Source organism: Embiotoca jacksoni, unplaced genomic scaffold (genome assembly GCF_022577435.1).
Source record: "Embiotoca jacksoni isolate LCO1_2020_lvr unplaced genomic scaffold, fEmbJac1.0.p SCAF_27, whole genome shotgun sequence".
NCBI classification, from domain to species: Eukaryota; Metazoa; Chordata; class Actinopteri; family Embiotocidae; genus Embiotoca; species Embiotoca jacksoni.
The window spans coordinates 4,100,919-4,356,789 of NW_027185378.1; the positions used below are offsets into that span (position 1 = coordinate 4,100,919).

Below are 255,871 nucleotides of genomic sequence, written 5' to 3' on the forward strand. Positions count from 1 at the left end.
CAACCTTTCGTTTCATATTTTCCCAATCGGTCAGTGTCTGCCAGAATACTGTACTATAGAAACTTTATGTAATTGAACGTGAAGGCCACGTGCGTGGAGGGTTTGTGGCTGGGTGTTTTGGTTTACTTTGTTTGTTTTTGTTCCGTTTTTTTTTCTGTTTACAAAATGTCATATTTTCCTGACAGACTCTCCGACATCCAGTTGGTAGCAATTTGTAAACAAACGCCGGCGCAAACCGCACCTGTCACATTCCTTTCGCGGCTCCGCGTTGGACTCGAACAACGACTCTCTGTCTGCCGATGCATCCTTCCACGGTCAATGTCGTGACTCTCTCCGAGACAAACAACACACTCGTTAAATCGCTACAAATGATTTCCAGCAGGTCTTTGTACTCTTTGTGCAGTGGATCTATGGAGGGCGAGTGTCGCCGAACCTGTCACACGGAGCTTTCTCAGGCACACCCTGGAAGATATTGAAATAGCGAGAGGGAGAGGCAAACTCTGCTTTCATTTGACTTTCATTTCACAACACGCCGCGGAAGACAATAAGGGACAAATGCCCTGCGAGGCGAACTGTCACTCTAATGCATTTTAATATGCGTGATGTCGGCACATTGTCATGAGGTTCATACTGCACTGAGATCTGGCTCGGGGGAGTTTGACGTCTACGAACATTGGTCTTGAACTAATTAACAGCGACAAAAGCAGTTGAAATAATTCCAGAAACGAAAGGAACACAAATCTTTTTTTTTTTTTAAACTGTTTTTAACTTGTGTAAATTAATACCAAAAAAAAGCTATCAGTCAAAAAGAAATCCAGTATCAATGTGGTTATGAGAGCTTTGATCTGAGCAACAAAGGATGCAAATGATGCAGAAAGGATTTTTAACACCAGGTGAAGATCGACTGAACTGGATGGGACTTCCAGGGTTTTTAATATTTCATGCCTATAGATAGCATGATGTCAGTATTTAAATGTTTTGCAGCAACAGAAGCCAAGGATTGAACCATTATTCGGCATCGGTGTGAAAACGTCACTTCTGTATTACGTTTAAGTAACTTTTCAAAAAGACAAGTTAAAACAAATGTAAGTCAGGACCTTATTCCGCTGTTCTTGGATTGTCCGAGGAGTTTAACCCTCCGGTCGGCAGTCTCCTGTTCGAACCTTTGGGCTGTCACAGTTTCTCCAGTACTCCACCAACTAAACCGGCTCATAATACACTGCATACCACTCTATATATTTCTAATCCAGTGTGCTTAGCAAAACGATTCTCAGTTCGTTTCAATTATGGTGCGAAGGTGGGTTGTGTCAATGTTGTCCATCTGCTTTAAGCAAGATGGAAGTGTGGCTTGACATGTCATAGATGTTGTAACAGTCTCTCAGGGGAAAAAAAACAACAACAATCTCTTAGGAAACATGAAGAGAGTACTAACTGACAGCATTACACCTGGTTTAAATTACAATGTAATTGTTATTATTAAATCCAAATGAAAATTTCCAACCGGAAAACAAAGATCTTTCAAACACAGTAACCTCTAAAGATTGGAAAAAAAATAAACTGACATGAAGTAAAAAAAAAGACAAGTGCATTTCTGTTGCTACATTTCTGTCCTGATACACACTATGGAGACATTCATCTATTCAGTGTGAACTTCAATCTGTAATAAAAAAAAATATATATATATATATATTAAAAAAAAAGGGTTTCACTACATTCAACCAGGTTTTTGTAAGTGCTGTAAACTATGAAGTGGAACTAAGTGCTCTGTTTTAACAGCAGGAATGTGAGATAGTGTCGCTCTTATGAAGTTGTCAAGACCCAGAAATAGCAGCAGGGGACACGTGTGTAAGGCTGCTTTCATATCAGTTCAGCAGAGAAGAAGAATAAAGTCCTTGAAGAAGACCAGAGGACTTCTTTTTTTTCTTTTTTTTTTTTTTTTTAATAAAGCAGATAACTAGCGGTTGCTCTGCAGATTTAAGGAGCCACTCTCCTCACAACAACAATGCAGAGGAAACACAGAGGATGACACGTATAACGTCACTGAAGATACCTGGGATCAATCACAGCTGGATTATTTAAACCTCACCACCAAATACCGCAATCAATAGCCGATATATTCTTTACATCTGTACATGCTGTTTCTTTTTTTCTTTCTTTTTTTAAACTGTCTGGTAAATTACAAAAAAAAAAAAAACACTCAAAAAGTTGTTTACTTACATGTGGCGGAAGAGTGCGTTTTGGGGGGGTGAAGATGGAGGTCCGGGCGGTATTGAACTCCAGTGTGGAAGAACAGATCGGTCTCTGTTGTAGTTGGTGGAGATGAAACCTGAAGCGCAGTCGGACAGATCTGGAGTCCTCGGAGCTCCGGGACGGGACGGGACAGGACGGGACGGGACGGGCCGGACTGTCACCGGAGAAGCCGGAGCCATACCGGGGCCGAGCAGGAAACTCACTGAGACTCTAAATATAGAAACCAGTCAGGGTTCAACACACACACACACACACACACACACACACAGTGTTGGCCAACGGTTGGACATTGGTCAAGCTTTACAATAATTAACGGCTTCCCAGGCGATAACAATACGCAAAGTTACCGTAATTATCATACATGAAATGACTTCACACGAAAACTTGAAACGTTAAAGTAAAAGTGCCAATATTGTGTTTACTGAAGAGCGTGTTTTGTTTGTTTGAATTTCGCCGCGGTTTGGAGGTTGGGTTACGCGCACGCGCATGTGAGAAAAAAAAAAAAAAAAAAAAAAAACCTGTCAGGTGTTCACCGTAGTCACGTGACCGAGAATCGTCATTAAAATGGCACACCTGGCAGAAATTATATAAACATGGCAACGTACAAATCATCCAGTAAACATCCGAATATTAAAATAGGCTGACATTTCTAAAGTATTGGACCAACTGTCAGAGCAAAGCTAAACTGCTACAAAGCTGAATATTATAGGCTATGAAATGTTAAATTACGGTGTACCAGTCAATGGTTTGCTCCAAGATCTTTAGATCTGTGATCACTACCACCAGTGAACACCGGAGGTCAGCACACCATCATTTTACTGTCAGATGCCTTTTTGCTTATTGTCTCTTGTCTCCATTCAGTTCCCTCGCTGGCGTAGTTTCTCTTCTTTCTTTTGCAGATGTCCCGTCATGGAGCTGCATGTCTCTGTCCTGCGCTTGTCGTCTCCACCAACAGTTCTTCTCTTCTGTCTCTATGCTGTCCTTTTCTCTCTCTGCTCTCCCCTCACCCCAACCGGTCGAGGCAGATGGCCGCTAACCCCTGAGCCTGGTTTCTTCCTGTTAAGAGGGAGTTTTTCCTTCCCTCTGTTGGAGTTTTTTTTTCCTCCCTTAAAGAGGAGTTTTTTTTTCCTCCTGGCTTATGTGGGAATTGTTGAATTGTTGGGTTTCTCTATATAATATTGTAAAGTCTTGCTGTAAGGACTTTAATGTGTTAAGTGCCATGAAATAACCTGTGTTGTGATTTGGCGCTATATAAATAAAGTTGAATTGAATTGAATTGAATTGAATTGAATTGAATTGTGTGTAAGACAGTTTTAGCCTTATCATTTCAGACCGGACTAATAAAAAAAAAAAAAAAAAAAAAAAGGAAATAAGAAATAAATATATAAACATAATTTAAGTTATAAAATGGCTCATGATCATATACGACAAGCACACCTTCAAGGCTTTAGTGCCTCAGTCACTTTCTGTTGTAGGATGATACGAGTAAAACAAAATGTAATAGAATCTACATCTCATTTAAATTACCAAAGAAAAACAGAAGTTTGTTGGTGTCAGAACACTCCCCCCCTCCAGCAGTACTTTTATACGTTTTGATCTGAAATCTTAAACATAACCTGCTCCGGAGCAGGTTATCTCTGCAGCATAAGCTACCATGGCAATTTATCCCGGTGACAAGTAAACCAGCGCTGTAGTAGCCGGTATATTTTCCTTTTTTTTTTCCCATCGGCTCGCTCCTTCCTTCTTAAGATATCTTCACACAGCTGGCCGCTTACAGTGAGAATATCGTGTAAATCTGAAGGCATATTTGGGTGCGGACTGTCTGCATAAATCACCAATCTTCTTACCATTAGTATATTTAATAAAACACTAAAACCAGACTAACAATTAATCCCCCCCCACTCACTTCATTTGCTGAACAAAACAAAAAGTACAATTAATATTATTGAATTAGAAATTAATATTCCAACCCTCTTTAATGTCCAACAAATGTGTTTATAAGAACTATAGTTCTGTACTGTAATAGGAACTGAGTTCCTATAGTCATATCATTTTAGTTTTTCATGTTCCATCTGGGATAGATGGGTTTCTTGCAGGAATGTAATTTACTTTCTTTATGCTTGTGTTCAATATTTTGTCTGACTGCTGCTATTTCTTGTTTCAACTCTGTCTTAATCTCATTTTTAAATGGTGCCAATTCCTGTGAGATTTTGTTGGAAGTCTTTAATGTCTTTGCTAATGTCAGCAAGTCCAGGTCGCAGGCCTCGTGTGGTCTTGTCCATTCTCCCCGCTGTGTCGTCTTCAAATTCACTTTCGTCGCGCTCCGTGGTTTCTTCTACTCCGGAGTGTTCTTGACCTCCGAGTAATTTCTTGTTGTTTCTCTGGCCTCTGCTCTCTGCATTGCTAACATTTGTGCGTCGAGTCAAATTATTTCGGTGAAGTAATTTGACCGACTTGAGACGAGCTAATTACTAGGCAACCACTCGCTGCGCCATCTTGCCAAAAGTCCCCCAATTTTTCAGAGCCTTTAACTGCAAATATCTTTTCTTTTTTTTCTAATAAGCTTGACATTTGATCAACATGTAATTCCATTACATTAAAAAAACAAAAACAAAAAAACACACTCTTTCCATCATTAGTTTCGTTAGTTCAATTAGTTATTAAAATGTCTGAAAATGAGTAACAAAGTCAGGATTTCAATTTCAGCTTTGTTCAATAATCAAAGGTTTATGCATAAGTTTAAACTTGAGATATTAACAACTATTTATATTATAGTATTTACACTACTTGCTACTTGAAATTGGTTTGGATTTCTTTAGAAACTGCTTCAAAATGGATATCTTGTAGTAATTTTTATCATTCTCATGTATATAAAAACACAAGTACACTCCTACAAATATCGCATTTTCAGATAAGCACATTTACGCCTTGGTCTGAAGAGTTATCTAAGGCTTGCAGAATAAAGGTTGTGGATTTTATAAAGCTCGAGTGCAGATCATTTTGATGCAAAAAGTAGAGAAGAACCCCAGAATTTCATCATGTATTTGCACGTAACTCTCCAACTGTTGGTGTCACACTACATATGTCTACGGTCAGAAAGAGATGGCACAAATTTGACTTGCATGGGAGGTGTGTTAGAAAAAAAAAAAAAAAAAAAAAAAAAAAAAGGCTTTCCTCTCCAAGAAGAGCACCAGAGTAAAACGATATTTTGCCAATGCACATACAGACGAAGACCAAGCATTTTGGAATACTGTGCACTGGGCAGATGAATCAAAGACAGGGTTGTTTGACTGCATTCGACATGTTTGGAACACAAAGGGCTGCAGCAGTACTCAATCACCTCTGTTAAGGTTAGGCGAGTGCTACTTTACAGAGCATTCGACGTGACCATTGATGTCTTATTATACAGTTCTCCAGTGGGCTGGCGTTAGAAAAGACAACTTTTCGAGAGAAGAACCTCATACTAATTGTGAAGCATGGTGGTGGAAGCACATCAAATGTTTGCTCGTTGAAATATGTCAAAAGGAGCCAGCGATTGTTTCTGTATTTACAGAACAATCAGACACAGCTCTGATTTTTTATTAGCACAGGAGCAACAACAAAAGTTCACCCGATACTAAAGATGGAAGGTTCCACGGATGCATTCAACCACTATATTGGCAACTTCTCGTCCTGCATCCAGGACAAAGGCATGGCGGAAGCCTTTTTCGCACAGTCTGAAATCTCCATGTGGGAAGTCCTGCTTGATGTCATGATAGTACTGTACAGGGCACCAGTGGTCTGTAGCTCCATAATAAAATATAATCTGAAATAAGGAACAGAATAGAATAGAAAATAGTTTGCAGCTGGTGTTGGTTTTCACATTTAATACACAGCTAAAAAGAACATGTCACAATTGAACTCTTCACAGCCAGCTTTTGTGTCAGGAAACATTGCCTGGTAGCTATTAGCTGGCTATGAACATGTAGATGTGATATTGTATGCAGTCTTTTTCTTACCTTTTCAAGATTGTCCTTGATAGTTATATTGTCTCTTTCCAAAACCATCCTCATTTCTTGACCCCCCAGGTACATAGCATTAGCTAGAAACACAAATCACATTGGTTTAGTTATTGCAACGTTTAAAATATTCTATAAATGTTAAGTGGCACAAAGATTCCTATTTGTGACTAAAAACGTTGTCACAATGGTTTGACTAGTTTGCACAAAAATAATGTCTGGGTTATTAAAATTCAAGCTTTACTCAATTAAAAAAAAGGTTTGACACCACAAGTGATTTGAGAAAAAGTTACAACTTTTGTTCAGTCACTCTAGAACTCACTCAAAAAAACCTAAAGGCCTCAGCTGCTGGGGGACTTCCCGTGACGCACAGAGAACCTCTCCTCTCAATCATGCATTTATCTACCATCACTGCTTGTCACCACCACTTTGTGTGCTCCCCCCTATAGTTTGTGCTTTTTCATCTCGGTCCTCTTTCTTTGCTTCGCTCCGAAGCTTCATGTTTCTGATCTGCGGATATCGACCACACCAACTTCACTCTTTAAAGTTCTTTATTGCTTTTTTTTTTCCTTCATGGTGTTTTTATCTCCTTCCTTTCACCTTTACTTGTCAAGGCAGATGGTCACATACCCGTTAGTATGGTCCTGCTGGAGGTTTCTTTTAAAAGAGTTTTTCTCCTCTCTTGTCACCAAGTGTTTGCTCATGAAGGAATTGTTGAGTTTCTACAATACTGAGGTCTTGCGTGAGGTTCTTACTGTTTAAAGTACCTTGAGATGACAAATTACCAGGACCTGACAGCTAATTTGTGTCAGGCCCCTTGAGTCACAGTTTGTGTCATTTGTGCAACTGTTCATCAGACGTCAGTCAAAGTAAAGGAGGAAACATGTTCACAGAGGATGCAATGTTTTACAACGGAAATTCTTCCCCTATCCAGACCAGGTGGAAACACGATGCAGATCTGATTTACAAATGCCGCAGTGAGGATTGTGGTGCAACAAGAAATGTGAAATCACTATCGGTTAGCAACTTTACTTATCTTTAGTTTGGTAAGGCATTTGTAGTCTCTCTCTCTCTTACACTTTCTTTTTCTCTGTCTGTCTCTCTCTATCTCTAGTTGACCATAATGGTTTTCTCAGGTGGAGCTAAGCTGCCACACTGTGGATCACAATCAAGATCATGACAATAAAATCGCTTTTCTGAAACTGGCAAACTAACAGAAATCCCAAGTGAGAATTGAGTTCATATACATGTATTTGCAGAACATGTATGGACGTCTGTCTGACAATTTGTCCAGGAGCTGACGGCAACATAAGCTGCTGCTCTAGTATATCAAATTTCCTTTGCATCGGCAGATTGTGGCCACAGAGTGTTTTGTCCCGTCTCTTTACCTCTTCTTTTAACATTTGGACTTTGGACGCCATAAACACCACAGCCCACTGGAGAACTGTATAATAAGACATCAATGGTCACATCGAATGCTCTGTAAAGTAGCACTAGCCTAACCTTAACAGAGGTGATTGAGTACTGCTACAGCCCTTTGTCAAAAAAGAGTGAGCATTACAGGCATTACGGCAGTAAAGAAACAAAGTATAACTAACCTGCACAGTCTCCACTGAGAAGACCTACAGTGGGTTGGACTACAGTCGAGTCCAGAGAGCGGATGCCACCGAATACCAGTTTGACCAGACTGGATTTGAGTCTCTCAGGCAGCAGAGAGAGCAGAAAGAGAGGCAAGTAGGCCACGTAACGCATGTGACACAGTACGGGGGTCATGACCTTCCCTTGAGGAGTCTGAGCCATGCGCTCAATTGTGGGGAACAGCATGACAGCCTTCAGAATCTGTATTATGAAACAAAGAGGTTACAAAGGACACGTTTCAGCAAGTCATGGACAAACAAGACATACAAAATTGCAAATTGAAAACAAACAAAGAAGGTAAAACATTAACTCTGAGATAAGAAAATTATGGAAATCTCCAGAATACAAAAAGGGACATTTTCATGTCATTTAATCTGCTTCCTTTAAGCATGATGCAAAGTGATAGGGGTAAAAGGTTAAGGGCTGTGCAGTAAGAGTTATTAAATAATCTAAAAGAACAAAAATGCACTGAGAGTGTACACTGTGGAGGCAGAATCACACCTCTGATTTTCGGTGGATTGTGTGTTTCCAACTCGATAGCAGAGGATCACATTCATACCTCTCCAAAATCCAGCTAACTTTACACACACTAGGCACAGATAAATACCCTCATCAGTTCCAGACTGCAAATCCTATGATTGTGCATTTTGATAAATATGAATCACAATAGGAGTGTAGCAGTTGACTCCTCTCTCCTGCATTGTGTGATGAATCAGTCTCAGTCTTCACTTTTTGGCTCCAACCGGTCATTTATTAGACAAAGCTATTAGCTAAACGATTATTAGTAGTGTCTTTCACGGACAACTTTTTGGTAATAAGCTCGAGAAATGACTAAATGAAAGAAAGTAATTGATCAGCTAAGTGTTTGTTTTCAAATTAGAGTGTGGAGATGGTTTATGAGGCCAGATAATGCATGTGACAGAGTACAGGGGTACTCTCTTGAGGAGTCCGAGCCATGCGTTCCAATTGTGGGAAGATTAGTTATGAAGCCACAATCAAACTGACAAAGTCACAGATAATGGGGTGATCTTAATAAATCACTCTGTAAAAACTCTTGAAATTATAGAGTTGATATATAGAGGATAGAATATTGTCACAAAACTATTTGATAATAAATTTGGAAGTCCTTTTAGACATATCGAGTGTAGACATTTTACTTTTACCAAGAAAAACTAACTTTTTAGAATATTTTTAGCAGAGCTTATTACAAAAGGACCTACCACTGGGACAGGAAACAGCAGACTGACTGCCAACAGTTTTTTGGAACGCACCCCTCAAGTTCGCAGGGGCCCAGTAGAGGGCGCTCATGTGATACAAACCACACAAGCCCCAGTGACAAACTGATAATAACACCAATATTAACAAAAATAAAGTGGTGAAATAATGACAAGTGATGGCTAGTGATGTTAAGTGGAATCATTGACGCCACGAGATGAGGTCTGTTTTCTAGCAGCACTATACATCTATCACTGAGAGCAGATTTGGTGCTATTTATTTTGATGTATCTCAGCATAAAACACTATTCTTGAAGTATTTCCTCTTGGATATAGGGGTAGAGTTTGGGTCATTGTCAGTAGTAGAAGCCATCTTTTTTTCACTTCCATTTTCCTGACCCACTGCATGACATCTGCATCAAGAATTTGTTTTTATATACACAGTGGCATCCGTTCTATCCACTTTCTGCGTCGTGTTTCTGTGACACTGGCAGCCACACAACCTCAAAGCATGGTGACGCTTAACAACTGGTATCAAATGTGGCACCTTTTTGTTTTGTTTTTTTTAACATACAGCTCTGAATCAAGTGGCTTTATTTTCAGGTGCTCAGTCAGTCACAAAATATGAAATTAACTGATTTATGGTTCTCTCTTCCCCCCCCCTGAGATCTTAATGTTTTACCGCAAAAAGAAAAGCTGCGATGACTAACCTTGAGTTCAGGATTTCTCTTCATCATCTCCAGAATAATGTAGCAGCCTATGGAGTGCCCCACCAAGACCAGGCTGGTTTCTCTGGGAACATGTTTCCTAAGGAAGGCCAGCTTGTGTTCAATCTGCCCATTCAGACCGAACACGTCACCCTCTGCTGCAGAGGAGGCATCTGTTGAAAATAAGTGAACAAACAAAACTTGTAGCGTCCTTGTCTGGAACTTATCTCCACAGCAAATTTACTGTCAATACATAAGCATCACTGAGCCTTGTTTTCAAGATCCATTGATGGAAAGTTATGTATCACACATTTCTGTGTCCAACTTGCCTGAACGTGTCATTATTAACTGCTCCCAACTTTCTAAATAATAGTCAGGTATAATGAATAGTTCTATTTCTAGCAAACGAGCAAGATTATTAATGCTCTTTGTTCCAATGTACTTACTATGAGTCAATGTGGGAGGTGTGAAGAATCTGAGAATAAACGATACCTTCTACCATGTCCATGGAGGCTGGTGGTACACAGTGGCCTGCATGGCTTACAGCCCACACTGGATAATGGTATCCAAATATACTGTGAAGTGTTCGCATGAAGGTTTTGTAGAAGTCCACTAAACCTGGGTTGCCTGTGAAGAAGACAACAGAGAATACATATATTTCCACACATAACAAAAAGTAATGAAGTAATGAGGAATGTTATTTCACCATTTTTCTTTCAGAGCTTGGACTCTTCCAAAAACCCTGACAAACACATTTCTCTAATTTCCAAGTTTCCATGAAACCTTTCATTAGACATTTTTTTGTAATGTTATTATAACATTTTTTTATTTTTTTTTAAACACAGTCATTCAGCATCAACTGCAGTTAAATAGCAATAGTTATGATGGTTTAATTTAGACATAGACAGCATGCAAACACACAGGGCTAATTTAAACGACAGAGCCACAATATTATCTGATAATGCAGTATCAGTGTGCATTATACTTACTGGTACAGATTTCTGAATACAGAATATTAGTCGGACTCACCTGGAATGATAAGAAAGAGCACCTTGTGTCCAGAGTGTAAACGACAGGAGCCAAATTTAAGGACCTCTGTAATGGCTCTACAACAGTATATGAAAGCTGTCTGTGGTTCGTCCCTCCTGTCGGTCATCATGTTGTCCAACTCACCGGTCTTGAGAAAAAGAGCCCAAATTTTAACAGGTGCAGTTTTTATCATTCTGCTTTTTAATTCACATTTCATGCACTCTTTCAGAGCCCTTAATCCAATCAGTCACATGACGTATGGATCCACTGGTGTCACAGGCTCCAGTGCCTGATAGCTTATCAACAGGGTTCAAGGGTGATGCACCTCATCTAGATCAAAGTTTTGTTTTGTTTTTTTAAAAAAAGGTCCGTCCTGGTGTTTGTGTTTGTGCTGTCTGTCATATCCAAAGAATAAAGCCTGCAATTAAGTCATTTTCAAACAGGCTGATCTAAAAAAAACAAAAAACCCTTCAAAGTGACACCAGTGGAGCCAAAGTGAGCTTCGAAGTGAAAGAGCACCGAAAAAGTGGGCAAATATCCGAGTGATCGGCAGGTAGCAGCATGTCATCTGATGCATGCGATTCTTATTGGAAATGTGTTGTCGTCGAATATAAAACAACGGTAGCGTAATTACAATATCCCATTTGTATTAAACGGTATTGATGGAGGAGTACCACGAGCACAGAAACAACGCTTATATGACTTTAGCTGGATCCTAATAGATACTTTGTCCGGTGCTGTCTGACAAATGAAATGCGTAATATACCTCTTAATAACGGTTAAAACAAAAAAATAAAAAAAAATAAAAATGACGATATCCACGCCATTGAAATCTCTTCGTTGTTCAGGAGTTCCTGCTCTGCATCGCTGGATTCGGACCGGTCAGCTGAGCGGCTCCCCACGGTGCCGTCGAGCAGGAGAGTCGCGACAACGGAAGTCCAAATACGAGCCGTCACGTGGTCCGTGTAGTTCCCGGAAATTCATAACAGACCAGTTGTACGAGTCAACACAGAGACAGATAGAACTGCGATTTTTTTTTTTTTATTATTATTATTTTTTTTTTAATTACTTGTAAATAAACGCATTTATAAACGCATGTATTTACAACATTAATACAGCACGCCGACATTACCTCAATGTGTTTTTTTCCGTCTTGTTTAAACACTTATTTGAAATAAGTGTTTATAATACACTTTATTAATAATTATTTTATAATAATATATAATTATATATATATATATATATATAAAGGCAAACGTTACCCTGTTTAAAGTGTGTATTGCTGCAGTTTGTTGCTCTGATTTGTTTTTGTTTTTTTTATGTTCTTAAACTGATGTTTATGGATATTTTTTTGTAGGGGAACTAATGTTTCAAAAATTCAGATCACGTTAATTTTCTCCCATTTTTCCTTCCACATTCCCAATAGGCAGGAATCTGTGTTTGGCTTGCATGTGCAGAATTCTGCTATTAAAGAGAATACAGTAAAAAAAAAAAAAACTTTCGGACAGAGCAGGACACATTAAACACATATTTATGTTTATACACATATAGCCTTTATTTTAGAGATCTATTATTTTTTTCAGTATGCACTAATTTACTGCAATATATTTGTTAAATGAAGCTCTAATAAACTCAGAAACACAAATAGCTCGTCAAGCAGTTTGTCTTTGTCCTGTCCTCTGTGTTTTCCTTCCATAGTCTCCATCATGGTTTGCTGTGTAGCATGAGGATGTCCAATCCACTGACACGGAGAGGAGAAAATGGTTGGCTCAAATATCAAACATCAATATCAATATCAAACCCCTCCTCCTCACTCACAGACTGCTGCAACCTGAGACACAGACGAGTGTCCACTGTCCACAGGATTTAACAACACTCTTCTCTGCCTCCACAAAGGTTCATTTCTAGGCTCGTCTATGTGTGTGTGTGTGTGTGTGTGGGGGGGGGGTACTAACAAGGTAGATTGTTAGTACTGATCTACCCCTCAATACATTATTTGCCAAAAGTTACTTATTTATTATTGAATACTGAAACTCAATTCTTGGGCTGTTCTGTAAATAGTGAAAGTTTTCTAATAAATAATAAATTTTCTGATCAATCCATATAAATTTTGGGTTTAAATGACGAACGTCCGGTTAGTTCACACCCACTTCCGGTCAAAACACGGGTCACTTCCATATTAAGCCCCGCCCCCTCCGAGTACAGGTAGGGATACCTATAATTTAGTTGGTTTAACAGATACAGATTTTGGTGTACTCACTTGTCCCTACTATTGATAAAAGGAAGTCATGAGACAACATGGCAAACATCAAATTTGTTTTCAGCATTGTTTAATTAAACACCATGAACAAACAGTAAGTAACTTGCATTGGCATATTATAATTCTATAACTCTGCAAATTTAAAGAAATCTCACATAAGAATAACTTGTTGATATTTAACTAGTTTAATATTTCTATTAGCAGAAAAGTCCTTTAATCACATTGACATACTAGTTTACATTTGGTAAGCCATAACGAAAACACTTCATCAAGAGAGGCATGACTCACTGTTTAAATTGTGTTGGCCATTCACTGAAAGACTTCCAAAGGAAGGGTAAAGGAATTTCCATCTCCATCTTTTTATGGCCTACTCTAAGGTATGGTGCTGTGCTCTGGGAGGCCCTTCTCATTAGATCAACTCCTTTTTTAAGTCCTCCATGGAGATGTGACTCCAAAATACTGATAACCTCCCTGGTACCATTATTTACTTGCTCCATTCTTAAATCATTATAAACCTTGTCAATGTTCAGTTTCATCTGGTCTTTATACTCAGCTACATATCTCTTTGCTTCCTCAGTATGATGTTCTGAAGACTGCAATACCTCTAAATAAATGGCTTCAACTTGAGGAGTAATTTTCAAGTTTTCATCTTTTAGGTAGCTGATGAAATTCTCTGCTTTTTCAACATTAACTTGGAATAAGTCCTTCATGGTCTTGTAAAGGAAACTGAACCCACTGAACACAGGATGTCTTAATTGATTATATACAAATTGCCCATAAGACTTTAGTTTATCCATGATTTCATTTCCATTAACAACAATATCAGTTCCAGGTATGGTAACCTTGACTTCCTTCATGTTTTCCAAGAGGCTGGCAAACCTTTGGCTTGCCCTGTCAATGGCTCTTGATAGAGAACGATGAGTTTGCTGGAACATTTCCAGGACAGACAACGTCCTTTCTGATCCAGGCACAATTAACTTTGTATCACTCAATAACTGGATGACTACATATAGCAAGACTTTTATCTTATCTTCACCGTGTTTCATGACTTGTCTTGCCTTTTGAACCAGCTTGTCTAGAGCATCCTGCACACTCATGGACATTAAACTGTCAGAAGTATTCCTGTACATATCTTTTCCTACATTAGCAAGGTTTTGAACTAAACCCTGCTGTGTGTCAAAAGACACAGAGACCTCATGATGGGCGGTCTCTATGACATTTGAAAGTGTCTTTTTCAGCTTCATGCCGCCACGGTTAAGATCAAAGCCAAAGTGGTAGGTGTGATACTTGTTAATGAACTTGAGCACAGCATCTGTCATAGCAGGAATCTTGTTCTTGGTGCCCTCAATCAAATCATGGAGGAAGTCCATATTCCATGACGTCTGTAAGAACAACTTCTCAGGGTTTCTTAGTGAGACTTTTGTTGTGAAAATTTCAGTATCCTTTCCAGGAGAAGACTGAAAGAAAGAAATCAAGAACAATAATAGTTCAAACAGTGGCAGGTTGTACTTCATAGAAGACAAATCCATCTGTATATTTAGAATTTGTTTGCTGTTAACAGCAATTTGCAAATAAAACAGGTTAAAGAATGGATTACCAGGTAGCGGCTGAACATTTTTCCATACAGCTGCGATGGAGACCTCAGCTGGGTATACAACCCAAGGAAGCCAGCCGATGGAGAAGACATAGATGCAGTCATGCCATCTTTGCGGGAAGCAAAGCGGAAGTTCGCATCAACAAATGTTTGGCCAGTGATGTCAACATTGAGAGTATGATGAGACTCTCTGTAAAACAGAAAAACTGCTATTAGTAGATATATTTTCCTGTGCGTATTTGTTTGACCATTGAGCAAGAATTATTTTAAGAACTTTGGAAATCTAAAAATGATCAGCCTTCGGTTAAAAAAAAATATTACATCCAATCAGCCAGAGGGGTGTGGCGCTTCATTCTGAAAGAAAAAAAGTAATATTTATCATAAGATTAAGTGAAGATTCATCTTGCTCAACCTTCTTAAAGAGACATACTAGCTTGTAACTAAACCTTTAAAATAAGAACTCAACCAATCAATCAACCAACCAACAACAGTTAATATTTATTGTCCCCAATGGCAAATTAGGTTTGCATTCAGGTGACATCATTCTTGTTCATTTCTTCCTCAGAGTAGCACTGACAGTTCACTAAACCCATAAATCTTGGCTTATAATTTCAAACCTAAAATAAGAGGTCCACTGGCTCATATCTAGATTAAATCCAGATACAATTTAATATACCTTCATTCAAATTAAGCCACAAATGTGTGTAACTCCATACACGTTTTTAATGCTACAGATAGATAGATAGATAGATAGATAGATAGATAGATAGATAGATAGATAGATAGATAGATAGATAGATAGATAGATAGATAGATAGATAGATAGATAGATAGATAGACAGACAGATAGACAGATAGACAGATAGATAGATAGATAGACAGACAGATAGATAGATAAGTACAAAATGTATTATATAAACTTACCTCAGGTTTTGTAACAAAACATCTTGAAAGTTGACAGTTACATCATTGTGAATCAAATTGCACTTCCCACTAAGATTAATTGTTCCATTGTCATATCCAATTCTTCCATCAGCTGAGGAACCATAAGCAAAATACAAATATTACATAGATATATTTCATGTCTTAGTATTTCACACAAAAATGTTTTATCACAAAAAGTGGCGTGTGCACAAGTCCTACCAGAGAGGACATATTCCAAGAAGATCATGGTAGAGGTACAGATGGAATTCAGTGAAGTTATAAGGTTGGAGTCCTTTTTCTCCAGATTGGAAGTTGCTGATACATTATAAATAGGGGAGGAAACCTTAAAAGAGGCACTAAGGGTACCAAAAGCTGGGATAAACAAACCTAAAGGTAGATGTAGGGTAAATTCAGGGATTTCTATTTTTTGCTCTGGAACTACAAAGGTTGGATGTTCAAAGTTTGAAATCTCACTTGTGATTTTATTTAGGCTTATGGTGTGCTCTCCAATTGTAAATGATTTTGGTGGTGTGAAAGATGAGACTGTGATTTCATATTGTGGCATCTTGAATGAAATGAAGGGGATTTTCCCTTGTATATATTCTGTGTTAATATTGTAACTGGGTACCGACATTATTGGCAAACCGGGCAGCATGATTTCAAAAGCCTTGGTGTTGACTACCTTAGGGATGTTAAAGTTCTTCGGCTCAATTGTAAAGGGTTCCACATGCAAGTTGGTGAATGGCACATCAAAGGCTGGAACTGATATTGCAGAGGGAAGAATTAGATGATCAGGAAGATCAGGGTTTTCAAACCGCATGTCTGTATTCCTTATCAAATTAGGAATTTCTTTTATCCAAGGAGGAATTGCAATGTTAATCTCAGGGAGGCTAAAAGCAACACCATTTTCAAATAGTTTAGATGGTATTGCATAAACATGGCCATCCATTGTCTTTGAGTATATAATGCTGGAAGAGATGTTAAGGAATTGTAACTTGTCCATATTTGTGACCTGATAAAATCTGATCACGTCCCATAGGGTATTCTGATATATAGGGAGCTTAACTGATTTCAAGAATGCTAGGTGACCTTCCACTGATCCAGTCAAATCCATGCGTATCTCAGATTCATCATTGGACATGAGTAAATCATAAGCATGAATGAGAGATGCCAGCTCTTCTTTACCACTCCAGGTGAAAGAGTGCTTATCTGAGTTGATTGCAAGACCAATGCTCTGAATGAGTACAGCATTACCCAAATTGCTTGACTGTCTTGCATCAATGTCCAACGCAGTCTTGAAGGTTGTTAAAGGAACAAAATCTAGTTCTCCTTTAACAATGTGCTTTCCATTTATGTTGACAGATGCAACATCAACATTGTTATTGGTTGTGTAATCAAGTGTTGCAAATATACGCCGCAAGGAAACCTCAAGAGCAAAGTTCTTATTGAAGTCAAGCTGGAGGATGTTGTTGTTTGAGCTTCGTTTTTGTTTTTCATGTTTGTCAATGATTGAGTATAAGGCAGTCCTGACAGTTGAACGCATCCCATTAACATTAAGGTAGAAACTGGCTATATTTTCCAGATCTCCTGCAAAATTACAACTGTCCATTATAGCTATGTCTGACTGGCCTTTGGTAGAGGTCTCCAATGACACATAAGAAGAAAGTGCTTCCAGTTCCCAGTTCATATCAAAGTTGCCTTTGCCTACAGACTCAATAAGAGGAATGTTAAACATGTACTTTAGTTTTTTCTTGGAGGAAAGAGTTGGCTTGGTTTTAGTATTTCCAGTGATTTCCTGATTCCATTCCAGATTGAGGTAGGGTAGATTTATTTTTGCAGTATTGGCTACAGAAGCTTCCATGCTCCTTTTGGTGAGACTAATAGCACATTCATGGTTTGCTTCCACGTTGTTATGCTCCAGGGATACAGTCAAGGCCAGTTTCATTCCTCTCCTCGTTGTCAAACTGGTGGTCCCATCAATTTTTCCATTTAAAATGTCAAACACAGACATTGAGGAAGTGCTAAGCCGAGCAGCAATGTCAGGCTGATTGTAAAGGCCTGCATTAGCGCTTAAGGTAATCACTGTGGATTTGAAAGAGAAGTCACAAGTAATGTTGCCCATAGCTGGGATCACAATGTTGTTCTGAATGGCTGGTAGTGTGAAAGTGGGCAGCTTTATCTCACTTAAAGTTTCTGGAACATGGATGACAGGTAACTTTAAAGATGGTAGCACAAGTATATAGGATGGCACAGAGAACCCCAGAACTGGAACTTTGAAGCTCGGTGTACTGACCTCCTCAGGAACAAAGTAGCTGAAGGCCGGCATCTCAGCCCTGAAAGCTGAAACCTCTATATTCAATAATGGTATTTTGTATCCAGGGACTTTGAAGATTCTAGGAGGCAGGCTAGAAGTGTCAATTTTGTGTTTGATATACTGTGATTTTGCTTGGTTGTACGAATCTTTTAGAAATGCAACCACTTTGTCTCTCCATGCCTCAAATTGTGTCTGGATAATATTGGCATTGTCACTGATTACAGCGTAGATTGGTTCAAGGTATAATTCGCAGCTGTGTGTATCAGGGTTCTTGTGGTATTGAAGCTTCAGGTACACATCAAATGACTGTTGAGGAGTGGTAAGCAAGGTCTTGAATTCAGCGTCTTCCCACAAAGAAAAGTCTCTGACCTCAGGGGTGTTAATTTGAAGTAAAGGTATGGTAATCTCTGGGATTGAGAGAGGAACAGTCAAAAAATCCAAATCAGCCTCTCCATTAGCTCCATAATGGAATAGGATATCCATTTCATTGTTTTCTGCTGTGAAGTTGTGACTGTACTTGTACTGATTGAATCTTGCCAAAGCAAACCAACATGCATTCTGTTTCTCAGAATTTAGTAGAACATTATAATCATGCTGGAGATCCACTTTACCAGTGAGTTTTAGAGGGAAGAAAATCTTTGAGTTGACTTTATTTTTAACATCAAGGACAAACTCAAATGGATGGGTCATGAGTTCCAAGGAGTTGGACATTGATCCAATTAGACTGCCAGTGAATTCAGCATCATGCGAGGCTGTCAATGCAATTTTCAAGTCCCCAATATGAGCCTCTCCATTTAAAACCATAACACTCTTCTTGACAAATGGAGCTTCAGTTTCACATCTTGCTTCAAAAGTGATATGGCTTAAGATCACTGATTGAGCAGTCAGTGTTTGTTTCACTTTTAAGGCCTTACAATCTGTTTCTCCAACAATAGTAAACTTTGCAGTACTTAAATTCATGTTGAATTCAACATTGCTCTTGTGTGTGCCTTCATCAGAGTAGTCTTGAATAGACCACTTTCCATTGCCAGTAGTTTCCAGGGTCACATCAATTTTCCCAGATTCCAATGTGGCTGCAATATTCTGATTCATTGATGCCTGATTTGATGTTTCAATTGATGGGAAGTCCAAGCTATGGCTATAAGTTGTGTCTATAGTTGCATAGATTCCATTCCTTAATGTAAGTGCCATATTATTAACCAGGTCTGCTGTGTACATTTGGGTTGTGGCCTTGGTAGTAGTCTTGGCTGAAGCCTCAGCAGAGAGGCCAGTGAGTTTCAAGGATCCGTCATGATTAATGGAGAAGGCCATATGTGTAGCTTTCACTGTTTCTGTGAATGACAACATCTTCAGTCTGGGAGCTTCCAATTGAGCAGTGGCTTCAAAAGTGTATTCGAGGGACTCAATGTATGATTTGGCATTAGAAGTTATGGCGGCTGAAAACTGGGGGTTTTTCAATGTGGATGTTGAGTTCTCAATTTTCCACAAAGTTACAAGAGTATATACTGGTGAGTTCACCCTGAATTCTCCATTTAGTTTGCCAAAAACTGGAATACAAATGTCACTGGAAACCACAGGCAATTTTATCTCTGGAATTGGAAACAATGTGTTTTGAAAGATCTGCAAATTTAATTTGGGGATGTTGATGGCAGGAAACTTTATTTCTGAAAGAGTCACTTCTGGGAGAGTAAGATCTGGTAGTTCAGACAGGTAAAGAACTTTTAGGTCACCAAAGATGTCCTCTGGGTCAGGTGTTTGCAGCTCAAATTCTCTGATATCATCTATGATTGCAACTATTGTAGCTCTGATCTCATCAAAGTCTATGGTAAAAGCAGGGATTGTGTACGAGTTGAGGATGGTAAATTCAGGGAGTGAAATTTTAGCTGGAATGCTGATCTCCTGCAGTTTGTTCAGGTTGATTTTAAATACTGGAATGACAAGGTCAGTGAGAGGTACAGTAAAAGTCGGAACTTCAATCTCAGCTCTTTTTAATTGGTCTAGAAGTCCATCGACAGCTTGCTTTATCTGATTACTGATCTCATTGTCCTTTGCCTCTTCTCTGATCTTATTCATCAGTCTGTTTAACTGTGAAGAAATGTAGACAACCATATTGCTGTAAGATTCACTTGCTCTTTGGAGATAAATGTATATTTCATCTCTAATATCCATTTCAGAGACCCTTTGCCTAATGTCCTCAAGTACATCCTGCACTTTTATTTTGATGTCATTGTAAAATGCAGTGTCAATCACATTTTTCAGTTTCTTCAGAGCATCAGCCACCTTTGTGTTTTTAAGTCCGTCCAAATATGTAAAAATGGAGCTCTGAATCTCTCTGAAAAAGTCCCTAACAGCCTCAGTTTTTTTCACTATCTCATATGTTTCAATCTGCTTGTTGATGTATTTAGTTAGTTCAGCAATCTTTGTGTTAGTCTCATCAACAAATGCATGATAGTCAAATTCCCTCATTGACTTAAGCATTAAAGAGGTGTATTCATTTAAGTCATCAATACTTTTCTTCAAGTCAATTGCCCTGAGCTGGCTTGTCACACTGTACAGGTATTGCATAATTTTATGATAAACAAATTCAAATTTGATAGCTTTCAGAGCTGCTACCATTGACTGCACAGTCTCTTCAATTTTAAATGCCTCGACGAGAATCACGACCTGATCCATGAAATCTTTAAATGTATCATCAAGATCATATTTTAAAAGTAGATTTTTCAGGTAGGAATACACTGCATTGAGTTTGTTGGGGATTTCATATTCATCAATCCAGTTGACAATAACATCCTTCATAGATTCCATAAATGTTGCTATATCTGAAGAGGGGATGATATTTGATAGCTGCTCAATATATGTAGCCCAATCAATTAAGAGAAGATAATCCTTTACATCTTGCAAAAACATTTTGACTTCAAAGTTCTCAATAACCTGTTTAATTTCAGACAGCTTGTCTTTGATCATCTCCAAGATTCCATATTTTGAATCAAGCTCTCGAAGAAATGCAGCACTGTTTTCCCTGATCTTCTGTAAATCAATTTGTCTAACAATGTCCTGGATCACATCAAGCGCTTTGATGAGCGACTGCTTAATTTCATAATTCTCATCAAATGTCAAAAGCTGATTTCCAACATGTGACATTATGGTTGTAATCTTGTCAGCAAGATATCCTGCCTTGACATACTCCTCAGCTGTGAGGATGAGGTCTCGAATTTTGGTGATAATGTCAGTTATTGTATTTTCCAAATTCTCTATTAAATTGTTCACTGCAATCTCCAAGTCACCCATTGTAACAGAAAACTCATTAATCAAATAATCAAGTTTTACTTTTATTTGATTCACTTTGCTCTCCAAGTCCATTTCTCGCATGATGCCACTCACTTTCATTGGTAACTCATCTAACTTGGCTCTAAAGTCAATGATTATCTGATTGATATCCAAGTTGTGGATGAATTGTTGCATCGATTCTAAGGCTTGAACTGCTGTGTTCTTGAGCTGTTCAAAAGCAGCAGGAAAACTCTCTATGAATGGAATCTCAATGATATGACAGTCACTGTTCTTGTCATACTTGAGGGAAGCAGCCATACTGAATTCTTGTCCTTCTGGTAGTGATCTCTGATGTTTTCTGAGAATGTTCGTTAACATTACTCCTGAAAACTCAAATCCAACCATCTCAGGGTTATTGTAAGTACTAATATCCTGGTTATAAGCATGGTTGTTCAGTTTGGATTCTAACTGCCAAATCAAAGATTGCTTATTTGGAGTAAGGAGACCTTCCAAGTTGTTTTCTAAATGAGAAGAAGACTCCCCTCTTGAAAGCATATGTGCAGTTGATAGCCAGCTCTTTTGTGAGTATGCAAGAGCCAGGGGCCCAGCTTGAACCAAAACTTTGTTGTACACCTGCCCAGTATGCTTCCCATATAGTTGTATTTGTCCATTACCAATGACAATAGCTTCAACAGCGAGGACGAAAGGCAGTGCCATGGTGCGAATGCTGCTGTCTAAGTGTAAAGATTCCGAATTTATTTGTGCTTCACAGTTTGCCGTGGTGGAAAGTCCAGCAAATTCAAGTTCACAGACGTGACTTAGCTGGGTGTCCATTACATTTCCAGATGTGCTACATTTCATTGTACCAGCCATATTGTCATAGATGAGTTGAAAGGTATGATTAACATTGTTTTCTTGTCCATAAGCTCCTTTCATACTTCCACTGAGATCCGCCTTAATTGGTTCAAGTTTCAAGTGGCCTTCATTGTTCAAACTGATATCATTAAACCTCAGGTCATTTGCCATATCAAATGCCATAACAAAAGGCTTCATATCAACCTTGGTGTCCTGCTTGTAGTAAATATCTTCAGAAATGAAGTTGTCAGACTTGGAGCGCAGGGTGAAGGTCCACAGAGTGAGAGTGAGTGTGTGGCTATTTTCTGTTTTCATCTGCTTCATTGTTCCCTTTGTGTTGCCAGTAAAGGTCAGGGCCCTTCTGTTCAGTAAAATATTAATGTTGTTTGTTGTGGCTGCATCGAATGCATCACCCTTAAGGTCACCATACAAAGAGGCCTCAGTAGCTGTGATTCTACCTTCAATATTCAGCTTTCCTCTGCCCTCCTCAGCCATCACTTTAGTAGTGAAGGACAGGGATGCTCCATTGTTGTCTATGGCACCACTGAAGATATTCTCCACTGTCACAGGGCTGCACTGAATGCTGTTAATTCCACTTGTGGTCAGACCATTTCTTCCAACTTGTACAGAAGCCTTATGCAATCCACGACCTGACTCAAAGGTGAGAGAACCCTCAGAGTTTACCTCAAGGCCATTTGAATCCAAGGATCCTGTTATAAGTGAATATCCCATATTTGAGTCATCTTCTGCCTGTGACTCAATTCTGAGAATGGCCATATGTCTGGATACACCAAGCTCAACTTTGTTCCGTATTTTACCCATGGCTGTACCTAAAGTATTGCACTTTAGGGTCAGTTGTCCATCTTTATACCTAAGCTCTGCTATATGTTTGAGCAAGTCCTGCTGGGAACTGGTCTTGGACACAATTTTCAAGTCAGAGCTTGTATAGCTGCCCTGGATCACGTTGTGAACTTGGATAAAAGGTGAGTCTAAGTGCAGGGTGGACTCTCCTCTTCCTTCTCGATCTAGTGGACGCAGGTTGTAGCGATGAGTGTATGAGGTATTGGTGTAGAATTGACCTATTTTAAGTAATCCCTCCAAAGTGCCATCTCCAGAGATTTCATCTGAATCTAGTGTGGAAGTTGACTGAGCAGAGTAGAAGAGAGAAGCTTGCAGGCCTACTGGACTTGAGGCTTCAAACTTATAATTGGCTCTTGCATTTAATTTGTTTGATACCCCTAATGTTTTTAATATACTGAAGCTTGTGTCAATTAGGCAATGGCTGAAGGAACTATTCATAAAATATTTGAGATTATCATCAGCTCTTCCATACATCATCCCGGTTCCTTGAAAACAGAAAGAAATGATACATTATCAGTCTTGGTGAAAGCACAGGGAAAGATGTAGCTCTGAGCTCTGAACATGCTTTATGTCAATGTCAATAAATATATATGCACAAAGTCTTCAAAATCTGAATACCATGTCAATTAAATTTTTTTTTTTTTTTTAAATGTATATATAACTAAATAAAATAAAATCCAAAGCTTCATTGATTAACTATACAGAATTAATTTTTAAGAGGATGTTTACCATCAAGCTTGTATGAAAGTAGGATGAATGGGGACTGAGCCATGGCCTTGTACTGTACAACATAGTTTGGGATTTCAACAGTGTTGTTGCCCCCAGACATTGAGCCTTCCCAACTGTAGAAGTTGCTCTTGATCTTGGTGGATGCTTCAGCCATCCCGAGTAAGGGAACAGTGAAATCCAGAGAAGGTGGTATTATGAATGATCGTAGTGGATAGTTATTAGCCGGGATATATAGCCCTATCTCTGGTAAATCTATGAGGGGTGGAATGTTCAAGTCTTCTGAATTTTTGCCTCCAAGTGGAAGAGGAAAGGAGATAGCCATCTTATCCTTGTTGAATTGGTATCGGAACAAGCTCTCACTGTTGAGATCAAATGAAATGCACATGATGAAATGTTGTCATACACTTTAAGCCCATTAATATTTTGAAGAAAATTATGTTTCTTAAGTTCTATTTTAAACACTTACAACTGCAGAAACAGTCTTTCAGGCAGGGCTGGCAAGGTGAGATCTGAGATGCTCCTCCTACTTCGCAGGTTTGCAACATAGGGAATGCGTGCTGCCAGTTTATCGAGCCATATGTTACCTGCCTTCAGAGTGACATGAAGAAAAATAACTTCACATTTTAAACAAAAAAAGCATTCAGACTGATAGATTTTTTTCAACTCATATATTTTTTTCACAATGTAAAAATAATAAACAGAATAAAGCAAGAATATTCAGGTACATAGATCATTGCAAAATTGATCACAGAAATACCCAAACCCATGATGACAGGACTGTCCAAGGAAGAAAAGTGACAGAAATATCACAGAAAAACAAACACAAGAAACTACACTCCACATGGAAAACTATCTTAAATGTTGAGTATCTCAACATAAATTTTAAGGGTCCAAGTTCTAAACACAAAGATCAGAACTCTTCCTTCGTGAAAAGTCTCAGGAGCAGCATGGTGGCTGCACTGTCACCTCAGAGCAAGAAGGTTCTTGTTTGGAATCTCGTCTGGGGTTGGGTTTGAACCTCAGCTGGGGCTAGGGCCTTTCTATTGTATGTCCCACATTTTCCCATGCAGTCTTTCACAGAGTGGTAAACCTCTCTCCATCTTCACTGCTAAGAGACTCTGCCTCTCTGAAATGCTCTTTTTATTCCCAATAATATTAGTGATTTGTTGCCAATTAACCTGACTAGTTGTGAGATTTTCCAACAGGTGTTTTTCTTAAAATTACACAACTTTTCCGTTTTTTAGTTGCCCCGTCCCAAACTTTTTTGAGACATGTTGCTGCTGTCAAATTCAAAATTAGCATATCTTTTTTCATAAAACAATAACATTTCTCCGTTTCAACACTTGATATGTTGTCTTTGGTCTATTTACAATTAAATATGGGTTAATGACATTTGCAAATTATTGCATTTTGTTTTAATTCATATTTTCACAGTGTCGCAACTTTTTTGGAAACAGAGTTGTAGCTTGTGGCTTGCGCCCTAACCACTCAGCCTTTGGATTGCCCAAAACTGAACATATTATTGTGACAATAAGCGAAATAGGCAGACTTGTTTTTGTTGTCTTTTTTAAGCAATTGTGATGTCTTCTTTTAATCTTATGTTCAACGTATTGTATGCCTCTGCAAAGCAGTTTGAATTGCTATGTGTGTGAAAGGTGCTATATAAATAAACTTGCCTTGCCTTGAGTCATTGTGTCTGGGTTCTGGTGTTGTATAAGTGAGACAAGTGTCAAATGTCAAAAGTACCTCAATTCCTTTGGTGACTATGTGACGGAGTTTCATGTCAGTCTTTGCCACCTTCTGATCCAGCATATCCTCAATGAGCTGTTGGAGCTGTCTGTGATGATCCTCTAAGTTTGGTATCATTTTCTGAATCTCTGAACTCGCGTCGGATTTCAGTTCCACTTCAAACGTATCACCATCTGTAAAGAGAAAATCCAAACCCACCCTCAAATATACAGATGAATGAATGTGCTACATCTGTCTTCTGTAATGATGATATGGGTTAAAATTACTGTATTTTAGGGAAGTTTTTTGTTGGTAAGATGTCTCAGGTAGGTGGATGATTGTCTCCAAGTCTATGAGCACATCCTCCTCCTTCCTCAGGTTTGCAGTGACAGATGCATCAGTTTTTAGAGCGGGAATAACCAACTGGAGTTGCAGCATGGCATCTCTCATCATTTCAAGTCTACATTAAAAAGAAGGACAGCGGTTGATAGGATTGCGCATCATACTTGAAACTTTGGCATTATCTATCATTAGAAATAACTGAAGGGTTGCTACGTATTACGTACCTTGAGCGTCCCACAAGAGTCAGCTGTGGGATGTTTTTATTAGTGACATCAATGGTGATCTTCTTTCCATCTGCATTACTGCCAGTAACAGCCAGCTTGATCCCTGCTTCCACATCATAGTCAGGAATGACAACCTCAGTGAGGAAAATGTTTTTATTTCGGTTGTATTTCAGAGACGCTGTTGCCTCTGTTGAATCTTCACCTAGTAATGGTAGAAATTAAACATAATTAGTCAGTGTTTTATCCCCCAAAACAGTTTACATTGGTAGCTTCAAGCTTCGAGACACTTTCCAATATGAATGTCACAAATGATACATGTACTTTAGCCTTAAAACATATACTACAACTTGAAAAGAACGCAGTGATAAACATGGTCCTAATCATTTGGCTTACATTTAACTATTCTGGACCATTACAGTTGAAGTACATGCCTATACTGTAGTTGTAATTATTGTTAGTACAAGAGTGAACACATTGTATTAACATTTGTGAACTATGGAATTGTTGAATAATTCCAAAAGCTACTGGACTAGATGGCACACACAAATCCACATGCACGCAAACACACACTCAAACATTATATCTTATTACAGTACCTTCTGTCTTCAGTGTTAGCTTCAGAGATTTTACTTTATGACGACCCTTTTCACCCTCTCTAAGTATTTCATCAGTGATGGTGGCTGTGTACTCTGAAACCTTCCCTGTAGGCTGGATTTCAACTGCAAACCTGAGAACAACACAGGTTTAATTAATTCTGACTTTGTTAATCTATTAGCTATCTGGTTAAAATTATAATAAGGGTAACTGAGCTATCAATCGATAACAGTAACTATTCACATATTAGCCACCCAAACAGAAACAACTAAAACATACTCAATTCACAATGGCTCTGACAGTGGGCTTCATGTCTGATTTTCTAATGTACTGTAGCTTCCTCTTACTTGGTTTCTCCTGTCAGGGGGTAGTATGGGGCCTGGTCCATCAAAGTAGAATTGGAATAATGCAATGTTGTGCAGTATTTCAGACCACTGAATAAGGGCTGGCAGTTAGTTGAGTCGATCTGGTCATCCACCAGGGATGGCACTATTTTTGTTTGACCAGATGAAACTGATAGCAGCTTGTTGCTGTATTTCCAAAAGAGAGAGGAAAGTGGTGAGAGACAACAACATGGCATGAGCAATCACTGACAGAGTTTTGCAATATTTGACAGAGGGGCCTGACCTAATGCTGAGCAACTGAATGTTTGACTTAGGGGCAGGAATAGACAGTCTGATCTGGTTTCTGTTCGTGGCGACTTTAGCTTTGAAGGAACTCTCGTGGTACATGTTAGTGTGCATCTCAATTCCTGCATCCACATAGTCTGGAATGTGCACACCCATTTGGGTGATGAATTCTAGCCCAACAGAAGGCATGAAGGTCAAGTCAGTCTGCAAGCAGAAGGTCACAATAGAATGGCTTTAAGCATCAATTTCACAGAGGACATTAATATAAAATGAAAATCTTATTGTAACAATAAGATAAAGAGCAGCAAACTTACCATTGTTGAGTGACTTACCATTGTTGAGTGAGCCAGGCCTCCTTTAGCACCAGGTGCAAGCACACCAGCCAGGGAGAATTTCAGAGGGAAGCCAGAAGCGGTGGGTCGAGTGAAGGCATTCTCCATGAAAATGTAGTGGGCAAAGACTTCGTTTTCATTGCTAGATGTCAAGGCAAAAAAGGCCTGGAAAGAAACAAGGTTGTATACAAATCATCTGCAGATGAGTTTGAAATGTCTGTAAACATAGCTCCGTGGCATCAGGGTCCACTATGACAATGAGATTTCAGGGTACAATCTAATCAAAAACTCTATGGACCCTATTTGTGTACGGTGCAAATCATTTAAGTGTGGATCCAATCGTATTTGCAAATTGGAACAGCACAAGTTTTTCTTTTTACCGCCTTTGTGTCAACTTTAGTTTAGCTTATTAGATTTATTTAAAAGAGGGAGAATGTACAAAATAGATTAATATCAAAAAGAGAAAAGATGATTTGCACCACATTTTGCAACTTGTCAATTTTCCTGGACAGGTTGACATTGTTTTGGCTCAACATGAACCCAGCTGCACCAAGGTTGATGAATTGGGTGTGACAGCAAAGACGCTCGTGACACTCAGTCGACCGAAGGCTATTTTTGTGGCTTTAGTGGGCAAAAGCACACATGAACAGACCTATCCAAAATCCCACGGACCGATTTGGTGGTAGTTTTATGTATTTTAGCCCACTTAATAATACGGGGTATTATTCATTGTTATTATGTAAATTAAAACAAGATTTTTGGACTCTTGTCTATTGAATTGAATTGGATGTGAATTAGATAGTTAGTGCGCATCATGACACACAGAAACCACATTGAGCCATATAATATAAAAGGAAACTCGGGCTAATGACAAATGAAGCAAATTACACGTAAAAGGGGAGAAATTCAAAAGCCTTTTTACCTACTCACCTGGTAAAGTAATCAACCAGCCGTGCAAAGCCACTGAGTGTGACACTGCATCATTCACACAGAAAAGGTTAGGGTAATCTCGTAAAAAAATTTTGGCCATTTAATCAATGACATGAAAGTAGTTTACGTCATTCAAATCTCTGGATGCAATTCATCTATTAACAACACAGCATCAGTGACGTTACGACAACATGTTGTTCATGACTCAATTGCATCGGGAACTTTGAGTGTTCAGAATTTACTCAAGAATTTCTTAACATTGTTTCAGCACCTGATTTCAATACATTGGATGAGTGTTATTTGTTGAAGTTCTTAGCATTTAATTGCTGATTAAATAGCTTATAAAGTTTTGAGTTAAATTATACACATTTCCAGTCCATCACCTGATATGCAGACCTTGTTGCTCCCAAAACACTCGATGGTCACAGATGACATTGTTTAGGCTGCTACACCCTCTGCTGGGGCGAGTATCTCGGTCGTGGATAGAAGTCGGCTGTGACACACCTCATAATGACCTATTTCTCCTACTTTATCATTACATTACACCACGCCACGCCACAGATGTGCTTCTGTTTGTGTTCATTGAATGACTAAAACATTCGGCCACACTTGCATGCGCACAGGCGCATAGGACTTAGATCTGCGTTTGCATCTAGAAAACAAACCCCTATGACCTAAAGTATAACTTTATATAATCAATAGTATATATAGTATAACATACCCCTTCGCACAGAGTCGAAGAAGCTGTCCCCCAGATACATTGGTCCCTTCCCTATCACCGCCATCATCAACCCCGTCACGGTCAAGCTTCAGTTACCTACCTCAATGAGAATCCACCCTATCTTCCATGTGTCCCTTCTGAAACCCGTAGACACCAATCCATTAAACCCTCCGGCCAAACCCCCTCTACCCCCCCGACTCATTGATGGCAGACCCGACTACATGGTAAATAGCCTCCTAGATGTCTGTCGACGAGGTAGGGGGTTCCAGTATCTGGTGGATTGGGAGGTTTATGGGCCTGAGGAGCGGTGCTGAGTGCCACGCTCCCGGATCTTAGATCCGGAACTAGTACGCACATACCACCGACATCATGACACTGGTTCCAAAGAGACTTTGCTGTGTGTCTGCATTTGGGTCCGTTTATAAAGCACACCTCATAACAATAAGAAGTTCAATGAAAACATTACCTACATCATAATGATAACATTGCCATTGCTTTGCCTGTGCAGCATCACAGAGCTGCTGGTATGGCTATAGACGCTTCCCATTATATTGAGTTATGGCTTTTGTCAGCATAGTTAACTGGACCAAAGAACTAACTAATGTTAAACATGCAACTGTAAATAGGAACTGTGGTTCTTTTAAGAGGTTATTCAGCAAGACATCCAAATTGAAAACTATTAAAAGATATGCATAACTTGGATTTCATGTTTGTTTTTTCACGTCATAAAACAATAAATCTGACCTTGGCAGGTAGTGTCCTGGTGAAAACATGGTAGTACATGAACAGAGTCTCAGCCATTTTTCTCATTTCACTGGTCTTCAAGTATCCTATCTCATCCCCCAGAAGCTGAAGATAGGCAGTGGCTTCAGGGGCTGAAGAGAAACGCACTTCATTTATGAGCCTCCGGAAACTCTCCTGGAGACCTCTCAGATGATCTTGTGGGACCTGAAAAGATATTACCAGTGTGTATTTTTTAGCTTGGAGCCATGCATTTGCAATGAAGCTGCCATATTGATGAGAACTCCCATGTCATTTATTTGTAACCTTTGAGTAAAATGTATTTTTACAAGCTGGAGAGACTGGGCTTTTATTCGTGTGATTGCATAACAAGCATATTATCTATGATATATCCAGAAATCATTTTACCCGTCTCTTTATTTTTCCTTGGTGAGGGGCAACTCTGTCCAAAACCTCTCTGAAAAGTGGGATTTTGTCCCCTGCCAAGTCCATGATTCTGGAGATGGATTCCGGAAAGAAACCCCTCTCCCCAAAAAGGGCATCAATTGTTGGTTCAAATCCTGTTCCTTCAACACCGATCTTGGAGAGGAAAAGGGAGCGTTTGGATGTTTAAAACTTATTACAATTAAAACTTGTGTCATTTTGCTACAAGGTAAAAAAAAAAAAAGCTACTGAAATAATACCTCAAAAATGTCATAGTTGTTGTCAAAAACCTTTGCAGTAGTCTCCAGCATCATCTCTTTTGGCAAGGTGTCCGTGGCATCAAAGATGATGTTGCTCTGTATTGAGCCTAAGGGAGAGTCTACTTTGTAGTTGCGTGACATTCCATCAAATACCTTGTTAGTAGGTGGTTTCTTGCCCTTCAAGGTCAACTCAATGTACTCCTTTAGTCTTTAGTGAGAAGAATACAAACATTTAAGTGAGAAAACACAGTGACAGGATTTCAATTTTTTTTCTGTCAAATCAAAGAGGGGTTGCAATCAAAAGGTTTTTGTACTTACACTTTGCATGTAAATCCAGAACATGCTTACTTCAACTTCAATTTAAATACAAAATTTTAAAGGGAAATATTGTCTACAAAGGGTCATTTTGGTAAATGTATCATTTCTCTGGCCACATAATGAATGACTAATGTTCAGTTTGCTTTTTGCTTCATTTTAATCTCAGCCAACTTCTATATATTAAAAAAAAAAAAAAGTACAGCTGCTCAGCTTGCTGGTTTTGTCTGTTTGTGGTTTGGTGCTAGGTGGGTAACATAGAGTGGTATCATACTGTAAACACAAATTAATATTGAAGTCATAAATGTTCTGTTATTTTATCACAAAGTAGACATTTGAATTTGCTAAAAAAAAAAAAAAGGCCAATCAAGCTTTATTTTGGAACTGTGGACCACTAATTTATTGTATAGGTAATGTTATTGAAATCCCGGGCGATTACTTACTGATGCATTTGTGGCTCATCAGAGTTGCGGATGTTGTTCAGGTAGGAAACCACAAAACTCTTGAGTTGCTTGTCCTTCACATTTTCCAAATTGTTAACAATGTTTCGAACTATGGCTTGGTCTGGGTTCTTCATTAGAATCAGGAAAGCTGATAAACGTTTTTCAACAGGGCTCTGAGGGTCTTCATATATCTCCATGAGAACATTACTGACCTGTGGTCAACCAAATGATATGTGACACAGCTGTCTTGTAATACCAGTGCATTCCAAAACAAAAATAGGGTAACGTGCATAGTGTACATTTTCACAGTATTTCAAGTTTCCCCTGCTCTTTTTGTTTTTAAATTGTTAAAAAGTAAAATAGCCAATTCTACAACATACACTTTGTTCATTATCATGCTAAAAATGAAAGTATAAGAAATGGTAGTGTGTGAGTGGGATGTGCAAGTGCATGTGTGTCTGTGAAGTTACTGTACCTCATCATTAATGCCCATCAACCTAAAGGCGTGTATAGCTGCCTTTTGATTTGATAATGGAATGTCTGTTTTTTTGGCACATCGCAAAATAGAGGAAATCAGGTTGGGGTTGACAACTTGCATGGCTTGACCCATGACACCAACAACCTGAAAATTAGAAAATAAAATATTAATGTGGGAACCTGAAAACCTGAGCCAGAATTCCTGTCGAGATAAAACACATGAGTAAATTCAGAATTGTGCATATCTACCCTCAGTACAAGGAAGGACATCTCCTCAGGGTCAGTTGCAATGTCAGAGTCAATATCTTGGACTTCTCCTGAGCAGTCATTTAAGAGTGTCTCCATAAATTTGGACACATCTGTGACCACTGGAGTGACGGCTCCTTTATGGAACCTATCGCCAAGAAACAGAACAAATATAGATGCTGTTTGGATAAAGATGATGTTAAAAAGTAGTGCTGAATGGGGTTTCCCTCTAGTGATCACCTGAAACCGTTTTTGGGGTTTTTTTGTGAAAAAGATTGCAGGAAACAACATCAAAATCACTCTGTTACTTACTTCTTGACTGTTTTGGCCAGAGCATACATGATTGCTTTGCTCTGTTTATACTGAGCCATACTGAGCATATCTCGGACACGTGTGGCGTCAGGGTTCGCCTGGAGACTCAGCCCATAGACTAGAGCGTCCACCTCTAACGATACCCCATCAATGGTCCTAATTATTTGAAGAATGGCACTGGTACACTCTGGAGTTCCACACTGCAACAGAGCCTGCCAGGTGAGCCAACCTGATATATCAAGCATCTCAGTGACCGTCTTGCTCAGAGTCTCATTCCTCAGGACACGCAGACTGGATACTAGCTTGTAAAAAATGCTGGTCCTCTGCTGACCCTGGTCTGTGGCTGCCAAAGCCGCAAGGTCCTGCAAGGTACGCAGAACAGCATCCTTTGTCTGCACTGGAGCTTTATCGTCTGGGTCTTCAAAGTGGAGTTGCTTGCTCTTGCTGGGGTTAACATCTGTATGCACGCATATTTTAGAATAATTTAGCATTTCCAAGTCAAACCAGGCATGGTAGGTAATACAGACATGCTTGAAATGCTCCCTCACCAAATACTCTGTTGCTGATCCTTTTGATGCTTTGAAAGCTGATATCCTGGGTCACAACAGCTGATATCCCTTTGTCCCTGCAAGGCAGGTTAGAAAATAAGTCAAAACAATGCACTATACACTGAAACATTTGCACTCAAATTATGACTTACTCATGGGAGAAGGGCAGGTAGATGTGTTTTTCTGTGCACATAGCTGTGGTGATGTGCTTTCCCTTGTTATCAAACTGATAGTTGCATTGTTGATTGCTTGTAATCACCTTAGACATGGGGCTGTGCTGGAACCAAAAATCCACATTGTTTATGTTTCTACAAATTTTTAGATCATTAGAAGATTTTTACATGAGATTTATTCTTATTTTGCTGTTTGGCAGCCTAAGAACCAAATGTCCGAAATTTCAGGCTGTCTTTTTACATAATGTAAACCATGTTATGCTCAAGGATTGGCAGTTACAGTATAAATCAAACATAATAAAATACGCAAGAAACCAGAACATATGGGAAAATAATACAATAATCGTAAAGAAAAATAGCCACAAGCGGCAATGATCGGGGTCCAAGCAAATTGCAAGCAGTAGAACACAAGAACAATATGATCGTAAATAATATTAACACACTGCAACATTGTTGGCTTGTTGTACTTGTCCACTAGTGGATTAGAGTGCATAGCTCTTGGGGTCTCCAGATAAGATGACTTACAGACTGCGCCCCCGGGGAAACATGCATTTGCACAAATGTCTAGTAACTTGACAGACAGATAATACATGTGTGAAAAAACTAACATATCATAATGATGATGTCAGGTGTATTGAGATGAAGTTGATGGCATGGTGGTGCAGTGGTTAGCGGTGATGCCTCACAACAAGAAAGGTGGGGGATTGAGCCACACCTGGGGCTTGAGCTGTTGAAGGTTAATCGATTGTTTGGGGAAACAGAAAATATTTGTCACGATGCAGAGAATGTCCTGAAAAAAAATGTAGCTCGGTAGGCCATAGCAGTGATTTATTGTAATCTTTTGACTTGTGGGATCTGAAATGACTGGAGAATTGGAATTGTAAAAACAACTTTGAGGCACAATGATTGGGGTCCAAGCAAGTTGGTGGTGCACAGGTTGGCACTGTCATCTCATAGCAAGAACATTCAGGGTTCGATCCCCAAATGGGACTTGGTTAGAACTTCAACTGGAGTGGAGGCTATTCGTCGAATAAAGTAAATAAGCAGGTGAAAGTGAAGAAAGTTTGTATGGATGCTCTATAGAGGTGAGGGTGGGAAAAATATTAAAGATACGTATCATAATTATAGGCATAATAATATATGCAAACAACGAAAAGAGTGGAACATGGTCTTTGGGGTGGGGATTTCAATTTCCTATTGAGAAAACCAATACTGTTTTCCTTTCAAGAAGGAAAATTAAAGCAGATGCCCAACTGTTTTTATATAGCACAGAGCTGAACATTTTGAATTTATAGGAGTGTAATTTGATGTGAGGCTCACCTGGACAGTAGATATTGTGGGAATGGAGTAGAGAATTGACAGGTCTGCTATGAAATCTATATATAGGTTTTAGAAGATCAGTACTTGATGTGGATAATAGGTCAGTGTCTAAAGCCTTGTTAGGAAAAGGATTGTATCATAGCACAAGCATTGAAAATATGTGGGAATTTTAAAACAACATCTGTGCCAGAGTTTAAGGTAGAAATGGAAGAAGCGCAACTGTAATTAAGAAGAAAGCAAATTATGATGACATATTATGCTAATTTACAAACATAATAACCATCCCACTGTCTTTGGAAAAAAAGAAATGAACTACAGTGCCTACCAGTTTTTGCAGCAGTGCCAGGGGACTGTTGGCTAGTTCCCTGTTGGAGAACTGGTCACACTGGGTTAGATCTCTGGACAGTGTCACATCTGTGTCAATATCCTGGACAGCATTCACTGCATAGTCTGTTAAACACTGGCCATGCACTGTGCTCTGAAAAAGAATAAAAACAACAAATAAGAGATTTAGCTCCTGATACATCATCATACAGAAGCCAAAGCAACGATTAATTATTAGGTGTACTTGCATCGAAAGTGCAAGGCACAACTATTGTTATGCTGCTGGTAAAAGTGCACTGCGTAATAACTCCTACAGTTTTGGGACAACATGCACCAAATTCAAGTAGGTGGTGTGGCCCTTCTACGAATGGGGTGCTATGACTTTTTAATAGAGATCTGTTTTACCGTTTACCTATAGGAATGACTAGAAAATGGAATTGTTTTTGTTTTTTGAAATATTTCAAAAATATCTAATTGCAAATGAGATTACATTTGGTAGCACCAATAACTCTGGGATTCCCCTCAGCCTGTGAAAATATGACCTTCAATTTACTGTGAAAAACTCCCACACTATGAATCTTTTTCTGGGGATTCCCTGGAAACACGTTTTGCTACCTATTGTCCATACTGAATCTTCAGCCAAAATTGGGACACACCCTATTTGAAGGAAAAACAACATTGAAGTCTGTTTTCTGATATCTCCTACCATTTTCCTGTAATTAGTTCCCAAAGTTGATTTACCTGTTCTGATGATACCCCTGGTTTCTCAGTACAACAAAACAATTTCAGCTAATCAGGTTTTAAAGTCACAGCTGAAGTCTGTATTATCTTTAACAACGGGCTAACATTACATCCCACTTTGTTTCTCTCTATAATTTCAGAAATATCTATCTTTCAGTTTTTGATATATCTCGACAACATCCCACCTGCCTCAAACTCGGTGGGCGTGTTGCTGAGGACGTGAGGTTGTGCCTTTTTTGTGCGATTTGGACATGTGACAAGTTCAATATTAATAATAATGTCAAATGTATTGCGTTTGTGGATCATATATTATATATATAAGCGATAGGCGGAGCTTTGCGACACACAGAGAGCTTCTCAGCAGCCATAATCCTCTTCTCTGCTCAGATTTACCTGCAACTATTTTAGTATCAGCGAGTCTGGGTTACGAGCAAGTGACAGAAAACACTGTAGACAACAAGCTTCCATCGTGAAGCGGACACCTCCTTTCTTCAGAGGAGCAGACTCTGTGTATGTTCTGTCTCTCCTTCACTGGAGTGCAGGTAGATAAATCGTAACGTGTTTAATATCAATCAACTATTACAAAAAGGCAACTGACGAACGCGAAGTGTTTGTCCTGCTATTAAAACACTGAGGAGCAATCTCCACAGTATCCAGCTCAGTAACCTATCAGGGTGGGACAATGACATTCGTTTTTACACCAAGGTTTGTAAGGCTTTTGGAATATCGTTATAATGACTTGTCATCTGTTTGTTGTGGAAGTAGTGGAAGAACTATTCAGTCAGAGTCGGAATTACACATACTAGTGCAGTGCCAATTCAAAATTGCCTGCTTAGCAATATGATTTTCTGGCTTGTGGTAATGATTTGTAGCTTTCTTGAAATAAGCCTGGGGAAGAAGGGGGTTAAGCACTTGACAAAACATTTAGCATTTTCAGGAAGGATTTAATTTCAACGATTTGCCCACAGGCTCGGTAGAACATTGGCATGGTCACCATGAAAAAGCGTGATAGCTGTATATTTCACCTAATACACTTATGGTTTTGAGTCAGTGTATTTTATGTAGACTATTTTGTCTTTATTGAAAAAATTAAAAGCTGCTTGTTTCATCAAAAACTTAATAGAATTTCCGCCAATTACCTACTTCTCTTTATTTTCTCTTTATTCTTAAAAGTTACAAAGACTAGAGGCCATGCTGGGAAATGTGAGGAGAAGAGCCCAAGACAAGTATACGGACCGGTGCCAATCACAGTTATGTTACTCTGCAGCAGATAGCCTATGTCTATTAAGCGAGAGAATAACACAGCAAGAGACAGATTCATGTTGTATTGCACAAAAGCTACCGACACAACATCCCCATAAAGCTCTGATGAGCCTATTTGAATCACAACGTTAGTGAGGGGATGCAGCCAAAAATAATATATGATCTACAATTAGATTTTCAAGAATGGATATTTACAACCCCGTTTCCCAAAAGTTGGGACGCTGTGTAAAATCTCAATAAAAAAAGAATCCAATGATTTACAAATCACATCAGCCCATATTTATTTGAAAATACACCAAAGACAACATATAGAATTTTGAAACGAAGAAATTTTACCATTTTATGAAAAATATAGGCTTATGCACATTTTTATTTAATGCCAGCAACACATAAAAGTTGGGACAGGGACAAAAAAAAAAAAAAAAGACTGGAAAAGTTGTGTAAAGCTTAACAAAACTAAACAACTAATTTGGGTTATCGGCAACAGAGCAGTAACATGATTGGAAATAAAATGAGCATCCCAGAGAGGCAGAGTCTCTCCACAGTAAAGATGGTGAGAGGTTCATCACTCTGTGAAAGGCTGCCTGGGAAAATAGGGCAGCAATCTAAGAATAATGTTCCTTAACGTAAAATTGTAAAGAATTTGGGGATTTCATCATCTACAGTTCATAAGATCATTAAAAGATTCAGAGAATCTGGAGAAGTTTGGAGAAGGCAGAACATCAATATAGGATGGCAATGACCTTCAGGCTCTCAGGCCACACTGCATTAAAAGCAGACACAATTCTGTCTTGGAATTAGTAGTCTGGGCTAAGAAACACTTCTGAAAACCATTGTCTGTAAATAGAGTTCATCGCTGCATTTACAAATGCTGATTAAAACTATACCATGCAAAGAAGAAAACATATACAAACATGCTCCAGAAACACTTACCCAAGCTCATCTAAGATGGACTGAGGCAAAGTGGAAAACTGCCCCGCAGTCTGACAAATCAAAATTTTGAATTCTTTTTGGAAATCATGGACGTTGCATCCTCCAGGCTAAAGATGAGAGTGACCATCCAGCTTATTTTCAGTGCTCAGTTGAAAAGCCAGCATCCGTGATGGTACAGGGATGCATTAGTGCACATGGCATGGGTAGCTTCCACATTTGGGAAGGCACTATTAATGCTGAATGATATATACAGGTTTTGGAGCAACATATGCTGCCATCCAGACAACGTCATATTCAGGGAAGGTCTTTCTTATTTCAACAAAACAAGCCCAAGCCACATTCTGCAAGTATTTTAACTGCATAATGCTCTAGTAGAAGAGTCCAGATGCTAAACTGGCTTGCCTGCAGTCCAGACCTGTCACCCATTGAAAACATTTGGCGCATCATGGAATGAAAAAATACAACAAAGGAGACACTGAACTGTTGAGCAGCTGAAATTATATATCAGGCAATAATAGTACATTTCACTTCCAAATCTCCAGAAAGTGGTCTCCCCAGTTCCTAAACATTTATAGAGTGTTGTAAAAAATAAAGAAGTGATTCAAAAAAAAGTGGTAAACATGCCCTTGTCCCAACTATTTTGTTGCTGGCATCAAATTCTATATACATTTTTCATAAAAACAATAAAATTTCTCCGTTTCAACATTTGATATGTTGTCCTTGTTCCATTTGCAAATAAATATGGGTTTACATGATGCAAATCATTGCACTCTGTTTTTATAAAAATTTTACATAGAGTCCCAACTTTTTTTTGTAAATGGAGTTGTAAATGCGCAGGATTATGGCTGCCGGTGCCAGTAGCTGTATGTCACCCACATGAAATCTTTAAATCTACATTACATATAATGCCTCTTCATCCACAGACCGTCATGCACTTTTTCTGCTGCACTTTTAGAAAAGCCAGTTTAGGTTGTGAGAAGATACGAACCATGAGGCGGTTCTGTTCCATGACTGGCACCATGAGAGCAGAAATGATTCCTCTTTTAATGTTGAGGATATTGACAGGCTCGTCTGTATTGGGGTAAAGCTGGACACTGGTGACTTCCTCCATAGTGAACTTCAGAGGGTTCCTGGATGGAGAAAAGTATATCACAGTTGTATTTTGCAATAAATGTGATCTGCTATAGGCTTACAGTACATTCATACCAGACAGACTTATGTTCAGCTCCAATAAGAGCAGTCAGAAAAGGTCCCAAGGTTCAGCCTATGCAAACCATCACAGCAAGTATTTGTTTGGTCTAACACGTCACTATTCCTCCACTTAACATTTCATTATCATATAATAAAAAGAGAGAAATAAAAGTCTGATATTCAGAGGAAGATACTTTGCCATAAATCTAAATTATATACTGAGTTACATCTATAAAAGTGTCCTGAGCTGGAATTGACAATGTGTTGACATTGCCATTAATGAAACCCATCTGTGTTACATGTACAGTAAGTGGGGTTTAGTGCTCTTTTTAAAGTCTGAAAGTAGCCGTAATCTGACTTTTCATTGTACAGAGCTCGGCGAGGTGCCTCCCCACCCCTCAACCCCACACCCCAGGTTCTCAGGTTTTATGCTAAAGCTAACTGGTGGCGTGCTACAGTACCACATTTAAAGAACAGAAATAGCAATGTTAATCTCATAAAGAGAGCTGCTGTTGTTATTTTGTATCTATTTATTCATTTACAACCCCATTTCCAAAAAAGTTCGGATACTGTGTAAATAAAAAAACAAAATGTGATGATTTGCAAATCATGTAACACCCATATTTAATAGAAAATGGAGCAAAGACAACAAATCAAATGGTGAAACTGAAAATTGTTATTGTTTTCTTGGAAAATTGTATTTGATAAACATTCCCCTATCCCAACTTTTTTGAAACGTGTTGCTGGCATCAGAGTGTTGTATCATCTGTTCTTTTAACAACATTTGGGACCAGTTGTTGAATTTTTTTTTTAAAGTAAAATGTTTTTTTTTCCAGTCTTGCCTGATATAGGATTTCAGCTGCTAAATAATTTGGGGCAACTTTTGTTGTATTTTTTTGTTTCATGATGTGCCAAATGTTTTAATTAGTGAAAGGTCTAGACAGCAGTCAGGCCGGTTTAGCACCCAGGGGCTTCTACTATGGAGCCATGCTGTTGAAGTACATGCAGAATGCAGTTTGGCATTGCTTTGTTGACATAAGCAAGGCCTTCACCTTAAAAGGCAGCATATGCTGCTCTGAAACCTGTATATCATTCAGCAACAAAGGTTCCTTCACAGGTGTGCAGGCTACGCGTGCCATGTACACCCATCACAGATGCTTGCTTTTGAGCCGTGTGCTGATGACAATCTAGGTGGTCCCTCTCTTCTTTACCCAGGAGGAGCGTCCATGATATCCAAAAATAATTTAAAATCTTTATTACACTATAGAACAGTGTTAGACTTTCCCCCAGTCCATCTTAAATGAGCTTGGACCCAGAGAAGGTGGCGTCGTTTATGGATTATGGTTTTAAATAGTTTCTCCTTTGTATGGTATAATTTTAACCTGCATTTGTGGATGCATAAGAACCATCTTGGTCACATGTCAGCAGTAGTTGTCGAGCAGGGACTTTCTCAGTCAACAGGCAGGGTAAAGAGCACATGTGACTGCTTCTCCTACAGTAATTTAACTTCTACATTGTTGCCTTGGATACTATTTGTCCGTAAGTATTTGTTTTATGGATTATTTGATATCACAAGCATAATATATATGTGTATACATATATACATATATATATATATATATACATACGTATATACATACATATATATATATATACATATATATATATACATATATATTATGCAAATAAAAATGAGTTATTTGATAATTAGTATGGCACCAAGCTAGTAATAGCGACTCAGCATTCTCAGTGTAATACAGATTGTTCTGTTCTGATACGTGTTTTCATTTTATGCTTTGTTGCAGTTTTACAGTAATTGTGAATTGTGCATTAAATTCAAGAAAACTTATGCCTTGTGTTTTTTGGAGGACTTTACACTGTTAGCTATCCGTCTAGCTTTAAAAAATAATTATTCATTGCGGGGACAGAACAAGCATTATCATTCATTTGGAGTTCGGCACCTGAAGAAGGTAACGTCTCTTTTAACGCTGTTTTTGGTCTCTACCAACTCCTGAGAGAAATTTAGCTCTTTAGTTGCTAAAAGCACCACTGTGTTCAGTAGCTCATAGCTATGAAAACAAGCAGCCTTCTGCATGCACTATGAGACTTGCAGCCGGACACTAAAGCAATGAGCTGAAACTCTCTATGAAGTTCCATATAGCAGAGATTCAAATGATGACTATCTGTACTTTCATCTCAACAATAGACCCTCACTCACATTGTCACTTTGTCATTTGACAGATTGTTATGAAACAGAGATACTTTTATGAGTCTGGACTTTTCAGGCAGTTTACTCTTGGCATGTTGGTCCTGGTCTGGCAACCATGGTTTAAAAATTCCTTACACACTCCTGGTTTTAATCTCACATTCTTCAAGTGTATCAGATAATGTGAGAAATATTTTTGCACTAACTTTTCCATGGCAGCCTGGAAGGCCTCTGACCCAGCGGCTTGCCCGTAGACCGGCTGACCCTGAGGATCTATGACAGACACCTCACTGAGAATACAGTCCCTGGTGTGCAGGACAAACTTGCATGTCTGGGGGACTTCAATTTCCACCTAAAGATATGTGACAGCAGACACATAGTCAGTGGAGAAACAGTGAAGGAGATCCAATAAGAACAGTCCTTTATCCAGTAAACTAACAACGTTGGACATAGAAACAGTCATGTACCTGACAAGAGACTTTAGGGCCGTTTCTCAGGTTGGCAGTCCCCATTACACCATTTTGGCTCTCTGTGGTGTACTGGTACACATATTTCTTATAGGCCTTGAATCGAGATGCCACTGCAACAAGATGATATTACTTGGTTATACTGACTTCCTACTCTCATATACAAAGCTAATCATATCAGTTCAAGCCAACAGTACCCTTAAAAATAAGGATATGCTCTCATATATCCTATCCTACATATCTATGTGATATGACAAGAGTCCATGAACCTCTGCTGCTATCTCCAGAGAACAGGTCATGTGTTTATCAAATTAGTGGGCACCATTGATCTGTTAGCAGGTCAATGTGTCTGTTTGCAACAGCATCCCACTAACCCCGCTCTATCTACCCTAAGCACACACACACTAAACCTTTTTCCAGGTACATAAGCCCCTTGGATAGAGTGAGAAAGTCCAGAGCTGTATTTTTTTTAGATAAAATAGTACAGAATACTAATAACAACAACCCAAGCACAATCTCCAGAAAAGGATCTTGATGGATGTCAGTTTTTTTTTAGTTTTTTTTATTAAGTAACAAACATTTAACCTAATCAAAATATAACTGATGTGTAGATAACAACTTACACAGGCACACAGAAGTTTGTTCATTATTGTCATTGCGTTCCTCTGGAAAACAAAAAAGAGTGAAGGATCATACAAATTATTAATAAACATATGGTCAATATACAATAATATACACATTCTAAAATATGAAGGCAGTGAAGCAGAAAAACAAACAACCACAAAAATCAGGTCGAATGCCTTTTTAAGGACAAGGGAAAGAGTATATTCTTGGTTTTGTTTATGTCACTTTAAAGCACCAGCGGTGGAAAAGACACCGAGCAGAATTTCTGTAAAAGTTGTTTTGCAAACTTTACAACCACTCATTAGTTTAACCATTTTGCAACTTACAATTTCTGACTGCTGGGGGGTGGGCAACATATACATGCCTGCATAATGTATATGTATTACGACTATTGTTAAAAAAAAAAACCCCAAAGATATATAACTATATAACTTGGTAATCCTTAATTATGTACGCTGCAGCATAAAATTAGAAAACCATCTATAATTATAATAGAGCACAGTCATCATTAACATTATTAGTAAGACTGGTACCTTTCCTAAGACAAGTCAAAATGCTGCTGAGAAAAGCACCTTTATGCACCATGAAGGTTTTGTACGAGTCTTATCATGAAGAAACCCCTTTGAATCAAAATGGATTCCCACTTACGTGCTATCGTGTAGCTGCTCAGCAGTAGTAACAGACACAGCTTGTTGTAACCCATTATGGGCTAAAGAAAATGCTTTACTCCGTGATCTTCAGCCCTCCGAGTTTTGACTACTACAGAAACACCTCTGCTCAGATCTTTTATAAAGTCCCTCTTCTCTGTCCTGCTGAGTACCAGTCACAGCAGACACAGCAAAGCCTGGGAGTTGATTTCAAAGTTCAAACTCTGGCAAGCACCGAAGGTTGTTGTTGGGAAAGTAGTTTCAAGCAAATGATTTCTGTTTGTCTCCAGTCAACAGATACTAGACTTCTTGTCTCATCAATCCCGTGGAATTACAATCAGATTGAGAAAGTCTTTGTTAGTAAACAACCAGACTGTACTACCCTGTACAATAAACTTGATGTTTTTATCTCTAACTCTTAAAATATTAAAATCATAGTGGATATAGAAAGACGACTGAGGGGTGACAGATTAACAAGCAAAGTATATGGACTTCTGTCACCTGTTTAAGTGTACAGAGGCATCAATATCATACAGTTTAAAGGATTGTGTTGATAGGTTTCGAAAGTAAAGTTTTACCAGTTCATCTCATTTTGGGACTGGGCTTTTTTTTATAAACTAATTCACCTCAATTATGTAAAAATAGATGCACTATAATAAGGATGACCATGGATGTATTAATTGGGAAAGAGACCCACTCTGGCCACGGATCCATAATTATGAGCTACATCAGTGTCTATTTCAGTGAAATATCTCTTCTATTTATACTGTTTTATTAAGGGAGGGCTGCTGGTAGACCTGCATTTTGGCAAGCAGTGACCTGAGGAAGATTGATAATCTGTTTATCAATGGCCTGTCAACAGCCATCAGAACTGTTGAATCCAGGCTAACTGGCGGAAAGCCACTCGTCTAAAGTCTCATCAATAAATAGCTTTTTCTACAGTTATTATCTTTACCTGTCCAATACCTACATTATGCACATACTAAGACATTACATGCATTTTGTGACATTGTGCCCCTGTCAATTACTACATCTACATGTTATCCTGTATTGCATAATAGCATTTATACAACAAGCAGTTCCAAGCAAGAAATCCGATTGGTCAACTGTAAATTTGAAACATCTTGGTCATCACTAGAAAATATTGCTCCACCATCTCCATAGCAAATACTTAATTGAAAGTGAATTTCCTATAATATGCAATATAATGTTTTTACTTGTCATAGGCCAATTAAATGTGACCCATTTGGAAAAAACATGTTTTTGTCCTTGTTTGTTGCTGCAAGCACCCCCGTATCGTAACACCACAGATAGTCGCACACTTAAAATCCAAGCGGCGGCTTGGACTGGATTTTAACACAACAGCTCTCTTAACCGTAGTCTGGTGAGTGGGTGACATGGCTCTACTTTCTAAAATTTCAAACATTGAACCCATTACATAAGAGTCTACTGACGCAACGTGATTGTTATCCAGTTATTAGTCACACCCGTGGTATTGCCATGGAAGCAGAAACAAAAGTTTTATATTTTGAGAGTGAATTGCATCACTGTCATTGTAAGGGGCAAGAGGAGTCACAGGTATTTTCTCAGAAAAATAAGTTTTATTACCCCCCCTCCCCCCCCCCCCCAAAAAAAGAAACAATTTATACAAATATGTGACTAAAGTTCAGGGCCCATAAAAGAGGTCAACTAAACTTAATTCAGGTTCTATCAACACAACAAACTGCACACATGCAACTGACCTAACAAAAAGACACCATGGAGAACATATATACTGGCTGATCAGACCATTTAGATACAAAAAGGGGTAACACACAAACACAACACCCCCAACTGAACTACAACTAACAAAAACAAGACTCATCTTGGAATGGCAGACTTATTTAAGTATTATCCACATCAAACTATACCAACAACTAATACAGTCCAAACAAATCAACAACGTATAAAAACCAAGATATACATTCCCCCCGCCCCCCATGGTTGCGGCAGGCAGGTAGAAAGAAAGCTAAAACTATAGCGAGTATAAAGCACAGCATCAAATTGACCTCTGGTATTTGTGACACTACTGCATTTATTATTATACTACACTGGCTTGTCAATAACTACTGTTAACGCTGAATTGAGATGGTGGTCCTTGCTCGTGAATGCTTTTTTTTAAGGGAAGTTACAAAGGATATCTTTGCTGAAAAGATATTCATATTCACTTTGCAGCTGTTTTATTTCTAATTCATGTGGGTTACTGTGATGACATACCATTAGACTGTACAGGTCACAAAGTGAAACCAGGGTAAATGTCCGTCTGTCCGTCTGTCCGTCCGGTCTGCCAGCCAGCCTGCTGCTCAGTCTCTTCAAGAGTGCGAGCCGTCTGGTGTCCTGCTACTTGGCTTTTAAGGAGGACGAGAGGGACAATCAGGGATTCGATTCAGCTGGGGCTAATTAAGTCTCTTCCAGGCACCGTTCCCTGAACCAGTCCCCCTATCAGTGACTCCTGCAGCTGAGCTAAACCATGCCCCACCACCACAGAGATATTCTGTTTTATCTCTAGCATGCCTTTGTTTTACGCTGGCTTTGATATCTTCGGCTGTCAAAAGAAATGCAGAGACTTCCTCTTAAGTTGAACGGCCTTTATTGCGGCTAACACCAAAAACATTGTAATTGGCCGTGCACATTCTGCACACGACTCCCCATCCTTTGCCATGCATAATGCAGTGATGCCCTCTATTGGTCTTTAACTACACTGGCATACAATACCCACTATAGCCATATCAATATTGACCACAGCAAGTCTTCATCATAGAGAGATGAAAAGCATATCTTCTGAAACTGCATGACTTGAGCACTGCGTCCTTCATCTTTAAGCAACCTGTTGCCCAGGCCCAGTTGGCTGAGTATGCACCCAAACCTACAGGCAGCTGTTGTGCTGGAGCTCATCAGAGGCGGCACTGGGAATTAATACTCCTTGGAGTTGCCTGGAACTTCCTGTACAGGCTAGAAGTAGCATTGATTGTGGTGCTCAATCTTGGTTGCCAGATACTGCCTGGTTGAGGGTCGTCACGGCCATTACTGTTGTATCATTACACTGTTATCTATATATCGATTGATTTTGTAATTGGAAGGACCTGTGGTCTACGGAGTGGAGTTGTATAGGCTTTCTACTGGTAGCAACGTATGACATGCTTCCTTCACCTCAGAACCTCAAGCAGTGGGAAAGAGAGGATGCAACCTGTCCATTATGCTCGGTAGGTACGGTAAAGCAAATTCTGCCAAGTTGTAAGATTAGTTTGGTACAGGTTAGGCACACATGGAGGCATAACCAGGTACTGAGGTGCTTGCTATCAAGAAGAGGAGAGTGAAAAAGTAAGAGCAGGGAAGAGTGTAGTCAGCCAAATAAACTTACGATTCGAACAAAAATGAAACTGAAATTAAATAAACATGTGGCTATAAACCAGGAACAAAATAGAAAACAAAACGGCAACAAAGTAATTCAGGTTAGCTGATCATCCAGGTGGGATGATCAGATACACAAATACAAAACAAAACTGACCCCTTGTCAGGATAGACGTACAGGTAAAACGGTTTAGGTTAAAAGGAGTTTTCTCCACCAAATCAACAGGGCGAAGCTGACATGAAACAGTGCCGACGCAAGGCCGCAGTGCTGGACAGAGCAAGCAGAGCCGAGCAAAGTGGGCAAAGCATGGTCGGCAAAACAGCAACGTTCTTAAGAGTGACCAAGGTTAGCTGTAGCCACTTTCTGGCAAAGTTCAAAACACGGTTACGAAACGTAACACGATAATATAATAAAACCAGGAGTAACAAAGCCCGACCGACATTGATTCGCAGGTGAGTCATCTGCGCAGGATGAGTGATAGAGACAGGCATCCTCTTTAAGGTTTGACTTGAAACTTTCCTTTTTGATAAAGCTTATATTTAGAGCTTGCTCAGGTGGCCCTGAACCATCGCTTAGTTATGCCGGTATAGGCCGAGGCTGCCGGGGGACCTCGTCATGTACTGAGCTCTTTTCATTTTTGATGATTGTTTGTCGTCGCTCCATATATTTCCCCTCGGTTGCATAGTTTCTGCACTTTCTTTTGCAGATGTCCCCAGCCATGGAGCTGCATGTCTCTGGTCTGCAATTGTCATCCCCACCAAAAGTCCATGTCTTAGATCTCTGTGCTGTCCCATTCTCTCTCTGCTCTCCCCTCACCTCAACCAGTTGAGGCAGATGGCCGCCCACGTCTGAGCCCGGTTCTGTCTGAGGTTTCTTCCTGTTAAAAGATAGTTTTTCTCCTCCTTGCTTATGGGGGAATTGTTGAATTGTTGTTTCTTCTGTATAATGTTGTAAAGTTCTGTTGTAAGGACTTTTACTGTGTTAGATGCCTTGAAATAACCTGTGTTGTGATTTGGCGCTATATAAATAAAATTGAATTGAAATTGAATTGAAGTTGCTCTATGGACCTATCTTGTAAACACACATAATTTATGTATTTACTCAGTGTAAAAACATTGTCAAAATACATTATATGTATATGTATTGAGGTCTTAAAAAAAACATGTTTAAAGGTTTTTCTGTCCTCTTTAAACATGACCCTGCTTTTCATATAAATACTGTTGTGCACATTCAATTTTGTGAAGTAGTGAGAAAACATGCTTCAAATGGATGCATTACCAGCCTTCCATTCCTCTCTGTTTTGTTGAGTCTGTAGGTTTCTGACATTTGTAACTTACCCAAAGCAAATGCTGAGCCAGATAGAGGCTGAGGCAGGAGAGACGGAGATGTAAACAGCTGAGGTTAATTTCACAGGAAGAAGGAAGCGCTTTCTCAAAAACCATCAAATTTGCCGAGTTACAGTATTTCTAGAATGTGACAGCGATATCAAAAACTAAATGGCCTTGCATGTATCTTTAGTAATGTTTTAGAAGAGTTGAAGTGAAAACAAACAAGCCAGACACTCCATGCAACCTCTTTCGTACCTTTACATGCATGTTGATACTGAAGCTCACGCTCAAATAATGAGTTAACAACAGGCACCCTTTAAATATTGCCTCTCCGCAACAGCACCACAACATAAACCATGTGGACTGTCCCAATCCGGCCCTGGTTTGTGTGCTGTGGGTGTGGTTTCTACTCTTTACATTTGGTCAGTTTAAATGTGTCTCTTTTTCCAACTTGAATGAACAGCTTACCAAAGAAGAAAATGAAGCACCATGTGTTTCAGAACAGCTAATGATAGATATACACATTTGTTCATTTGTTTGATCCTAAAGTTACTACCAATCACAACAATTACAGGTTTGGGATTCAACAGCATATTTATGGGTTGGGAGTTTGTTGTTTTAATCATATTCACTTGTGTTTCATCACTACTGGCTACTGAGCATATTGTTTCTTGAATTCAATTTCATTTCAATTTTATTTATATAGTACCAAATCACAACACGGGTTATTTCATGGCACTTAACACATTAAAGTCCTTACAGAAAAACTTTACAATATTATACTTTAGATACTTACAATGTTTTATAATTAGATATATTTTGCTATTTTATAAAACCCCAAACTGCATCACTCCTTAATTTCTTGAATGGATTAGTAGTAGACAAAAAAGTAAAGTTACCAAATATTTTACTATGGAAAGCCAAAGAATTGGGGCCAGCCTCAACGCACTTTTTTCTGCTTCTGTATTATCACACAGTTCTTCTCATCCCCTTCATATAATTTCCAGCTGTGGTGTTTGGCTCTCATATGACCCAAGTTTAATGTGACTTCCTGCTGGAAGACAGCAGCAGGCAGGAGCAGCTGATACTGCCAAGATGAATACACACACTCTCACACACATCACACACATACGTATATTCTCCCACCAACATAACACTTATTCAGAGGTTACACATATATCCCACAATACACACTTTCCACAATTTTCAAGGACTCCTTAATCAAATTAAACTATTTAAACTGATGTCCACACACACACACACACACACACACACACACACACACACACACACACACACACACACACACACACACATCATAAGTTCATCCAGAGGAAGGACTCTGTTACAAAAACAAATACAATGACACACAAAGAACATTTTAGTTTTCACACACAGTCATTTTCATTTTCAGCTATTGAGTCACCTGACAACTGTTTTTATTAGTCTTCTAAAACCAATAAACACTTTGACTCACATCCCATCCTGCCATAAAATCCCATCACCTACTCAAGTTCAGAAGGAAAGAGACAGATACTGAGGCTTAATAAAGAAGCGGATTCTCTTAAAAGGAATGTGCATCTTAAAACCGTTGCCTGGAATTAAGATTATATTTAGAAAAACAATGTCAAATTTATGATTTTTCTTTTTCAAGGACATGAACTGAGTAAAGTTAAACAATTATTTGTAACACTTACATGGCGTTTTGTGTTGCCTTCTGCGAGTCTTGGTTTGAATTATTATTTCATAAAATGAAACTTGTTTATGTGAGAATCCATTTATCTACATAATAATCCAAATTAATACAACATTGTTTCCGGTTGTCCGCAGTCATTGAAGAATTACTGTGTAAAACAATGTGGAGCGTTTTTTTTTTGTCAAAATCTCATCTCACAGTCACCTTCTGAATTCTTGTCATCAATTATTGTTGTTAGGCCTGCTGCTCCTGGACAAGAAATCTAGCACATAACAACATTTACAGAGTAAACAAATGAGACAAAATGTTACGAAGAAGCTTCAGAGGGGGCTGCTAGACTTTTAGTGACTTAAAGCAGTTTCAATTGTTTCACCCTGTCTCCATTCTATATACTAAGATACACGTATGCTGGCTCTACCTTCATATTCACTGTACAGATCTAACAATGACATCAATTGGATCGTCTGTCTTTTGTAGAATGCAGTTTTGCATTGTCTTGCTGAAATAGGCAAGGCCTTCCCTGAAGACATTGTCTGCATGCAGTATATCGCATTTCACTATAACTACAACAGCAGTGTAGTGTTAAAGTGAAAATTAATACTTTTGTGCAGTGCTCCAGGGCGAAAACCGCTGCAGCTTTCTCGGCCGCCACAGTTTGAAATTACTGTAGATTGATGGTCCCTCCCTTTCCACTAAAAGGTGAAAAGTGTCCATCATTTCACGGTGTTTTGAATACACCGTCCGGGTACTCATAGAGCACTGCACATTTCCATATTTGTCAGTGTGAACGCACTTATGCACTATAATTAGTAAGTATTAGCAGTTAAGTAGGTGAGTTGGAGCACGGCACCGGCCTGTGTTTTTCTGTTTTTCTCCATGCCTGGTCTCCTTGCCTGCCCACCTGCCTTACCTGTTCCCCATTCAGCCCCAGCTGCAGCATGAAGGTGTTTTTGTGTCTTTATTATGCAAGGAAAAAAAAGTTTTGATAATAATCTTTTTGTTGTTGTTGAACATTTAATAAACACCCACGCCAGTGTCTGAAATGTGATTTAATTATACACAGGTGATTTAACAAGTAACATTGTCGAAATAAAGCAGCAAAGGTTTTGGGGGATCTGCCCACCAGATTTTCTCTGTTCCCACCCACAAAATGATATCTTGCTACTCTACTGCTGGCAACCCACGTTGTTGTTATTGCTTTATAGCCGATCTGTTAAGGATTAGTTTATGATTTATTAACTATTACTGTCGTTACAGTTCCTCTTACTTTTCATGAATGATAACCTATTAGAAGTGGTGCGATAATATTATTGTTTTTAAATAGTATTGGCATGTTCTCTTCCAAAGGTTCATTAAGCAACCATTTCTTAATGCATGAGCTTTTCTCCATCTTAAACCGCACCAACTGTTTACATTACTGTGGTTTGCTCCCACTTCCACAAACCAGTAATGTAAACAAGGCTTTTACAGTGACAAGACAGATGTCAGATTCACGTTTACCTCCCAGGGCCTGATTTACTAAGATCTCAAATAAAGGGGTACTAAATTGTGTGTTTATTCCACAATTATTTTCTCACCCATTTTGCTGGTGAGTTACCAGGAGTAATTGCATCACAGGCAAATCGCTGCATTTAAATGAGGGGTTTGCGTGCGTTAAAGGAGATCCAGGACCCGGCACAGCACACCAGAAAAACGGGACTGGGTAGAATATATCCGCAGCGATACACTGGAATGACCCAGAGGAAAGACGTAAGAAGTTCTGTCATTGTTGGTATTGCGTGGCTCCTTGTTGTCTGCTGTAAATCATCATTCAGTTCATCCAATAACTCAGAAATGTCATCGCTGGACGTACGATGTGACGTTTTCTACGTATTCTTTGGTTTCCTCTGCGTCTCCGTCTCACCACAATAAGAGCGGCAATCTCTCCTAATGCGAGCATCTAAATTATACGTGCCTTTCAGTCGGACCCAAATACACGCGCAATCACTTCCCCTATTTCTACTTTCAGGTTCAGTAAATATAATTTACTGCTAAATTCATCTGTTTGCATTTCCCCTCCCATTTTTTTTTTTTTTTTTTTTTTTGCAAATTTAAGTAGAAACGCCCAATATTGCGTATGTATTCAGGAAAACACCCAAAATGGACAACAAGGGTTAAATTGCACATTTGAAAGACGCAATCCTCACTGCACGTTTTTAGTAGATCAGCTTGGACATTTTTTTTGCGGGTGATGTGAAATTCGCACGTGATTTTACACACGCAAACCTTTAGTAAATCAGGCCCTTAGTGTCAGTATTAAGAGCTCAGAGAGAGAAAAAGACAGAGGAAGAGAAAGAAAAGAGAATGTTTGCACTTCAATGCCAGTGGATAATGATGTAAACATCTGGGTGGCCAGCAGGCTCTCATTACTGCCAACACCGATGCTGTGTTCCAAATGGCTTTTTGTGCACGAACACTCACTGTTTTGAGTGCAGATGTGCGTTCACACCGTCAAATACAGAAACATGCAGTGCACTACAAGTACCAAGATAATACACTCCAAACTGTCCAAAAAAAGAAGTGTGAAAGCCCTAAACGGTTGCCATCTTGGAAGGTACAGGATGTCCGACGTAAAGGAAGTTACGGCTGTTCCTGAGCACCTCACAAAAGTGTTTCTTTTTCAGTACTGCTGCTGGACAAAAGAACGAGTACGTTTATTGAGTGTGTTACACAAAGGGCACAAAAACATGTTCATTTCTGGGTAAAGTAATAATGCTCCAGATATGTTGGCGGGGGCTGCGTAAACATGCTGAGGTTATTTCCTGTAAGTGCAGAACAACAGTGTGCGGATTGAAACAGCACTTCTGTGTCAAAATTCCTGTACTACACAAGTAAGAGTCCTAACATGGAAGATCACTTTATTAGTGTACAACGGGAAGTATGTCAATTTGGAACACAGCATGAGTCTTACACGCAGGTTAGTTATGGTTTGCTTCTTTTTTTACTCACTTTGAGCCTACCTCATCAAAGTCAGGAAATTAGTCTTTGTTCTCTTAATCTGCTAGAAAGGTTCCTAATTGGTTGTGATCATTTTAGCTGGTGTTCTTTTCAGTCTCTCCAGTCCTCTCTGTCTTTTGGCTGTGTTCCTCTATGGGTATGATGCAGCTGAACTTTCTATCATTGTCCACACATTTGTCAGAGTGTCTTTTATTTTGTAAAACGAATGGTGGGATAGTTCTTTCATTGGTCTGTGAGATTAAAGTTGTGTTTTTGCAGCCAGTATCTTTTTTTACATTGTTGAGGATACTGGTATGTGTGAGCAACGTCACTGTTTGGTGGCCGTTGTTCTCATCGGTGGCGACCTCGTGGGAGTCGTTGGGGTTGGCGGGGCTGGCATTGCCGCGCCGGCGGCAGCAGCAGAGCACCCTCGAAACAGGTTGGAATATTACGCTGTACAGGCCGCGGCGGGCGCTTTCACTGACGAAGCAGTAGAGAGCAGGGTCGGCCACGCAGTTGAGGGTTGTCAGCAACAATGACAGGTGATAGAAGTTAAAAATTGCTGGAAAATAAGAATGTAGATCACGTCAAGTTAAAAACATTTTTCATCGTTATTCAGTGGATTACTTTCTATGAATGAAACAGTACCTGCAATAAAGTTGCAGTCCCGCTCCAGCAGGGTGCGTACTAACAGGAAGATGTGGTAGGGGGAGAAGCAGACGAGGAAGATAAGGATGGTGCTGCTGACTAACTGCTTTATCCTTATCTTTTGATCTGGCTGTGTGCCTGCACTCCGACCCACTACACGAAGGACACAAAGGTAGCTGATCTAAACCAAGAGAAAACGTACCATTTAAATTATGCTTAAGACAACTGACAGCATTTATTCCTCTTTATTTTTATCTTCTGGATTATTTTCATTTTTACATGTATATAACTCCTCCTGAGACAACTTGTATCGTTTTCTTTATTGAATAGTGTCTCACTATGCTGAAGTATTTGGGGGTATGTGTATGCCTTTATTACAGATGTAACAAAAAAAAAACAGGGGACATTGTGATTCAAGGTTTGAAGCAAGAAAATACAACTTTTCCCAATAGCATATTACATTTTCCTTAATTTCTGATTCTACTGAACTGGTGGTGGAATGTAACAAAACACATTTAGTCCTTCAGATTCCATTATACTGTTTCGTAAGGGAATATTGTACTTTGTACACCACTGCATTTCCTTGACGTACATAGTTGTACAAATGCAGTGAAATGTAATTTTATTAGCCCTTTTCAATATGAGCAAAAAAAGGGCTTGTAAAACAGTTATCGTACCGATAGGATGGCCAATGGGAACATGAAGCCAAAAGTGAAGCGGTAGTAGTTGATTGGATATTCCCACGGTTGCATGGGGTAGTGCTCAAAGCACACTGATAGGTTCTTGCGGTCTCTGCTCAGTTCCTTGTGGCGAAAGAAAACCACACCTACTGCTATCTCCTTCAGCCAGACCATGGCACTAACGAGCCATGCTGCACTCATAGAGCGGAGAGAGGTGAACCTGGAGGTAGGGACAAAAAAAAGGTACAATCAGGTGAAAAAGTATGGCATGGGATATTTGACATCTTTGAAAAGCAAACATTTGATCCTCTTTGAAACAGTACCCACAGATAAAGATGACATACTTGGAAATATCATTATATGCCAGATTTGTGCAATTTCTTACTGATTGTAGTCACATTCACTTTGACATCAACAGTTGCAAAAGTTATCTGCAGATCCTTTGACAAAGTATTAGTGCTCTCTTTTTGCATTAAATGGTGTGCTCTTGGGCTGAATTTGTTGGGGTGGCCAGGCCCAGTCAAATTGGCAGTGGTTTAAAATCTACGCTACTTGTCAATTAATTTTCCTTAAAGTAGAATCATTTTTCTCAAAATCATTTGGAGATCTTAAATCCTTTTAAAGCCTTACTTTTCTTTAGGCCTTAGAGTTCTCTTTAGATATTGTCATGACGGCATCACACACTTTAATATTAGAGAGAACACCACACCGATGTCAAAAGTGTAAATAACAAAGGTTTAACGTATCACTCCCTAAGGAGGTTCTAATCAATGAAACAAAACCTGGAACTGCTGATTGTAATTTTATTGATTTGAAGGTGTGATAAATTGAAGGGTTCCTCTTACTTTGCCCAAGTGACTGATCTCTTTTTACATTTACCTTGATCATGAAAATGACTCCAAAATGTACATCTTATGTGTCATTTGTTTGAATATATAAATTTTATCCGGTGCCACTGTTTCAAAGAGGATCGAATATTTGTTTGTTCAAATGTGTTTCCATCACATGACCGTAGATTCAATGTAAACACCAAAATAGCACCGTGTCAGACAACAGTGCAAACATATAGAAATAGCATGGAGTCAGCTCCACCAATCAAAAGTTCTGTAATACAAGCAAATCTACCTTAAAGGATGGACCACAGCCAGATAGCGATCCAGACTAATACAGCACAGAAAACCAATGCTGATGTAGATGTTCTCATAAAGCAGGAAACCACATAGCTGACACAACCATTCCCTGTGACGCCAATCATCATCCTGAAACAAACACGTATGAAATAAGACTTTAGCTTTATACACTGGATAAAAGCTGATGAAACACATCTATAGGGGAAAAAGGGAAAACTAATATAACTATAACATAATTATATATATAATTACTGTTATAGTTATGTTAGTTTATATATATGTATATATATATATATAACTGTTATAGTTATAGTACAGATAAGCTATATAAAAATAGTTCCGTAAATCCGACATCCATCATTTCAATTTGAAAAAACAGACAAAAAGTTTAAGCATATTTGAAATAGATTGTTTTATTTATTTTTAAAAAAGGGTAAAAATGCGGATAATAAGATCTAAAAAAAAAAAAAAATCAATGATTTAATTATTATTTGATACATTTTCCTTATAAAAATCAGTTCATTCTTTGATTCACTAGTTTCCGATAGAGACACTTATCCCAGAACCAAAGAATCATACAAGTGTGATGAAGGAAGCGCTGATGCCTTCAGCCAGTCACATGTATCACAGAATAGAAAGTGGTACTAAGTTACCTGAAAGATGTACTGGAGCCACAGTGGTAATGATGCCAGGTATAACAGATCAGATATAGTGAGGTTCATCAAATAAACTCCCAGCTCATTCTTCTGCTTCAGCTGTAGAGCAGCATGGTACAGAGAATACAAGTTGGAGGGAACACCAACCTGGAATCAAGAAGATCATTTATACTCTTTAAATGTACACAACTCAGTCTCATATCAAAATGTCAGGAAGGCTCAACAGCAGTCCTGGCAGCCCAGAAGTACTCCCCTCAATACTCACACCCACCTCCGCTGCACCTAACTGCACTCCACATAACGATCGGTTCAACTTTTTAGAGTGAATATTGGGTGATCATCGTCGGTGGCCGATTGATCGGAGCACCCTTATTAAACACGAGTTTAAGCAGCAAATCGTAACATTCTGTTTGTATTTACATTTTACACAGTGTCCCAACTTTTTTGGAAATGCTTGGTTATGACTCTGTGTTCCTACCCTTCACCTAACTCATCTTACAGCTTGACAGAATGTGCTTTACCGTACTGCTAAACATAATGGACGGGTTGGATCCCCACTTACCCACTGCTCGGCGATGGAAGCACGTCATATGTTGCTCCCAGCAGAAATTCATGTGTCTAACCCCAATGCACCACAGGTCCCTCCAACTAAGATATTTTACATTTTCCCACTTCACCTACTATCCCTGCTTACGCTGAACAGCTGCCCTAACACATCATTTTTCCTCTCCCTCAACACGAACATGATCAATCATCACCTTTATTCTTTCTGCAGGGCCAGCCTTGCGCCGTATTGGACGCCCTGTGCTCACACCTACGTTTCCCCTTCCTTGCTGCACCCTACCTTCCACCTTCTTCTGCTTTACTGCTTCCTGAGCTGCCTGCCTTGCGCACCACTTCCTTCCTGTCATTAGCGCCGGTGCCAACTTCCTCACTACCTCTTCTTGGCTTCCCTCCAACTGCAACTCTTCTCTTATTTTTGCACACCTAAATTCCCATGTCCATTGGTGATTGGAGGATGCCCCTTCTATACAATGCTACACTACTGAGGCCTTGAGGAACCCCCAACCACGTCCTACTGTATGCAGTTACCAGTCTCTCCAGACTTTCTATCTTAGAAACTGAACACCCATATACTGTCAGTTGCCGTATTACCCTTGGAAATAGCCCAAACTCTAGACAAGACAGCTTCAGCTGGCCCCATACAACCCACAGAGATGCCCTAATCACTACCTTAGCCAGAATAAATGCAGAAGTTGTGCAACATCCCATGATCCTTATCTCCAACCTCTGCCATGCCGTAGTAACATCAACTGTGATTAAACAAAAAACATTTACTCTAGATCTCTACCGGCACCCTTAAGAAGTCAAATGCAGTCCAGATAAGGTTATGCTGCACCAAGCTCCAATCTGTAGATCTAAAAACACTACATGCAAGTCCCTTTTCTCTTGCCTAACTGCTTAAATCTGATGCCATATTAGACTGACATGCTGTATGCAACCTGCAAAACCTGGGATTATAACTTTTTGCACAGAAGTGTCAATCATCTTATTCCTTTCCAGGTAATCTGCTAGTCTCTGCAAAATGACACCAAGGAAAATCTTTACCTCCCCATTCTGTGGACATATGGGCCTAAACTGACTTAATTATACTGACCTGACTATTGGAAGAATTATCTCCCTGTCCTACGCCATGCCCTCAGTATCACTTGTTTTTTTTCAATACTATCCTAAAGAGCAACCACAAGAACCTAAATCACACTTTTATTTATCTGGGAAGGCACCTCATTTGGCCAATGAAGCCTTTGTGCGCCTTACAACTGCCTGTACCTCACTCCACATTGTCTATCTTCTCACCTAATGGTGGCATATCTGATGGGAGGTCTACCTCTCTGTCTTCTGTGTACAATTTTCTTAAGTATTCTTCCCTTCCCTTGTTATTTTTAACTGTCCTCTTCTGTCCTGATTAAACAACCACTTAACAAAGCTAAATGGGTACCTAAAAAAGCCGTAGTCCTTTACTTTCTCCTCCTTTTCCTTGTCAAATATTCTTCCCTCCTAAGTATTGCTAATTGATTTCTAAGTTCTTGTTAAAACACCTCAATTCCCTGTCTTTCCTCTTCAGTCATCTTCTACCACTGCTTCTTTAGCCACCTTATTTCCTTTACTAACCTCTCTTTTTCTTTCTGTCTTCAGAACCTCTTGAACCTGTGCTTTTCTTTTGATTAGAACCCTAAATCTATCGGCAACATATTGGTAAATAACTCCTAATTTCTCTGATTCTGCCTCTGCTGTCTCTTTCAATCTCTCTAACACCCCTACCAGATCTATGGTTGCTGACTGCCACACCTTGCTCCGGGCTACCTGACTGTAGCTCTAACCTCACAGCTCCTCTCACTACCAGGTGGGGCCTCATTCTCATCCCCCTCTTTTGTGTTTGCACCACTTTCTTCTGTGCCCGGGGTATTATTGATATCCTGCAAATTGTGGGTTTCTACCTGTCGCTGGACTTCAGTCAACTGACTTGACCAACTTCTCAGGAAGTACTGGTCAATGTGACTCCCGTGCACACTTTCTGACAAGTACTTTTTCCTCCCTTGATGTATTTTGAGGCACTTAGCTGTAGTCACCTTCTGCCAAACATAACAACAAACCTGCAGTTCCCTTACTTCCCCCACGGAGCCCTTGTCCTCCCTTGATGTGCTAATCCTTCTGTTGATCCTTTCTGTTCCAAGATCTGTAGCCAGGGTGATCTGAGTCATCTTCCACCCCTGCTTTTAGACTCGAGGTGTATTGTTCTTTTCAAAATAAGAAGAGTATATATGTATGTACGACACATCACTTAACTAAGTTACGTTACTTAAAATTAATCCAGGTTGGCTTTCCCATTCTCACGGATTCAGTGATCTCCTGGGTAAATGTGTTTGATGCATCCAACCACACCCTATTGACTTCTATGTGGACACTGACTCTCTTTCTCTTCCGTCGCATTACTTCTTTCATCAAAAATCCAGTTTGAAATGTTGACATCTCACAATTTTAAATCCTCTATTGTAAAAGTTAAACACAAAACATTCATATATTTGGACAATGTAGCTGGGCTCCAAAGTCTGAGACCACGGTGAAAACGTTATATATTTTCACATAAACCTGGAAATCCTCAAGTTTCCAAAGAACATTGTTTATGAAGTAGCATTTGCGTTGTGGAAAATATGACTTGAGAACTAAGTGAAAGAGAAGATAGTTTAGGAGAGACAATGATACGACAGTAGGAAAGCCGCGGTGAAAGGGGTTGGTGGGGCAAGTGGTATTCAGTTGGATGTAATCTGCAGCCTCACTGCCAGATGCCACTAAATCCTACATATAGCGATGTGCCGAATTCGATAGACAAAGAGACTTAAAAGTTTTGGGGAAGCGTTTTTTAGAAGGACCCTTGTGACCCCATTAAGCAAACATAAGATTGCTTATGCTGTCATTTACACGGAACTTGTTCTTTAAGCATCATTGCCGCAATATTGTGTTTTAAAAGAGGTGCTAGGCTTTCTAGACATGAGAGTTTTCGGTGTCACACTGACCTTAGTTTGGAAACAAACCCTTTCCTATTGGCTACGTATGTTTATATCATGTTCAGACATTTAAGCAGTTTTGTTCAGGTATTGAAGATCACTTACCAACAATACGAGGATATACACAGAGGAGAAAAGGTACTGGTGGATTTCATGGCTGATGGTGCAGTTGATCACGTCCTCTTCAGACATGTTGAACATCATATTCCACTCACATTCACGCTAATTTTTGTTTACTATGTACACGTGAATCATGACTATAATATAACAACACACACAGACACGTACAAATCTTCATGTTGATTGGAGAAATTTGTGGTGGCTTAAATTGGTTTCATCTGGTTGAGCATTTGTCTTCTCTGATTGGGTTGTCCAGTTTCATTTGGCAACTGTGGAACAAAGGAGAAATTCGTACATTTACATAAATATAGAATGAACCGTGTGGGAGATAAACCCTTAGTTTAGGGCTTCAAAAGTAATTGCATAGACACAATGAAGTCAAACAAAATCATTATACAGTATCTAATATTCTGTAGGACTGCCTGAAGTCTTTGACCCTGAGACATCAGACATCATTCTCTACCAGACCTTCCCTGCAGCCACCTCCAGATGCTGCTAGGGGTCTCTGGTCTTCTGCAAGTGAAATGCAGCAGGATTGAGACTGATATACTCAGCCAGTCAACAGTTCCACTGGCAGCCACACATGCCCAAGCTATAACACTGTACAATAGCTGACAGATTAGGTGATGTTTGGGGTCACGGGCTGTTCCTATTCTTTCTGCAATTTCCTCTTTCCATCCTTTTGATTTTGTGTTTCTGATTAGTTGTGATGTATCAACTGCACTATGACATTCATGTTTTTGAGGTTTACCAAAGGTCTGGCCTTTCACAATTATTACACAATCATCTGATCACAATTGTTTGAGCTGACTGCAATAATTTTGCGTAATCGTCAGAATCGTTTCTCAGAGCATTTTTGGGTGGTCATGGGAGGTGACCGGAGGCGGGGAGAGGAGGACACAGAACACATGGGACAACAATAACAAACAGACGGGAATGACAGCACACATGAGGAGAGGTGATTGGGGACAAAATAGAGGGAGACACACTAGGGTCAGAAAGGGATCCTGACAAACAGACCAGACAGACAGCATTGTGGTCAACAATATGAACTCACTTGTTCCTGTCGGGGAAGATGACAAAGAGCAAACAGAGCAACCGTCCCAGCTGTGGCATCCCCCCATCAATGTAAGCCATTTAAGTGACGAACAACAAGAAGTAGTGGAAAAAAATGCTCTGAGGTGTCAAAGGCATTTGCTCAGGATGATAATGACATAAGGTGTGTTTCAAGCCTCCAAATGAGCACAACTCTGAAAGATGACATTCCAGTGCAGAGATCCTACAGTCATCCCCAAGCCCCTCTACGAAGAAGTCAAGGAGTATATCCAGGACTTATCAGCAAAGAATTGGATAGCACAATCCAAGACCCCATACTCCGCTCCAGTAGTTTGCGTTCGCAAGAAGGATGGGAGTTTGAGGCTGTGCATTGATTACAGACTCCTAAACCAAAAGACAGTCCCACACAGACACCCCCTGCCACACATTCAAGATCTTATTGACACACTCAGGGGATACAGCTGGTTCTCATTTTTTGATCGGGGAAAAGTAAATCATCAAGGCTTTATTGCAGAGGGATCACAGCACATGATAGTGGAAACCATCCAGGCCATGACAAGTAAAACCCCGAGCACTGTTGGAGAATTCTGTAAGGTACAAGGATTCCTTATCTATTATCAATAGTATACAACACTTCTCTTGAGTTGCCAAGACGATGTATGAATTCTTGAAAGCAAATATCACTGCCACCACTGGGTCTCAGTCCAGGCTAAAGAAGGGAAAAGGGGTACAGCTGTCGTCACAGACCCTGATACAGTGGACGTAAGAGCACCAAAGAGTCCAGACAAGCTCATACATATCCTGTACAACCCGCAAGTGCTTGGTTATCCTGACTTCGACCTCCCTTTTGTGTTAACACAGACGCATCAAAATAAGGGCTTGGATCTATGTTATACCAACCAGGGAGGGAAGCTCAGGGTGATCACCTTTGGATCCAGAACACTGACACCTGCAGAACGCAGTTATAACCTTCAATAAGACAAACTAAAATTTCTGACGTTAAAGTGGGCCATAAGTAAGAAATTTCTAGATTACCTCTTCTATGCACACTACTTCACCGTGTATACGGATACATAATCCTTTAACATACGTGATGACCACCGCCAAACTCAACACTGATTGCAGACTTTCAGTTTGAGGCAAAATAACGATCAGGAAATGATGGAATGCAATGATAAATATGGACGCTGACACACCGTCAAGGTTTCCATTAGACATTGACAGCTATGTTGACTCATGCATGGAGGAGTTACCCAGAGACACCATTCTGGCAACATGGGAAGGCAGCCGAGTTTCTAAGCAAGGAAACGTTGCATATGTCGCTGACCTGAATCTGTTGCAAAAGAGTTCAAGCTTACAGTCACTAGAGGTGCTCACAACCATACGTCGTGACGACCTCAATAAATCTCAGCAAGATGATCCTGCTATCAGTCCTTAGGCTGAAAGAGATGGGAAGAGGAGTTAGTGATCTAGAAAAGAAACTACTGCTTGAGTGGGAGAAGCTTCACTTCAAAGATTGTCGGCTATACAGGAAAACCAGCGAAAGAGGGTGATTCAGCCGGCCTCCAGCTCGGGGCCTGGAGGGGTTACTCCTTCGCTTCCGGTCTCCAACTTGGCACCCGCAGGGGTTCCACCTTCTCCACCGGCTTCCTGCCAATGCTCCAGTGAGTCTACACCACCAGCTCCCTGCCTGACTCCCAGTGAGCCAACACTGCCAGCTCCCAGCCAATCTCCCAGTTGGTCTTCGCCTTCGTTGACGGCTCCCTGCCGGCCTCCCAGTGAGTCACCGCCGGTCTGCCCTTCAGTGACCTCCGGGCGGTGTACTGGAGGCCCCGCTGCCCAGTGTCCCGCTCCTGGTTTCAAGTTTTCAAGTCGTCCACACCACGCTATCAACTTCCGGCTGGGTCGACAATACCGTCTCTGCCTCGGGGCTGTCCTCCGGAGCTGCTCCACCAGTCTGTCTGGTCCCTGATCCAACCACCCAAGTTGCTAAGCCAGTTTGTCTGGCACCCGGGCCATTTGCCCAAGACTCCTGATTCTCCTGCTCTGTGGTCTCAGAGCAGTCCGCTTGAGACTCTTGGTCCTGTTCTCCTGCAATTTGGTCCTCTGTCCCTCGTCCAAACCCCCCTCCAACCACCGCTTGTCTGTTTGTTCGCAGGGTCTCTTCACAGTGAGCCCACTCCTCCAAGCTAACCTGTCATCCTGGGGTCAATCGCACAATGTCCCTCCTGCTGCACCACTTCTGATGGCTGTCTATGTTGTCTTATACTGGTTAGTTTGTTAATTCCTGTACTGTCTCTGCCCGTAGCAAATTCTCCCGCCAGCCACCTGCAGGACTACTCCCTCCTCAGTTCCACATAGCTTTGGGATTTTTCACTGGATTACCTGTTTCCAGAGGTAATACCACCACCCTCACAATCGTGAACAGGTTTTTGTGCACTTTATTGCTCTACCTGGTACGTTTTCGACAGGGCTGCAGGAGTGAATCGTCGTCATTAAAGTCAATGCTTCATATCCCACCGGCTGCGCCGCAATCCATCCCAGAAGCGGCTCGCTGCGCCGCTCTGCCGACGATAGGCAGCGAGTCTATTTCTGACAGAAGCTGCTCGGAGACCGCAATAATCTGAACAGAGCAGATCAGCAGGGCAGGAAAAAAAAATATTCTGGGAAGTTTCTAAATATAACACCCATGTTCAATCTCCCGGTCGTAAATAACTTCACTCCATCACCGTCTACCCCCGCAGTCTTCCAATTTGGACTAGAAATGCATTCTCCCCGCTACAGATAAGGTATGTGAAATAGTTACACAATAAATGGGAGGATTAATGTTTTTGACGACTAAAACACAGCGGCTGTATTAACTTCATCTGTAAGCTGCAGCACAAAGTAGGAAATGGCAATAATAACCACAAAATGGAAAAATAAGAAAGTTTACCCATGATAGAAGCGCAGCAATTGATGAAACAAGACCAGACGAGGAAGTAAGATAAAACAGGCGGACAAAACGTTCCACGTCTGACACCCGTCTTCAGTGGAATATGCGGGTTATTTTCAGATGGACCACCAGAAGAGGAATGAAAAGGAATGACTTCAGTGAATGACACCAAAATGACTCTTTGAAAAAATGTATTGACTTTGTATTTTATATGAGAAGTTTAACCCCTAGTGGCCCTCGTGGCATTGCAGCGTTAAGGCACTTTTGCTTCGGCCTCATTTTTCAGACCCGAAAGCTACGTATACTTATATAACAGTCTATGGCTCCGTCTCACTTAAACCAACATCAAAAAGCATTTTCATTAAAAATGTTTGTTTTTGTTTTGATTTTGACATTTAAATGTGAAGCAAAAGTTGTGGATGTGAGAAATTTATTCTAGTTTAGCTCTTACTGTGTTGTATATACCAAATTTAATATATCAGATTTAATTAGAGAATTGAAAGTGAGACTGCATGAATGAATAGTTTATTTTTCTGTTACTGTTAAAGTAATCGAATCAGTAAGGATTGGCATCGAAATGGAGCTTTGTTTCTTTTCAGTGAACTCCAGCTCCAGTGTAACAGCAAAGAAACAAGGAGGCTTCACTATCCACTTGTCAGTGGATAGTGAAGCCTCCTTGTTTCTTTGCTTTGGCATCTCAGCATCTTTAGAGTGGCTCCTTAATAACATACTATAAAACCATTTAGAGCCACTGTAACGCCACATATATAAACCACAAAAATCGTATCCATTCTCTCTTAGTCTGTCATTTTGGAGAACGCTCTGTCTCTCTGGTTTTCCTAAATAAACCAAAGTCAGAATAAGGCACAGCTGGATTTACTAAGCATTCCATAAGAGTCAAGCTAACCTACACTTTTAACCCTTATTCCACCAGGTGAATGGAATGAATTACAATTTATAAACATACAGTAATGCTGAATGTTTTACCTGGAAAAAAAAATAATAATAAAATGTTGTCTGCAAGTTATTTGCCTTGGGACACCTGCACACACCTACTGACCCTGCCACATGAGTGAACTACATTTGCCATAACCTGCACCTGATTGTAGGTCATGTTTTATTTTTGTATTTCCTGCTTTCTTTTGGTTTCTCACCCTCTCATGTCTGAACGGCATGACTTCCTGTCCTTGTGCATGTGATTACCTACCTTCCACACCGTTTCCACCTGTCTCCAATTGTCTTCCTGCCCTCCTGTGTAAATAGTCTGTGCTCTGTCAGTCTACACCAATTTGTTGTCCTGAACTGTCATCCTGTGTTCTTGAGTCAGGCATTTAGGTCAAATCCCTGCCTGTATTGCCACAATGTTACAAGGGAGGACAGTGGCTGCATCGGTACAACCAGACACGCCATGCAGAAACAGATTAAAATAGATGTAGGAAGCAAAATGCGCAGGTGCACCCAGATCAGTTCGGCTGTAAAGCAGTATCTTATCTGCTCACAACAGGAAGCTGAATACTGTCGGGGATCGGCCTTTTAACATGAAGGAGCACTAAATGCGCAACTTGTCACATCCTGTCTTATCCCCGTAGTATCGGAGTGTTATAGCTGACACGGACCAACACACTGCTGTTCATGTGAACCGGGGCAGCTGAATGCAAACAGACATGTGACTCAGAGCGAACGGAAGAAGAAAAGTATTGCGAGGGAATGCAAAAGCAGTCCTGAAAAAAAATCTTTAGGGGCGCTGTATTAACAAACGTCGAAGTGAACAAAGAGCACTCGTCCAATATACTGAAGTTGGTTGCTGGTACGATGGTAAGGAGTGATCATAAACATTACACACACTCAAAGCTCCCAATGCAATTCATTTATCAACAACGAAGGTGAAGAGCGATGCACTCAAAATGTCGCTGTTATTGTGATGTCAATAAATGAATTGCATCAGGAGATTCAAGCGTGCATAATTTACTTAGCAGTCGTGAATTAAATGGCCTAAGCTATGTCGGGGGATGCAGCCTACAGCCACGTGGATGGAGAACAATGGAGAGGCCTTCATGAAAGTCAAAGCCTGACCACAATGCGACATTAACTACACATGCTTTGCACTTTACACCGCAGTGGGAAACCTTACGCGCCCGAGGATCAGGAATCTTGAGGCTGTTTCGGTTTGAGCTATTTCAATCCGGACATGCGCAACCTGGCCGTGACCAGACCACAAGTGGCCAGCAAAAGTACAGGTGGAAACACACTCAGGAAGTCATTGAGCTCTGATCCGTTCAGGCCACATTCTGAGGCACAAATCTGTACTTTCAGAAGTGAAAAGCCATCTGCATTCACGCATACGCGTACATGTGCATGTGTTAGTACCCTTTTATATGGAAAGCCATTAGTTCCGGACTTTGGCCATATTTCCATTCATTAACTTTACTCCTGCTCCACACCACCTCGTTGTTTGGGACGCCCGGATATGCACGGGGTTACATCCACCATTTTAGAAGTGTCCACGTGTGTGTAGAAGTGTGATTATTTGTGCACATTTATTGTGGTAATAGCTGGATTGCAAAATCTGTGCTCTTATTTACAACTCCACTGTTCACTTAAAAGGTAAACACACCTTCATGAGAGGAAATTTGCAATTTGGGTATTGGTCTCTGTTACCAGGGTGGTGCCTCATTATTTTCAATAAATTTGTAAAAGTTTACGAATACTAATAATCATTTATAACCAAATCTGCTCCCGCTTGGGCATGACAGCTGGCATGCATAAATTGCCAAACCTTTTTAGCGCAGATGATGCATTTTCACACTCTGTGGCCATGCATGGCTGGGTAGATTATTAAACCGGACGAGTAGGTGAAAAGGATTTTGAATTAGTTAACCTGTTGCCTTTTGGAGATTGCAAAAACTGCAATATAGAGAACATGCGAAAACCTAAATAAACTAAATAAACAAACCAGATGAATAAAAGAATGCAACCTTCTTTAATCCTAAAAAAAAATACTATTGACCTTTGTCTATTATGTTAGTTACACACCGCTGTGTCACGTGCTGGGGGGGGGGATTGCGAGCCTGAAGGGGAAGAGAGTGCTGCACAGGGAAAACAACCTGAGGCTGGCAAGAGGTGGAAGACAACAGTGCCGGCCCGCCAGCGGGAGGATGACCTCGCCCTTCTTGGACCTCCAGCAAGCTGGGTTTGATATGCTCAGTGCCGTGTGTCTCAGGTTCAGCAACGGTTCGAGGTCACAGCTGGTCTCCATGGTGTCTGTGTACTGTATACAACACAAGCCCAGTCGATCTCGCTACCAAACCTGGAATCCACTTGTGACCTTCTCCCACAGTTCCGCGCAGATACACAGCACCATCCACGTTATAGGAACGGTCTGCAGCAGTGCGGTCGAGGGATGGGCATCTTAAAGAAAAATACTATTCGAAATTCCATTCCGCTCAATTCCACCGCACAACTGCACACACACACACACACACACACACACATAAAGAGGAGGAGAGACTCACTTGCACCGTGAATTCAACAAATGTCATCCAACTTCTGAAACCCTCGCGTTGGGACAAATCTTGCGAGAAGCGCGTCTTAAATTTCATCTTGTTAAATGTTAAAAAACGTGACATGGAGGGTTGGCTAGTTGCTTGCGGCCACTGCGCTGCAGCTCAGCTGCTCGTCACAGCTTTGGTGAAGTAAAGCCTTTTTAGTCTTCACTTTTGAACTTCCTCGTTCACAGGTGAATTTATAGTTGACCGAAGACAGTGGGGGTTGTAATCATAATCCAGGCTATATTTACATACATAAATGGTCCAAAATGCACAAATTAGACAGGTTGTAAAGCCTGGAAGGTGTTCAGACCGTTGAATAGCCCTTAAAAGTCTGGCATAAATGATGTGGGTGATCCCAAAGCTGACCCAAACTTGGTTATTTTGCTAATTTAGCTGCTTTTGAAGGTGGTTTAAAACAACATTTACTCATTTTATTTGTTTTAGGGAGCAAAGAGCAGACTGATCCCTGAGGACACACTGGGGACAAGTGGAGGAAGTGGAGGAAGAGGAAGAAGAGGAGGAAGAGAGCCAGCAGTGTCAGCTGGAGAAAGAGAATCAATAGATAGGCTTTTCTCTCTACTTAAAAAAAAAATGTTATTATTCTAATGAATGAATTAAAATGAAATGTGTTAGATACATTATAAAGTAATACTATATAAGATTATCATATATTTATATCATTGCTGTTGTCCTGTAAACAGTGTACATAAATCAATGTGCTGTGTTAAAATGCCATCACTGGTTATAATAACAAACTAAATCTGACACTGGGGGGGAAAAAAAGCAATTTAAGTGGATGTACGTCCTGATGGGTTGTTCAGCACAGTATTTAGTATTTAGTAATGAGTCATTTACCTGAAACATTATCAATTGCTTTATCTACTGGGCGCTTACCTAACTATTACTCTCTGGAAAAAATAACGGAGTTGCAGCCATCACAAAAAATTTAACACAAACAGAATTGTCGCCCTCAAATTAAAAAAAATCATCAAGTCTCAGCAAACTAGTGTTAACTGGTATTTTAAGTAATTTATCCTCCAGCACCTTGATGGGAACCCAATGTGCTACGAGGGCTACAAATATATGTAGATGTTATGATTAAAAAAAAAAAAAAAAAGACACTGGTACAGCTATCAACTCCAAAAGTCTTTTAAAGTTCTTTTAATAAGAAAGCCTGACAGACAGTAACCGTCAGTAAAGGATGCTGTAAGACAGAAAGGGAGCGCACAGCAAAGGCAGGGATGATTTCATTGGTTAATGTCATACCTGACATTCTATTGGTTGGGAATTGTGACAGGGGCCATTTTGGGGTCATTTCACAAACATGTGAGCTCGCAAACTGAGATCTGAGAGCAGAATTTCTGCCAGCATGGAAGCAGTCCGAGCGCAAGAAGGAAAGGTGAAGCTGGAGCAGCAAGTCTGTGCAAGCAACAGTGTATCTGAGTGCAGACGTACAGTTTTGAAAGAGGGCACTTTAAGTCCCCGAGCCAGCAGGGACGATTTGAGTCCAAGGGGAAGACTTTTGAGAGAGAAAATCCAAATATTTGATTGTGAAAACAAGGAATCACGTTCTGAAATTGAAAGTGCATATGCTCTTATGGATGCAAATAGAGCCAAAATGACACTAGAACTGCATGAGTGGACACCAAGAGGGACCGAGTTGACCCTTTAAAATAGAGTCCAGTCATCCATTCATTTAATCACTTTTTACTGTTCCAGTGTAAAGACAATCTAACAAACATAAACTAATAAAGCCTTTTTCTTCTCCGCTATACATCAGTCAGTCAGACTGTGAAAACCTACACAAAATCAAATATGTGTGTGTGTGTGTGTGTGTGTAGGTTTTTTTTCTATGCGTTTTGATATTCTCATTCCAGTAGCACAATCACATCAGATCACTGTAACTCTACAGATCCGCAAAGAACTGTGGCTGCGGAGAAATGAACAGATCACACCAGGTAATCCGGTGGATAATATATGCACGCACTCGTATATTCGCATAATCGTATTTATTCATTGACATGAAGCTCTCGGTCCATCGGCCCGCAAAAAAAAAAAAAAAAAGAACTGCCACTTGAATACCTGCATCTGCAGCTTCCGGCAGTGACTTCATTAAATCCAGACAGAAAATGTGACTCCCGACACAATTGATCCAACTTTCGAGATTGAGATTAAAATCAAATGAAGAACTCGGAACTGAAAGAGAAGTGGAACCCGTGTTCTCCCACGAGGCTCTGACGCTTCATCTGATCCATATTCAAATCCGACAATATGTCACTTCAGCTCATAATGAAAAAAAACAACAACAAAAAAATAAAAAAACAATGTGTCGCTTTTAGCGTAGAGAAATAAATAGATTACACGTCAGAGGAACTCTGCTTGCTTGTTTCCCTGAAGTAGAAATATACAGAGAAGCTCTTGATTTCGACGAGAAGTTGTTTAAATACATATACAGGGAGAGAATTTCTTACCGTATCTTTCCGGTTTGAGGGTCTGCATCAAACTGACGCCTTCTCTCTCTGTCTCTCTGTCTCTGTCTCTCTCTCTGTCTCTCTCTCTGTCTCTCTGTCTCTGTCTCTCTCTCTGTCTCTGTCTCTCTCTCTCCTTACTGTGCCTACACGCGGAGATTGAAAATATGAATCAAAATATAAATACATATAAATGTATAATAGCTCTATCTCATTTTGCATGCATATCTTATTTATTGGTGACATAGCCTGTTGTGGAGTATTTTTTATTTTTATTTTAGACTTCTAGGATGTTCAAGAGAACTTAAATTCGAATTTATGGGTGTGGATGTCACAAGAAGAATCAAACAACAATAAATATTAGACTATAGTGTGGTTATATAGTTCTGATGCATTTATCAGAAAGATATATGTATCTAATGCATCAATAGATTATTATAGATTATATTAGATTAGTACAAAACAAGCACATATAATCAAATGCACAGCTAAACATTCATGACTAAATAATGAAATCAAATGATAAAATAGGCGAGTTACTGCGAGTGCGAGTTGTTTCACCGCAAGGACCGCCAGTCACCCGTCCGTCCTCTGTCCATCCTCTGTCCGTCCTCTGTCTGTCCTCTGTCCGTCCTCCGTCCGTCCTCCGTCCGTCGTTTGTTTAGTGGAATAAAGACCGTATTTTGGAATTAAAACCCCGAGTCTGTGAGCCTGCATTTGAGTCCTGGTAAAACACTCGCCTCGTAACAGATATATTATTTGACCTTCACCTTTACACACGTCTACCTGTCTGAAGTACTTTTAAGTCTCACATTTTTAAATGTGTTTTTAGTGATGAATCAGCTGACAAAGACTTGAGTCGATGCATCGGCCTGCACAGACCGCTGTGCTGCAGTAAAAATAGAGACCACCTCAGATGGTCTCCCACAGACCAAGGACACCAGGTGTTTAATGTGGCTGCCCGTGTGGGTCCGGCAGCGCCACCAGCAACTCCCTGCTTAACTAAACAAAAATACAAATAAGCACAAACTTATTTATCTATATTTAAAGATTGTCGATTTCTTTAGGACCTGCAGCCACCCTGTTCATCATGTTCTTATATTATTTTTTTTTATGGATGTTTGTATATTTTTGTTGTTGTAAATAGTTGTAACGATCCCTGAAAAACAATTAAACAACGTATTAACACATTTGAATTTATTTATTTCACTCCACTGCTAATCTCTAAAGTAAAGAAAGGAGCCCGTTCATTCTTTCTCCTGCCACTGGCTGGCTTTCCTCCTCCTCTTCTTCTTCTTCCTCCTCCTCCTCCTCCTGCCGCTTGCCTCGGCGTGTCCTCCGGAACAGAGACAATCAGGACGGTCTGTTCTTTGCTCAAATCAAACTTTAAGCTTCAGTTTGAAAGTGAAGGCTAAAAAGGCTTCACTGTCAGAAGCTGCTGCACATTATCGTTCGGACGGGCGGCCGAGCCGCAGTCAGTGCGGCGGCTCCGAGCGGCTATCTGACGTCGCCAACGTCCAGCATCATAACAAATACATTTGATCAAAACTTCGAGGTTTCGAGCCGCCTCGTTTCACGACAGCCGAGGGACTTCCACGAGTCCGCAACTCCGAAGAGAGCGTCCGTCAAACTGTGGAAGATTTTGGTCTGCTGTGTTTTCATGTCGCATTTAGTGTCAGTTCTGCTCACTTGAAACCCTGACTGAGACGATACTAAAATAGTTTCAGAGACCATCCACTGACAATAAATATTGATGGCTATTTCACGGCCCGGATTGGCTACCGTGTCATGACACGTGCCAACTGCCTGATTCACATCCGGTTAAAATGACAAGAGTCAGTTTTTTTTTTTTATGAATAAGAAGGTTGCAGTCCAAAAAAAAAAAAAAATCTACTCACTCTACTATTACCGAGGCTGGATCCTGTCCACCACTGACCAGCTGGAGGTTTCCTGCACTTTGCCAACGTCTCAGACTCAGCCCTCTCCCCGGACTACCAGCTCCTCTGGACTCTGATCACTTCAATCATTCTGCATTTATCACAACTGTTCAGTAAACCTGTTCTTAAGCTACAGCTTTGTGTCCTGCATTCTTCATTCAGGTTATCTTCGCGCACTAATTATAACAGCATTTTATTTGTAATTTTTTTTTTATGTGGGATTAGATACAATGCCTATAAAACATATTCACCCTAACCCTTGGATGTTTCACCTTTTTGTTGCTTTTATACATTAAATCATGGTCAATATAATTTGGCTTTTTTTGACAAGAATTTGCAAAAAAAAAAAGCTTCTTTCATGTCAAAGTGAAAACAGATTTTTACAAACTAATGTCAATTAATTAAAAATATATAGTATAAAATAAGTGTTTGCATAAATATTCACCCCCTTTAAAGTGACTAACCTTATTCAACAGAGGTCCAGCTAGTTGATGCCAGCAGTGTCACAATTATTGAAATGGAGATCACCTGAGTGCAGTTGATGTGTGTCAAGTGATTGTAGTATAAAAACGCCTGTCGGGGAGGTCCAGTCTCTGGTTCATCAGTATTCATGCTACAATTGCAACATGAAGACAAAAGAACACTCCAAGCAACTCAGAGAAAAGATCATTGAAAAGTATAAGTCAGAAGATGGCTGCAAAAAGATTTCCAACTCACTGGACATCCCACAGAGTTCAGTTAAATCCATCATTAAGAAATGGAAGGACTATGGCACTTGTTTAAATCTGCCTAGAGCTGGCCGTCCTCACAAACTGAGTGACCGGGCAAGAAGAAGACTGGTGAGGGAGGCCACCAAGACACCTACGACCACTCTGGAGGAGTTAAAAGCTTCAGTGGTTTCGATGGGAGAGACTGTACATGCAACAACTGTTGCCCGGGTTCTTCACCAGTCGAAGCTGTATGGGAGAGTGGCAAAGAGAAAGCCACTGTTGACAAAAATCACACATGAAATCTCGTCTGGAATTCGCCCAAAGGCATGTGGGAGACTCCAAGGTCAATTGGAAGAAGGTTCTTTGGTCTGATGAGACAAAAATTTTGCTTTTTCGCCATCAGACCAGACGCTATGTTTGGCGAACGCCGAACACTGCACATCACCACAAACACACCATCTCCACCGTGAAGCATGGTGGTGGCAGCATCATGCTCTGGGGATGCTTCTCAGCAGCAAGCCCTGGAAGACTTGTAAAGGTAGAGGGGAACAGGAATGCAGAAAAATATCGGCAAATCCTGGAGGATAATCTGACTCCGTCTGCAAGAGAACTACGACTTGGGAGAAGATTTATTTTCCAGCAAGACAACGACCCCGAGCATGCAGCAAAAGCTCCACAGAAGTGGTTCGAAGACAACGAGGTGAATGTTCTGGAGCGGCCAAGTCAAAGCCCAGATCTCAATCCAATCGAGAATTTGTGGCTGGACTTGAAAAGAGCTGTTCACGCCAGATCCCCGAGCAACCTGACAGAGCTTGAGCTGTTTTGCAAGGAAGAAGGGAGAAAAATGTCAGTGTCCAGATGTGGCGGCCTGATTGAGACATATCCACACAGACTCAGTGCTGCGATTGCAGCCAAAGGTGCATCTACTAAATACTGACCTGAAGGGGGTGAATATTTATGCAATTATTTACTTTACCTTTTATATTTTTAATTAATTGACATTATTTTGTAAAAATCTGTTTTCATTTTGACATAAAAGAAGCTTTTTTTGTTGTTGCAAATTCTTGTCAAAAAAAGCCAAATTATATTGACCATGATTTCATGTATAACGGCAACTAAAGGGTGAAACATCCAAGCGGGGGAGGGGGGGTGAAGACTTTTTATAGTCATTGTATGTCGAACATCCATCAAACTTGTCTGTCGGATTTGTGGATAGGTCTGTTCATGTGTGCTATGCCCACCGAAGCTACAAAAATAACTGTCCGCGGGATGCGCCGGACTGCAGAAGCAGAGGGCGCAACTTCCACACCAAAATAGCACTGCACCAGTGCATCTTTAAACAACAACAACACCCCCCCCCACCCCACCCCGCTGCAGTGTTTCGACCAACTTGGCGCACCCAGGTTCACCTTGGTCTGCGAAAATTGCAATTCTGTGCAAGCACAGAAAAAAAAAGCTCACCAAAATACCAACGCGCCGGAAACCAAAAACGGAGCGTTGTGTCCCTTCTCACCACCACTGACGGGGAACCTGAACACATTGGATATTCAAATGGGCAGGGCAAATCAGACTTCTAACTCAAAGCACAGCCAATGAGTCAACTAAATCTATAAAACATTACATTATTATATTTCATTTAGCTGACGCTTTTATCCGAAGCGACGTACAATAAGTGCATTTCAACCATGAGGGTACAAATTCAGAACAACAACAATCAAGAAAGTACAATTTTCTTCAAGAAAGCCAAACTTCAAAGTGCTATCAGTAAGTGCCATTTTAAGTGCCACTAAAGTTCGACCTATTCAAGGTGAAGTCGGTATGTTCCATTTACTTCGACATGAAACTTGAGTGCACTGACATGTAGGAAAATCTTAGTACAGTTTTCCTCACCCTCAGTGTTAATGATAGATTTAATATAAATATATACAGTAGACTGGATATTTATTGGAAACTAGTCACTAAATCTGTTTAAAAAAAAAAAAATATATATATAAAAGTAAATTATGACTGTTTTTATCCTAGAACTTAAACAAGATACCTCGTCGCTAAATATGCAGTTTAAACTTTGGCAGACGTGATCGTTCCAACTACATACCTGCAGCATCCAGCACTGACAGACGGCAGGATCAGGAGCCAAGAGGGAGAACAAAACCAGACACGATTGGGGATTTGAAAGAGAGGAGTCCAGTCTACAGCTGCATTTACAAACACTGCACCATGATTTTTTTTTGGTTTTTTTTTTTTATCCACCAGCAATGCTTCAAATATAGATGTTGCTGCACGGAAAGAAACAACAACTTGTCAAAATTCAAACACATCTTCAATCTGACAACATGGTCTTCCATATACAATTATCACAGTGTTGCATTGGACCGCCTCAATTAATGTCACCAATTTAGTACCGGGTCAAATTTGATATGTCGTCACAGTCTCAGCTTCTGTTCCCGAGTGATGGTGCTGATTAGAAGGGTTTGTCCCCTTTTTGTGATGACACTTTACTATTTTACCCTGTTAAAACATTTGTATGAAATGTTGTAATTAATTACCATATGAATTTGTGTTATGATCACGAATGTGTTTTGCGAGTTCACTAAGACCTTCGACTATCACATTCTAATCAGTTCACACTCCAAGTGAATGTTTGCGCCCCAAAAAGGGGGCGGATCAAACAATTACAATGTGCAATTGTAATTGTACATTACAATTAACACGGTAATGTACAAGTGTGCATGATGGTGTCATTTCAATTAAAAATGGCTTCTGTGCATTTCAATTTGCTGTCTTAAAACTGAAGCTTATTGACACGTATGCATACAGACACACACGCAGATGATTTTAAGGATTTTTGGGAAGTAGTGATGCTGAGGTGCCTTAAGTGCAGGCAAAGACAAAACCAAGAACAGGAAAACTGAAAGCGTTCACGTACAATTTCACTTCATTTTGCAAACATGACCTCACTACTACAATTTTAGAAAATGTACAAATATCAAAGTTTTACGGAGGAGTCATGGGGGTTTTACCAGTTTACAGAAATGTATCTGAATTTTTTTATTTTTTATTTTTTTCCAATATCAACATATATTCAACCTAAAATAAAGGTCAAGAAGATAAAAAAACATTTTTTTTTTAATATTTCCAATATTCAACCTGTTAATAAAAATCTAACATTTACAAATATTACAGGAAAAATAATTTAGCTTGTTGCATATCGACTTGACATTTGTTCAAAAATGTGTCTGGAGGTTACAGCGACGGATCTCAGCTCAGATCTTCAATTTCACACCTCCAGTGTTACATCTCCCTCCTCGACGTGATCGTCGTCGTTATTGTAGTGCCGTTGGGATGTTTTGCCGTCAGTTGTTCTGACGCCTACGCCTCACGTTGATCCTGCACCCAGAACCTTTTTGAGCAGGTCTCAATTTTAACCGCCTCAGACCCGAGACCGTGATATCCTTGTTGATCGTCTTAAAACGTTGCTTGGTGTGTCCGACGGCGTCTTAAACTGGCTCAAAAGAAACAGGGAAGGGAAGGAGTTCTATTCCAGCATCGGGGATCATGTGTCTAAGGAAAATAACAGCTGCTTCGGGGCTGCACAAGGGAGCTGCTCGGTCCTTTGTTATTGTTGCTTTCGAAGTTTCAAGGCCCACGTTAACAAAAACGACATTTTTTTTTTTTTCCACCTTAGAAACATGGCCAAGGTACGCCCATTTATAAAACAGACAGAGGCTTGAGAAGCAGATTCGTTTCTAGCCGACCGGATGACTGTAATGTACTTTTTACTTGCCTCCCAAAGAAGAAAACAAAAACAAAAATTCAGCTCATCCAAAACTCTACAGATCAGCTGCATGTCATTTTCTTGCTGTAAAGCACTTTGAACTGAATTTCTCGCGTGATCATACAAATAAAGTTGATCGTTATTATTATTATTATCATCATCAGTACAATCTCTTTCATCAACATCGTCAGCCGTCTTCAAGGTACAGGCTGCTTTTATTCACTTCTGCCACCTCTTCATTCTTCTATCCTATTCGAACGGGCGACGGAAATGGCATCGAGCATTTGCAATCCAACAGTGACAACAACACTCGCACCAAAACCACCTATGTGCTTCAGACAGAAAGATGAAATTGAGATTAAAACAGTTCAACACCGAGGTCTTTTCGTGGGAAATGACACATTCCACTGAAATGGAACAGCTATCGTTTGGCGGTGCTTCGTACGTAGGTTTGCCAGAATTGAAGGTGTTCAATTTTTTAAAAAAAAACAACAACTTTAGAAAATTATCTTAACCACACTTGGAAATAAGTGAATCTAAACGTGAGGTTTGGGCAATCTACCCTGGTTTCAGACCATTGCGGTAAATCAATGGGAAGGATTGTTGGTCATGTCAAAAATGGCTATATTATTTTCAGATCAATATAACGAAACACCTTGATAGTGGAAACTGAATTATTTTTTTTGTGTCTGGTCTGGGCACTAAAATTGTCTATATATATATATATATACATATATATATATATATACATACTGGTGGGAATTTCTTGGTGTTTTTTTTTGGAGACCATCCGTTGTGTTGTGGCGACCCACCGCGACCTCGCATGCGGTCACTGTCGGTAGCCACCCGATGCAGTGCGTCTGCCGTATGTCGAAATACTTCAGAGTTTTGTCTTCAGTTTTGTTCTACCTTGTAGAGAATAGTAGAACTAAAGAAAAAAAAGTTCGATGAGTAGGTGTGTCCAAACATTTTTTTTTTTAAAGTTTTTACTGTGATTTAAAACCAAAAATTTAAAAAAAATAGTTCTTACGACAGCACGACATCCAGCTCTGGAAATTATAAGGTGAAGTCTGCATTTTTATGACATGAAGTAAACAGGATATCAATCGTTAATGCCCATTTAAGGAGATACACGTGATGATTCGGTCACCGGACGTCGTTGCTTTTTATTTCTATATTAGAGGTTGAAGAGACGCTGATGTCAGAGGTGATGCAGATAATGCAAAAAAAAGTTAAGGCAAAAATCTGTATTCAGGCATTATTGTAAATATGAAGGGATTCTGAATGTTAAGATTCGTGCAGCTACTTGTCAAGTTTGCCAGCGCAGCGACAGCTGAACATTTTCTGTTTCAGTTTATTTAAGTGAGGGCTTAATACTGACGCGGCGTCTGATCTCGTGACTTGCGTCTGAGCTCACTCTCTTGACGAAAGACGACATCCTGGGACAGATCTCTGTTCACAGCAGGTTTATTAAACGGAAACATGAGCGTCTAATAACTGATTCTCTTGTGTGAAACCTGTAAACTGATCCAACTACCACGGAACCGAAGACGTGAATTCATACAGTTGTCCTGTTTTGACGACAGTGTATCTTGTAATAACAAGATGTGCATTGTGCAGTAATGAGAATCATAACGGCACTTTTTGGTCTTTGGTGGATGCCGGGTGAATTTGCATATATCAAAATTTGAGCTTCAACTACAGGCTGTGTTCATTATCAGTTCATTTTCCAAACGATGACTTCTAATGTCGTGTCCCCCCCCCCACCCTCCCACCCTCACCTACAGTTCTAATATCCAGTATACAAAATAATAACGAACACAATGAAGTTTTCCACAGTTCAGACAGTATTTGGAATATTTCCTTGAAAAAAAAAACCAAACCAAAATGGTTAAACAATTTCTGTTGTTGAATATTTTTCTGTGATTGACAAAAGTGATTCCGGAACTAATCGTTTCAGTTTTAATGAATATTGCAATATAAAATTTACATATAGAGATTGTATTGATATCATATCAGCTCCCGCTACAGATGGTACAATACGAAGCAGCTCCGCTGAGCATATTCTAACGTTTAATGTGCGCTGGCGTCAAACGATTCTACGAGAGACGCTGGGATGTTTTGTTCTCATTACAACGAGGGTATGTTCACCAAGAAAACAACCTACCAAAAAAAAACAAAACAAAACAAAACAAAAAATTGGTGTATTCAGTCATAAGTCTGAAATAGTAAGTTCATTCACATCCAGAGCGCGGTGGGCCCTGGATCCGGCCCGACTCGCCGTCGCGCAGTGTTTACAACCGTCTGGCTAAGTTAGCGTGCAGCAGTACGCCCTGTCAAAACACAGCGGTCGAGCCAGCGGTGAGTGTGTGTGTGTGTGTGTGTGTGTGTGTGTGTGTGAATGAAAGCCCCAAGTCGGCGGTCAGCGAAGCCACAAGTGACCCCCTCGAGGACAATGCCTGTGTGGCTGACTGTGTCATTATGTGCGTGCGCGCGTTTGCGAGGCGAGCGTTGGCTCGGGTCGAGCAACATTTCCAGTAAAGTGTCAAGAAGTGTTGCATGCTGGGACAGAATCTAAAGACGGAGGGAGAAACACTGTAATTTAACTGGGAGGAGGCCTCTCCGTCTCCGTCCTATTTATCTACCCATCCTCTCCGGTCGCTCCGTCTTTAACCCCTTTTCTCCTTCACTTGCCTCGTCTCGGCTTGAATTCATCCATTTCCTCCACACACACACACACACACACACACACACACACACACACACACACACACACACACACACACACACACACACCCTCGTCTTTTCCAGTGTTTGTTCTCGATAGCAGATGACCAGGGCGGAAAAAAAGAAAAAAAGAAAAAGGAAGAAGAGATATCTGATACATTCAGTTGCTCTGGAGTCTCCGGCACGGCTTCTCTCTTTCGTTCAATCGAACAGTTCGAGGCCGATTCCCGTTGCACTGTTCTGCAGAATTGGTCAAATTCAGGTCGACATTTGCGACGACCGTGTCAATCAGCAGTCCCAACGTTTCAGCTCAGCAGATGAGCCCGCTCTTAGTGTTCTGATCCACAGTGTTGTGGATTCTCAAGATATTGCAGCTTCCATTTTCCATCTCTACTAAAAGCACTCTTTTAAATATTTAACATCTCAGTCATCATCTGGTCAAAACATCCACATTTCACACACACACACACACACACACACACACACACACACACACACACACACACACACACACAAAAAAAACCAATTATAACATTAAAAAAAAAAAAAAAGAGGTTCTTTGGTAGCTCCTTTGCCCCCAGAGAAAAATCCTTCTGCATCACAGTAAACATGGTGATGAGGCAGGCTATCAAACTCCAGCATCCCCAGGGATCACCAACCGTTGTGGTGGTCCAAGTTTAAATCTACAGAAGACCATTAAAGACTCGAGTCAAACTTGTGTCGCCTCCATCTCAGATTCAGCTCGTGATGAAAAGTGATAAGGGGAAATTGAAATCCAGTTGGTTGAAAGTGTGACGTGACATGAAATCCCAGCAGCTCCAGAGCTTATAATGTTTCCTTACAGACTATTTTAATTGGGCGTATTGGCAGGCGGCGCGGTGTTACGGTATCAAATTTGGTTGTTCATCTACGAAAACCTCCACTGAGAAAAAAAAACATACATTTTATTCTTTTACGCGGCGATGTTTTCCAACGTGGCTTTGTTTTCCCAGGAGTTAGCCAGAACCCCCCCCCCCCCCTCCTCCTCCCTCCCCGGGCCACAGACACGGCATCCGATGCTGCGCTGGGACCGAAGAACTTCACCGCGGTCTTCGGAGGGTTCTGACCGTCGTCCACAATCCACCGAGCTTCGACCAAAAGGCCGATAAATCCTATCTGAGGGTTTTTGATACGGGAACATGAGCGCCGATGCTCATCAGCCCCGGCGGAGTATTTGGTTCCCGTCTTTACACGCAGCCACACTCGCGTACTCACGCCCACCGGTTGCAGCGTTTAGACGCAGCCGTACTCGTACCACACCGTCTGGGGGTCGTTGTTGGGGTCGGGGGACGCCGGCGTGCTTTTAGGGCGTTCCGCGGAGCCGCACCTCGCTTTCTCATTTTCCTTCTTTGTGTGGGGGGAGTCGCCCGGCCGCCCTCCCCCGAGGACCTCCCCCTGCTGCTCGGAGCCTTCGTCGGGCCGAGAGGAGGCGGGCGCGGCGGCGGCGGCGGCCCTGACGGGGGTCACCGTGGCGACCTCTCCGCGGTGGCGGGAGGGGGACGCCGAAGGGCCGTTCCGAGGGACGGGAGTCCTCCCCCTCCCCCCCTCCCTCTCTCTCTCTGCGTATCTCTCCGTCTGCAGATTGAGAGAGGACGAGTGGTGGACGGGCGGGTTCAGGAAGCTGCCGTCTCCGTGCTGACCGGACGTGGCAGCAAAACGAGCCGACAGTGGCCGTTCTCTCCCGTTAGTCCCGCCCCCTTGCCGCCGAACCACCGCCTCCGCTTGGCCGGGGGATCCCTCATTTCCTCGGAAACTGTCTGGTCCGTTAGAGCGCAGCAGATCAGCTGAGGCCAGGCTGAAGGATCTGCTCAGTGACTGGCTGGTTCTCTGGGTAACCGGCTGGCCTGAGGGTTGGGGTTGGCCAACAGGCTGGTGGGGTGAAGGCTTCACATTCTGGCCCGGCCTCTGGGTAGACAATTGTACAGTCGGTGTGACGTAGCTGGTGGGAGTCCCCTGCTCTCTGCCAGTGGGGGCTGCGGGGGCCGGGCTTCTTTTGAAATAGTCAGTCATCAAGTCCTCCCTGCTGCCTGAAGACACCTGAACAGAATCAATAATCATTAATAGTAAAATTAGGACGAGATTTAGATCTTCAGGGTTCAGCAAACACATTATCTGAGTGATGCGGATATCTGAAAAAGACTAACGGCCTCTCTTGTCGATAGGGTACGGTGTTATCGTACTGGTAAATGCCAATTGTGAATGGTATTCCACGATGAACTGTTCCTGCTGTTCTAATGCCACACAGGCACACCATTTTTAGCACAGTTACACACTATATGTTCTCCAGGCTCTGTACTTTAGCAAACTCAATTTGTAATACAATATTGGATACAACATTTAATTGTCAAGTTTTCTTCTACGTTGTTGACAATGTTTGGTGTTGAAGATCTTTAAGAAAAAATAGTTTACGTGAAAAAAAAAAGTGCCAAGTCTCAGCTGTCAGCTGATTAGGTTTACATCAATACAGACCGTGTAGGAGATACAGCCTTTATTACAAATGGTCACCAAAGTTAAGGGCTTCAAACATAACCGGGCAGATTGATGAAGGTCAATCCGATTCAGATCAGCTTGCTGGATTGTCCAGTCAAGGACATTCCACCTCTTCAACGTGAAAATCTTTCTACTCTTGAGACAACTCTACCCAATTCTTATGGAAGAGTCACCTGTCAATCAAACTGGAAATCACGTGAGCTCTTTTGCGCCTGAACTTACGTTGGAACGACGCACGGCTTCCCAAGAAATATCTATTAGTACATGGTGTGAAATAACTTTTGAGCCCCCCAAAACTTTGGACACTGTTTGACTGTGCTCATCTCAAACCTGGCGCCAAGTGCAACTCAAACGTTTTTGCAGACCGACGCAGTTATCATTGTCCAACGTCCACATTGTTTATATAAAAATGTAGCTGCACCCATCTTGAGTATAAATGGGTATGTTGGTCTTAAACTGAGGTGTGGTCAGGTGCATCGTTGGTGCATTGCTATCTCGAGGCCAAAAAAACCCTGGTCTTAAAATCAGAGGTATGCCATATGGTTCACGCTAATACCAGTATAATCTTTCATACGATAAAACTGTTTTTCGATCGTGATAAAGGCAATGATGACGTCATACCGTTACGCAAGTGCAACTGTACGACAAGGTTGCAACTTATCCAGCAATGGCTGAAAGCCGCCGAATGGCCGAAAGCTGCTGCATTCAACTGGTTTTCAGCTCGGTGCGAGTTTAACTGACAGTTATCTTCGACTTCTGTTTTTCCAGTTTATCCTCTTCGTGTGCGTTACACGGGGCAGTCCCACTCCGCCCCCGCTCCACACAAGGCAGGCCATCGGGTGAAATGAGTCGACTCGTTAAGAAAGAAAGCCCAGAACGAAGTTAGTAATGGGCAAATGTCGACCCTAAACTCCAGAAACTCCTTCAGTATTTTGTTATATCGCCAAGAATATCGCAAAAATACCCAGATGCATCGTTCTATTATTTGAGGGCCATATTGCTCACCCCTAGTCAGCGGTGCTGAGTAACATGCGCCTACAATAGGTGGACGTACGATTGCGCGTATACTCTTGCTGGTTACACACACAGGGACATGCAGCAAATGTACGGACTCTGAAGAACAAGAGTTGTGTAAGTATCCCAGATATATGGGTATCTGTGTCTTATGAGAAAAAAAAAAAAAAAGCAGAAGAAATTGCAGAAACGACATTGTAAAGATGTTTTGTTTGGCATCCTTATCTGAATCCTCCTGTATTTAGTATTTTGTTTTCACAGGAATGTGTGTTGTTTTAGAGTCAACTCCCACTCCGCGGGATCATTAGTAAGAGTTATTGTGGATGTACGTAAAACAGTTTAACAGACTGACAGAAAGTAATATTCCCACGCTGATTTCACGTGTCTGCCTAATTCAATACATGTGCAGATGAAAAGGCTGGAATAAAACATCTGATCCATAGGCAGGAGTTGGCCTCAAAACAGTAAGATCAGAGGCGATAAGAAGTACTTTCATAAAATTGGACGATGACTCCGTGTCTTGCTCAGACAGAAACAATCCGTGACACTTCATGAGCAATATGACTGGTGGATATCTCATACGCAGACTTCTATTATCAGATAAATCAAAAACAAGCCAGGTTTTTTTTCTTGCTAGGTGGTAGATGCGGAAAGTACTTTGTACAATCAGTAGGAGTACTTTCATTTGAATAAATTATAACATCTTATGCCATCTGAGAATAAACAACCCCTTTTAGGTGTACTTGAGAATTGAATCACTTTCAAAGTTCAGAACTTCCACTAGTCCCACTGCCTTCATTCAAATTATGTTGCTGTAGTTGTGAGTTCAAGTAAAAAAAAAAAAAAAAAAATATATATATATATATATCTATACAGTAGCAGTCAAAAGTTTGGACACACCTTCTCATTCAATGGTTTTTCTACATTATAGATTAATATTGAAGACATCAAAACTATGAAGGAACACATGGAATTATGTGGTAAACAAAGAAAGTAGTCACCTTTTGCTTTGATGACAGCTTTGCACACTCTTAGCATTCTTTCAATCAGCTTCATGAGGTCGTCACCTGGAATGGTTTTCAATTAACAGGTGTGCCTTTGTCAAAAGAGTTCATTTGTGGAATTTCTTGCCTTCTTAATGTGTTTGAGACCATCAGTTGTGTTGTGCAGTGGCAGGGTTGGTGTACAGTTCTGTACAGTGAATAGGCCTATTCGACCACAGTTCTAATCCATATTATGGCAAGAACCACTCAACTAAGTAAAGAGAAACGACAGTCCATCATTACTTTAAGACAGGATCCACAATCACCCGACCTAAACCCAATTGAGGTGGTCTGGGATGAGTTGGACCGCAGAGTGAAGGCAAAGCAGCCAACAAGTGCTCAGCACCTCTGGGAACTCCTTCAAGACTGTTAGAAAACCATTCCAGGTGACGACCTCGTGAAGCTGATTGAACGAATGCCAAGAGTGTGCAAAGCTGTCATCAAAGCAAAAGGTGGCTACTTTGAAGAATCTAAAATATAAAACATATTCTGGTTTGTTGAGCAATTTTTTTTGTTTACCACATAATTCCATATGTGTTCATTCATAGTTTGGATGTCTTCAATATTAATCTACAATGTAGAAAAAAATAAAGAAAAACCATTGAATGAGAAGGTGTGTATATATGTGTATTTATATATATGGTAAAATCAAGAACTACATTAACTGAAAGAACTGAAAACTGTATGTGAAATATGGTACTGATCATACAAGACTGTTTGTGGTATTGAGACATAGCTATGAATTTTCCATTACATCTTTTAATTTTTCCGACTCAATTTGAAGCTGTGCCGATTGAAAATGAGGAGTCATTTTTGTTACTAATGCGAGTTTTGTTTGAAAAGACTATATAATTCTTTCACCAGAGATTCTGTTGAGGACATTCTATTGCAGAAAAAACAGGAATTTTTCAAAATTGCAAGCTCGCAGAAATATCGCTAGACTGAAAAGTAAGCAATATTATCAACAGTAGCTCATCTGAACCTTAAATCCATCAGCCCATTATTATCAGAAGTGAGTGTAATCAGTATTGTCTGACATCATAAAGTGATTCATACTGTAATATTAAAATATTCAAAAATATTAAAATCTGAAAACTGAATTGCTTCTGGTTCGATATCTGTTTTTCTTGTTGGGTGAACATTTAAAAATCAACTCCAGCTGGGCTAAACCGCACCATTCAACAGGAATTTGTGATTTATGTAAATAAATGTTATGTTATTTTCTATCAAAGTGACTAATAAAAAAAAAAAAAAGAGGATTTACCCTGATAATGTCTGTTATCCAATGACATGTACAGAATAGCTCTCTCTCGACCCATGGGAATCCCATCATAATAATTTGGCCTTTATCACTGATGTTTGTTAAGTGAGTGTTACAGGTTATCAGAAAGTTCTCTAAAACATGAACCCACTAGTTAAAAGAGCACACAATCTGGTCTAAATGAGAGAAACCAGAAAAGGTGTGTGCTGTATTTGTGAAGACTGAGGTGTACATAATAAAGTAGATACTTTCTGTACTTTTTTTCATTCGGTTGTTTGTTTATATTTAATTCCACGAGCTGACAATAATTGCTGCGCGTGTACATATATATTTGCTTTGAAAGCATTTGTATTTATTTTTATATATGCAGGAATTTCTTACCACAGGAGGAGACTGTAGGTTGCTCTCTTGTAGAAACTGTTCCAGTGTCACCATCTCACTTCCAGGAGAAGATGGGCGAGTTTTGGTTTTAATAATGCCGCCGTGCTGTGGTTGGGCCCTCTGGGGTGTATGGTCATATGGAAGGGTGGAACTACGCGACAGGCTCTGCTGCGATTGGCCGAGAGCCATGACATCATCACTAGAGAGGCTGGCTGAGCAAGCCTGACGATCTGGTGTGTCTGAGACAGATATTAGTTTATTAGAAACTGAAACTGTGCACCACCTAACAGAATATTAAATGTAAAACCTGTATGGACTACATATAGACTAAATTACATCAGTGTCAGCTATGTTTGTTAAGGATGGCAAAATCGACATCTAATAACAACCCTGTTTCCAGAAAAGTTGGGGGGGCTGTGTAAAATGTAAATAAAAACAGAATGCAACAACTTACAAATCACATGAACCCATATATAATTGAAAATAGACCAAAAACAACATATCAAATGTTGAAACTGAGAAATTGTGCTGTTTTGTGAAAAATACATGCTTATTTTGAATTTGATGCCAGTAACATGTCTCAAAAAGGTTGGGACAGGAGCAACAAATGACTGGAAAAGTTGTGTAAAGTGAAACCTGGTGGGACATCTCAAAACTAATTAGGTTAGTTGGCAATAAATCAGTAACATTATTGGTAAAAAAAAAAAAAAAAGGGAAAAAAAAAAAAGGCAGTCTTCCAGCAGAGAAGATGATGAGAGGCTCACCACTCTGTGAAAGACTGTGTGGAAAAATAGTACAACAATTTAAGAACAATGTTCCTCAACGTAACATTGTAAAGAATTTGGGGATTTCATCATCTATGGTTCATAATATCATTAAAAGATTCAGAGAATCTGGAGAAATCTCTGTACGCACGGGACAAGGAAGAAAACGATGATCTTGAATTCAAGCTCTTCAAACCCACAGATTCTATCTGCACATGGAATCTGCGGGTTTGAGGAGCTTGAATTCAAGATCATCGTATATCATTACTAAAGTTTTGATAAAAATGTATGCTCAAAAGCATGGAAAATATCCAAAGTGGTGCCAATATCAAAGAATAAAAAGTTCAAGTTTTCTAAATCAAACAGTCAACCTATAATTTTTTTTTCCAATCCTAAGTAAGATGATGGAAAAAAATAGTGTATGAACAAATTCAGATTTATTTTTCCAATAAAAATGTAATCACAAATTTCCAACATGCATACAGAGAGAAGTATTCTACAGCTGGCTCAAATGATTGATGATTGGCTTATTGAAATAGATGACAGGAAAATTATAGGAGTGGTTTTCCTTGATCAATAAGGTCAAAAGCTGCAGAAAAATCATGACTTAATGTTGGAAAAATGTAAATGTTACAGTTTTAGTCAATCTTCACTACTTTGTTTTCTGTCAGTCAAATAACTTTTATCCAAACGGTGTAATTCAATGGAAGTTACTCAGATGTTCAAGGTGTAAAACTGGGAGTGCATCAAGGAAGTTGTTTAGGGCCACTCCTGTACACAATTTTCACCAATAAAGTATTACTACAACCAGTGTAGTAATTGGATCAAAGTATTCTTTATGTTCAAAACCAAAGTTTGATCTCAGTATAAATAATATGTCAATTAAGCAGGTAGAAGAAACCAAACTTTTGGGAGTGATCATGGAACACATGGGACAAGCACATACAGAAATTGGGAACTAAAATGGGAAACACTTTGTCGATAATTAAGAGATGTGCAAGATATTTGACACAACAAACTATTAAAGAAGTAATTGAGGCTTTGGTATTATCTCACTTGAATTATTGTTCAATTGTTCGGTCCAATACTTCACTAGGTAATTTAAGAAAACTGCAAATAAAGCAGCATGTGTAGCTCTTTTGTTGTGGGTTGAGAAGTAACGTTACTAAAATGCATGATTGTCTATCTTGGTTTGAAGTGGGAAATAGATTGCTGTAATTATTGATGGTTTTCATTTGGAACGTCATAACAACAAAGACTCCACTTATTTAATATAAAAAAAAAATTATTTTGTAGTGCAGACACTCTCAAGTATTTAACTCATCACGCTGCTGGACGTTGTTTCACTTTACCAAGATGACATCAGCTCAACGTACATTAATTTACAGAGCAATGCAAGAATGGAATTCCCTTCCAAATTACATTTCACAAAAAAAAATAATATGTATAGTTTAAAAAAAAAAAAAAAAAAATGCTAAAAGAGCACTACCGAATGAAGAAATTTCAGTGACTTTTAAGCATTCTGGGTATATAAGTGTCTTATGGGCATTTACGTTAAATGATGATATTCATTTTAGTTGATTCAATCGGAGCAGGTCTTTGTATTTTCGTCAAATAAAACCTTGCGTCAATTGTTTGTAAAAACAATGTATTATGTTTGGGTATTTTATAAGTTGTATAAAGCGTATTGTCACTGTAAATTACGAAGACCCCAGGAAGAGTAGCTGGTGCTATGCAAAAGCTAATGGGGATCTAAATAAAGAAACAAAACAAAACCTATGATCTTTGGGTCCTCAGGCAGCACTGCATTAAAAACAGACAATTCTGTCATGGAAATCATAGTCTGGGATAAGGAAAAGTTAAAAAAAAAAAAAAAAAAAAAAAAAAAAAAAAAAAAAAAAAAAACATTGTCTGTGAACACAGTTCATTGCTGCATCCACAAAAAATACCATACAAAGAAGAAATGGGCCCGAGCCCATTTAAGATGGACTGAGGCGAAGTGGAAAACAGTCCTGTGGTCTTAAAAATCTAAATTTGAGATTCTTTTTGGAAATCGTGGACTCTGTATCTTCCACGCTAAAGAGAAGAGGGACCATGCAGCTTGTTATCAGCGCTCAGGTCAAAAGCCAGTATCCTTGATGGTATAGAGATGCATTAGTGCATGGCATGGGTAGCTTGCACAACTGGGAGGGAACAATTAATGCTGAATGATATATACAGGTTTTGGAGCAGCAAATGGTGCCATCCAGACAATGTCTCTTTTAAGGGAAGGCCTTGCTTATTTCAGCAAAACAAGGCCAAACCACATTCTGCATGTATTTTAACTGCATAGCGCTCTAGAGTTCGGGTGCTAAATTGGCTTGCCTGCAATCCAGACCTGTCACCCATTAAAATAAAATGTGCACATCATGAAATGAAACATACAACAAAGGAGACCCTAGACTGTTCAGCTGCTGAAATCCTATATCAGGCAAGAATGGGACAACATTTCACTTCCAAAACTCCAGCAACTCCTCTCCTCAGTTCACCAAATGTTTACAGAGTGTTGTTAAAAGAAGAGGTGATGCAACCCACTGGTAAACATGCCCCTGTCCCAACTTTTTTGAGACGTGTTGCTGGTATTTTAAAATGAGCATATATCTTTCATAAAACAATTACATTTCTCAGTTTGAACAATTTATGTGATTTTTGGTCCATTTGCAACTAAATATGGGTTGATAGGATTTGCAAATCACTTCATTCAGTTTTTATTTACATTTTACACATTGTCCCAACTTTTTTGGCAATGGTGTTGTACAAATATACGGCTAAATATTTATTTTAAACAGGGATAACTGTTAAAATATTTCTGTACCTCTGCAATTGACAGGTGAGCTGGAGCTGGAGGTGTTGTGGCTGAAGTCTGCTGACCCTGGGCGACCTCCCGTGTTGCCATGAGGACCAAACATGGAGTCAGAGGTGTTGTGGCGAGAGTCTTCATCAAATAACAGACCTGAAATTAATTTTTCAAATCACTCTCATAAATACACACACTACTGCTGACTTCTAAGTTAGGTCTTATCAATAATTGGCCTACCTTTGGGTCTGCGACTGGGGCCTTGTCCCACTCTGGAGTTGGAGTTATTAGTTAAGCCCAGTGAGGATGAATGATTGCTTGGAGTTGAGCTTAAATGGGTCTTTTGGGTATGACCTGGGATTAAAAAACACAACATTTCATTCAAGTTATATAGAAAAGTTACACTCTTTATCATTTCTGCATCCTTGTCAGTTGTGATAAAAAAATATTTTACATTAACTTCCTCAAAATTTGAAAGAATTAAGGTACTTGTCAAAACCAGGACCAGTTTTTGGACAGGACTGATGTTGCTTAATTCTCTGCCCTTTCCTTTCCACTATCTTGATTTTATTTTCATTTTGCAGCTAGTGACGAAACCAAAAAATGCAATGTGCTGGTTCCCGGTTAATAATTTCACACCCAATCTAAGCAAGTGCTACACAAAATAACACTTAATAGGCTGCCATATTGTTCGTTAGAAATAAATGTAATTTATGTGAAAATGATGGGACATCTTACACTTAATTACCTCTTTCTATTTCTCCTGTTTTGAGTGATATTTTATATTAGTATTGTTATCAATCATTGATAAATAGATTACCTTGTCCATCTTCTCCATTGACATTTTCACTACTGCCCCCTGGAGTACTGTTATGATAAACACCTCGGCCTCTGTCAGTCAATCCTGTGGACCAATCAAAAGGTTGTGAGGAAATGTATTTATAGAATGACCATGAGGCATACACAAAGCAAGCACATTGTTGCCAGAGTGCATAATCAAATTCACTGCAGTTATGGGAATAGCTATCAGTGTAGCATGAAAGCAAAGCAGAACTTTAAGCATCCACTCATTGGTTCAGGTACACTGCAACCTACACACTATAGTGTGCATGTGTATTGGTTTGTTGTATTAAAATTCATACATTTTATGACTAGCTTCCATCCAAATGTGCTCAAATATTTCATTTACTTATCAATATCAAAGAAAGGGGGTTACTGACATCTGTAAGGGAAATTTCTAACTCTGTGTCATTGAGTCATCTACAGACAAAACTAATAAAAAGGTGTGAACGTGGATCCACCCGATAAAAATCTAGTTTCAGTGACGCCAAAACCTGACATGTACCAATACCGAAACATTATTAAACATTAACGGTTTTCACAAGCATAGGTGCATTTGCATTTTGGTGCAGTGCAAGAGGCTTTTCACCACAACTTGTGACGAGTTGCTATTTTTATGGCTCAACATGGAGCCAGCTCCTATTTGAGTTTTTAAATCAGTGTTACACAGAATGAGGGCTGTAGACATAAATTTCTTTGGTAAAGGATTACTTTGAGGTCACTATGGAGAGTAGGGATGATGACACAGCTTTAAACAGTTTCAATGTACATTAAAGACCTGTAAAGCAGGGTTTGGAAACATGAGCAAATATATAAGAACCTATCTTTTGAGGACATCAATATTATATCTGCATGAGTAAATCACAAGCAGGAAACAACATACAACGTCCTGTTAATATACTATGTATTTACTTAAAAATGTTCAAGTTCATCTGTGACATGCTAAAATACAACCTAACAATACCTCTACCTTTTGCTTTAATTTGCTGACATTAGCACCATAAGGAAGGGTAAGGAGTTATTGCAGCAGACAGACAAATTTGACAAAGAAGGGTGACAAGGAGTATGGTTGCTGTGGTGACGTGTCACTGCTGAATGAAGCTTTGTGAAGCAAACCAATCTATCTTAAAGCACAGCTTGCGAACTGACTAAAATGAGATCTGCTCTTAATCCAGCGATCAAGTCTTGTTGACAAGACACCAGTTAGATTAAAAACATTCAGGAAAGTGACAGCGCGCACAAACACACGCACGCGCGCGCGCACACACACACACACACACACACACACACACACACACACACACACACACATATCATTCAAAACACACGACTCCTCAAGGACATGCAGAAATGTGAAGGCAAGCCGGGTTTGCTTGGAAGCAGGAGCATGTACACAAACTCTTCACACACACACACACACACACACACACACACACACACACACACACACACACACACACACACACACACACACATACATACATAAACCATGTCTACACACACTACTTACTAGTAATACTGGCCGGCAACATGGGCCCATTGTGTCTGCTGAGCAATGTTGATTGTTTTAGTGTTTCTGAAGAGCATGCAGGTATGATGTGTGTATTTTTTGTGTGGAAAGCTAAATGTCACAATGATGAGTGTTGATTGGGTTGACAGTGAGAGTGATAATGATAATGATGATGATGATGATGATGATGATGATGTGTATGGTTACAAATAATGATGAGGAGGAAATTAGAAAACTCCATTGGTTGAGATAGGCTGGCTAGAGATGACGTCGGCTGTGATGTCAGTGGAAGACCAAAATCGCAGTCGTCTGGTGAAAGAGAGGGAGGGGCGGTGGGGCGGGGAGGAGGGGGAGGAGGAGGAGGAGCAGGAGGAGGAAAGGAGCTTGTCTTGACTTTTACTGCGGAGAAAATGGAAGCGTTTTGGAGCAGGAGCAACTGAGAGGGGGAGAAATGGAAAGAGATAGAAGGGAGAGATGGAGAGATGTAGAGAATATGAAACAATGAGTAAATTAAACACTTGGTTAAGAAGTTATTAATTACGTGATTGTCAGAATGTGAAACAATAAATAACATGCAAGACCATTGCAACCCATTGGAATAAAACAAGGAAACAGGATTCCATTGTTAAATGAAGCATTGGACTCAGAGCTGACCTCAACTCACACTGAATTTAAACAGAAGCATCAGAAATGACAAATAAAAACTGAAGGCATAACTCTAATCTATGTCAAACAAGACATACTGTATATACTTGTACAGTGGAGCAGTTGCGAGGATGCATTGTTTATGTTTCAACTTATCTCCTTAAATTTTGTAGTTGAGTATGGCAACTTTAACCTCAAAGCTTTTAAAAACGACTTGTTGAACTATGAGTGAATTGAGCTCAGCTTCATTAACACAATTCAGTTTAAGAGAAAAGGGACAGAAAACCCACAGACCTAAAATTATAAAAAGAGTTAAGACTGCATGCAATGATGAAAGGTACGAAACGGGTAGTTTCGGTGAAATGTAGTTCTCACGACCTGTGTTTTGTACAATATTTCTGTTGTAAAAAGAAATATTTACCCGTAACTCCTTGTCACGTATTGAATTAGAAGTGCCCCATTATAACGCATTTGAAAGCATTTTTACATGACTGACAAACAGGAAACTGTCGCAGTTACATTTGAACTATAGAGGGTTTGCCTTTTTAGAGGAGTGTTTAATCTGAGAACATTTGAGGCAACAAAAAAAAAAATTGGTTGGGAAACACTGATACAGCTGATAGAGCTGATACAAAGAAACAAAACAAAAACAAAAGTTGCTCCACAGGAAAAATGTGTGAGTTTCAGTTATTAAGCAAAAACTACAATTACAATTACATTAATATTTACCAAGGGACTTGTCTTAATCCATCCAACAGATGTAATGAACAGAGGGGACAAAGTCATGTTATCCTGCTTTGACTGCATTCTCAAACACTTATTTGCAGACTACAATCAGCAAAAAACACAAATTTTGAAGAAGGGGCCCTATTTTCATCTGCCTAGGTGCAGTGCAGGCACGCCGGGAGTGCAAGTAGGTGAGGCCAGCTTGTCTGGTACTTTAGTGAATACAAATGTAGGCGCAACTCTGGCGCAGCGCGACGAAGGGGTAATGTAGGGGGAATAGATTATTCAATAGTTGTGTCACAGACACCATCATGGGCAAAAAAAAAAAATCAGTTCCACTCCAATTCCCTTTAAATCAGCTGTGGTGTCGCGTATTATCAGTTTCTAATGGCTGACAAAGGAACAGACCGCCGGAACCACCGTCCGAACTTTACGCAGGAAGAAACTGACATACTTGCCCGGGAGGTTGAGGCTCATAATCACTGAATTTACGCTACTACGAGTCGGCCTCCAAAGGGTGATGATGTTAAATCGGCTTGGGAAGAGGTATCTAATATTCTAAATGCCTCTTTCCCTCAGGTTATGTGAACCTCTGCTCATTGTAGGACGCAGTTCAATGAAATAAGACGAAGGGCCAAAAGAAAACCTGCGTCTCGTAGACACCAAACACTGGCATTAGTTGAATGTCACAGTAAACAAAGAACACTCATTCCATTTGGAGAAACCAGGTGCTGGAACATTGTTGAGGAGTGAGCATAAGTAAATTACGCACATTTAAAAGTTCCCGGCGCTTTTAGTGTGCCTGACTTACTTTCCAATGAATGAATGAATGAATGAATTAAATGGCCTAAGCTTTCACATGTAAATGACGCAGGGCTGGCTAGATTACTAAACCAGATGAGTAGGTGAAACGGCTTTTGAATCTTTATGTGTAACTTTACTGCAATTCATTTGTAGTTAACCAGAGTGCCTTTTTTTTTTAGTTTATGGCTGGGATTGGCTACTGCGTCATGACACGTGCCAACTGCCTGATTCACATCCACTTCAGTAGAGTAAAAAAAAAAATTAAAAAAAAAAATCTTGTTTTAATTATTAATCTTCGTAGGATTAGATACGTAGAACATTCACCAAGCCTTTCTTTGGCATTTTGTGCTGTTTATGTGCGCTCTTTGCCACTGAAGTTAACCGTCAGCTGCGCTGCACTTTAGACGTGGTTTAAACTGGTGGAGGTCGAAGGCGCTATTTCGCCTCAAAATGAACACCAAAAATGCGCTGCACCGGCACATCTTTACTGACACACCCCCTCTTGCGCGGTTCCGGCCATCTCTGCCCAGCCTGGTTCACATTGATCCACAAAATCTGCAACTCGGCACAAGCGCTAAAAAGACCAAAAACTCACACACCAATGTGCCTGGATCTGCACTGTGTTGCGCTTGCGCCGCGCCGGGTACAGAAATAGGGCCCTAGATGTCTGTCAATGCAAAGCGAAAACACCAATCTACGACGACTTCCTGTTGCCCTTTCAGATTGCTCATAGATATGGGAAAAGCCTGCCAGCAGTCAGTTCTTCTTCAACCGTCCTCAATGACTGTTTGTCCCAAACTAAAAATGTGACATCTAGTCATCACTAGATGCCAGAAAGGACTAATTGAATGTTTGTTGTTCCTTTGTTTTGTTTTGCAGAAAGTCTATTGTGAAATTATCTTAATTTTGGCATATTTTGAGCAGTCTTACATAATTGTGAATCAATAACAAAACCGTTCTCTCTCAAAAGGCTGAAATACCCTTCCAGTTTTGAATACTGCCACTCTTGTCACAGGAGTACTATAAGGTCACGCAACTCCTGTGCACTGCTCTTCTGTTGCCACTATATCTAGGGATACATGTACATTGATATTTTGTTGCAAAGACCATCACAGTAAGAAATCTTGTAAAACATAAATGGGTTGGTCATTGTTTGTCTTTTTTGTTTTCCTGAAATGAATGATAACATAAGTATGTGTGAATTAACTTTTAACTGTTTGAATTGTACATTATTTCCTTTCGGTTATTCCCTTAAAACATAAAAAAAAAAAAAAGGGTCAAAACAAAATGTAGAAACTTTAAGTTAACATAACTTAAAGAATTGACAAATGCCTGAAAAAATTAAATATTTAAGAAATACATCTGAAGGGTTCCTTATTTTACACCAAAACAAAGAGCTGCTTTAAAACATTCAGTGATACATCTACATGCTGTTAATGTCTCTACTGTGATAGCAGTATCCTGTTAAAACAAACACAGTGCATGTTAATAGATTTGAAAAACAGCGGGGTTATATCGTGGTCACCAGTGCCCTCTCATCAAAATCTGTTTGTCATCTTTTTGGATCAAAAACATCAATCAAACTATATTAGATGTATGTTACGTATTTGTATTTGGTAATAATATACTTCCCCTCTATCATAGCCCAACAAAACAAGACTAGAGACAATATTAATTCTGAATGAGCCCTCAGGGTAAAAAGTCCTGGAATGAAAAGGACTCATCTGCTGACATCTACTGGTAATAATGATCTATGAAGAGGGTTTTCTTTGTGTTTAAGTATGACACCGTAGTAGTGTGTTTACCTCGGTTGATGGGTGTCAGTGCTGGACTCTGCGGCCCCGCGGTGGGGCTGGTGATATGGTTGCTAGGGCTGCTGTGTGCGTAGCTGACATCTTTTAAGTCACCACCAGTCCGTTGGGATAAGGGCGGCGGCTCAGGGGGGAGGAGGGAGGGTGTTGCAGGTAGGGGGATGTCCGGGGCACTCTTTGTTCGCTCTCTCTCTTTGCCCGCTTCCTTGTCTTGGTTGCCCCCTCTCTCCCTGCTGCTCTCCTTTCGGGGTTTAATCAGTTTGACTAAAGCTTTGGCTCCAGACCACTGACTCCTCCTGACAACATAAAACAACATCTTTACATGTCATACTGCATATTGAATGTGAGACTGGTTATATTGAAAACATTTTCTCATCATAATATTATTGATATCAGCTGATACATGTTATCAACCCAGGTCCAGAGTTCTGATGTGCTCAAAGATTCTCTTAAACTTTGAGGCTTATTTTAAGGGGAACAACAAGTGCAGGGCAGGTATTGGACACAGACTACTGAATGTGTGGGCTACCATGTGTATGTGCAACAGCACCAGGTGCAAAAGGGCTGGCTAGGGTGAATACAGATCAGAGGGTGTGGTGATTATTAAATACACAGCCGGTGACATTGCTGGTTTTATGGATCTGAAACAGTTGAGCCAGTCACCGTGAAGAAGGACAACATGTGAGCAAATATGCACCACAGGCAGTTGGTGTAAATATTCATTTTTATACTGATGATGAATAAATGATCGAAAATGTTGACGAAGCCATTAACATGATGGATCAATTCAGTGCTATTTCAGTTTTAATTCCACCGCATCACATATCATTAAATGGACAAATTGAATAAAACACTAAACACCACTTGCTAAAAATACATTTTGAAAGGAGGCAATCCAGGATTAAATGAGCCACTGTAATCCGACGTCTCCCGCATAAACAACTGATTACTGAGATTTAACTGAGCAGTGTGGTGAGCGCAGAACTGTGTTTGGTTACTTTGGTGTTATTTACGTGTGATTTAGGTAAACATAGTGGACAGTGAAGTGTAATGCCATTTCAGAGGCTACAAATTCATCAACATGCGTGTCCTGTTCTATTCTGGTGGCTGCGGAGATTTTTTAAAGAACAGGAGAAGAAACCTTCCTTCACTGGACATTAAATGAAGAAGCAGGATTCTTGCATTATGTACAGATAAATGCAGCCCGTTTCCAATGGTGTTCCTGCTTTAACCAATTTAAATATGAATTTCAGATGCAGATTAAAATGCATCTACAGATTAGGCAGTGATGTATTGAATTGTTTATTTACATTGTATCATTGCTGCGCATTTTTTATCTCATTTGATTTTGTTGATAAAAGAGTAACACAAATTGTGTAAACCCATATTTAATTGAAAATAGAATAAAGATCTACGTTGAAAGTGAGAAACTGGATTGTTTCATTTCATTTAGATTTTGATGGCAGCCACAGGGGGCACAAAAAAGACTGGAAAAACACCAACGGTGGAACACCTCACAACTAATTAGGTTAATTGGCAACAGATCAGTAACATGACTGGGTGTAAAAAGAGCATCCCGCAGAGGCGGAGTCTCTCAGCATTGAAAAGGGGGAGGGGTTTACCACTCTGAAAGACTGAGTCGGCAAATAGTGCAACAATTTAACAGTAATGTTCCTCAACATATGCAGGTTAAAACTCAACCCAGCAAAGACGAAACCACATATAAACATGATACCAAAAAAAACATTGCCGCCTTTATCTGGGCTCATTAAAGATGGCAAAGTCAAACACTGTCCTGTGGTCTGACAAATTCTACATTTTTTTTATTCTATTTGGAAATCATGGGTGCCGCATTCTCCGGGCTAAAGAGGAGAGGGACCATCAAGCTTGCTAATAGCACATAGCACAAAAGCCAGCATCCTTAATGGTGTCGGGGTGCATTAGTGTACAAGACGTGGGAGGCTTGCACATCTGGAAAAGGCACCATTAATGCTGAACAATATATACACGTTTCGGAGCGATCTACAATGCCATCCGGAAAACATCCTTTTCAGGGAAGGCTTTGCGTATTTCAGCAAGACAATGCCAAACCACATTCTGCGTGTATTACAACAGCAATAGAGTCCGTAGCAGAAGAGCCCAGGTGGTAAACTGTTTTGAACTGCAGTCCAAACCCGTCACCCATTGAAAATATTTGGCATATAATAAAATGAAAGATATGACAAAAGGAGATCCTGAACTGTTGAGAAGCTGAACTCCCATATCAGGCAAGAACGGGATATTTCACTTTCAAATCTCAATCAACTGGTCTCCTCAGTTCCCAAACGCTTGCAGAATGTTGGTAAATAAAATTCCAAATGAGCACATAGTTTACAAAAAATGTCAACATTTCATACGATTTCTTTGTTCGATTTAAAATTTCATATGGGTTTACGCGATTTGCAAATCGTCACAAGGTGATCAATATGAAAATATATCTTAATAAAGGAAGAACTACATTAAAAAAAAAAAAGTCTCGAGTCCTGTCAGTATAAGTCTTTTAGTTTTGGGAGGTTTGTTGCATGCAGGAAGTATTACACATTTGTTAATTACATTCAGCAGCTCAAACTCCTACTTTTTGGCTTTACATATCAACAGTAAAAACACAAAAGCAACAGCAGTCTTTGTGTTTGTGTCTGTTGGTTTGTCTGTAGGTTGCAAAGCCGAAAGAAGTAAATAGTAATATGTCTGTTGCTGCCCGTTTCGATGGACGCGTCAAATTGCTGACATTTGCGACTTTTAAGTGCTTGCATTCGGAGTGCTACATTGCATGTCAGCTGGCAACTGACCTTTTGATACCAATATAAAAGCATCTACTGTGTTTAGTGCTGCAGTATGCTGTATTTCTGTGATGCGAGTGGCTGTTTGTGTGACAAGCTTCGTTCCATCACCCTTGTGGCAGTAATTTCTCATTCTCATATGTTGTGCTACAGAATTCAATCCTCATTTTCCAACCCCAAAAAGCTATTCTCCATCTTCTCCAACCTCCTTGACCCCACCCAGTAGTTTGGCTTTCTTGAAGAAATTGTATTTTCTTGATTCCTGTTGTTCTGGGTTTTGTACCCTCATGGTTGAAATGCACTTATTGTAAGTCGCTTTGGATAAAAGCGTCAGCTAAATGAAATGTAATGTAATGTAATGTAAAATGTACCACGCGTATTGGTTCTATCATGACCTCTGATTCTAGAAAAAAAGGAATGATTACTTTTTAGGTGTGGGGTCATAGAACTTGTACTGGTCCATGATCTTCTCCTCTAGTTTCTCTTTTTGACGACGAAGAGCATTCAGCTTGTCACTAATTGAAAAGAGTGACAGTGAGAAAGAAAGAGACAAAAAAAGACAAATTTACAGTACTGTTCTATCTTTCTGAAGCCTTTTTGTTTAAGCAGTCTCAATATGTGTATATATATTTCTATTTTCTGACAACATTCATAGACAATTGTGTCCACTCTATAGTTCTACGTGGTTTAAATTATACAACTACAAGTGTTAAGAATAGCTGCATGTGTTGCGTGCGTTGAGTGTCGTTACATGTAAAGTTTCTGCTCCTGGTGATACAGCTCTTTGCTCTCCATGCTCCTCTCCAGCAGGGTGTGATTCTGCTGACTCAGCAGGTTGATCTGACTGAGGAGGTGGTGGTTCTCCTCCTCCAGGTTACCTTTCAGTCGACTCAACAGCTGAGCACGCAAAATCCAACGCAGACAGGTAGAAACAAGTAACAAAGAGATGGTAATGCGGACTTGTTCTCCAGAGGAAAAGCTGAAGAGTTTTAAACACTTCAGTGCAGCATGAAATATTCATCAGTCGATTAGTCCTTCTGCCTCTTGGTGAAATAAAAGGCCTACTTACCTCACAGTGGTTGTCGAGTTTGGCCAAGGAGAGATCCAGACCCTGGTGTTGCTCCATGAGTGTGTCGTATCGTGTCATCCATTGACTTACTTCCAGCTGGGCAGAGCTGAATGAACTTTTCAGGTCATTCATGCGCTGCTGGAGCCCCTCATGTTGCTCTGTCTGCTGTGACTGGCTCTCTGCCAATCTAAAGGTGCAAACAGAACAAGTCAGAAGGAATGGAACAACTACTTCGCCAATATGAGAAATGTCAAGTGATCGATCAACTCGGGTAGATTCAAAACTTGCAGATAACTGTGCCCATCCTCTTCTGAGGTGATTTGGACTAAGATTCGTTTGCCACATGTTCTAACAAGCCATAATGCAAGATCAGACTACTTAATACTACGGCTCTTTGATGTATATTGCGTCACTGGAGTGACCACAGAGTCGTACTGAGACGCATGCCAGGCTGCACACTGATCTCTGACTTGGACTTAGTAGTTGACCCTTGCAGAGTTATTCCGCATTAATACGGCACTTTGTGTCTACTGCAAAAATTTGACTTCTTCACAAAACAAACAATCTTTTTGCAAATGTGTTGCAGTGTAACTAAAGTACCTGTCCACTTCTGTTTTTAGCTGGAGATTCTCTTGCTGTAGGAGCCGATTCTTCTGGATCTCTTGGTTTAGTTCCTCCTTTTCTTTCTGACCAAGCCCCTCCTGTTCCTCCCATTTCTCCTTATGCTGCAGCAACGTACAATACCTGCAGACACACAGAGAGACAGGCACATAGAGCAGAGGGCTTTTTTTTTTTTTTTTTTACTTGATAGCATCTGTAAATAGCCTTACGGCCATGTTTGTCTGCAATGTTCACATAAATGTTTGACAACAGGCAGCTGAGTATGACCTCGACTTTTTTTTAGTTGTAGTAGGCACAGACTGCACATCTATCCATGTACAAATATAGAACAAAGGAAGCAGGATTGCTTCAGTATTATTTTTCTTAGAATAAGAGCATCAGCTGAACCTCTAAAATGTGAGGTAACCTTCAGTCACATATTTCAGTAATAAGTATGTTGGTTAATCGGTTATTGATGATGTGTCAACATAGACGGTCAGTACAAGGAGATCATCAAACTGTTAAATGTTAGTAAAAGCTGTTCTTTGGCTAGTTAAACATTGACAGTCCTGTATTCACTGTGGATGTAAACAAATTTAGTTACCTTATGTTAATAAACAATGGGAAATGTACAAAGATAGTGGGGGTTTATTCTCTGTGTAAAATGCACACGAAACAAGATGAAAGAACATCCTTGTTGCTGATCAATAATACTGAGGCCCTGTGTGTAAAACACAATGTGAATACAATCCAGGAATAATCAACAAGCTAAAGCTTGACTTGGAGCTGAGAACACTGTATACATGTGTGTGTGTGTGTGTGTTTAGGTTTCCTGTGACTCCATGCATTTGTTTTTATACTGTCCAAAGCTTTAGTGAAGGTCAGTTGTGAGGCACGGAGTCGCAATGAATGTGGTTACCCTAAAGTCCGTCCTTTTAAGACCTTCTAATGCACGGTTAGCACCCGCGTGTTTGTATGCTGTTCACTTACTTGCTGTGCAGCGTCCTGTGTTCACCCTCTATCGCCCTCTGCTTGCCTTTCAGTGCAGCATGCTGACTGATCAGCTGTTCATACTCATGAGCTTGCCTCTCGTGAACACTCAGGAGGCGTTCGTGATCGTTGAGCACGCTCTCTCTGCCTCGCCACGCCTCCTCTCGCTGCCGCTGCCATGACTCCACCTCTGTCTCCAAGGCACTGACTTGGCCCTGCAGCACCGCATTTTGGGCCATGAGAGATGCACTCTGAGATGACAGTGTGGAGTTCTCCACCTGAGATACAGGGAAATCTGTTAGAACACAATGTTAAAAAAAAAAACCCCACAACTTTCTCAGTATTATATACTGTATTTTTAAATGCTGTTATTCCCTTTTAGTTATTAAAAAAAAAAAAAAAAAAAAAAAAAAGAAACCAAATTTCGAACAAGTTTGTTAATGACTGACTGGACAGTACCTGTAGTTTTGCTGTCTGTGTATGTAAGGCTGAATTCTGTTCCTGCAGGGTGGTGGTGTGTCGCTGTTGTGTGGCCATCTGGCTGTTGAGAGAAGTGTTTTGGTTCTCCAGCTGTTTTAGCTGCTCCTTCAACAGACTGCTTTCTGTCTGCAGGGAAGAATTCTGAGAGAAAATAATGACACCATAACTATTCGGTCTCATTGTTATACATATTAATATGTTAAGTGAGGATAAATATTCTAACAATATAAGTAAAACGTATGAAGCAGATAATTCGAAAAATAGATGATATGGTGTGAGATGCGCTTTGAGAGTGTTTATTCAGGAGTAAGAATAAATCTTACATTCTTCTCTACATCAATGAGATGATCTTTGATTCGAAGCAGTTCGGCAGTGGCACCCCGCTCGCTCCCTGAGTGCTGCTGGGAGTTGTGGTTTTCTTCTTCTTGTTGCTGACGCAGGGCAGACACTGTCTGACGAACCTACGGTGGTAAAAAACAACACAAAAACAATCACATCTAACAACAATACAGTTTGAAGTAATAAATGAATGTAATACTGTGTAATTTTTGTGAATGAAACACTTGGTTCTACATAAAGCGTTGACCTTGTAATGTCATTTCGCTTGTTTTGCAGGGCTATGGTTTATATATGCACGTGTCTATGTTGTACTCACAAATTGTTGTACACCTTTAACATCACAGACGCACCAGCACGGTCAGGAAAGTGAGTGCTTAAAGAATTTTCTCAGAAGGTTGCATGCGTGTCCTTACATTGGCCAGCTCGGTTCGAAGAGTAGCGTTGAGTCCGTTGCTCTCGTGTAGTTTCTTTTCCAGACTGGAGATTTTCTCCTCCTTTATCTTCATAGTCTGTTGGACAGTTTCCTCCAGCCGAGACTCCAGCAGCCTGTACCTGCTGGCATACAAACACACACAATAAAAAAAAAAAGAAATCTGTTAATCAGTTACCCATTGAAGATTGATTTAAAAAAAAAAAAAATTTATACACAAAATATTTGATCTCTAACCAGTAGCCCAAGGACATGACCAAAACACCCGCTCTTAGAGAAAACTACCTGTCCTCCAGTGTGTGCTCTTGCTGGAGTAGTTTTTCTCTGTTCAGTCCAATTTTCTCCAGTTCTTCATTGAGTCTCTCCAACTCAACATTCTGTTGCTGGACACTCAGCTTCTCTGACACCAATTCCTACACACACACACACACACAAAAAAAAAATAATGACACACAGCTAGGAAACCCTGAAAAGAAATCTAAATCTCCAGACAGATGACAGAATGTCAGGGTTAGCACAATGCAGAGCGATGCATATTTTACCACAGGCACTCAGAGAACGCACATCACAGTTTGTGCAGAGCACATATCAAGGTCCTGTCAAATATTTGGGGAACAGAACAAAAACGCAGGGAGCCAGATCTGGTGAGTTGTGGGGGGGGGGGGGGGGGGGCTTATGTCATGTTGGAGAACCGTTGGGCCAGGTTCAACTCGAGTTCAGGTCTTTAGCATTTAGAATGTTTTCCCTCAGAACATCGCAGCTGAAATCAGTGTTGACAGTCCTACCCAGGGGCGATAAATTCATGATGCACAACCCCACAAATGTCAAAGAAAACCCACTTAGTTGCAGCCCCGGAACTAATGTGCCTTTTTCTTTTAACAACACTCCGTAAACGTCTGGGAACTGAGGATACCGGTCGCTGGAGTTTTGAAAGTGAAATGTTGTCCCATTCCTGTTTTATTTCAGATTTTGGCTGCTCAACAGTTTAGAGTCTCTTTTGCCGTTTCTTTTTTCCATTTCATGATACGCCAAATGTTTTCAATGGATGACAAGTCTGCACTGCAGGCAGGGCAGTTTAGCACCCGAACTCTATTTATCCCAGAGAACGCAGCGCCGATGATTTCCAAAAGTAATTTGAAATTTGGATTCTTTAGACCACAGGACAGTTTTCCACATCTTAAACGAGTTTCAGCCAAGAGAAGGCGACGGCCTTTTTGCATCAGGTCTATACATGGTTTTGTCTTTGCATAGTAGAGTTTTAACCTGCATTTGTGGATGCAGCGACGTGTTGTGTTCACGAACAATGGTTTTCGGAAGTGTTCCTGAGCCCATGCACCTGAGGGCCTAAAGATCACGACCATATAATATTGATTTTCAGCCGCCTCCCTTGTGTACAGAGATTTCTACGGATTTTTTGAATCTTCTTCATTATATTATGTAACGTAGCAAATGAAATTCCTAAATTCTACCCTGAGCAACCTTATTCTTAATTGTTGCACTATTTGCCCACAGTCTTTCATATAGTCGTGAATCCCTCCCCATTTTCACTGCTGAGAGAATCTGCCACTTTGAGATGCTTTTTTTTTTTATAATCAATCATATACTGACCTGTTGTCAGTTAATGTAGTTAGTTGTGAGATATTTAACCAGGTGTTTTGTTTTAGCTTTTGATTTTTGTTTCCCCTCTCTCACCTTTTTTAAAAAAGTGTTGCTGGCATCAAATTCAAAATAAGCATATATTTTTCATCAAGCAATAAATATTTTCACTTTCAACATTTGATAAGGTTGTCTTTCTTAAATGTGGGTTTACATGATTTGCAAATCATCACATTGTTTTTATTTACATTTTACGCAGCATCCCAACTTTTTTGGAACACGGGGTTGTAAGTCAACACGGAGAAGTCCATTAACTGTTCAGACAAAATAGAAATATTAACATTAAAATTCCATAACATCTGGACAAACTCCAACTGCCGATGTAGCTACAATTAAAGGCCTCAGAACAGCTAATAAACAGACTTAATGCTGAAAATGTTTTGACAAATACTGTTCTGGTTATCCGTGTGAAACCCTTAACCCAAGCATTGATTCAGTTCTTCCTCTTCTAGAGACCTGTTGTGTGACAAGTTTTATTCGTCTCACCTCTCTCAGTGTAGCCAAAGTCCTCTTGTCAATAGTTGCTTGTTTTTGAAGCTCTTTGTACTCCCGCTCTAACTCCTTCGCTTTGATTGCCGTCTCCTTTAACCTATCCACTTCCTTCGTCAGAGCTGCACCTTCCTTCATCACTGTAGTCAATCGCCTGGTTTTCTCCTCGAGCGCCGTCTCTTTCCCCTCCAGCACTGTTCTGATCCTCCAGCTCTCCTTCTCCAGGTACTTCCTGTCCTTCTCTGACTGCTCCAGGTCCAGCTGGAGCTTCTTTCTCTCCTCATCTCCCGCCTCCCTTCTTCTCCGCTCCTCCTTCAGCTCCTCTACTTCCCTTTTCAATTCCTCCTCTCTGCTTTGTGTCTCCAGTCTCTTTCTTTCTACCTCTGTTCTCTCCTCTTTGACGTTCTCTATTTCCACCTCTAAGCGATGCTTCTCCTGGTTCACACCTCCCAAGTTCAACTCGAGTCTCTCTGCTTTCTTCTTCTCGCCCTGTGTCTCCTCACTGGCCTCATCCAGCCTTCTCCGCAGCTCCTGTGTCTCTCTCTGTGCCTCCTTCATCTCCTCCTGCAGGGTGGCCAGGCGAGCGGAAGAGGAGCGGAAATTTTCCAGGGAGCACCGAAGGTCCAGGTTTTCCTTTGACAGCAAGCTGTTTTCTCCCTCCTGCTTCATCAGTCTCTGCAGCTCCCGCTGAGCCTCCTCTGCCTCTCGCTTCAGTCTGTACACTTCCTGCTCCAAGAAGGACACTTGCTTCTCTTGAGCCTCTGACCGTTCGCTGCATGCACGCAGCGATGCTACCTGAAAGCAACACGGGAACAAGTATATACATTAATAGACTGAATTAATTACTGCAGCGATCGCATTCATTTTAAATGAAGAGAGATCATAGCGCAACATTGTTACCTCTCTGCTCAGAGCGTCCCTGCTCCTCTCCAGCCGAGCAGCCTCTCTCTCCGCCTCCTCACACCGCCCCGCTCTGTCCCTCAGCCTCTCTGCCTCCTCACTGGCTACTTTGAGTTGAGTTTCCAAGCTGGCCAATCTGGACCCTGTGTCAGTGATGCTCTGGTGCAGTAAGCGGTTCTTTGCTTCCACCTCACGGACCCTCGCCTCGCTGTTAGACTGCGCGCGGTCTTGAAGGGACGCCACTGCATTAGACAAGTGCTGCCTGTCACTCTCCAATTCTGAGATCTGATTGGACAGACGAGTAGAACAAGGGTGTCACCAAAAGAGGCACTCTGATCTCTTTTATAACTAACGTCAAAACAACATGTGACCAACTGCAAGTGTGTGTTAACTACCTGTCGATCCTTCTGTGCCCTCAGAGTATGCATTTCTCTCTCCAAACTCTGTTTTTCCTTTAGTAATTCCTCTCCCAGAGACTCCATGTCCTGATTGGTCAGTCTTTCCTGTTCCAATAATCCCTGGAGACGCTCGAACTAACAAACACATCAGAAAAAACAAAGTAGTAATTAGTAACTATGTAGTTGAGAAATTTTAAATGTGTTCTGTTGCTTAACAATTAAAAAAATCATTAGGAAAGTGATTGTAACTAACTATTTATAAGATTTGTCCGCATTGTCTCCACACTGTAGAAATCATGCTGTATGACTGGTTGTTTTGATGTTAACTGGACGTCATTTCAAATAGCTAAAACTGGACACTTGAATACATGCCAGTGGTTTCTGTTTGATCTTTATGTAACTTTAGCGTCTTTACAACAATCGCAAGTTACTTGCGGTCGTAAATTCTTAGTTGATTTGCAGTAAAATAAGTTAGCAAGTCATTGGTTCTAATTAGTGACGTGCAATGATTAACCAGGTGTCAATTTACACCGAAAGCTTTTTTCTATCTATTATTTAGGCAACATATATTCTTGTCTTACACAGTGTCTATTTTTTTTTTAATCACACAACTACAGAGGGTCATCACTGTAAGAAATAATAATAATAATAATAATAATAATAAAAAATGTATAGTGGCCCATGCAGATCTCCCACCTTGTTGCTGAGACTCTGGTTCTCCCTATCCACCTCCTGGGTGTGAAGCTGCTGCTCCTGTAGGAGGTGGTTGTCTTCTTTCAGTCTCTCTATAGAGGCCTGCAGCTCCCGGTTCTCCTTCTCCAGCTTCAGCACCCGGCTGGAAACGCACTCATTCAGCTCATGGACCAATGACTTACGAGCTGCGGCAAAGAAAAGTATTTCAGTTAAAAAAAATAAAAATAAAAATAATGTAGATGATAACATTTCTACAAACGCAAACAGAATATGTAAAAAAAAAATAAAAAAAAAAAAAAAATAGGAAAGTGGGAGTCTTACTCTCTGTGTTAGTGTTGTCATTGTTCTTGGCCAGCTGTTCCAACTCCCAGCCCAGATGAGCCGACTCATTCATGCTCTGTTTCTGTCCGATCTCCAGCAGCATGTTCTCCTCCACCAGCTCCTCCAGCCTACGACGTTCATTATCCCTCTCCTGCACAACACGTACACGTGCACGCAAAAGCATAAGATGAGCAAACTTAACAGAAACGTGCAAGTACTTTCAAAGTTTAATACCAGCATTTTTTTTTAACCAAGAGTGATAATAGGCAATATTTTGTCCTAATGTGTAATGTTAAAATAGTCCAGGAAAAAAAAAATACATTTGGGACACACCAAGACATAATTCAAATTTTGGACATTCTTTCCTTTAAGTGGACGAGCATTTAAAATTAACTTTATATGACATTATAACTCCATACATTGTTTATGTATATTGTATATTAAACAAATATTGCACGTCTGACTATAACAAATAGAGGTAAAGTGTAATACCATTTCCAGGTCATGTATTTTAGCTCTAAGTAACAAATTGTCTTTCTCCATTGTGTGCAGCTTATCACAGCGCCCCCTGGAGGCTGTCAGCTGCTCCTCCAACAACACTTTTGTTTCCAGCAGAGTCAGGTTGTCCTCGCGAAGCTCCTGAATGACCACACACACACACACACACACACACACACACACACGCACACACACACACACACAATGAGAGGACTGCAACAGGAAAATAAACTTCTGCCAGTACAGGAAATGAAGCAGGTCACTCATAATGTCTACAATGTAGCATTTCTATTGGTGCCATAGTTTGATTATTCAGTGTATAATGACGTGTCGTGTGAAACTCCTGTTGTACCTCCACTCTGGTCTTGTAGAAGTGTACATCATTGAGTTTCTCTTTAAATCTGGTCAGTTCAGTCTCCAGTCGATCGACCCGAGCGGCTCTTTCCCTTAGTGAGTCCACCTCGTCCCGGTACACTCGGATCGAACGAGCCTCACAAGACAGTGACTGGTTCTGTTCACACACACACACACACACACACACACACACACACACACACACACACACACACACACACACACACACACACACACACAAAAGAGACTAATTTTAAACTGCTCAGGAAGCTAAACTCGTACTTTTTAATTTCAGGATTTGGTAAAGGTATAAAGAGAGGGGAATTCTTTAGAATGCTGACAAAGTCATGTGCTGTATCACAAAAGCATTAGACAAAAAAAAACATACAGCCTGGCCTGCTTTCATTCTTTTTTTTTTTTTTCATCAGACAGATTTGAATCTATTCTTTATGAACACATCCTCACCTCTTGTTTCAGTCTCTGTAACTCCTGATCCAGACGCTGCCCTTCATGTTTTGAATCCATCAGCTGCTCTGTCTTCTCCTCTCTACACACACACACACACACACACACACACACACACACACACACACACACACACACACAGCGTCAAAAAAAATAATACTGATTCTGTAATCAGTCTTACTGTAAATCTTTTGTTATATTTGATTAAAGAATCTAAACAGTGTGTTCGGCAGAATGACTTTCAGTAGCTGAGAGTAAATTGGGAGTGTCTAGTTATTCTCCATATAGATGGACCCACTGTGTGATTACACTGTAGATTTAATTGCACTAGACAGCATAATAGGCTATGTTGGCTTTATAATGACTTTCAGACTGAACCACATTGCCACAGTGTTACTCACAGAAAAATAGTTGTAAAAACTGTTTCAATGGTAGATAAATCTTTTTAGTGTGACTAAAGCAGTAGTTTATTACACAGTACTTTATTTGATCTTAATTTTGGAACGTTAGAGCAGTTCTGGGACCATCATTTGTTCTGATTATTCTTTTTAATTTTTTTTTATAAAAACACTCACAGTTCTTGTCTATATCTTCGGAGTTTGGCTTTGGTATCAGCAAGTTCCACAGACAGATGCTGCCTCTCCTCTTTGGTCAGCCCAGACACAGTCACATCCGATCCACTGTTATTCCCTCCGGAGCTCTGCCCGTGCTCTGGGTTGCTTAAACCCAGGTTCCTGCGGCCTTCTTGAGGCTGCTGACTGGATAGATAGTCCCTCTCCTGGGTGAGATCCACAATCACCTGGAAAGCATGTTAAACATTTTCCTTATATAATTGTATATTTTATGTTTGTCTGAATGTAAAATCCTCTGAAATAGCATTGTACTATTGGACACGACAAATCTGTACTTTAGATAATTAAACATACAGTGCCCCAAAAAAGAAAACTGAGGACAACCCTTTGCAATATCTCAACTGTATCATTTCCAATAAATGGGCCGTTATCATCACATAAGTTAAAGTCTTGGAGATTCGATCTGATGTATCATTAAAAACAAACAGGTTAGATAAACTACACTGAAAATACAGGCGTTAAAGTACAACTTCAATGGAACGAAAATCTGTTTACATTGCTGCAATGGTCACAGGTGCATGCGGTTTTAAGCCTAACTGCAAGAACAAGGTTAAACAAGAACCTGTGAACAACACAGATTTCTTAATAGTGGTCTGCTCAGTATCTAATTTAACCTGGTAAAAAACCACAAGCTCATCAGTGATACAGAACATAAGCCAAAACACAGTTTCAGCAGTGGTTAAGGGTGTTGAAAGAGACATACTACATACTTTAAGAGAGACAACGTCTTTCCACAAAAAATGGTTCCAAGTGTAAAGCCTGACCACAAGGATTATTATGAAAACAAACATAAGGACACTGCATATCAACGTCAAGGCAGCATCCAAGAAGACAACCATGGTCACAATAGGGCATAAAACTGGAAGATTCAACTTTGATAAAAAAAAAAAAAAACACGAGACATGAATGCAAGTTTGTAAACCCAAATACTGTCTAAAACAAAAGTTACTCCAAAAGCTTGGCAGGAATCGAATTTTGCAACGTGAAAATTCCAACACTGCAACAATCACGTCGGCGATTTGAAAGAAGAAATAATTGAAAACGATGAACTTGCCAAGTATGTCCAATGACATAAATCCAACAGAAAACCTTTACAGTATTTTGAAATAAAAGATCAGTTGAAATGTGTGAAGAAGAGCACAACCACATACAGATGCCACTTGGTATGTTTTTTTCGGTACGGTTTGTGTTATTAATCGCTGCACTTAAAGTCTGGTTTTGCATTGTTTAAACAAGGTAAGAACATCTGGTTTTGTTCGCTAGATCAGTTTGGCATATCAACACACAGCTAATTTAACATATGAACACTGTCAGTAAGGTCAGTCCACTTAGTTACCATTATAAACCATCTCTACATAGCCAATGTTAGCATTAAGAGCTATTTGTATTACAAGACGGGACGGGCAGGGGTTAGCTGGTTAGCATGCTCAACTCAGTAGACATCTGGGCAACACAATGTCAAAAAAAAAATAGCGCACAAAACGCACCTTTCAAATTGAATTAGACAAAGTAGTTGACTTGATTATTCTTGGGGCTTTGGGTAAAAACAAATTAAACTACCTTCCAATTAGTAGATAGTAATTATTCAACGTTTTAGTGTTTTCTGACCAGGGGTGTTTGTTGCATTCTGTATGTCGGTCTTTTTCAGTGCATCGTTTCCATTATACAAGAGGAAGACAATAATGACTGTTTTTTTTATTTTTAATAGAATTTTTGCAAATTACATTGTAAGAGTATATCATATTCTTAAAATTAATACTACAGAAGCTCTTTGGATTGCTTTATGTCTCACAATGATCTCCATTACAAAAGTTGTAAAGTTAAAAAAAAAGACCTCATTGAAACACGTACCAAATGGCACACCAAAATCATATCATCTTCTCTATATGAAGTACCTGTGGCATAACTATGGATTGTTCTTGAGTATTTATGCTTTTTTAATTTTTTTTATTAAAATGGCATGCATGCTACATACCTGACATTAATTTTAATTTATTAGCTTTAAGTGTGAATGAGTTACAGCAATTTCTGGAAAATCTGTGTTCCCTCATTAAAAAGACAATTTATAGAATCAGATCATCTACTTCATATGAGGGTCTGTTGTGTAAGTTAGAATTTTTTTGCATTGTTCTTGAGTTTGATGTGCAGAAAGAACGTGAGCAAGGACATATTATGTGCCCGGTGGCAAGACATGAAAGTGCCAATATCAGTCTGGCAGAGGTTGCTGTGTTTGTGTCTCTGTACCTCGCTCGCTTTGTCTCGCTGTTCAATGAGTTGCTGTAGGGACGAGGCCATGTTACGGGACAGGGGTTGCAGCTCTTCATGGGCGAGCTCAGTTCCTTCCTCCAGCCAGGACAGGTCAAGAACATTCAGCTGGTTGTGGGTCACCTGCAACAAAACAGGCACACACACACGAAATATTGCAAATTACTGCATAAGTTAGGTTGTGTATAGTAGTAGAGGCCCTTCCTCTTTGCCTAAAGTAGGATGACCATATAAGGGGGTAATCAAATAGTTCCGAGTTGGTTTTGGTTGCACGTGGTGCAAAGAACCACGATGTGCACAAAGGAGGTAAGCTATGATCTTAATGAGTAAGTATTCCAAGCTTTGCTTCATCTACGTGAGCACCTGTTTAACAGGTTTTTGTAACTGCAAATCAAAATCAAATCGCAAAACAAATTCTGCAATAAACTTGTGAAATTGGCATCCAGAAAGCCTAGAGCGAGGAAGCAATGAGCCTGAAGAGGTGTTTTCAGTGACATTCACATTTTAAGAAGGGCAGAACTTTACAGTACAAAACCTAAATAAATACATCAGGTCAGGAGCACAACCAAGTGGGGTTTTCTTTGACATTCACGGGCTTGTGCACTACGAGTTCGTCCCCAGGGTCAGACTGTCAACACCGAGTTTATCTGAGACAAGACATTTTGGTGCAAACGACCTGAGGGCTGTTGCACAAAACCTCGATATTGGATTAAGCCATTTTCCAGCTATCCTGGCAAGTTACACATGGAGATTTACTTGATGCAGTTAGCCTGCTTAAATTTCAGGTGCGTGGAGAAATTGCAGACAACCAGACAGTGGTCACAAAAACGTCTGTAACTCAGGTGCTGATCATGACCAAGCTCCCAAACTTGGACTACTTACTTACAAAGGTTAAAAGTTGTAGCTTGAATGTCACGGTGTTGCGCACTGTTCACATGCAACAGGAACAGACTTTCAACTTTTTTTTATACACCCTCATTTGTGAACCACTTGAATTATTTTTATTTAAATGTACTGCTTAAGTACAATTGGGAGGATGTAGCTCAGTTGGTAGAGTGGGTTGCACACTAATCAAAAGGTTGGTGGTTCAATCCCCAGCTCCTCCTGTCCACATGCCTAAATGTCCTTGAGCAAGACACTGAACCCTAAAAAAAAAATTGCTCCCAGTGTGTTGTAAGTTGCTTTGGATAAAAGCGTCAGCTAAATGAAATGTATTGTAAAAGTAACTTAAAATTTATATATATATATATAAAAGACTACATTTCCAATATGTTTGACAACAGAGAACTTTTCCTTTGATCAAAATATTACAACCCAAAGTTACTTTTGCAGCTGTCCAATTTAATTTTATTGAAAATGGTAGCTTACTTACATTTGTATACTCAATTACTGCTGCAATTTAGCTCGAATTGTTCGACAGACTTGGCAAATATGGGATCTGGACAATGAATTCCAAATAATTAAGTTCAGTTAGTTCAGTAGACAAATCATTGTTCTGTGGATGCAACAGGTGATGACGGACTCTTTTAAGTGTCACTCGGAGGAAGAGGTTAATTTGCATGGTAACACCATTAGCTCGACCTCGTCATCCAGTTCTCTCTGCAGATAATAGTTTATCTGAGAAGTAAAGAGCCGACCTGACATGGCTGGTCAACGTAAACAAACAAGCCGTCTGAAAATAGGACACAACTGTAATTATAAGCACATTTAGAACAAAATTGACAGAGCTTTTAAATTGATTACTGTTGAGTAAGCTGTTCATGTTGTTTGGTGTCAGCTGATGCTGGACATGTTTCATGCTGCATAAAGATTAAAACAATGCACAGAGTGTAAGGAATTACTGGGTCATTTATAGCATGTAACAACTTCTAACTCCGCCAAGCATGTAGCACTGGTATGCGGATAACGCTTAAATCTGCACAGCACTGCTTCAGCATCAACATACCAACAATGTCAACCAACATATTAGGTCTACAAGCTAAGAGGAGGTAGAAAACACAACCCTGTTTAAAAAAAAAAAAAAAAGTTGGGACGCTATGTAAAATGTAAATAAAACTAATTATGATGATTTGCAAATCATGTGAACCCATGTTTAACAATATTGAAAATAGACCAAAGACGACAAATCAAAGGTTGAAACTAAGACATTTTGTTTTATGAAACATTTATGGTCATTTTGAATTTGATGCAGCACATTTCAAAAAAGTTAGAGCATGTCAGGGGGGTTTACGCCACTATGTTGTATCACTTCTGTAAAAACACTGTAACATTCTTTCCTGATATAAGAGCTCAGCTGCTCAACAGTTCGACGTCTCTTTTGTCATATTTTTCACAGTGCACTAAATGGTTTATTTTAGTGGGTGACAGGTCTGGACTGCAGGCAGGCCAGTTAGGTGGACTCATTTACAGAGTCATGCTTGTTGTAATACATGCAAAATGTGGTTTGGCATCATCTTGCTGAAATAAAGCAAAGCCTTCCCTGAAAAGTACGTCGTCTGGGTGACAGCATGTACTGCTCCAGGACCTGTACATATCGTTCACCATTGATGGTGCCTTCCCAGATGTGACAAGCTACCCATGCCCTCTGCACTAATGCGTCCCTATACCAACAAGAATGCTGGCTTTTGATCTGTGTGGAGATAACAAGCTGGATGGTCCCTCTCCTCTTTTGCCCAGAAAATACAGCATTCATGATTTCACATTTTGATTCGTCAGACCACAGGACTGTTGGCGATGGTGTTTGCAAGTGTCTCTGAGCCCATGCAATGATTTTCACTGCAGATTTGTCTGTTTTTACTGCAGTGCCACCTGAGCGCCTAAAGATCACGGCCATCTAATATTCGTTTTTGGCCTTTTCCTTTGTGTAGAGATTTCTCTGGATTCTCAAAATCTTTTATTGTATTATGTACCGCAGTTAATGAAATCTCCAAATTCGTTGCAATTTTATGTTGAGTAATATTATTATTTAATGGTTGCTCTCTTTGTCCACGCAGTCTTTCACTGGTGAACCCCTCCCCGTGAGAGACTCTGCCTCTCTTGGATGCTCTTTTTAGATCCAATCATGTTACAGACCTTTTGCCAGTTAACATAATTAGTTGAGAGATGTTCGACCAGGTGTTTCTTTTGGTGTTATTCAAATTTGATTTTTTTTTTTTGTTGCACCTGTTCTAACTAGTTTGAAACATGATGCTGCCATCAAATTCAAAATGATTATATATTTTTCAGAAAAGAAACATTGTCTTTTTTTTTCCATTTCCATAGAAATATGGGTTTTACATTATTTACAAATCGTCGCATTCTTTTTTTTATTTACATTTCACAGTGTGCCAACTATTTTGGAAACTGGGTTGTAAGGTGGCACCGTGTACAGGAAACCTTGCAACACAGATCAATATCTAATTTGAACTCCAACCACCTTCAGTTACACTAAAGGGAAATGTTGAATTTGAGCATATCAATTTCAGATGTTATTTTCATTATTATATAAGCTGTTGACTAATTTCTTGATTAATGGCTAAATTCTTTAACAGTTAAAATGTGTTATCATCAACATAACAGTTTTTTAAAGCTCTATACATTCCTTCGTGAAAATAAGCTAGACATAAAGGTTTAGCAGGTTTGTGGTGCACTGAGTACAAAGAACGAGGATGAGAATCCTGCGCTGTACAATGGCTGCGGAGAGACCTATATAGGTGTATGGGTGGGGTTGCAGAAGCTCACAGAGGAGCCAACATGATACTTCCAAAATTTTAGCAGTGCATCATGCAAACCTGTATGTCAAGCAAGCTGACTGATAACAAAACCATTTTTAAATAAATGATTCAAGAGGCTATCACAAAGTTCCAATACTGCTCTGGATGTGCGCAAAGAAAGCACAGCAGTAATGCACACAGAACAGAGGGAAAGCAAGAACCTTCATGACTAGCTGCTCCCAAGTGATCAATGTCCACGCCTCTATTTCACACATTTTTGTGACTGGTGGTAGGTGTGCATTTGCAGATCTACCGTTTAAATTCTAAGCAAAAAACAATTCCATTTTTCATTTTGTTCTGAACCGTGCAGCCTTATTTGGACTCGCCCACTTCATTACTTTATTGCAGTAGGCTTTCTGAAGCCTCCCAAGACTCCAGTGGTCATTAAAGCACGTGTAACAGTCTATCAAGTGACGTAACTTGGAACACTTTACTAAGGTTATCGCTTCCCCGGCTTCATGCACAACACCGTGCACTGCTCTGTTAATGCATAACACGAACAGTCTCAGAACCTTTTGATCGCCTCTCGTATCAGCTGTGAACACCTAATTAAGACTGGCTCCAGCATCAACAACAAAGAGGTCAAGGGTTTTCAGAAACTGATCATAACAATACATTTTTCAGCCTCTGTAAAACCAATAAGTGGCTATGGAGAGTATTTTGTCATATTACTACGAGTCTTCACAGTTTAGATAGTAATTGAACATTTCAAGCCAAGTCAAGGAGATGCACCATTTTTCAGTGACGATTTTAGGAAACTTGAGGAAAACACTGCAAAAATATTGAAACTACATTTATTACAGATTTTTTTTTAATTTTTATTAAAGGCTAGTCTGGCATTGTGCTCCACTAACCTCCTGGATGTGAGATACAATGGCAGCTTGGGTCTCGATGTCGAGCAGCTTGATCTTCTCTATCATCTCCTCCTTACGCTCACACTGAACACACACACACACACACACACACACACACACACACACACACACACACACACACACAGAGAGACACAGAGAGAAAGAGAGAGAGAGAGCAAACATAAGGAATTAAACTAAAAACGTATTTTAATAAAACTTGAAAATGTAAATACAATAAAAACTGCCAGTTATGGAAGTTCCTGTTGGTTGTCATTAAATTGGTCAACAGAACATGAGGGAAATGGGAAGCATAGTTTCATGTAGAATGTTAGTTGATTCAGCAAATGTTTGCTAGCTTTGAAAAAGTGTTATTTGTCATCAACAACAACAACAACAACAACAACAAAGTGTTGTGGCTTTATCCACCCCTCTCTCCCTCTGTCTTCCCATTCATTGCTCCCTGATGGCTTTCCCTGTTCCTGGAACCAGTCGGACCAGTACAGGTAGGAACACAAACAAAAGAAGGCTAGAAATAAAGGGAGGGAGGGAAATTTGGAAGGAGAGAGTGAGGAAGGGAGAAACAAAGGAAAACAAGGGAAAATTCAGATAAAAAAAAAACCGGTTGGTGTTCAAAGCCATGGACACCAAATGAGGCCTTACCTCCTACATGATCCTCTTTTTTAATTACAAGTAAAACAATTAACTCTTAACTCACCTCATCTGGCTTATTCTTACATTACATTCAGGGTTACGAAGAATGGATTTCTGAAATTGCTGGCTCACGCTCCAAAATGTTTGAACTGAATTAACTCAGACCAATATTTAAACTGTGCAGTTCAAACAGCCAGTGATTTCCCTCCATAGTTCCATCATCCTCAAGATGTGTTTTCCTTCTGTGACTCCATGTATTTTGAAATTCTATATAGTCCCACCCACAACCAGTCCCACCCTGCACCTCTTCAGAGGACACAATCAACAAACTATGCTCAGACATGCAAAAAAGACAAAGAGACACATGTTTCCTGGGAGAGGCCGGGTGGTACAGTAAGTTACTGTGTTTGAGCGTGTGTGTGTGTGTGTGTGTGTGTGTGTGTGTGTGTGTGTGTGTGTGTGTGTGTGCGTGCGTGCGTGCGTGCGTGCGTGCGTGCGTGTGTGTGTGTGTGTGTGTGAGAGAGAGAGTGGGTCTGTTACCTGTACAGCACAGCCAAGTATCAGCAACAAAAGACTTTTCAACTCTTCCATGCTTTTGGCTGGTGGAACAAAACACAAGAGACATACTGTTATGTCAGACACATTATTATTCAACACCTTTCAGAAACAAGAGTTTACAGCAATCTTCATATGGCTAAATAAAAATATATTTAAAAAAAAAATACAAAGTCACAACAAGAGAAAAGGTTAATAAAGGTCACATGGGAAGTCGTTGATCACAATGTTTTGAGGAAAGATCTGGAGGTTGACGGTGAGTGTTGCAGCATACACTGTTACAGCTAACCACTCACTGCTGACTACAGCAATTTAACACTAAAAGCACCATGCTGAACTCCAATATTCGTCTACAACATTGACACTTTTAGATTCATCTGCTGCAATAACCCGCTCAAAGCATACTTCATCATTATGGATTATTTCCAAGTAATCAATTAATTAATATTTTTTTAGTGTTATTCTGTCGGAGGTTGGTTTTCTCGTGTAGGTGAGAAGCGTGCTGTTTAATTTTATGGTTGCTACAAAATTGCATCTGAATTTCAGGACTTTGGAAATATCATCCTCAATCAGTGATTCTAAAATAAGAGAAACTGCCTCCATGTCTTGCAGCAACTTAACTTTAACTTCTCCAATAAGGTAATGTTTGAAATCAGGTAATAGCAGCAGATTTCAAGTACAAGAAAAAAAACTAGATATTAAAACATTCATTTTGGTCCCCCACAATTCAGTGCGGACCTTTGAAATGCGAACAACATCAGGATGGTATGATGGTAATAATGGAAACGACATTTTGCAGTTCATGTTTGTGTCTATTATTCATCTCTATTAAAGCATATACAGGACAGTAGTTTAAATAAATAGGATTTGATTAACAAGAGGTTGTTTGTTGTGTAGAAATGTGTTACCTGATATCGGATCCTTTGCAATGCAGAGGATGTTGGGAAGGGGCATGACTATTAACTGCTGTAAGGTCTCCTATATGGGGGGAGGTTGGCGGGGCAGACAAAGAGAAAACAAAATAAATTCTCCATCTTGTAGTGATGACAATGATAACTGGGCATCAGACAGTGAAACTGACAAACACAGCAGGGAGACAAGAAACTGTCCATGAGCAGAACAGCCGGGGACAACAAAACAATAATGTGGGCCCTTCTCAGAATTTAAATATCCGGTTTACTTCTCTCAAAGTCCCACTGTATGAAGCAGCAGCACATAAAGTACAGGAGTCTGACAAATGCTGGGTTGACACCGACACTGATTGACATTTGAGAATAAAAGAAATTCAGTAGCAATTTATGCGTTGACATTCGAGCAACTTATAGACCTATATACTATTTTAATTTTAAGCTAAAATGAGATGAAAATAGAATTAATGTCAAGGCATCTACTGAGCTGACAACTTGATGGCAGGAAAATGTAGATCATCAGAATTCACATTGTGTAGCACACAGATGGAGGTGTGCCTTGCATTTGATGAACTCTGAAATAAAGAATAAAGTATAGTCCTGTAAAAAAAAAAACAGCATGAAATCAGAAACCGTGTAGATCAGCACATGGGAAGCAGGGGAAGAGAAATCTAAGTAGCATTCCATATTTGAACAAGCAGTTTTTCACTCAGAGCACATTTCCTCTTACAGCACAGTGGCATTACTGATCTGGGTGTGGAAGCAAAGCTGACAGTGTCTGCCTGGTGCTGCTCTTGTTTTTACAGGAGGCTGCGCACCCTTGATCCAAACACCTATTGTATAAATGAATCAAAGTCCAGCTAGCGACTGACCCAGACATGTACGTGTGTGTGTGTGTGTGTGTGTGTGTGTGTGTGTGTGTGTGTGTGTGTGTGTGTGTGTGTGTGTGTGTGTGTGTGTGTGTGTGTGTGTGTGTGGGCAAGCAGCCAACAGGAAACATCCTGCTGTGGACAAATTGTGAGTGTGTCAGGAAAGAAACAGTTCACTAGGAGGGAATGCTTTCCATTCCAGAATATCCTATCCTGGCGACCAAACACACTTGATTTTGAGATGGGGCCCCAGACCAATTAAAAAAAAAAGTTAAATATTTTTCTGACATCTCTAATGAATAAAATTCTTAGAAACCAGTGCATGGTAAAGGAGAGGAACAGTGTCTTTATCAAAACATGTACTTTTGTCTGCCAAAGCAAGTTGTTTTGAGATTGTGGAAACCTAACAGGGAAATAAGGTCGCATTAGAAAGACATGTTTGGAGAAAGTTAACATGGGAGGGACACCGGCTGATCTGACCTCTGGCTGCGGAGAGGGGAAATGGATTAATCGGAGTGGTAGTCTTTGTGTGCGTGTTTGTGTTAGATCTGGGTGTTTTGGGAGACGGGAAGTGACTGTCAGCAGGGAAGGGCTGGCTGCACTAATATACACAAAAATACACTCACACACACACACACACACACACACACACACACACACACACACACACACACGCAGTCTGACATACACTTCTGCACAAGGGGGCAAGATGTCAGAATTCACATGGCGGTGCTGGATACATAATAAAACGGGCCGTAAAACCCCCTTAAAAGCCGTGATAAGACCAGTGCTAATGTATATATTCGGCCGCTGTAACGACTTAATGAGATGTAGACCTCCAGTCCAGAGTGTCATCTGCTAACCAGGCAAATAAATGCACTATCAGCTTACCGCAGTTACAACTGAGCTGCAAGGACAGCTTTGCCGTAGCGAGTGCAGTGGTAGTGCAATACCTGCGGATACTGTTACACTGGTCCATACACCAGGAGGCAACACGATAGCCGACCAATTTCTATCTCTCTTTGTCTCTTACACACACACACACACACACACACACACACACACACACACACACACACACACACACACACAGAGTACAGAGTACAGTGTGAATAAAACATGTGAGCTGGCTACCAGATGTCTTGAAGGTAAAGTGAGGCTTCACCTGAAACTCACCGTCAGTATGAAAGTTTTGCCAATAAGTTTTGAATTTTTCTTAAGACACAATTACAACCATTTTGATCCAAATATTACACCGGCGATACCAGGTGACACCAGAAGGATTTCCATGTTGCCACCTACAGAGTCACGAGGACTTATTCGCTTTGGTCATTTCAGCACGTCTCAGGCTAAGCTCGTCGGACTCGGCTCTAATCTTTCGGACTCGGGCCTCGGGTTTCTCCTGCCATTACAATTTTAACAGTCTGTCTGCACAGCGGGCACGATGCAAGCGGCACGGTGAGCAGAGCAGCAGCAGTGAGTGTTCCGTCTGTGTGTCGACACGCGGGAGGCATTCAGGTACAGCGTCGAGTGCAGGACGAAGCGTTTGGAGTCCAATGAACTGTAACTGCAGCTCCACGTGTAAAATGGGGAAAAATAAACTCGAAGCATCAAGATGTGCTTTTCGGACGCGACTGTGGACTGTGCACGCGCTGCAACTGAATCATTACACCAGCCGTGTAGACAGGTGTATATAAAGATGTACTTTATTTATCCCGCAAGGGGAAAATTGCCTCGCTACAACAGCACAGGTTAAAAGATACAGAGTAAAAAAAAAAAAAAGCGATAAATTGCAGAATTAAAAAAACAGAGGTAGTAAAGTATAAAATATGTACTCGTGTATATAACTAAAATAAATAAAATAACACAGTAAGCGGTAGTGCAAAGCAAGGCGGTCGAACAGTATGATTTTTTTTTTAACCTCCACACAAAGGGAAGACGCCTGTTGTTAAAAACATACGTCCAGGGCAACAAAGGAGTGGCTCAAGAAGAACCACATCAAGGTCACGGAGTGGCCTAGCCAGTCTCCGGACCTTAATCCCATAGAAAACCTGTGGAGGGAGCCGAAGCCTCGAGTTGCCAGGCAACAGCCTCGAAACCTTAAGGATTTGGAGAGGATCTGCAAAGAGGAGTGGACCAGAATCCCTCCTGAGATGTGCGCAAACCTGGTGACCATCTGCAAGAAACGTCTGACCTCTGTGCTCGCCGACAACGGTTGCTCCACCAAGTCCTGAGTCATGTTTTGCTCGGGGGATCAAATACTTATTTCACGCAATCAAATGCAAATCAATTTATAACTTTTATATGATGTGATTTTCTGGATTTCTTTTTTTTTTTATATATATATATATATATATATATATATATTCTTTCTCTGTTAAAATAAACCTACCATTACGATTATAGACCGTTCATTTCTTTGTCAGTGGGCAAACTTACAAAATCGGCAAAGGATGAAATGATTCTTTTTGAATGAAGGTTTGTGAGTTTTTGGAGCCAGCTCAGTAGCATTTCACTTTAAATGTACCCTCGTACCGCCCGCACTTTTCAGACTCGCAAACGATACCCATTTTATATACAACAAATAAGTGGATTGCCACAGCACCTCTCCTATGCTGAGGGTAGGGATGGGTTTCAACAGCCGGTTCCACGTTTGTTCGTCCGACCCCGATTAAGAGCTTTCACTCTTCTTTCTCTTTTGCCACGCTCTGACACTAGCAGGCGTTCGCAAACAAAAAGACGCCCCCGTGACATGAAAAGTCAGTAACGCTGTTGTAAACAAACGTGGGGAACATGGCTTAAATGTTCCACATTTAACAAAACGACTGCAAAATGGGATTTCTCACTGAATTCAGATTTCATAAAATGCCAGCTGCATTTTACTGCTGTGGATGTGGATGCCTCTTTCAGCCCGAGACGCGTCACACGCCCGCGGCGAAGCCTCTTAACCTCCTCGTCTTTGCGTCCAAACCCGCATCCGCATCGAGCTGTTCTCTACAAAGCCGCACCGCTATACCCGCGAGTCAAGCACTTGTATGTCAAACAGGCTGTTTGGAACAGCACTGCACAATCATTTACAAATTGGACACAGAGTGAATAACGTGAACCTCAGTGTGGAATCAAACTGTTGTCTCTGACTTCAGCTGTGTGTGTGAGTGAGTGTGAGTGAGTGGTGGCTCTGATCGATAGATATTCTCCTCCAGCAACATCACCAGCAGGATCTAACACTTAAAACTGACAAGGGATCAATATAGCCTGCTACACTGACCCGTTTAGACACACACATACTCAGCAAGCCTAAATCCGTGGCCCGCTAACACCGTGGGCTCACATTTCTAATCCCAGATCAATAAAATGGTGGCAGCTAAGAGGGGATCTGACTTTTACCGAGCCACCAGGCTCCGTGTTACACAACTTTCTAACCACTTTGACCATTTTAAAACCCAAAGCATTATCTGCGTCTTTCCTCTGAAACCCTGTATTGTTCCTAACTATTTCTAAATTGCCAAATAACACGTAAAATATCTCAATGGGTATTACAGGCTGACATCAGACAGGCTCTAAATCCAAAAAGCACTAATTGAGATGGATAAAAGAGAAAGTGGCAGGTTTTTAATGTGATATGATACGCTAAATAAGAAGAGATAAATGAAAAGATCAGTCAAATCTAACCACTTCTGGGAATTGGGACCGAGTGGTCTAAAACAAGTAAATGAAAATCATATCAACACAACTTTTGAAAATAGAAAACACTTTTAAATGGCTTATGGCCATTTTAATATGTCTTATTTCCAGCTGCAGTTGAAATGCGAAAGCATTTTGCTGAATGTGCTCAATGCTGCATCATGAAACAAAAAAAAAAAAAATGCAACAAAGGGGACCTTGAATGTTTGAGAAGCTGACATCAGGCGTTTTCAGAGTTTATAAAAGAAGAGGATGCATTCTGTCTTTACTGACGTTTTACACAGCCTCCCAACTTTTATGGAAACAAGGTTTTGCATACATATATACATCCATCCATAAATACAGTGAAAGATCCCTTGCACTTACATGAAGTGTATGCTGCTGTAGCGAAAAAATGTCCCCTCGGGGATTAATAAAGTAAATACCTACCTACCGACCTATTATATATAGCAAGATAAGCAAACGAATTTGTGCACAGTGTGGAGTTACAAAGGTCATCCACATCAGAGCTCACATAAAAATTGGAATGCCTTTTTATTCCTAATCCTTTGTCATAAACACCTGCGTGCGTTTCGAGATGGAGTAACTTCCAAATTCTGTCAATTTCTGTCATTTTTGTCAAAGGAGCAACTGGGATCAACCAAAAATCTCAGGCTTTCAATTAGATTCTGCCACTGCAGTTATGATGCAATCGCTACAAAGCAGAACCCATAAATCAACCGATGGATGACGCGACATTCATCAGTGACATTGAAGCGTGAAGTGGCAAATAACAGTTATTTCAACCATTGAGCAATCTATTCTGTTTTTGATAAATTATTAATAATGAGTCTCTAAATGGTCCAAAAGGGAGACAAAAACCTGCCGTTAGTTCCCAGCGTTCAATTTTGAAATTAGACCCAAAAGATTTGCCAAAAATACTCAATTACATAATTAATTAGACCGGTTCAAATTGTATGCATATTAGATATAGATTTAAATTTGTCCATGCCAGCAATGACTCTTGCGGGCAAAAGAATTAGTTATGAGTGCCACAAGGTTCGGTGCCGCACTTTGCACAGCATACACGCTTCCCTTAGGCGATATCATAAGAAAACACGGCATAAACCTCTATAGCTATGCAGATGAAACTATTAAAACAGAAAAGACTAATCAGTTAGTAAAACTCAAGAGAATGTCTAAAAGAGAAAGGCCTTGGATAAACTACAATTGTTTTCTTCTTAACGCAGACAAAATTGAAGTTATTGTATTTGGCCCTGGAAACACCTTAAAAAGTCTTTCTCCACTCACTTAGTCACTCTGCCACGGGCCTCCAGCACCACTGTGAGGAACCTTGGAGTGATCTTTGATGAGGATTTGGCTCTTAACTCAACACATAAAGCAAGTCTCCAGGACTGCTTTCTTTCATCTAAATATTAAAATCAGGAACATCCTGCATCAGTGCGACCTCACAAAACCTAATCCAGGCATGTGTTACTCACAGGCTAGATCACTGTAATTCGTAGTTGTCAGGAGGTCCAAATTAATCATTAAAAAGCCTGCAGTTGATAAAAAAAAAATTCCGCAGCCAGACGACTGACAGGATTTAGCAAGGAAGATCACATTAGCATCTCTTGGTTGGCTTTCGATGAAGAATAGAATTTAAGATTCTCCTGCTGATTTACAAAGCGCTTCGTGGACGAGCTCCACTTCATCTGAAGGAGGTTATAGTACCGCATTGTGAGAGCTTCGTCCTCAGAATTCTGGCCTGCTTTTGGTTCATAAAGTTTCCAAAAGCAGAATGGGAGGAAGAGACTTAATCTTTCAGCCCCTCCCCTGTGGAAACAGCTCCCTGCTTCGGTTGATACGCTGCGCTCCTCTCTCTCTCTCTCTCTATGCATTACATCTCATTAACTTCATGCATTCTCTCTCCTATAGTTTTCTTTACTGTTTGTTGTCTCTCGATGCCGTTCCCCTTGCTTGTGAACTTCTGTGGGTTGTTTTTTTTTGTTGTTGTTGCAGATATCCCAGGCAGCTTGTCTCCGGTCTGCCGTTACTGACCCAACCAACAGTTTATTGTCTTGGACTGCTGTGCTGTTCTGTCGTTTTGCTCTCCCCTTCTACCAAACCGGTCGAGGCAGCTTGTCGCCCACCTCTGAGCCTGGTTCTGTCAAGAGATTTCTTCATGTTAAAGGGGTGTTTTTCCTCCCAGCTGTTATTCATGTGAGAATTATTGGGTTCCTTTGAATAATGTTGGAAAGTTCCGTTATAAGGACTTTAACATGTTAAGTTAGCGGAAATAACTGGTGTTTTGATTTGGCACTTCATAAATACAACTGAATTGAATTAAATTAAATGAATCAATTCTTTGTCCATGCAATTAAGCGGAGGAGTTGGATGAAGAATCTGGCAACGGCGTGAAAAGAGTAAATATCTCGGTGTTAAGAGCTCATGATATCAGGTTACCGCGCTTTGTACAATGGAGAGGATGTGACACCTCTCTCTTTCTCTTTCTTGTTCTCTTTCTCTCACACACACACAGAGAGGTTGGTCACTGGGGAGACAGAGGATTCACCAAACCAGCATGTGTGTCACCTAATTAGGGAAAAGCCAACGCCTATGAACACTTGGAGATGTGTGTGTGTGTGTGTGTGTGTGTGTGTGTGTGTGTGTGTGTGTGTGCGCGTGTGTGTGCGCGTGTGTGTGTGTGTGTGTGCGTGTGTGTGTGTGCGCGCGTGTGTGTGTGTGTGCGTGTGTGTGTGTGTGCGCGTGTGTGTGTGTGTGCGTGTGTGTGTGTGTCTGTGTGTGTTTTGTCCTTGCAGCTGAGCCACAACTAAAACACACTGTAAAGCTCATAACTCAATGATTTAAGGTTATAATTTGACAAACACGTACACGTGTGCGATTGATTGTGTGTTAAAGCCAAAGAGATTAACCATCATGAACAGATTAACTCCACACTGTCAAGAATGACCCACTTCACAGAGTGTACACATGCATGAACTTAATTGTGTCTGATCTCCATGAGCCAAAAATGATCCAAATGAAACATATAATGATTGTATTGATTGGGCCGAAGGATTTGGGAAATAAATATGATATTGTGTTTTTAATGACTCCAAACGACTTTCTGTTTAAAAAAAAAAAAAAAAAAAATCTCCACATCTATATTGGTGGTCTGCATAGTATTGAACATGTAGCTGAACATGTAGGCTGAAATATCACTCCAACTGCTGGTAACATCGGGTAAATGTTAAATCCAGCTCAATGATCTGACTGGCAGATCTTAAAATGATACTATTCTGTAGGCTGGGGTACTCAGCCCTTGTAGATGTGGAGTCCAGCAAGGGGACAAATAGTTGTCCACCAGTGTGACAATATCAGAAAGGGTGTGCCTTTTCCTCTGTTTCCTTTCCGTTTCTTGTGGCTGAAACAACAGAGAATTCCTCACCTTGCACCAAAAATATTAGAGACACTTTTTAATATAATACTGTCGAATACCCACAACCGGTTACAATTATGAAGTTTCTGACAATTTCACAACAACAACTGAAAATAAAGTTTCCTAAAAAAAAATAGAAATGATAGCACAACTGTTGCACAGACCTTTTTCAGAAGAAGACATTTCGAGTTGTCACTAAAAGGAAAGCACAGGTGAAATAGTGATGGCTCAGTTCGCAACTAACAGTGCGGACAGTCTGTCCGGTGAGCGGGACGGATTTGGTGTTTCCGCATACCGACCTATCTGTATGGGTTACTGTGGTAGTGACGTACGCGTAGCTACCCTGTTGACGCGACTTTCCGTGTCTGTTCACGGACTGTTGTCCTCCCCAGCATTCAAATTTACACCGTCTGCTCACGCTCTGCTGGCGGTGGCATGGCTTCTGTAGAAATCCGATTGGAATCGCACTTCAAACCACCTCCGGATACGGTTTGGATCCGATTTGCAAAAGTCGCATTTCATGTGTTGTTTTTTTTTTTTGCTGTCCAAACTTTCAAAAACACAAAACGGATTTGGCCCGGCAGTCTGAACGAGGCCTTTTTGGCCCGGTAGCGAACACTGGCTCACGGACTGGTCATTGACAATCGCGAAGAGGAAGCTCTGTGCTTTGACTGCAATGTGGTGACCAGATGGACAGTGATTTACACTAAACTCACTGTTCAGATACCTGGTTACCGGCTACAGGAAAATGACTACAATGCAGCCAAGACAAGCGGCTCAGGACGAATCCGGTCACAGCGACACTGGGAATGACGTCGTTAAAAGCCCCTTTACCGCTGATGCAAATTTGGGCCATCTTGAGATTTATGTTGCATCTGTGGTCGTCATTTATTTTCTATTGTTCTCTAAAGTGAGAAACGGTTTCCCTGATTTACTTTGTTCAGGTCTCGAGGTAATAATGCAGAAAGTATTGTAAATATATATATATATATATACAAGAGGCTCAAAATGGCCAGCACACCGTTCGACGAAAACAAATGATCTGAACAACTTTTAATCCCGAAGGGTGTTAAGAGTGCGCAGAGACAATTTCAAGTCGGTCCGACAAAATCTGTAGGAGGAGTTTGTTGAAGTGCAAACACGTGCGAATCGCAACTAAATTGAAAACGGCAGACTTCCCGTTGAGTTGAGGTTAAGGGTGCTATGGAACTTTTTTGTACATCGAGGCGTGATACACGTGTCCACCGAATTACGCGCATGCGGGTAAATGTTTAGGGGGCGCTAGCGAGCCATTTGGCCACGCCCACTTGCAGAACCACTAAAATACGTAATTTTTAAACCAACGGTACAAACTTTCATGAGTTTTTGAGTCTGTTAAAGCCACCAAAAAGAAAACAACTTTAAAAGAATAATAATAATAATAATAATAATTCATTTGCATTACAATAGGGCTTTCACACCATTCGGTGCTCGGGCCCTAACTACTCTGCCCTGTGGACATTTTACAGTTATTTGCAGCTCATGATGTAAAACATGAACCACCCATGAACTCAATTTAAACGAAGCTTACAGAATATTCTTTCCAGACCACCAATATGCAAAACTGACACGCAAGCAATACCCAACCATCAGTGTAGGAAGTTCAAACTTAGAGAAAGTGTGTGTGTGTGTGTGTGTGTGTGTGTGTCACCAGGATACGACCGCAGTTCTGCCAAATCAACTGCATCGGAGCTCCTTATGTCCGATTTCTACAAAAAGACACACCGTGCACATGTACCCGCACGCAGGGTTTATTCCTTTTGATCAATGGCTGTGATTAGCTTTATGCGTGTGGTCACATTACATCCCACACATGCTGCACACACCCACGCCCGCGTTTCTCATAGCCTGGTATAATTGACGCTGCTGTTCTTAGGAGGTTAAAATTCATTTGTGAAGGCCTGAGAGGCAGGTTTCACTAATTCTGTGTGTGATGTCAAAGGATTTAACAGGACAGCACGGGGACAAATAAAAAGCTGGGAACTCGTATTTCTTATTAACATGGTGTAAAATAAAATGAAAGGTCATCAGGTTATGGCAGGTCACGTCCCACGGTCATCCAACTTAGATGCCACCTAAATTTTTATTCCCAAATAAAATGTTCTATTTTGGTTTCCCATATGACAATATTCTTCCTGTCCAAATGCAAATGCTATTTTTTGAAATGCTATCACCTTAAGAGTTATAACTGATGATTTCCCATCATTTAAAAAAAAAAGAAAAAGAACTATATTGCATTGCAACTTTGGGGACAAAGACATCTAACAAAGTTCCACATTTTAAAAGAAAAAAAAAAACTTGAACATGACATTTGAATGAGATTTGTTAGCACGAAGTCTCGTGTTATTTCCTGCCAGCATTCATCACTGCAAATTATTGACCATCAAGCATGCAAACTAAAAGAAACGACTTTAAAGTTTGCCTGCGGTGGGGGGGGGGGAGGGTGTCTGCTCATGTTTGTAACCCCTGAGCTAAAACAGACACATCAGAAGACAAAACACGTGACAACGATGGATGCCTAAGAAGAGAAACAAAACAAGCACACAAACACACACAGGCACAAACATTTCCCTCTTAAGCAAAGTCTATAAACTGAGGTTACAATAAAGGCACGCAGAGCACTATAGTATAGCTTGACTCATGAATGAGTGTTGACACTGTGTGTGTGTGTGTGTGTGTGTGCGTGTGCATGTGTGTGTAAATACCTGGTAGTATGTCTTGATGTGTCTGGTGAGGACGGTCAGGTTGTGAAGACGAAGGGACACATCGTTGTTCACATTCTTGCTCAGTCTCTGATTGGTGGGGTTGGAGTCACTATGGAGACACACACACACACACCACGGGAGCGCTTAGATTGACATTTGTGGGGCTAATTAGGACAAACACTGTTACACACACACGCACACACACACACACACACACACGCACACACACACGCACACGCACACGCACACGAACACACACACACGTTCCAGGTCCAGGGAGACTATTGTGCGAGAGAAGGATTTATGTTCACACCAACTACAAGTCAGCCTGCGCCAGACTGATTTGCATGTTGAACAGGGGGTTGTGTTCACCCTGTCCTGACGTCAGTTTGATGGCGGACTGTTGCATTTGAGATGAGAGTCATTACCATCTGAGCTTCTGGGCTCGACACGGCTGAGGCCGGTTCAGTAGTACAGATCAAACTGAAGCTTCTTCTTGAAACCAACTTTAATAAAATCCTAAAGGTCTTTGGTCTACAGTTATTTGTTTCATGAAGATGGCCACCAAGAAACTCGAATCAGCCAACAAGTCAATCAGAGACGCAAAGATTTCCTGTCTAGAAAAACAGGTTACAGACCGGCTGACATCTGCTTTCAATCACTTACTCTTTAAATTACAATTTAACAGATTCACTGCGATTCATTTCTTTCTTCTTTTTTTTTTTTAAACCAACACTGTATCTGTTTACGTTCACTGTGACTCACTGTGTCACTGAGAATTTAAAGTCTGTTCAGTAATTTTACTCAAAAGAATGTTTACATTAAGCATTATACCTTCATCTCTCACTTTCCAGGCAAAAAAAAAAAAGCGACTGTTTTTACAAAATGCCATCTACAGTTTTAAATGAAAAAAAAAACAGCAGCCTGGTGGTTTTTTTTGTTGTTGTTGTTGTTTTTTTTTTTTTTAAATATAGTCGGCGTTTCCAAAATGAGGCCATAAGCCGGCCCAGTGACGGTCAAGGGGCTGTTTGCCAGTAACTTTCTCAGTGAATACAGAAAGGCAGGTGTAACTCGGCACAGTGAGCAGCCATGCGTGTAGCCACAGTTGGGAGTCATGTAGCAACAACTACAAAGCACAGCTGTTGTCACTTCACCACTATTTATGAAAGATGGCAAAGAAGAAGATTTGGCTTCTTCTTCTTTCTTTATTTTTTATGTTGTTCTTGTTTATAATTGAGGACGGAGATCTCTACAAAGACAACGTGCAAATCTGTTTCGCACAAAAACTTCTTTTTTTTACATTTAAATGGCTCCTGCAACTGCAATATCAGCTTCTTTAGTCATTTTATTTTTTTTACCAACAGTTCAACTTAACCCTCTTTAGGCGTTTTAATTATTTCAAATAATGTATACAACTGCATATTTTTAGCACAAAAGTTGTCTTGTTTTTTTTTATTCTTTTGAAACAAGAGCACTAATGTTCTGAAAGGTGTCTGACAGAATAACATGCTTCAACTAACTGACTGACATTTGAACTGCTTTTGAAATTCAATTCAGCAGTTTGTCGCGTGCTTTCATTTAATTTCATTCTTTAACTGAGATTTCATCTTGCTTAAGTGAAAACACTCAGGGGTGAAAGAAAATTTAAGCCCTTCTGATTTTTACTTTATACTTTTCCTTGCATCCATGATCTCGATGCACTTTTTCCTGAACCAGGTCACTGCGTTGCTGGAGAGTATCCCAGCTGACTTCAGGTGAAGGCACCTTGGACAGATCGCCTCTACTTTCAACTTTTAGTACGCAATGTACTGTGTTTTAGCAGTGGGCACTGCAGCCCAAACTTCAAATGTCAAGTGGAACTCATTTCTTATCACTTCCAACTAATAATTCAACTTTATTACTTACACGATTTTCACATATTTCCGCAGGTTCACTTTAACTGATACTTCCAACTTCAGTCTGCATTAATAAATTGACACTGCAGCTTCATTCAAAACTCCTTTTTTTTTTAAATTGTATTTTAAATGGCATTGGTGCTTCTTTCAGCAACTGTACTTGACAGGGTACTTAATTTCAACCACCAAAAATATTACAGATTTCTGCCACAGCTCAGTATTTTTTTTTTAAAGTCAAAAAGGATAATATGTTGACAGATTTTACAGTTGACTGGTTCTCTGACTGACTGGTTTAGCAACGGTCTCTGAGAGGCTTTCCTTTAATATTACTCGTGGCCCTTCTATCCTGACCTCCCCCCCCCTGTAACCCACTTTCCCATGAACCCCTACCAAGTCCTACTCACCCCCCTCCCGTCCCCCTCACACACACACACACACACACACACACACACACACACACACACACACACACACACACACCCTCTCGGCCCCTGCCAGTCAGCCAAGCCTACTATTCAGTGTGTGGAGAACAATAGCGTGGTATTAATTGTTTCTGAAGACAATAACTAACAGCAATAATCACATATGAACATGTGGTGATTGGGGACAGAGGACCATCTGGATGGAAGAAGATTCAAAATCCCACGTGAACACCAAAGCTGCGGGGGCATATCGGAAGGCATAAAAATAAAATGGTCAGATTTAAACGAAACCAAATATAATCCCATCGTACTTACAGCGCAGGTGTCAGTGTTTTAAACATGAGCTTAAAAATTGTGACTGACGCTTTCTATTCTGTGGATTCTCCTGAAGCCTCACGTATTAAACCTATGCTTCGTGTATATAGAGACGCAGACTCTCAACATGCTGAAAGGGAATCTAGTAAGTCTCGTCTCACCACAGCCCTCCCTGCCCATTCAAACCTGATTCCTGCTTCCTGAATTTCAGAACAGACCGACTTCAGCTTCGCTCTAAAGCGTCTGTCGATGATAAAACCCCGGGTCTTCTAAAACACCCGTGTCTTGCTGCGAGTGCTGAGCGGCACATCTGGCTGTTAACGTTTACAACCCGAAACCAGCGAGTCAGGATGTGGTCGCGCAGGAACTTACAGAGACGCACGCAGGAAACACCGGATTAACTCACGCACCGCTTATATACCCAGTCAAGACACACACACACACACACACACACAAAAAATCCACACTAATATGTTTTTCACTGACTCGTGCAATTCAAACATGAAGGCTCTCACTCCGTTTGCTGCAACTTACATATGTGTCATGATCTTGTGCAGGAAGACGCCATCCACCAGCTCCATGAACATGTTGACCCGTTCCTCCGAGCCCACGTCGTCACAGGAACCCAACGGGCCCAGTGTCCGCACCTGGAGACAGACGTGTTGAAACAAGACACGATCTCACACACCGAAATATCCAAAGCAATGATTTCTTCTTTCAACTAAATATGAAGTCCTACTGAACTTTTGCACGTCAAATTTCTAAACGCTCGTAGTTAGGCGGTGGTCATTTGTCTACTATTCTTGTTTTCAAGACTCAAAGGGTCAAAGGTCACTGTGGAACTGCTACAGAGACATTAAAGCAACTCACCCTGACGCCAAAAGGGAGACACTGTAGGTACGAACCCATCGAATAAATGACATCACTCATTCTCTCTTGTTGAATGGCGGATATGTGCGTCATAGAAACATGTTCGGGCTCTACGATGTGACTATTTTTTTTTTTTTAATCGCATATGCACCTAAAAATAGATTTAATAAGTTGGGAAAAATAATTCAGAAGCACAGCACGCGAGTCACGATGACAACCTACCGTAACCTTCGGTTTCCAACAGGACGTAATCGCGATTATTAAACATGAGCAAGAGCGTGAAGTGGAAACGTAACCTCGAGCTTGCAGGCATTGCAGATGCAATGACTGATGTTATCCCCCTCTCATGATGCTTTCTACGAAGTAAAAGGCCCGATTTTGAAAAAGGAGGTTTTCTTTTGGTTAACTAAAGGGGAGACAAGGTTAAGTCCATCCCAAGCAACACGTGAGTATTTGTCCAAATGAGTGGACGGACCAGTTCAAATGTCAAGTAGGCGGCTGTTCCCTAACACGAGGTCTGTGAGGGAAAAGAAAACGCTGCGACGGACGACGGACGATGAGTAATATCCACGCGGGTCGAGACCCAAAGAACCAGGTCGCGGCTACGAGCGGCTGAAATGAGTTTCCTCCGTGGGGTGGCCGGGCTCAGCCTCAGAGACAGGGGAAAGGAGCTCCGACAATCAGGAGGTGAACCGCCACTCCTTCGCGTCGAAAAGGAGTCAAGCCGAGGTGGTTCGGGCATCCGATCAGGATGCTTCCTCGGCGTCTCCCACTTGAAGGTGTTTTTTTGTTGTTGTTGTTTTTTCCGGGCACGCCCAACCGACAGGAGGCCCCGGGGAAGACTCAGAACACGCTGGAGGGGATTATATATATCCCATCTGGCCTGGGGACGCCTTCGGGATCCCCCAGGACAAGCTGGAAAATGGTGCAGCGGAGAGGGAAGTCTGGGCCGACTTGCTTGTCCTGCTGCCACCGCGACCCGATCCCAGATACGCGGAAGAAAATGGATGGGTGGGTGGGTTCTGGTTCTGGTTTAATATCCGCCTGCTCGTATACTTTATGTTAAACCTAAAAGAACTGCGTGGTTTCGTGACGGACCACAGAGCGCCGGGTTCGCATCCCAACATGCAGCTCCTGTGAAGGGACGACTCTCATCTCGCCGACGTTTAGGTCGAACCCAACACTCGGTACGCGCCCGTCTTGTTAGCAGCCGGCAGCTGTAAAGCTTACCAATTCCTTTAAAAAATAATACAAACTCATTATTCCTCCTCCTTGCTACCAGTGCTGCGACACAAACCGAGACACAAAACTGAACTCTGTTCCTCCGTCTCGGGAGGGAAAAGTCAGGTCGGCGCCAGTAAACATGTCAGAAAGGGTTTTGCCATCAGTTTTGCGTTAGCTCGATCCTGAACTCCTCATTGAAATGGAAACTTCTGGGAACCAGCAAAAAAAAAAAAAAAACTGAAAATGTGCCAAAACATTTTCTGGTTCGAAGGATTTGCTGCTTTCTTCTGTTATTTAGTAAACTCAAAAAAAATCTTAGTAGTTCTGGACTTTCGGTCAGACAAAGCAGGACATCTAAAATACTCGAGGAGCTCTGAGAAGTTGTAATAAGTGTATTTTTTTTTTTAAAGTATTTTAGACATTTCATTGAAGCAAATGGATGTGAACGTGTTTCTTATAGAGTGTATCAGCTTTCTTTAAAAAAAAATTGACGATCTCTTTCAGTTTGTGAAGAATTCGACCGCATTGAAGTATAGCGCTGAAATCCACAAGGCTTTATATTGTAATTGCTGTAATTAAAAAAAAAAAAAAAATAAAGAATTATATTGAATAACACAATGTTTGATGAAACCCCCCCCCCCCCCAAAAAATGTGTTATTTACACTTCAGGGTAGCTTCAAAACTCCACTGCAATGTCTGCTGCTTGGAGCCAGATCCAAATAACATAACCAGATATACTGGAGTTCAAATGACATATACAACATGTTTAATGTCTTTTTTTCAACCTTTACTTACTCAGAGGGGGTTTTTGCCCTCAGAGAACGCCCTGCTCAGGCTTAGTGACACAGCTGGAAGCTGCCCAGTACTACCCACAGTCTGATCTTTTGGCCACTGAGCAGCTCCACTGGTGCAGTTAGGAATTAAGGGCCTTGCAAAAAAGGCATGCGCTGTACTTTCATTTTCCACACTCGAATATTTCCAAAAAGCTTGTTTTGTTCACAAAATCTGGCCTGTAAACTTCTGGTCACAAAAAAAAAAAAAAAAAATCCCTTTTCCTTAAACCCGTGGATGTGCAAAACTAAGAAATACAGAGGATTTAAAAAAAAAAAAAAAAAAAAAAAAAGGGAGAGTAAATTGCTCAGGTGAAAGTTACTGTCGTGCCGCTTTGTGTAGACGTATTGTATATGTTCCTCTGTGTCTCAACAAAGACAGGAGGGGGGGGGGTGTTTGGTTGACTGGGCATGTCAACAGGATATGAGGTCATGGGGAAGCAGGAAGCACTGTGGGGTTAATAATCTATTGACTGCTTTGCTGGTCGTGGTAGGCGGCACTGGGAGCCCACATTGGACGGGAGGAAGGTTAAAATGGGTCCCAAGCAAAAACTAAATACTGGTACTGGTACTGGTACTGGTACACCCAACACGTTCGACTGAGGTATCAACACACGTCATCACACATGAGCTGTTTTCAGCTTTCTTGCAATGTTATAAAGCAGCTTTAACTCCACAGAAAAGCACAATTAAATAAATGCACGATTATTGCTGTCAGATGGATCTATTGGTTTTTTTTTATTATTATTTCTGCTTGAAGCTTTTTCTAGATGAATACAAAGAGCTGTATTGGGGTGGGGTGTGTGGGGGTGTGTGGGGGGGGTTTGTGTACATGAGAGGTAGAAGAGACAAAAAACTCCCAATGAGGTAAAATCAGCTGTAAGCCAAAGTGTTTTTCTGTTATCAAATATGAGAAGTCGGAAAGTCCCAGGTCCATCAACCAAAATATCTCAATGGGTCAATTACTTATTTTTTATTTTCTGTCAGTGAGGGGGGGAGGGAGGGAGGGGATCTGTCCATGAATACAAACCAGTTAACAGTTAATTATATATATATAAAAAACTTTAGAGAAGATTAGGAGGTCGAAGTTGGAAGTTGCTGGTCGTTCGTGCTCGTTAATTAAAGCACCTGACATGAGAGAAAGTAAAAACGGAGGTCTGCGACTCGTGGGCATCACCACCACCACCACCCCCCTCCTCCATCACCACCCTCCATCACCACCCCCCACCCCCCCTCCCCCCTCTTCGCAACTTGTGTGCGCGTGCAGCTCCCACTCACCCAAACCACCAGCGGTGACTCCATGAAAGTGGCCAGTAGCTCGGACAGAGTCACGTCCATGGTCGGTCCAACGGGGCCCCCCCTTCTTCTCCTTCTTCTTCTCCTTCTTCTACTCCTTCTTCTCCTCCCCCGACTCCACTTATCAATCACCAACCGAGCATCGAGTCACCGGTGAATCAGTCGACGTCCGCCCGCAGCGGGCTCGCGGTAGGTCTCCTCCACACGGAACAGAACAAAAGCCCCCGCGAGGCATCGATCTCCTCCTCCTCCACCACCTCCTCCTCCTCCTCCACCACCTCCTCCACGAGTCTCTCTCGCGCACCACTATTGTCTCGCGCTGCCTCCTGTTTTCGTAAACTCTTTTACAACCTAAATAAATTACAAACGAGCTCCAGGACCGTTCACGAAGCGCTCCCGGTGCTCCCCGGAGTCCGTCACGGTTGTAAATGTCCCGCCGACCCTCCGTCCGGAGGGAGAAACACTTGATCCAAACTTCGCCAGGACAGTTGATCGTGTTGCCAAGGATACACGACAGGGAACCGTAAAAGCGGTAAAAACCGCCGTAAAATAGGAAAAGTTAAAAAAACAAACAAATGAAGTAGAAAACGGTAAAAAAAAAAATAAAAAAATTAAAAATGCACGACAGAGGAAAACACGTAGTATTAAATGTGTCGTTTCCGTTTGTAGACTACATCTTAGTTCTCTCCATCAACCTGACTGTAACAGGACACGCGAAAGGGGAGGATTGATTGACAGGAGTACTGGCCAATCTGCAAATGCCAAAAAAAAACAAAACAACGCGGTTCCGCCTCTTGAAATAAATCAGCCAATTACGGTGCGGTAATTTGGGAGCGGGTTTCTCTGAGGCTGACGTCACCGCCTGACACCTTCAACCAGCAAAAGAGTTTAAACAGAGCAAGATAGTAAACGCCCAGAGGATGCGTCGTTGTGGGTTTTTTGGTGGGTTTTTTTTCCAATACAGTGAACGTAAGGTACTTACGACGGTGAAAGCAGAACGAAATGTCTTAATCAAAAGCCTATACACTTTTTGTAACTAGTACATACAGGAAGTGGTTACTTCCACAACTAATAAACTAGGAAAATTAAACTTTCAAGCGAGCATGAATGCACTTAATAACTTTACTGGCTTTTGCTCGTATGAGTTCATTGTCCTCTTTTGCACCAGATATTAAATTGTCACAGCGCTAATAGAACTTCCATTACTAACACTGTTAATATTTTATTTGTATTTAAATGATCCAGTACTCAGTCAATCAGCAGGCATATAGCAGGAACCTGATGGGGACACCTAAATGGAAAGATATTGGTTATATCTGTGCTATGAATGTCAACATTTGTACTGTGAACAGAATCCGTACCATTATGTCAGCCATAAGGTCGTTTTAGCCTCATCATCATTTTTTTTTTTTACCCTGGTGTTTTACACTTGGCTGTAATTTTTTTTTTCTAATTTCATTCAAATGAATAAAAAAACATTTTAAAAATGAAATAAAGAGACAGATAATAGGCTCATTCACCCAGCAAAGAGGTTCAACAGTGTCTGATCTTTATAATAAAACTGTTTCCGTTCAAGCCACCACACACACACACACACACACACACACACACACACACACACACACACACACACAGAGAGAGAGATTGCAGGTAAACCTCTTGCTCTGAATCTCTGATTGTTCTTCAAACAGGCTGAAAAGGAAACCAAAGGTCAGTTCAGATCAAAACACTCAAACGGCCAAATGCAAAGTAGCCTGACTGATGACATCAAATAAAAGGGCTGAATCAGCACACTGCAAATGAATGCCGAAGTTGAAACGAAGCGGAGTTTTTGGTGTTTTTCTATCACATAGCAGTGCTCTTGAACTTGGTTATAAAAGTTAAACACTTTCCTCTTGCCCAGTCTAAGTGCTTACTGAACCTTTTCGGATGCGTTTTGATGCTGATCTCAGTTCGGTCTGACCCCATTAAAACAAAACAAAAAACAGGGAGGAGAGCGGGGTTGAGTGTGGGTCAAACTGGAAATCATTTCTTTTCATTTCACACGGGGGGGACAGAAAACTGCCGGTTGTACGGTCTCTCGCGTCCAGAACCAGACCAAAACATGGAAACCAATATAAAAGTAAGTTGCAAGGACAGTGTGTATCAGCTCGAGCTATAAAATTCTCTAGGAATCACTCTGGGGGGAAAAAACACAACTTTTCTCCGTTGAGATCACTCGTGATGCATTTATAATTTGAACAACAGTACAGCCTCGTGGTGTGTTCATGTTACTACACCTCCTTAGTGGGCCATCCCTCAGCTTAGGAAGCTGCAGTAGAATCCAGTCTCTCCAAACTATTTCACACATAACCAATGTGATGCCATCCTCGGGATCTTATTATTAAAACTAGGAACATAATATTACACATATCAATATATGTCAAGTATGGGTCTTATGCTTTTCAGCTTTTGCTCCCTGTAATAATAGCACTTTACTTTCAGCCACCCTGATTGGCATTTTTTTTTTGTTTTTTGGTGCAATATATGAACATTTAAACATTTGATAAAAGTTTATAACGCACTTTATAAGCAGGTACAAATATAACTTCCCCTTGCCAGATGGTAAAATACGTAGTAATATAAAATACAGGATGTCCTCGTGAGGAGAAATTGTAGAAATGACTTTATGCTTAAAAATATGTCCACACAGCATCTTGTAACTAGAAATGCAGACACATTAAAACATGTTTTTAATGGTGTGTGTATGTGTGTGTGTGTGTGTGTGTGTGTGTGTGTGTGTGTCCCAGTCATTTGTCCCGTCACGGACATTTTGACTTGCCCTAGCAGCAATGCTGGTGCCTCAGTAAACCTCGACAGTGTGAAAGTGAGCCCGAAGCAGCGAAATTGAATTTGGCCAATATTCTTTTCCTTTTCTTTTTTTTTTAAACACTTGTGCTTTTTTTTCTGAATGGTTAATCTGCTAAATGCATCTGAATAGTTGCCTAAAAGACTTCTGAAGTCAAATTTCTGGACTTTAAACAGTTGAAGGTTTAAATTATTTTTTTTTAAAACCGGTCTGAGGTGGTCAATTTAACCAACAGAGGGATACAGTACATACATACATACATACACGCAAAGAAAAACAAAGTCTGGTCCTAATATAAATGCCATTTACTGTTGCATACTGAAAAAAAAAAAAAAAAAAAAGCTTTTCTGGAGGCAGATTTTTGTTAAAACCAGAAGTGTCAGCTTCTGCTGCTTATAATTTTTCCCCCCGTATTGAGGAAAGGAAGGCCTTTAAATCATCAGACAAACTTTTATATCCTAAATACAGCTTTACAGGGCCTTTACTGATTGAGAACCATGCAGCCTTCGAGCATGAAGGTTGAGTCTCACCTTTGGAATCAGTACATGTGAGAAAATGTCACCATCGTACCGTATCTTGAGCCATTTTCATTCAGCTCAGATAACATTAAAGCTCCAAACTATGTGAATGTTTGAAATGATTATTTTGTCACATATAAAGCGTCAAGGAAACGTCAATCCCGGTCGATAAAGGCAGAAACCCCCAAAGCATAACAAATAGCCGGTCATTTTCTATCAATTGTCTATTTATTTTTTTAATTGTGAATATCGATACAAAAAAAAAAAAAAATGCAGTTTTTCTCAGAAATAGGTGACGTCTGATAAACAGGAAGTAATATCAATTAACTTTATAGTCAAAAGTTAATTCCACTTAGCCCCGCTTCCCTCGTCCTCCTGGACCGATGGCAGGGAGGCGAGGTGGGAGGGGGAGGGGGGGTGGAGGGGAACGAAACCTGCAATTCTATTGGTGCATTCTGGACTTCATAAATCTATTTGGAGTATTACAAATATATAAATGCTCTACACAGTGATGACAGTGATATTGTTGTCAGGTCTACTTCAGGGTCATAATAATACTTTGCTGCCATCAAAGACGGGCACACGCAGGCATCCATTCACACAAGTATACACACGCACAAACTGAATATTTAATAATTTACACCAAAAAAAAAAAACAACAACAACGACAACTCGTCTCTTCCCGGCTCACCCTTAAGGGCTCAGATTCAAAAGGCCTACTTCGCTGCGATCGGACACAACAGGAGACAACGTAAACTATCGGTCAGGAAAAATTCACCCAGCAAAGAAAGATATCAAGCGCTCCGTCTTATTTTAGTGTTTATTGCAATAGTGTGCACTTTAAACAGGAGAGAGCCCGTTGGAAAACAGCCGTTCGGCCGCTCGGTCCGTCCGCGTTCACAAGGCTGAAGCTTCAGGCCATCGTTCGCCAGACTGTCCAGTACGCGAGAGGTCAGCAGCTAATGCACCGTGGCGGTGTGCGTACATAACTGTACAAGGATGTGTGCGGGTGTGTTCTTCATAGCAGTAAAGGCGAGAGGGCTCAGTGTGGATATACATTTGCGCTAAATTTGAAAAGTTTCGTGTACGATTTTCACATTTTGCTCCTTCGAGGAGCCTCATCCGTACGCGTCTTTCGGGACCGAGATAAAGCCAGTTCTTTCATAGACCAAAAAAAAACAAAACAACAACACAAAATGAAGAAGCTTGAATTAAAAAAAAAAAAAAAAAAAAAGCAAACGTTCACACAGATTTTCTGCAAAATGTCGTTTGCGCGTCGCAAATTAAATAGATTTATATCGGGATGGGTTATAATGATCACAGAACGAAGCCCGGGGGAAGCATTATTAATGAGCAAGAACAACTCTTCAAAGAAAAAACAACAACAACAACAACAACATGTCAGTAATGTAGGTCCGTATGTGATGGTGACAGCTGAGTAAAAAAAAACAACAACAACAAAAAAACCATCACGGATCAGTCAGGCACCATCCAAGTGTGAATTTGTACAGGGTTTCCTTCTTTTCAGGACAGTCAGGGTACAAAGAGTGGCCACCCCACATTTTGCATTAGCAGTGTCAACAGGTCAATACATTGTACAAAATGCTGTTCCTGTGCAGAGTACACCGTCTACTCTGCACAGCACAACAGTTATTAGGGTTGGTGCTAAGAAACAATAAACTCTGAGACTTTATGTTATCAGAATAAAGTTGGAATTATGAAGGGAAAAAAAGGGTATAATATTTCAAGAATAAAGTGGTTTTTTTTAATAAACGACTGTATTGTAATTATATAAAACTTGATATTACAGAAATAAAGTCAAAGTTTGAATCTAATAAATGTTTTAAGAATCAAGTCAGAGTATTAAACAGATTGATATTTTGAAGGTAAAACATATTTCTTGATGAAAGATGATTAGGATGCAATTTTATGAGAAACTGCCACCATTTTACAAAAGAGTCCTAAAATGTGAAAGTTGACAGCTATAATCATTGGATAATTTCATATTGCAAGAAAAAGATGTGATTTCAAAATAAAATGTTGCTTGTTGTGATAAAAAACATTTTTTTTAAATATATGTTAAGATAAAATTGTACTTTTATGAGGAAACGTCAGGCAATGTTGAGAAATATTCCTAATGTTAGAGAAAAGAAGCTGTAGAATTTTGAGAATCAAGTAATTACAGTTATTTTGGGAACAAATTCTGCCACATTAGTGATTAAAGAGGTCTGAAGTTGGAGATAAGCAGCAAAAGTCTTTATATTATGAGATAATGTTGTTTAGATAATGAAATTATATTAATGCTCCGTCTCAAAGTTGAGGACATTCAGCTTTCACGTGAAGAACAGGCACCTTAGCGTCTTAGATTTTAGGATATTAAAATGAAATATACATTTGATCTCAGTGGACTTTTCTTTAAAAAAAAAAAATGACAGAAAGCAGAATCTCTGTAAAACTCTTCTGGTGTTGCTAATCAAACAAAATTGATCATAATAATACCAATGTCACAGCGAAGTGACACTTCAATCCGAACGGGAGTCTTTTTTTGCCAGGAAACATGTTCACGTAAACATGAATATGTGGAAATATCAACGTTAATAGTAGAATTAAAAAAAGAATTCTCACAATTTCATTATTCCATCCTTTACAAATTCCAACCTGTAATATTACAGCTTGTGTTTCCATTTTGCTGAATAAATGTAATTTTCTAAATAAAATACTTTTGTCTTCTAGAAAATATTTATTCCTGTAGTATTATCCAATTCCAACATTATCCCAGACCGTCGTTTGTGTTTTATGTTAGTAAAACAGTAAATGTATCTCATAATATGACTTTTCCACATAAAATGATCATTTATCTTGTAACACCATAACTTTCTAATATTGTGACTTTTTTTTTTGTAAAACAGCAACTTTATTTGGAAAACAAAAAAAACAAAAAACCCTGACCTTCTCTAATTAATGACTAGATCTTGTAAAATTGTGATTTCCTCAGAGAGAGTTACAGGTTTATATTATATTATAATATTATGACATCCGACCTCATTCTTATCATTTTACAAATACTCAAACTCTCCGAAGTTTTTTGTTTTTTTTCTTTCCTAACATCAACCCTAATATCATGTAACGACTCTCACCACAGCACACGGTGGGAAAAACACGAGTGTTTCACGGTCCAGTTTATCAAATCTGTATAAATGTGCACTCCATGGGCTCCATGTGTCTACTCTCTGTGTGTGTGTGTGTGTGTGTGTGTGTGTGTGTGTGTATGTGTGTGTGTGTGTGTGTGTGTGTGTGTGTGTGTGTGTTTCAGCGAAGCCAGGAGCAGGGCACCCACTGAGGTTCAGTGTCCAGTTTGTTGATGAGTCGTAGCAGTTCGTTGTAGGCTTTGTCCTGGTCCGTGTTCACGATCACGGCATCAAACAGGTGCCCGCAGCTCTGCTCCATCTCCCGGGCTTTCTCTATGATGTCCCGCAACTCCTCGGGCTGCGTACAACAACACGTATTTTAAAAAGGCACGTAGAAACACCTCTGGTATTATTTATCTTTGGCGTGCAAGTGTAAATAGACAGAAAGGGGAACCTTGGGGTTCTTGTTGTCTTTAGCCAATAGGGCTCGGAGTCTCTCTTGGGAAGGCGGAGCTACGAAGATGATGTAGGGCTTCAGATCAGAACTCCTCAGCACCTTCAGAGCCTACACACACACACACACACACGCACACGCACACACACACACACACGCGCACACACACACACGCACACACACGCACACACACGCACACACACACGCACACGCACACGTTAGGGATTTAACCAACAATCTCTCCACTCATTCTGTAGTTGAGACTATTTTTGACAAGGCTCTGTATGTACCAACCTGTGTGTGCAGACAGAGCACACCGATTTTTCCAGTGTTGATGACCTGTCTCACTGAGTCTGTACTCGTCCCGTACAGGTTCTTCTCAAACTCACCGGATTCTATCAGCTTCCCTGGACAAAAAAAAAAGAAGAAGAAAACGCACCAGGGAAAATTCAGTTTGTAACACTGAATGCAAAACAGCATTTTATACTGACAGGAAAGAAAAAAAAAAAATTAAAAAAACAAAATGATGCAGCACTGGATGTCGATTAAAACTCCAACTCGAAATGCCACTACAGAAAATGGAAACTACAGATGAGTACCATCTTTTCAGACAAAAACACAGGAGCTATCATGCACAGAGGGACATGAAACTTAAATGATCAAATTAGACGAGTTTCTTTAGGACTTCTCTTGTCACACACAAAAAAGGGTGCCCCTGTGGACCTTTCTTCTAAAACATACAAACGTTTTGTGTTAAGGTTCACTGTTTTTCACCGAAACCAACTGCACGCATTTTTTTTTTTTTTTTTTTTTTTTTTTTTAAGTCAAGCAAACATGTCCAAACTATATAACTTCGGCATAAAAACGGAACATTTTTGGAAAATGAATTTCAATCGCGCACATTTTCGATCCACGTTTCCACGTCTTCTACATCGCCGTCTTCTCACGCACACTGCTACAGTTCTTTGCACTTTACCTGCATTGTATGAATTCGTATTTAATCGATCAAATCTGCGCCATGAAAAGAAGCATCAGGTAGCAGTTCCCAGTTTGGACTGCAACTGCGGATGACCAAGACAGCTAGTCGTTGGTATTTAAAGTAAGCGGAAAGGTTTGGTGCCGATTTATCAGTATGCAGTCGATTTAGAAAGTACGGGCTTTTATCGACGCAAATTAGAAACCACCGGCATACGCTTTATTACGAGTTAAATGGGATTCATCATTATAAGAACGCAGGTGCAAGCGAATCTGCGGTTTAAGAACACGTCATGGAATCCGAGGTAGATTTTTATTAAGAAGAAAAAAAAATAAATCTGATATTGAAGCTATTGGTAAATGAGGCCTATTATCTATTTGGGCAGAACTCCAAACACCGTCACTGCTCACCATTTGGTGGCGGCAGCGTCACGCTATGGGTCTGCTTATCAGCAGCAGTCACGGGGAGTACTGGTCAGAACCGGGGAAAGGATGAATGCAGATAAATACATTCACTCTTTCACTCTCTATACGCTCATATCTCACCATTACATACATTCCCTCGCTCGCGCAGTTTCTGTTTCTTGCGGATGTCCCGTCGTGGAGCTGCACGTCTCTGCTCTGTGACTGTCGGCCTCCACCAACAGTTCACGTTTTGGATCTCTATGCTGTCCTTTTTCTCTCTCTGCTCTCCTCTCACACCAACCGGTGGAGGCAGATGCTCCGTCCACCTCTGAGCCTGGTTCTGTCGGAGGTTTTCTTCCTGCTAAGAGGGAGTTTTTCCTTCCCTCTGTTGGAGCTTTTTCTCCCTTAAAGAGGAGTTTTTTTCTCTCCGAGCGTATGTGGGAATTTTTTTGAATAGTTGAGTTTCTCTGTGTAATGCTGTAAAGTTCTGCTGTAAGGACTTTAATGTGTTAAGTGCCGTGAAATAACCCGTGTTGTGATTTGGCGCGATATAAATAAAGTTGAATTGAATTATTTCACCTTTCAGCACGACAGTGACCCAAAGCAAACAGACAAGACAAAATTGGAGAGGCTTCAGGACAAGTCTCTGTTCTGTCCGTGAGCGGTTGGGCCAAACCCAGAATTAAACCCTGTAGAACATCTGTAGGGAGAACGTGACGCATTTTGAAGGAGCCCGAGAGAATCTGTCAGGAAGACGTGCCCAAATCCAGGTTGAATACTTTTGTAAAATGAGAGATTTCAGTTTTTGATTTTTAATAAATCATAAATATCATTAAAATATGTTTTCACTGAGAGATGAATACTCTCAAAATCCACTACTGTCAGTACACCACGGAAGACTTGTTGGTACTTCAAAACAGCGAAATGCAGTGTACCCTTTTTCTCGAGTAAAACCTGCCAATCTGAATCTTCCGGCAAGAAAAACAGGAAATGTTTGACCCTGACCGAACGGTGTTAGAATATGAAACAAAAATATGAAATGCAGTCTTACCGGCTGCTAATTCTGCCTCAAAAGTCTGACGAGAAACAAAGTGGTAGTCTCGACCGCTCAGCTCACCTTCCCGACGACTCCGCGTGGTGTCTACAAAACACATACAAAAAAATAAATAAATAAAATTTAAAAAAAAGAATCACTGGTTACTTCATCCACACACATGGAATAAGTACTCGATGTGTGTGCGTGCGTTAAGATTCTTACGTGGTACGGCTCCAGCAAACCGTTCGGCTTGGTTGTTGAGCAGTCTCTGTCTGAGCTCCGCCTGCCCGCACCCGCTTGGACCGATCAACGCAATCGGCCGCTTTCTATTGGCCGGCTGGTGGTACAGGGCCATCTCCTCGTAGGTGAGAATTTCCTCATTATCAAGATCTGGAACAAAGGAGAGGCCAAAATGCACAAGTTACAAACTGTCTGAAAAGAAACACACAAAAAAAACAGTAGCAGTAATTTCAGTTGGAGACAGAGGCCTCAGACTTAAAAGCAACGTCTCTACTTTGTCCTATTTTAACTGATAAACGAATCCAGCTCCTGTGTAAAATGTTTTAAGCACAAGTGACAATTTTTTTTAGGACGCATTCAAATTTTTTTTTTTGCCAAATAACATAATCAAGTATTTTTTATTTACGTACTAACCTCACCATCTACTAACTTTACAGAACGGTGAAGAGAAATAAAACGTGAATATTTGGTGTGACTACCCTCTAAAACTCTGTGACAAATTCATTTCGTGTAAGATACATTTTTGGAAATCGAAAATATTGTATTTCCCATTGACACACTAATGCAAAACAAAACTGTTTTGAGGCATCTAGTACACTGTATACGTGTGTGTTTGTGTATTATTCATTGAATTAACGTGCTTTTTATTTCTTACAGTCAGGTTGTTTGATCACAACTATTAAAAATGTAAGGTAAAACAAAAACACACATACAGTATTGACTGCTTGGAGAAATATTTGATCCATCACAATCAAAAACATGACGTTAACGAAGTTTTTTTTTCTCTCTTAAATTGTATCATCCATTAAACATCCGTGCAAATGTCTTGCTAAAAGTGTGAGCGTTGCCTATGCACAATAAGTTATGTTTTAGATGTGATGACAATTTGGTGAGAGCCACACAGACAAGAGAGAGGAAAACAGGACATACCATCATTCCTGTGAGCATTGTACAGCAGCTTCTTTCTCTTCCTCTTGTTCTTCTTTGCACACCACAATTTCCCTTTAAACAAAAAGACAACTCAAAACAGACGTTTCAGCATCAGGGCTTATTGTATGGTATAGCATGAAAAAAGAAAAGAAAAAAGAAGGGCATCCAATTTCACTGTGTGTTTGTCATATATATATATATATATATATATATATATATATATACTGTATTTGCTGTGGTGGATACACACATTTTTGGGGGGTGAAATGGAGATTTGTATATTTGTTCAATGGGAGAACTGGACACCTTGAATTTCCCTTGTCATATTTTGCCATAATGTAAATGCAATGTAACGCAAAAAGTATTGGGTGACACTGGGTTGTAATAAACAACCTTTAATTTAACTGCAACCTTAGTAAAGTTATCTACAGTAACAGGATTGTATTGTAGATGGTGGCAGAACTGACCAGACTTCTCAGGCTCCTTGTCTTCTTCTATGGTCTGTTTCATGGCTTCTCTCTGCTGCTGGAAACTCTTCCCTGTGTGTTAAAAACAAAAAAAAAAAAAAAAAAAAGGAGAGAATATAAGAGTCATATTATTTTATCATTTGACATTGCTGAGTGAAACACATGTTTGATCACAGCCATTACTCCCTGTGCATGTGCCCGCAGGAGTCTGAATAAGCTTTCTTCAACTGTTTACAAAAAAACAGGAGACAACCCCCAACTAAAAAAAACAACAAAAAAACAACAAAGATCCCAGCCAAAGACAGATAGCAGTACCTGGTACCAGCCCAGCTAACGGCTGGTTATCCTCATCTCCGTCCCTGTAAGCCTGCCACCAGTTGGGGTCTGACTGGCTGATAATGTGGAGAATATCTCCTTTCTGGAAGGATAAGCCCAGCTCTCTGCAAGGCACGTAGGGGTCATCTGAAGGGTCATAGTCAAAATGTGCCTTTACATGAACCTGAAGAGTGAAAGACGACAAACAGAAGCGAGACCGATGAGACCGGGCTCAGTTCACTTCACAGTTTAGTGGAAGAAATCTTCGACTTTCACTGTTGTTTAATTCCACCCGACGAAGGTGAGGACAGATCGCTTTTATTGAGTTGATGCATCATTTCACACTGAATAATTAAAAAAGAACCAACATTTACAACCGTTTTCCTCGGCGGGAAATGAGTAAGTAGGAAAAGTTAGTTTTTAATCCAGAACAGGGGTCTCCAACCCGTCGCTGAGCTCGTGACATGTTTCCGAGTAGCTCGCTTAAGGCTCAAACAATATGTCGCCTATATAAATGTATAAATTTAATAACACAAAGTCACTTGGTAAATCTGTTAAATTTCTTATTAACCAATCGTCCCGTCAACATTTCCTCGCTGCTGTCAAGTTTGGTTGCGCCAGAGACGCAGTAACATCAGCCGATATTAGCTGACTAGCAAGCATGAAGCAGATTTGAAAAATGACAGGCAAATTAAATGACAGGCAAATTAAAGACAAAAAGTTGACTATTTTCACGAAGAATGAGAAACAGAGTTGTTTTTTTTATTCACAAATGTAAATGACAAGCGTGCGTGTGTGTGTGTGTGTGTGTGTGTGTGTGTGTGTGTGTGTGTGTCCAATCTGCGGTGCGAGCGTGTCGGTAGTTAAAAGATGCAACACCAAAGTTTAACGCCGTTTTTCCACGGGACTTTCCGGCTGGAAGCACTCGAGTAACGGAGACGTTAGTAAAACGGCGCTTAAAAGACAACAATGTCTGTTCAACAAACCGACGGAGAAGGCCTTAACAGAGACTTCGCTTAAAGTGGCGGACATTCTAACGAAGCACAAAAAGCCCTTCAAGCGAAATCGTAAAAGGAGGCAATGACTGCGGTGGCTGAAACGTTAATTCAAGGACCATAAAAGTAAAAACGGAAATGGTGTCTCCTCTCGCTGGCGTACAACTCGGCGCTAACAATGTGGCAAAGGAGATGAGTATGATGAGTTGGTCGACTCCAGCGATACAGTCCAGCTTTTGACTTTTCCACAAACAAAGACTTTTTTTTTTTTTTTTTTTTACCTTACTCCAACTGAAAACTACAACCAGGGGAGTTGATATTAACAACGCTGTTAAATTCTACTTTGTGCCAAAAAAAAAAAAAGAAAAAAGAAAAGAAGATCCCTCTTGAAAAGCTGGTGTCGGTAACAACTGATGGGAGTGGAGTTCAGGATTTATTGCTCACTGCGAAGCAGGCACAGACTTTCCTAAATGTGGGAACTGTCACTGCGTCGTTCATCAACTGGCTCTATGCGCGAAAAGTCCTGGGATTACATCGTGTCCCGACACCTGTTGTTAAGATTATCAACTCTATAGGAGCAGAGGCCAAGCAGCAAAGGAGCTTCAAGCTGTCCCTGGAGGAATGTTCTGCCGAGCGCAGGGATCTCCTCCACACCGACATCAGGTGGTTAAAGCACGGGCAGAGATCCTACAGCGCTTTCCTTCCCCGCTGAGTGAAAAGGATTTAATGGAATCGAGGGAGGAGGACGCCGCCCTGATGTCTGATGCTAAGTAGCTACTTAATCTTGCGTTCCCGACATGTTTTGGAGAAACCGAATCACTTGAACTCACAGTTACAAGGTAAAGATAAAAAAAAAAAAAAAAAACATAGATCATGAAATCTAACTGCAGTACAAGACTTGTCGGATGGGCATTTAAATGACGTCATAAGAGCGAACTTAAGCGGATAACACTCCAGAGTTCATTTCATCAACTGTAGAAAATACGGACTGTATAACACGTGGATGTGAATTACAGACCGAAGGAATGTGAAGGGAAATGATGTGATACGGTAATATGTGGACAGAAAATAAAATAAAGACAAGTAAGTGATAAACATTGTTTTGTTTTCTATGGCAGAAAACGTGAAGAAATGTATAAAGAAAAAAAAAAAAAAAATCAAGCACGTGCCCTTGAATTTAAGCTGTTGTAATACAAGATGTTGTTATTGTTTACGTAAAAGAAGCTGACTCGGCTGGTTTGGGAGGAGCTCAGCCGTGGTAATAAACGCTCCTGAAGATGAGTAGCTCTCGGAACCTTTCATTTTGTCAAAGTAGCTCTCGGAGGAAAACGAGGTTGGAGACCGCTGGTCCGTACTAGGTCGTCAACATTTGTTTATCATATCATTTCAAACACTTACCACGCTCTCTTTGACGGGAGGAGGTTTGCCCTGCACGCTGGGAATTAACACAAAGGTCAGGAGGCCGTGCATGTCCGCCTGTTACAAACAAAACACACGCACAAAGAGAAGCACTTATTGCTGTTGTTTTGAGCGTTTACTCTCGCTGCCTATTATTTCCATCTCACATCTGCCTTGCAGAGACTTGTTGCTCTCGTGCTGCTGTGCTCCATTGAACAAAAAGTAGCAGTAATATCATTGCTAATATATAAAGACATCCACTCGATATATCTGATCTTCACCGTTTAGACCAAAATAAAGCATGTTGATGAAAACGAATCTGTAGGGAAAAAAATATAATACACAATTTGGACTGTGTACAGTTACTACTAGTTCTCTTTGTTGCTCCTGTCGATACATAAACGATTTGTGTGAATTACTGTATGTACTTACAAGAATGTCAAAGACCTGGTTGACATCTTTCCCTCTGATCTCTATCCCATTAATCTCCAGGATTTCATCTCCTTCGGATAGAAGTCCACTGCGTTCAGCTGCTCCGCCACGAACAATGCGGCTGATCACAACACTCTCCATTTCATTTCGAACAGTTGCTCCCTGAATAACACATACATAAGTGCGGTGACATAATGGACAAAGATGGACTCGACTACATGACTGTGTTATCTACAGTGTATATTTTACTGTACACTATAACTAGGCAAAAAAAAAAAAAGTGAATGCTAATTTGAGCCGTTTCTAGGGCCCTGTTACGACATCATTCGTTATGGAAGAATTCCTGAATAATGTTTTAATGAAATGGTCTTGATGGGTTTTCTCAGGGTACCCCGGCTTCCTCCCACCGTCCAGCGACAATGCATGTTGGGTTATTTGGTGATTCTAAATTGCCGATAGGTGTGACTGTGAGCTCACAGTGGTTTTCTGTGTTGGCCCCGGGGCTGGCCCTTAATGAACTTGTCCTCGCTGCAGTTTTGGTATAATAGACTCGTGTAGGGAGTAAAAGGATGCTGATTCTGTGCTATCTTTTGATGTGTAGAGTCTGGCACCAGAATAAATTGATTTCAGACAATAGAGGTGGACCCGAGAGCATTTCTCGTCTTCGTCAATCTGTATTCAAATATCCAGTCAGGGGGACAGAGCAGCTGGACCTAAACCCAGCTTAAATCTGACAAGAGGTACTGCGGTTGGGCACCTGGAATACTACCGTTTAAACATTAAGACTCTAAATGGGTAACACAGAGTTTCTACCTAACCTAACCTGACAGTGAGAGGAAAGACAGAAAGCAACAAGTTTGGCCCTCTTTGAGAATTTACACTCGGTGATAAAAGCCCGTGGAATAAAAAGTTAAATCAGAATTGATGTCGAGTGCCAGCTCTCCATGTTACTATATTTATTATCTTGACAATGTGTGCACGTGTGTCGTGTTGAACTTACCAGTGGTATGTCTTGGGCCTTTTCTATGCGAACTATCTTGACAGTCTCTCCTCCCCACTGGGTCAATGTTTCTCCTTGGGCAGGCAGCGGTTCAGGCTGCATTTCTGTCTCCGCTATGCTGTCATGGGCCAGGAGCAACGACTGCAAAAAAAAAAAACACAAAAAAAACACAAAAAAACACAGCTGAGCTATAGGACTGGATCAGTCACCAAGGGATTCTGGTTGAATTTGTGTTAAGCTCTGTGTGTGAGGAGTTGCATTACTCATGTAGGGACATAAAGCTATGTATACAATCACAGTGTGGGGATAAAAACTAAGTCCAGATGAGGTAAACCATTCAATTTTAGGATGAAGACAGAGGTTTATGGTAAGGTTATGGTCAGAGTTAGGATCAGGTTAGTAGTAGTTATGGTTAAGGGTAAGCCAAGTAAACTAATGTAAATTAATATAATGTCGCTAAACTGCTGGAAACACTACTGAGTGTGTGTATGTGAGTGTGCGAGTCTTTACCTGGATGTGTGTGTCTAACAGCAGGCTGTGGAGCTCGAGTGCCTCTTTATTCTGATTTGACAGTATGACATTCCTGACCTGAAACCATGGCAACAGCAAATGACATCATTGGTGTTATTATTAGAATAATAATATTGCTTATATTTATCATCACAGAAGCATATGCAGATATTTTAAACATGATATAGCCATTTTGCAAAAAAATTGTCTCAATATATATATATATATATATATATATATATATATATAACAATAGTTTACCACCGGAACAACATTTCTAAGAGTTCACATAAAGCCGGGCTTAGATTAGAAGAAATTGAAAGAATAAACTGGTCTGAAACAGAGAAACTGACATTGTAAAAGAGTCTATTAATGTGCTGGGAGAACAATTTCGGTCACCTCAAAACTGAACTAAATATGGCTCAAATCTGGTAGCCATGTCTTTATTTTCCTGTCGTGGAAATAAAAGTTAAAAAGGAACAACAATGGAATTTTAAAATAGCAACAACAAGACGATGCCACGCTGGAACAACGGCGTATTTGGAGCAACAACTTTTGGGCTCTGCTATTCTCTAATCATTTTTGTGAGAATGTTTGTGATAAGAGAGAAGAAACCGAAATTGAAACTTGTCTGTAATTTCAAAGCGGATCAGGATCGAATGTCCTTATAATTTGAACCTGGTTGAATATAATCTAAAAAATAAAAGGAAAGAAATTATGAACTGGACTTGAATTTAAGATGGTGGCCGTGTTTAAAATAATCCTGCTCATTGAGGATGTTTCTATTTTTCCTCTCTTCTTTTCCATTTCATTAACAATGATGAAGGAATGTGTTTCGAGGAGTACAGTGTGAACCAAAGCTTTTTCTTTTTGAAGTCAAATGCAGGGCAGGGGGTGGAGATGCCAACGTGGAACAGAAATAATGTGCTGCTTTTAATGAGATTCCACTGAAATGAGCCATGAATAGCTCTGACAGCTAGCCAAGTCAACACTGGCAGAAAAATAATTGCAGCACTGATCAGCGTCGGGGCTGTTTGCCTTCGATTGAACTGCTGATCGTCAATCTGGTGTCATCTGGTCATCACCTATGGAAACACCTTACGGAGCTACGTTAATTCATCAGTCTGTCCAATAGCTTTAAGTGGATCTTGTTTAAGAGTAGAATAACAGAGTTGGCTGACTGTGTGTGCGCGCGCGTGTGTGTGTGTGTGTGTGTGTGTGTGTGTGTGTGTGTGTGTGTGCACTGCAAAGCATTTGTGTTTCAGCTCTAATTGATACCAAACAAAGAGCTGCTCTGTCTCAAACCTCGTTATTACACACTCGCTGACCTGGACTGTCACTGTGATTTGTGCGTGCGTGTGTGTGTGTGTGTGTGTGTGTGTGTGTGTGTGTGTGTGTGTGTGTGTGTGCGTGCGTGTGTGTGTGTTAGACTTCTGTCAGATGACCAATAATGCAACAAGGATGGTAAAAACAAAAAACAAAGGAGAACCTGAAATCAAATAAAGCAGGATAAACATGTTTTACCTCCATGGCCAGTGGAAGTGCCTGGTGTGTGTGCGGGTATGGAGGGGAGGGTCGGTGCATGCTGGTGGCCACAGCATTATGAATCTTCAGTGCAGACTGGAAGTCAGACTAAATGCGGTGGGGGGGAAAAAAAAAAAAAAGATAGTCGCATCCATTCTATTGAACTGGAGCTCACACATTTGAGCACTATGCACGAGTGAAAACAAATTGCAATTAAAATATAATACTCGAACACTGAAATTTACACACGTCTTTTACTTTGCGTCACTGACTGATAAAACAAGTGTTTCTGTTTATATGCAATTCATAACAGCTTTTCCACTTGCTGTTTTTTTTTTTTTTTTAAGTTGTCCACAAGGTTTTAGTATTAAAAAAAACAATTTGCATAATTTTGAGAACTTAAAAAAACAACAACAACAACAGAAGAACAGGGTTATTTTAAGCATGAGCATTGATCGCTAACACCTCACCAACACCTAGCACGCCCGCGACACCTCGAGAGGACTCAACCGCAGCCTTGGAGCTCCAGAACTAACCTTTTACCAGATCAGAGGTTGTTACGGACAGAGAACGTAAGAAACTAACAACGACCTACCAGGCTGGGGTGCTTGTGTCCTATTAGCATTTAAAAAAAAACAACACTTTTTGTAAAGCTCCGTAGCCACGATAAAACAGCAAAGCAATATTAATTATGCTCTTTTTCTTTCTCGGTTGGGAAAACAACACAATTGTGCACTGTGGCCATCACGTATTAAGGAGTAGGGCACAAACACAGGCTGGTAATTAGCACAAAGGAGCTGCGTTGGTGTGGGTGTTTTGCTTTAGGCAAACTTACCGGACACCACAACACTGAACAGCGGCTTATATAATGCTCTGAAGGATTTTAGAGCTCTACAGTTATCACGGCGATGCTCACTTATGTGTGTCCCATCGCCACATGACCTCCACGCCGCTTTGTGACAAAAGTTGAGCGTTCTTTGCAGAACGACTGCGCTAACGTCATTTTAAACGCAATCTAATTTCGTCTTGCACTGCAATCTCGGCACCATTAACCTTCTGTCCTGTAGAACTCGTCTCCGCGGTCACTTATCCTGTTTCAGTGAAGCCCATTTCAAAATGAACCGGTGGTCTCTGGTGTCCATTGACTGACAAAGCTGAATAAATAGTAAATTGAACTGAGCTCGTGAATACTACCCGTTGACCGACAATATTAGCTGCAATGTTTTGAGTAGAATGTTGCTTGTTGCGCGAGTTGTGTGCCTGACGTAAGCTGCGCTGCGTGACCAGTCACACTGACATTTAAAATGAGTCACAGTTATCACAAAGAGGGTTAAGGAAGGCAACACGAGGATGACTCACAGGATGAAACGTAAGGTGCTCAATCACCTGGAGAGCAGTTTTGAACAGCTTTGTTTTGGAGATATAAAAAATGCCTGCTTAATGTTGACAGAGGACAATCATTTGTTTTAAGATTCAGCTGATTTAGTGTTGAATAGAAGCAAATCAAAAGCAACATGACCGTTTTTGGTCTAAAGGTGTCAGAACTTTTTCGTGAGTAAAGGCCTAAAAGACAACACAGCAACACACTTGAGGCGAAGCGAACGCATCTATTATTTTCAAATGTTTGACATTGAAACATTCAACAACTTTCAGCAGTCTGAAGTCCACCCATAACATCCCGGGCCCATCGGAAAGTTGTACACTAAAGGGCGGGAACTATTCCCCAGAAACCAAAACTAAAACTAGGTTCCTCTATGTTTTGAATTTCCTGAAAAGGCGGCAGGAAAAGATTTGATCCTGACAAACGTTATTATATTCCAGGAGAGACGCTCAATAATTTGTTAGCGGGGAGAATAAAAGCATCCAATTGGAAAATATTGAATACTAGTTCAAAGGAATACCTCTTGGTAGTTTCAATTCAAAAGTGATTTGTGCAACGATAGCCTGCAGCCTCCTCTCCTCATATTCCGGCATTCACTCCAGCTCCAGGAATCTTATGAGGCCCCCTGTTGTCATGGAAGCGCCAACTCAAGAGACCTTTTTGTAAATCCCTTTTACTTCAGGAGGTCAGAAAGTCTTGAAAAATACCATAATTAAAATTACCCCAAGGCTCTTCCCATTTAATTCCCTTTAGATTACCTTGTTTAGTAGTGCAAGAACCAACTCTATGTCATTTTGACTCTGCTGGTCAGACAGGCAGCCCTGGACCTGCTTCAGTGACAGCAGCAACTCTTCCAACTCTGAAAAAAAAAAAAACACACACACACACACACACGCATGCATGAACACCAATAAACCTTGACAGACTTACAAATCTTGACTTTTACAAACCAAACACAAGAGATGAGTCTGTGAAAAAGCCCTAAAATCCCACTTATTTCCAATGATCTGATTATGATGGCAGGAGGCAGCCTGCTTTGTCCCGACTCAAGATTAATGGGTTTGTGAGAGACTGCTTTTCATTTCCTTGACAAGACTCAAGTTATACAGTGTGTGTTTCTGTGTGTGTGTGTGTGTGTGTGTGTGTGTGTGTGTGTGTGTGTGTGTGTGTGTGTGTGTGTGTGTGTGTCAACACTGCCACCTCACAAACAAAGTTTTAATTAAGTCATCCTCAAGAGGCTCTCATGTGCTTCTCTCCCTCCCTGAGGAATTCCCTCCCTGAAGGGGAGACATGGCTTCCTTACATTCCTTTTTCTTACCAGCTTTCTCTCACCCCATCTCTTTACTTTCCGTAATTCCCCCCCCCTCTTCTCCATCCCCTTACCTTTAATATTTATCAAGATCCGCTACACTTCAAACTCTTTATTCTGTTATTTCCCTCTCAGATCTCCACAGAAATTCCCTGCTTTTCTACAAACAGTGTTTGTGTAGGTGTTTTTACCGAGCAGTGCATGTGTGTGTTGGCTGCCAAGCGCTGGCTGCTGCGGTATGTATGTGTCTTGCAGGAATGTGGGGTTGTCGATCCCGATGTGGGGATTCTGAGAGAGCTTCCTGAGTCTGAGTGAGGTGTTCAGATCTAGTTGCCGACCCTCCTCCTCTCTGCGACGCCGAAGGTCCTCCTAACACACACACACACACACACACACACACACACACACACACACACACACACACACACACACACACACACAAAATAAAATGCATCATAGGCAAGATCATTGACTTAATCAAGGAAGCTGTTAAACATGTTTGTGGTATCACTTAGCAAAACGTGTCACAGTTAACCAGAGAGAGTATCCAGATGCTTTCCTTAAAGCCAGGATCAACACACAGTATTTTCTCTTTTAAGACTGTGTCAGATAAGCCAATCCAGTATAGTAAAGCACTCTTGCTGTGATTTGGCCAAATATATCTATATAATATATCATTTTAACCACACACACACACACACACACACACACACACACACACACACACACACACCATTGCATTGTTATAGTCCATTGATTTAGTTAAATCACCTTCATATTATCTATCTATCTATCTATCTATCTATCTATCTATCTATCTATCTATCTATCTATCTCATTTCCATTTATGTGAAAACTTACTTGGCAATAAATCTGATTCTGATTTGGAAGAATACGTCTCAGCAACACATTATTTTAAGCAATGTAATTATAGTCCGATGTACTTGTGCCCTAAAGATAGGGCAGTGATACGAGAAGTCTTGAAACATTCACACAGTCTGTGGTTATTTTTGCCAGCTGTGTCCCTCCTGCATTTAGCAGCTGCAACAGTGCTGCTTTCAACCTGGATTATGCGTGTTAATTTGTTCGTATTTGTCTCGTATCAAGTCCTATTTTTACAATATCCTGCTTTTGCTGCCAGTACAACTTGTCCATGTTGATTGGTTTGAATGAAGCGAACGCTGCCCCCCTTTTATGTGAATGCGCTCGTAGCTGGATTGGACAACCCTGGGTTAACTAAGCGAGTTGGTAACCACCGTAGCGTGACCGCTTAGCGTCTTACGTGTGTTAGGCTTAGGGTAAAGCCAGATAATGGGAAACGATAACTTGGGTATGTTGAACGTGCTTCGTGGTGCAGGCCGCTGGAAACCAAGCAAAATTCAAATACCCAAACATTTTTCAGTTTATATTTCACAAGGCGCATCAGTGGATGAACTGTGTACCAATGATTTAAAGAACGGGGAACTCGGAATGATGAATTGCTGACTTGCATAAAGCTTTGAAGGGGGTTAAAATGTAGGGTTAGACTGACCGTCCATAAATGAAGACAATGAAGGACTGGTTCTAGTCCCCCTGAAAAGTTGTCATCAACAGGTTGGTAAAAAAATAATTCCTAAATAACAACTGCACACGTAAAGGAATTATAGGAGCTGGTTAACATCTCTGTTCATGACTCTACCTTACAAAGATAATGGTGTCCATCATTGCACCTCTAAAAATTCCAAGCTGACACTCCACAATGCCAGTGGGAAAATATTTTGTGGACTGAATTGGAAAAGTTGAAATATATATATATATATTTTTAAAGGAACATGCAACACTACAGTATATTCTCTGTGGTGGAGGGAGCATCATGATTTTGGGCTACCTCCGGGCCTGAACAGTTAACCCTCACCGATGGAAAACCACCTCTTTTTGTTTGCCGAGGTCTTTCAAAGGATAATGTCGGGTGGTCTGTCTGCCAGCTGAAGCTCAGTAGAAATTGGGTGATGCAACGGAACAATTACCCTCAACATCAAAGTACATCAGCCCACAGAATTGAGTACATTCTCAGCCACTCTAAAAGGAGTATTGAAACTTTTTGGAAATTCAGACAGTAACAGATTCTGTTCAGAGAGTTCACACACACACACACACACACACACACACACACACACACACACACACACACACACACACACACACACACAGATAAGTGTATAACTGGGCTGAAGCAGTTGGCCCAAAGTTCCTACTGGTTCCTACTGTGCAGTGGCACAGGTCTGATCCAAAGCAATTTATTCAATCTAAGGGTTCATTTACTTTTCCTAATCAATGTGAATATTTAAAGAAAGTGTTAGATAAAGGAAAGAGGAATTGTAATATCGTTGTCATGTGCTATATGTGGATATATGCATTTCTTGTGACTCTGCATGCAAAGGTGAAATAAATTCAGTATAACTGATATTTCATAGAGGGTGAGGTAGGGGTAGGGGTAGGGGGGGGTCTACAAGAAATAATAATGGCTTGCAGTATTAGAACTGTCGGATAAAGTTTTCCTCGATTTTATTTGGATATCTCAGGCTTTGCTGCTTAGATTTTGATAATTATTTTTGTAATCCGTCTTAAGCGGGTCTTTCAATTTTAATTGTAAATTCAATACAAAATTGCTGAAGTACCACGTTTAATAAAGCATGATTGATCTTTCTCTTTGCCATGTTTATAGTTGTGCAAAAGGTCAATAACACAAAACGGTGGATAAGGCAGGGATACTGTATATTAGACAGGTCCTAACAATCCTTAAATACACTTTGTTTAAATCCACCTCTGCTGTTGTGAACTCAGGTTGTGTAAATATATGCAGGTGTAGTCTGGACATCTTTATCACGACACGTCTGTTCCCATTCTGGTCTGTGCACCCACGGGGGTCATCAGTCTGATCGAGATCGGGTGCTCTTCTTTCGAGATGTATTGCCGAGGGCAAATAAGTTGAGCGGTAAAGTAACAAGTGTGTGTGTGTGTGTGTGTGTGTGTATGTGTGTGTGTGTGTGTGTTTACGTACCTGATGTTGCCGTATCCTCTCCAGCTGTGCAGATCGTCTGACGGGCAACGTTCGACTACCCAGCTCCCCCGGACAGTCAACAGCCATTTCCTGTGCTGCTGCCCTCCCCTCTGCTCCTCATCTCCTCCTCCGCCTCCCTCCCCGGGTACATGGCCGTTCAGATGGGAGGTCGTCATCCCTGACACACGTGGCGTGACAAAGTGTGTGTCCGGAGTAAATTTCTACGAAGGGGGGTGGGTTATATTATGTCTGAACACTCGGGAATCCTACGAGGGTAAGTCGGTGAAGAGGGCAGCCATGACACCATCACCTGTGGGGGGGGGGGGGGGGGGGGGGGGGGGGGGGGGGGGAGCAGGGAATTCACGTCAATGATCTAATTTCGGCAGTATCGATCGCCATCAATCATTCCTCCGACATCAGTTAAAAGACGGCAACATAATAAGAAGAGGTGCTGTTACTCCACCTGTGCAGTTTATTTAAGTACAACAAACCCAACTTTCACACGAATGGAGAACAATCGGCTGTTTATTCCTAAATACGTCAACAGTCTGGTTTGATGGTCGGGTCAGTGTTTTGTTGCGCAACATTAAACTCAGATTCGAGCGGTGAAAGTTTGATTAACCCGTCAAGTTTGACATTTGCAGCAAACCACAAACCTGCGTGATGCGTTCGAGTTAACAGCCGGCAGTTTCTACTTGTAAGTGGTAATTCTGGATTATTACAATTTGGGCTTGATAACACGGTACTCCCCAGAGTAATTGTGGCTGTACGCAAAAACACAGTGACGCCTTAATAACAAAGTCAGAGCACGGGAAGGGAACGCGAGCAGCCAGACGGGTTGTAGTCAGATTATCTACACCACTAAAGTGCCGGGTGAAGACGGGAGTGATTGCACCTGCGTGTACACGTCTATTTGGTAGGTACAGCAGATCAAAGCAGAAGCGGGATAAAATGTAATGAATCACATAGCTCCAGTGGATAATTTGGGATGATCATTTTATCATTCACCTTCATTTTCTACTCAAATTTGATCTGGGGGTTATTTTAAACCTTTATAATAGCTTGTCTGCTTGTATTTCTTGCGTCAGTCTTTTTTTTTTTTTTCTGATTTTACCATGTTCCCATAATTTCAGCAAATAACTTGAGTATAGTACTATCAGCTACCCAAATAAGATCTGCACTGAATTGAAGCAAATATGACTTTTTTTTTTTTTTTTTTTTTTTTTTTTTTTTTAAAAAGGGGGCATTCCAGTCATTTAGTACTGCACTTCTATCGAGGGACTCAAAAGCAAATATATCAAAATCAAAGCAGCACAAACGAAGAGATGTCGACAAAGAGATGATCCCCATCATAGGTTGAGCTTCACAGGTTTGTACCACCGAGTTTCTGATTCAGCTGCGAAGCAAGATAACGCTGATGATAAATCTTGATCGTGATTAAAAAAAAAAAGAAAAAAGGCCTACATAACTGACAGTGTGGCTTCCTGTCCAGTCACTGTAATTGTGCAGTAAATGAGTGACTCGTTGAATGACAGTGTGGGTCATCGTTGTAGATTACCAACTCCATAACTGACTGGTGGTGCTGTCTCTCACTCTCTCTTCAAGTAGTTCAGAAAAAACAAAATCATGACAACCCCCCCCCCTCCTCACCCCTCCCCACTCACCACACAACCATGACAACGGCTTTGTCAGCAGCTGGGTGGTCCCAGTATGATGTAGGGGAAGTGGGTAAGAGGGGAAAGTGCATGGATGAGATACAAGGAGGCACACACACCAAAAAAAAGAAAAAAAAAAAAACAAGGCAAGCGAGGTAGATGAATGGAAAGATGGGAGGTACAAATAAACAAGGTGAGAGACGGATGGTGACTTATCTTTCAGGGCCACAATGACAACAACATGTTTGATATGTTATCTCTCACCAGCAGGGCAGTAGGTGCATCCTCCCTCCTCCTTGCCCCCCCACCCCCACCCCCCCCCTAACCCAAACACCCACACCCACACAGAGTGGAGGTCCCATGATGCAGCAGTGAGGAATGCCAGGCAGCCCTGGGAACAAAATTCCACTAATGGGGGGAAGGGAGTGTGTGTGTGTGTGTGTGTGTGTGTGTGTGTGTGTGTGTGTGTATATATATATGTTTAATATATATATGTATATAAATATATATATATATATATATATATATATATATATATATATATATATATATATATATACATATATCTGTGTGTGTGTGTGTGTGTGTGTGTGTGTGTGTGTGTGTGTGTGAGAAGGGGCAATAAAAATATGCTTCACCTGTGTTGTCAGCATGACTTTGATGACACCACACTGAAAAGGACTTAAATGAACAAACGTTTCCACGAATAAAACCTTTGGGAGGTGAGCCAGGGTCGCTGATTCTGGACCGAGTTGTGTCTGATTTTGCTTTAGTTGTGGGGAAAAGGACGAGGCGTGGCTTGGCTTTTGACTCCAGTTTAACTTGAAAAGCCTCTATTTGGCTGATGAAGACCTGCGACTGGAAACATGCCCCGACACCAGTGACTTGCTTCAACAGGACTTTGGCTGTCGACTTGCACACCGCACACAAGAATGACACAGTTGATGAGTCCCCAACTCGAAGACAGACAGACAATAGAATCAACCACTTCTCGAAATGTGTGATCTCCATGCCGACGTTGCAAAAAAACAATTTATAAAATTTAATATCAACAAATGTGTAAACATGCGACGTCACAGATTTAAGGGGAAAATGCTCCGAGCACTCGTTTTGTATTATCCCATAAGTTGTCGCCTGCAAAACTCACGAGGCAGTTGATCAATTAGTCCAACCAAAACAAAATGAATCTTCAACTCTTTCAGAAACAGATTTAACTCTCGTTTAAGCAAAACCGGATTTCAGACTATCTAGTTGAAGAAATGGGCACTTTTCTCTGCGTTGAACAATTGTAAACGGGATGTTTTGGGCTTCGATCTGTTGGTCGAACAAAAATAATACATTTAACAGGCGTCATATCTCAGAATAAGCAGGTCATTTTTCATTATTTTTTTTGACATTTTATAAACTGAGCAATGACTCAAGAAAGCAAATCTTAGTTGTAGTCCTATTTTTGCACTTTTATATTCTTTTGTCATCTGTACGCGTACCTCGCTGAAATATTTGTGATGCATCTAGGTCAGTTTAGCGATACCACAAAACTGATTTTCAGGCATTAACACTTAAGGCAGTGCAACACGGAGAAGATAAGAATAGTTCAAGTTTATGTCATCAACATGGAGACAACCAAATGTGTTCCACTGATTTCCTTGGAAAACAGAAGGACAGAGCTGTTATCTCCTCCGCTCCACTACGTGCGAGTACTTTAAACAAAATTGTGGAAAAAACTGATTCGCGGACAGCGCCCTGATTCTCTACAATAATAAAAAGTTAAGAGTTTAATAAGAAATCAATGCGTGTAAGCACAAAACTTGAGAAATGATGTAATTCCTCATGGACTGGTTTAGAGAAATGGGAGAAAATAATTGCAGAGCCGTGTATGCTAATTAAATGCCTGTAAAATACCAGTAAGCCTTAGGGGAGTGGAAGGATTGACATGTTCAATGTGTGTAGGAGAAGTCAAAAATCTCTACAGAGTAGGAGCTCACAAAAAGAAATAGTAACATGACTCCCAAAATGTTATGTTATTAAATTTCAGTTTCCAGACTTACAAATTTCAAGGTTTTTTTTTTTTTACTTAAAATGAAAACACAAAGACAAAAAAATAACTAGATATTAAGACAAAATAAAGATATGACAGTAAAGTTCATTTAGCAACATGCTTTATGATAGGCCGACTATATTCCGTTTATTTTTGAGCGTATATCGATCAATCACAGACATAATCGGTATCAGCGGATATGATGTCCGATACGTGCTAATATGGAAAACTTTTTTTTAAATTATTTTTTTACAGAACATATTGCAGAAAAACATGTTTGGGGATAATTTAGAAATTGTTCTTTTCATAGTTATCATTTTTTAATTATCTACAATCACTACATTACCAGTGACGTTCACTATTTCAACGCACTGATGTCCTTTAAGAGAAGAGTTTACTGTTAAACTGTAAAATATCCTTCTTCCATTGCATTTCTGTGTGTCACTACATTTCAGTCAATATCTATATAGAATTTTTTTTTTTTTTTTTTGTACTTACTGGTATTAGCATCGGCCCTAAAAATCTAGTATTGGGTCGGGCTTTAGTAGAAAGACATCCAGTGGAAATGTCAGAAAAATAGGGATTAAAGCAAGCAATACACTGTAGGTTATGACAATTTTGTAAAATGTGTTAACTGAAACTACCCATTTTATTCTGCCCACAAACAACTTAAATCTTCTGGGCACACGCTGTACGGATCAAATCAACCAGAACCCCTATTCAGTTTTGACACTTGCCAATACCAATGAATTTCACCAAAAAAAAAAGATTGCCTCCTCACCATGTTGACAAAAACAGAAAAGCAGCTTTATTCTGTGAGATTCTGCTAAAAGAGGAAAGCAAGAAGACAAAAGAAAACATGAACGGGTGGGAAATATTCCACAGTGAATTTAACGTTTTGTTTTTTTTTATCGGCTTAGTACAAGTCAAGAGAGCACAGTTATAGACGCAACATGTAAATATTACTCCAGTAATATCTAAAAAAAAAAAGGTAATCGGCCTATAGAATTTCTAAAGACGCCAACCAAAATGTCTGAGGTGCCAAAAATTCACCCAATCCTCCGACAGCCAGGATATAATAATAAATAATGATGCATTGCGACCACTCAAACTGAATAATAGTCAAACGACAACTGATCTGACGGAAAAGAACTGTTCAACAACTATTGAAAATCAAAACAGTCGTACTTGACCCAAAGAGTGACTAAAACTGTCTCGATGCGTGAATAGATAATGTCGTCAGGAGCAGAGTCGACCGTTATCTTGCATTTAACGGTTCGCGTTAAAACACGCACAAGCACAACGCCCCCCCCCCCCCCCCCCCCCCCCCCCCCACAGACATAACTTAAAAATGTTTCACGTTAGTTATGATGTCATGAATTTAAAAAAAAAAAAGATGAGCAGATTGTCGTCAATGTCATGGGGAAAAAAAAGCAGTGATATACTTAGGGTGGAAAAGTACTCAGCTATGAAGTCATGCAACTCCTTGCAGTCTTGCAAGGAGTTGCCATGGAAACATACTTGTAGAATTATTAATGCATGTTCAAATTTGGTCCACCCCACGCTTTAGAAATGTAGGGTATATGCCTGCTCAAATTGGTTGGTAAATGACTTAAGACTATATTAATCCCACAGTGGGGACATTTAGTTAGAAAACACAAAATGAAAACATTGACAAATACGTTATACATAAAATAAGATAGACAAAAATTATTATTTTAGAATAATTCAATTCATTTTATGCCAAATTGTATTTTTTTGAGGGGGGGTGGGGGGGGATTTGTGAAACTGTTTTAGACACAGCATATTGTTTTTACAATTTTTAAACTTGAAACTAAAGTGTTAAAGTCAGGCAGCTACTTCAGATTACGCGACCAACCAACCAACCCATTGTTTTCAGCTCGCCGAGGCAGTTTTGAAAACCAATGTTCAAACGGCACACTACAATTAACCACACCGACTCGCCGTGACCGGGGAGGAATCTTGATGACATCAGATGTGGACGACACTGAACGGGTGACATCATCAACCCCCAGTAAAAAAAAAAAAAATAAATAAATTAAAAAAAAAAAAATCAAACCCCGATTTTGGTGACACATTTTGATTCGCCAGCTGCCTGACTTCAGGCGCCAATCAGGTCGGAGAACCGGAGTGAGAAAGCGAGCGAGAGTGAGCAAGAGAGCCGCTCCAGAGAACAGAGGACTTCTGTATTTCACTGGCCTGCGGCCCAACGTGCCCGTCCTGACCTCGCGGCTTCCACTAGCTCGCTCTGTATGTACGCAAAAGTCAGATTTGACCCTGTTGCCATAGCACCGGTGACCTCATACCTGGACGGTTAAGAGTTTTCGAGCGTCGGTCGGTCTCCTGTCCTACTGGACGGTTTATAATGATGAACGAAGGTAAACGTGACAGCGAAGGTGAGTTAACTTCAGTACGTTCCTCCTCCCGTTCTTAACAGCTCTGAGAGCAAATTTCTCACTCAGAAATCAAGTTTGCGAGTAAAAACACATAAACTGAGAATTAAAAATCATTCGGATTGCGAGCAAACTCTGCCAAACAGTTTTGGTCACAGACTCGAGAATGTTTGCTCCTGAAACCAGTTTCTTTCGATCGTGAATCAGACCTCGTTGGTTGCGAGTCAAAAATGTTTAATTGCGAGCTGAAATAGACGTCGCGGTCGAGACCTACTCAGATGGATGAGACGGGAGTTTGTGTTGGTGGGATTTACTTTGACCCAAATCACGGCTGTACACACACACACACACACATATACACACACACAATTTGCTCCCTCAGAGCAAGAACTTTGCTCTCAAATCTGCATTCGACACTTGCATAAAAAAGACGTACGAGGCCCTTCATATAAACCTTCTTTCATCAGGTTTGTGTTGTCTAAATAGAACAATTCCTTCAAGCATTCGTTTGATTGTAAAGAGTCATCTAAACACAAATGAAATCTGTAAGTACCAGTGGTTAATTGCATAATTGATCTTCAAAGGGACACGATGGCATACTACAAACTTTCAAGGACGATACCGAGTCCCTTCGGGAAATTGCAATCTTGTGATGACTGTAATTAACGCAAATTCAAACAATCGCTACAATATTAGTGACAAATATTCATGAAATCATGAATACCGCATGTTAAATTAGTTTCATGCACAATTTAAGTCGGAGAGACTGCACTTGTTTTTTGTGCACAGAGGATGTGCTCAATTAATATTAAGTAAACGGCATTGAAAGCAGGTGTAGCTTTGTATTCTATATTATAGTCACGGTCTGTAGCGTTGTTTGTTTTTACTTTTATTAATTACTTGCAACTTTGAGCCCCATGGTTTTCTAAGTTCAATAAATAAATAAAATAAAAGATTAGAACTAAAATATTTCTGTGATGTGCAGCGTGATTATTATCAAAGGAAGTGATTACCAATTATTCTTTTATCAGGTAGTTGTGAAAAAAAAACAAAAAAAAAACATTTTCTGCTCGCCTTGGCAATTTTACTGCAAAAAAATAAATAAATGAATTAATGAAAAAAGTCGCCGCAAAATCAAGAATTTTCAATCGCTACGATAACTAGAAGCCTCTGTGAAATCCGGCAGGGACTGAATACCCTGTCACACTCGTTTTTGTTTTCCACTGAATCCTATCAGCAGGGGGTAACTGTGCCTGAACCACAGCGTTACTTGATGGTTTCACTCCAACTATCCTGTTTGAACCTTCATCTAACAAGACAGATCCGGTATCCGTCAGTGAAACTGACATAATAAAGAATGCTGTTTTATTTTTATACTTTTTTTTTTTTGTATTGCTGTTTGTACGCCTTACAGTAGCCACAGCCGGAGGCATTATGTTTTTCCACTGTACACGACATCACGAGAATGGCCTTGAGGGAATTTCAAATGCAAAAAAAACATTCACTTGATACCACGGGTGAACTGATAAGAGTCCGGCGATCAAAGGTCAACGACGCCGTGAGTTCACACTCCCTTCTGTGAACTTGTGTAGCATTTTTACATTTTCTCCGCGAAAAGGTGCCGACACTAAAACTTCACTCGGTTCCACGTTTAGTCCAAATTCAGCGTCCGTGTTTGTTCGAGGGGCGGAAGCTCGGCCCCAAAACACAGCCGTGTGAGGCTGAAACCACGGCAGTGTGACGGAAAACCAGCCGAGGCAGCATTAGTGTCGTCACCGAAACCACACCGACGGCCTCGGGCATGACGCTGCAAAGGGGAGAACTGACATCAGTGATTTCAGCGACTGTCCCGTTCAAGGACGGGCGAACTGCGATAACGCAGTCACATTTGCCTTTCTCCTCCTCGACACCTCCGTGTCTGCGTCGTTGTTTGTTTTTTTTGCTTCACCCTCCTTGTTTGCATACGAGCCAAAAAAGAAAAAAACGTTTGTCTGGAAAAACACAACATAGGCTTATAATAAAATAAAAATAAAAAAAACTCCTGACTAATCAAAGAGGATTTGGTATGCGATATAAAACAAGAAAACATTAGGAAATAAACTTTTTTTGGGGGGGGGGACATACCATTTACACTGTCCTCAATAGTACTGGTGTAAATCACATACATACCGTCCTCTCGAGATAAGCTCGAACAAAAAAACATGTGGGCTGTTTTTGCTCTTTTTACAACATGGAAGCAGGTAAAACAAAAGAGAAACTAATATTCCCCAGAAAGCTGCACGTACAACTTTATCACTAATACAAAAAAAAAAAGATGCCTGTTGTTACAACGACAGAAACCGCCTTTACATTTTAAATCGAAGTGGGAGTTTAAGCATCCGGTGGTGCTGACACCAACTTTTTATTATTATTATTATTATTATTATTATTTTATACAACAAGCAGGAACTAGCTGGCTACAGTAAATCTGATATCCTTCGTAATAACACTAGTTCAGTGGGTTTTTCTATGAAGTATTGTGCGACATGTTGTGGTTTAAAATACTATAATACGCTGCTGGATTAAAAAAAATTAAAAAAAAAAATTTAATTTAATTTTTTTTTTTTTTTTTAAAAACGGCACATTAACCCAGCAAAAATAAATAAAAAATAAAGTCCTTTGGTGTAACTGTGAATAATTTAAATGAATGTATTGTACGTCGGAGTTCACGCAGCGAGCTAACTTAACGCTAGCTCAAAAAAAAAAGAAACGTCTGTTTTGGTCAGCCAGTTCTTAAACTATCAAAACTTACGAGTCCGTGAGCTCATTCTCTTGAGTTTGTATTTATTTATTTTATTTTTCCGGTAGAAACGTAAAGCTTTTCCGTCGCCGTGAACCTTTGTATTTATTTATTTGTTGTGTTTCCCCTCCGTTAACAGAAACGCTCTTTATGAGCAAACGTGTTGGTGTTATCGAGGCTAATGTTAGCAGTTAGCTCGCTTTCTTCCTGCGGCAACCTGTTGATAACAAAAAGACCAGAAAGACCAGAAGCAGGAAAAAAATAAATAATAATAAATAAATAAATAAATAAAATAAAAACACTTGGGAGAACTTCCGCGCCGTCCAACCTTCCTCCGTCAACTGCTAAATCCAACAAAATGTGGGAGCTCGTAATGAAAAGTGTCCGATTTAATCCAACCTGGCGCAATTAAGAGTTCAAATTAATTAATTTCTTTTTCTAATTCAGTTTTCTAACAAGACTTTTGTTGCTCGTTTTGTCGGACAACAGCAGCGACAACCTTCTTCCTCCTCCTCCTCTTCCTCCTCCTCCTCTTCCTCTTCCTCTCAGACTGTCAACTCCAGACAACGGGGGGGGCGGAGACATGTTCACCGACGGTATGAAACGATGACGCTGATTGGATGCAGCGGTGAAAAGGAATCTGGTCTAAGCCAATCAGACACGCTGCTTTATGGAACGCAGCACGTGAACGCTGCGTTTGCGCTGTTATTATTCTATTTATTGAGCAGTTTGTATTAAAACGAGCCACAATTAACGACAAAACATGAGCCCAAACTAAAAAAAAAAAAGGCTTCGGAAAATATGTAGCTCAATCAAAGTTTCAGATATATTTTTTTTATTTATGTTATTTGGATTTATCATATTTAGCGTTAGACATCTTTTTTTTTGTTGTTGTTGTTAATTCATCGCATAATGGCAAAATTAGGTGTTCAAAACAAAGCTTTGACTCACTATATTAAAACTACTGCATGCAACTGTGGTAGCTTTGTTACCTTACTGTTACTTCTCATGCAGGGCTTCGTGCAACAGCAAATTTGTCACCGCTAAGAAGGTCTTTAAACGCCATTATTTCCCATTTGAAATCAGCTGAGCACTTGTACAATGATGAGACAAACCGACTTCATTCACGATTACGTCGTCACGGCATCACAGATCATTTGAGAAAAAGTGAAGCGGCCAAACAGAAATTACAGAATAATCAGGATTATTTTTATTAATTCATTTTTAGTTTCAATAATATCATTACAGAAAAAACATCCTCTTCATTATATTTATACAGTAGTAGTAGAATGCTGTGTCATTGCTTCATTACAAGTGCTGGTCATAGTTTATAGTGTGTGCAGTGTGACACTGAGTTCAGTCCAGTGTTACGAATCACTCAGTACAAAGGCAGTTTAACAATAACCTGCTTCTTCTTACTCAAATGAATCTGTCTGGGTTTGATTGGTTCTCCTTGAGCAGGTGCCAGGACATGTTCTAATGCTGCGTTCATGTCATAACGGAGATAAATATGAGCTGCCAGAATGTGGGATGAACATAAATGTTGAAATGTGTTGATATCTATATTGATCTGTATGGACATATCTCTATGAGAGAATGAGAGAGAGAGAGAGAGAGAGAGAGAGAGAAAGAGAGAGATTTAATTTTCATGCCTTTCAGTCTTCATGACTACCTTTAATGTGTTGCAAAAAAATGGCACCCTGTTCTTCTAAGTCTGTCTTACATGACATGAATGCAGCATGAGCCACTGATATATAAACTGTATATGGTGCATTTGAGGTAACTGGGAAGTTTCTGAAAACCAAGCTACAGGAATAAATAAAGACAGCATTGGTACTAGAGCTTACACACCAATAATGACATCCAAAATTGTCATCCACATAACATTTAGTGAGATCAGAAGCCCCACCCAGGTGCTGCACCCTGGTCTCCTGCCTGGAAGCACACCTGCCCAAAGAGAAAGACACACCCCCCCTTTATGGGCATGCAAGTGTTGAAGAAGGAAAGGAGGAAAATAGGACAATGATAAAGAAGGGGAAGGGTTGAAAAGAGTGTGTCAGCTTATCAGGAGAGCGGTCAAAGCTCAGAAATACTGACCACTATTGCATTCAGTTCAACAAGGAAAGGTCATAGACATGAGTTTGTTTTTTGTTTTGTTTTTGTTTTTTTTTTAATCAGGAAATACTGTTCATGTCATGTTTCTAACTGGGGTAACTGAAATAAGAACATCAACAACTGACATCCAGGAACAACATCAGGTTTGTCATCTTAGTGTGTTTCAGTACCATTAACTTTGAATAAGTTCCAGAGCTTTGTTAGCAGTTATTCCTGCATGACCTGAATGCAGCATTAGACCTTTGACAATATAGGTGTGTGTGTGTGTGGCACTAAATACACTAATATGAAGAATCGGAGGAACTAGAAGGATTAAGTCATGGAGTATTGGTGAATGCTTGGGACTCACAGATTACATATGCATTTGCATGGTCACTCTTAATTGGTAAACGATTTAAGGTCAGTGTTGAACCAGCTGGTTACTACAGCCAACAGGGTCTACTATCTCATTAATGCTTGGCGTAAACTAGGCTTTTCTAGTGGGCTGTATCAGATGAGGTCTTCTATATGCTTAGAGGACATACAGTACGTTGACAGAAAAGCAGTCAAATAAAGTCTTGGATTCGTAGCCATGAACTGTATTGATTCTTTTTTGACTTAAACAAGCACCTTAACAACTTCATGGCAGATATAGTGTAGTTTACGAGCACCTGAATGTGACACCCTGCTTTCAAGTGATGTCGGGTCAGAGTTTTCTGAGTTGGGAATATACTATGTTACAACTCATTCCAGTAGCTCGTTCGCTTATGTTCCTGTAGTTTCGTGGCAAACTTTTTGAACAAAGATGGAGGCTCCTGATTGGCCAAACATTAGTCAGCCCTTTGAGACAAGCTGTTGTTAAGCATAGTAATCTTTGGCGAGTTCACTGATAAGAATAATATGACAGTATTCTATATTTTTCATTGTGTCAACAAATCCCATGAAAAAAAAAAAAATCCCACATACAACATTCCCGCTACCAGAAATACTCACTGGGGTACCAAATGTGATTAATCTACAGCTGGTAATCGTCCCCCATAACTTCTGTTTGTGTCAAATTGGCTAAAAACTGCGGTGCTGAGCTGTTTTGGGAAATTAAGGTGCATATTAAAAAATTGGACTTATATATTTCTGACCAATATTTTGAAAATGTCATTTTCACATGAAGTTACACGATAGCAATTTTCCCATTTTTCTGCTGCCTATGAAGCTCCATCTGCTACCCTCATGTCTGTCAAATAGTAACGAGAAGCATAAAAACATCAATTTGTGTTGGTTTTTAGATTTAGTTTTCTTTGGACTGAGCCAAACTACGTGTTTTTTGTTGTTGTTTTTTTATCTTTATGGAGTCAAAGTCTTCCAGCTGTAGCTTCATATTTCTCAGACAGATAAGAGATATCAGTCTTCTCATCTTACTTCATAGCGAGAAAGCAAATACGAGTATTTCCCAAAATGTCAAATGATTTCTTTAAGGATTGTCATCTTCAGTGAGTACTATCTAAAAAAAAAAAAAAAGAGAAGAAAATCAGAACGTATTAAGAGATGAACTAACAGACTGCTGCTTTTGGTCTTTTCGTGGGATTTTATAACAGTAAGAAAAATAAGAAGTCAGCCTTATCTTTTAATAGTCTTAACATTACAACAAACAAAAAAAAACACATTTATCAAAGACTGTATATTAATTGCGTACTGTATAATTATGATGTAAACTTGAGACTCAGGTACATCAAACACCACTTGAATGCAGGGTAAGACTTATACTGTCAGTGTGGCCTACCTCTGGGATGACTACAGATCACAGAAGTCATTATGCATCTTATTACTTTTATACTTGACGTCAGACCAAATAAATCATTCCAGTGTGGTGGGGAGAGGGGGGGATTAAGTACTGTCTCACCTTGCCCTAAAATATGAGCCAGTGACCCACTCATTGTGTGTCATGGTGAGTTTTAGTGTTTCAGTGTCTGAAAGTGATATATCTGGAGAAAAAAATGATAAAAAAAAAAAAAAAAAAAAAAATACAAAGGATCCTTGAATTTCTTTTCCCTTTTTTTTTGGGGGGGGGGGGGGCAAAAAAGTAATATTCAGTGTACTAGCACAAACTATAACAGCAGCTTCAATCAAAAGATGTCTTTAGCAGCCTTTAGTTCATATTTGAGTCAATACTGATGTCAGTGTGTTCCAAGAGATGTACCACAGGGACTGGATATCATGAAGTTTTGATTTTTTTTTTTTTTTTTTTTAAAGAAGCACCAGAGCAGAGCAGTAGAAAAGGTAGAAGTAGAAATGGAAGAAGAAGAAGAAGAAGAAGAAGAAGAAGAAGAAGAAGAAGAAGAAGAAGAAGAAGAAAAGGTAGGGTGGGAGAAAAGGAAAAAGGTCAGGAGGAGTGGAGGAAGAAGGGAAAAGTCTCTATATCTCAATATCTACCAGGGAAAAATGTTAAACGCACAAAGCAAAGGAACAGGAGAGAAGAGGGCTTGAATACTACTAAGATGATAATATTCAGTCAGAACCATGATAATAATAATAAATAGAATATTAATTAAGAATATTAATAATCATTATCATCAGGATAATAATAATAATAATATTACAGAATAAATCTCATATTTTATATATTTTTTTCACATTTTTTTTCTTCATTGAAATACAGTGATCTCCTCAGAGCAGCCCAATGAGGATTCAGCCTGCGCTGGCTCCGATTGGCTGTTGCATATGACATCACAGCTAATGGCGACCAGGTAGACATGCATCACTTCTAGCCCCCGCCCGTTTTCTGTCCAGACAAGAAGTCCTGGCACTGCCATGGTAATCGGTAGCGAGTGACACTCAAGTCTGGAGAAAAAAACATTTTGGGCGACTGTGAGTTTTTGTGCCCCTTTATGAAGTAAAACACATGTGCAAACCTCCGAGTGACAGTAAGTGAATAGAAACATACCAAAACACATGAGAGCCTGAAGTACCTGCATCATAGCCGTCCAATGACCATGACATCCACGACCTCTCCCTTGTGCAGCTCCACATACTGCTCTGTTTTAGGAGGCAACATCAGCAGGCCATTGGCGCTACGCATTGACATCAGCCTGCTGGATACCTGGTTGCCTGGAGAGAGAGAGAGAGAGCGAGAGGCGAGGATCATGCATTGGTGAGTCAGTCAGTCAGTCAGTGTGTGTGTGTGTGTGTGTGTGTGTGTGTGTGTACACGTGTGTACACACCTGTGCTTTGTGCCCAGGGCAGTGGCTCCTGATGATGCCAGGTTAGAATACAGCGGTGGTACTCTGGTCTAGGATCCAGCTTAACATCACAGGAAAGCTAAAATACACCGACCCACCCACCCACACACACAGACACAGACACAGACACAGTAAAGGGACTCATCAAATATTTGAATTCATTGCATAAAAACATTGTCCAGCTACATGCCTTCCTACCAAAAACAATGACTAGCTTTTTTGGGGGTAAAAACACCGATTTGACATATCAAGTGAGATAAGAACCACAGGGCCATTCTTTATGCACGTCAAACTGATTGAACAAACAATATTAAACATGTTAATTAGTGAGATCTAGTGGTGTTGGTAGGTGAATAGATCCAAGGTAGCTGTTTTTTTTTTAATCGTATTCCCCTTGCTGCTGACAGGAGAGATTTGAGAGAAGTATCCATCATCTCAGATACCTCTCAACGCGAAAAGTGAGTAAAAACATTTCTCAATTACTACATATTCCAAAACCTTACAACTGTGAAAGTAATTGTCTGTAACTTTAAAATAATATCAAATTCTCAATTTCATACTAATATTTCAATAAATGCGTCGTTTTGTACTATTATAAAAAAAAAAAAAACCTGTTTGCATTCATTTACATACAGACTGTGGGTTTCAGGCATCAACAGCAGCATATTATGTTACTATATGGTTAACTGACGCTTTTTCTTCTCACAATTTACATTTTGTTTTCAATTCAAAGTTTACCAAATAATTTAACACAATATGGTTATTGATTTGCCATAGCGAAGTTCTAAATATTGTGCTTCCCTCACGGTCAGGCCGAAAGTTCCGGTTCCTTGTAGCTGGTTGGAGATTCACTGTCTTGCTCACAGACACGTCAGCAGCGTTAGAACGGTCTGCACACTTAATAGCTTATCAATAATTTGTGTGTTTATGTGTGTGCGTGTGTGTGTGACTGTGTGTGCGTGTGCGAGAGTCTGTGCATCTCTTACCCGAGCTTTAATAATTGTAGGTCTAGGGTCCAGAATGCCTTGCATCTTCCTCAGAGCCGGAATCACAAACAGGTTACACGTCACCACTGCAGACACTGGGTTGCCTGAAAGAAACACAACGAAGGGAAACCTTACTACGGTACTACTTCTGACGAATCAATTCCATAATTAGTGGGTACCACTGTAATTCTATCCATTTCATACGGTGTCTGTTGTAGAAATGTGCACTGTCATCCTGCACTGTCTCCAACGTGGTGTAGCTGTAAGGTTTGCGTCGGCTGCTGATATCTAACTTTGCACTTTATTGTACCCGATAATTAAATGTATCTTGATTTTAAAGTCAGAATCAACACTGAAGACAACATTATTGTATTGACACAACAAAAACTCACAATGGGCAAACAGTCAGGAGTGCCCTTCCACCAACAACCACATCTAGAAATTTACACTACATTACATTTAGCTGACACTTTTATCCAAAGCGACTTACAACACACGGGAGCATTTTTTTTTTTAGGGTTCAGTGTCTTGCGCAAGGACACTTAGGCATATGGACAGGAGGAGCTGGGGATTGAACCACCAACCTTCTGATTAGTGTGCAACCCACTCTACCAATTGAGCTGCAGCCTCCCTAGAAATCTGACTGAGCAGCTAGTTTCATAATTCTGCTTTGCCACGAGAGTCTTCCGCTGAGTGAGCCGAGGGTAATGGTGCATTTATGTTGCACAGATGTCAGACATAAATGTCAAACACTGCAAAAAAAATAAATAATACAAATGCCTGTATTCTTGTTTCCATATTGATTACATCAAACATTCACAGTGGGAGGGGGGAGGGGGGTACACTCAATGAAACAAGACTGACAACTGAACATTTTCAACTTACTACTTACTACTTACAAGAAGCAAGTGCTGATGTTAACCTACTTTCACAATTGTTTGACAGATTTTTGAGAGGTATTAAGCTGTAAATAACACCTAAAATACAGATATGTAATGCATGAGAACTGGCAAACAAACCATATCCCGTTATGTGCCGCAATGTGACCCTCACTCCCCTTCCAAAGTGCTTACTGTTCTGGTGCCAAGGTATAGATTACATAGAGCAAAATGTGACGTGGCTTTTACCAACTAATATCATAAACTAATAATATAATCTTAATAGGTGTTAGGCGAGTGAGCACTGAATACAGAGCGTCCAAAAAGCGGATACACACTTGGCAACATCAAAACAACATATCCAGTTACCTCAGACATAAATACAGTACCTGGCAGAGCAAAGATGAGTTTCCGTATTCCATCAATGTCAGCTGTGGCAAAGGTAGTGGGAAGACTGAGAAACAGAAACACACAGGTCATTAGTCATATCGGTGATTAGAGATAGTGGTAGCATCACTGTTGCACTGTTTTTGATTTAATTTAATTTAAACTGATTAACTTATTCTATTTTATTTGTATATACTGTGCATTTTTATGTTTTTGATATTTATACCTTTAATACCTCTCTTTTTATTTTGTAATTTATATTGCCTTTGCCATATCTTCCATGCAGCTGTAACGAAAAAATGTCCCCTTGCGGGATCAATAAAGTCTGTCTGTCTGTCAGTGATACAACAAGCAGCAGAAGTAGTACTGCTGCCAGCAGTTATACTGTAAAGGCTATTTTTCCCACTGGTTGTGTCCGCGTCACGTTCAGGCGCTGAAGCTAAAAAAAAAACATACAGGCGCCACAGCGTGTCATGAGTGGTGTCTCAACTGCCAGCCCTTACACCAAATGCTCAGGGATCCGCAAAGTACAAAAGAGCCTTTTCTCTGGGGGGAGGTATCCAGGTACAACACCGGCAATAGGACAGTGGTCTTTAACTAAAACACAGCAAACTGTTTTGTCAGTGCATTACAGCAAAAACTAAAAAATATCAGCAATAAACACAAAACAGACAAAACGGAAACCATCTACAAACATTTATCAATGCTGGAGCACAACCCATTTCCTCTGTTTTAGATGCCCCCCAGCACCTGGGCAGACCACCTCCCACTCACCCTGGCTTCATAAAGACTCGTCCAAAGTGGATCTGGGCATGCAGGTCGATATCCAGTACTTGTTTCAGGTAGTCCTGATGACAAACACAGGCACACAGAGATCAATAATACTGTAAAACTGAATTAGCGTCAAATGCTTTTGTTTGTTTTTATAGCAGAACTAAAAAAAAAAAATACCGCCTTGCTGACGAAGGCCTCCGCTAACCAATCAAGTTGTGGTTTACATCCATATTTGTCCAAACTCATATGTGGAAAATACTTTGAAGGAATCTTTAACAGTTCAGTTCATCCTCGATTCTAAGTGCTCATTTGGTTTTAGCATGAATCCTGTGTAATATTTTATAAATGAGGGCCCAAAACATCACCTTAACATATCTGCCAATTCTTTTTGTTAGAATACTAAAAGGACATAGTTACCTTCTCTCCCATGGACACACCCCCTGAGGTGATGATGACATCAGCACGACTGATTCCCTCATGGAGAGCTGACAGCAGGTCATCTGGGCTGCAAACACAAGCTTGACACATTAAACTCAGTTTAGGACCGAAGGGGAGTGCCGCTTCCCATATGAAAACAGTTGTATAATGTCTTCTGTTGCTGTGGAAGAGCTTTGTCAAGTCTGTGAAAATAACCCTGTCGATGTCATAGTAATGTTGTGGGGTTTTTGTTGGATTCAACATTATTATTGGAAAACCTGTGTCCAAAACTAATGATGTGAAGGATGAAAGAAGCGGGTGTTTGTCAGGAAAGGTGGTCTGAAAATACAGCAACAACATATCAAATGTTGAACCTGAGAAATCGTTTTGTTTTTTGGAAAGTGTATGCTCACTTTAAATTTGATACCAGCAACACGTTTCAAAAAAACTTGGGACAGGGGCATGTTTACCACTGTTTTGCCTCACCTCTTCTTTTAACAACACTAAACATTTGGGAGCTGAGGATGCCAGTTGCTGGAGTTTTGAAAGTGAAATGCTGTCCCATTTTTGCCTGATATAGTATTTGAACTGCTCAACCTTTCGGGGTCCCCTTTGTTGTATTTTTTTTGTTTCGTAATGCGGCAAATGTTTTAAATGGGTGACAAGTCTGGACTGCAGGCAGGCCAGTTTAGCACCCGGTCTCTTCTAACACGTTTAACATGGTGTTGTAATACGTGCAGAATGCAGTTTGGCATTGTTTTGCTGAAATAAGCAAGGCCTTCCGTGAAAATCACGTTGTCTGGATGGAGGCATATGTTGCTCCAAAATGTTGCTGAAAGACTCTCTGGGATGCTCTTTTTATACCCAATCACGTTACAGACCTGTTGCCAGTTAACCTAATTAGTTGTGAGATGTTCCACCAGGTGTTTCTTTTCGCTTTACACAACTTCTCCAGTCTTTTGTTGGCCCTTGTCCCTATGTTTTTTTTTAAACATGTTGCTGGCATCAATTCAAAATTAGCAGATATTTTTTTATGAAATAACAACATTTCTCAGTTTCAACATATGATATGTTGTCTTTGGTCTATTTTGAATTAAATATGGGTTTACATAATTGTGGAAATCAATGCATTCTGTTTTGATTTAGATTTTACAAAGGGAATTCCGAGAGGTGAAGGACTCAGGCACATTTTTGGAATTTCTTTTTAATTTGCACTTAGATGAAGCTGTGTGACTAACAGGAGACAGATGTAAATAGAAAAATTTTAAAAATGTCGGTGACAGAGGCAGAGATATTCTGACTTTGTAGGTGTGTGCTAAGTTTCATCAAATACCCAAAGATGAAGACTGAATAACCCATTACTGTCCAGAAAAGGTAAATACATTTGCCAGCTATTTTTTTTACTAATTTCAAACCGATATAATGTAACATATTTCTTGAATTTATGAAAGAACCTGGGACAGAGCAGTTTTTCTATGAAGCTAAAATATGTTTTACTTGTCTCCAACAATGCCAAGGTTGATAGTGGGGTATCCATGTTCCTGGATGGTGGCCAGAAGAGTGGAGCGGTTTGAGTCTCTGATCTTTCCTGGGTGGAGATCATCCTCTGGATTCAACAGCTACACACACACATACACACACACACACACACACACACACACACACACACACACACACACACACACACACACACACACACACACAGATTAATGCAATTTAATTCAGTAGTAGCAACCCCAAACTTTAAGAGAAAATATCAAAATAAAAATATGTGTGTATTTGTGTATGTACCTCATTTCCAGTAGACATGACGGCCACTACAGGGAATTTGTGCACGCTGACCTCAGTCACTCCAACTGTAGCCAGCAGACCAATCTCTGATGGACCCATATGTGTTCCTTTCGCCAACACACACTCCCCTCGCCTGATGTCATGACCTATTGGCCTGAGCAGACACATAAATATGTCACACTCACAATTACCAGCTAGTTATTCTCACTCAACTGATACAAATCAAATTGGCTTCCACTAAGTACTTTTAAGACACTGTTTTTAATTTACCTTATGTCCTGTCCAGGCCGGGCCTGGACCATAATCCTCACCTCCAGCTCCTCTGTGCCCTGAAACAGACAGACTATCAACATCACCATATCTGCCGAACATAATATCACTGTCCAAACACAGTGGTGAAGTAATGCCACTATTGTATACATTAGTAAGCAAAACATTTTTAAACGAGACTGTGTTTAAGGTACAACCCTTTTTCCAAAAAAGCTGGGACGCTGTGTACAATGGACATAAAAACAAGAGTGTGCTGATTTTCAAATCATGTAAACCCACATTTAATTTGAAATAGACTAAACACAAAATATAAAATGTTGAAACTGAGAAATATTCTTGCAACAATTTAAGAATTATATTCCTCAATGTAAAATTGCAAAGAATTTGGGGATTTCATCGTCTATGGTACATAATACAAAAAGATTCAGAGAATCTGGAGAACTCACTGTACGCAACGGGAAAAGGCTAAAAAGCAATATTTAGATGGTCCGTGATCTTTAGGCCCTCAGAATGCACTTCAGTAAAAACAGCCACGATTCTGTCACGGAAATCACTGCAGGGGCTCAGAAACATTTCCAAACACCACTGTCTGTAAACACACTTCCTCACTGCATCCACAAATACAGGTTAAAACTCTACCATGTTAAAAGAAGAGGTCATGCAACAGGAGGGTAAACGTGCCCTTGTTCCAACTTCTTTGAAACGTGTGGCTGCCATCAAATTCAAAATGAGCAGGTTTTTCATACGTCAATGACATTTCCGTTTCATCATTTGATATGTTGTCTTTGATCAATTTTCAATTAGATATGGGTTTACGTGATTTGCAAATCATTGCATTCTGTTTATATTTACATACGACACGGCGACCCAACTATTTTGGAAATGGAGTTCTTACATCCTCAGACTCCCTCAGCAGCTCTGTATCTTCAATTTGGACCACAGCGTCAGCTCCACAGGGAATTGGAGCCCCGGTTGTCACCCTCATCACCTGACCTGGCATCACTGTATGGGTTGGCTGCACGTGTGCGCGCGCACACACACACACACACACACACACACACACACACACACACACACACACACACGCGCGCACACACGCGCGCGCGCACACACACACACACACACACACACACACACACACACACACACACACACACACGTACACACGCACACACACAAAGGCATAGTAATGCATGTTAACTTTATATATATATTTACTGCAGAATTCTCAGCAAAACTAAGGTACTAATAAACAGTGCCGTTACTGACACTGATTAAAAACATGTGATAACAAGCAGCAGTAGTCACATTAGTAGCTGTGGTGGTAAAGTTAGCACTAGAGATGAGAACACTGTGATTGGCAATAAGACCAATGACGTGAGTGTATTTTTTTATCAGGTACCACACGCTCTGATCTATAGTCCACCTCACCCAGCTTTTCTGTGTTCATGTACATGAGTTAACATAGCAGGTGAGCTTGCCCATGCATGTGCAGTCCAAGCCTCCAAGAACTCCCACTCTTTGTTGGTCACGGTGCTTCCACTATTAAAGTTCCCCTCTTGGCAATTGCTGGGGCGGGTGTCTTTAAAACTAAGCCCCTAGTATTTCTAGTAGCAGCATTAGAACTATTAACAGTAGGGCTACAATAACAAAAGGGACCATATTGATCTATGTAATAATGTTGTAAGGACTTCAATAAGTGCCCTGAGATGACTTGTGGGGTGTTTTAGTGCTATATATAAAAAAAAAAAAAAAGAATGGTAACGATAGTACAGTAGAGTTCCCAATAGTTATGTTGTTAAGTAATGTGTTGCTAGACTAATGGAAAAAGGTAGGTGGGTGCCAATCAAGATTCGCTCTCTGCAGGAGTGTTAATGTATTAGAGCTGACCTGTTGTCCAGCCTGTGATTCGCCCATGATGAAGCGATCTCCCGGGCCATCAGCAGCTACAGGACAATGATAATGATGGTAATCACGTTAATTATGAAAATTAGAACATGGATCTTGTTTTACAGCTGTCTCTTGGATGTGATGTTTACTTGGCGCAAAATTTGAGGCAGCATAAGGTGGTCTCACCTCGTACAGCGTAGCCATCTTTAACTGAGGCAGGGAACGGAGGAAGGTTGTCTTTGGCATAGATGTCCTGAGCGAGCACTCGTCCCAAACCATCTGCAGAGAACAGACCAAACCATTTCAATTTAATGCTAACTTCACTGCACCAGCACGTCATTGGATATACAATGATCATACAGTAGTGACGACAGTGTTTGTATAGTCTTGACACCAAACTGATTCACACCAGGGATCTATTTGGATTGTTGTGATATAGAAGACAGATGCACATACTGCACACACACACACACACACACACACACACACACACACACACACACACACACACACACACACACACACACACACACACACACACACACACACACACACACACACACACCTCTGGAGACTCACCTCTGTAGTTGATGACTTCAATTCCCAGAATAGGTGTCATCTCCAGAACAGTGATGAAGGCTTTGTCCATTGATGTCAATGGGAACGGGGACATCCGATGACGACGTGCCACTTTACTGATGTCAACCGCACTGTGACCTACACACACACACACACACACACACACACACACACACACACACACACACACACACACACACACACACACACACACGAATGGGTGTGAGTAAATTGTGAATATGCCTCCTACAGAAATATCATAATGTTTCAAAATGTTCCACGTTGTTTAAAGCTTCTTTTGCAAAAAGCAGTATTGTTAATGAGGCGCGCGCACACACACACACACACACACACACACACACACACACACACACACACACACACACACACACACACACACACACACAACTTACTGGCTCTCAGAATGTTCTCATTACTGCCACATCGTGACTGGACCTGCAGAGAGACAGATAGATATTCTATATTTGGTCATTGTTTGATGCAAATTTATGTAAGAGATGATTTAAATACCTCTTCTACATAACAGGACAGTCTGGCAGAGGCCTTTGTCTGTATTTATCTATTAATATGTTGCTGTATACATAGGACACAAAACATAAATAACATGAATTCTAGATGTGATGTTCAAAACTAGCACACCAGCAGCTCTTGTCTGATTCCCTGATTGGGCAGAACAACACAGGATTTTTGTGAGAATGTATTGGGCTCGACTTAATCTTACTTAATTACATGTCATAAGCCAGCATGTGCTGTGCCTTTGTGCTACGATGAAAGTGTCTGATTATAACAGTTTGTAAAGCCTCTGATGACATTTTACATTTTCCATATATATTACATTTGCTCACTTGTAGTTCATCAGGGCTTCTTCTTCATTATTTAAATTTTTCAATTCTAATCACATGTTTTAAAAGCTGTCTCTTTGTCTTGATTTCAATGTAAAAAAGACTTCAAACTTACCACTGAATAATCACCAATACCGTAATTTTTTTTTTTTTTTTTTTTTAAAAAGCCAGAATTCACATCATGGCCATGTCTAGCACAGACAAATAAAGGTCAGTCGACAATAAAGTACAAATATAAAACATTGAGGAGTGGAATTCTCTGTACTGTTATAACTAACGTAGTATATACAAGCTGTATTTACTATGTTAGTACATTTCTACAATGCTAATGCAATCAGTACAGCAACAGAGTTACGTCATACTCAACACTCTGCTGCTCTGAGCTTCTCTTTGCAACAGAAATACAGTTTTCGTTCACTAATTAATTCCAATCTCCTCTACTTTTTGCCTTTATAATTACTGTTAGATCACTGTCAATTACAATGAACTACTGCACATTTTAGATTAAAATCCTACAAAAGAAAGGGAAAATTTGTCCACAGGTTCAATTGAGGACCTCGTAACAATTTACAGTTGTAAAGTTTTGACCAACAGTCTTCATAAGATGATTTCCTTCAGCGTGATACTACTTTTCCTTTTCCTTTGAATGCTGCTTCTGTCCATCTGTACGCAAAAGGGGGTTTTAACTTTCTCCCTGTTCCTTGCTTCAAATTAAAAGTCAATAAAAAAATTAATGGGAGGCATTATACCCTTTGAGCTGCTGGAATGCGCTTCAAGGTGTCAAGTCAAGTTCAATGAAAGTACCTTAATCCCAAATGAAAAGAAATAAAGGGAAAATAAATTGTACAACCCTGTTTCCAAAAAAGTCATGACGCAATGTAAAGTCTATAAACAGAACGCAATGATTTGCAAATCATGTAAACCCATATTCAACTGCAAATAGACCGAAAAATGAAATATCAAATGTTGAAACTGAAAAATTCTGTTTCAACATTTGATATGTTGTCTTTGGTCTATTTTCAATAAAATATGGGTTTATGTGATTTGCAAAAATCTCCATTCTTTTTTTTTTTATTTACATTTTACACAGCGTCGCAACTTTTTTTTTAGAAACTGGCTTGTAAATAAAAATATAATTTGTGTTACAGATGAGAAACTAAAACTAACATAGTGGTGAGAAAGACATGACTGATGTACTGATCAAAACACCAGGTAGCCATTGAGAAAATGTTGAGTTTGTATTAACCACAAAAGGCATCAATAGCAAAACAGGAGGTCAGAAAACAGAGTGGCTTTTGAATATAAAAAGTATTCTTGTAAAATTCAGTAAATTAGAACCATATCTGTCCATTGGATAAGCCTTTTTTCTTTTTCTTTTTTTTTAAACAAAGGCCTGGTTCTCTTTCCAAATAAAGTAAATAATGAATCTATTTAGATTTAAACCTGACCTTTAAGACAATTCCAGCATAATTTGAGTTTTTACGTTTTTCTATTGTTAATTCCTTGACATATTTTAATTGGGACAATTCTTTTGTGAATGTACCACAACTGAAGATATTTATATATCAGTTTTGCCAAACCTCACAGTCCCATTCACTCCCATTCAATTCAAAACAACACACAAGTCCCAAGACTTTAATTTGGGTTAGGGTAAGAGTAATCCATAACCGTGACCGCTGGCTGATCACGTTTTGCGAGGTTGAATCAGGATGCCAACATCTACGAACTATTACACGGCATTGATATACATTTCAGAGCCAAATTGAGACAGGATTGTGAGTTAGATTTGATATTTATACAGTAATAAACCCATCAGTAATAGTTGTTATAGTTACAGTAATAGGTGAACTCTATTGTTACATCGGAGTCAAACAAATCTCTCTATAATCTGAATAAAAGATTGATTTTTGAGTTAGGAAATCCAATTGGCAACCTCTTCTTTATGAGTTTGTTCTAATAGGTGACAAACAAAAACATATAATGAAAATAACAGTGAAAGAAAAAGGTCAGGGAATTAAGGAAATAAGCAGAAAATCTAATCATGCAGGAACTGTCCATGATTGTTTTTTTTTTTGTTTTGTAATGGAGAATTGTTGTGACTGTTTTCCACTACTATAGGCAGTGAAGGTATCTCCATTAGATCCATTTACTTGACATGCTCTATGAATCTTGCAAAGCAGATACAGCAAACTGTAAATTTCATGCAGGGTGACACATTATTGTATCTGTTTTTATGGTTGAAAGTGATTTTAAATTTTCAGCGGTTCTGGTTTTGTGCTCATTTCTCTGTGTGTGTGTGTGTGTGTGTGTGTGTGTGTGTGTGTGTGTATGTGTGTGTACCTTGGGTGTCGGGCATGAGGCGGTGGAAAGGCGGGAAGTTGCCTGTGTTGCCCGCGGTGACTCGGAAGGGGTGGAGCTTAAAGAGGCTGAATCTCGAGGGAGCACCTGAACGCCTCGAGAAATGATCGAGTCCGGGATCTACACACACACATGCACGCACGCACACACACACACACGCACGCACACACACACACACACACACACACACACACACACTTAATGCTCGTCAAATAATTTTCCTCAGTTGTTTTGCTGTTAGCTAAAGCTGTCTACATGACACTTGTATTTTTGAAAAACTACTTAATTTGAACCTGTCGTCGAGTAAAGCAACAAACTCTTATCCAAAACAATGCTAAAACAGATAGGGGATTGGTATATTTCTCATTTTGTACATGGTCTCGCATTACTTTCACGATGAACTTTCTCCATAAGTTAATAGAACACGAAGCCATCCGTGTTTTACTGCAAGATCACGAGTCCTGACACTTCAGGATTTTGCTGTGAGGAATCTGACGACCGCCTTTGATTTCATGTAGGCTTTCAAAAGACTTGAGTTTAAAACTGCATTTGTGGCAGTTACCTGGGCTACATGAGCTAAATGTTTTCATCAATACAGTGTCACATCAGTTGCGCCAACATGTACACAGCTCATAATGTGCATACTGTTTGCCTTCATTGATCAAATATGCTGCAGTAAATACATGGGGACAGCAATTATTTGAGTAAAAGTTATCATCAATTAAATATTGATATTAATTTGAGGAACATAAAGACATAGTAAAGATTTGTAGGTCTTTCAAGTGTCGGCTTTGCTTAATATAAGAACAAAGACTAGAGACTATAGGAACTTCGTATGATTTAGTAACTCACCCCCCACATCAGTGTGTGGCACATTCACATGGGGTAAACGAAGTCTGCTTTTGCCTCAAATTTACTGAGCAAATCCCCGAACAAAGGATTATCTCTCAATACGATTTGATCTCACTCTTTCTTTCAATGGCACCCAAAATACAATCAAAGTTCTCATTAATGGATTTCACTGTAGCTTATTATTCGAATGCGAAAGAAAAAAAAAAGGGATTCAAACCTCTGCAACTGGAACAGAAATAGTAGGTCATATGAACTGGAATTACAGACACAGTGCATACATAACAGTGGAACATTTGAGCAGGATTAAGCACAAAAAAATAAAACTCTGCCGTTATTAGAATCACATGAGGAGTCCAGGTAACACTGGTCCCAAGTTGAATTAACTGAAACCAGTGGCTGCCTGGAAAGTAGAAAATCATTCTAAAAAGAAATAAAATCTTTTGGAAAATTGTCATCATTAATATAATGTTGCCATGGGTTGTAATCAATTGGCAATACCATGCAAAGTCTCTGTTCTGAAGAAAATTATGTGTAAACAGGTTATAGCTGATTTTTGTAAAGGAACAGCATCAGGGTCAGTCAGTGGTCAAGAGGAAAAACAAATGAAATCAACCATGTGTGCTAAAGAGCACAGCATATTTAAGTAAAAAAAAAAAAAAAAAAAAAAAGCACAAGGGACATATAGAGGATTTTCATTTCTATATTCTTGAATAACTCAGCTGAATTACTAAGGTGAACACGACAATTTATACAAGTTTTCTTGCATTATTTAGACAAAGCTTTTTTCCCCCTTACACCTACAAAGTGCTGCTTTCAACCTACAGCTGATTTTGCAGTTCGGGCCCCCATAACTGTTCCACTACTCCAGGTAAAAATGATAGTAGCCAGCTAAAAAGATCCCGTCCCTTTCTTATCAAGGTCATTGGGCTGTTTTTATTGGACGACAGTGCACTCTTAAAAGGCAAAAGGAATTTAAAGTCAAAACCATGATCAACACTCAATTGATTGCAACCCACTTGCACCATGGCTTGTTGGTTATCTCCAAACCTACGGTATCTTTCTTAAAAAGAAACATATATATATATAGATATATATAGATATGTATATATCTATATATATAACAAATAACAGGCACCTGCAGTTTGTGACTAACAGATATGATGAACTGGCCAATGACAGGAAGAGGACAGGTGTACGTGTGAGTGTCTCACCTGCTGGTCATGAGTACAGGAGCAGGTGAAATGAGTAGGAGGGGCGGGTGTGTTGCCAGGCAGGTAGGGACCCCCCTTAGCCATGACCACAGCATGGCTCGTCTGATGGACACAAATACATGCATGCAGCCATGCACAGGCACGCGCACACACACACACACACACACACACACACACACACGCACACAGACAAAGACAAAGACAGATGAATGTTGACAAACAGGTGAATGAGATGTAATGGTATGAAGTTACAAAAGGTTTAAATTCTAAATAGCAGCTGCTTCAGCAGACACTGTATATGGATAGAAATTACTCAAACAAGTGATGATTGACATAATCTACATTCAAACGTGTTTTAATACACCTTGCAAGATTAAGACCCACGTTACACCAGTGGCCAGATTCATAAACTAAATACCAATATTCTGTGTGGGAAATAGTGGGACATGCCATTTTCCACACATAAACTCTTATTTATAATATAAAAGTATAATGTGGATTGAAAGTATTTGCCCCTCTTGCATAGTTAAAAAAACAACAACACACTTTTCAGGTGCAAGTGAAATGATAAGGAGGGAATTAAATATTGTGAGATGTAATCTTAAAGGTAAAGCTTGTTTTTCCAATTTCCATGACTGCGTCATCATTTTTGAGATCGACAAGGCAGTCTACATTTTCCTCAAAAGATCTCCTATAATGTTAATCTTAAATAGCTGTTCATGAGTGATGAACTTTATTATTCTTTTTAATTACATTCCTGCCATTACTTCCCTGTTTGCAGTCTTTACATTTTTCCTCAACTGTGACATGTATATGGATAGTAATTCCCCCTGATTTGTAAGGTCTGTTTTGATATGAGTGCTATAAATTAATCAGTGATCATTTTTTTTTATTGATGATTATAGTTTACAGACGCATGAATACAGCTGTTGCTCTGATGAAGAGCAACACTGATGCAGTTAAACTGCACTTCTTTGGTTCATGTCTTGGTTGCAAACAGATTTAAGAGTGTGTCCATATATATATATATATTTATGGCAAACTGTGAGATTGGCTTTACAAAACTAGCAAAAATAATATGTATGCATTTTTTCCGTAAGTTTTAGTTGCGAATCTACATGTAGTTTTAGGCATATGGCCCCAGGTGTGATCATGGACCTGTATAGATGCGTTTTCTTGATAATGATGTTTCATCACAGGCCTTTATCGTCACACCAGGTATTAAAAAGCATTATCATAACTTTAGTTCTTCCCACATTAAAAGATATATGCAAATTTTGGAAGGCAGAGCCGACAGAACAATTAGCATGTCACCTTAAGAAGCAGCCTCCACGTGGAACGTAGGGGTCAAATGGCTGATGGAAATTTAAGGCATCTGTAAGCTAATTTTTCTTTAGTCTCGCCAACTTTTACAACAATAATCAAATCGTGTTCCGACAGACAACAGCACCACGTGGAAAAAAAATACTGGCAACACATGCATTTCAAAACAATGAATGATTTACATGCAAAAGCCATCGGAGAGTATCAAGCAAAAAAAAAAACAAGCATCGTGATTCAATTTCAACGCAAAGCAAAGGTCAGCATTTACAATGTAAATAGTATATTTCTACAATTCTCCGGTGTTACTCAAATTGGACTTTATGGATAATATGTCACCATCTCTGTGGTGGTTAAAGCAACATGCCCACTAACATAGCCTCCCAGGTTTGCTGCAGTGTGGGATTTACCTATTTCCATTTACCAAGACAGGCATCATGTATGGCTTCCTGACAGACAGCTTGAGATAGTAGGAAGAGGTGGGTTATAGTGACCAATCAATGCGTTCTTAAAGGAAAATGTTCCGCTTTCTATGCTGATACCCGCCCACTGTTGATTGTTAACGTGGTCAACTTAAACAGTACATTCCTCAGTGTGTGCCAGAGTGATCGAGAAAGCCGAGTTTTACAGCTACCAAAAATGACCCATGCAGACCAATGTTGCGTTGCAGAGAGTAGGACAAGCAAAAATGGTAAAGAAGGTGGTTACTCATCAGCTACTAGCTACTGTACTGTAACGTTAGCAGCTCTTGTAAATGCGAACAATAGAAATAAAAAAAAACCTCATTGAACGTTTGGGTTTATCACCACACGCGCTCGTCCTTTTGGCCAAAACACAGTTGAAAAAAACTCAACGATCAACTGACCTCTCAGGACTGCTGACTTTGATTGTCTTTTCCAGTTTATGGTCGATATCCTAAAGGTCTCCCGCACACCTCCGTCCAAGCATGCATAGTAAACACGTCCAACTCTCTTGGTTGGGTTCGCCAACAGCATCCCAAAAAAAAATCCTCCCACAAAAACTAGAATTACCGCCTCGTGGTTGTATGCCTCCGCTAACTACTCAAGTTATAGTTTACATGCATATCTGTCAAAAGGTTAGATACATGTTGCTGCAAAGAAGATTTCCACTTTAAATATATTTTAAACAAATATAAATGGGTGCTTCTCACACAACTTCAAAGTGAATCTTGGTGCCACATGTGAATAAGGTACCTCAAGGCAATAATACAATACATGTGAGGTCACACTGACCTTGACCTTCGACCACATAAAATCTAATCATTGTTGAAGTCAAGTGAACATTTGACACCAAAAAATGAATCAGTTTATCCTTGAGTCTGAGGGAATAATTGTGCCACATTTGAAGAGATACCCTGAAGGCATTTCCTTCATAATTTCACAGTGAGAAACGGATGTGAGCTTGTGACCTTGACCTTTGACTTTTGATCACCAAAATCTTATCAGTCCATCCTCGAGTCAAAGTGAATGCAAAATTTTAGGAAATTAACTACCAAAATCTCACGAGTTCGTTGTTAAGGCACAGTGAACATTGGAGACAAATTTAAAAAAAAAAAATCCCTTCCAGGCGTTTCTGAAATATCACATTTACAAGTACGAGTCACTGGGAGGTTAATCTTCGAACGCCAACATCTTTGCAGTTTATCGTGATTGTGTTTAGCCATGTTTGAAAAAATTCCCTCAAGGTATTTTTGAGATATCCCATTCACGAAGACCAGATATCACGTTCCCTAGAACACGACGGACAGACCAAAGACATAACACTACAGCTATGCTATCACAACATGGAGGCATTCTTTAAAAGAAAAAAACAAAAACTGCACGCCACAGAATGATTCAGTTTCACTTGGCATCGGAAGGCAATTTAAGAAAAGGCCTCCCCAAGTTGCCGTTCGCTCACGGCAGCTCAGTTTCTGGATGGTCCCTGCTGACCCTATCCTCTTGCACCGATAATCCAGCCTCAGCTCAACCTCTTTCCGCCGCATTTTCTTTTTCCTCTGAAACACAACTGTGAACGAAATAAATACGGCTAAATATCAGTCAGCCTAAACACAAATGTATCCTCGCCCCAAAACACCTTCTCTACTGTATCACATTTTCACTGTTGGAAAATGGAGCTAATCACAATACAAGCAAAAAGAACAAGGTTTTGTATTAAAGCGACATTTAGACGCCCCCCGCCCGGCTACCCGGACAGCTTAGTCAGCCTATAGCTCTCGCAGGCATCAACTACGTCACTGTACGCGTCAAATGAGGGTGCTGACGCCGGAAAAAAAACAAACAGATTTTTGCAGGTGGAACACACAAAATATATCAAGGAATTTCTTGCTTCAATTGACAACATTTACCATCAACACTGATTGGGGATATACATTAAAAAGTTTCCGTCAGTGGTGTCAACACCAGGCTGAGATGCGACGACAGTGAAAGCCAAACCACCTGATGTAGTCGGGCTGATCCAATCACGTTCCATCTGTATGTGTTCTGCATACAGCATACTTAGTTTGTATCCCAAATACAGATTGTGTAAAAGTGAGGGCTAACAGTAACATGCAGTGATTGAACCAGGATCACTTTCCCTCCCCTTTCCTTAGAATTTACGTCCCATCGCAAGACTTTTGCAAGAAATTTGAGGACAGCTACACTTCCTGAAATGCAAAGCTGTGTATTTTAGTTACAACTAGTATATGTATTTGTTTTTTAGTCTTGCAGCAGCCTATATCATTTGAGCAGCATTTGTCAATAGTACAGTAGCTTGCTGCTGCAATGACCCATTTTCCCCACAGTGATCATTAAAGTTTCATCTGTCAAGTTTCCAGCAGCAGCAACACTGGTCTTGGTGTGTCTTGTTCGACTGGTTACCTTGGCAGCAATGGCGGCTGCAGTGATGTGAGAGGAGCCATGCTGGTGATGGTGGTGATTGTGTGCATGTTGAAGTCTCCTCCTGTCATCTTCCTCATCCTCCTCTTCCTCGCACTGGGTGCCACGCTCCATGGTGTGTGTGTTCGAGTGTGTGTTAGTGTGCATGTTGCCCAGCAGAGGGGACGGGGAGGGCAGCTGCTCCAGGGTGGCGTGTGTGGTTTTAACACTGACCGTGGCCTCACGCAGCAGGTCGATGGCATGGGGCAGAGCGGGCAGAATGAACTGGAAACACTCCTGGAGATAACAACAACATTTCATTTAGGAGCATTTAAAAAAAATAAAATAAAAAAAAATCAGTAACCAGACATAACTTCAGCTGTTAATAGTTGAACACAAATGATACTGTCCCACCTTCATCACTGCGTCAATGAATGAGAAGATGAATTCTGTGCTTTTCACATTGACAGAGAGAAATATTTTCACATCATGATGCCATGTCTTGGGTTTGATGAGACTTTTTCACTTCCTGATCTGTGGTTAAAGCCGGAATATAACAGTTCCATATTTTTCTAATTTATTGGCATTAAACATAGTTAACAATAGACACAGTGGATACTTAAAGCCTCATTAATTGATCCGTTGACAAGCTGTAGAACAAGCTGAAAACACAACACTGGCAAATCAGTGTTTCCCACATATAGACTTTACTTGGGCAGTAAACTAGTGGACCACCACCCCTCTACTTCACCAGTCTCTCTCCTCTGCTTCACTCCATGTGTGTGCAGTGGGGGCTGAGCCCCGCCCTTCATGAAACACAGAGAGCAGAGGAGAGAAAATAGCACAACCATCAATGACAACAAAAATGCAGTAGAAACTCTAACACTGAGCTGAAAATAAACACGTGTGCATACATAAGGTAAATACAAACGCCAATGTTTGATCCTTCAACTGAGTGAGTGAGGGATCAATGTTACACCACTGGTAACAAATGCAGCAAATTACATTTCAAGTCTAAGACCCTATTTGTGTTTCACACCTGGTCCAACCATGTACTAGGTTTTAACCAAGAATTGTGTTTCTGTCAAGGGCACAAGAGTGACAACGGTCGAGGAAACGCTGGGTCTCAACTTTGGTAAATCTTACATTACGACGCATTATTTAGAGCTTTTCAAACTGTTATGGCCACGCATGAATTGCGTGTACTGCAGTAATTGAGTGCCGATGAGAGGCCCCTCTGTGCAAAGCCGCTTAGCTAATGTCTACCAGTAGTCTCCGTGTGAGGTGTAAATTGTAGGTACAGAAAATAACCTGGGTTCCACTCTCCCCCATTATGCAGAGTCTCTGCATGAACATCAGTCACACGCTATACCACCCACAAGTAAATTCTCAACCTGTGGGAAACACAGCACAATACTATCATTAAAGGACCGGGAGGCACATTAGTGTGCATTTTGAATCATGTTTGTGTCCACCTGACAAAGGTTAACTCCAATCTTCACTCTTCTTTAAGCGCTGTTTTGGTCTCTACGAGCTCCAGAAAAGAAATGTCTGACTCTTTTTGCGCGACTATTTTCACCAGCCAGTCGGCAAGTGTGCCTTCTTGCAGTTTCGTGCCGGGGTAGGTAGTGAACACCACTGTTCACTGTTTAGAGCAGTTCATTAAAAAAAAACATCTGCATGCTTCTGTTTTGAAAAAAAGGCTGATGACAATGGACACAGTCAATCCTCTGAAAGAAACACCCAAAAGAATGCTCTCTCGAGTTAATTCTGGTGCATAATGTTTATACTGACAACCGATCAAATGACAATGTTTAACCTGAAATGTGTCTCTTGCAGTGGCAAATCCACCAAAAAATGACGACAGCTCCAGATATTTTCTTACACTATGTAAACCGTCAGATGCTCACGTTACGCTATCACTGTGTCAGATGAAGCGCTATTGAGTGTCATAACTAATAGGTTATAGGCAGATTGCCTAAAGGTGTGTATACCATTTTAGCAGAATGCAGTGTTACAGAGTCAGCACAGTTCACTAAAGTCAAAGAAAAGTACCTGGGAGCCCTTCTTGCTCCCTGGAAGGTTGATGATCAGAGTTTTGCCACGAATGCCACAAACTGGCCTGTAAACAATGCAGAAGAAGTATATTAGAGCAAGAAGAGGTTATCACACGCGGGAATCTGGTTAAAAATACAACAGATCAGCACTGCAGCTCCGGATGTAGACATAATGCTTAACTGAGTGAGATTAAGCTTTCACCTGGACAGCATGCCTAGCGGTGTAACATTGAGGGATCCCATCAGCATGGCCAGAGCCATACCCGGGGCCTCTCGCTCTATCACCTCTCTGGTGGCCTAGAACACAATCACAGGAACTGGTAATTAGGACATTTCAAGCACTTGTTTTGTCCCCAAGAATTTTTGATTGCAAATGTACTCCACAGACAATTTGTTTTAAACAAAGCTTACTCGTTTAGCTTCTGACTGTCTTGTTTTTAAATCACAGTAACAACTTTATGTTTCCATTATCCATTTTATTGAAGTTTTGCAGTCAGTCTGTGTGTACCTCCGGTGTAACATCTCGCGGTGCAAAGCCAGTTCCTCCGGTAGTGAGAATGAGGTTCAGCTCATTTTCATCACACCAGTCCAAAAGAGTATCCTGTGCACATAACAAACACACACACAAAGTTAGCAACTACGACAATGTATTCTCTCCACCTCCAATACTATGGGGCCAACAGGGCAGCTGCAATGAATAAAGACACTGTTCTTCAAACACTTCAAACTCCAGTGATGACAAACATCTGCTCTGCTCAAGTGTCCTTGAGCAAGACAATCCAGTTCTAAAGGTGCTGCTCAGGTACTCAAGAGATAATTTCACCACACAGGGCTGAACACAGGGCCATGTTCTCATTGCATTCAGCGGCTAGAAGAGCATTAAATTGAGAAATGATGACTGACTAAGTGTTGGATGATGGACAGATGGCTCCTGCCAACTGCTAGTAAGACTTGCGAGCCAGGAAAGCAAAGTATGCAGGGAAAAATGTGCCTGTTTTCATTCAGTGTTGAGGCAACACAGTTTGTATCTCGGTATAAACTGTTTCTCTTTGTTCTGTGACAGATTGTTTTTGTAGCATGCCGTTAGGTGCCTCAAACACTGTGAATGATTTTGTCAAAGCAAAGACACGTACCTTAATTTCATCGATCTCATCCGGAACAATTTTGTAGGCTGATATGACTCCTCCTAGTCTGCAGGGATAGACAGAATAACAGTTAGTGTAATGTTAGGATGTGTATGTGTCCGTGTGTTTGTGTGCACACCATTAACTTCGTGTGCAGACTCACAGTGAGGGATCATGGACCAGATCCTTCAGGTTGACCCCACTCCTGTCCTCAGCCAAGTTTCGGAAACAGCTGTCACTTACTGAAGAGGACAGAAGTCAAGATTAGCAAACACAAAATCTCTGACAGGAACCAATGATGTGCTTTTACTCATTACATATTCAAAATAAAACAGATTCCTGATGTCTACAAGAAGAGTGGAACCCAAGTTGACACTATTGAGTTGCTTCAAAGGAATTTCCGTTATGTAAAAGGTGCTGAAAAGTTCACAGGCCTTCCCATGCTGAAGAAAATGTAATTTAGTCCATTTTCAAAGGAAAATTAGGCAGCTCACAACACTAAATGTCACTAAGAAAATATGGTAAAAAAAAAAAAAAAAAAAAAAAAAAAAGAAAAGTCCTTCCGTCACTTAATGCGATACTACCAGAGGCCTTCAGTTTAATGGACAGATGTGAGTGTGGTACTATCAAATTCTCAGAAGTGAATAAGCAAATTTCCCAAAATTAGTTTTGATCAATATTAATAGGAATGTGTAAAAAGCCAGCTTTGATTGATCTCAATGAGTCCATGCAACTTTTTTTCAGCCGATTTTTTTTCCAAGAGAAAAACAAATATGACTACAACTGACATTATCCCCTCTAATAACGTGAGTTAAATGTTGGGTATTACAACGGATTACATTGCAAGACCTTTAAAGCAACTTCAGATATTTTGCTGGCCTGTCATTACAATCCTCTGATGCATAAATACAAAAAACAGAGCTTCTTTTAAAACCCCACATTGGGTTCAAGGACACAAATATTTATCCACACTATCAACGTCGGTATCTGGGTGAAAGTTGGTTCGAGTTGTTCTCATGATATAAATAAATAAAATTGAATGAGCATCATTTCCCTCCATTTTCAGGTGGAATCACAGACAATCTCTACCTCTCCTGTAGTATCACATGCTAGTCTTCCCTTAAATTTACTGTGTCAAGAGGGCTACGCAGATCAAATTTAATGACATCTGGCTGCAGATCCCATCACAGCACCTCTGTTCCAAAATAATTCCAATAATGTGCTTTACTGTTTTTTTAACAGACTAACTGTTGAGATTATTGAAATATAATATTCCTAACGGTTTGATTTGGTACATTCGACTGCTTTATTAGAGTGAAGCCAGGAGAGCTTGCTTTCTTTCTCTCCAAAAACTGGGATTACATTTTTTACCAACTGATAAATATAATCTCTCTGGGGTGAATGATAAAAGAAAGCTAAATTAGGCAAATGTTGCACACAAAACTGCATGCACACCCTTAAATTCATTCAAATTCAAAATACGAGTCCTTCCTTTTAATTATTCAGCCGACCACTACGGTCTTTTTAAAAGTCATATCAATATTGATATTTGACAGAAAAAAACAATTGAAACAATGTTTTCAACGTTAACATGAAAGATAAATAGTGTAGTGTGGTATTTTACAGTTGAAAAATGAACCTGTAAATGCTTTCAGAGCGATATCCATGCAAAGGGGACAGCTTCCAAATGACCTCAAACGCACTTCAAGATTTCTTTCGTTCAATTTCCTGAAAATGATTGGCCAACATAGATACATCTATCAGCCATGACATGAAAAAAACACCTGCCAAATATTGTGTAGGTCCCCCTCATCCACAGCTCTGAACCATCAAGGCTAGGGCTGTGACCAAGTGGCAATCAACCGTGACGTTACCCATTGTTTTGTAAACCGCCATTTGGCCTCGAATTTGGTATATTGGCTGTTGCCATCTTGCTATTTTGGAGCCATGATTGACCATATTTGAACGAGCTTGGGAGGAGCGAATGCTGAATCAGACTCGATCTTGGAGGACTCCACCTATAGCGACAACCTGACTGCACCACAGGCATGTCAATCAAATAGACACGCCCTCAACAGTACCACTTTTTGAGACCTAATATTTACTAACGATTGCATTATTTCAGATGGACCGCTAGAAAATAATAAGTGACTTTAGCATATAACACCATAATGACTTGTGGAAAAATTTATTTACATCCATTGCTATGCAGATGACACCCAGCTATATTTTTCTATGAAACCAGACAAGACAAATCAGTTAGTAAAACTTCAAGAATGTCCAAGAGACATAAAGTTCTAAGGCAATAAAATTTATCCACCAATTATCTCGGTTTTGCTAGCTAAAGTCACTCCTTCTTATTCGTTTTTTTTGGCTGTCCATCTGAAAATAGTCCCATCATGAACTGGAAAATAAGCCTCAAAAAGCCGTGTTTTTGGGGGCATGTCTGTTTGATTGACAGGCCTGTGGTGCAGTCAGGTTATGGCTATTGGTGGGCGGGACGTAGTATCGGCGAGTTTCCAATCAGATCGAGCGAAATCCACAGCAGTTACCCTGTTGAAAATGTAAGGTAAGGTATCTATATTGATTATTTCATCAAAGTAATGCAACGTATTATATTTGATTACTTTCCTAACAAATATAGTTAAATGGTTTTCACTTGTTCAGCGCTTTATCACCTCATCAGTCTCAAAGCACTTTTACATGGTTTTCCATTCACCCATTCACACACTAATGAGACTGAGCTGCCACGCAAGATGCCCACCATCAGGAGCACATTCACACACCAATGGTATGCCATCAGGAGCAACTTAGGGTTCAGTGTCTTTCCCAAGGACACTTAGGCATGTGGACAGGAGGAACCACCAACCTTCCTATTAGTTGGCAACACACTCTCTTAAAGTCTTATAACTAAATGTAAACTAGGCGGTGTAAAACCTTACAGCAGTACTCAACACTGATTAATATCAAACTTTGATTATAAGGTCTTCAACATAACTTAAGATTGGAATGTTTTGTGTGTTCAAGTGACTTATAAATTGTCAATAATTGACTTTCATATCCTCAAGTAGAAAGTTCAAGAACCAGGTGGCCCTAACTGGAAAAGTCCAGTCACATTAAGTCTGTGAAAAAACTCAAACAGGGATGATGTCCTCTTGTCATTTTTTGAATTTGTCAAGAGACATGTTTGTGACTGAGCAGCTGGTTCAATTTATTGGCGAGCCTAATAAATATATTGCCTGATATAGTCCATTATATATATATATATATATATGTATATATATATATACATACATATAGTTAATGCCAAAATTATTCATACCCATGTCAAATTTTCATGTCTAGTGAATTTGTATTTGACCAGTAGGTTTCATAATCTCTAAATGACTTAAACAAGTGACAAAACATTGGAAGACATTTTGCCAGAGATAATAAATAATAATAATAATAAATCCTAACTATTTCCATGTCATATTATACACTTTTTTACTAATATGGCAATGTCCAAAATTCTCAGCATTCTCATCAACTATAAATTGAGAACAGCTCAAGCAGTAGTTTTCTAGTCCATGACTACTCCCCATTGCAAGTCATGGCTAAAACCAAAAAGCTCAGTGAGGACCTCTGGTGTGGCTGCTTTACATTATCGACATGATATTTTTCATAGAAATGTAAAAAAAAACATGGAAATAGTTCATGTTTTCATTTCTATCTCTAAGCACAATGTCTTAACATTCTGTTTCACTTGGTTTTGCCATTTCCAGGCAGAAGTAAAGACAACACCAAATGTCTTCACCATCGATCCACATTTACGCATGTCAACTGACAGTATATGAAATTGCAAATCTGGCCTTTGCAGAATGTAGCTATTCTACATTTATTTTAAATATTTTCAACAACTTCCACATAATGATCACAACCAGCAATATGGTTGTCTTTCATTTTGTACTTCCCCATTCTGTCTGTGGCTGCCACCCCTAAGTCCAGCTCCATCCGTCAATCTTTGAACCCCACAAAGTTGTTTACCAAATCTGACCACTGTTCTGAAGGTATAAACAGAATCCTGAAAAACCAACTACGTGGATTAAAAAAACATTATTCCATTACCCAAGTTTCGACTCTACATTTCCTAATCCACGGGTAGTCGCCACACGTGATATAAAGTACATCCTTACTCAATCTGTACAATGTCAATGTTAAACATTTGTCAGTTAAATTTGCCCGCACTAATGTAAATTCCTCTGATTTTTGTCAGCGCAATCAGGTTTTAACTTCAGCACAGCAACAACGAGCACGGCCGAGAGCGGCACCACGTTGGGAGGAGTACCCAAAAAAGGGTAGCGACTTCAGAAAGTGTGAAAGCGATTTGTTCTCAAAATATCCGCTGTACAACAAACCACAGTAATATGTTAGATTTATGATTACATATAAAACTGTGACACTTATTTTGTCGCATATGTATGTTCCTTGAAAATAAATAATCAAATATTTTACAGTATTTTGTTATATCATTAAAAATATTGTTATCGTAGAAATACACTGAAATATTGTGATATTATTTCAGGGCCAAATTGCTCACCCCTGCTCTTATTTTTTTTTTTTTAGGCAGTTAAGCCCAAGGCCCTTCTTGTTGAGGCCATGGCCTATTTGAAGCTTTTCTTAAATTATTTCAGTTAAATTTAGCACATCTGGTAGGCAGCTTTACCTAAGTCCATTCTCGGGGGCAAACAGACATCAGTTGCTCAGTATCTGATTTAACGCAAGAGTTTATGCATCTTGATCAGCAGAACGGGCGGCGCTGTGGTGCGGTGGTCGGCACTGTCGCCTCACAGCGAAAAGGTTCCGGGTTCGAATCCGGGCTGGGGCCATCCGTGCACGTCAGGTTAATTGGTGATTCTACAAATTGCCCTTGGGTGTGAATGAGAGCATGAATGGCCTTTGTTTCCAGCTGTCTCTATGTGTGTGATAGACTATCCAGGATCCAGCCTTGGTGACCCTGTTCAGGATAAAGTGGGTAGAGATAGTGTGTTGACATGTGACAGGAGGTTGTTTGCTTTTGTCACCTGGATGGACCTGAGGGTAAAGCTGCTGTGAGCCGAGATGCTACCTCATCAAATCACGACGGACTTTCCAAGCCAAACTGCTGGCTCCCATCCTCTTAGCATTATCCTCACGTCTCCCGCTGCCTTAAGCAAGGAGACAGCAGGGGTACTGGTGACCGGTGGCTGTCACAAGCCTGTATTACTGGTCGAAGTTCTCCTCTGGACGTCAGCCAGGCTCATTGGACGAGCTGCTTAAAAACACGACCTGCACAACAGACAATAATTCTCCCATTTGGCGCTGTGCCTTGTGCTGCAATTTATTATTATTATTATTTATTTATTTTTAATAGAAACCCCACGATCTACGGATTTTTGCATTAAATAAATAAATTTAAAAAAAAGACAGCCATTACGTCCAAATGCTGTCAAAAAAAATAACCATAGTATCTGTGGATTGGAAAAAAAAAAAAAAAAAAAAAGATAAGATACCGGATCTGCAAAGGGGACATGAATAATGCAGCTCATGTTTGCTCGGTAACGTTACATTGCTAGAAAATGTAATGTTCCCATGCGTCGAGGTAGCAACTTGCAGCAAAACAAGATCGGGAAAATGAGAGTGGGGGAGGAAGGGGGAGGAAGTGGATTTCAAAATAAAAGCGCCAGTTTTTTTTTTTTTTTTCTTTTTTTTTCTTTTTTTTTTTTTTAAACTGAATTGCTGCACATGTTTTACCAAGGAAGATCTCGCCCCACATTTTGAAAGTCTTCGCCAGCTGTTTTGTTTTTTTGTCCCCTTTCTGTCGGGCCTGACGCTAAAAAAAAATTAAAAAAAATTAAAAAATAAAATAAATCTCTCTTTACTGTCACGTCCCGACGCTTTAATGTGACGGCGAGTCTTTACGCGTAAAATACACACGCGTTTCCAAAATGCGAATCGCCTAATATGTCCCGGAAACCCCCCTCCAACAAACACCACATCTGTCCGGACCTGTCCGGAGAACCGGAGACACGAGCCCGACAGAACCGGTTAGCATGCTAGCTGACGTTAGCAGGCTCTGCAGCGAAGACGGCTCGTATCGTGACATCGACGTGCACAAGCAACCGATGACAAAACAAAACACGGAGGGTCTCCGTTAATAAGCGGGGTTTTTTGTTGTTGTTGTTGTTGTTGTTGTCGCATTTCGTCAAAACCTTCCCCCCCCCTCCTCCTCCTACCTGTCAGGATCCCCACTCGGGTCTGATGGTCGTGGTTGGTGAGCACCATCCCGTCCGCCGCCATGTTTACAACCTCTGTCTGCACTGTGACGGCACATACATAGAGATCGTGTTGTGGTGGTGGTGGTGGTGGTGGTGGTGCGGGCTGCTGCTGCTGCTGCTGCTGCACCTCTGGAGGACAACTCTAGTGTGTGCGTGGCGTGGCGTGGCGTGCGTCAGCGCGTGTGTGTGTGTGTGTGTACTCGTGTCCTTTAGTGTAAATGCCCTTCAACCAATGAGATTTGGAGATTTGGAGACTCCGGTACAGACTGGAGTCTCAGGACTGGTATTATATAGATAACAGTTAGGTGACCTCTGTAAAAAAAAACAAAAAAAAACAAAACAATTACATTGACCCCCAGCATTGTCTGGTCAGTCCATCAGTTCCTGCTTCGATCCAAATTTAAATATTTTCGAGTAAACTTAAACTCCAGTAAATATCTTGCTCTTGAGCTCGAAGCAAAACCAACAATCATCATAGCGTATAGGCCACCGAAGTACATTTTGAGCAGGGTAACTGGCGTTAATTTCTGCAGGAACTGTCAGAGTTGGTCTCACTCGGTATCACCAGAAATTATTGGTATATTCTGAATGGAGGCTTGAATATTCATGTTAATAACAAGAACGGCCACAAAGCTATAGAGCTTGTGAATTTACTGGACAGCTTTGAACTGACCCAACGTGTACAGAAGCCACCCACCAGCATGGTAACACTCTGGACTGAGTGATAACAAGAGTGGTACACGTGGATAATGTTTCAGGACGTGAATTACCTATGTCTGACCTTCACTGTATATTTCATGATGTGACTGTAACCACAACAAAGACTTTGTTCAAAAAGAGACTCCTTGATGAAAGGGCTGAAGCTAAATTCTCTGAGATGATGAGATCAATTGAGCCATGAGTGCTCTTTAAATGACATGGTTGAACAATTCAACAGCACTCTGTTGTCTGTTTTAAATACTGTTGCTCCTGTGAAGGTCATAAAGAAGTCGACCGGTCGGATCTTCCCGTGGTTAAACAATAAAAGTGTGAAAGAGAACAAGAGAACTTGTCAGGCAGCTGAAAGAAAGCGGAGGAAAACCGGACTCACAATTCACTGTAATATATAAAAAGAAGCCATGACTTCTTATAACGAAGCAATATGTGTGAAAGGCTTACATTTCTAAGATTATTACAGAGAATGCTGGGGACTCCGACCCTATGCAAAAACGCTCTGTCTCAATTATCTATGGCTCCATTGACTTCCTTAACTCGGACCCGACGTCTCATTTGAAACAGCCCTGGGAAAAAGAAATTGGTAAACCAATATCTGATAACCACTGGGTTCGTATTCACGATTTGTCACACTCCTCTTCTATTTGTGCGAGGCACGGGCTGTTGCAATGCAAGGCTTTGTTTCGTACACACTACACAAATGCCAGACTGGCTGAAATGTACCCAAACACGAGTGACAGCTGCAATAGGTGCAAACAGTCACCTGCCAACCATACCCATATGTTTTGGTCCTGCCCAAATGTAAACGTTTTTTGAGATCTGATAGGACATCTTAAATCATATCAAACTTGAAAAGATCAGATTCTCACTCAGAGACTCCAATGACTCCTTCGAAGAGACGGGTTTTGTTTTTGTTTGTATCAATTTTTACACAACATCTTTTCAGAGTTGTTTGTTTGTTATATTTGTAATGTCTGTATTCAGTGGCAGTTTGTCACAGTTATGCCACCTCCGAGCGACACAAGGTTGAATGTAATGTATTCTCTATCCCAGCTTTCTGGGGGTAAGTCCTGTTTTTTCTGTTCAAAATATTTGCAAAATCAATAAAAAAGATTTGAGAAAGAATATTGTTCTCCACTATTGAGCAGCTACTCAACATTAGACCCGCCACCCTGCAGGTCTCAGCATCAAAATGTGAAAGAACTAGAACTGTTCTTCGGAGACAAAGCCACCTCAATCAGAGCCAGTATTGCTGCTCATGTAAACACAGACGAATTCAAAAAATCTTGTGAAACAGATGCAAAACCATGGAAAAATTCACCTCCATCACATTAACCGAGCTGGTAAGACCGTCACTGGGTGTAACTCCTCCACTTCCTGTATTGACCCTATACCAGCAGTATTTTTTAAGCAGGTATTCAACAGCATTTTCAGTCATGTCCTTGAGATTTCTAAACACATCTCTTCAAGTAGGTGTTTTCCCAGATGCCTTCAAAACATCTGTTGTAAAACCCTTACTAAAGAAACCCAACCTCGATGTCGATGCATTGACCAGTTATAGGCCAAATATCTAACCTTTCATTTATTAGTATAAGATATATAGAAAATATAGTTTCAGTGCAAATAAACTCCTTTCTTAAAGAAAACAACAACCTGGAGGAGTTTCAGTCAGGCTTCAGATTGTGATTGGCTGTGAAGTCAGCCTGCTGGTTTGAACTCAACAATGTTACCACCGCAAAAAAGTCCTGCCAGGGGATCATGTGAAGGTGATGGATGCTGTTTTATCTGGAAAGTCCTTCTCCACCAGTGTATCAACATAAACCCATTTTGACCTGTATCTTAATGAGAAGAGATTTCAATGGCCAAAAATGCCATTTTTCAACTGCAGCAGGTAACTTCACTATGCAATTTCACTGGTAATGATTCTGGTAATTATTATTTTTTTTTTGAAGTAATGTTAATGAATAAAACATTAAATAGATACATGTATGTTAAATATTAAGACAGCGAACCAACGAACTAACAATTTTTAAATTTTTTGGGATTATGGAATTTTGAATTACTTTCTTAAATTACAGTAGATTTTATTAGTTTCCTAAATCTGTTAATAACGCTATCTGTGAATGATAATTAACAACTGCAATTCAAAGTCCAATCAGGAGATTTTTGTTCTCTCATTAAGTTTTTGGTCATCTCATCAGCAGACGCAAAAATACCTCGCACCCCTTTCTTAATGAAATGAATGGAGAACATACTTCGGTCATTTCCACTTTTGAACAGAGATTGATGACATCATATTGGCCTAAATCCACCCAATTTCAAACCTAAGCAAAGATCTAATGATCCGCAACAGAACTGTTTTCACAACAGAAATTTTGACATGCCATGGCAGAAAAAGCACATGGTATATAAAGTATGGCTGCTTTTCACTTAGTGGACTTGTAGCTGTTGTGCATGTTGGCTCACTGTCATGGCTGACTGGGACACTTCAAAGAAGTGAGCCATTGTTATCAAAATTAGTTTCTCCTGTGCTTTTCTTGCTATCACAAAGTCCAACGTCTGTTTTGAAAAAGGTCTTCAAGTAACAATACTTTTGAAGAAGAGTTCAAGAAACCACCACAAAAGCTCCCCTGGCACTTATTAGTGTTTCATGTGAGCAGGAGGAGGGGAGGTTGTTCATTGTGCCCTCGGCCAATCCATATATGCTGTGACTCAGGAAAAAACTTGATTCAGACTTCCCAATCCCAAATTTGCTTAAAATTATCCATTAATTATGACATAACTCATCTCGGAAGGACAATGTTTATAAAACTCGTTTTTCCTTCTCAAGAAGACAGTATGAACCCCAGCATGAGCTCAGTCACAAATTTGGTAGCTGTCCACGAGGAGGCAGCAGTGGACAAAATGTGGTTAATGAAGTGATAGTCCTCTCCCCCATCAAACCCTACAGTTACACAAGTTCAGGCTACCGTCTTCCTCTGGGTTCATGGGTGTCTTTTAGGTCCTAATGAAATCCCATCTGCAAAGATGGCTTTGGTGTAACAGATGACATGGACACAACCAAAAGTACATGGACCCTTCATTAAAAATCCTTGATTAGACACCAAATCCACACAGGCAAAGAGCCATGACAGAGAATAAACACCCTCGTTAATAGAGAAAAATCACTATGTTCAATGTATTTACCATTCTCTATGTTGGAAAGTGTACTTTACTCTGCGTATTGACAACAGTCTCTCCTTTCCCATGTGAATGTGTCTCACTCCCATCCGAGTGTGTCTCTTCCCCACCTGGACATGTCCCTTCCCCATCCGAAGGAGACACTTTCCCACCTACATAGGCTGATTTACTTATTGTAAACAAGCTCAAAAAACTGTTTGTGTCCGTTCACATCTTGCATTGACCTTACCAAACGTTTCATCTCAGAAAAATTCATTTGAAATGTATTTACAATATTACAAGGAAATGACATTACGATTATTTTGTCAACATGAAGAACACAAATACATCAGCAATTAATTCAGTCTCCACTGTAAATCATCACTGTAGTCGCTAAATCTTGCTCCTTCTGCAGGTTTTGAGCTTTTCATTTCATTATGGTCTGCCGAGAAGAGGCAACAGTTAACTTTACAGACCCACTCTGTGATCCTGTGCTGAGTGTAGTACTCATCATCATAGTCCTCCTTCAGTCTCTCTGGATGACCTTTGTCATCAAAGTTCTCAGATATTGCTTCAGTAGCTGAGTCATCAGAGCAGAAACCTCCCTGTTGCCCTGGTTCAAGTCATGCCAGTCATGATTAACCATGACTGGCATCGCCATATGTCTGTCACTGGCACCAGGATAGCTACCGTCATTCTTCTTTTGTTGCACCAGGGGATCCATAGGTTCCAGAGTCAGTGTTGCAGCTGGCTGATCATCAAAGGTCTGTCGAATAAGTCTGCTGCAATTCTCTGAATCCTGGTCGGCTTCTTTATTTCTTGCTGAAATAGCAACCCTGATGTTATTATATATCTTAGACTCCTGATTTGCTTTCCCACTTTGTGCAAAAACACACAAGACACTGTATTTTCTTTCATTCTGTTGCCAGTTGGTATATTTCTACTAAATCCCTTTGGTTTGGCTGGCTTCCTTCTGCGCAGTGGTACAGCAACAGCAGGTTCCACTTTGCCATATATTGTTCTTGATTTGTTGATGGGTGGTAGAGGAATGATTGTAGTTTGTCTTGGTGGCAGACAGATGGCATTTTTTGAGCTGCTCCTTGCACGCACTGTGGTGTCACAATTTTTGCAGTTGCTTGAAGATTAATAGATGATTGCATTGGTCTTTTCATCCATTGGACACCGATCTCCCAAGCTTGACTTTTTCTTTCGGTAACATTAAATCCCCATTGTCAAGGACCTTCTGCTCGTGCTTAAGTCTGACCGATCCTGCCTGTTATGAACAATTTAATGTAAACTATTCATTGCTTCACCTATTTTGCAAACTCTGTTAGGCCAATGGCAATTTATATCAATTGTCTTATCTTACTCTTTAAAAAAAAAAGTCTTCTCATTTAATACCATTCCTTGCCCCTTTTGACTTTTATGCATTTCTTTAACCTGACCTGATCAACCTTCCAAACATGTCTCCCAGATGAATCCTCCTGTAAAATTTCCACAAGTCAGGTTGGCTATTTGATCTGTCACTGCGGCTATGCAAAACAAAATTGTCAGAGCAGGAAATGACCGGTGTGTACTGCAAACCTAAACCCGAGGTATCCGTTTCAAGCCAGGTTCTCTTCAGTGAGTCCATCTAAATCCACTTACTGGTCATTAAATTGAAGGTCTATCCAAATGTGGAAAAGGAAGACAGAATTATTAGGCATTTTATATTGGTATTATTGCATTTGATTGGATATATTTAAAATGTTCAGACAAATCCTGTATGAATTCATTCAAAACACCTGACAAACATTTCTTCCTTCACTCAAAGTAGTGATAGCATAATTCAGAAGAAAGTTAAAAGACCTTTTGTGAGTTTCCGCACCACTAAATAAACAATCTGTAGTGTAAGTAGGTGTCCGTATGCATATTTTTGACCCTGCATGTATAATTCTGACACTGCCAATATTTAAGAAAAACCCTAAATACATTAAAAATTGTACTCCAAATTATTTTATCTATTAAAAATGCATGTTTGTCCACTGTGAGTATTGATATCATCCCATGAATGGGTTATAACAACAACATTGACACTAGTATTCACCACACAGAGACACCAGTCGTCACTAAAGGCAGACTGCCTTGTTCTTGTTTCCCATTGGTCAAACCGTCCGTCACTCACACTGCGCAGCCGCAGCTCGTAGGCTGTCAGTGCCATAGCAACCATAGCAGACATCAACCATCAACATGGTAAGTGGTCTCGACCACGTTTCGTTGCTATTTTTTATTTGTTTTTTTTTCTTATTTTCGCGGTAGTAAAAGTAACCATCCAGACTCACATCCAGTGACTTGGTGTCTGAGAGTCACAACTAATGTCGACACGACTGTCGCTGCGAGCTGACACGGGCTCACTTTAATTAGCTGGTTAGCTAGTTAAATAGCTAGCTTAAGATCAGCTGAGTCCTAAAAGTCTGTGGATGTCCGTCCCGATATTTTCCTTCTTTTTTCTTTCTTTTTTTTCCCCCTAAGGATGTCTCGTATTGTGTCCTATTGTATCTATAGCGGAAACCTCAACATCGAAATTATAATTGTTATTAAAATACGCACCTGTCTTCTACCTCTGTCTTCTCTCTGTCTTCTACCTGTCTTCTACCTGTCTTCTCTCTGTCTTCTACCTCTGTCTTCTCTCTGTCTTCTCTCTGTCTTCTACCTCTGTCTTCTCTCTGTCTTCTACCTCTGTCTTCTACCTCTGTCTTCTCTCTGTCTTCTACCTTTGTCTTCTACCTGTCTTCTCTCTGTCTTCTACCTGTCTTCTCTCTGTCTTCTACCTCTGTCTTCTACCTCTGTCTTCTCTCTGTCTTCTACCTCTGTCTTCTGTCTGTCTTCTCTCTGTCCTCTACCTGTCTTCTCTCTGTCTTCTACCTCTGTCTTCTACCTCTGTCTTCTACCTGTCTTCTCTCTGTCTTCTACCTCTGTCTTCTACCTGTCTTCTCTCTGTCTTCTACCTCTGTCTTCTACCTCTGTCTTCTACCTCTGTCTTCTCTCTGTCTTCTACCTCTGTCTTCTGTCTGTCTTCTCTCTGTCCTCTACCTCTGTCTTCACGGTACCGGGTGAATTCAGCCTCTCTGTGTCTAATAAAAATGTCACGTGATGTTTTCCAGACTAAACCAATGACTGTGAAAGAAGCGCTGTCCAAATGGGTGAGTGTCTCAACAGACGTAGAAAACCGTTGTGTTCATCACAACTATATACAAGAACGTGTGTGTGTGTGTGTGTGTGTGCGTGTGCGTGTGTGTGTGTGCGTGTGTGCGTGTGTGTGCGTGTGCGTGCGTGTGCGTGTGTGTGTGTGTGTGTGTGTGTGTTTCGTACAGGAGGAGAAGTCAGGGGAGAAAGCGAGTGAGGCCAAAGCCATAAAGCTGTATGGTCAGATTCCTCCTATAGAGAAGATGGACGCTACTCTCTCCACACTCAGCAACTGCGAGTGAGTCCTGTAACGACGCATATATAGATGTTTTTATTTTAATATGTTTTACGGTACGGTAGCGCTCTGAAGTTCTTTTTGAAAGTACAGGTCTGTCTCTAGTTTTTACAGTTTTCCAGTCCTACCCAGTGAGACACGTGCATGGTTTACTTTTTACATGTTTCCGCATGCACTTTGAAGGCTTGTGATTAACATTGTTTAGCTCTTTTATATGATATTTGCGGGATCAAGCAGGCATCATATTCAACGGTAGCCGACATGTTTTTTTTCTGGGATGCACACATACATGTGATTTGATCCATAATAAAGGTACGAAGGGCTGAACACGTGTTTTTTTTTTTAGGATTAAGTCAGCGTGGCCTTGAGAGAAAGGGCTGCCTTACATTTAAACTTCTGGAACTTTGCGCATTAAAGGATAATTCTGGTTCGTGTCAAAGTGGTGTATTTCCCATCAATGTGGGCGGCCTTAATATAGATTAAGCAATTTGTTTGGCTGACTTAATCACTCCGCGCGCCGGCTTGTGTGCGTGGGAAATGACTCGGGCTGAAATTAGTTTGCGAAGGTCCTCACGTTGGCCCGTGGGGTTTATCCTCCGTCGCGTTGAGCTGTTGATTTTTCCAGAAAGTCAGCCCGACACATTTAAACAAACCGGCCTGCACGGATGAATATGCGTCAGATTTTGTCTAAATGGCGAGATCTTCTGACGGAAACCCTCAATGCATTCAACAAAAAAAAGATTTTCCCCGGTGGCCAGTTTCTGTGTACTTTCAGTCAGACTCGGAAATAAAGGCTTAAAGTGATTCCTTTTCTGTGACTCCCGGTTTCCCCCCAAAAAATCTATACCACAAATGTGGAGAGTGCAAAGTTAGCATGACCCATAGAGCCACGTTTACCATATTAAGGGGCTGCCGGTGTTATCCTTTAAGGCAATGTACAAAGTACTAACTTTTTCGTTGTCCCACGAGCATCAGACGGTGAAGCTGAGACGGGTAGATAGGACGCGGCGTAGTCTACAGTTAAACTGCACTTCTGTGATGTTTCCTCACACATGGTGAATTCCTCAGAAACCAGGCATGTTCGTTAGTTCCCCGTCGTTGATTGCATACATGCATCTATATTTCCAGTGATGCTCTGACGTCGGAAACAGCATAATTGACCCGCATAACAGAATCAAGCAACACGTGTGATACCAAGTTTGTATATAATATATATAGATATATACTGTACTGTGTATATATATATATATTTACATATATATATATGTTGACTGTGTTTCTTGGTTTGTTTGTATATAATATATATAGATATATAATGTACTGTATATACTGTGCATTTTATATTTTATATTTTTTACTGCTATTTACTGCTATTTTATTGCTTTTCTATTATTCTATTCTATTCTATTATTTTATTCTATTATTTCTATTATTATCTTATTGCTTCTGTATGCTGCTGTAGCGAAAAAAAAAATTTCCCCTCGGGGATTAATAAAGTAAATACCATACCATACCATACCAAATGATAAATTCATCCTTCAAATACCTGATGTACGTTGTCCTCCCAACAGGAAGCTGTCTCTGTCCACCAACTGCATTGAGAGAATATCCAACCTCAACGGCCTGAGTGAGCGTTTACGGCATAAATAAATAAATCCAGACATAAACACACTCTATTCACGGATGTGACGTTATGTTGTTTCCTTCCAGAGAACCTGAGGATACTGTCTTTAGGGAGGAATAATATAAAGACGCTCTCTGGGCTGGTAAGTTACTTAAGAACCAGAAGGAACTCGTTTGAATTTGAGGTGTTTTGTCATTTCTTCTCTTTTCCTTCTTTGTTTTTTTTTTTTTAATTGTTTTTTTTTAAATTACTTTCAGAAATAGTTACACATGCTAATTCAATACTTTGAATGTACATTGTTTAACATCATTTTTTGTGTGTCTTGTGTGTGCAGGAGGTGGTAAAAGACACATTAGCAGAGTTGTGGATCTCTTACAATTTGATAGAGAAGCTGATAGGAATTCAATGTATGAAGAACCTGAAAGTCCTGTACATGTCCAACAACCAGGTCAAAGATTGGGGTAAGCAACATTGATTAACATTGTCAGCAAATTCAACTTTGAAAAAGACGGAAATTAACCATTTATATGTCACTAAAGGTTTCTAACTTCATAGAAATGTTTTCTTCTGCCTAATTATTGATATTTTTTGAGTTAATGTTTTGATGATTTGTTGGATTTTCTTGATGTGCCACTCACTGTGGCGTATGATGTCTTTTCTGTGTTTGTGTAGGGGAGTTTGAGAGGCTCGCTGACTTACCGTGCCTCGCAGACATGGTTTTCGTTGGAAATCCTCTGGAGGAGAAGCATTCATCCGAGGGAACCTGGATGGATGAAGCCTGTAAAAGACTTCCTAATCTGAGAAAACTAGACGGTGAGATTGTTTCAGCAGCAATGTGTACAAGAACGACTGCTCGTATTGTCATTCTTCTACGGCTACGGTCCTTCCTTGAGAGTACAGACGTTGGGAAATAGTTACCGTCAAATTCACTTGGTTCCTTCCAGAAACTTACTAGAAAATGGAAAAAAAAAAAAAAAAAAGAGGAAAGGACAGACCTGTAAATGATACCAAAACGGCTTGGAGGCCTGCGAAATGAGAAAGGAGTAAAATAAAACGATGACTACATTTTACATTGTCACTTGCGAGGCACATAACCGTGATAAGTTGTTGCTTGGAGATATGACTGATGATCTCTTTTTCCATTGTTTCCAGGAACCCCAGTCATCAAACAGGAAGTGGATGATGGTGATGGAGAGAGTTGAGAAGCATGACAATCAACAAAATTCCAACCTTTTTCCCCGAAGAGTCTCCCCCACTCTTTTTTTTATTATTTTTTTTTTTAAAGTTTTGTATGGTTTGTAATGGCGCTTTCCTTTATATGAAATGTTTTTACAACAGCATAGAGTTTGTTGTAGATGAACAAGCACAAAATAACCAACACACGTGTGTTTGAGAGTTGGAAAAACATCTTTTAAATTGGTAACGCAGCCTTTGTGGCTTTGGTACCAGAATGTGGTTTTGGATGACAAGTTACTACATGATGAGCACATTTTCTAAAGCTATTTAACAGCATTAGAAGTTTTTGACTGTCAAACTGTGAAGGATATTGAAGCTAATGTGAAGTGTTCTCATGAACTGAAAGTTGTGAGTAGTGTAAGTTAACAATGCGTTTTTATAATGTCCTTCATCTCGTATGACTTGTGTTCTTCTAGCAAGAACTAAAGCAGACTGTAGCACACAGACAAAGGTCCCTGCTCACTAGCAGTGAACCAGATGTTAGGTAGGTACTATTACTATTAAGCTCCATGCTGATGGACTGTCTCTAGCTGCATAAGAAGTTTGGCTGTCAACACCTAACACTGTCCTGTGTCCATACAAATCCTAAAAGATTAGCTGCATTACGCTACAATGATGTCACATTTGACGAAGCAGGGGGGGAAAAAAAACCCTAAAGGTTACAAAAAGTCAAACACGTGGAAAAAAAAAAATCCAGCTAATCGTGTCATTCCTGCCGTGATACTTGAACAGCATACCGTTTCAGGAATCAATAAACTCAGGCTGTGTTAACAAAAGCTGACTTCTCTGATCGGTAAGCAGCAGCTGCTTTTAAACAGGAGTTTTGTTTACAATGTGCCGTCCTTCTCACGGGGATGAACGCATCATCTTCAGCCGCAACGACCTTTGGACAGGACTGTGGAGCCAACACAGCTGAGATTGAAAAACTTAATAGAGCAAAAAATAATTCCACAATTCTGTTAGATGCTGTGTCGATTGAGATCTTTCAATCTGCATAACACTTGAGTCTTAATAGTGTACTGTATGACTAAACTTGATTGTATTCACATTTAACATAAGGGAAGAAAATAGTCTTCTGTATTTCCCTGAGTTTGGTTTTCCTTGCTGAAGTTTTCACCCGTGTTCCTGTTCGTAAAGATGTGATACAAAGTTGAATGCATGTATTTCACTTCATTTACTACCAATGTCTTTGTAGGTCAGTTTTTATGGTTTAGATCATTTTAGGCACGTTTGTTCATATACTTGTTGGATGACTTCAAATGACTTTGATATTTTGAAATAAATAATATTGATGTACTTTGTTATTTTCTCAGTCCAGCCTTAACCTACCGTTAATCTTAATTTGATCATTAATTTGGTAATATTCAATAGTGCAGTGTATAAAAAAATAAAAGGCCTGTTTTTTTTTAATAATCTATACTGAAAGGTTACTTAAGATCATGTGATTGTCTTTTGTCTCCAGGAGATGCTTTAAAGCAAAAGGTTATTTATTTTTTTTACTGATTTTTACAACCTATGTAAATGAGTGAACTGCATTTAATATACCGAAAAGCAGTGGTGAATGTAACCGAGTACATTGACTGAAGTAAGATAAGATACTTTAGTCGAGAATTTCCATTCCATGTCACTGGACACTTCCCTTTATATTTTAAAGGGAAATATTTGACTTTGTACTCCACTGCATTTATCAGACAGCATTAGTTACTTCATAAAATTGAGATATTTTCATTCAGAACAGAGCCTATGAAGTGCTAATAAAATATGAAACTTAGTAATAAATCACATTGCCCAACAGAAGTGCTGAAATGATTAGGCAACTGACCCAAAACTAGTAGGTAAGATTTAAGCCATTAGTCGTATAAAAACATTAAAGAGTTTAAGCTTCTCTGACCTGGTAATTTGCTTCACATTATCCATACTTTCAACAATCAGGGTTTGAAATGCTCGTCGTATGAAACAAGAATTATAAGTGTTATTTTTTTTTCAAAGGAGGTTCTTGAGCTTTACTTGGTCTGACAGTGTCTTGTGTTTTTCATTTGTTTTAATGGTTTATTTTGTCGTTTTATTTTTTTTTTTAAATCAATAGACTAATTAAGAAAATAATCAGTAGATTAATCCATATTGAAAATAATCATCAGTTGCAGCCCTGTAACGAGATCTTCTTCATTAATGGATGACAGATAACAGTCTGATGATAGGCTATGTAATATATAATAAAACTCACATCAGACATTTTCATGCATTTATTAGTCTTACTCTCAACTTTGAATACTTAGGCTAACTAATCATACTTAGATAACTGTAGACAAGTAAGATATTGAATGTATAAGTTTGACCTGTAATTTTAGTATTTGTACTGTGTGGTATTAAGTACAGAATCAGAATCAGGCTTCTTGGTCAAACATGTTATGGAATTTGCTTTGATAGGCGGAGGCTCCAAGTACGCATTCAACATGAGATATATTTAAAAAATAAAATAAAAATAAAAAAGATAACAGAGACTTAAAAAGATAACAGCAGCAACACATAAAACCTTAACATTTTAAATTGGATCTTCTTCCACCACTTGGGGGTGCTACTGAGACAATCGAAATATTCGCCCGGCCCACCGCTTTAGAGTCCCGTTTCTTATTGGCTGACGTAAAAGTCAATCAACATTTCGGAGCACATTCGCTTCCCTGGCAACGGACTCTCGTACCCGGAAGTTATTGTCTTCACCGGGAAACATCAACAGCTCAAACTCTCAGAAAGAGCATCCACACATTGGGTGTGTGCTGTCCGCTGCGCTTGTAATGCGGCGGAGTGAAGCATCCGTGAGCGTGGAAATAAAGCAGGTGATCGGAGCTCTCTGTAGACTTTTAACGGCGACCGGCCTGGACGCGGTACCGGCACCGGAGAGCTTCAGGCGGGCGAAGTTTGGCGGCGGACGTGAGGTGAGTTCACCGTCAGGGCGGAAATAACAAGAATAACAAGAGCACATGTTCAGTTTATACATATATTGGATTTTAACAGACAAGAGTTGCAAAAAAAAAAAAAAAAGCTGTGTGGAATTTTTAATAAGATTTAATCTTGTTATTTAATGGATGACACACATTTATTCCCCCCCCCCCAGTTCCCAATTGGATTAATCCACGGTTATGACATGTGGACATAATAAGTGTTATAAGTTCAAATAATAAGTCCTATTACAACTCTTTCTAACAGAGTGAACAATACATTTTGACACGGGTAGTGATTTTTCTCAATGTTTTGCAGGAGGATCAGTTTTGGCAGATTCTCGCCAATATACTTCAGACAACCGGCATTGTTTCTCTTGAAACCAGCTCACAGCTGAGAGGAGGTCTGTACAATTCAAATTCTTTGTCCTGAACTTGATTCGTGTTCATTTCAGCTGTTTTTTTTTTTTTTTTACACTCATGCCGAGCGAAAAATGAACCTCAGTGAAAGATTAGTTGGTCACAATATAAGTGTGTGCACTGGCAGTTTCAAGTTCCCACATCACACTCGTGTAAGTTAAATTGGACCAGAATTTGCATCCAAATTATTTGTAATGTCACAAATCATGATTGTCAATGAGTGCAGAGTAACTTTCAGCAGGTGAATGTGAAAAGTAAAACAGCTTTCTTGTTTTAAACTCTTTAAACTGGGAATAGCGTCTATGGAAATTGTTCAACTAGAAGAAGAAAGGCCATTCAGAGGTTAGGACAGTATTCAACTGATCCTAAATAGACTAACGAAGGGCCGACAAGGTGTTTATCGGTCTCCTCAGGCCATAAATGACCTATATCCATGAATAATGGAATATGTTGTCAATTTGTTATTCGATCCATCCGTAGGTAGTATTGGATTATTGCCCAGCCCCACCTTGGCTGTCCCATTGCATCAGAGAGGACATTTTCTAGATTGATCAATTACTCTATCTTTTTTTTTTTTTTTAATTGTTTTTACATGAGTATGAAATGAATGCAAGGAAAAGCACCTACAACGCTGTAAATGCACATTATCCAATACAAATGATTAAATCGTTGTATAAAGGCTTCTTGGAACCTTTTAATATGCACTTTACCTGTAATTTATTTATCTACTGAAATACATGTTGCGTGTACAAGGCTTTGCAAAAGCAACATAAACATGTATTGACAGACCAACCGAGAGATCTGTGTGGTTGTAACCTTTTTTTTTTAGGATTTTCTTCACGTTGCGACTTCTTTGCTCTCTTTCTGTAACCATCATGCGCCCACAATTTAGACTGAATTTTACTGTTTTGACTTTTTGGCATTACATAGAAAAAAAAAAAAAAAGTGATTCTGTGCTGCTCCTCATACCAAACTGGACCAGTTTTGAGAGGATTAAAAGTTTCGTGGACTCGTTCATGTGTTTTCTTTGTGTGCCTCAGACGGCAGGAAGCTGGTGGCTGCAGGCTTGTGGCAGACTGGCTACCATGCCGACTGGATGTATGTCAGGGAGGGAGGAGAAGGAGAGGAGAGAAGGAGTTTGTCCAGCAGAGATCTCCTCCTGGCTTTGGGCTGGCTGCTTGCTACAGAAACCCTGGAGAAACTGTTGACACAGCGAGTACAGCAATTGGACAAATCACTACTCGCATCCATACCTGTAAGTACAACTACTACACTATTAACAGCACAATAATATGTCGATAAACCTAATTCTGTATTTATATATTTGTATATATCTGTGACTCTGTGTGTGTGTTAGGTGAACCTTCAGCTTTCCAATGAGCTACAGTTAGAACCAGCCTCGCTGAGTAGACTTCAGTGGCTCATTGGGTGTCTCAGACACCAGGGACGGAGCCTGCTGTCCGCGCTACAAGAGCGAACTCAAATGCTTCATGCTGTGAGAAAATCCACTTTTCTGTTTCCAAAAAAAAAAAAAAAATTGACATTAGCTAAAAGCTTGTAAGACTTTTTGACCATTAGAATTGACACATCATCACTCTCTGCATTGTTAAATCCTTTCGATTGCCGTCACAACTTGTATTTCTACCCAAGTACTTATGTGAAAGTCGGAGTGACTTACTCTTTCCATGTGATAACACTATATACAATATCACAGACAAATGGGATAGACAGTGAAATCTTGACTTACTAAGCCACTTACTTAAAAGAGTAAAAACCAAGTATAAACCTGCAGGGGCTTAAAGAGTCATATAAATTATTTATTGAACAATTTATGATATTGGACTGTAACTTATAATGTATTCTTCAGGTTATTTCTGCCAGCCCTCCCCTCACTGGATCTTCCGTCTCTGATCAAAGCTCTGCGGTGTTAAAGGAGGTAAGTGTGTCTGTTGCTACACAAAGACTGGGTCAAAAAAAAAATCTAGTAGACGGCATTTAATTTGGAACGGGATCTTTTAATTCAAAACAGATACAAGATGTTGCTCCAATCAGCCGATCAGTGGCTTTCACTCAGTGACAGACCGTTATTATGGTCTTTTTCTCCCCTCTACTGACCTATTCCCAGTGAAATACACTCAAGTCAAAAGGTTGTGCTCTTTTTTGGTTCGCACTGCCTGCTTTATAGTTCCCTTAAGCTGGTAACATATGGCCTGACACCATCCACATCGATCACCATAAATAGTGGATTAAAAAAAAATGACACTTAGAATTAACCACATGGCAACAAGCTCAACTAGCTGTTGCAGCAGCGGATTAGCTTGATGTTAATAAGGTGAAAACAACAAGAGCTTATCAACAGCTTTATCAGATGGTGCCAGGTATCATTAGTAACTTAAGTTAACATTGCCTGTAGTCACTGAAAACCGTCACTAAACCTGCTGATTTATGCTTTCGTCAGAAAGTTGACTTATATAAATATGAATTAGAATATAACTTTTCATCCAACTGTGATATTATTATACAACCCCGCTTCCAAAAAAGTTGGGACGCTGTGTAAAATGTAAATAAAACCAGAACGCCATGAAATCATGCAAACCCATATTTAATTGAAAATAGACTAAAGACAACATATCAAATGTAAAAACTGAGAAATTTTATTGTTTCAATAGATATATTGCGTCAATAGGTATATAATGAAGAGAAAAACATCTCACTTGGAATCTTGCTAATAACACGAGGACGGGGGCAATTTCGAGGTGCAGATATTTCAAGAATAAGCTGATTCGTATCCCTAAATATAGAATTCCGAGAGGGTTTGTGAGAATAACTATATTGTTTGTAATCATATTGCTAATGAAGCGTTTATTGATTTGTTTTCTCTAGAAGCCACAAAACTACAGTAAAATACAAAAATGTTCATTTTCACAACCCTGAGTGCTTTTGAATGTCTTAAAACTATGTTGTAAAGTGTGTACGTTTCTATTTTGTTATAGGATTGTGCTAGTATCCGCCAACTCTGTGACCTTCTAGAAGCATATTTGAACTGGAAACAGGTGGAGAATATCTTCTGGACCTGGATGGTAGGTTAGATGCAACGACACACCGGAAAACACGGAAACAAGTAAAAGAAATAAAATCCTCAATGTGGGAAAAGTGTCATGCAATTAGCAAATCATACATTTATGAAAAAAGAAATATGAAGTTTTACAAACCAGACGCTGATGTATTTTGCTTGGACTCAGTTATACAAATATTGATCCCAACCTTCTGTATTTGCTGTATTCTCCCCTCTGTGTCCTCAAAGATGCCAGCAGTCATGCATGGCAGGAAATGTGATAATAAGCGTGTGTGTGTGTGTGTGTGTGTGTGTGTGTGTGTGTGTGTGTGTGTGTAGGACAGTGTGGTGGACTGCCACCTGACAGATCCTGTTGTTAAGAGGCCTATACATGCACCCAACGGGCGTTCAACAGCTTGTCACCACATGAACCGGGGGCTGGAGAAACTGGAGGACATGCTATTGAGGCTGCCCACAGCACAGGTGTGCAACACACATACACACACACGCTGTTCATTCCTTCACAAGTCAGTGCCCAATGTTTTCATCAGGCTTGAATAATTCTTACGGAGGATTGAAAAGTGAAGGAAAATGCACTTCCTGTAGGTTGTGTATGTCTACTGTGACATATTCAATGTAAAGTAAATTAAATCACAACAGAGGTTATTTCATGGCACTTAACACATTAAAGTCCTGACAGCAGAACTTTACAGCATTATACAGAGAAACCCAACAATTCAACAATTCACACATAAGCTGGGAGGGAAAAAAAACTCCTCTTTAAGGGAGAAAAACCTCCAATAGAGGGAAGAAAAAACTCTCTCTTAACAGGAAGAAACCTCCGACAGAACCAGGCTCAGAGGTGGGCGGCCATCTGCCTCCACCGGTTTGGGTGAGGGGAGAGCAGAGAGAGAAAAGGACAGCATGGAGATCCAAGACATGAACTGCTGGTGGGACCGACAGTCACAGAGCAGAGACATGCAGCTCCACGGCCGGGACATCTGCTAAAGGAAAATGAACAGCAACCATGCGAGCGAGGGAACTGATTAGAGAGGCAATAGATAACAAGCAAAAACTATGGGAGAGAAAAAGCATGACGTTAATGAGATGTAATGGCGAGATACGAGTGTATAGAGAGTGAAAGAAGAGGAAAGAAGCTCAGTGCATCACGAGGTCCCCCAGCAGCCTCGGCCTATAACAGGATAACTAAGGGATGGTTCAGGGCCACCTGAGCCAGCCCTAAATATAAGCTTTAACAAAATGGAAAGTTTTAAGGCTGACCTTAAAGCTAGAGAGGGTTATATGTGATTGTAGTGGATGAATTGGAGCAGGTTTTTTTTTGCAGACAACAGTTTGAGCATCCATCTTTTGCTTCTCTGCGGTGTCTTTCTGCCTATTTACAGGCAGGATGGTGCAAAACCCGGTAGGCACACTTTGAGGCTACACACAGTCACAGCACCAAACTGTTGTTCATCAAAAATAGCTCTATCATACCATGTAATTCTATTTAATTTAATTTTTCCAAAATGATTTGATTGATGATTTGCAAATGATGTAAACCGCAACTTTTTTGCAACGTGTTGCTGCCATCGAGTTCAAAATGAGCATTTTTGAACGAAAACAATAACATTTCTCAATTTCAACATTTCATATGTTGTATTTTTTTAAAATTTTCAATTAAATATGGGTCTATGTGATTTGCAAAGCATCGTATTCTCTTTTTCTTACACATTTTACACGGCGTCCCAACCTTTTTGGAAAAGGTACAAGTTGCCTCTATAGTAAAGTAGCAATAATGACATGGCACTATAAAGACAGAACTAAATACTGTCCGAACATTTTGCACTATATTATACAGTTTTTCTTGTTTATATTGATAGCTGTTTTCTTCTACTGTTTGTTCCTGTCTAATTGCATTCATCCTCTCTTTTAGGAAGGACAGAGGAGACGCAGAGGGGACGTTAAGGACAGAGAAGTAGGAACAAGGTTACAGGCTGGATCGGGTGCCTCCCCCGTCCCCCCTCTTCTCTCTTCTCTCCCCTACTCACCCTCTCTCACCCGGGCGTATCGAGCCAGACTCCGGGCTGAGAAGCCGGTCAGACAGAGCCGCCCCCCAGCAGAGGGACCCCGCAGCCGTCCCGGGGCTCCAGACGACCTGGAAGCGTCTCAGGCTGCAGAGCTGCTTCTTCATGCAGAGGCTCTGCTGCTTGAGAGGAGGAACCGGCAGAGACAGGCCAACAGGATGCAGCTGCAGGACATGATTGGCAGGCTGGATGAACTGGTGTTGATGCCACCATAGACTTTTTAATTTTTTTTTTTTTTTTTTTAATTGGATGATTCAATTTAGAATTCATTCAATCTAGCTTTCCAGATATGATAACTGAACACAGTTTTTGGACTCTCCAGCCTGAATGGTACGAAACCATGGTGACAAGACTTCAGAAGCTTTGCCTCAGTCACTGTACTGCAAAATACGTTGTATTAGTGAGCTTTAAAGGTGTTGGTAGATGTAGTTTTGAACTTTAAACCGTCCCAGGCTTGCTGTTTTCATCTGCTGCCAGGTTTGTTTCGCTGCCTTACTGAAATTCAGCTGAAACATGAGATTCCTACCTCAGTCTTGGAAAGGAAATGGACAAATATACTACCAGTCAGACGTTTGTGCACACCTACTCATTCAAAGGATTTTCTTTATTCTACATTGTAAAACAAAACTGAAAATATCAACACAATGAATTAACATATATGGAATTATGTTGTGACAAAACAAGCCACTGTTTGCCTCAATGACAGCTTTGCACACTATTTACAATAAAATAACCAGCTTCGTCACCTGAAATAGTTTTTAATCAACCGTTAGTTAGTTAACTGGTAGAATTGCTTGCCTTTACAGATATCAGTTGTGCTGTGCTGAGGTGGTGTTGTTAAACAGCGATTTAATCAGAATTCAAGGAAACACAAAATCAGCATGGCAAACACAACATTCTGCAGCGACTTACTATCACATCTGATTTGTGCTTATTGGGATTATTCTTTGTTTTTCAACAGGACAATGGACCAAAACACACCTACAGGCCTCCAATGGACCTGTTTAAATAACCACTTAATACCAACCCTTACACTCTGCTTTGTTAAATTGCTTACAAATTTACAGATCGATCATAGAATTGCTTGGTTGTTTTGAATAACACTATAAATTTCAGCTGTTGTGATACTTCTGTATGAATTCAAACATGATATACAGACGTCAAAAACATAATTTTGATATTTATTAATTCATTGAACTGAAAACAACTCAAATTATTTTCAGCAGGACCAACACACTGACATACGATTTTAACATCCACAACACATATCTGTATTGTTCATCAAACTATCCATTGGAAAATTAATAACTTAATTACAATTTTAAGCAGGAATGGAATAAAATGTTACAAGAAATAGAAATAGTGTTGGCAGCTTTTGAGGTCGATATTATCTTCTGTTTTCATAAACTGACTGGCTGAATAATCCCTTAGAGATTTAAAAGGCCTTTTGTCATTGTGGGGTTCAGAAAGTTGGTCTGACTTTGTGGTAAAAGAGCTGTAAAGACTATTGATCATGAAGAATTAACCACCAGTAGTTTCTGCATGTAGGAGTTGAGCCACTTCTGCCTCTCCATGGAAGTGAGGAGCTTACTCTTCTCTCTGAAGGCAGCATCGTCAGCCACCACCATGTTCCTCTTCACCATCCTGGTTCCTTGAGATGACCATTCAGCAGGCCACACCCCCTCCACGCTATAGACATTCAGACAGAGATGCTATTAGAGACCAAAAAATATGTCAAGGTACCAGAGGGAACAACACTAATATACGACTGGTGTTTTTTTTTTTTTTTTTTCACTTAAACTGAACCGGATCTGATAACATTTATAATTCTTGTAAAATGTTGTCTTTCATTTAAGATGCACTGCTTAACTTTGCTGTCGCTTCCAATTTCACCCCAGAAGCCAGATTTTCCTCTGAGACTACCTGTTTAAAGCAATACTTTGACATTTTAGGAAATGGTTTATTTACCGTCTTTCCATGAAATCCAGATGAGAATATAATTACCACTTTATAAATAGGATGTTGCAATTGCCTGGGTCTGTCTGCCAATTGCTCCACAGTTTCAGTCTCCGCTGTGATTCTAGTCTGGAAACATTCCCTCAGCCACTCTGAAGTGTCAGACCATTCAGTACCCACTCTGGGTGGCTAAGTGCAATGACCTTGAAGTCATGCATTTGTTTTGAAATGTAGTTCTAACAATGGCGACATCGGGAGAGTTTTGGTGCACAACATGTGTCATATGGTCAATGCCGATTGGTTGAAAGCTACTCCAATAGTTTTAAAAATGTATTTTAAAATTAACCTGAGGACTACACCTATTAGGATGCAACAACTGCAAACAAACCCAATTGAGCACGGCCACACCCACACCCTTTATTCTGACTCCAGAAGTAGATCATAGGTAATAAACCTGCCGTTTTCTGACTATTTCAGGCAACATTGTTCTATTTTTTTTTTTTTTTAGCTGTCTGTGTGGTACTGTTTGCAAGTTACACACTTGCTGAATTCTAAATTGCATACTTTTGGAGATTATGGTCATGCAATAAGGCTGGCCTGCTTGGTTATTTTCAGTCTTCTGATGAGATTTAAACAGATTTTGGCAGGGTTTGCCTCCCTATGGGCAAAGGCTCCACCGAAACAAGTTCCCTCCCTTAACTGTTTTACAAGGGCACCATTGCTGCATCCAGGGTTTAGGATCAGTCAAGACTTATGAGTAAGAGTATACAAATATGAAGTAGGCCAGTGTATTTTTGTCCCCGATACCAGATGATTTATGGGTGCAGCCAGACCATTCTCCAGCGCTGGCACAGGACGGTTGGATATAGGTCTGGCTATGTGAGACCAGCCTAACGTGACATGAAGACTGGAAACATGGTCAAACAATAACCTACAAAAATCGACCCCTCCCAAGAAGTGCTGACAGACAAATTACCTGTAAAGCTAGAGTTTTGAAATGGATTATGGAAACAGATCTCTTATGGTTATTAGTGAGCACTTTTTTTGCAAGATTTTGAGGTCCACGCCAGCTGTTTCCCTTTGTTTCCAGTCTTTGTGGTAACGTTATGGTAATTCTGTCCTGGATGTATCTTTGTATTTAATGTCGAGATTTGATGATATGGATCATCTAATCTAAGGCAAAATTAATTTTCCCAAATTATCAAAATACTGTTTCAAAAAGGTCGATTGATCCAAATTATAATATAAATTTCACATTTATTCTTACGGAATTTCCCAGGAACCACACGGGGTCAGGATATAATTCAAATGGGTTATGAGATAGGAGGAATACAAATACATATTTTTTTCAGGTCAAACTATGTTTTACTTTACAAATGAAAAGGAAAATATATGAAAATTGTAGATATTTGCAAACTGTGGCAAGGCTCTCAAGGAAATTTAGATTTAAACTTTTCAATAGAGATTCTGCAATGAGAGCAACTGCCTTAGTGGTATAGAGCCACGCAAATGGTAGGGGTTTAGTTTTTTAGATATATTATGCGTCTCTGAAATCAGTTCAAATCACAAGTTGTGGTTTTACATGTTGTTTTTTCTGGCGTCTGGAATTACCTGGCAACCTCACATTGATGAAAAAAACATGATAGATTGTTACTCTGCCGTCTGTGTGCAAACAAAACAAACAAATAACAACATGTTAATTAATCATCCTTTGCAAGAGGATATGAAACAGAGTTTGGACTAATAATGCATGTTGGCTTAGGAGTTGAATAATAGAATAATAGATTTGAGAAAAGTAATTGCGGTGCAGCTTCTTTTTATTATTCCCCCCCCCCCATTTCTGTTACATATGTTAAATAGTTTCATGTGATTAGAACTTTAAAATCCCCTCAGTTACCTTGACTCTGCTCTCTCCGGGGAAAATAGCCACACTTCTCTCATCATTCCCGCCTTGCTGTCTGTGGCTGCTCTGAGGCTGGGCGCCGACATCATTTGGATGCTCCAGTCACGGAGAGAGATCGAAGGGAAGAGGACATCCCAGTTGTCTCGTTTAGGGTCCTCTGAATCATCAGGACCTCTGAAATCAGATAAGATGACACTTCCCTGATTTTGTGCAAAGGTGGGATCATAGAATATATGGCAAGTGCTGCAAATAAAATAGAACATATAAAAATCTGTCGAGATCATATAATCCGTGTTTAGCATAGTGAATAACCACCTGAGAGGTAGTTGAGGCTGAGGGAAGCCAGATGTCAGCAAGGTCATACCCAGAATGCCAAGCAGCAGGAGGGACATACGAGGAAAAGCAGGAAGCTCGGACATCCTAAAAACAACAATAAAAGCAAAACATGGAGTTTTATTAGACATGTTCCTTAGCAGAACACAATCAAAAAGTTACATAATGAAAAAACACGACTTGAGTTTCTGGACTTGTGTTGAATCATGTAAAGTCACATCAAATTTCCTGATTTTGAAGACTGGCATATTTATATTATATTAATATTACAGCAAATAGAATGAGCTGACAGTATTTCATGACCATTCAATGCAATCCACGAGGAGTACCTTCCATGGTTTAAAAAAAAAAAAAAAAAAGACAAAAACACCCCTGCTATTCAATGACACCTAAACCCAAAACAGCAATGTTTAGGCACCCGGACATCACCTCTGTCATGCTGCTGAAATGAGTCACTTCAGATTGTGTCAAATGCTCCAGACAGCCTCCTACCAGCTGTTGTTGTTGTTGTTTAAAAAAAAAAAAAAAAAAAAAATCGAATTACTTCTGTTTCTTTCTTTCATTTTTTAAACATTGTTGTCCAACACAAAGCTTTGAAAAAAATTAAAATAAAATGCAATTCTCCATCACAAACTATTGGAAAATAGTCCCCGTAATAAACAATTTACTAATCTGCACCCAAACAAAAGAACATTGGCTTCGGGCAGACGTATTGGTAATATGTTTTTACAGTTGTTAGTAGGCAAATAGTTTTCTTACCTGCTTCTCAGGTGATTGTGTTTGTCTGTCTGTCCGTAAAAAGGTTGTTGTAGCAGCAAGCAGCCTCTGAAGGTTGGACTACAGGTTGGCGATCAGCTGTCCCATCAGAAGAAAAAAGGTTTCCGGACGAACTACCACCAAAGGAAGGAACTAGCCACAGCAACAGGGATTCAAAAAGGTACTTTCAGTTTGTTGCTTACTTATATATACCAATTTCTTATGTTTTTATCTCCTCTAAACAGAAAGAAGTTCAGATATAAACTTGGATTTACATTCCTTCTGTATTTTTCTTGTCACTGTGCTGTGTGCAGGTGGATGATTGTTGAAAACCACCAGTGTTCTGTCTTACATACTTATATACCTAACCCCCCCATCCCCCCAAACCCACCCACACATATACTCAAGCGTATACGCCCTTCACTAGATCAATCCAACAAGTTGAGTGTGCAAGGGGACGATCCTTGTGGAAGTGTTAGTTGGCTTGTTAGTGTCCTATTTCAAAGACTCTAAGTCGTGGTGCTATAGAGAGCCCAGTATCTTATTACAGAAAATCATTATAGTGCTGCTGTGTATATATGTGCAAATGTGTTCATTCAAACCCGGTGGGGGATGAACCAAACAACTGATGTTTCTCTCCAAGACCTGGGAAATACAATCTTACCAGACATTCACTGTGGCACATTAGGACAAAACAAAAATATAGTGCCTTTTTGCACTTCAGAGAAGGAAGCAAAAATAAAGCCATGAGCAACAAGGAGCGGCAATATAGACTTGACAAAGCCAAGCGAAATCAATTTACCTACTTGAACACCTTTAAGAAATCCAGACAAGACCGTTGTCATTTATAGATGAACTGTATCAGACATATAAAAGACTACTTGTGGAAGATTATAAATATGCTTTAATGAAAGTTGACTGGTATTCCCAGATAATCTTAAATTCCCTTGGTGAGTTTAAACACAGGTACAGGCAATATTTATCTTACATGTAGGATATTCTAAATATGTATTGGAATTAATTATCTGACTTATTTATGATCTTTTACACAGCACCTTTCCAAACTATCTAATCCCTTCAGTTTGTCACAAGTGGACTCCAATCAGGTCCTATAGGCACATCTCAAGAATGAATAAAGAAAACAGGATGCACCTGACCACAATTTGAAGTCACAGTAAAGGGTCTTGATATTTCCATTTTTTTATTTAAATAACATTTCAAATTAATTGTTATCACTTTGTCAATGTCATTCCAGGTGGTCGATTGTAGATAAATAAATAAATAAATAAATAAAAATGTTGCATTTAAAAACATTTAAAACCAAATTTACAATGCTGTAAAGTGTGCAAAAAATTAAGGGGTCTGAATATGTTTTGAAGTCTAAATAGTGTAAAAACAAACGCTAATACCAGTCGCTTTTTCTTACACATTGTTGTGTTTTGATCACAAATTTGGATACCTAAATTAGCTAAAATATAAATTTCCCTGTAATGTAAACATATTTTTGAAAGGGCAATGTACATTAGACTAAAAAAAAAAAAAACCTGTATTGCGTGCAGGTTAGATTAATGTGCTGTTAAAACATCCAATGCAAGTCTTTTTTTTTTTTTGCCACCAGGTGAAGTTTATGTTTGATCAAAAAGAAGAAAAACTTTAAAATAATAATAATTAAAAAAAAGAAAAACACTAGGACGACAACACAGTGGATACTACCAAATTACCTGTAATAATTAAAACATTGTCAGGCTGAGAGATGATATTTCCCAACACTCAATACTCCACGACAACCTGAGTAAAGCATCTGTAGCCTTAAGACATTATTGAATACGCATAGTATGATTTTAGCAGCATAATGCTGCATTGTAAACATTTCCTGGACCAATCAGTTTAAATAAACGTTTTCTGTTCCACTCAGTCAGTGGTGGCATGTCGAAATGCTGAGAGTTTGTTGACACTTGTTTTCATGGAAGTCAACCGTTTCTACTATATAAAAGACACCTTGTTAGTATATCACCATTGAGAAAACCTTCCATCCGTAAGTTGGATGTATCCATTGACCTGCACATATTTCATACTTTGCCCCTTGCTCATGAAACAATATCTGTGTGTGGATGGAAGCTGAAATAGAAATGAGACTAAGGGTGATAATGGTGGAGATTCTGCAGAGTTGATTACAGGAAGCTTGTCACCATTTAAGGACCTTGTTATGGACCTTGTTGGAAATAATGACCTGCAGACAGGAAGCAGCTTGAGTTAACAATGGCTCTGCAGCTCTCACATTTTACAGTGGATAACAAGCTTCAGACACAAAGCCTGAGTCAAAAACTCCCATCTGTATCCCCCTGCTGAATTGGTAATGAATTTATCAATGAGAAAATATATTTAGATCACATTGAAAAAAGATGTGCAAGAGATAGAGTCTTTCTGCACCATATGACTCACTTGCTGCTTAGTGTCTAGCTTGTCTAAAAAGTCCATTATGGTCTGTCATGTCTCATACATTTAAAGAAAACACCATGCAGCAAACCACTGTGATGTCACCCAGTGGCTTGTGAACTCCTGCTTTGAAGCGTTGGGTCTGGCATTTTTGTCTGTCTTCATCTTGTTTTTTTTAGAGACAGAAATGACTTTATTTGGATCTTATTTTGGATCTGACTGAGAACCTGAGGACACTATGCCCACCCACCTTTAGTTGAAACCAACCTGCACCCTAATGGGGTCATTCAAACCAGGTACACACCCAAACATACCTCTTTTGGAGGCCTAGTATTTATTTAATTGTGGAATTATTTTCAGAAGGCCCGTGGGAGCACTGATCAGAAGGAGTGAATTTAACTAATGACAACATAATGACTTGTGGGAAAAATGTATTGACTTTGTATTTCATGAGAGGTCTACTCTTTTTAAATTGGAGTCGATTGAAGCCAACCTCTAGCAGCCCTCAGTGGTATTGTATTTTGAGGCACTTCCTTTTTGGCTTAATTTTTTTCGACGAGTGCAAGTGTAAAACACTTACAAATAAACATAGTCAAGCATATGTATAATCACTTACCTGAATAAAGTCTATTATTTATATGTAATTTTTTTCCCTTCATTATTTCTTCTCAATTTTGCTCCCTTCTTTGTATTTTCTTTGTGTTGGTTGAGTAAATAATTGCTTTATTTGTTGGTAGTAAGTCATACCTTACAGATTTGTTGTTGTATTTGTGCTGATAAGAACATATTTGTAGTTTCCAGGCTGCAAAAAGCCCTTAGGTCAGTATTTATTCATTTTATATGGTGATAATGCAGTCTGAAATGTTTGTTATACTTAAATAATTAAAGCTTTTTTTTTTTTACAACCTGGCAACCCACAAGTTTGACTTATTATTGGGTTATAACTGCTCTGTAGAGGATTTCTGAGTCCTTATTGTCCAATAGTGTTATACTTTATACTGTAGTTGTTAAACACTGAAACTCCTTTATGGAAAATGTCAACACAACCAAGGGACAGCATTAACAAGTTATAAAAGATAGTTTATTTACAATACAGCCAATATCGCTTTTTAGAAGACAAACTGTGAAATGAAATCTCTTAAAGCTTCTTGTGGATTTAGAAAGTTGTTGGTCCATACAGCTGCTACTGAACCTGTGCTTTAAATAAGAATTGTTGCAGTCCTTCATCCCTTTAAGGTGTTTTAGCAGCCGTTCTTCCAAAAAGTTAATATTGATCGAAATGTGGTCGACCGTTATTTAGAAATTAGATTTTTCCTGTTAATATATTCCTGAAACAAGTAATCAGTAATAATACAGTCCATTACCGTTTGAGGCAGAAGGCTTGTACTTCAGCGAGAAGAATAAAGTATAAACATGATACAATATGTGCATTTTTCCATTACATGTATTTTTTATATATAATACCACATCCTCCTGCATTCCCAGAGGTTCCAGACCTCTTGTTGAGATAAAAAAAAAAAAATCAGCCTTTTATCTCTATTGTCTTCTTTTAGTTGTCTCTGGTGATGCACTGAAGTTCATATAAAATCAATTAAAAAGAAAGGAGCTATGCTACTTTTGTTTCATCACATATATTTAATGTTACCTTGCATGCACTGGTGCATATCAGTTGCACTTAAAAAAAAAAAAAAGAAAAAAAGTCCAAGTTTCAATTAGATCAATATTTCAAGCGAGAGCTGAGATTGAAACGGCGTAAAAAAACAAAAACAAAAAAAAACGTATTGTGTTGAAGCACTCACCACAACAATGCTGTGAGCCACATGGATGTAGTTACCATAGCGATACATCTGTTGCCACCTGTGATGCTGGAGCAATTACAAGGAGATCAAACTTTCCTCTTCCGCCTCTGGCTCTGCAGTACTGACAACAACAGCATCAGCTGGTAAGAAGCTTTGTTCAGGTGGAGCTGGGGGCGGGTCAGTGGGGCAGCTGCGGGTCGGGTGATTGCCGAGTTGGCCGATAGGATGATAGACAAAGCAGTAGGTTCCTGGTTGGCAGCTGTTCTTAACACTGATGGCCAGCTCTGTAGGCACTACTGGCTGGTGAACACCATTCTTATATAGACTGAGTGTATACGAGTCTGGGGAAGACAAACAAGGAGGCATGACACTACCTGCTGAAATAACAATGCAGTGATAATATAATAGAGTGACAATAACCCTACCACATACAAAGAACACTTTTTTTTCCACATTCACAACCTTAAACACTGCTCAAATATTACTTGTTGCTTTTCCTCCTGCTCTATTTTCATTCTATCTTTTCTTATTTTCTCATTTCCCTGTTGCACACGAGTGCACCAAGAGAAAATAGTCCTGAAGATAAATTTCAGCAATCTGCCTTGCTAAAGTGTAGGATTCCATAGTTCGCAGCCAAGGCCAGGATAGCTCATCTTTTGCTGGATCAATGTTTATACTTTTAGAAAAAAAAAAATCTCTATCTTGCAAATTCCCCAGCCTAATGGAAGCGCATTATTCAGTCCAGGAATAGCACAATTAATAGTTTGAAAAAGCAAGTTTTGTCAACTGAAAAGAGTAATATTGTATAATTCAGACATTCACCTTGCTCAAAGAATGCAGCACACTGCTCGACTAGCTGTTGGATCGTCGTCGTGGGGAGGACACCCATAGTTTTTGGGTTGGTTCCAACCTCAGGACAACACACTGTCAGGAAGTCCTAAAGAACACGCAAGAAAACAGTTACACACAAACTTGCACACAATATTACCTAGATTTTGTTCTCGTGTCATGTCGGACCCGGTGCTCCGACGTGTTCATGTCACGTTACAGTAGGTTTGTTAGTTTAGGATGTTTATTTTTTCCTCCATTCGTCTTCTTTTTTTGTGTGTGTGTGTGTGGAGGTTTACCTACAAATTCCTCCTACAAAGCAGCTGTTTAGTGATTTCAATCACAGGCTGGAGCTTGTTTCACCAAAGCCTCCCTTGGGTTTGTCTTTTTTGTTTGTTTATCTTATGCAATTTTTCAACACACATCAGAGTCCCATCTTAGTTCTGTTTCCCACTATAACAATGCTACGAATCAACAATGTACTGGATGAGACACAGCTGCATTTGCAACAGGTGAACAATGGGCGCAGTTTGATCGGCCTGATCAAGTCTCCACCCGTCATCTGAACACTGCTTCAATGGACTTAAAACAACTTTGCTGTACACAAATTTACTTTAGTTTTATTAACCTAGAAATAGTGCAGAACATATATCTTCCTCATTTTACATGTCGTTTGTTTGGTTTTTAAATGTTTGCAAATCCTCAAACCTTCTGCTTATTTTCGGGTTTACAAATATGCCTTCTTATTTGTAAACATTTGTTGATACATATTGCATTTCCATAATTATATTGTCCTTCATGGTACATAGACTGGCTGCATCAAATCCTCAGTGTCTATTTGATCATGTGAGTCACTGTGACAGTTTCTAATCACGGAGTCTGACATTGTAGATAATGCAGTGTGTGTGTGTGTGTGTGTGTGTGTGTGTGTGTGTGTGTGTGTGTGTGTGTATATGCGCATGCCCCCGTACCCGAACAGATCCTTGGGCCATGCGCTCCTGGTTTAGTGTGCGTCGTCTCTCCCAGCGGTGGATAGAGTCCTGAACCTCTCTGCTGAGCTGCCGTGTTGCTGACCTCTGTTGGTCAAACGTTTTAATGTGCTCCAGCGCCCCGTAAGTAGTGGTCAGATAATAGGAACCTACACACACACACACACACACAGTAGGGCATTATCGATGATGTCATGAACACAGATATATCAGGAAATACTGGTGTTTATCAGATTGAAACAATGTTTGTGTGTACATGTATTCATATATAAATACACTGTTTATATGTATGTATTTGTCGGTGTACCTTCTCCGAGTGTAAGTGATGGGTCCATCAGCTCCATCATGTATTCAACATCCAGCTGCAAGGCAGAAAGATTGGATCTAGCCAGGACATACATCATTACAGGCAGGAAGTCATCAGCGCCATGGGCCCGCCCTAAACACACACACAAATAAATAAACTCCGGAGGCCCGTTAGCAGATTCAACATAGGATATCTTTCTTTTAACCGTCTCAACCTAAGAAACGAGTTCACGCTAAGTGGTCACATGAAGATGGTTAAAAACTCGATAAGACAACACACGGTTTCCCGATCCAGCTATTAACATTAGGTTGGGTTAGGGTTAAAAATAGAACCAACGGAAACAGGCGGTATACAAATAACATGTCACAATAGAGTACTAAAATAGTCTATGTAGCGTACCACACTGCAAATGTACACAATATAAACAGAATGCGTAATGTGCAGTGTAATACCACAAATAGCCCACTAATAACTGCACTGATGTAATGTCCTGCAAATGTGATGAGTTCACAGATGTGCAAAATCAGATTTTAAAGTTTAATTTCACGTGTTCTTATGGAATGAATGGCAGTTTTAGCCTTTCTCTTTCAGCTACAACCCCCGCAGCATCAAATGTACTGGGGAGAAAATAGGGAATAAATATAATCAAAAGCAGGTTTGCTGTTATATTTCATAGGTACCATTTGCCTACAAGACAAAAAGGATAAATTTGTCTTTTCATGTTTAATCAGTACTTTGCTTGCAGACTGGCATCTACATGTTAGATTAGTCCAAAAACAGCCATAGACAATTTATTTAGCCAATGTGAAGTATTTTTTAAATATGACCAGCTGAGATGTGTTACTATAAAAATAAACTGCTTCTGTCAGGATAGTTAGAAAATGATCAGAGGTGAAAAAAATTGTAAAACAGTATCCAACAGCCACTGTGACCTCGGGTGACATTATACAGTGGGTACGGAAAGTATTCAGACCCCTTTAAATTTTTCACTCTTTGTTTCATTGCAGCCATTTGCTAAAATCAAAAAAGTTCATTTTATTTCTCATTAATGTACACTCAGCACCCCATCTTGACAGAAAAAAACAGAAATGTAGAAATTTGTGCAAATTTATTAAAAAAGAAAAACTGAAATATCACATGGTCATAAGTATTCAGACCCTTTGCTGTGACACTCATTTAACTCACATGCTGTCCATTTCTTCTGATCCTCCTTGAGATGGTTCTACTCCTTCATTGGAGTCCAGCTGTGTTTAATTAAACTGATTGGACTTGATTAGGAAAGGCACACACCTGTCTATATAAGACCTTACAGCTCACAGTGCATGTCAGAGCAAATGAGAATCATGAGGTCAAAGGAACTGTCCAAGGAGCTCAGAGACAGAATTGTGGCAAGGCACAGATCTGGCCAAGGTTACAAAATAATTTCTGCAGCACTCAAGGTTCCTAAGAGCACAGTGGCCTCCATAATCCTTAAATGGAAGAAGTTTGGGACGACCAGAACTCTTCCTAGACCTGGCCGTCCAGCCAAACTGAGCAATCGTGGGAGAAAAGCCTTGGTGAGAGAGGTAAAGAAGAACCCAAAGATCACTGTGGCTGAGCTCCAGAGATGCAGTAGGGAGATGGGAGAAAGTTCCACAAAGTCAACTATCACTGCAGCCCTCCACCAGTCGGTGCTTTATGGCAGAGTGGCCCGACGGAAGCCTCTCCTCAGTGCAAGACATATGGAAGCCCGCATAGAGTTTGCCAAAAACCACATGAAGGACTCCCAGACTATGAGAAATAAGATTCTCTGGTCTGATGAGACCAAGATTGAACTTTTTGGCGTTAATTCTAAGCGGTATGTGTGGAGAAAACCAGGCACTGCTCATCACCTGCCCAATACAATCCCAACAGTGAAACATGGTGGTGGCAGCATCATGCTATGGGGGTGTTTTTCAGCTGCAGGGACAGGACGACTGGTTGCAATTGAAGGAAAGATGAATGCGGCCAAGTACAGAGATATCCTGGAAGAAAACCTCTTCCAGAGTGCTCTGGACCTCAGACTGGGCCGAAGGTTCACCTTCCAACAAGACAATGACCCTAAGCACACAGCTAAAATAACAAAGGAGTGGCTTCGGAACAACTCTGTGACCATTCTTGACTGGCCCAGCCAGAGCCCTGACCTAAACCCAATTGAGCATCTCTGGAGAGACCTGAAAATGGCTGTCCACCAACGTTCACCATCCAACCTGACGGAACTGGAGAGGATCTGCAAGGAAGAATGGCAGAGGATCCCCAAATCCAGGTGTGAAAAGCTTGTTGCATCATTCCCAAGAAGACTCATGGCTGTACGAGCTCAAAAGGGTGCTTCTACTCAATACTGAGCAAAGGGTCTGAATACTTATGACCATGTGATATTTCAGTTTTTCTTTTTTAATAAATTTGCACAAATTTCTACATTTCTGTTTTTTTCTGTCAAGATGGGGTGCTGAGTGTACATTAATGAGAAATAAAATGAACTTTTTTGATTTCAGCAAATGGCTGCAATGAAACAAAGTGAAAAATTTAAAGGGGTCTGAATACTTTCCGTACCCACTGTATATTACATTTTCCTCAATTGTCCAATATTCTCTTCATTTACTTGCTTTAAAGTCATTATCATAAAGTATCTTGACAGAAAAAGTGGTGAAAATATTAAAAATAGAGCATACAAATTTTTTTTTGGTGGCCTTGTTTTTGTTCCTGACCCATCCACAGCAAGTCTACACCTGGTAGAATAACAACTCGTGTTCTGCAAGGTAAAAAATACCGTTTTCGTCAAGGGAGCCTGGTGTTTTTCAAGATAGTGTTGTAATGACTTCAGTTCCCACATAACAGGGCTATCTGATGGGAAGGTAAACCAAACACTGTATACCTACAGTTCCTCATGTTCTGGAAAAGTACCAAAATGGAAGTAGAAGCTTGAAAAAGTCCCTTAAAACAAAGTTCTAAGAACTATAATGGTTCCCAGTTCTGACGGTATGGACACAAAAAAGGGGGTACTTTCTCCCACCGTTCTTACAACTATGAAAAGGTTCCTGTGGTACGAAAACATCTAATGAGTGGAAGGGGATCACCACAAACCCATTTACAGTGGTGGCCCATCAGATGACTGACATAGTGGCCACATTTGGAATTACAATCAATATTTCCACTGACCTAAGAGGATATTATGATCACATTAAGAAGAGTTTAGCGTTCATGTTCACTATCTTGTAGCTTTCTATATCAGTGCCAAGGCAAATAACCTGCCTCCAGGTGAGGTACAGTGTGTTTACTTCTCGCTTTACAATGTGACAAAAAATTGTGACTTTAGATGAACGTTAAGATTCAGAGATTAAATAAATCAGAAGAGTTCTGACCTGGAGAACTGACAGACATGCAGTCATAGATGACTTTGCAGGTCTTCAGCAGCAGCTCGATCTTTTTCTGGGGAGAATACTCCTGATGGAGATTGTTTAGTTTGATGCTGATCTTCTCCATGGCAGAGGCTTCAGGGACAGCGGTGGTTATTCCCAATGCTGTGGTGGTACTGCCCAGGACAACAGACTAACATACACACAATACACACACCATCAGCATCACAAACTCCTGCTACTGCTGATATGAATAGAAATGTACTTGTCGAGTACTGAGTGTACTGACATAGTTCAATGCAGCTGTCGTGCAATCCTAATGTTGGTAGTAACTTTACAACTACTGTCATTCAATATTAGATTTACCAAAAAAAAAAAAAAAGCTCATGTGCAGTCCCACCTGGTTCTGTGCCAGCTGTTTCAGGCTGCTGCTGTTGTTGTGCAGTTTCTCCAGACTCTCGTATATGGGCTCCCTCAGTGGCTTCAGTACACTTTTACACAGAGCTGACTCTACTATGCTCTCTGCAAAGACACAATTTAGTTAATACGTTTCTTATCTCCAAATCTTAATATCTGAACTCACAAACAATAGATAACTTGGATCAACTCAATAGTACCTTTTCATGAGATCACCCTTTTCGATACATACTTTCTGACATAGATTTTTGGTTTCCAAACCCAAGCTGAAAGCACTGCTATTCTCTCCTGACCCACAGAAAACATGTAGTACAAACAATGTAAAGAACTAAAAGACGAAAGCTTTTTAAAATGTCCTATTTGGCTTCCACATAAGATCTCAATAATTCATGAGAATTTATTTATTTATTTATTTTTTAATCATAAATTAAGCATTTCTTTAAAATTTTTAAGTTACCTAGTTTGTCTTGTGTGTACTGATGTTGTGGCTCCAGCATGACCTGCAGCTCTGTACTCTGCAGCAGATAACTCTTCAGTTGAGTCATCATCTGTCTGATCTCCTGTAACAGGTCAGTGGAGAAGGCATGCTTCGACATGGTCTCCAAGGTGAAAGCACGGTGCTCTTTTACCTAAATGCAAAGTATGAACATTTTTACTTTTTTTTTCCATTTAAATTTGAGTCTTAATACGTTGTTGTTATCTGTAGGAATTTAGATATACAAGCTCATGACTGAACTCAAATTCAAAACAGGTAAGAATAGTCCCCTCTCCCCCCCCCACACACTGTGTACTCACTAGGTTACCGAAGTAGCTCAGAGGGTCCCTGGCCAGCTCCACGATGCGCTGCGTGAGGCGTCGGTCGTGACTGATGAGTCCGGTGATGACGGTAGACAAGCGGTAGCGAGCTCGGCCCAACATAACAGTCGTGGGGGTTCTCCTTACTGTTGCTTTGGGGCTGCGTCTCTCTGTAGGGCGACTGAAAAGAAATAAACAGAAAGTCTAAGAAACTGTAATTCTATATCAAGTGCCTTTCTGTTTCACACTATTTTGTATGCTTCCTCCACATGTACTTTACAATGTTTTTCTAGTATTTGGCAGTTTTTAGCTTGAGAATCAAAGAACCGAAATGTTTTTCTATTTGTGGAACTATAAAAGGTTAAGTTCACAGCAATTCATTTGATTTTAGATGGGGGAAAAAAGTTGCTAAGTAACTTAAATGAATCAAACTTAATCTAAGCCCCTTGTGGGGTCTCACACACACACACACACACACACACACACACAGGCTGTGTGGTTTGTGTTCCCTCTATCACGCTGCAGAGCTGTGGCTCGCTTGCGTGCGTGTCCACATTGGCAGCACTTCACCATTGGCGCTGCTGCATGAAACTGTAATATTTACTGTCAGTCATCTTCACATAATACTGCAACATGCAGACAAGCTACTGTACTGAAGGGCCACTATCCTATATTGGTTGTATGGGGCTGTGTCTTACCAGTGAATAGCTAGTTGCTATTTTTACAGAGCATGCGAGTCTGTGCATAAGTACATTAAGAGGAAGAAGAGTTCCAGATTAGACACTTGTGGTCCACCAAATCTACCTTGGGTAGAAGCTGAAACAAAGTTACAGAGAAACCTTTCAAAGATCATGTCGATTAAGTGCCACTTTAGAGCAGGCCAAGGGTTCGGGTTAGCGTGTTGCTGCTTACAACAACTCAATAGGGAATGAATTTGGCTACTTAACTTCGGCAAATTCTTTGGAAAAGTTTGATTAAAATGCCAAGGCAGTAAGGAAACTATATTAAAACAAAAGCTACATAAATAGACCTAATAGTGTACTTCTCATTAAAAAAAAAAAAAAAAAAAAAAAGGAAAATGTTGGAATGCCAGAAAATGGAAAGATAAGACTTCGCTATTCTGAGATCCTCACTAGCTGGGCAAAATAAAAAGTCCGCTCGGGGTTAGTTTAATCAAAAGCATTTACCTTGTGTCATTCCTTATTTTGTGGCCTGAAATATGTACCAGTGGAAAGCTTCTCATAATTAACTGCTAATTAGATTTTGGAATATAGTTTCTCTAACTGGGAATAATAAATCTCTCATTCACAAAAGTATTCAGACCCTTCATTCAATAATTTGTGAAAGTCTCTGGCAGCAGTTACAATGTCAAATCGTCTTGGCTACAAACTGGAATCTGGGAGGTTTTTCAAATTCTTCCTGGCAGACCCTGTCATGCTCCTTTAAATTGGATCTAAAGAGACTGTGAACTGCCATCCTCAGCTCTCTCCAAAGATGATCTATGGGGTTTAAGTCTAGGGTTAAGCAGGGCCACTTGAGTACGGTCACAGACCTGTCCTGAAGCAACTCCAGTGTTATCTTGACTGCATGTTTTCGTTCACTGTCATACTGAAATGTGAATGATCACTCTGATCTCAGGTTGTTGCGCTTTGGAGGTGTTCTTTAAGGATCTCTCCATGTAGCAGGATACAGCTTCCACCGCTGTGCTTCACTGTGGGGATTTTATAAATCCAGGTGATGAGTAGGACATATTGTTCACCGGACACAGAGTTCTGCTTAAAAAGAACATTTTTCTATTAATGGCATTTGGCAAACTATCATGTGTCTTTTACTCAAAGTGTCCTCAATCTAGCTGTTCTACCTTAAAGGCCTGATTTACGAAGAGCTGCTTCGATGGTCGTCCTTCTGGCAGGTTCTTTTAGAGGACAGAAGTTATGTAGATTGACTGTTGGGTTTTTGATAACCTTCCTGATCATGTGCCCAAGTTACTCAGTTCAAAGGTTGTGAATACTTGTATAAATGAGAGACTTTGAATTTGGAAAAAAAAAAAAATTCTACAAACATACTTTCATTTAGTTATTTTGGGTTATTCGTGTAGATTAATGGGAAAAATGCAACTTTAAAATGAGATCTACAACACGATAAAACGTGCAAAAAGCAAAAGGCTCCAAATGCTAACCAAAGCAATTGTATGCGAGCAGCAGCAGCTAATGTAAGCCCCTTAGTTTACGCCTGGGACACACCGTGCGTGGGTGGTCCATTAGGTCTACCCTCGCTGTAATTCTGTGGTTCACGTGTCCACACTGCTAGTGTGTCTGCTACATTCTACAATGAGTTTCCCTTTGATAATGGCCATCAGTAATGAATGGTGTAAGTTGTAAAAAGCAGTCACGTGATTTTTGTTTTACTCTTGTTCAAACCGACACAGCGAGGAGAGATGCAAATAGACAGAGGGAGAAAAAGTACTGCCCTGCACTTGTTAAATTATTGGCATTATATAATTACATTGGGTTTTTGCTACGATTATATAGTCCACATGCAAACAAAGATCTTTTGCCAGTTGTTTCTGGAAAACCCGCACGTCACGTGTGAAAAAATAAGTGTCTATTTTCTAGATGATACACTGCAGAAGTGAGGTATGACTGCACGTGATACGCGTATCAAGCAGGCTGTGTGGTTGCTCTAATCTGCTAACGAGTGCAGAAAAAATTAAATCAAGACATTCTGGGAACCCCAGGCTTTTGCCACAGAGGCAGCGTGTCCCAGACCTTAGACCTTTCAGAGGGGGCAATTACATAATGATGGGGGTAACGGATCATCTATATTTCAGTTTAAAAAGTGTGTATTTAAGCCTAATTAGTAGTGCTTTGGGTTTCCATTTGATATAGTTCAATTCATAATAACAACTACGTCTCTTTTAAGACTCGAAGTGCTGCTGAATCACAGCAGCAGAAAATGCAATGAATTTGATCAGGAGGTTATAACTCCTGTTTTATTCAGAAAATGAATAAAATGTCATTTTAGGTGCAGCACAAACGGAGTAGGTTTATTTTCATGTCTTAAGTGGATTAAAACACGCATGAACAGACCTATCCAAAATCTCACCGACAGGTTTGGTGGATGTCCTACATATTTAATCCCACTTGCATGAAACCTTCTGATTCAGTTAATCATGAATCGGGCAGTTGGCGCGTGTCACGAGGCAGTAGCCACATTCAGCTATAAAATATTGAAGGCACTCAGGTTAATTGCAAATGCATTGCAGTTGTATTACACATACAAGGGGTTACAATTCAAAAGCCCTTTTCATCATGTGGTTTAGTAATCTGGGCGGCCGTGCAAGGCCACAGAGTTTGACACTGCATCATTTACTCATAAAAGGTTAGGGCAATTTACGCACTGCAGCATAGGCCATTTCATTAACAATTGGAAAGTAAATTAGGCACACTCAAAAACTGGGAGCTTTAAGTGTGCGGAATTTACTTCTGCTTGCTCCTCAAAATCGCCAGAGTTGTGCCAACGGTCCACCAAATAGCAAACAAGTTGGCCACACCTACTTGCCCCCCCCCCAGAGCACCTGCTCTTGTGCGGCGCCTGCGCTGTGCCTAGTTTGATAAAAAAAAATAGGGCCCAATATCAATAAAGTAGTACTGAAAGGTCCAGTGTGCATTATCTTTTTTTTTTTTTTTAAATAAAGCGAAAAGTAGTTGCATTTATAACGGAAAAAGGTGAAATAGTAAAGTTTAGGTGCTAGATATATTTTTTTCTTTAAAAAAAAACACTAATACATTTAAAAGGACGATGGGCAATATTCTCTTAGACAATATACATTTTGCAAATGACTTTAAATCAAGTATTTCAAACCGTTGTGTGTATTCATTTCAATGAAGAAATGCTTACATATATAGGCCTGAGCTTAATTAAAAAAAAAATTTCTCAAAGGTACAATGTCCCTTTCCTGAATATACAGTGAAAGATTTAAAAAATTTGCTCTGCACATGTGTGGATTAAAAAAAAAAAAACGATAGAAAGAGTGAAACCTAATCTTATTAGCAGTTGAAGTGTAATGACAACAGTTTTACAGATGCCTCTTTGCAGTGCATGACAACTGAATTCCCTCCTCTTTAACACATCCCAGTGAAAGACTCGGACCTACTTGTGGTTTGGCTCCTGTTCTTGGTTCGGCTCTCCTTCTTCCTCTGTGCTGCTGGTAGAGCAGGAGTCGGGGTCAGTTCCCAGCACAGCACTCCCCTGTGGCGAGTACAGTGACACATCTGGTCGCCGTGCAGGGGATGGAGGGGGTATTCTCACCCCAGCGTTCTGATTGGCTAATCCTCTTCCAGCCTGGTTGGGGCACGCAGGTGAGTCTGGGAGACATGCTTTTGTCCGTGGTGGAGGAACTGGACGAGACGGTTTCTTTACTGATGGTGGACACTGGGAACTGGACTTCTGCTTGTCCTCATTCTCCATTTTCACCTCTTTTTCCTCCTTCTCATTCTTTCTCCCTCTCTTTTCTCCATCCTCGTTCACTGCCTCCTCTTGATGTTGGCTACTGTTCTCTTGTTCAGCACCTTCACAAAGCACACCCGGTTTATTTCCTGCTTTCTCCTTTCCTCTCTCACCTCCCTCCTCGCTCTCAGTTTTCTTTGCAGGATTTTGTCCCTTCTCTCTCTCCGTCCCCTCTCCTACCTCTCGGTCAGTGCTTTTTCTGGAAGAGGTACGATGGAGAGGAGCAGGAGGCAGAGGAGGGGCAGCTCGGCTCTGCGGGGGGACGGGAGGCCTCGACGGAGGAGGTGACGTTGACATTGACTTTCTCTCTTCTACTCCTCCCTTTGCTTCCTCTTTTCTCTCAGCTTCTGAAGTTCCTGTAGATAAAGTCTGAAGCAAAGGGGGAGGGGAGAAAAGGAGGCCCATCCCAGAACCTGAGCTGAGGGAAGGAGGTCGGGGTGGTGGGCGCTTGTATTTAATGTCCTGGTTGGGTGTGGTTTTAGTCGGATCTTTAACCTGCGAGCCTGCCAGCTGTGAGGCCGTTTCATTCTGCGAGGAGGAGGTGGTGTTCCGATTGGTGATGACATCATGTTTGGAGATGGAGGAGTGGTTCAGGTCTTTGTTTGGCCTCTCTTCCACAGTGACTGGGTTGACATACAAGTACACATTGGGTTGAATGGTGTGGTTCTGATGCAAAACCAGGTCCTTGTTCTTAGCCTGCTGGTTCACTTCAGATGTCCAGAAATCTACAGCAGAAGCAGTCAGTGTCAAAAAAAACAATTGTTTTGTTTTGTTAATTTATCAGTTTCACATTTATTTTCCTTATTGATAATGTATAAACATTCTTTTGGCTCCCTATAATTGTTTGTCACGTTATACAATTACATATAAACTTTGACTGTTGAGCTTGATGGTCCATTATTGACCTGGGAAATAGCTTTTGAAAAACGGCACCCGGTCCATTTATTGGGATTTATTTTTCTTTTGGAGGTCAGAGTTACAGCTCATAGTCCAGTATTTCTTGACTTTTTCTCTTGGACTAGAAGTAGCTTATTTAAATAGTATGCTTAAATGAATGTTAAAGGAAATAAGTTCATGCATTCATTCTGTGACATTTTCAACATCTGTATATCCTGTTGTTGTTTATGTGTTTTCATGCAATGCAGAACCATTTCCTTCCATCTTTCATTGCTGTGCCCTGTGATAACATGACCAATCCGCTGATGACAGATGTATCTACCTGCACCCAAAGCTGAGATGACCTCCAGCTCCTCGGTCTTTGTTGCTGTGGAAATGGCTTGAGGTAACCTCAACGGTACAGCCAGGATGTCCCTGATTGGTAGATTCAATTAGAAAAAAAAACAACAGTATTGTGTGTAAGCAAGTTCTTATATCACAAAACAGAGTCCTGCATGTATAGTGTGTATGTTAATATTATATGTGCGTGCAGATTTGTATGCGTTACCTGCTGGCACAGTAAAAGGCGATCAGCTTGAAGATGTCATCAAAAACCAGAGAGGAACCATCCAAATGGACAACTGAGACAGAAATGTATTTAAGAATAAATCACTAACTGCTCTGAAATGTTATCTGGTGACCAGCCATACAATTCTTGCAATTTGTATTTCCACCATCAAGTTTCGATGGAAGCTGTCCAAAGCAGTCGCTGCTTTAGTTCGTAATACGTACACGTCTTGTGTTGTTTGACCGTCAGATTGTGTACAAGCGGTGCTCCCTGCTCATCAGGCAGGCGTACCAATACCATTGTGGCCCTGTCCTCTGTACTGTGAACCAGGAACGCCTGTAAATGTCAAAATGAGTAGTTATAACATTGATGTTCAGTGAATTACAGTAAAATGCTGACTCGTTTTGGAAATACAGTATGTGCACAATCACAGACAGTATGCAACACTACAGTCTATAATTTTGTTTCAATTCTATAATATTGTATTCGATTTTTTTATAATCATAGTTCGTGCAACAGAAAAAGAAAGCATTAAGCCTTAATCAGTTCGTACGTTTTTAAAAGCTGATACTAATATTTTTTTGCTACAGCTGCCAGATATTATTGATAATATCTGTATTTAACAAGTGTCATAGTTTCCAATAACTTCCTAAAAACAAAATGGTGTAACTATGAACTCAAGACTTTTTGAAAGAGGCTCGTTATAGGTCATTAAAACTCCAGCCTCTCTGCTGATTCCTGGTAATCTCTCAGTGATGAAATCAGTGTAAAATGTTTTAAAAATACACATGATTCTTCAGTTTTGTTTGATATAAAAAATGAGGGGTATATTAGATGTATATTTCAAACTTTTTCTCTGCTTCCTGTCCTTACGCTGAGCTAAGCAGAACATGTCCTGTTGCTGAAGATACTTAACCCTCCTGTTGTCCTCGTGTCAAAATGACCCGCAGCTGTGTTCAACCAAGTTCTATTTTATTTCTATATTTTTATATTTTTTTGGGATCATTGGTCATCATTCTTTAAAGAAACCCTCACAGCCTCCTTGTCACCAATGATCCCCAAAAAAATATGAAAATAAAATAGAACTTGGTAATGTATTGCACTGTTATGGTACTGAATTTTCTTATCTAGCATCAAAAGTTAAAGAGAATATTAAACTATTCATTTCAATTGAACAGAGGAAAATTCATCTTGAAATAATAACCGACTAAGAAACTCAACATAACTAAACATATCTCATAAGTTTATACATATTCTTTACCCTGTAATTAGTTGCAAATTATACAGTTATTTCTGGGAAACTTCACTGGACACTCTTTGGAACTTATAGAACTACAAAGTAAAGTCTTCTATTTTAAGAATTGCATCAAACGTGTCAAAGAAAACTTTCAGAGCAAGTTAAAGAATTCCAGTTATTTGTCATAAGACATCCAAAACTTGTATTTAAAAAAAAAATAATAATAATAATTTTTTTTTTAGAGAGAGGCAAACTCTAATTGAGATGTTATGTGAAAACAGTGGGTAGAAGTGTGTGTCTTACCCCCGCTGTCTCTTTCTCCATTATACTAGTGCTTTGGTCTTGGCTCAGTCCTTTGGGCTGCCACACAGATGTGCTCCCAACCAACTTATCTAAAGAACTCGGCACAGAAGGAGCTGGTGAAGATGGTGGGATAACAGGGGGAGGCGGAGGGGGTGGTAAGAAGGAGGTGGAGGATGAGACTGTAGGAGATAATGGTGGAAGTAGAGGAGGAGGAGGAGAAAAAGCAGGAGTCCCATCAGAAGAGACAGATGGCTGCAGAGGAAGCAGGGAAGAAAGAGAGACCAGAGTAGGAGAAAGAGATGCAGGAAGAGGCAGAAGAGGGCTGGAGGAGAAAGAGGGAGGAGTAGAGACAAGAGGGAGAGGAGGAGGGACGGATGGAGGGGTAGACGGCGGCAGTGGAGGTCGAGAGGAGGCCTTCACTATAGGAGGTGGTGGTTTGGGTCGGCATGGCCTGGCTGGAGGGTGAGAGGGCAGCGAAGGTGGAGAAGGTGAAGAGATGGATGGAGTGTTGAGTGCTCCTGTCAGAGGGCTTGTGTGGCTGCAAAAGAAAAGAAAAAAACGCTAAAAGTCAAGAGGGTGAAAGATCATGTGGAGAATTTGTTTATAGCTCACCTCCGTTTCAGTCTCAGAAGCTGGTCACCAGAACTTGACCGCAGAAACAGACTAAGTTCGACTTGTGAACTGCAAGAGGTTTGTGACACATGACGTGTTTCTCACTGAGTAACTGCAGCTGTTGTTGAGAGTATTAGTTACGCAGCGGTTTAAGGAATGTGCTACATTGTTTTGCCTTAACAGAGGTTGCTTTACGACACAAAACAGAGAGTTGTTCTGCTCTCAGCTTGAAGGATAAAACTGGTATCAAAGAGATTTTCTTACTGTTAACTAATTCTATGAAAATACCAAAACAAAAACGGTGTCTTGTCCATTTATACCTCCCACCATGTTTGTGACTCTCAGCCTTGTTTGAGCGTCTTTAAGGACAACTGCAGTCTTTAAAGCTGCAATCATTTTTTATTTTTTACTTAAAGGCAGCAGAACAAGCTGTAAACACAATATTGATGGACTGCCGCCTTTTTAAGGTTGATATGGTGAACAGCGTAATGTTATGTTGATGTGAAAAAAGGAAACCTGTTGCCACACATCGTAGAGCATTTGTCGGTGACTATTTTTTCAACCTCATCTTAATACACAAAAGCGGCAGTATTTATGGCAGCAGGATGGGGTGTGTGGGATTGACTAAAACTGAACCACAATTGCCAGAAAATGCTGCTAATGAATGTTTTTCCACAGCTTTTGGACAATGTTAGGTTTTGGATACAAACTAGGTATCAGGCTTAATTCATTGGTTGTTGTTTACGAGAGTTAATGTGAAGAAAAATAGTTTCTTAATTCTTTAATTCTCTTCTTTAATTTTTCAGAAGGCTAATTAGGTGCTAGTTAATGTTACAAGCACTAGATAGGCAATTTGGCTGTTTTTGTCCCTTATCCTCATCTTTGCCCTGTGAGAACATGAAGGACGGAGAGAGTCGAGTGCAACACGCTGGGCCTTACCGGTGGAGTCAGTGTGGGAATTAAAAAAAAAATGTCTTGAATTTGAGCGATCAGCATTTGGATAGAAGCTACAATCATGATCATCTGACATTAATGCCATACTGATGTTTAAAACGTTGAATGTTAAATTGGCTATTGTATGGCAGGTTGCAACATTTCCCTGTGATGCAAAACCAGGCAACCACGTAACTCCACCTTGCCTTCAGATGACAGGGAACAACTGTATTGGTTTAGTAACCTTGATTTAAATAACTTGTATGTATGACAACACATTCTACTTTTGTTTAATCTCCAAGACATTTATAGTTAGACTCATCCAGCATTGCATTAGATACCAGAGCATACTCATAACTTGGTTTTCCAAGTTTTCTTAGTTTTATAAATCACATCAGTGACCTTTAATACGGTTGTATCAAGGGTGGATCAGTCCAATGAGTTTCCCTTTGGTAAGCGTAAGACAGTTATTGGAAATTCCATCCATCCGTCCGTCCGTCCGTCCATCCAGCCATTATCTATAGCCGCTTTATCCTGAACAGGGTCACGGAGGGGCAGGAGCCTATCCCAGCTCACTTTTGGGCAAAGGCAGGGTACACCCTGGATAGGTTGCCAGTCTATCACAGGGCCAACCCATAGAGACAGACGGAAACAAAGACCATTCACGCTTGCACTAACACCTGAAGGGCAAATTGTAGAATCACCAGTTAACCTGACATGCGTGTCTTTGGACGGCGGGAGGAAGCCGGAGTGCCTGGTGGGAACCCACACAGGCACAGGGAGAACATGCAAACTGGTATTGGAAATTACAGCAGATAATTTGTATGTTGTAGGCAAACTTCGTATGTATTACATCAGAAGACTAATGTAACACGCCGTTTTTTCCCCCGACTGAACTTCCAACTATCTCAACGTTTATACTGAGCTTCGTTTTTGAGCTGGAGAAAAACGATCCATGCAAACGCACAATCCAAATACGAGTTACCTAAAATTGCTGAATTCATTCTGTTCAAACGTTTTAAACCTGTAAAAATCTTGTAGGGATTTAAGAGGAATAGTTTACAAACTGAGTCAATCATATGATTACAAGACACACCCGAGGCCTGTTTTTGCGTCATGCGGGCTGACAGGAAAGGAGTAAAATAACCATTAGGTCAGCTATTTATCATCTTATTGCTTCCTGTATGCCGCTGTCGTGAAAAAATTTCCCCTCGGGGATTAATAAACCTCATGTTTAGAGCAGTGATGGCAGTAGAAATTGTAGTTGTCAGTTAAACACAGAACCAACATCCTAGATCATACAGCATTCGACTTATATTTTGATAATATTTGGAGACAACAAATGGTCATTTATTACACATGTATTTATATAGATAGGGAAGTGTTAGAATTATATTTAGCAATTGTTTTAAATAGATGTGAGATTTCTTTGCAGGCCTGTATAGCACACTGTTACTTTAGTCAGTTATGGAATGAAACCGAGTACATTTACTCAAGTACCATACTTAAGTACACATTTCATTAACTTTATTTCATTTCATGCAACTATATCTTTGTACTCAACAGATCTTAAACTACCCAAAATAATATAAAATGATTAGCTCCATCTAAACCAACAATAACAGTAAAAGCTGTTTACACATTAATGCTTTGTAAATAATAATCCATTAATACCATATATATGGTTATATATATCTTCAGAGGATCGACCTTCCTTCATGACTTTACTTTTGATACTTGGATTATATTTTCTCGTAAATAATTAAGTGTTTTTACACAAAGGATTTCCAATTCAGTACATTTACTTCTAATAGTACTGTATATTTAGCAAAGTATCCTACAACAGTATGTCTACTTAAGAAAAGGCTCAGAATACTTCACCCACCACGAACATTGCATTACCCAACATAACCTTCAGGGTAATACAAAGACATCATAATTCTGGTACTTGGTCTGAAATTAAATTATATTTATTTTATTATGACTTACAATTTCTACCTTGAAGAAAAAAATCTTCTAAAGTTAAATAAAACAGAACAATTAATGTATAAAAAAAATGTGGAACATGTTCTGTTACACTTACGTGGACTTAGTTGAGTTAAACTAAGTCCAAGTAAGACTGACTAGCAAAAGGAAACCTAAATTAAATTTTTCCTTTACATCAACACTTGAAAAGATTGAACTTTAGGTAGTTAGATACTGAAATATTCATTTGTCATTCAAACATTTGACTGTCTATACTTGAAATCTAACATGCTTTCAAATTTCCGCATGCCACATAACAATCTGATCTACTTTTTTCAAGTGCTTAGTGGTAACTTTCAACCATTCAGATTCTACCATACAAGTGGGAAAAACAAACCCAAATGTCAGATTTCCTGTAACAAACTGAAACTAGATCTTAGACATGTTCGAAATTAGATTTGGTAAAACAACAGAAAATAGGATGTTCCGAAAACTCAGAAAAGTCATTGACCTATTTATTAGTCAGTGACTCATCACGTCTGTTTTTCCTGCCCTGACTGTCGACCTTCGACTCCCCCTCCCTCCCACGACAGTTACAACACCCCCCCCCCCTCTTGCCTCGACAGAATACAGTTCCAGCTCTGTATTTTCACACAGCGACATGGTCACACGCATCTCAAACTTACCCTGTGTCCTGGGAAACAACGCTGGTTTCCATCATATTTCCACAGATTGAGTGTTCGACTGCTCCGTCTCTCTCAGATCCATCGAAAACCCCACCTCTTCTCAGCCCCCTTTTTTTCTTCTTTCTGTTGATCGAAGCAGGACTGAATAAGGACAAACTAAAAGGAAAGGGAAAATCTGTTTATATGTGTGTGTCAGCCCTCCCCTCTGTTTCTGCCACAACTTCCTGAGCTGATCATCAGGCAGGAAGAGGCCGAGCACTTTGGTCAGACTTCCCCTACTCTCTTTCTTTTTTTTTGTGTCTGACACACAGTCTTCTGTCTGGTGCGTTAATGCTTTCTCACGCTGATCCTAGCAGTGCTACTCTTTTTTCGAGTAATGAAGTTATCCAATCATCAAAATTTTGTGGTCAAATCTAATTTTTCTTTTGTCAGTTCTTTCTTTATAGAAATATGACTGCACTGGTATCCCGTATGTGTGGCCTAAATGTAGCCTCCTCCTCTTCTTCCTTCTCTCCTCCCCCCCTCTACTTTTAAAGTTTTCCAGATGCTTCCCCCATTCAAACTGTGGAATGTTCAACTTCATGTTTCTTCAAAGCGTCACTTTTTTTTTTGACCCCTCTCCATTTGCGTCTTTCCATGCCACTGCTTTTGGTTCTCATCTTCCCCACCTCCTGTGACTTGCTCATCTCCTCTCTCGTGTATTATCCCTTTTACGGAGGATTTTTTTCAAGAAACTGGATTGATACTTAGAAATGTGCCTTTCACCGTTAAGTATCCATAACCTTTCAGATGCTTTTTCTTGGATTAAAACGAGGAGAAAAGACTAAACATTTTCAAAATAGTCAAACATGAAGACACAATTTGAATCCTGACATTACAACTCGCAGCAGTTACATCTGTTACAGATGTATGCTCTTAAGATCATTCTCTCTCTTTGGTTAGTTCACATTACCGTTTAATCAATTCACCATGCTTTTCAATTTTTTTTTACTTTGAACCTACAGCCCACAAGCAAAATAAAATGCCCCCAATCTCCCTGATAACCTGTCGGTCCCAGAGCTCTTTTATTTATTGTAAAAACCACAGATGTTCAAGGTAAGGTCTTTGCATATGTGGTCAGTGACAGACACATACACAACAATGCAGTCAGTGCAGCCATGCGTGGCGACTTGACTTTGCAGCTGCTTCCTGTGTGAACACCCGTGATCATACTGGCTTTGACTCTGCAGACTCTCTGCTCAGTTGAGCATATTTAAGTGTGAAGTTAACTGCACGCAGATTTCCATCAGCGGTGAGAAACCACTAGGGGGAGCTATGATACGGAGCTTTACACTGTAGTTACAGTACCCTGGAATAGAACAACAAACCCTATTACACACCAAGAGACACGGTCAGTCATTTCACTGTTTCATCACAGAAATGTCGTCGAGAGATGGTCCTGGTGATTGGGGAGGAGGGTGTGAAGGACGAACATGAATTCTTATAGTAGCACTATGGTCACAACTCTGACTTGTGGTAAACACAGCTGAGAATAAAGGACACTGATATTGTCACCTTCAGAGTTTGTTTTGGTAAAATGTTTGTACAATTGTTAATCAGTACAGCTGTGAAGCTACAATTTATCTAGGGCTGCAAAATAAGCTTTAAAAACAGCACTGCCCACACTTTCAAAGTTTTTTTTGGTGATTGTGTTAGCAAACAGTTACCCATTTACATATTACCTTTTATTTTGAGTCGTGTCTCTGTCCACCTGCTAAACCCATGTTGAATATTAACTCACCTTTGGTCTCCAACAACTTTTCAGCTGCCAAATGCTCCCCTATGTGTTCACTAGCTCGTTGCTAGTCGGGTCCAAAATTGGAATAGTCCTGCAGGAAAAAAAATGTGAAATGCATACAATGAAGGTCAAATCTAATGTGATGTCATCAGTCATTTAGAATGTGGGTGCAAGTCTGCCAAATGTTACTTCACGTAATGTAATTAATGTGGGTAACATTATCAAGCTGTGGAGTGCAGGGTGTTTTTTGGCCCTTGGGCTACCTTCATGTGTTGTTTTTGTAGGCCTGTGCATAATTATTGCGCCCGAGTTTGGTGTAATATCAGTGGTTTTCAACAACTGCTCAGTGTTGCCTACTTAAGGCCACCACCTGGCAGTGCATTCAGTTCAGCAGCCTCTTTTATTAAAGCAGACTATTACCTCTAAATATCAGCAGGTAAAAAGAACAAAGTCTCAAGTGTTAAAAAGCTATAATTGGTCCTGTATATACTTATATTGTGCTATAATATATAAGTAATGTTATATATTTCATAAGACATTTTTGTTGGCTGGTGCTCTTGGCAACTCTACAGCATGTGAAATTTTGATTTGTGTCAGTAGCAGGCCACCATATGCTGTGCCAGAAGCTTACTGTGGTGCCTCTGAATAGATTTCTAACCAGGACCATCTTTTATCTGGTTTCTGAACACAGTCCCTTTTTTCATTTTAGTCAAAACAGACACCGAGTATTTGATTTTGGTGACTTATTTGTTTACCAGGAGCTGGCTTTGAGATTAGACTGTCTATCAACATCCTTTACTGACAATGGTATGTGGAGTGAAGAATGAGCGGAGCAACTGTCTGTTCATGCAGCATGAAGTTTGTTCCTGATAGAGCTAAACATGAGTAATAAAGAGAATAAAGCCGTGTAAAGCCCATATACCAATCACATAATGGAATATTTAACAACAGAAAATACACTGTCCGAAAGGTTGTATGTTCATAATACAACTCACACCTGGTCATATTTTTATAGCTACATATGGGTGGTGCTGACATTACCACGTCATAGAAAAAAAGTTGCATAAAATAGAAATACTCGCGTAAAGTAAAAAGTATGTAAAAAAAACAGTCAGCATGGAGTGCTACTCACGTGTGTGAATTGTCGTCCCTCTGGTGCTCTTCAGTTTGGGGATCAAACAGTTTGAGTTGAAAACTTGAAAAAAAAAAATCTGAGGCACTCAAGAGGGTGATTAATTAAAAAGCCTATTGGCCTCATGACTGTTCAATCACAGTAAAAACTCATGCCAATGCATTTCAACCTCTAAGAACTTCAGGGCAGGTAGAAATAAGCTGCCTTTGGACTGTTCCTTATGTGTTGGTCACATGACCAGTATGGACCAATGAATTGTCACCCAGTACATAGGAGCAGGTAAAGACACATGATAGGAAACAATGTCCGGACTAAAAATCAAACGCAGACATCAAAATCTTAATATGTTAATAATTTAACATACATTTAAACATTAAGTGGCAAGTAACAAATTCCTGCCCTGATGAAGGCCTTAGAGGCTGAAACGCGTTGGCATGAGTTTTTACTATTGTTATGAGGTGAGTGTTTTACCAGGACCCAAATGCAGGCTCACAGACTCGGGGATCGGTTCCAAAATACAGTATTTCCATAAATAAAAACAAACAAACAAACCAAAAGGTGGCACCTACAGTGTCTACTTGCTTCCAAGTCGGGAGGGCAACTCCACCGACTGATCCAGGGAGACACGGCCGGCAGGACAGCCGGCAGACCAGCGGACGGGACCGCTGGAAAAAGCAGAGTCTATAATCCTCCGAGTCGGGAGGGCAACTCCACCGACTGGAGACTCCGACAGGTAGCTCCGCAGGTGGAACAGGAGCCGGGGGAATGGGAACAGGACAGACGGACGGACGGGTGACTAACTAATGAACCGACCAGAGGAGTGCAGGGGCAGGGTACATATAGTCCGGGGAGGTGATCAGGGAGATGCAGCACACCTGCAGGAGGTGATCCGGGGTGAGTGGCTGCAGCTGCTGGGACCGGTGAGGGGCGTGGCCACGGGAGGTGAGAAGAGGAGGACACAAAACAAGCAGACAGGGGACTGAGGGTACACGGGAGGAGAGGTGATCGGGGGTAAAACGGAGGAAAACAGGACTCCTGACAACTATGATTGAATAGCGATGACTGATTAAAGGCTTTTTAATTAATCACCCTCAGCCTCAGATTTATTCAAGTTTTCAACTTAAAGTAAAAGTATGTCAAATTTGTACTCAAGTACAGCCCTTGGGGAAAAGTATTTAGTTTTAGTCCACCATTGGGGATCAGGACTACAGTTCATCCTGTGAGATCTTGACCGTTTGTATATACAGATTGCACTTGCCCTCCCTCCACAATAATCCACATAATTCAGACCAGCCAGGTGGACCCAATGACATTTTTGCCCCCAGATCACTGCCACTGGCATGGTTGAATATCTGCTAAAACATATTTTAAAAATCCACAACCACCGTTGGGATGTAGTAATGTAGTTTCAAATATAGTTCTCAGGTTTTGAGTTTTCCACTGCTGAGACATCCGCTTTGAACTAAACAAAGCTAAATTGATTTTCATTTGTGTCATACAAATATTAAGAATACTCTGGGAATCCAGAAAAACAGTAGTGTTAGGAAAAATAGTAACTCATTGTCAGTGTGTAAATTAAGTTACTGTTATGTGTGAAAAGTTTCCGTTAGTCTATGTAGATAACTGTAGTTGAAAGGTCACTACTACATACACAAACCACGAGTTCCTCTCTTGCAACAAAGGAACTGGCTTGTCTAGTTTAGCACACACATTGATTAAAAGCAAACATACTCATATAGGGTGCAAAGAGCATTGAACCCCTATGCACTCACGGTACACAACATGTGACCTTATCTATAGTAATGTAATCACGTGATGTTTTGTAACCACATACATACAATAAAAGGAGCAAAGAGGGAAGTCGGATTTGGAGTTGGCTGATGCCAGGTGAAGAGCTTACAACTCTAAGACCCTGCACGGACTTCCCTTGCTGCAAGTAAAACTCAGATTTGGTGCCGAGCCTTGTGTTTGTCTGACTGTGGGTTTGATTCTTATGTTATCAGCGCTATGTTACGGTTCTGAACCTAACAAGTAGCACTGGTCACTTGGTCAAACACATATAATAATCTTTTTTGATGTTTTTTTTTGACATGCAAACCCTTATTGTCTGTGAATAATGACTTTTGTGTTTCAGAAGCACAGATAAAAGTATGATGCAGCTGTTACGGCGCTGACCAAACGTTATGGTGAAATTAGCCTGCAAACATGGCTCTGCACATTGTAATAATTGTCATGGGGATAATACTGAACAGAAAGTACACGCTTTAGTTTGACAGTCAAATGGACTTTAATTCAAACTGGAAGTCACTTGCAGAGTGCAGACCTCCACCAAGGCCAATAGTCTTCTGTGATATGCAAATCTGCAACTGCAACCTCCATATATGTCTGGATATATTTCCAAAACTATTACAGTAATGTCAAAACATAGTTGTGCCTATGACTTACAAACTGTATCAGCAGTTGTGCCAGTTCAAGTTCTCCCCTCAGTAATGATTGCTTGCTGTATTAAGTTTGAGCAAATACAGTACATGTATATCCCAGAGGACTACTGGTACCTGTGAATGTGGACTGTTATATGTAGTCATTGTATCTCTAGAATTGCCTATGTTTCACTTTTAAAGTTTGCTGCCATAAACTAGATTGCATGATACATCGTTTTGTTGGCCAAATGCATTTTTGTAATGTTAATTAATTCAAATCTGCTAAACATTTGAATGGTTTCTCCCTTGGCCCATGCCACACCCTTCCACTAAGTTTCATGGAAATCTGGCCTGCAGTTTTTTAGATTCCTGTTGACAAGCACACAACTAAACCAAAAAAAAAAAAAAAAAAATACCCTCCTTGGGAAAGATAATGAATAAAAAACAAAAATGTGCATTTCCCAACTGTGATGTAGACTGTTAGATGTACAAAGAAAACAACTTTGAGACCTACAATGGGTTTTTCCTGCTTCCTGCCAACAAAAGTTTCTTCTGACCATGACCACAGTCTCTTTCTCCAATTTCGATCAAGTAGTTTCAGTTACCTGAACTTGAAACTCCGTGTCCACTGCCTGTATCTCAGGATCACAATTTGAATGCTCATGGCGTTAAACAAAGCTCAAACTTTACCCATATTAGTTATAGGATCTCGAAAAACAGAACAAAAACACAAACTCAAGTTTAAGCTTAGTCGCTGCCAGGCTTCATGCTCACAGCTGCTGGCCTTATCAAGCACAACACACTCAGCTGTCCAGTGTGGACACAGATTTCCAGGCAAAGTCGCTCTTCATTTTATTCTGACAGCTGTGTTTTTTTTTTTGCTGTGTTGACTGAGATCTTTCTCCCTCTCTCTACTTGCCACTCTGTCTCCTGTCTCAGTCTTTCTCTCAAAGAGACACACATGCACATTCATAGAGTCAATACCACTTGAGCTCACATAGAAAATCAGCATAAAAAAAGAAAATGTGTGAGTCAGTCTTTGTCTCTGTCAATCAAACGAAACCGTGGAAACGAATGGCCCGATTTTGACAAGACTGGTGGATGGTACTGAAATCTTGGATTTTCAGTAAAATGAATAGAAATACATGTTTATGGGAATCCTCTGCATCTGATTCCAATTAATTTGTTTTTAATGCATATTGACTGCCCTATCTTACTGTACAGTGAATCATTTATCACCAAATTTAGCCTTAGGAGCCCTGTTTGCTGTCATACAGCTCTGTCCATTGGTTTATGGTGCATTCAGGTAACTGGTAAATGGGGAGGTTCAGATTTGGTAACCTCCGACTTCCCAGTTGACAGCATTCACTTGACAACAACAAAGAGGATACATGGCAGCCCCCAGGAAATCTGCTCTATCTGCTGTCTGAATATTGATAAGTGACAAACAACCTCATCATCAATTCATCCAAGCAGTGGATTTGACTCGATCTGAATGGGAGCCCAAAGACACTGCGCCCCGCCCACCAACAGCAGAAACCTGACTGCGCTTCAGGCCTGTCGATTAAACAGACACACCCCTCAAATGTTTTTTGACAAAATTGACGTAATTATTGACGGCCTTTTTTGTGACTCTAAATATGTCATTGATTAGTCAGACTGGCTGTGGTGGTTAGGGGAACTACAACTCTATTAACCAAGGATGGCTGCAATGCAAAAGATTACTTTAAGTAAAAGGCAATAACAATGATATTGAGAGCTTGTGGATTATTTAAAATTGATCTTGTGTGCACAAAATAATTAAAACGTGCACAGGTTTTCATTCATTTGCGTGCACAATTTAGTATCCTGTTGGCCACGATTTAATATCTCGAGTGCACGTTTGAAAATGTTTTCTCTCTATGGCCACTCCGGGGCTCAGTACATTTTGCAAACAAATTCAACACTCATTTTAATCTAAGATCATTTTCTCCTTTTTTTTTTCTTTTTTACAATCTTATTTTTACATTTTTGCAAACCACTCCTCCTACAAATGTATTCCAGTCTGTGCCAGATAAGGTACATTTTACATTTGATGATATCTTTTTTTTTTTTTTGCATTCTTGCAATCATGGCTTAATCAATGGAAACTGATGTAAATTATGTAACTGCACTCAATTTTAGCAGGTCGGGGCACTCAGCAGGTGGAGTTTGCTTTGTTGTCATGGAAATTCTGATTTTCAGCAGTCCAATCAGATGACGATGGAACTTTCAATCTCAAACATATTTAAAACTCTGCACAAAAAAATATCTTCATTAAGGGCATAAGTTTGGTCACAACAACACTTGTTCTGTATCTCACCTAAAAGCCTGAAGGTCCAGCTGCCTCTCCCTGAAATTACCCTGCATCATCATTACTCGATGTCCGATTTTCCTATGTCTAATAGAATTATATATTAATGAATAAGGTACATACAAACGTGGTTAAATTTACTTCTGAGGGCAATTTAAAATATTGGTGCAATAGGATTTTATGAAATCAACTTTTTCTAATGTAAGACTTTTTCCATATTACATTTATGACCAAACATGTCACTCAGACTCATTTTAATGCTGATACATCTTCAAAATGTCAAACTAAAATTGCAGGAGTTCACCTGAAATGATGAAGACACACCCGCTTCCTTATCAGCCTGCTCTACCTCTCAAACCCGGCTGTGTTTCCGACCAACAAGTTACCATGCTTATTGGCTAGTGCCTGTCTCCTAATACCACTTTGTACCACAAGATGGTACGGTGAGTCACTGTAGCGTAAAGTGTGTTCATAAACACCACATGAATGTAAACATCAGAAGAAGAAGCACTGTATTCGAACTTGTAGTTTTGATGAATGGAACTGTAAACATGATGATGGCTAAAACTCTTTGCGAAACAGAAACAGGGCAAGAGTTAACATCCACCACTAGAGAAAGTTGTTGGTGCGTAAAGGAATATATTTTGATGCTGAACTTGTTACGTAAACAGCTCGTCATACTAACGCTGGCTATGTTGCCATGGCTCATAAAGGCACCTAATTAGTGTCACGTCAGGGGTGTTATGGCCATCTGTCATACGGGGGAAAAATCACAGTGGGCTGCCGCATCTCTGGAGAGGTGAACTGTGAAAAAACCCATTAAGTCTGTCTGTCTCTTTCCAGAGTCTTCTCTGTGTGTCTGTGATTAAAAATACGCGTTGGAGCGTGTCGCATGCGTTCGGGTCTGGCTGACGAGTCCAGGGTGGAATTTCTACACACCAGCACACCTTCATATAATGTTACTAACATTGTTAATATGTTCGGTTTGCCGTTTGTTGATACGCATTTCAGAGCAGTTATCATACCTGTAGGGTCAATTAGCTGGCCCCCAATCTATCTACCAACCTGCTGTAATTTTATGTCGCAGACAAACCAGGTGTACTGACCTTTTTTTTGGAAATTTTTGAAATAGATCGATTCTGCAGCTAATGACAACACTGAAAAACATTCTAAATGCAGTCAATATATGCTTTTTCTAGTGGCTATTCTACGTGAGCAGCACTGTGATTTCTTCCCGTGTTTTATACTTCTGCAGTAGTGACTGGTCTGCCAAATATGGACACCGCTAGTGGCCTCCCGGGGCGCCGATCTGTGCTCCAAGAACTCTTTCACCGCCAAAGAGTAGGCCTAGATGTTTTATAATCAAAGTATGTACATAAATATTACACAGCAATACATTTTTGTTTCATCATGTGTACTATGGATGTCGTGAATTGTAAGATATTTAAGTGTACGTGTAAATGCAACCGGCCAAAACGTGCTCCTCAGTGTTTTATTTTGTATTTCAGTCACGTAACGACTCTCCTGCAGAGGGAACGTCCTCGGTTTTGTATCAGATCTATCAATGAATGTTGTTCACCGACATGTATACTTAATATGCATATTATTAACTTGATGAAATCTTCACTGTGACTTGCGTTTCATTACTTTGCTTCTGTACAGTATTTACAGAAGCTTTATGCTGTGGGGTGGTCTGTTCGTCCTTTTGTCGGTCCTGTTCTCGTTAACGCAGTATCTCAATCATAGGCTATCTAAAGAACTTCTTCAAACTTGACAAAAAGATTCACTTGGTGCCAAGGATGAACTGATTCGATTTTGGGTGTCAGAGGTCAAGGTCAAGGTCATTATGACTCCAATTTGACCCATGCTCATCAATGCAATATCTCAGGATCGCCTGTCGGGAATTTATAAAAAAAAATTGGCACTATGACTCGAGAACTAACCTATTGGAATTTAGTGATTAAAGGTCAAAATTCAAGGTCACTGTAACCACACACGTCCCTCTCATTTGTCCATTCAGTTCTGAACTTTTCAAGGCCACTCTGACCTCATGTCTTTCCCATTCTTGCAAACGCGATATCTGAGAAACACCTTGAGGGACTTTCTTCAAATTTGGCACAAATGTTCACTTGGCCTCATGAACTGAATAGATTTTGGTGATTATAGTAATAGTCAAAGGTCAAGGTCACTGTCATTCCATTCCCTTGAACGCAATATCTTATGAATGCCATGAGGGACCATCTTCAAATTTGGCACAAATATTCACTCGGAACCGAGGAGTAAGTAAATAGATTTCGATGGGCAAAGGTCAGAGGTCAAGCTGAAAATGGTTGGATAGGAGACGTGAGGTCAACTCACGTCTCCTATCCGACCACTTTATCTCAGGAATGCTTTGAGTGAATTTCTTCAAATGTGGCACAAACATTCTCTCTGACTTAAGGATCATCGGATTCGATTTTGGGGATCTAAGGTCAAGATCACTTTTACCTTACAATGTCACATGCTCATGAGCACAATATCTGGGGAATTTCTTCAAATTCGGCACAAACGTTCACATGGACTCATATATGAAGTGATTAGAATTTGGTGGTGAAAGGTAATTTTAGTCAAAATGTTAACTACGACAACATTTCCCAAATATCTGATTGGATAAAATGATTAATATGCTTTTCTGTACGTTAGTCACCACCATAACTGAGGTTGTAATTCACATGTATGAAAAATAATAAATTAGTGACATTACTCCTAGGTGTCGATGTAGAAATTGTGGTGAATCTATAGATGTGTTGTAAGGATTGAAGTTCAATTCAATTCAATTCAATTCAATTTTATTTATATAGCGCCATAAATCACAACCCAGGTTATTTCATGGCACTTAACATGTTCAAGTCCTTACAGCAGAACTTTACAGTTGTGTGTGAGCATCCACATTTTAGAATTTATAGCTACTTTGCAGCAACATCTATATGATTTTGGACATATATGCATGTAAATCCCAACCTGAGTGGCTAGCGGAGGCATACAACTGCTCGAGGGTAATTCTAGTTTTTCTGTTGTCCAAACATGGCTGCTGCTGCAAATGCTGCACATTCTAACTACTCTGTCCTTCATTTTCTGTTCATTCAACACTAAATGGAACCAAATAGACACGAGCCTGTGCACAGTGTCTGTAAACAGAATATTCGGAAGAGGAGATGTAAAAGCTAGCTTTTATGTCACACAGATAGAAAGGAGCAAAAGAACGACCGTAATCATTTTTACTTTGACATTTGATGTGAAAAAAAAATAGAACCGTCTCTTTTTCCACACAGCTTTATATGGTCAAATGATGTTGCTAATGATGACGCTTTCAAATTGCACTGTACAGTGTGTGAGTATCCATTGTTGCTCTTTCTTTCTCCGTCTCTCTCTCTCTCTCTCACGCTCAATGCCGCCTCCACAGTGATGCGTGTTGCATTAATGCTGAGGTGAAGAGTGGGAGGTAGAGGGCAAACTGAGAGGGCTACAAGAGGGATGGAGTGAGCCAGGAAGAAAAGAGTGTGTGGGAGACTGAAGCATAGATATGTGGCATAGATAGATAGATAGATAGATAGATAGATAGATAGATAGATAGATAGATAGATAGATAGATAGATAGATAGATAGATAGATAGATAGATAGATAGATAGATAGATAGATAGATAGATAGATAGATAGATAGATAGATAGATAGATAGAGAGGTCTGTTCTTTTCTCTCTCCTCTTGTCCTTCGTTACCTCATTTCTTAAACGTATGATGGTGAGGATTTCCCATGGGGAACCCACTCAGGTCAAACTAAATCTAGAAGGGAATGGGAGGAGGGAGGGGGAAGGGGGGGGGGGTAGAAAGATGGCCATAAAGAGTGATGATGAATTAG

At 40.1% G+C, this 255,871-nt stretch overlaps 11 protein-coding genes across 17 annotated transcripts in view; 2 read left to right on the plus strand and 9 right to left on the minus strand.

Annotated features, from left to right (window-relative positions):
- Positions 1-2,442, minus strand: part of LOC138204912 (uncharacterized) — a 124,763-nt gene extending 122,321 nt beyond the window's left edge. Inside the window, 1 exon segment of the mRNA XM_069160455.1 lies at positions 2,218-2,442. The gene's annotated coding sequence lies outside the window, so the exon portion shown is untranslated.
- Positions 2,443-5,277: 2,835 nt separating this feature from the next.
- On the minus strand, positions 5,278-11,728 carry ldah (lipid droplet associated hydrolase). Its single transcript, XM_069160965.1, has 7 exons — positions 11,603-11,728; positions 10,837-10,984; positions 10,300-10,434; positions 9,811-9,980; positions 7,847-8,087; positions 6,249-6,331; positions 5,278-6,055 (listed from the first exon to the last, which is right to left on the minus strand). The coding sequence occupies exons 2-7, from the start codon at positions 10,964-10,966 to the stop codon at positions 5,867-5,869; spliced, it is 948 nt and encodes a 315-aa protein (XP_069017066.1). The 5' UTR covers positions 10,967-10,984; positions 11,603-11,728; the 3' UTR covers positions 5,278-5,866.
- A 1,427-nt stretch (positions 11,729-13,155) lies between these two features.
- On the minus strand, positions 13,156-42,850 carry apoba (apolipoprotein Ba). The gene is made up of 29 exons (XM_069160862.1): positions 42,796-42,850; positions 42,147-42,188; positions 41,524-41,636; positions 41,263-41,408; positions 38,648-38,789; positions 34,724-34,876; positions 33,058-33,182; positions 32,906-32,982; positions 32,358-32,814; positions 32,049-32,193; positions 31,798-31,944; positions 31,323-31,534; positions 30,565-30,772; positions 30,290-30,460; positions 29,885-30,088; positions 27,490-27,654; positions 27,156-27,361; positions 26,876-27,058; positions 26,531-26,661; positions 25,935-26,136; positions 25,656-25,828; positions 25,387-25,562; positions 24,107-24,228; positions 23,641-23,999; positions 15,834-23,396; positions 15,615-15,726; positions 15,012-15,044; positions 14,694-14,880; positions 13,156-14,553 (listed from the first exon to the last, which is right to left on the minus strand). Exons 1-29 carry the CDS (start codon positions 42,848-42,850, stop codon positions 13,381-13,383), a joined length of 13,182 nt encoding a protein of 4,393 aa, XP_069016963.1. The 3' UTR covers positions 13,156-13,380.
- Positions 42,851-52,135: 9,285 nt separating this feature from the next.
- Positions 52,136-59,069, minus strand: LOC138205138 (ovarian cancer G-protein coupled receptor 1). Its single transcript, XM_069160866.1, has 6 exons — positions 58,971-59,069; positions 55,297-55,446; positions 54,639-54,772; positions 53,511-53,733; positions 52,834-53,014; positions 52,136-52,747 (listed from the first exon to the last, which is right to left on the minus strand). The coding sequence occupies exons 1-6, from the start codon at positions 59,067-59,069 to the stop codon at positions 52,281-52,283; spliced, it is 1,254 nt and encodes a 417-aa protein (XP_069016967.1). The 3' UTR covers positions 52,136-52,280.
- A 20,125-nt stretch (positions 59,070-79,194) lies between these two features.
- Positions 79,195-134,231, minus strand: ccdc88c (coiled-coil domain containing 88C). 2 transcript variants are annotated; one of them, XM_069160863.1, is made up of 31 exons: positions 133,976-134,231; positions 130,308-130,420; positions 127,142-127,250; positions 116,424-116,493; positions 115,501-115,559; positions 114,310-114,393; positions 109,683-109,826; positions 107,382-107,605; positions 106,807-106,888; positions 106,340-106,498; positions 105,982-106,128; positions 105,490-105,640; positions 105,172-105,353; positions 104,473-104,610; positions 104,078-104,362; positions 103,175-103,972; positions 101,318-101,445; positions 101,016-101,157; positions 100,587-100,724; positions 100,243-100,404; positions 99,784-100,061; positions 98,794-98,937; positions 98,194-98,380; positions 97,876-98,021; positions 97,550-97,639; positions 94,300-94,601; positions 88,790-88,873; positions 88,210-88,323; positions 87,988-88,125; positions 84,370-84,608; positions 79,195-80,217 (listed from the first exon to the last, which is right to left on the minus strand). In XM_069160863.1, the coding sequence occupies exons 1-31, from the start codon at positions 134,033-134,035 to the stop codon at positions 79,414-79,416; spliced, it is 5,901 nt and encodes a 1,966-aa protein (XP_069016964.1). In that variant the 5' UTR covers positions 134,036-134,231; the 3' UTR covers positions 79,195-79,413. The 2 variants fall into 2 exon arrangements, with proteins under 2 accessions (XP_069016964.1, XP_069016965.1); XM_069160864.1 differs by lacking the exons at positions 79,195-80,217; positions 84,370-84,608; positions 87,988-88,125; positions 88,210-88,323; positions 88,790-88,873 and adding an exon at positions 90,140-90,755.
- A 3,934-nt stretch (positions 134,232-138,165) lies between these two features.
- Positions 138,166-157,204, minus strand: pals1a (protein associated with LIN7 1, MAGUK p55 family member a). Of its 2 annotated transcripts, none has more exons than XM_069160869.1 (16): positions 156,899-157,204; positions 154,050-154,227; positions 153,308-153,408; positions 151,169-151,276; positions 149,645-149,722; positions 149,135-149,275; positions 148,135-148,296; positions 147,703-147,780; positions 145,310-145,493; positions 144,995-145,066; positions 144,528-144,599; positions 143,580-143,747; positions 143,373-143,462; positions 141,236-141,348; positions 140,942-141,052; positions 138,166-140,845 (listed from the first exon to the last, which is right to left on the minus strand). In XM_069160869.1, exons 1-16 carry the CDS (start codon positions 156,983-156,985, stop codon positions 140,669-140,671), a joined length of 1,920 nt encoding a protein of 639 aa, XP_069016970.1. In that variant the 5' UTR covers positions 156,986-157,204; the 3' UTR covers positions 138,166-140,668. The 2 variants fall into 2 exon arrangements, with proteins under 2 accessions (XP_069016970.1, XP_069016971.1); XM_069160870.1 differs by having other exon boundaries at positions 143,439-143,462; positions 156,899-157,075.
- Positions 157,205-166,971: 9,767 nt separating this feature from the next.
- Positions 166,972-198,150, minus strand: gphna (gephyrin a). Of its 4 annotated transcripts, none has more exons than XM_069160871.1 (24): positions 198,002-198,150; positions 191,911-191,989; positions 191,757-191,814; positions 191,132-191,224; positions 190,826-190,920; positions 190,622-190,688; positions 188,570-188,863; positions 184,368-184,469; positions 182,287-182,424; positions 179,497-179,539; positions 179,084-179,221; positions 178,691-178,783; positions 178,505-178,560; positions 177,510-177,629; positions 176,615-176,673; positions 176,345-176,498; positions 176,051-176,172; positions 174,554-174,641; positions 174,137-174,210; positions 173,365-173,429; positions 172,098-172,201; positions 171,094-171,190; positions 170,842-170,980; positions 166,972-170,713 (listed from the first exon to the last, which is right to left on the minus strand). In XM_069160871.1, exons 1-23 carry the CDS (start codon positions 198,063-198,065, stop codon positions 170,847-170,849), a joined length of 2,337 nt encoding a protein of 778 aa, XP_069016972.1. In that variant the 5' UTR covers positions 198,066-198,150; the 3' UTR covers positions 166,972-170,713; positions 170,842-170,846. The 4 variants fall into 4 exon arrangements, with proteins under 4 accessions (XP_069016972.1, XP_069016974.1, XP_069016975.1 ...); XM_069160873.1 differs by having other exon boundaries at positions 170,817-170,980; XM_069160874.1 differs by lacking the exon at positions 184,368-184,469.
- Positions 198,151-204,102: 5,952 nt separating this feature from the next.
- Positions 204,103-209,532, plus strand: dnal1 (dynein, axonemal, light chain 1). Its single transcript, XM_069160876.1, has 8 exons — positions 204,103-204,148; positions 205,060-205,098; positions 205,270-205,379; positions 206,948-207,003; positions 207,087-207,142; positions 207,335-207,461; positions 207,673-207,813; positions 208,153-209,532. The coding sequence occupies exons 1-8, from the start codon at positions 204,146-204,148 to the stop codon at positions 208,200-208,202; spliced, it is 582 nt and encodes a 193-aa protein (XP_069016977.1). The 5' UTR covers positions 204,103-204,145; the 3' UTR covers positions 208,203-209,532.
- A 1,481-nt stretch (positions 209,533-211,013) lies between these two features.
- tedc1 (tubulin epsilon and delta complex 1) lies at positions 211,014-217,172 on the plus strand. The gene is made up of 8 exons (XM_069160466.1): positions 211,014-211,169; positions 211,492-211,576; positions 212,633-212,847; positions 212,950-213,087; positions 213,460-213,528; positions 214,586-214,672; positions 214,987-215,130; positions 216,581-217,172. The coding sequence occupies exons 1-8, from the start codon at positions 211,029-211,031 to the stop codon at positions 216,944-216,946; spliced, it is 1,245 nt and encodes a 414-aa protein (XP_069016567.1). The 5' UTR covers positions 211,014-211,028; the 3' UTR covers positions 216,947-217,172.
- A 218-nt stretch (positions 217,173-217,390) lies between these two features.
- Positions 217,391-221,947, minus strand: pth2 (parathyroid hormone 2). Of its 2 annotated transcripts, XM_069160467.1 has the most exons (5): positions 221,683-221,947; positions 220,906-221,010; positions 220,585-220,764; positions 220,299-220,349; positions 217,391-218,420 (listed from the first exon to the last, which is right to left on the minus strand). In XM_069160467.1, the coding sequence occupies exons 2-5, from the start codon at positions 221,007-221,009 to the stop codon at positions 218,243-218,245; spliced, it is 513 nt and encodes a 170-aa protein (XP_069016568.1). In that variant the 5' UTR covers position 221,010; positions 221,683-221,947; the 3' UTR covers positions 217,391-218,242. The 2 variants fall into 2 exon arrangements, with proteins under 2 accessions (XP_069016568.1, XP_069016569.1); XM_069160468.1 differs by lacking the exon at positions 220,299-220,349.
- Positions 221,948-225,180: 3,233 nt separating this feature from the next.
- On the minus strand, positions 225,181-247,322 carry rin3 (Ras and Rab interactor 3). The gene is made up of 16 exons (XM_069160930.1): positions 247,223-247,322; positions 246,094-246,181; positions 244,314-244,436; positions 240,118-240,655; positions 238,802-238,913; positions 238,578-238,650; positions 238,353-238,444; positions 236,781-237,858; positions 232,625-232,805; positions 232,287-232,458; positions 231,813-231,934; positions 231,419-231,605; positions 228,039-228,170; positions 227,714-227,880; positions 226,737-226,851; positions 225,181-226,255 (listed from the first exon to the last, which is right to left on the minus strand). Exons 3-16 carry the CDS (start codon positions 244,346-244,348, stop codon positions 225,990-225,992), a joined length of 3,270 nt encoding a protein of 1,089 aa, XP_069017031.1. The 5' UTR covers positions 244,349-244,436; positions 246,094-246,181; positions 247,223-247,322; the 3' UTR covers positions 225,181-225,989.
- Between the last annotated feature and the right edge of the window lie 8,549 nt (positions 247,323-255,871).

Excerpts from the sequence above, each read along its gene's own strand:
- ldah (XM_069160965.1), bottom strand. The coding sequence starts at position 10,966 with ATGATGACCGACAGGAGGGACGAACCACAGACAGCTTTCATATACTGT. Across the intron at positions 9,981-10,299 it reads CTCCATGGACATGGTAGAAG|ATGCCTCCTCTGCAGCAGAG; the intron begins GTATCGTTTATT and ends TATTTTCAACAG. Across the intron at positions 6,332-7,846 it reads TCTCAGTGGAGACTGTGCAG|CTAATGCTATGTACCTGGGG; the intron begins GTTAGTTATACT and ends TTGTGTTTCTAG.
- apoba (XM_069160862.1), bottom strand. The coding sequence starts at position 42,850 with ATGGGTTACAACAAGCTGTGTCTGTTACTACTGCTGAGCAGCTACACG. Across the intron at positions 30,089-30,289 it reads AAGGAAAAATAAAGAGACGG|GTCCCACAAGATCATCTGAG; the intron begins GTAAAATGATTT and ends ATATCTTTTCAG. Across the intron at positions 14,554-14,693 it reads AAATGTTCAGCCGCTACCTG|TCTTCTCCTGGAAAGGATAC; the intron begins GTAATCCATTCT and ends TCTTTCTTTCAG.
- LOC138205138 (XM_069160866.1), bottom strand. The coding sequence starts at position 59,069 with ATGATGTTCAACATGTCTGAAGAGGACGTGATCAACTGCACCATCAGC. Across the intron at positions 55,447-58,970 it reads TGTATATCCTCGTATTGTTG|GTTGGTGTTCCCTCCAACTT; the intron begins GTAAGTGATCTT and ends TCTTGATTCCAG. Across the intron at positions 53,734-54,638 it reads GCTGTGGTCCATCCTTTAAG|GTTCACCTCTCTCCGCTCTA; the intron begins GTAGATTTGCTT and ends CCCTACCTCCAG.
- ccdc88c (XM_069160863.1), bottom strand. The coding sequence starts at position 134,035 with ATGGACGTGACTCTGTCCGAGCTACTGGCCACTTTCATGGAGTCACCG. Across the intron at positions 104,611-105,171 it reads ACCAGAGTCTCAGCAACAAG|TTCGAGCGTCTCCAGGGATT; the intron begins GTGGGAGATCTG and ends TGTGTTTGTTAG. Across the intron at positions 100,405-100,586 it reads TCATTGATGTAGAGAAGAAT|AATTCTTCCCTGCAGACAGA; the intron begins GTAAGATTTATT and ends ATTTTCTCTCAG.
- pals1a (XM_069160869.1), bottom strand. The coding sequence starts at position 156,985 with ATGGCTGTTGACTGTCCGGGGGAGCTGGGTAGTCGAACGTTGCCCGTC. Across the intron at positions 149,276-149,644 it reads TGTTAGACACACACATCCAG|TCGTTGCTCCTGGCCCATGA; the intron begins GTAAAGACTCGC and ends TTTTTTTTGCAG. Across the intron at positions 147,781-148,134 it reads ACCAGGTCTTTGACATTCTT|GCGGACATGCACGGCCTCCT; the intron begins GTAAGTACATAC and ends TGTTTGTAACAG.
- gphna (XM_069160871.1), bottom strand. The coding sequence starts at position 198,065 with ATGGCGGCGGACGGGATGGTGCTCACCAACCACGACCATCAGACCCGA. Across the intron at positions 178,784-179,083 it reads TGAAGTCATCAACTACAGAG|ATGGTTTGGGACGAGTGCTC; the intron begins GTGAGTCTCCAG and ends TGTTCTCTGCAG. Across the intron at positions 174,642-176,050 it reads CTTGGCATTGTTGGAGACAA|CCCAGATGACCTGCTGTCAG; the intron begins GTAAAACATATT and ends TTGTGTTTGCAG.
- dnal1 (XM_069160876.1), top strand. Across the intron at positions 205,380-206,947 it reads TCCACACTCAGCAACTGCGA|GAAGCTGTCTCTGTCCACCA; the intron begins GTGAGTCCTGTA and ends TCCTCCCAACAG. Across the intron at positions 207,004-207,086 it reads ATCCAACCTCAACGGCCTGA|AGAACCTGAGGATACTGTCT; the intron begins GTGAGCGTTTAC and ends GTTTCCTTCCAG.
- tedc1 (XM_069160466.1), top strand. The coding sequence starts at position 211,029 with ATGCGGCGGAGTGAAGCATCCGTGAGCGTGGAAATAAAGCAGGTGATC. Across the intron at positions 213,529-214,585 it reads GCTCTGCGGTGTTAAAGGAG|GATTGTGCTAGTATCCGCCA; the intron begins GTAAGTGTGTCT and ends ATTTTGTTATAG. Across the intron at positions 215,131-216,580 it reads TGAGGCTGCCCACAGCACAG|GAAGGACAGAGGAGACGCAG; the intron begins GTGTGCAACACA and ends CCTCTCTTTTAG.
- pth2 (XM_069160467.1), bottom strand. The coding sequence starts at position 221,009 with ATGTCCGAGCTTCCTGCTTTTCCTCGTATGTCCCTCCTGCTGCTTGGC. Across the intron at positions 220,350-220,584 it reads CCGGAGAGAGCAGAGTCAAG|ACGGCAGAGTAACAATCTAT; the intron begins GTAACTGAGGGG and ends GTTTGCACACAG. Across the intron at positions 218,421-220,298 it reads CATCAATGTGAGGTTGCCAG|CGTGGAGGGGGTGTGGCCTG; the intron begins GTAATTCCAGAC and ends GAATGTCTATAG.
- rin3 (XM_069160930.1), bottom strand. The coding sequence starts at position 244,348 with ATGATGGAAACCAGCGTTGTTTCCCAGGACACAGG. Across the intron at positions 238,914-240,117 it reads TGGAGAAAGAGACAGCGGGG|GCGTTCCTGGTTCACAGTAC; the intron begins GTAAGACACACA and ends TGACATTTACAG. Across the intron at positions 226,256-226,736 it reads TGCTGCATTCTTTGAGCAAG|ACTCGTATACACTCAGTCTA; the intron begins GTGAATGTCTGA and ends TGTCTTCCCCAG.